Here is a 288,358-nt window from a genome sequence, read left to right as displayed (position 1 = left end):
CCCAAAGTTTTGAAAATAATTGACTTTTCGTATAAAAAATAGGATTAAAGAAAAATATTAACGGAACGCACTGATATTGCTTTGACACGATGTGACTTTTTAAGGGAGGTAACATAAAATTCAAGATTGGACAAATATTGTCTTTACGGATGAAACATGGCTCAACGCTCACCGCACCGTATTCCGATTCTGGACACACGACACATAATAAACCTGAATATTTTGTTCTCCTTTTGTCCTTATTAAATAACATAATATTATAGTTATACCTAATTTACATATAATCTTTTATATCTAGTAACCGTTATGTGTGGCACATCACTAGGGGGCGGTACCCGTGCATGAAGTGCGATATAATTTGTATGAAATTTTAACTTAAACAATGCGAAATTTCATAGGCTGTGTTGAGACGGCGTTCAGGTGGGAGTTGTTGATTCATATTTATGTTATTTTGTGTGTGCCTCGCACACATAGGCGGTAATATTTCCATCTCTTTCATGAGATGTATCGTTTAGTGATACTTATTATTTTATTTACGTGTGCATAACAGCTCTGGCTCTTATATTTTATGCGATCCTAGTAACTGAACATCGTAATTTCATTCATGATCAGATGTTTGTTTACCCGAGGACGCACGTGACACCACAGCTGATCAACAGCTGATCGCAGGATCTTAAATATATTAGAATAATCGTGCAAACATTTAATAAGATGAATATAGATGTTTGTTTTCGAGTCATGACCTGAGATCCATGGATGTTTATTTGCATTTATGTATATTTAAGTAAGTATATCGTATTAAATATATCGTAGTCTTGCAACCCATAAGCACAGGCTTATGAGTAGCTTGGCGCAAGGTAATTTGTGTAAAAGTGTGTCGATATTATTGTTAATATACCTAGTCTTGTCATAAATACTGAAAGAAATAATAAAAATCTATTGCAAATAACATATTTTTACAAACGCCATCTAGTACTATTTGTAAGAACTAAGGAATGATCTGCAGTTAGCGCTTGTTTAACAGAATAACCCTGATTTGTAACTATTAGTTTATAATGTTGTTACTACATGATATAAAACTCAACGAATTTTTAAGCACTAACACGGAGTAGGTGTTACTGTCAAATGTACGGGCACTTGCGCGAAAGTGCGAACACACCCAGCGGTGTGTCAAGTGCCTGGGAAGCCACGGCACTGCCGAACGACCCCGCCCTAGCCAGTGTGTGGAGCCTGCGTTCTGTGTCGAAGGGCATCCAGCGAGCTATCGTGGATGCCCCAAGGCACCCAAGCCAACGCATCGGGACCAGCCCAGGCGCCGCCCGCCTCAGGGCACTACGTCACGGACGTATATTCCCGCTCCGCCACCGCAATTCAATGCGTGGTCCAGGTCACCACCATACCGAGTGTCTACCAAACTCGAGCCACGTGGGTATAACTTGTGTTCCGGCCGTTTGTATGAACACTGAACATTGAATACTGTATGATGATAGCATTACCGTGCGTGGCTACGGATTGACTGTTAGTTTCCATGTGAAATACTGCGCACTTCCGATTTTAAACACCGCAGTTCTAGGTTTCATGTTATTGATCTAGTTCTCTCTCTCATTTTATCTTCGCTGTTTTATGAGTTCCTGGTCAACCGATACACGAAAGCTGCACTAACTTCTTGTTTGCAATAATTGTTGCAAAATGCAACAGCTGCATTTTTAAAGTGAAACTTTTATTTAACATTAAACACCAAAATTACTCAAACGTTGACTTACCTACCTGTATAAGTTAAAAAAAAACAGTGAGTAATGAAAAAAAAAACAAAATAGTAACGAGTGCAGTAGACCCTTAACGCGCAAGAAAGTAATGGAAATTATATATAAAATATAAATCAATATAAAAATGAAAATGCCTGAAGAGCAAGCACCACAAGCAGCGCACTTTCACGAGGATGATGCAAGGACCAGCCATCGCTTCCGTTGCACATATCTCAGGGAAGGTATCGAACTGACCCACGACGCCACCTTAGCAGTGCCATTTAAGCGAGAAAAAAATCTAACAGATGTTTCATATATCTGCTCACATAATGAGTGCAGTAGACGCTAAATACACTGCAAGAAAGTAAAGGAAAGAAGCGAGAAATTATATTTGTAATTTGTTATATTTTTAAAACGATAACGCTCACTTAAAAAGGTTAAGGTTAAATCAAGTCAATTTCCTAATATACAAATATTGGGGTTGAGCACATTATCAACTGTAAAGTAGATCCTGTAGATGAAGCCACAACCTGAGAGTTGAACAAAGCATACAAGATTTTATAACGATACGTGACTCTAACTCAGTTGGGAGAGCACTTGCACGGAACGCGAGAGGTCGTGGGTTCGAGTCCCGCATTGTTTATAAAATTTTGTTATCAGTTTTTATTTGTGTATTATGTATGTAAATAAATTACTTAAAGTGGTACTTATATTATCAATAAACATTCCCGAAGCCTGCATACCACAAGCAGCGCCCTTTCACGAGCATTATGCATGGACCAGTCATCGCTTCCGTCGTACGTATCTCACGGTAGGTCCTGACCCACGACGCCAACTTAGCAGTGCCATTTAAGCGAGCATGATAAGCTTGCCTCGGGAACTCAACTAAAACATCTAACAGATTTGCTCACTATACTAAGCTCACAATAAATGTTGATTAATTAAAAGATTATTTCAATTATATCATAAAAAATCAAACTATTGGGGCTAATACGAGTACAAATTTTGTTTGGAATTCTGCCAAACTTTGAAATAAGTAATCTGAATACTTTCATTTCTTTTATTGGATAAAATGTAGAAACTTGAAATTTTTTGTAAAATTTATTAACATTATTTTATAACATTTTCTTTATTAACATCATGGTGCTCCGGTCTATTGGGATTTATTTGGGTATGCCCCAGAAATATCTTCGATATGAACCCACTAATTCTTCAACATATGGTTCTTGACGATTCTGTCTTTTTTTGGACAGTGACTTTCTTGTCACACCTGAGGCTTGTCTTATCGATCTAAAAGTGACGGAGGTTCGAAGTTTGTATATAACAATGTGATATGAAAAAAGAAACACAGAAAAATAATCATTCCTTAAGTTTTGTTTAAGTTTACGTTTACCTGATTTTTGAGTTATTTTCTAACGGGTTTTAGTCGGAGCTGCAGTTGCCCTTAATGCACTCATGTATCGCCCGCGTTATCGCGCCAGTATATTATTTTAGAATTCTTAAATTTAAAAGAGCCACAGTAACTCTGATAATTTTTTATTGAAGCGGCTAACATACATTGATAAGCTTCATAAGCATTTTCAATTTTATTTTAATACAAAGCCACAAGGCTTTATACTTTTGGAGAATTGGTCTTCTATTTATTCTAGATGTGGGTTTAAAATTGGATTTTATAAGTTATACAATCGTTAGTGGGATTGAGAATAATAAAGTATAAATTATAATAAAAATAACGATTCATTTATGAAATAATAATAATTTTCGTACCACCTTCTCAATAATGAATATTCTGTGACTAGTAATATTGACTTAAAGTTTGGTAGTGAAAAGCCTGAAAATTCAGTGACATAATATTGTACTAAATATTGTCCTTCAGGCTCTAGGGATTGAATTAATTTGTACTTGGAATAGTAAAATAACAAAAATGGGGTCAGTGTAACCCTCACTACGGTCGGGCTCTAACCATAGAGTCTTTCGTTACACTCACGATTCACGCTGCTCCCGTGACATAAGACAATACCTTAACCCCCATACTAATATCAGGAAATAGATAAATAAGAAAAAGATGAAAGGACTCGCTTACTCTATTGTAAAAATTCTTGAAACTATATACTAAATATTCAATGCTCTTGGTGGTTCTGCAGAGAAACCATAAAAATAGGCTAATATCGAGAGTAATTAAGACAATGTAAAGAAGCTACCAGTATTTGCACTATCTATATTAATATTACGTAAAAGAGTACGGTAGACTCGATCGAAACCTTACCTAAATAATAAAACATATACAAAAAAAAACAATATCAATAATAAAGTTGTCGAGTAGACAAAATAATACCTATATTCGCAAAATTCGGATTGGCGAGAAAAGCAGTGGTCCAGTAAAATCAAGGTTTAATTTACCACGCCGAACGGTAGCCTGCATTTTATTTTATTAAAAAAAAAGACTGTTTAGAAGGAAGAAGAAAATTAAAATTATTTTTTGCAATAAACGATTGATAGCTCAGCCACATGAAATTTTTAAAAATGTAAGGAGTGCCACGCAGTATTTAACTTAATTCGTAAAAAATGTATTTGTGCATCTTGCTGTAATTTATTTATTGTCAAAAGAAGTTAGTGCATCTTACATACATTGAATGACCAGTAACTCATAAAGTAGCGAAGATAAACTGTTTTCAGAGCTGGATCAATAACATGAAACCTTGATTGAAATAGAAAGTGAACAGAATTTCAGATGAAAACTAACAGTCAGTCTGTAGCCACAGTCCGTAACCGACACTAGGTGAACTTACGTTTTAAAATAAATGGCTTTATATATTCGCATCTTCGTCCATATATATTTCAATCTGGGTCCAAGTTGTTAGAAATTATTCAGTGTGTCAATAATTAACGAATAAACTCAACTCTCTCTCTCTCTCAACGTGCCTTAAACCAGGAGCCCTATTATGAAAAAAGAAATACGAAGTTTTGGTTGAGGGGTCGTAAAATTTTCCTTTTACGAAAGTGTTTCGGATCCGAAGATCGATACAAAGTTCGCGATTACACAGTTTCTTTCGTTTACCTTATTCTCACATTCACTTAACATTTATTTTTCGTTGTTTGACATTATTATGATCGTAACTACAACCTCACTTTTTACGAAGAAATGGCATAAAACTCATCACCTCTATTTCTATCTCTTCTTTGTTAAGATTGGCATATAATTAATTATTTATAAAATATTTTAGTTTGGAGTACTAATTATAAGATTAAATCCTTAAGGGTAATAAAATATCCAAAGTTCATTTTGATTTAAATAATCTTTTACATTATAATAGGATATTTTGTGTAAGTTTTCGTTTAATAGCTTTTGAACTTGTTGAGATTTATTACGCTGGCGCTGAGAAATCTCGTTTGTATTTGACCTTTATTTCAAATATTTTATTCCTGAGTCGCCTATATAAAGCTGTATAAGCAATAGCACCAACCTCAAACAGACAGAAAGCACTGGAGTCTTATGATAATGACTGAACAATTCTTAACCACTATTTTTAATTTATTATTATTGCCCACCTTTTAATGTTTAATACTGAATAAAATTTATTTTTACACATTATTTGGTGTAACAAAAACAACATGGCACACAAACAGCCATGAATTAACTGAAGATTCGATTTTCTACAAGACGCACCTACTACGCAACTCGATACGCATTCTTAAACCCTACCCTGTAGTATTTATCCTAAAGGAGACGACTTATTTCCATCATCTTGACAGCCAACGCACATTCTGTAATAGCGTATAACTTGTTTTTGATCTGTAATTTTTTTGAGACTTCCAGCTTTGTATTGACCATAAACACATTCACGCTCGTTAGTATACTAGGTAATTATGTAGTTTTCACTCATCACGATATCTCCGGAACCACAAAGCCCAGAGACTTGAATTTTAGTAGAAATATTCCTTTCCATTCTTTTGCGGTTAGAGTTCAGCTAAGAAACGTAATTTACTAAAGTTTAAAAACAAATATTTCAAAGTTTCCCGTCAATATTTCAAATAAAAATTTCTTCGGAAATTTAAAAAAAAATTTTTCAAAAAAAAAAACATTAAATAAAATGGTTTTCTGAAAATATTACATGTCATCACGTAGACTATAATATTGCATTATACACTGTATAGCCATCATACATACACATACATAAAAATCTTACGATTTTTACTTTTTTACGCTCCGCAACGCCCCATAAGGAACTTCGTTCCGACAATACAGTCGAATTGAGAACCTCCTCCTTTAAAAATAACCTGACAAACCTATTGCTTCAATGGAGTGTACGCACAATATGTAGGTAAGAATTTTATCAACAAGACTTAGTTTACATACTGGTACATATGTCTACTGTAACCGCGTATAGCTTGTGAGGGCGACAAAAAAATTTCATTAATGTCTATGACATTAATTACCTGTAACATGGCATAACAGGCTGAGTTGCGATCTGGTTTTGTACGCAAATTTGGAAAGTAGCGTCGATCGTTCAGAAATACAAATAGAAACACTTTAAGAGCAACAAAGAAACACGCAACACCTTAAATTTACAATATTAAATAAAATTTTATAATGCTAAATTGAACAAGGTAACAAAAATTATTGAAATATAAAAAAAATAATAGAATTGTGCGGCGCTTGATTCCCTGCTAAAAGTAGCTGACTCAGAACATTTATGTGTTAGTGCAGCAGATAACAATGGTTTTCAGCAGCCCCTCGTGACACTTGGAGTTGACAGTTCCTGTAGTCTTTTCATCTCAATTAGTTTGAGTATCAAAGGTAATTAATGAATACGATATTATGGTGATTTTGTCATATTTTCTAAAAGTATCGTACATTTAAATATAAAATATACTTCGAAATACTTAAATAAGTGTAACAGATATTAACGTCATAATATTATAATTTGTACGTAAATGTATATAATATATTAAAGGTGGCATTAAGGTACTAAAGAATATAAATGAGATATAAAAATGTTGGTAAACATTAAATTTTATACATAAAACATATAGAATTATTGTGTTAATTTATAAGATACATTCAATGGTAATTTATCTAATTAATTTAAAATAGATTTTTTATATATTGACCTAAAATATGGAATATTTTTTAATTGTTTAAATGGTGGTGGTAAATTATTTCATCGTCTGTATGGAAAACCGCCCCTAAACGCTGTGGAACAATGCCGGGGCACTACGAATCTGGCAGATCTGGTTTTTATATTATTAGCACTGCGTTGCCCTAGCTATTCAAGTTTATTGTACAAGTAAAGAGATGTTTTATTGTGTACTATACTGAAAAGTAACGTTGCTAAATACAAACGCCACCGATTTTCTATATTAAGAATATTGACGTCTTTCAATTTAGTATGGAGTAATGTGCTGCCTGGGCGGAATATTTCAACAGAATCGAGCACACGCGTCAGAATAATGGAGCTTTGATAGGACAAGACATAATCTAATTTTTAGTTCTTTTATTAAGTTATTAGATTATTAAGGCGCTAAGCTAAGGTTATAGATCCTAAGTTACGCGCCTCGTGGACCCGCTCAATGTTCGTGTTGTTCATCATCACCTTCGGATTGTATGCTCAGTTTTCACTCGTTTTCACAGATATGGGGGAGACAACGATCAGAAATTTTGTTTTCGAGAGGCTTAAAATTAGGAGGACGTTGCGGAATATATATGAATTTAGTTGCCATTGGCAAAGGATAGACCAGAAAAAAATAAAGAGCTTTTTTGTACAGTTTAATTCGTAGATATTTTGTGACTATGAAGACTAAGAATACATAAACTCATATCGGTATTGGATGCATATTGTAACGCTTGAAGAGCAAACGAACTTTTTTAGTTAAAAGTTTTCATTCTTGTTTTCATTCTGGATGAAGGTACATCACCTGCTACAATCTATCCATAAGATATCCCATGAGCACCAGCTGGGACCCGCCACATCAAGACTTCATGACAGAAATGGGAATTTCATCAAGGCGAGGTTGTTAATAAGAAGAAGAAATGTTGAAAAGGAGTTTACTAGTCGGATATATATAGTCACTAGCTCTTAGACCACAGTATCTTTGTACTCTTCGAGGAACAAGGATGCAAGATGTCATGCAAATGACCGTATTTCCGTCACATCTTGCATCTTGCACACCCACGTCGCAGGGCGCAGCGCTACTGCTCTGTATAAAGGTCAGACATGAGCTCGCGATTAATATGCCATACGTCACTAGATAGCCTTTGCAAATCATGTGTCCCTGGTACTAGATAGCTGTTCAGGTTCCCCTTTAGGGACAAATTTTAAATTCAAAATACAGATTTTTTTTTAAATTCTTTTACTCATAAGGTTTACAATATACAAACTTTGTAAGTCTATAGATAACAAATTGTGCGAAAGAATATCTCTAACGAAGTAAAGGTAAGCGAATTTTTGTTGTAACCGATTTTGACTGACAAGTCGTAAGCAGTCAGCCACGCTTAGTATTAGCTCCTCAGTATTTGAAATATTTATTTATGCAACTGCTGTGTAATAAGGGGTATTAAAACACGAATGTGGATTTATCACACTCGGCGAGTGTGATAACAGTCCCATGAGTATTTTAATACCTAATTATCAACAGTTGCATACAATACTTTACCTATACCCAGAATATGAATCCTCTAAAAGATTGTGGAGTTAGCTTACTGCTAACATTAAAACACCAGTCCTAGTTACTACTAGGATATATAGGACTATCCAAGAAAAACCTACCTAACCTACTTTATTTTATACGGCGCGCGACGTTCTGGTAGTGTGGAACGCGCACAAACGAAAATGTTCGTTTTTTGAAATTCATACCACGCATCGAGCAATTAGAATGTGGATGAATTGAAACTCTTTGCGCATGAAGGGATTGAAAAAAAAATATTGGAGTGTTGTTATGAAATTCAGTACAACATTACAACACTCGTTTGGATGATGTAATGGTTATTAGAACATTGGGTGTTTTAATGTTGGCAATAAGCTAACTGTTTCACAATCTTTAATAGAGGATTTAAAGGATTGGTGTATATAAATATATAAAACAACGTCTAGCTCACGCCTAACATAATAATATATATATATATATATATATATATAACATATTACACTAAAAATTTAATATATTGACTTTTGTATAAACCCTAGTAATGCAAAGGGGAATACATTTTATAGTGAAGTGGAAAGGAAACATTTTATATTCTCATTGGCTTCTTAATGCTGGGTCAATATTATTTATTTTATCTCGTCAGTAATTGTCTATACTCTTCTCTTTATACAGCTTTTTTATTTTTGAAAATTCTTCAAACGGCTTCATCAAATAGGCCGCAAAATGAGGCCAAGTGTACAAAACCGACAACAGCAAGCGAATAAACATAAAACAGTTCAGTAATATAATATAACATCCGTCATATTCAGTTTACAAAATTTCGTTTCTAAAATAATTCAGAAATATCTCCTCATATACTCGAATCAAAATATTCATGTTTTTAGTACTTTTAGAAACTCGATTTTACACCAAATAAAAATATGAAACTGCTTGACATAGTAGCACAAATGTAGTAAGTAATGTAGAAGCGGTATAGTAGCACCATGTACTTATACTATTACAAATTTTTGTATTGCGAGAAAGCATTAATAAAACAAATTGCATATCATAGTGATATAGTCAAACTTCGAACCTCCTCGTGACAAGAAGGTCAAAGTCCACGAAAAGACAGAAGGAATCGTTGTAACAATAAAGATCAATGGTACGATTGGTACGATCAATCTCCGAGTGAGTGTGTGTAACGTTTGTATGTAGGTAAATATCACAGAGAAGAAATGATACTTAGTAAGTATTTAGGTACTTAATTTTTTTCAAGACGGTATAAGTAGTGATCACGTAATAAAAATCAGCTACGAAAACCTATTATAATATATTATGACGTGGTTGGTTGTGACCATCAAACCGGTCAAATCGCCTAGACAAATGTACCAGAAGAACATGAATCCATAGGAGATACATTGTACTTAGTAGTATCAAGGCGACAATGTTGCAGCCACACACACGGTCACAACTATCGTAGTAAGTAGTAGTAACTAGTGACGTCACTACTTACAAGTCGCACACCTAGATACTTATTGAGCAAACGTATTTGATGATGCCTATTCATGTTTCATTTATGGGAGCGTATTTCTACCGTTATACTACGACAGCTAAAATTTGTGCAGTATATATGCGTGGTCATTAAAAAGATTATTATACGAAATTAAAAAAATTGTAGAAATTCTTACGACCTTTTTATGACAACCACGACCAACAAGCAGGTGATGAATTATTTAGTGGGGCCTACTCGAGGTTATTTCTGGAGCACACCAATGTCCAATGGACTGCATCACCATGATATTAGCACAAAACTTCCCTTATTTTATCCCATGTGATTAATTTTACAAAAAAATCACTCTTCTATATCCATAAATTAAATAAAAGTATTTAGATTGCTTGCAGGTTTGTAAACTTTACTCGTATAAGCTAGTAGGTTTTAATTTCTAAAACAGTGAAACACAAGTATTCTTTTATTCTAACCAGAAAGTTTATAATCATTGTTAAAATTGATTGGACCAGTATTCGACATGCAAACATCATTACGAAATACTATGGATAAAAGATGTCCATTGAAGCCGGTAGTTGAACCAGTATCACACAGACTTCTATATCCATGAATTATAATTACCAACTTTATTATAATATAGAATATTGACGCAAATTTTTATTAGAGCTTTAATAAGTATTCTTTCTGTAAATCCATCGCAACTATACTGCGGTATTTTATCGTTGCGCGTGCGCCACTAGTTATTTTGTGGAAGATAAAGCGTATATTATATTGGTTATCCAGTTTCTAGCCATTAATAATCAATCGCTAGTGCGAAATAATCTCTAATAGACACACTGTATACTTGGATTTTTTAGGCAAGATTTTACCAGCGATTTTACAGAATAAAGCGTCATTCGATGTCTGCGTTCAAGTGGGCGGTGACGAGTTATATTACAGTAATAGTATGTACGTTATCGATGTGTTTCTCCAACTTATACGCAATTATATTTGTGTCTCTTTCATAAGGTGTTTCCATTATTCCGTGTGTAATAACAGCTCCTTTACTTTATGCGATCCTGGTAGCTGAACAACGAAATTTCATTCATGATGTTAGGTCAGTCAACCTGACGCAGGTTTTAAGGTACGTGCTACGAAATGTGCTCACTCCCACCACCGATAGATTATGGTTTCATCTTAATAATAATATGGCATGTTAATAAAAATAGTTTTATGTTTAATTAATAATCTATTACTAAATTTATTTGTTTAAATAATGCAGTAGTTGGAGATCGCTGCACAGCAGGCCTTGAGTAGATTACACAGTATCGCCAGATTGCAGACTAAAACTATGCAATGAAGCTCACTTCACAAATCACACCGCGACTGTTCGTGATCTCAACTTTGAAGATTCATGTTTTTCTCATGGTCAGTTACATGTACGTGGTATGTTCACGTGTGGGAAAATAATCCGCTTTATTTGTTCTTGCACCTGGTAAAACAGAACACAAAAAATTTACATATATAACAAAGTGCTTCAAAGAAGAATTTTAAGCCGAGTGCATCCCATGCTGCATAATGTGTACATCATGTCATGCTGCCACGCAATATATTACTTAATTCACGCAGGATATAACTAAGTTTTGTACATATTTATTTATTTTTGTGTTTTATCGATTATAATATTTAAACAAAACATATTTACAATACTATGATCATGTTAAATTAAAACAATCATTACAGGGAAGTGTACTAAGTGACTACCGGCAGCATTTCCGCGTTGTATAGATAGACGGATCAGTTGACTGAAATAGCTGCCAGCGCTTCGGTTTCCAGTTGTATTGAGGCGCGTACTTGGCGAGGCCAAGTGTGTCGACACTAATAATTGCAACAAACTGCCCTCATGCTCTTACAAGACAAGTGGAATCACAGGAGCGTTGCCGAGCTTTTAGCAAGGTTTTGAAGTAAAACTTCTTTAGGTGCGACTCAGATTTTTTTTTTACGGAGGTAACGCTTAGTACAAAAGTCAGTTGAAAGAAATTTTAAACCGTTATAATTTAAAGTTTTTAATAAATATTTCTAATTGCTCAGTAATATTTAAAAAAATCTCCAAGTGTTTTTATTGTTAATTTATTACCTTTGAATTAAATAATATATAAATTTTTAGAAATTTTCTGACATTCGTTAATTTGTACTTGGTTTTTGTTTTTCGTTTCCATTATTAGGATAGGCAAAAGGTTGAAGCCCATACAGCCATATTTGTTAATATTCAATAACAACTCATATTTATATGTACTAATAATAATATATATCCTTCAATATCTTATTATCAATTATTTTATTAGTGAGTGAAAATATTAAAATGTGCGAATGGACAATGAACTGAATTATAAATAGACATTTACAATGCATTGCCGCTCAGGATTCTTGAAAAACCGTAAAAATTCTTAGCGTCACTACAACTGCGCTCGTCACCTTGAGACATAAGATGTTAAGTCTCTCTACTGCCCCCTTAAAACTGAAACTCAGTAATGTTTACATATTACTGCTTCACCACAGAAATAGGTGCCGTTGTGGTACCCATAATCTAGCACCCTGTGCAAAGGTGCCTCCACCATTTTTCAAAAGGAGAAAAGTACATAGCCTAAGTATTGAAGCCGTTATCCAATACAAACATAAACAAGGTCTGCTGGTATGCTGGCAGCTAAAAAGCCTTCATCGAGGTCGGACAGGAACCGTGGAGGCCATAACTTTACAGCCCTCAGTCGCGGGGCGTCCCCTAACGACACTTGAACCTCGGATTGACAATGTACTGGGTTGCAAGGACAGAAGATCATTTAAGATCTAATTTAATTTTAAAATATAATATGTACTTAATCCATTGAAGTATTGAACTATAACCATCGCAATCCGTTGAATGCAAAACGCCGTTGCGTTCTTTTAAATGTAATCTTCGTAATATGCACCACACATGCATACATATACACACATGTGCATGTGTGGCTTGTAGATGGTTACAGGTCGTAGGGGTGAAAAGGAGGTCCAAACTATTTTAGAAGTATTATCTACCCCCTAAAATAAATAGGGAACGTGAACGGGGGCGTCATGTACCAGGCTTACATGATTTTCAAAGGCTATCTGTGATGTATTGGAAATTAATTGAATCATCTTGCATCCTTGTTTAATACATGAAACAAGTTGTCAAAAAGTCACGCATTATAGGGCTTTTAAGTCGCTTGTTTACACAGTGAGGTGATAATTGTCGATTTTATTGAATAACGATATTGCTAATTGACTGATTTTTATACGACAACATTCATATTAAAATATATAAAAAAAAGTAAACTTTTATTTTAATTTTTTCCCTTTAATAATATTAAATAAGAATTTTTGACTAATTTATATTGGCGTGTTCGTCTCTCAAAACTAGTTTTGTGTTCCAAGCTAAATTCCACAAATTAAATTAAAAATATTTTATTTCGTAATATTTCATTACACTTAAAATATGTTATTTTTCATACAACACATTCGAAATGCAGATTTCCTTAGAGAAGCTCTAAGGTCTTTTCAAAACAGAATGGTATAACTATTATACAAGTTCTTATTTTCAATTAAATAATAAGTGAACTCAACCGGTTTGGTGTTAGATTTTTTTAATAATCAGATGCAAAACTTAAACCATGTCTCCTAAAGAGGCAAATTAAACGTAAAGTTAATATAAAAACACAATGGACATTTGAAGAGGATTGCCAGTATCGTAAAAATAATTATAGTTTTGAATAATGAGTTTATTATTGGGTTTTCCAACCATTATCGTATATAATCGCGCCAAGCCTGATCTTTATATCTCCGTATACTGGAACACATTATTCTTATAAAAGTATGTCACGTTGCCGCTCAGTGACATAATCAAAGGATCAATAAACCGAGACTGTGTTATTGACACTGAAAGTGATCCGTCCAGAGCGCCGTCCCACATATTATAAGGGTCAAGGCTTCATACTAAAATCCAGTATCTGGTGTCGCTTCTCTGCTGTTTATCATAGAACTACATACGGATTTATATTCACGGCTGTCACTCTAAAGGATTACCATTGGAGTACCATTAAATAAAGCCAGTTACTTCATTTACCAAGGTTTTCAAACACATCGTCTAGTGGCTGTAGTAACTATTACGTACAAGTGCAGAACTTGTTCTTAATATTTGATTTAATAATAATAATAATAAGTTTTTATTAAAGGAAAAATTACCCAGTATACATTTTATGAAACAAGTAAGGTGTAATATTCTAATACATTATATAAAGATAAAAAGTAAAATATACACAAAAACTTATAATCTATCTGGAAAGGTTAATGAAGCTCTTCCCAGGCGTCTTGTTCATGGCACCGTCATTTATTTAATATTTTTGTTTTTATGCACAGATAGCCAATATGAAAAAATATTGCTAGGCATCCCGTCACAAACCGTTTGGCGAATGCGGTTCTGAGATATCCCAGAAGGAAGCAACTCTTTTTCTCATCACAGCATAGAAATCAGGCACCCTCGATTCAGCAAACATACCCGAGGCACTGTAGTACCTAGGCAATCCCATCAATAAGCGAAAAGTTCGCAGGTGTAGAAGCACTGGCAATACGCATTAAACAGTACAATATTGAAGGGATTGCTGCATTTACCAAATCTTCGGGCCAACATATTGCAACGAATCGAGAGTGCCCTCCTCTCTCTCTCAATATCACAGTCATCCTTCAGGTGCTCTGTAAGAACATGTCCCAGGTATTTAAACTCTGTTACAACTCGAACCGCTGAGCCATCCAACAACACCTCAGGTACCCTCTCCGGACCTTTGCCCGCACGAAATACCAACATTTCTGTCTTATTAACGTTATATTTCAGACCGTGAGCATGACTTGAATTGACCCCGGGCCCTTCTCAGTTCTAACATCCCCGATCTTGTTGTTCATTGCACCGCCAGGTCACCTTCACTAACACTTTCATCTACATTTGATTGTTGTCGGTAACTCTTATTAAATCTAATTTTATCTTTCGATATTATTCCTATTATTTCTATATTCCTTTCCTATTAGCATATTTCAATTGGAATATATTTTTTCTGGTCTTAAAATGTAAATAAGCCTTTCTTTGAAAACTACTTTGGAAGAATAATTACTTGCTTTAAAGTAAGACTGAAATTGTTTACGAATTGTGACCCTTAAATGAAAAATAGAGGTCAATAATGAAAGGAATGATGTTCCAGCATTATTACAATGTAAGTGTCCATTTATGCGGGTGAAATAATTATAAGATTTAAAAAAATGGAGCCTATGTTGAAACTTGGTCGAGGTAAACGCTAGGTTTCCCAAACTGAAGACGTTTTTTTTATAATTTGTTCAAATATTTCGAAAATTAATGCAATCCGAACTGTATTGTCACTTCCAATCAATTAGTTGCTACATCAACCGGAATATCATATACTTAGTCTGGCCATAAATACTGTTACAATTAAATAAACAAAATATTACATTTTATTTTAGAATCTGTCATTTTTCATATTATGATAGTTCATTGTGTTTTCTCATTTTGGCGCCAATACATTGCACAATAGCTTGCGATATCAATATGGAGTGGGGTGATAAAGAGAACCGATTCGCTGTGATTGCATTACACAAAGTAGGTATGGAGCCAAATGCATCTATTAAAACTCTCCATACGATATTAGTAAAATTATGAACTGGGCTATTAACTGGTACAATGCGACCTCCTCTGTTTGTGACAGGAAAAGATCTGGCCGTCTACGTAGTGTTAGTACGAAAGAGGTGGTCAAAGCAGTAAGAGAAAAAGTTCGAAGAAATCCTGTCTGAAACCAAAAGATTTTATCTCGGGAGATGAAGTTTTACTTCAATCGCGCGTAAAGATTACACGTAGACACTTTTTTGTTTCAGAAAAAGTGGCTATGGCGGAGCGTTTTCTATGTTAACCCCGACAATATCACCCTGCGCTCATTACACTTAAAGATTACACAGTTTTTTTTTGTAAAATTTATAAGATAAAGTCAATAAATTATACAAAAGGGATTTTTATTACAAACTGAGGTGACCACAAAAATAACATCATCTTACGTGGACTAGATTACTAGGAAGACATAGATACATGGCAGTAAACCGGTGAATAAAATCAATATCATAAAACCTAGGAATTGCGCTCATTGAAATTGAAAGTGCTGCGCAGTATTTTAAATCAATAGAATACATGAATACCTTATCTATGTTATAAAGTCCTAGTAATCCAATGCAGGATACATGCACGTGACATTTGCCTGTGATTTTTTTATTTCAATGAACAAAAACAAAATGGTTGTTTAATAAATGGAATGGAGTGAAGTATAGCTATGTATAATAAAACATCTCGATAAATAGATGTCCGCAGAAGCCGGAACAGACAGACAGACATAAGGTTCACGTAGCGTATAAGCAACCATAATTATATTAAAGTATAAAGATACAAAGTTAATGCCGTGATATCATTATCCGTGATATTATTTATGTATTTACTAAAAGAAAACGGTGAATTGAAAGAAGGACTCACACAAGAATCGTTCGATCGTACATTTTCTAAATAATTAGAATAATGCATTATTCTAAGTTTAAATAGAATTTATTTACTTACTAAACGTCAAAATTAACCGTCGATTCAATATGACATACGTCTGACGCCAGAAGTTATAAGCTTAAAACTATACGTTTAATCTTTTGTAAAAGAAAATTTTATTAGTTATCTTGGTTTCGTAATATTTATCTTTATACTAGATGACCCAGCAAACGTTGTATTGCCATATATAAAAAAATGCAAGTTAAAAAATTAAAATAGATTACAACCGATTACACCAGTGGGAGCCTCCTTTGCACAGGATGACGGCTAGATTATGGGAACCACAACGGTGCCTATTTCTGTCGCGAAGCAGTAATTACTGTGTTTCGGTCTGAAGGGCGCCGTAGCTAGTGAATTTACTGGGCAAATGAGACTTAACATCTTATGTCTCAAGGTGACGAGCGCAATTGTAGTGCCGCTCAGAATTTTTGAGTTTTTCAAGAATCCTGACCGGCACTGCATTGTAATGGGCTGGGCGTATCAATTACCATCAGCTGAACGTCCTGCTCATCTCGTCCTTCCATTATCATAAAAAAAAATCTATAACCTACCAATTATTATTAACTACGTAGCGGTAATCGTCATTCACAAAGATAGAAGGATGCACTCTTTGTCTAATGTATAGAGGATGGATCGACATATTGGTTGTCAAATGTCAAATATTATGGTTAGGTTCAGATATTTAATTTGTGAAAAAACTTAAGATTTATCTGATTATCTTAGGATTACTCTACATAAAAATTGTTGTTTTGATTTAGTTCCGAGCATTTTCATATTTATTCACCTTTTAAACTTTCTCTGGACTTCCACGAATAATTCAAGACCAAAATTAGCCAAATCGGTACAGCCGTTCTCGAGTTTTAGTGAGACTAACGAACAGCAAGTAAGTATTGCTTCTTATTAGTCTTGTGCAATATTTCTAAATATTAGCAGTCCAGGTATAGGAGTTTATGAGATACAGCGCGTTGACAGACAGACAGTGAGAAAGCGTAGGTACGAACGTTATTTTGTTTGAAGTAAGTACTTCAATTTTATACAAATTAATTTTTACCCAAATGTATAAACGATTCGTGTTGCAAACCCGCGTTTCTGGAGGTTATCATAATTCAGCAAAATTGATCATTGTAAAGAAGTAAATGGCCGCACAACTAGAGAATTGTTGAAACATACCAAGATTCATGACCACCACCTTCCGGACATTTAATTTAGCGGTTCAAGCTTTGGGACTGTTATCTCCAGAGAATCTCCACATTGGAATCGCGGGTCGTCCATTAATATTTGTACAATTTCCATTTAAGCCATAATTTTTAGTTTTCACAAACTTTACATGAATTCTGGACAATTAATTGTTGCTGTTTTCGTGTATTTGTTTGTATATTAATTGTAAGTATCTTAAACATTTAGTCAATTTAAAAGATATATTCAATAACAAAGCGTATAATTTTTATTTATTTCCTATGCGCCACAAATCCCGCTAGCGTTTGGGAATTCTCCAATCTCGACATGCCGCTATGTAATATTCTGCTAAATAAAATTTTATATTAATTTATTTTTTGTAACAGGCTCTTTGTCTCATATTCTTGCGGATGGGATTGCTACCAATGTCAATGATGCAAGTACCATTAATTAACAACATGGCCTAAAAAATAGCTCATAAACAAGACCAGGTAAACTGCCTTCCATCATTGCATAAAATACTGGATGATAACTCAGCCTGGTTAAATAAAGCTGAAGGCAAGAATAGCTATTAAAGCCATTTAAAGCCCATAAACAATAGGAATATCATAGAATATAGGTAATTTATTGTTTTGTCGCCCTTATTAATTTAAACACACGGTTCTACTATGCTTTCAATTTGCATGAAACATACGTTGCGTATATTTCGTTTCAATGTTGCCGCAAGTATACCAGGAGAACACGAATCAGTAGGATGTATTGCATTGTACTTGATAATATATACTTATGTTGCAGTCACACACACGGTCACAACTAACGTTACGACACTACTCACACATAGCACGTATAGATATTCATTGGTCAGATACAATATTAACTTTTAATTTTATCGCCTTTTTATAGTGTGTTTCGCACACCAATAGAACCCGATTATCATAGCTCCTCTGTCAAACGAAATAGTAATAGAAATAATACTAATAGAGTCGCTGTTGACAATATTAAAAACACTTTTTTTTTAATAATATTGCTTTAGTGACCAATTAAATTCCTCATACAATCACGTGAATTTTATTCCAAGATAATAATTATCCAGTATAGTTAACTTAAGCACGCTGTAACGTGCTTTTATAATAATTATTGTTAACATCAACTTTTAACTAAGAATCAATATTTTTAAGTTTGTCCTCAATCTGTTCCTTAATTGCTCTATCATTTGTTATTAAATCAATCAAACTTAAATATCGTTCATTATACTTCGTGTCACAATATGGAGCCTAATATCAAATTTATAATAAAACCAATAAACCACAACATTAAGCCACCTATCTTTCTAGATACAGTAGTTTTTTTTTGTATGAAAATAAATGATGTGACGAGTAGATGTCCAACTCCATGTTACGTTGCGTCATCCGAATTTGAACCGTACTGCTTCTCAGAATAACCTATATAACGTATTGCTCGTATGTACGATCCCGATTACGTTACACTGCTCCCGTCACCCTGACACTTAAAGATGAAGAAAGAGGAGCATGATGGAATATATTATATTTTATTTGATGTTAATAATTAGTGTAGTTTTAAAAACATATAAAAGTTACAAAGTGCATGTTGAGAGTAACACAAAAGTGCAGCACAAATAGCTGCACTCATCACTGCATCTTACGTGCACCGCATTACTAGGAACACATAAATACAGATCTGTAGCTCCGTAACTAGAATCAATATCGTGAAACCTAGGAATTCTGCGCTCACTGAAATTGAAAGTGCTGCGCAGTATAACAAAGCAATAGAATACATGAATACCTTATCTGTCTTATAATGTCCTAGTTATACCATACATAATGCATGCAGCTGAATTTTGTCTATGGATTTAGACCGAAACTTAAAAAACAATGGCATGTGTGCAAAGTTTCACTCCAACCCGAAGTTTTAAAGTGGGTGAAAATTAGGTTTAATAGTTGAGCTACTTACATTCGTACCAAGCTGATAAAAACATTTTAAAATAGCCAAAGGTACTTACTAATAAACATTTTCATAGATTCACAAACTTTGTAAACTTGAGTTTGTGGTTTTTACTTGCTTTCTATTCTATATTATTTGCTTTTACCCAAAAGGAAAAGTAAACAAATTACGATGGATTTGACGTTTGCAACATAATTTTTTTTGGTTTCTTCGTCCATTATTAGGACAGGCAAAGGTTTCAGGCCAATACAGCCGTATTCGTTAATATTCTATAATTTGTTTCACGATTTTTTCAATATTGTCCTTTCTACAAACATAGAATAGCACGACGAACAAATAATTTTAAGGATTTGTTTTGTTACGCCAACGAAGTATAACTTCTTGCATGCATAGGTATACACACACTTTTTTTATTTACTTAGGTACAGCTCTTGAGTAGGATGGTCAGGGTGCTATGTCTCTACAGTATAATCCGCCGTAACCTTCAGATTTCCACCTATTTCTGTCTCTTCATCCGCTCTCCTTCTCAGAAGCACACAGCCGATCCGAGGTTCGAGTGTCCTTAAGAGACGCCCCGCGACTGTTTTTGCGTAGTCTTTGCGGCCTCCACGGCCCACGTCCAATGTTGCTGTAAAAGCCTTAAGTCGGTAGGGGGTAACATCTTCAATACGTAAATGTATTTACCTCCTCTCAAAAAAAATTCTGTCTCTTCAGAGTTATTTAGGCAGTGTCCTGAAGACATAAAGACTTCCAAAACTACATTTCAATTTTTTGAAGTATGACTTCTTTAGGTGCGACTTGGGGGTAACTCAGAATTTTTTTCTGACGAAAGTCAAATGTCAATTGTCAATTGAAAGAAATTTTTAAGTCGTTATAATTTAATGTTTTTTAAAAATATTTCAAACTGTTCAATAATATTTTTTAACTATCTCCAAGTGTTTTTCTTGATTATTTATTACTACTATTGCAATTAAAAATATATAAGTTTTCAGAAATTTCTGACATTCGATATGAATTATAAATAGAATGAAAATAATAATCAGTCAAATAAAATGGCGGAATCCCAGGAATATTTTACTCTTTCATCAATAAATAAGAATAATTAACAATAAGAATAAAAGAGAAAATCAAGAACCTGATTCATTATCAGAAGTACCTGACCTGTAAAAAGTGTAAGTGTTTATATTCTGATGAATAATAATATCAAAATATAACATTATATCATTCTTTGTAAAATATATAAAATCTCACTTGTTAAAATAATTTTAATTATATTAAATATTAATAAAGCCATTTTATTATTTTAGGTAGAGAAAATGCCAACTTTGCTCAACAGATGAAGTTATATCGTCAGCTCTTCAGTAATACGTGAGTGTTTAGTTGGTAACACGGCTTTATTTAATGTAATATATTAATGCGTCTGTTAATTATTCCTAAGGTCAATTATTATTAAGTTTTACTTCAATCGCGCGTAAAGATTACACACACGCACTTTTTTTTTCAGAAGTTACACAGTTTTTACAGCAATAGCAACATTAACAAATACATTTGAAAAATAAAAAAGTTGTCCTGAGAATTCATTCATATTGTGAAGAAACTTTTCCCCCAAATGTATGTAAATAAATATTTTTAATATTTTGTAACCTTTCAATGTTAAAATTATCAGCACATTTTGTAGCAGGATCGCATGAGTTACATGGAGTTGTGACTGTGTGTGAGGAGTAGACTAGAGCAGGATAGATGGTCGTTTCAGCTCCTTTTAACGTGATTGATTATATTAACCTACTAGCTGACCCGACAGACGTTGTTCTGTTCATAATAAAAAAAACTTTGCGGATGGAATTTTGGAAAATCCGTTCTGAGTTCAGAGCTGACCTCTACTCGGTGAAAAGAATATTCATACCAAATTTCAAGTCTTTAGCTCTAATGGTTCCAGAGATATCTTGAGGAGTGTGTAGGTTTATTACTTTATGATTGTTTATTTGGTTAAACTGATAATTTTTTTTGCTATAGAATATTGTAAAAAACGGATCAATCCTTATCTAATCCCCTTAGCGATAATAATGCCACAAATCCCGTCTTACCTCGCAGCCTACTCTTAGCCTACTCCAGTGCAGCTTTCTGCCAGTCAGTCAAGATTTTACAGTCATTAAATAAAATCAAATTTAAAAAAAATCGGGATACAATGATGTCTGTACTATTTTCTAATCCCTAACAATTTGCGTAAAAAAATCCTGTTGATCGGTTGAATAAATAAAGCGTTAAATACAAAAAACAAAGAAACCAAAAAACATTTCGCATTAGATTAGGATTAGAATGTTATATCTTCTAATCAAGTGTACCAGGAGAACATGGATCGGTCGGAGATATATTCAATAGACGACAGTGTTGGAGACACAACGGTCATCACGACATACCTACGTCACACACCTCGATCTTAATTCAGCGAAATTTAAATTTTAAATATCTTAGTTGTGGCTTGCGCACGTGTTTGATATTAACTTTATAAAACATGTTTACTTAGATCATTTATTACGTCTAGATGGACAGCTGTGAAAACGTCGAAAAATTGAGGTTGGCAGTTAACCTCTATTTTGAGCAATGCACACACTCTAATACAAAGTGACGTACAAGATACAAATCGCGAGTGTAAGGCGCAGCTTGTCACGCACATTAAAATTATAATCCTGGCCTGTTTTCATTAGTTGTCTAGCAGGAACAGGCTCTATCTATAACGATATATAATAGACGTATAAATTATCAAAGCATGTTAAATTTTAGCGCCAGTTCCTCTTTTTACATTTCAGTAAGTTTAAATATTAATAATTCTTCTTAGAACTAACTATAATAAAAATACGTTAAGAACTGATTCCGTGACAAAAATTTACTCGCGTAAACAATTTTGATCCTTTACATTACAAAGTGTTTGGTAAAATGCGTTTTTATTTTTGTTATTTCAAAATTACTTAATACAGTAAGGTATATTTAGTAAGTTTGTATGCATTCAAAATGGTTTGCATTGAAGACAACTGTAAAATAATAATTTAATTAAAAAACTACAAATTGACAAACTGAATGCCACATTCAGTGGAAAGTGCCCATTTTTTATTAAATCATTAAAATTAATATTTTTATAATAAGGAACTTCGTTCCTATCCGGTGTCCCACGATACCACACGATTTTTTTTCTATACGTTAATATATTGCAAGTCTTTGCGCCGGTGTCCCACGATACCACACGATTTTTTTTCTATACGTTAATATATTGCAAGTCTTTGCGTTTAATACTCAAAGTACTAACTTTGAGTATTAAACGCAAAGACTTGAGCTAACGCCAAACGAAACTGTCTGTTTACGACTTGACAGTCAGAATCGGTTACAGTAATAAAAAAAAATCGGTTACATTTTCTATCTTGCTGTATCCCCGTTAGAAATGTTCACTCTCGCACGCTTAGCTTGTCTATCCGTTAAAGTATAGAGAGTGTAAGTAAGTGTAAATAAAAATAGTTTAAAAACTAAAAAACACGCTTTGGTTGTAAATATAATTTTAATGAAATTTAAAATTAACATCAATTTATGCCTTATCGACTAAATGTAGATGAATTTAAAGTTAAATTAACAAAAATATTATTATGCATATTGAAAGATGGAATAGTTTTATCAAATTAATGTATTGTCTATCGGTCCCACATAAATTTACAAAGTTGTAAATTTATGTGGGACCGATGTTGGTTAAGTCGGTTACAAACAAACATACATACAGGTAAAGCTGATAAAAACCGTGTAAAAAGTAAGAAGAATTCCTCAGTACAGCTGAAAACCCCGAAAGGGGAACGTAGCAGAAAGGGTATATTGTACTAGGGACACATCATCTGCAAAGGCTAACTGTGACGTATTGTAGCTCACTTCTGACCTTTAAACAGAGCAGCAGCGTTGCGCGAGTACAAGATGCAAGATGTGACGTCATTTGCATCATATCTTGCATCCTTGTTTCCCGAACACTTCAAACATGGTCTAAGAGCTAGTGAATAATCTGGCTAACTACCACGTTTCCAATATTTCTATTTCTAATTGAAGAATGAATTAAATCTCGCCTTGAAGAAGTTTCCACTACTGTCATGAGGTCTCACACCAATTTTGTAATATCCGCACACGACCACAATTGTAATGTCCTGTAACGTGGTAGATTTCCTTCATATGTTTACGTATATTTCTTTTTGGAAGAGAAGGAAAAAGAAGTTTACGGGGTTGTTTTTCCTTCTCTTCGTAACAGAAAAAGTTGTTTTGTTAGAATTTGTTATTAGTTTATTTGAATGGCCCTTTGTGTCTCTTTTTGTTACAAAATGTTAATAAGTTTGTTAAGATTGACAGTTTTATTAAGTGCTCGGTAACGCTCACTTTATAGTTCGTTAGCTGTTCAAACATCACAATATACAACATCCAATACCTAGATGAGTTTATGTATTCCTAGTCTTTAAAATCACAAAATATCTACGAAATGAATTGTACTAACTTAAACTTATTTTCTGACTGTTCTCTTCGTGAAAGTGATGGGATATTGATATTTAATAAATTTCAAATGTTTGATCTAATGCTAAATAGTAGATTATTTGAGTATGGTTATTTTCATTATTTGTATTCACTATTAGATCTAAATAGTTAACAATTATATGAGTTAACTTTATACCATTTTAGTTTTGACGATCTATATAGCCCAGTGGTTAGTGACCCTGCTTACTGAGCTAAAAATCCCGGGTGCCTGCAGGTGCCAGGTGTAATCCCGGTGAGTGCAAACATTAATATGATTAATATTGATGTTTGTTTCCGAGTCATGGATGCTTATAATATGTATTTATGTATGCTTAAGTATACATATCATATTAAATATATCCTTGTCTTGCCCCCATAGCATAGGCTTTGCCTATTTTGGTGTAAGATAATTTGGGTAAAAGTCTGTCAATATTATTACTATTAACTTTAATTAAGTAATTTATCTCGTATCTTAAGCAGCAACCGACACAAGATCCATCCAGATCGTTGCCTCTCAGTGACATAATCAAAGGATCAATAAACCGAGACTGTGTTATTGACACTGAAAGTGACCCGTCCAGTGCACCGTCCCACATATCTTTTATGAATAAAAACTTCAGATAAAGTCTCTGGTCCGGCTGAATGATATAATATATAGATATACACATATACACTTTCAATTATGAGGCTAAGTGTGTCAATAGCCCAGCTAAATTAAACTAAAAAATTATAATAATATTGTGAAAATAATATTATAAAATATGAACTCCAGAAGGATATTTCTTCAATTTAACTCTTACTTTCTCTACTACGCACGCACGTGGTGCTCGGGGAAGCACTTCATGTTAGGTGATCACCGACTGTCTAACAGGTTATAAGATACAGTCTGGTGACAGACAGACGAACGGATTGACAGTGGAGTCTTAGTATTCGCAGCAGTCTTCCGTGGCTTACCCTTCAGATATCTTTATAGTTCTTATAATTATAACTGCCCACTAAATAAGGTACGGACAGACGTGCTCAAAAAAAGTGTGCTTTTAAGTATGCTTAAAGTTAGTATGCTCATGCAACTGTTCACATTTGCCAGCAATAAGCATGCTTGCTTAAGCATACTCATAAATAAGCATGCTCAAAGTAAACGTACCGGACAGACGTGCTGCTATTTGGCACCAGGCTCTTGGACAAAATGGATGTACAAAGATATAGTGACAGTGATATCCATACAGAACTCAATAAAATAATCATAGTCGCCCGCCGCGGATCGAGATCAAATCGATAATAGCATGCTAATAAGCAAACCTGTTCAGACGTGCTCGGAGCACGCCCCCTTCTACCCGCGCCTAAGGTAGCATGCTCGAAAATCAAACGTCGGTTGATTTTTAAGCACGCTCTAAATAAGTATGCTCATTATAGTACACACGTGCTACTAATGAGCACATGCTCAATAAAAGCATGCTTTCGTGCTAGTAATGAGCACGTCTGTCCGTACCTATAATGTAGAGGCTTTGGCGGAGAAATTAAAAAACAAAGGAAAATCGTTGCTGTTGTCATTAAAGTAGCCATGAGGTAAAGATTATTATTGTTTTGTCGCACTTCACAACTCAGTTCAAACATCTTTTACATACATAATTTTTTCAACAAATGTTCAAAGAAAACACTTGAAGAGTTACTGATATGGTTCTATTTAATTATTTTTGCTTCATCTAATGGTATAGTATTTATACGTGAGACGTGTTTTACAATTCCTATTTATTTTCATTTCGAACATGTTTAAATTTGAATGAAATTAAACTAATGTAAATTTGTAAAACGGGAAAAATTATAATAGACTTTCAGAATTAGGTTAGATAATTTGTAATATATTTTGTTAGATGTAAGTTATAAAATTAAAGTGATCTTGTTTGTTTGTTAAAACTAAACATTTAACTATACCAAGTATCAACTTAAACGGTGGAGTTACTTGTTTTAAAAATAAGTTGCTTTGACCTACTCTTACAAGGAAAGTTAAGTTATAGCTTGCAATAAAAAGTTATGCAGTACGTCGGGATTGCCAACAAAAGTAAAAACTTATAATCAGCGAACATGATTACCTACAATTATGTACTAATTACCTACAATAATGTAATATATTAATATTGTTATATGATTCGGGTGCTGCAGTTATTATGAAACATAATATTTTATAATATTAATGAACATAAAATACAAATCCTAAACATAATAAATATCTGCCGCTGCGGAAGCAATGTAGTCTTGGTCACCATGGCTTATCTTGCCGCCGCAGTGCGGGCCGTCTCTCCCGCTATGTCGCATTAATCGACTTCTAGATTCGGGCCTTTACTACCGTCAAAGTGCCGGCTATCCTAGAGCCAAATGGAATTTCAAGTGACGATGATAAGAGGCCTGCTAGCATGTCGTTGATTGTTATCAAAATTTAGGACTCTTCTCGATTGATTTTTAAAAAGTTATCTATTTATTTTACTAGTTAGTTAACGTACTTTCGATATCAGTCTTAAGTTTTCTGATAACTTTAATATTTACGAAATAATCGCCTTGTCACACTTAAGGATTACCTCTAAACAGGATAGATTAATAATAATATTTAAACACTTTTACACAAATTATCTTGCCCCGACAACGATTTATTTAATACGATATACTTCCTTAAATATACAAAAATGCAATTAAACATCCATGGATGTCGGGACATGACTCGAAAACAACGACTATATTCATCTCGTATAAAATGTATGCACGATTATTCTAATATACTAACGATCCTACCTAATATATATAACTAATATATTATAACGTTGATCAGCTGTGGTGTCACGTGCGTACTCGAGTAAACAAACATCTGATCATGAATGAAATTACGATATTCAGTTACTAGGATCGCATAAAATATAAGAGCCTGAACTGTAATGCACATGGAAATAATTTAATAATAATCACTAATCGAAACATCTTATGAAAGAGATGGAAATATAATCACCTGTGTGTGTGAGATAGACACAATATAACATAAATATTAATCGGCAACTACTTGAACGCCGTCTCGATATCCAATTTATTAATAGTTTTTTGAATGCTCACACCCATGAAGTTGCGTACTGTTTTAGTTAAAATTTCACACAAATAATATTTTACTTCATGGACGGGTACCGCCCCCATAGTGATGTGCCACACATACCGATTGCTACGATCGTGCCACAGTAAACATATAGTCGGTAGAAATGAATGCTAATATATTAATAAGGTATATTTTGTTATTCAATGCAACAAAGAAATGGAAGAGAACAAAATTTTAAGGTTTATTGGTTGATAAACTAAAATATTAACATTTTATAAAGTTTTACTTTCTTTGGCATACAAATGAAAGAACTGAAATAGCTTAGAAGTCTGTCCAGGATCGGAATACGATGCGGTGAGGTGCAATCTTCAATTTTTTTTGCCAATCTTAAAAAGTCACATCGTGCCAAAGCAATATCAATGCGTTCCGTTAGTATTTTTATTTTATCTGATTTTAATTTATACAAAAAGGTAATTAATTATTTTCAAAACTTTGGCCAAAGAAGATTTTTGCCCACGAAATAGACCACTTAGACATAAAAAAAATTTCTTCAAGGTGAAATTTCTTTTATTAGATAGTATACATATAGTATATATTTTTCTTCATATAATATGTATCTTCTTCATGACGTCGAATGGCGTAATCGTTAAAATCGTCACTATCTCTCACGCGAATAAATAATATTATTATTGTTAAATAAAAAACATTTTAATTCTACATCTAAGTCAATACTTAGTAATAAACCAGTATCGTCAAAACTATACCTAGGTATATAAATTTATCTACATCTACATCTAACAATAATAATTTATTAATCTATTCTATCCATTAAGTTTTGAAATAAAAACTATTTCCTCTACCACATCACTAGTAAAGATAATCGGATGCCATTGGTCGTTATTTGTGTACGAACTGCGAATATCGAGTTGCTTTACGTGTGAGTACTGATTGTGACTGTGTGTGCCTGCAATATCGGTCTGTTTAACTTGATATTTGCAATTGAAATATATCTCTTTAGGATTCATGGTCTCCTGGTATACATGCGGATATTTCGTCGATACGAAATGTTTGCGGATATTTTCTATCCATTCAACGGAAATTTATTTGTTTACTGCGGATTAAATTTGATATTTAAATATTTACAACCTGAATTAATTAATGAACAATAATTAATTGAGGAGAATGGTTTCACTAAGAGAGAGAAGACAGAGAGATCAGAAGCGATCTCCCTAATTCATTAATTCTTCTACCAAATATTCCACTCCCATCAGCTGAGCTTCCAGCAAGATTCACCACAATATTTGTTTAATGAAGTGAATTCTTAATCTGAATTACTCCCACCTTTAGGCTAGTCGGAATTATGAATAGAAAAACGTAACGAAAGTATGATTCAGCACAATTTGCAATTATTATGAACCAATTGAGACATAAAAGAAGTAGCATTTAGTTTTTCATTAATAACTAAAAATCAATAAATCTATATAACAAAGTCGTGTTAGTTACACCATTTATAACTCAAGAACGGCTAGACCAATTTTTTTGTTGTTTATTTTTTTGGATTTCTCTTAGTCCGGAATAGGATAATAAGTAATAAAATATCGAAAAAATCACGAAAAAAATATTAATATAAAAAAAAAATATTTTCTGATACATTTTGTATGGATTGACATTTTGATGACATCTTGAGAATAGAAATAATTCGATGAAGTTTATTGTTAGTTTCACGCTACATGAGTAATAAAATACAACTGACAGTGCATGTCATGTTATTCAAGTTGACTGGTCAATATTAGCTTATTGTGCCGATATTATCATTAACAATATCACGACTAAGACGATCAAATTACTCCTGACAAAGACGTAATGCAACTAGGATTCGAAACATTGCGAATGAAAGGACTGAAGAAAAGAACCGCGTTAGTGTGGATCGACGTCGTGCTATGAATCACAAGAGCAAAGCGTAGCAGCCCGTAAAACGGATCGGCTGGCAATACGAAATCGTCCAGTGAAACCTCAGAGATCAACAACTTATAGATAATTTTCGACGCACATGAAGAAATTTATGAAGTACTGATTTGAAACGAGCAGCATTTCGATACGTTTGCAGTACTTATACTGTACTGTAGTACTGCTTGCATACTAGCTTTCGCATTGGGCCGATGGACGTTGTTTGCGAGTGTTCTGCGGAGAAACGCAAGAATTGTGCTGCCATTTTCTAGAAAACACTAAAAAATACAATATTTGTTTGGAAACATTTGGAAATGACCTCATTTGGGGCAGACATTTAAGAACGAGGATTTTATCTGACATTCATGGTATTTATTTACTTACATACTTACACACAGTACAGCAGAAGAATAACATACCTTCTATACATATTCCTATGTATTGTGTATGCTAATTCTAAAAAAAGTGTTTATAAATCAGTAATACGGGTTTTGCTATTGATATTGTAGATATAAGGACAGATTCACCATCGTATTGGATCACTGCAACCTCTCGAAGATGCACAGCTTAAATTTTTACAATTATACTTCATGGGCAACATGGACAAATAACTTGATCGATGTCAAGAGATCAATGCAGCAATGATAATAGCAATTCTTCAGATCTGCAGCAACTACTTAATGAACATTTTGCATGTCGAGTTAGCCCGCAAATCTTTAATTTCCGATCCGTCTCGCATTCGCCCTGACCATTCAAATCTTAAGGCCAATCCTTGAAAGTTTGTGGTCTGAATCAAGACAATCTATATATATATAAGAGATTTCCACGTATATAGTCACTCATCACGATATACTCGATATCTCTGGAACCACTAGAGCTAAAGACTTGAAATTTGATAGGAATATTCTTTTCAACGAGTAGAGGTCAGCTAAGAACAGATTTTCCAAAATTCCATCCGCAAGAGTTGAAGTTGAGATGAACAGAACAACGTCTATCGGGTCAGCTAGTATATTATAATAACACAATGTCGAAAAAGGATCTCTAAAGAGTTAATCTACGGGTAAAATGCCGCTAAAAGATGGTGTACCTCATTAAATAATTTGTTTACTGTAACAAAATATTAATTTACAAAATTGAATTAATTATGGTATCATCCAGACACTTGGAAGAATAAGTTAGAAAAACAATATTTCAGTAGCTTTTTCAAGATATTTTATATCGAATTTATTTCCAAGTAATTTAGATAGCAGAGATTAGAAATTTATTAATTAACAATTGTATACCTGTTTAAAAAATTGCATAGTCATGGAGGCTTATTACGAGTCCATCAAGTGTTGAGTGCCGCTCTATCTAAAGACTCTCTTTCTGTTTTCATCATATTCCTACAAGAGTTTCTTCAGTCATCATCAGAAATATCTTGACATGCACGTTCAACTGTTCCGCAAATAAACAATGCATAACCTTTATAAAAACGAATAAATAGTTTAAAGCCTTGACCCTTATAAGAAATGTGGGTATTTGTAGTGACGGTGCAGTGCGGTCACCGGGGACGGTGCACTTGACTTGAAAGTGACCCACTTTCAATGTCAATAACACAGTCTCGGTTTATTGATCGTCTGATTACGTCACTGAGATTCAATGTGAATCTCTTAGCATAATTACATTGTGTTTTATTTAAATGCTATTAAAATATATCTTTAGTGTAACTCCGCTAAGTTTTGTAAGTGCACGCAGCACGTGAGCTTTCCAATTATTACAATCATTATAAAAACTTTAGAATTTGGTATTTTCATCCTCGTCAATTTTAATGTCATTGTATATTATATTACTCAGTGAAGGATTAATCGTATTGTAATGTTTAAAATGAATCAGTTTTGTTTATATAATATTATTACTTTTTAACCAAATGGTTAAAGTTGATTTAATGTCGGGACTTGCCGACTTTAATTAATTCGTCATTTATAACAGCATCGTATGATCTTTTTGAGTTTGTGTCAGGGATAACACGCACTTATTTTCTGTAATATTCGGTAGGTCAGTGATATTAAAAAAGAAAAAATAATGGTCCGAGTACGCTGACCTCTTTTTAGTTTCTTTCCAACTATATTTAGAAGAATTTAAAAGTAAACACAGTCAAAAGCACAGAGCAGTTTAAAGAGATCCCTTTTACCTATTCTGTGGTCAAACACTTGGATCATATTGAAGAATACTGATGTTACTATAATTTTTTGATCTAATTTTGTTATTAGATTTTTAACTAATGTATATGCGACCATTGTAGATTTAATTTGTTACAATTCATTGAAAAAGCAAAGCAATCTTCCGCTCTAACACAAAGTGCTGCTACGAAATAACATGTATGAATTCTCTATGAAGCGCCTTCTGATAGGCTTAAATTTTCCGAACATTTACCATTGTAATTTGTTTTTTTTTACACTATCGAAAAGTAGAGATATTGACGAACAGAAAATAGATAAATTTTTTGAAAAAGCTGATATTTTGACGGGTGAATTTTCAATCGAAAATAAGGGTTCGTTTTCAATATTTCAGTCAAACTAAGTAAAAAAAAATATTTCAATTGAAATAAATTACAGTGTATTTGGGACATAAAAAGGTAAATTTTCACCAAATTTCGTGAAAAAACTAGTTTTGAAAGAGATAGAAAATAAAAAACCAAAAACTTGGTTGATTTAATTTTTCACATAAATTTTGAGGTTATGTCAAAAAATTGTGAAATAAAAAGTTGTAGATCTTTTTATTACCTATAACTTTACTATTTGAATTTTTTCCATAGGTCTTGCAATTTTGCCGGAAATCGAGATAAACCGTTTTTTACCCTTAATCACCCCCCCTTTTCCACTTCCCGACCTCAGATCGCCCGTAAATTATTTTTCCTATCATTTTTGTAATATTGTATTCCATTGCCAAGCTTAATCCTACTATTATTTATTTTTGGTTTAAAAATATATCGACGCTGGTCTACAGATAGAAATCCGAAAATATTATGTCAAATTCTCTTGAAATTGAAAGCTTTACGAACTAGGTTAAACATAGACATAGGTTATATTAAAACAATTCGTCAAACGCCTTACATAATTAATATTATGTATTATTACATAATTAATATATCCGAACTAATATTCGGAAATAAATAAACAACATTAATGAAAACAAAAAATAATATGAAAGCATTAGTGAAGCTTACGGGTATGTATTTAAAGCGTCGTCTTTTAAAAATTATTTAAACAAGGTTTACGTTTTGTGTTCTACCGCTGTTAGACTTGGTTCCTATCCTTAATACTTTTGGTATAAGTTTACCTGAATTTTACGTTATTGCAAAAATTAAATACATTTTAATGTTTTGACTCAGTCAATTATTTACAATGTAACTTTGTGATTATTTAATTGTAAATGTTAAAATTTGTATAAACCAAAACATATTCTAAACTCACAATAGAGTGACAAGGTACCCGGGTACCTCTTTCTATTTTTGTATGACTATGAAAAAAGTATTTAGAGTTTCATACAACAATGAAATAATAAACATTTGCTTAAAATTATTGTTGTTTTATTTTCATAACAATTACAAATTCTTTGTTTATACACATATATATATATAGGGATTAGCACAGATCTCGAAGCTAGTGTTACATGTTGGACGAGTTACTGCATGTTCATCATAAGCTGGTTTTCTGCAGTTAGTGTAAGCTTTTGGTGTTTTACTTTGATTGTGTTTGAGTTCTGTGCGTACCTAGCAATTTCTGACGACTGCAACACGCCTTGTAGAATCTCGTCTAGCCTGACTTATAGAAGTTGTAGATCTAGAAGAAATCGAGCCTTAGTTCTTGGCCAAGCACATTGCAGATCTCGTATGTAATTTTGATGTCACACCGTTATTAGTTAATTATTAGTGTCATATTCCACGAATTCAAGGATTGAGCCACTTGAAGAGACGTAAAAAATATCCGTAGTTACATTCAGTCCTGTATTTTATTTAGCCAAAATGCAGTATATTAGATTGCTAATACAGTGCATTCTCCAACATTTGTTTGGCGATTTCCATCGCTTGATTTTCCTGTATATATTTGTCCATTCAGGGGGAAGGAATTATATGCATCACACATTTTGCCACAGGTTTCCGCCCACGATAACCAAATAGCTGTTTGTGTACGTTACAAATAACTGTTAATTACACATTCACAAGGCTCGTAGATTTTATTCAAATTTGAAATGAACTTAGTCCAAATCTTTCGTATAGCTGCTATATCAGCTAACAAACGTTCAGGGCACGTTACATCATTATCAAACCCATTTTAATTTGACTGTAAAGTAGACTGAAAGATGCAGCCCGCCCCCATGACGAATAATGTTTCGACTACTAGTTTGTGTTCTGGGAAGTACAACAGACTGCCACCGCGTTACATCTTTTGCAATAAGAGTGTTTTCAAACGATACCCATGCAAAACTCGCATCGGATAGTACGAGTCAATCTCATTTTCAACTTTAGCTTCTGGCTCAAAGTCCGATATTTTAATTCCACCCTCATCAACCAAAGGAACATAATCATGTTCATTATTAGAAGCAACAAACTCAACTTTGTCTCTAGAAGATTATGCCAATATCCCTACTAAATTTGTTCAATTAATTATATCCTCGAACATATTGTGATCTTTGTTTAGAAGCACTTGCTCCAAAATTCATAATGAAATAATTATGAGTACAAACAAACGTAAGTATACAGTCAAGTGTCAATATCAAGCACGATGCATTGAATGGATTCAGTGTTTCTTGCGCGTTGATAACCATGTAATGTACCGCACTCCAACCCTCCTCCGCTTTGATCGCTGCAGATCGTCAACTTTTTAACTTAATTAAAATAATAATATTCAATGTTTGTGTAACTTAAAAGCACATCTTGATTGATTACATTACGTATAAACTGTATGAAGGTACCCGGGTACCTCGTTACTCTGTTAAAGGTTAATTAAACAAACACGTCATGCGCAATCTAAGAGCACATGAGTAACTAAATGGTACAGAGGCAAAACTTCTTACGGCCGGGCAAAATCCAATTAATTATTATTATTTAATTACATCTTACCGTCTAGTTTAGGTATTTGAAAGATATATATTTTTAAATATTTATTTCATTTAAAGACAGACAGACTAGAAAGCAAGAAATAAGAACCATGTATTAATGATAACACTTCATTTAAAAATGCTTTTTTCACTTAAGCACTAGCCGTTGAGGAGATCCCTCGTGAGGACATAGTACTATCTGCAGCTGCAGTCTACTTCCAGCATTTGGTGAGTCAATAGCTCATGATAATGCCTCGTGTAGAAGTAAAGTTACACTACAAAACTAAACTTCCATACAAAATTTTGTGACTGTCCTACTAACGGTTGAAGAGTTTCCTATTGAAGATAAAACCTTGACTTCAGCGTCAGATTGTGATTGATGTACAATATCATATCATTGCATTGGCACAGAAATTATGCAGGTGTACAATATTATATGTCAATCAGATATCGGGAAGTCTTAAAAACGTTATTTGAAATATTTGAACTTAAAGAAATACCTACATAGTTACATACCTACATACTAATCAACCCACAAACTACTGTTAAGCAAAACCTTGCAATAAAAATAAAATAGTGAAAACATACCGTGATGAAACATCTCTTCCCATTGCCAAAAGGATCATACAAATATAAATATCAAATATTTACTTACCTGTTGTAGTCCTTGGGACGCTTAAAATATGATACATTTCTCGTATTATACAATACAGTAAACAACCATATTAATAATATAATATTTTAAAATATTCAAGCTTGCTATTAATAAAACAATATGTGTGTCCCGCTAATCTTAAGATTGTCAACTGGCTGTGCGATCGTCAACCGGTTATAACCACTTTCACCGCGTACGAAAAAAGCGGCCAGTGGACACTCACTCATGCCCCGGATCAATAATGCTTGCGGATGCCCCGTATTGCAACCATTTTGCGTGGTTGCATGAAATTTTCTCTCTGTACCTGTTTTATTTACTCATATGGTAAGAGTTTCTCAACCAATAGGATCGTCTAAACAAAACAAAAACAAACGCGTCATGCGCAGTGCAAGACTTTTTCAACCAATAGGACTCTCGGGTCTGAAACACGCTATCAATGTTTTTCCTATTTCTCAGTACATATACAAAGTGGAATTACTACTAAGTCGGGAGTCCGATAGCTACTCGGGAAGACGGTTTGGCCACATGAGTTACAAAACGATGTTGTTTGGCGGAGAGCCGCTAAGTCTCCGCTTCAGTGTGTCGCTACGCGTCATACAAAAGGGTTGTTATGGTTTAACTTACTTAATTTCTCAGTTTGCAATAATATCCGACGAACAGACCTTTGAGATAGGATTCTCAACACCACCGCAGTAGCTGATTTGACTTTCTTTTTGATTATTTTTATAAATGCACAGTACATAATTAAAGTTTTATTGACATTAGTATAGTATACTTAGCTCATGTTTGTTGAATATTACTGGAATAATAAAATTAAAATTTGTGTTGCCGACTTTCTAAGTAGGTACACTGTACCCTCTTTGAAAGTCCCCATATCGTATCGACCGCGGTACAACAAGCATGCATTCATTCATTCATTTCGCTTTCATATCGCTCTGTGGAGGAACGCCACCCGTCGTGATGGTGAGTGATAACCTAGTTTAAAGGCCGGCAACGCTCCTGTGTCCCGTACACTCGTTTGGCCTCCTATTTCATTAAAAAAAAGTAGTAGGTACGTGGCGTGTTTTGGTGAAAGACCCATAACTATATTGACTTAAAATGCTGAAAACTTTTAGTTTATTAAAATAAACACTTACGTTTTGTACAAGTCATGATCGTGATTTTTGAAGTGAAAACTTGTTTAGCGGCGTTGAACACATTTCTTGGGATGAGTATAAAATGTGAGGCCTGATCAAAAATTTGTAAGACAGTCGTTGAAATTATGGATGAAAGATATACTTCTAATTGGTTAATAATTACTTCTAATTAATTAATATTTCAGCTATTTCAACTTAATGATCATACGGTAATTGGACCAGTGATTGAATCATTGTGATTGCGAAGCCGAAACACCGCGAGGTCGAGGGATCGAATCTCAGCCGTGAATTATTTTTAGTTTAATTAAATGGTTTTTAAGCTTTGTCATTAGCGAAGACTCTCCTCGGGCGATAGTTATACTTGAATTTCTTTGTTCCCATTTTCTATTGTATTATTGTAAATAAGAGTTATTACTTCGCCATTAAATAAATCTTCCTCAAAATCTGGGATCAATACTGTATGGAATAATGGTGAAATACCGACACCTGATTACGTTTCACAAAGAACTAAGAGATGTCGAGAAGATAATATAGATATTGTGAAATCTTCTCTAGCAGCTTTGAGCACTTTACTTGGGATGGGACACAATGGATGGGATGACAAAATGTTAAACTCGCGTCAAGTTACGTGACCTGATCGAAAATTCGAATAGGATTCGTAAGTGTTTAATTTGTTTATCTATACCTCCTTCCTCTTTAAGGCATATATTTAATCTAAGAGTAAAAAAATAGAAAATTGTGTTTGGAGAAAATCGCAAAATTTCGAATAAAAATATTTATTGAAAGTCAAATACTATCATCAAATTTTCAAATTCAACTTTAAATTCATATGTTTATTTTTTTCAAAATAGCATTTAAAATCTCGAACGTCAAAAACTACCAACCATTTGAAATAGTAGGCCTCAGACCAGAGAAGATCGTCATTCTGAATCGACAGAGCACCCATTCGAAAAATATGCCGACGCTTTAATAACTAGGACTTTATAAAATAGATAAGGTGTTCATGTATTCTATTGATTTATTATACGGCGCAGCACTTTCAATTTCAATGAGCGCAGAATTCCTAGGTTTGACGATATTGATTCTAGTTCCGAGATACAGCTCTGTATTTATGTGTTCCTAGTAATCCGGTGCACGTAAGATGCAGCTATTTGTGCTGCACTCAACATGCAATTTATAATAACTTTCGTATATTTTTAACCGACTTCGAAAAAGAGGACGTTCTTAATTGGATTGGTTTTTTTAATGTATGTACACCAATTACGCTGGGATTTATTATCCGATTATGGTGATTCTTCTTTAGTTTGATGCAGAATGTTTGCCATTTGGTCCCATAAAAATTTGACATATTTTTGTATACGTGGATAATGTTATTTTAGTTTATGTATTGATTTTTAAGAGTTTTCATTTAGATAGATTGTATATTATTATTATTTTTATTAACCCGTTTGCCGATATGTGGGTCTTAGACTACCTGTCATTCATAGTTAACAAACGTTATTGAGGATATTTCAGTGACTCACAAGAACGTGAAATAGGGGAAACATAAATGTTTAAGGCGCGCGGAACCTTTTGGAGGCCTACCGATAGCAACTTAAAAATAATATTTAATATATGGCAATAAAAAGCAACGAAATCTTATAGTTTACCTGATTAATGACTGAAAATAGAAAAACTAATTTAAAAAAAACCGACTTCAAAAGCTGAAAAGTATAAAATAACTTAATAAAGATTTAATTTAATAAACCACTTATGCAAATCTTATACCTGAAATATTAATAAAATACTATTATTTGTATGTGCTATCTATTGATAGGTTTGAAGTAGGTGCCAAGTCAAATGTAATAGCATCGCAAATAAACTTCAAAAAAAAAAAATAGTCTAGAAACAAACAACCAAAGTGGGCAGGCACCGACACATCGTATATCTTTGAAAGTGGTGACCGCTTCTTGGTGTTGTCGTCAAGAATACACAAAATTAGCTCATCAACTCAACTTTTTTAATGTCTCACAACTTATAAAATGTGAAGCTGGGTTTTCAAAAACACTTGTTTAACTAAATACCAGAACCAGGAACCAATGATAAAATTTTCCTCATTTTCCTCGAAGTTGTATTCTTTTGTAAAAAATAAGCGACATACTTCACACTAAAATTTAGTGACTAAATTGGCGATACCAAAGTATGTAGTAAATAAAGCCTTAAGACTATTAATAAATGTGTATTATTTTACTTAATGCAGCTTGGGTTTAAAAGTTTTAAGTTGGTCATGGTATTGTGAAAATTACCGGGTCATGACATAGCAATGTTTGGGAAACACTGTTCTAAGCTTGTAAGTTACTACACAAACTATTTTTTAAAGTTATAAAGTTAGGTTTCTACGAATTAAAGCTATTATCAAGAACAGACACTTTAAGTAAAACTATGTACCTTAGTGATTAAGTTTCACAGTACAGTACTCTTTACTGTCAATATTATGTAGGAGCTAATGATCTTGGTCTCACAATGTTTATGATGTATATAATTAAATACCTACCGATAGGTCCATGTATAACTTTATAGAGACTTTCATTTCATAATTAGGAAGTTACCCTATGAGAGGTAATTTAACTGTGTGTTGGTTTTTGTTAAACAGCTTTAATTAACTTCAAGAGACCACATAACTTTTCTCCTCGACGATTTCAGACGAAAACAAGACTTGACAGGTATATGTGTGTACCTATAGAGTGTAAAAGGATGAACCATGTGCTCCTATAACTTATATTCATCTAACATAAGTTACCATAACTGTTATACCGCAACAAAATAGAAGCGTCATCTTATGAAGGATCGATGGTTTTTTTAATTTGGTTCTAAATAAATTATTTTATATAACTAAAGATTATATTGTACATTTAACAATATCACTTTTAATAAATATTTTGCATTCTGATCAAGAACTAAACTAATTAATGTTAACAGTATTTTAATTCTAATTGAAGAATCATATTTTATAAAAAAGCCATCGTTGGACTTTGCATAATTATTGCAGTAAGAACGTGGTGCATCTTTTGTACATCGGATGACCAGGAACTCATAATCTAGTAAGTAGTAGTAGTAAACAAACTGTTCCAGAGCTGGATCAATAACATGAAACCTAGAACTGCGCTGATTGATATCGAAAGTGCGCAGTATGTCACATGGAAACTAAACGTAAAAGGTTCCGTACCGTAGTGAAACACGCTCTGTCTAAATTTCAGCGCTTTATATGATACAACCCGATGATAGATATGTCTTTAACCCTTATGAATAAAGTTATTTTGATTTGATTTATTAATTAGAAATCAAAATATATAGATAAAATTCAAAAGTTCCCGAGGGAGCGCGATACGCTCTTAACATGGATGAAGATTGTTTTAATCTTGCTTTTGTTGTTCTGTTTATTGTTGGTTTTTAACTTGTATCAATTATCACAGGAGGCACAGCATGTAGAAACGTACAGTTTCTGTCGCTTATCATTATTTCTTTTCGATTTATCGTGCTTATTCTATGTCTGTAGAAAGAACAATTTTGTAAATATCTTGCAAAGATGGCTTTGACAATTAATTATTAATAAATGAATACGGCTGTATGGGCTTGAACCGTTTGCCTGTCCTAATAATGGACGAAGATTACAAAAAAAAAATAACGAAAACGCACACATCAGAAAATTTGAGGAGCAAACTTCAAACTTTTGTGTTACGGTGATGCGCGTGCATCATAAAAGTTCACTCTCATTATTTTTTCGTAACACGCCTAAAGAAGTATAACTTCAAAAATATCATATTATAACAAAAAATAACACAAAAACCACATCATGAGCTAGAGTAGAGAGTAGTCTTAACTATTAATTCAGTTTAGAAGAACGAGAGCCTCTCTTTCCAGAGTTAAGCAAGTCAACATCATCTGAGGATACCTGGATGAAACACGTGTCGAATTGGTTGGAGTTTTACGTTGCCGATTAAACCGGTTGTTTGGTCGTTCTTCCATTGTGGGCCGATTCTTCAGTGAAGGGCGCGTGTAACCCTCACTGTTAGTCGTACGGCCGGGCTTTAGGGACATTCTGTGTGTAGACTAACAAATGTTAGTTAAATAAACTGTGAAGGTTATATTTTCCAATATTCCTGCTGTGTTCATTTGACTGTTAACATTTACTCCTTTCAATTTAGTTCTGAACTTTCGACAGTGTACCGCACGAGGCGCTTGTCTCGAAACTTGTGTCACTTTGGTTCCCGAGAGTCACAGACATATTGTCATTGAGGAAGGTCATTGATCGAATCCGCTGGCCAAATATGTAGAACAAAACAAAAATGTACAGTTGATATTATCAATGATTTGCATAACATTAGGATGACAGTACTAGAGATGCCATACACACTTGATTGATTACGAAATTCCACCCGCAAGAGTTTTATTAATATGAACAGAAAAACATCTGTCGGGTCAGCTTGTATAAGAATAAACCTTGGACGAATGAATAAACGTAAAGATAAAGCATCTTTGATAATAAACATTAAAATGATAAATTAAAATGATAGCTTCATAAATACCGACAGATAGAGCTACACTATCGTTGTTTGAAAGTAAGAACACGCTATAGAAGTTCTCTGTTGACCGAATAAATACAATTTTTTTAGTTCAGTTGATATGAATGTGGCCAAGTATTCAATACTGGTGTCAGCGAAGTGTTTAGCTTATTTTTGTAGAGCAAACTATAAGCAATTAACTGCTTATATAGGCGACTCTTTATTTAAAAACGATTTCGATATATTATGATTAATAGTAATGTTGAGAAGTATATCTTTTAAATTCAAAGTCAAAAATACTTTATTGACATTAAATCAACAGATTGCTCGTGAACGTCAAGCACCAAAAATACAAATAAATAATGCAGTGAATAATACATATTATATATATTAATACATATATTAAATATAAACAACACAACATTTTATACTACAGGATCTTACCAAACCATTGTTGGTCAGATTAATTTCAACTCAGCAGGTATCTCAACCTACAGTGAGTGAGCAGTGCGACAGATGACTAAACCACTCAATGATGTTGAGTTATTCAAAAAAATATTTATTTTCCTCTTACTCAGGATGGAAGAGATAGAATAAAGAGAAGGTATCTATACAGATTTTATGAAAATACTAAAATAGCTCAGTAAGTAATTCAAGCTGACGGACGGTTACAATCTTCTTCGAGCTCATTTTGTTTAATCGAACAAAACGAGACGAGAAAGAGTTACCTACACTTTGGTGAAAGAGTTACCTACACTTTGGTGAAAGAGTTACCTACACTTTACCCCAGTTTGACTTTGATGTACGGCGTTTTTTTTATTACAACCATTTGGGTACGACTTTTCATTTCCAGCCTATTAATTTCTGTATAAAAATAATTATACCTTACCTTTTTCTACTCTACGGCTTCAAATATTGTTGGGTTGAGTACTAGAAAATGAGCGAAAGACTCTGATATCATAAAAAACATATTTAAAAGAATAAGGTAGAAAATAAAGGAATAGTAGAATTAGACTGGCAATGTCCTATCTCAAGTCGTCGATAAGTCGCTGAGTTTCAGTCCTATTAAGTTGTCGTCCTATCGAATCAGTACGTGAATACCAATTTTGGACCAAGTTTCAATAGGACGACTTCTGAACTACAACGATTTTTGGATCGTTAGAATATACGTGAATAGGCCTACAGTTTTGGATTTTAATTTAGTTACCTAGGTATAGTTTTATTTAGAGTTTTAGTATTTTATGAATATGCTGAATATTAATGCATTCATCTAAGAAATTATTTTCTATTTTAATTAAAATAACACAATTTTTTTATTTATTTTATATGTATCTAGATTTTTGTAATTGGTAATTTTAAGCCTTCCCTGGACTTCTACAAAATAATTCAAGACCAAAGTTACAATAACGAACAGCAATTAATTTTTATATATATATAGATAGATAGATGTTGACGTCAGATAATTTACGGTACAAACCAGACATCAATTCATTACTACGACAAAGGCTGTAAAACTCAACTCTCTTTCCGTGAGAGCTGCCATAATTAACACAGGTAGTCCACGATTGTAACAAATTACACATGCACTTTTGGTTACCATAATACTAGTTTGTTCCTGCTTTTATTTCCTCTTTTTCTTTATTTCCCATTCTGCATCTTTTATTTCTTGTTTATACGGTTAACCCGTAATTACCATGGCTGTACCTCGCCTAGATGACGTTGAAGGTGACTCGAACAGGCTGTGTTTCAGCTCAAAGCTTGGTTGCTTAAACTTGGTGATGCCGTTAGTGATCTTGGTTTAGACTTTGTGGGTTTCAGACGCGCGGAGACATAATTTACCATAGATGTTGTGCTACTTACATTGGTTGAAAGAGGATTGGTGTATATTACACACCAAGAGGCTAAAGAAATAAATGCAAACAACTATTCTCTAGCTTGTTCACGCGCAGTACTGCGCGAAACTCTCAGAAATATAGTAGTGTCGACTGTGGTCTGCAATATTCACTGTTCAGTATTCTGACGCGTCATAACACCCACCACCATTCTGTCGCTGATGGGAATCGACTGATCACAGAACGCGTCAAGACATACCCGACATAATACCTAATATTAATCCAGCTTCACCATTTACTTGCGTACTACTATTATATTGTAAGTCTATGGTGAAACCTGTATTTTTAAAGGGAAGTTATACCCCTAAAAGCATATAGGGAACACGAATGGGGGTGTCTTGTACCAGGGACACATGAATTGCAGAGGCTATCTGTGACGTATCCAAAATGATCGAAGCTCACTTCTGACCTTTAAAACAGACCAGTAGCGGTGCGCAACGAGTACAATGCCGTCACCTGCACCACAATTCACATCTTGCATCCTTGTTTCATGGGCGTATACCATAACACGTTTGTAGAAACAAACATGTTATGGTCTGTTAAGTTTGCTCCAAGAACCATTAAACATGTAATGTATCGAAACTTGTCATACGAAACAAATCGCACATCATGTTTTGTTGGCATTACGTTCGCACTCAAGAAAATTCGGTACTGGGTAAAACGGGGTATGTAGGGACAAATACAAATTTTTAAACCAATTATGTATAACTATTTTGTGCTAGTCTACTTTTATCTGCCATTTACACAGCCAAGATCATTCATTTATTTTATTTAATTGGGTTTTTGCAATAATGGCTGAGAGCATTGTTTACCATATCTACTTTAATATCGACAAAAATCACAGATTTCTTAATTCCACAGACAACTAAACCTAGGTTAAGTTTGGTAGATCATAGATATATTAGGTATTATGTAGTACCTCCTATATTACTTACAAATTATTTTCTTGTTCAAATCATCAAACTAAACATTTTAATGTCAACTGAAAAAAAAAACTTAATATAATTTGCCAAGGTACGTATATTCTGTAATATTCACATTTCCCGTGTGGGCTGTATGGGTGTACCTTTGCCCTTGACATTAGAATAAAACCCCTCACCAGATATAAGTATGAATTACATGTCATCATCATCATATTATAATATGTTTATCGGCAAATATATATTTCGTTTTTTGGTTTCTCGCCAATTCAGCGACAGTATCCTATAACGTAAATTAATTAAAAAGTTACAGTAACTTGCTATAAAATCAAAGTTAAATACACCTAAAAACTTTTGCCTTTTTGACGGTTGACTTTGACAGAGCTTTTCTCGCATTTTTCGAGGTGTTTGATACTAAGTGTTAATAGCGCATAGAACAAAATTTTACCTTCGCCCTCTATAAATAATACAAATCGTGATCGGTATTTAACTTGTAATATTTTCTACTAAACTTATTGTTAAATTGTTTCTTAATATACCTGACTGTTAAGGCATTATTAGTTATATTTCTTTTAGGATGGGATTGCTACGCAAGAGAACCAATTCAGTTCGTACGCTCTATCTAAGCTACGATCCAATAATAATTCTGCATAAATAACCGAATTATAACTCAGCCTGATTGAAGGCCATTTACAATATTATATTATAAGTAATTATTGTCACTTATAGAAATTAATAATAATAATAATTGTTACTTGCTATTCAAGCTTAGAGGATACAGGAGGTTTTAAGTTTGTAAGGATTGTCCTCTTACGCGGACACCCAAGCCTGAAATATTATGGGCTCTGTTACAGGACCTATATACATAAATGTACTTTCGTCCTATCGAAAAAAATAAAAAAAATATATTTTGCATGATAAACATACCAGATATCCACCTATATTATATAAATATCTATTACCTTTATTTAAGAGTAAACTACACTGGCCTTCAAAAGTAAGTATCACACTTTTAAAATTGGGATAACGTTTTAAGTTCACAAGATATACTTTCGAAATAAAAAGGACTCCAAAGAGAATTTAATTTTGTACATAAAAAATTTATAGTCGGTAACCTTCTTTTAAGAATTGGTTGAAAAAAAACTTCAAAAACAAAACCGTTGCTTTTTCAAAGTGGACGTTTCCGAATTACAATTTTACCATTCACATTTTTCTTTCTGTTTTAAATTTTTTTCAAGATCGATGGGTCTTGTTTTAAAAATTTATGCTAAAAAGCACATAACATTTATTTATCATGCCTCTTTCAGTTGAAGAATGTGCTAGGATCATGGCTTTTCTGGAACTAGGCATCAGTATGCGTCGCACTGCAAGAATGGTGGGTGTGACGGTACGAACGGTCCAGGAGGTAAAGCGAAGGTACGAAGAGACTGGACACCATCTGAGGATACCTTGTAATGGCAGGCCCGAGAAGATCGTTATATTATTTCCACTGTGTTAAGAAATCGCCACCAAAATGCAGTTGAAGTCCAGCAACAGCTACTTCAGACCCGGAGGGACTACATTAGTGACATTACAGTGAGAAGAAGACTTGCTGAAGCAAATTTGAAACCCCGAAGACCAGCGAGTGGCCCAAAACTCGAGAGACAGCATCGAGTAGCGAGACTGCGATACGCCCGTGAACACATGCAGTGGGATGAAGAAGAATGGTCAAGAATTTTGTTTGCAGATGAGTCTCGATTCTCCCTTTACACTTCTGATGGAAAGCGAAGTGTTTACAGGCGACCTGGTGAGCGATACCTTCAAGCCTGCATCTCAGAAAGAGTCCAATACGGTGGAGGCAGTGTACATGTATGGGCTGGCATATCTTCAGAAGGTCGCACAGAGCTAGTAGCCATAGAAAATGGCACCCTCACTGGGCAAAGATATGCTCAAGAGATTCTCAATGAGTATGCAGGGCCGTATTTAGCAAATATGGGTGATGGATCGATGCTGATGCATGATAATGCCCGGCCACACACGGCTCATATCGTACAAGAGTATATTCAGGAGGTCGGTATCAGCGTGATGGCTTGGCCATCAAGAAGTCCTGATCTCAACCCGATTGAACACGCCTGGGATGAGCTTGGGAGGCTAGTCAGAAATCGCAGACCATCACCTACTACCCTCAGCGCACTAAAGCAGGCCCTGGTAGAAGAATGGGAGAATATTCCCCAACATCGGCTCCGAAACCTAGTGTTCAGTATGCCAAACCGGCTCGAAGCTGTAATAAGAGCTCGAGGAGGCAATACCAGTTATTAAAAATTAAATAACATGTAATACATTTTAGTTGATTTTTTTTACACTAAACTAAAAATGTCTATTTTCGTTGTTTAATCTTTTTTAAGTTAAAAATGTAACTAATGTATAATTTTAGTTTCTAAGAATTAAAGCCTATAAAATTTGCAACAAAACGTTTTTAATCTTAAATCTCTACCTTCTATAGTTACGAAAAAAAATTAATTTGAAAAGTGTGATACTTACTTTTGCAGGCCAGTGTATTATGTGGATAGATATGGCCTTCGTGGAGATCAAATCGCGAAAACAAGTGTACCAGGATAACATGAATCAGTAGGAGATAGATTTAACTGCTAATATCAACTTAGACATAAATAGACTACAGTTGCTACAGTGCTACAATGTTGCATCCACACACACAGACACAACTAAAATGCGGTCACTACTCACACTTAGCATTCCTCGATTATCATTGGATAAATTTAAATGTTTTACTCGTAAACTGCACACATATATAATATTCATTAACGTCTTTTTAGGGGTCATGCAGATAAACAGAAACCAATCGCATCCTATCATCATGGCTCCGCTGTCCGTCCGTCTGTCTATGAGCGGTTTGTAATTCTTCAACGGAAATAGTTAAAGAGCTGAAATTTTGACAATGTGTGTAAGAATGTAATTACAAATTTACAAATTTTGTTTTGATATTAGAATATATCCCTCGAGCTGTTTGCCTTTAAAAGTATATCTGGATTTGTGGTTAAATTGTATCTACATAAAATAGTAATTCAGATACATAGTGCATGGTTTAAGTGTCTCTTATAACAGAGCTTGATTTCAAAATATTCACGTCTATCTGACCGTCACAAGAGAATCAAACCCTAGCGATAACAGTTGTATGCATAAGTGGAACCCATTTCTTGCCGGCCGCTGCCTTGTTGTGGTGAATGTGGTTTGCGGGTGTGCATTGACATACTTGTTCAGTGGGCTTTAGATAATGAATGGAACAGCATGTGTTGTCAATACAAGATCCAATTATACTTCTTGCAGTTATCTAGCCTTGTAGGCGACTCAGTCATCTTCGGTAGTGTGAGTGAGAAGCGCGACATAATCTGAATTATGCACATTAAACATAAATCGTACTCCTGCTGCAATAATGGAATAAAATACTATAATTAAATTAAGTCTTGGGAAATAATATCAATCTATTTTATAATTTATTACAGTACACCCGGGGGTAGTTTCTAATTTTATGATTGAACGTTCTTGTCAATAACGTTCTTTGGCTCTTATACATGGAATTATCTCATTTGACCTTTTCAAGTTCAATTTGTATCAGATGTGAATAAAGGTATAATATAATCTTTCAATTTGAATTCATCTGAGCTTCGGATGTTGTATTGTTTGTTGCTGGTGCACTCTTGTGATAATGACGATAATACGTCAATTGTTTAATTGATTGTGGGTGATTAAACCTCGTCTTTACAACAATTATTTGCAGCATAAATTTTTAATTCAAGTAATGAGGAGAGAACAAAAATACTGCTTGTTTTATTTAAGTTTTAAAATTGGCCAGTGCTCATGTTCCCAACTTCCCGTTGCAATTGCAACAGGAACGTGGTGCATGTTTCGTGCATCAGATGACCAGGAGCTCATAAAGCAGCGAAGATAAACTGTTCCAGAGCTGGATCAATAACATGACACCTAGAACTGCGCTGATTGAAATCGAAAGTGCGCAGTATTTCATATACAAGCTCACAGTCCATTACCACATATGCAAGCTACCAGTGCGTCCGTAGCAACGCTCCGTAACCGTACCTATAATGATATGTGACCTGTTTTAAAATAATCGGGTTTATTTTCTCATCTTCGTCTGCCTGGACTTCAAAGCTGCGGTGATAAGAATACTAGCCACTAAAATGATGAATTGATGAATGAAATAGTGGTAAATTATTTTATTTTATAAGTGAATATTTCAAAAATATGAACGTGGAATTGATGAATTTTTTATAGAATATAAAATGAATTAATAATCAGTTAAATGAAATGACGGAGTACCAGGAACATTTTAATTTTTCATCATTAAAAAAGAATTAAAGAGAAAGTCAAGAACCTAATAATGACTTATAATAGTAACATTCTTCGTAAAATATTTATAATTTCAATTGTAAACATAATATAATTATAAACATTTTTTTATCCTAGGACGTTATTAAATTATTAGGACCCACTGACCCAATGGAAGACTCCTAAACTCATAGCTTCTTGAAGGCTCGCAAGTGTCTGTGTTTCATTGAAAAGCAAGTTACAGACAGACAGCGGTGATCGCTTTTAATCAGGTGACTCACAAGAACATTTATCTACTGTTGACTGGAATTATTGTATTATTTATTAGTATTTGAATATTAAATTAATAATTAAAAAGCCTTTTATTTCTGAAACGAGGATAAATAATTCGATAATATAAATAAATGTAAACTAAATCAAAAATAACTGATCAAATGTTTTTTTTTATGGAATAGGAGGACAAACGAGCGTACGGGTCACCTGTTGTTAAGTGATCACCGCCGCCCACAATCTCTTGCAATACCAGAGGAATCACAGGAGCGTTGCCGGCCTTTAAGAAAGGTGTACGCGCTTTTTTTGAAGGTACCCATGTCGTATCGTCCCGGAAACATCGCACAAGGAAGTTCATTACACAGCTTTGTAGTACGTGGAAGAAAGCACCTTGTAAGCCGCATTGTGGAGGACCGTCACACATCCAGATGGTGGGGATGATATCCTAACTTGTGGCGTGTCGTGCGAAATTTCTTCTTTTATAGAATATCCCTCAGCTCGGTGCGCCGTTTGGCAGAGGCATCCCCCAACAGTCTCCATTGAGCTCTACCATTCGCAACCCTTGTCCAATATGGCCCTACAGTCAGTCGTTTATAAGCCTCCCATTTCATCATTCATTTAGTCTTGCCTTTCTTCTAGTGCCACCATCTCTGGGATACCAAATCGTAACTTTCTTGCTCAATTTTTCTATTGAACTGCGTAGTTAGCACGTGTCCAGTCCAGCTCGATTACTGGTGGTCCATGCGAGTTATTATGACTTTAGTTATATTTCCTATCTCTGAATTTTTTATCCTGTCACAAAGTTTTCATCCCAACATACTCTCCATTGCACGTTGAGATTTCGCAATTTTTTTTTATGGAGAGGACAAACGAGCCGTAGGGGTCGCCTGGTGTTAAGTGATCACCGTTGCCTACATTTTCTTGCAACACCAGAGAAATCACAGGATCGGCGTTTAAGGTGTGGTGTACGCGGTTATTAATATTGGTACATTTATTGTATGTGAAATGGACATGCTTGAAATTTCCCCAACGATTCCTGCAGTTGGTACGTTTTATTTTTCAGATCACTGGCTGGTTGCATGAGGGACAGCTTTTCGGCGGAACACGAGGAAACTATGAACTAAATTTAACTATGCAAATTAAATTCAACTATGAAATATGTTTTAGTTCGCATTATAAATTCATTAAATTATGAGTTAGGTTTTTTTTTATGGAATAGGAGGACAAACAAGCATACGGGTCACCTGTTGTTAAGTGATCACCGCCGCCCACAATCTCTTGCAACACCAGAGGAACCACAGGAGCGTTGCCGGCCTTTAAGGAAGGTGTACGCGCTTTTTTTGATATTAATCTTTAAAAAAATAGTGATTAGACCAAAAAAATTAGGTTATATTCGATTTTAGTAAAAAACGATTTCTCAATACTTGTTACATTATATAATAATACACTACATATACTATATTTTAATATATATCTTTATCATTAAAACGTGGTGAGCTACATTAAATCACTCTTATAATCACTGCAGTTATATTTTGTGCACTCAAATCTATTATTATGATTTAATACTAACCTCGAAAAAAATATTTAAAATGGCGGGACATGACCGAATTTCCTAACATGATAAAATGGTTTCAAATTTACGATCAAAAACATAAATTAATTGTCGTTATTTGTATGTGGACAGGACATAATGAAGTCGCGCAAGTGTGTATAATCGAATAATTAGCTAAATACCACCACCATAAATACCATCACCAGTGGGAGGCTCCTTTGCACGAGATGCCGGCTAGATTATGGGTACCACAACGGCGCCTATTTCTGCCGCGAAGCAGTAATTTGTAAACATTGCTGTGTTTTGGTCTGAAGGGCGCTGTAGCTAGTGAAATTACTGGGCAAATGAGACTTAACATCTTATGTCTCAAGGTGACGAGCGAATTTTTGGGGATTTTCAAGAATCCTGAGCGGCACTGCATTGTTATGGGTAGGGCATATCAATTACCATCAGCTGAATGTCCTGCTCGGCTCGTCCCTTATTTTCATAAAAAAAAATAGCGAATAACCGATCCAATACGAGGTGGACTGATGGGTTACGTAGAATTAATAATTATTTTTTTATAAAATAAACAAATGGGCGATATGGCAATACAAAAAGACAATCAAATTTTATAACAAGACAAGAGATTTTATTATTTATCGGCCACATTAACGCACACTCTGTCTTAACTTCAACTGTCTTTCTTAAGCGACGTATATGTGATACAAGGTGGTGGTGGTGGTTTGTTGGCTACCCTTAGTGTACAGAACGTTAGTATTTGAGATATTCTCAAGTCACGCTTAAAGAATTATACTTCAAGAATATATTAATTCACATTCCTAACTTTATTTTATTAAGCAGTTTGGCTTTCACTGTAATTTCATTTAAAGGGAAAAAGGCGCTAAAATTGTTGAACATGTTTTTTGAGGGGAATATCAAACACGTGTGTAAACTACAACTTTAAATATCTTATATATAAAATTAAATTTTGCTGAATTAAGATCGAGATGTGTGACGTATGTCGTGAAGACGGTTGCGGCTGCAACACTGTCGTATATTGAATATATCTCCGACCTATCCATGTTCTCCTGGTAAGTTTACCAGATTAGAACATTCTAATGCTAATCTCAACATTGCTAATGTGTTTTCTTTATTTCGTTTGCCAAATATGGACTTCACCACGAAGCCACCTCACTATCAGCTCCAGATAGGACTGTCTGGTCACGAGGGAACTCCTCAACACATTATCATGAAACTTTTAATATTTGTTTCAGCTTAAAAAAGGATTTTAAATGATACGTTATTATCAATACATGGTTCTTATTTATTGCTTTCAATTCGTTCTGTCTATGTCTATGAAATAAATATGTGCCTAGTGCTTCCCTGGAGCATAAAAAGAAGAGGCCCATGGGTGTTGAAAGAGGTGACTAACGGCCGTTCGAAATATACTATCTACAGATAGAGATAAATTACTACCTTCTTCTGTCAGTAATTAGCTGTCAATAATCTGAAGCTGTCCGAATATAAGCAATAAGTCATTCTTATCGCTTTATAATGGGACGCGTCAATTGAAATTTCCATACAAAATTCTATCGCTGGTAAGCTATACGTCGTCCCATTGACAGACAGCGTGTACGGATAAGGTGAGTTACCGTCGATAAGTTTATTGGGACAGAAAAGTCAACGATAGTTACGATTTTTATCTCAAGTAAGAGATAGACTGAATAATGGGAACGGCCGTAAGGTATTTTAGAAGTGAGATAAAGATTGTGTCTTTGATATGCCATGCAAGTGTATCCCGTTAGTTTTCATATACACGTTAAAAAACAATACATTATTAAAAAACAAAAATTACAAAAAAAATTTACAGTAAGTAATTTGTGAATTTATATTAATAGAAGTTTATAATGTTTAAAACATTGCATTTAGGGTTATTTAATACCGATGATCAAACCCAATAAAAAAAGTAATAAAAGTGTTTTGTTTAATTTATGTTAATTGATTGATAATATTGTTTCATATTTTGGGTGACACAAGAAGTTAATTCTTGTGTCAACCCAAATGTAACAATTTTGCCTGCCCGTAAGAAGCTTATCCTCGGTACCTAGTTACTCATGTGACCGGAGTGTCTATTTTTACACTACTTGACTCGTAATTATGTAGCGGGGAATAAATGGCCTTCGCACCGGTCAATCGCGTAAGCAAGTGTACCAGGAGAACATGGATCGCTCGGAGATACATTCAACGTGTTCAACACAGACATCAGACACGGTCTTGGCAACACGGCACAACACGTCACGCACCTCACCTCGATATTCAATGAGCGGAATTTTAAATTTAAATAAAATATCTAGTTGTAGCTTGCACACGTATTTGATATTCAGATTATATTCAACGCCTTTTGATTTAGAATTAAGATATATCATAATATATTATATTCATTTGTAGATTTCTCGCTTATAAGAAATAGTAAATATTAGTTATACCTACCGGTTCAAAATATTGTCTCCTAATAATACTTTACAGTTAAAGTCCAATAATTCTTATTTTAATTCTTATTATCCAAAAAGACAAACAACAAAAAAATTGGTCTAGCCGTTCTTGAGTTATAAGTGGTGTAACTAACACGACTTTGTTTTATGTATACATATAGATATACCTACTCTTTGCGCTTACATTATATTTATCGTTGATATTGTATTTTCTAAGAATCAAGATCGTTACGGTAAGTTGGAGTTTAATTTATAATGATTGAAACAAATTATTTTTTTTTTTCATATAATTCTATAGATAATAAAGTAACTTATTTTTTACATACAAAAAAATGTGTAAGTATAAGTGAAATATATTTATTACAGTGCTTTACAAAAACTACAAGTCTAAGAAAACAAATGTAATGTTTAGTCAAATTACACAGAAAGATGCAATATCGTTATATAGATTAAAAATATATAAGTATTTATCGATTTGAATAAATAAAAACATGATTTCATTAGGTAATATGGAATTCATTTTATTAATATAGGACTTGTATATTTATATCAAAGTCAGGTAATATACAAATTTTTAGATTGATTATTTATTTAATAATATAGTATAAGTATTGTATATTTAATGATATGAGTATATAATATTGACTAGATGTATTCTGTCGAAGGCTTCAATGTAAGTATGAGACTATGAGAATGTATTGTCAGCGCTCAAGATTTGTCATGTGACACTACTATACACAATCTGTATAAATTAACAGTACCGCCACTAAAGTAATATTTGAGACAAGATTTAATGATGGTGGCATATGCGTTCTTTACATCGAAGCTAGTTCTTTTTTGACGGTTTGCATATATTCGGTGGTGGCCTCATAGAGATCTTTGTCGCCGGCAGCAAACTCCATATCAGTTAGAGAGCCTTGTGGACTGACGATGCCCTCCTCGGCCTGTCGGAGCTTCAGCCGTATCTCACGCATACGTGCCTCCAGTATCCGTTCTCGCTTGCTTTCTCGATCGAACATCTGCCCACAATAGTTTCTTGACGTGAGTACGAAACAGAGACTAAGATAATTTAAAATCAAATAACTTTATTTATTCCTAGCTTATGCCTGCAGTTTCGTTAGCGAGTACCTCAAACGGGTTCATTTTGTAAGAAATACTCAATCAAGAAATCATAATTAAACACCTATTCGAATGAGATTCAGTAAGGAAAAAAGTCATCACTGACGATTGGCTACCGTACTGCGGCGAATACGATGCGTTCCGGAGTTTAATTTAGTACTATACAATTTTAGGTCGCCTGTACAGAGTCAGACAAGAGCCATGCTTTATTATCTGTTATATAATCTGTTATAACTACTATAATAAGCTTTGTATGTCAAAGAAGCTTTAAGATATTATATTTCTTAATGTCTTGTGTACTAACATTATAACTTGTGCTCGGTGAGTCGCAACCCTAACCCTAGGTAACCAACAGTACATTCAGTACATACTTTTACCTACAGTTTATTCTTTCTTCTTGAAATGAATGAACTCATATTTTTCGGAAGTGTTAGGATGTTTATAAACTTCATTTTTTCCCGATGCGAGTCTCTTGGTCGCATATTATAAATTGCTCTAATAGCCTTCTTCTGGAGCACAAAAATACTATGAAGCAGCATTTCCCCACATTATCAAAACACTTGAGTGACAAAAAAACAGATGAGGAACAGATGCAAGCTGTGCCGTACCGCTGTAAGTAGAGACTTGTCGTTCTTGTCAGACTGCGCGAGATTTTGTGACAGCTCCGTCATGTAGATGTTCCCCTTACGGCTGCCACATGCCGCAAACAAACCCTGTCAAGTAATACGAGTGAATCAGACTTATTGATAATTTAAACGTTTAGTGGTCACCCCTACCCACGGATCGCTAAAGAAAATATTATATATAAGTTTATAAATAAACTAGTAGTTGCCCGTTGCATTCGCAACTAAAGGTTTTATCTCAATAAAATGTTTAATATGAGAATAATCATGTCATAAAGAGAGACGTCTGCTAATTCTATTATCATCGAATCGTCATACTGAAACATGCCTGGCAGCCATTAAGTTGGCATAGCAACCACCCATTCTGCACGGACGCTCGCCAAGAAAGGGAAGATATTACTAGGATATTAATAGTAAGCATTCATATCCCACTTGCCATCACATAAATAAATTCTGTGTACGCAACTCACCGTTGTAATCACACCAATCCTAATTATTGTAGTTAGTTGACTGAATATATTTATTTTAATCAGTCAACTAACTATGGTCTAAAAGGTATTTTCATCCTCAAAATGTTATTCCTTTCGAATTCCTAAATATACTGGCTGTACTGTAACGAAATGTTTGCTATACAAACTTTTTATTTACAGTTAAAAAGTCTTATTATAAGCCTTTTATTATAATATTGAGGTTTATATGATACATCTTTTTATTCAGCGAAATCCATACCATAATTATTTTCGTTTGATTGAATTATAATCCCATATTGCAAATTTGATAGCAGATTGGAAATGAATATATTTTATCATTATATTATTAATATAATGCAAATACCAAAATAATTTTCGATATACTTCAAATAATATTCTCTAACAAATAGACAAATAACTAGTAACGATTTTAGTCTAATAACAAATATAGAATAACACACGAAAAGAAAACAACGAAAGTTCTGCCGGAGTATTGTCGGATCGAAGGCCATTATAGTAGACGCCATATAATAATAAAACAATACAAACTGAGTTAAATAAAACTTAGTTCTACTTAAACTAGTTCAAATACCAGTCTTGATCTCGATTAAAGACAAAGCGTTTTCACTAACACATTTCAAGCGTGTTCACTAAAACCGAGTTTACATGTCATAACTCATAAGCAATATATTATATCAATTTAATAGGAGTCAAAGCTTTAAGCGTGTTTACTTCGCGTTTTCTTCAATGGTGAAAGCAGCCCTTCAGCTTGTCCCCAGCGTGAATCTCCTCCAGAGCCCATGTTCGTATCACCGCAATAGTAAAACGCTGCGTAGATTTGACCATAGAGTTTGTATCGAATTAGATGGCTCCGTGTCACTATTGTGAGGTTACTCTCGTCCCTGGGAATGATGCCTTTCGCTAGACAAGCTGGATAGAAGACGGTAAAACGAATTTAGAATAATACCAGATGTCAAGAAATGCATTGGCTTTTGCGATAAGAGCATAATCTTTACATGAAGGTCCATAAGTCGTGTTATCTTCGTTTTAGTTCGTGAATATCTTGGCTTGCGATAAACTTTTGATACGAGGCAAAATTTTTTAAGCTTATAAGTTGTTAAAATTCGCGTTATATTCCTTTCAATAGTGTATTTTATTTAAATAGTTTATAACCGTTTCGTGCATCTTGACAGTGAGCAAAGGCTCGTCACAAACATGCATCGTGAGCGCAGGCTCGTGCTGGCGCCGGAGCAGGTCCCAGGCGGACAGGAGCCCGTCCCACCGGGTCACCAGCATGAGCGACAGTCGAGTAGGGCTCCAGTTTGCTGACGTCACTTTGTGGCGCTGCGGCGGCGACATCATTATGGAACTCTCGCGACACTCCTCACTCCACACGCGCACGCACCAATCGCCCACCGTCAAGAAGTTCTTGAGGAAGTTGGGGTTGCGCTCCACTCGCCACACGGGACCGAGATGCGCCGGGAACTGTCAACACCATTATTACAAGTTACGGAAGGGAAACATTGCCCATAAAAGTGACTATATTATTTGACTGATTATTTTACCAGTGGGAGGCTCCTTTGCACAGGATGCTAGATTATGGGTACCATAACGGCACCTATTTTTGCCGTGAACCAGTAATGTGTAAGCATTATTGTGTTTCAGTCTGAAGGGCGCCGTAGCTAGTGAAATTACTGGGCTTATGAGACTTAACACCTTATGTCTCAAGGTGACGAGCGCAGTTGTAGTGCCATTCAGAAATTTTGAGATTTTTCAAAAATCATGAGTAGCACTGCATTGTAATGGGCAGGGCGTATCAATTACCATCAGCTGCACGTCCTGCTCGTCTCGTCCCTTAATGTCATATAAAAAACTGAGCCACAACGCATCACAAAATCACCTAAACGTAAGGCGTAGCATAATGCGATACGGCCCCCAGAATCGCACTATACCCGTCACCCTAAAATTTAGAGACGGAATGTCTCATTTATCTATAATTTCACCGACACCCACAGCTTTGAAATTACTGTTCATATTAGAGAATAGTGTAAGAAGTTTTGAGAAAAGATCCATAAAGTAAAGAAAATTGTCAACAAAAAAGATCCACATCTCAGAAATGTATAAAATACGTCCCCGCTATATGGGCGCACTGACGCAACAGTGAACAAAATAAAATATATATTTTTTAATAATTAATATATTTAATTATATTTGTTTTCAATTTACTTTAATTAATATTTGTTAAAATTTTTGTTTTATTAAACAATTATTATGGTATTATCTAGACACTAGAAAGAATGAATCATCGTTGAAAAAAAAATGTTAAATCTATATATTTTTGTAAGTTTCATAAAGGTTTTCTAAAGATACGGTAAAATATAAAACAATTACTTTTATCGTACGCGGCGTCATAAAAGTGTAAATTATTGTATATATTATAAATTATTGAATTCCTGGGGCCCTTCTCAACCCGATTACACGATGAAAGAATATTTTTCTTATTATAATTTCTTAAGTTAGCAAAAAATTATTGATATTAAATTGTATACAGATAATATAGATTTTTTGTGTTTTAATTTGGTATTATAAACCTCACCTTTGTACATATGTCTACTGTGCCTTTATGAAGTTTTTATTACTTTCGTATGCTTTTAGCCCCACTGTAATAATAGTTCTAATTTTAAGCCTCGATAAATATAAAATATAATACACCGCTTACCATAGCTGGTAGTTTCTCCATAGGTGTTTTGCCTTTACGATTTCCTCCAATTACAAAACCATTTTCTGTGCCTACCATGAAACGAGTAGGAATTGTTTGTTCAAACTCCAAAGCGCTAATACCATTCGCGTTCTGCATCTGTTGAGTGTCGAATGATGACTTAACGACGTCGATGATCATTTCGTCAATAGGTGCTTCCATGTTGCGCATATCCCACCATTTGCAAACTCCGTCCGGGCCACCGGAGAAAAACTCTTGTCCCGACTTGGCGTTCACGAAAAGCACGTTCCGTACGAATTCGCGATGTGCCACATGCGGCGCGCACAGGAGCGAGGCATCGCCCCCCACGCGGCGATCCCATACGCCCACCTGTCCATTCATGAGTCCCCCCGCGAGTATCTCGCGTTCTCGACCGTTGAACTGAAGGTCGACTAGAGGACATGAAGGAGTCAGAACGATTTCAGGATTGTTCGCGTTCTCTACATTCCAAATATAGGAGTTGCAAGATGCGCGCGTTTTATGGTTAAAGTCTACATCCGTGTAGGTGACGCTGAAGTAGTGTCCTCCTTCCGGTTGCCAGCAGACAGACGTGATGGGTCGCTGGCCAGATGCGTCCCTGTACACGTTTACGTTCCGCATACTACTTCGCTCCACAGCGGGCTGCGTCGCCATCTCCGCATAATACGTGCGGTACATGTCAATAGCGTTGTTCTGGAACACGTAGTGCTCCATTCCCTGTACAAGAGAGCCCAACTATTTTATAGGTTTTAGTAAGGGAACATGTAAAGCGTAGATTAATTAATTAAAATTAACAGTAGACTAATCGTAAATAAGAAGCGCATCTTAGTCTTAAGTTTTCATTGTACTATTTTTTTTAAGAAAATAATAAAAAATAAATAAATAAATCCAGTCGGCGATTCCATTATGGTTAGGAAATCGATGGTTGGTTTAGGGCTTGTAGTACCGTTTAATTTAATCATGTGCCTGTAGTACCTGTGTCAAGCTGTCATTAAAAATTATGTTATTTTATCAAAAATATAAGTTACATATTTCTTAAAAAAATGATGCATCACTGATATTTTCCAAAGCGTTTTTACTTTATGGTAAAATGTTATTATTTTATATTAGTTTGATATTCATAAGTGTGTTTTTTAGACATAAATGTATAAAAGCTTTTTATTTTGAATTCATCTAAGTCGTATCAACATTCGATCGCTGTGCAATGCTCACCCAGAGATAAGAATAGAATACTTCAAATCGGTACACAACAGTTCAAATGCAGCACTACTTTGAGAAAAAATTAGAAGTACTTCTGTTACCCACCAGTCTGCTAGGGGCTGATTTCTGAGCCCTACTCGTTAATGCTGATATTTCTTGGATAATCCCCTTCCACCTAAGTGAACCCGCAGCATTATTTCGTCATATTATGAGACTTTAATATAGTCTTTATTTAATTTCTTAAGCTTGCATGTGAGCCGTCCGAGTTGTGTTACTCAAGAAGTTTTCTTTTACAATCAAACTGTGAGATGAACTTTCAGCCGCGGTTTCTATTTGCTGTTATGGACCCCATAGGACATGGGTACCTTAAAAGCCCCATACAACCATCGCAAAGGTCGCCAATGCCAAATATTCCCAGAGATTAATATGGTCGGCTGTTTTTACTAACCATTAGATGAATAACATGTTCGTTTGTCCTTCTACCTCATAAAAATCTAACTCCTACTTCTCATAGCAGCTCGATTCTAATATGACTAAATTGCAGGGGCCTCCTTTAGTTTTCTAGCAAGTTAGGCACTGTATATCTAACTAGTAGTAGTTGAGCTTTGGAATATGCAACATAGAGATTGCTTACCGTGGGTGCTCAGTATGTAGCGTAAGGAAAAAGCTTATAAGTTTGTTTAATGTTTGGTTATAAAATAATGTAACAAATTTAAACTAAACCAACTTAATCACTATATTTATTAAGGCTGGTTACAAGGTAGGCCTAATTGCCTATATGATATACGTGGATATACACGCCCCTAGTAAATAGTTATATGTAAGTGGCCGCTGTACTGAGAATCGTACCGGAGCGGAGCCCATCACGCAGTGTATATAGTTATCTTCTTTCTCAATCCTTCTGCGATAGCGCTGGGTCGCCTCCGGGTCAACGACATTAACATCTTTTGGCCAGCCTCCTTCCGCATGATTGATTCCTGTTGTCGTGTATTCTGCCCTGTTCACAATAATTGACTTCAAATTTATTAAATAAAAGGGTTTAAGTGGATCACCCGATGAAAAGTGAAAATAAGCCACGCATGAACATCTGAAATACCTATCTGTTTTTTTATGAAGAAAGAGGAAAAACAACTCTTTTATAATATCAGAATAATAACAAAAGCATTACCGACCTACAAACATAGAATACATATATGAATACGAAAATCGAGAGAAAATAAATATTAATAAGAGGTGCAGGTAAAAATGGAAGGCTTAACCAATGGGAAGCTCCTTTGCACATGATGTCGGTTAGATTATGATTACCACAACGGCACCAATTTCTGCCATGAAGCGGTAATGTGTAAGCCTTACTGTGTTACCTTCTGAAGGCCACATAGCTAGTGAGATTACTGGGCAAATGAGACTTAGCATCTTATGTCTCAAGATAACGAGTCCAGTTGTAGTGCCGATTAGAATTTTTGGGTTTGCCAAGAATCCTGAGCGGCAATTCGTTTTAATTGCTATCAGCTCAACGTCATAAAAAAACTCTTTCATAACAATGCTCCGCGTTCCTGCTCGAGGAGAAATATAAGTAAAAAAATATTGTAGTTGATAGAGCTTTAGTCCGCGATTATAATGATACCACTCTTATTACGAGGTAATGCACTGTTCCAGAAAAAATTGCAGTATCGGTACTAGTACTAAAGTTCTATCAATTACAATATTTTTACCTCACAATACGTGCTACTAAGTCTTAACCGAACATTCACAAACAATAAAGCTCTGAAATGTGCTTCCTTGTGCGGTGTTTCCAGGGCGATACGGCATGGGTACCTACAAAAAAGCGCGTTTTTGAAGGGTTGGCAACGCTCCTGTTGTTGTAAGAGAATGCGGGCGGCGGTGATCACTTAGCATCGGGTGACCCATACGCTCGTTTGTCCTCGTCTTCTATAAAAAAAATCCCATAGGTTTTAATTGCCTTTCTTTACAGCTTAACCTAAGCTGGAAATAAAGGCACCATTTTAACGAGCACGATTCCAAACGAAACCCTAAACAATACTGACCGTACGGTGTTAACATAGTTCTTGGAGAAAACAGGCGTGTTCTGCGTGGGCTGGTGTACCGGGTTGCGTAATATGTAGTGCTTGTGTTCCGCCACATTGGTAGAGATAGTGTCGCACATCTCCGGCCCTTGCTCGCAGAACAATGGCTGCTTTCCGAAGTCGAAGCGCTTCTTATTATACGTGAACGCTATATCCATCGCTGCCACAAATAATTGATATCTTTTTTAGACACGAGCTTCTTTCTACTAATTCACAACTCTACTAGATTCAATAAAGTCAAATGGACGTTTAACTATGTAAAAGAAAGTTCTTGTTCTTTGACGTATTTATATTTCTGCTGTCACCTTATGTGTGTCAATTTATTCTTTTTTCTTGAGTAATTCACGGACGAGTAAAATAAGATCTTTTTTTACTAGTCCGTGGAGTAATTGTAAGTTTTTCGTTTTTTGCTGTTGCTATTGTGAAGGTGATATTTGTCATTGTATTCTCTGGTAGCAGAAGTTGTTCGCTCGTCATAAGATATTTCTTCAAAACTTCTTCACAAAAAAATAAACCACCGAATAAATCACCCCTTTTTTATGCTAGGTATACCTAGCCTATCTAATAAAAAAGGACTCTACATATAATCTACTCTACATATCTAAAGGGCATACATAATAAATAAACAATTCGACTTGGACACCTCATCCGCTTTTTCTCAGTTGAAAATAGTTTCCCATTGCACAAATATCGAGACCCATTAGAGACTGAATTCGGCATAACAAGTTGTTGTCACTTTATACATCTGTCCAAGTATTATATATATATATGTATATATCTATATATATATATATAAATTTGAATTTCTGTTCGTTAGTCTCGCTAAAACTCGAGAACGGCTGGACCGATTTGGTTAATTTTGGTCTTGAATTATTTGTGGAAGTCCAGAGATGGTTTAAAAGGTGAGTGAATATGAAAATGCTCGGAATTAAATAAAAACAACGATTTTGATTCTTCTTTGATATGTCCCCCGTCGTTCAGAAATCAAATTAAAATAATAGTTTATAATGAATACCTAGTTCATAACTGAGTGTTGGCGCAACTAGAACACCTGCATGACCGGTTCTCGCGTCAAGCCTACGTGGCGATCCCCGCTCCGGTACCGAACAGACTACACCGTACAATCGTAGCGGCGACACGACCCGAGATTTTATAATTAAGAGAAATAGTATATATTATATTCCTTACACATTATTTGTAGAAGTTAATAATAAATTCAGTTCGAGTACTATCCTGAAGTTTTAATATCAAGAGAGCTTAGTTGAGGAGTACACCGAACATAATGGCGACCGTGACAGGACTAAAACCACGTGGATGTGTGGTGCGAATCTGCATAAAGGAATAAAGGAAGGAACGTCCCGCTGTACAATTAATCCTTGGAATTAAATTGGATTGCGCATATTGGATTTGGATTGGAGAATTGATGTGTCTGTCAATACCAAATTGTAACCTTATAAATAGCCAGTATTTCAGGAAATACCGCAAATAATAATATAATTTCATTCATACCGAGTATTTTTTTATTTGTTTTAATAAGAAAAGGATTCCTTTTGTTTGTTTTAAATTTATTTTATACAAAAGTTTAGGTCTTTTGTTTGTCGATTTAGGCAGTACGAAGTCTGCCGGGTCAGCTTGTATATATATATAAGGGTTCATTCTCACTGTATGAGTGCGTGGCGTTCTCCTCATTGCTATTTGCAAAGAACTGCTTCTCCTTTATTCGACGTTCAATGAAACTTTGGATAGGTTGTTTAGCGCTTCTGGTTGATACGACAGTCCCTTTAAAAAGCTTGTACGTTAAAGGCCAACGTGGCTCGTGTTTTTTTTCTGGTATTGGAAGAGAGTGCAGGCCGCGGCGATCACTTTTAAACTACAACTTATTTACGCTCGCTTTTACAGAAATACCAACTATTTTTTGAATTTTCAAACGGCAATAACTTTTAAATGAATGAATCGATTTTCAAGAATCTTTGAGTTTTAATAGATCGAACTCCGAATTTCAAAATAATTAAATTGAATATCCGATGTATTTACAAAGAATCTATCAGGCCAGCCATTTCTCAAACAGGGTCCATGAATATGAGAACGAGTCTGGCCTATTCCAATATTAGATCACAAGAGGCGTCCCCCAAGGCTCTGTGTTGGGTTCGCTCTTTTCGAACATTATGTACGATGGGCTATTAAAACAGGATCTTCCACTCGATACAGAACTTGTTGCCTTTGCAGATGACTTGTTAAAATATATACTAATTAATATTTTTTTTAAAATACAAGGTTTACGCAATATGAACCATAAGTTCCTAAAAGCTGTCTTACAAATGTCAGTTAGAGTTAACAATTTTACTAAGAGGTTGCGGCTAAAGCTCTGCTTCAGAATAACATAATCTATCTGCTGCTATTTCTTCAAAACTATGAACAATTCAAATACCTAATACACGTCTTTAAAATATTACTAGATTTAATAAAAAAAAAACTATCTGAGACAAATAAAAACATTTAATTTTCCGACTAATAAATTTATAAATAACCTGTAAACAAAAATACACCAGAAACGCACAAAAGGTGAAGGTGGCATGGCAATTATATCTAAGTAGCTGATATGGTGTGGATACGATCTACGAATTTGGTTTTTGACAGCAGCTACTGTGCAAATAAGTGACTTTTGCCTGTCGTGAGTAATAATCCCGCCGTTTTCGCTATATAAGCACACTGAGCAGTGCCAAAGGAAGAAAAAAAAATCCCGCCGTTGGGTGTTGGTCCTTGCCAGTTGTGTACTAGAACTAAAATAAATAGTTTTGTACTACAGTGCATCGGTAAAACAGTCCATAGATTTGACTTCTGTCGAAATATCTAGTGTTGTACGACCATTATTAAACATCTCAAGTTGGAAAACTAGAAATGATGTAATAGGGGCCAACATTTTTTCTTGGGTGGTTTTATTTAAAAGGAACTTATACTTTTCCAGAAACAAATACAGTTATATCACTGTCAAAATAGACAGTTAACTTAAAAATAAAAACAAAGGCGAATCATCACGCCCACCGATGATAGGTTTAGTTAAAAAGGCTGCTGTTCGCAAACAGGTATGTTTGTTATGTTAAGTTACGCGCCAATTTGAGGCACTGTCTGATCAGAGAGCTGAGACACACATGTTCTTAAGTAAAGCAAACATTCCCTATGTATTATTATACTCTTTGCATTAAACCATCAAAATGATTACGAATATCTAGCTGTAAGGTCGTCGTCTACGCTATTACATTCTAAAACTATGGTTGTAAAACTCATTGACATCAGATAATGTTGATTAGTGTACTACAAAACTACATCGACGGATCTATTTAAACCCCTTGTTACAGAGAAAAAAACAATTCAATAAAATATCGGACAATACACAAAATTCTTTATTAATAAAATTTCAAGTACAAAGGTGAATAACACAATATTTACGACGAAAAACTGGCGACGTAACAATTTTTTACTCTTAACAATAAAGCGATGCTTGAAAGAGAGAAACAAACATTTAGAAAAATAAATAGAACTCTCATCATTATTTTCCAAGCATAACCTAGATCGAAATCTAAATATATTTTGCCTGAAACATAATAGAAAAACAAGTAAAGAAATGAGTTACACATTCTACAGAAAGTAATGTATATTCTTAATTTGCTGTTAATTATAATTCCAACAATTTCAAACCACCGTTATCGTCCAATGACTACAGCTTATACTGAAAATCCATCATAATATAAATATTGATTAAAACAATATTTTAGATTTACGTTGCATACGATTTATACAAAATAAATAGTACTTACATGTGCCAATTTATGAATAAAATATGTATAAAATTAATCTAATTAACTTTATTTAACAAAATTTTAAAACTTGACGTATAATTTAGAATATTTCGTTAGCTTCGGCATTTATCGGTCGTCGTGGTTTAATTTGAATGTTGACTGGCGATACACGTCTTCGGCATTTGAAGCGGAGGCTCGCAGTGGTGTCTCGTCTTCGGCAGAATTCCTATAATCTTGCACCACCTTCGACCAAAACACATTCAACATGTACTTTACAATTAAATACTTATTCTATCCATTGTAATAATTAGTACAGTACGTTTCGTATTACACAGTTCTTCAGGTCAAATATATCTGTTAAGTTATTTCTTTTTATGAGAAATAGTGACGAGATATGAAAAACTTTTACCCATAAAACTAAGTAAGTAATAATAGAAAAGTAATAAACTAAAGTGCGACTCAGTGATCTATTTTCTAACGCAACACAGCAGACTGCGCCCACCACCATTTATAGTCAGCATAAGTCGTATAATTTATTCCAACACAAACTTCATAATAAGGAAATATTTTTATCGTATTAGTACTTCCTTTTTATGCTGCGGCGATAGGGGTTGCTGCCACTAGCCAGAAAACAACGGGTAGCGCAACCGAGAACACTGGATGGGATACATATATCCTCCTGGGATCAATTAAAAAAGTCCCTTTTGTTTCTCGATCCTACCTTTAAATAAACAAGCGGCGAATAGCTGATATGGTTCCGGTTTTCTGTGCCATCATGTCACTAATCCAGTTGGGTCCAGCCAATTCTTGGCTCTCCCACGTCAAAAATACTTTAGTAGCCACTTACGACACTTATGGGCTGGGACGACCTTACTCTTTTTTCTCCCCATTATCGCACCGCGCAATTATTTCCAATACGGTGGGATATAAGCATAATAAAAATGAATCTCATTCTTCTTTATCAACATTCAGATTCATTAAGTTTTATCAACATTACGTTCTAATATAACCTTACCTTTCGTATGTAGTCTTCCCTCGCCATAAGCTGTCGTTCCAGCTCTTCCTTCCGACGCTCGAGATCCGGATCATAGTTCTCACGGAGGCACTTCTCCAATTTCTCGTACTCCTTGTAGAGACTGGCGTACTCCGCTAAGCTCTGCTTGGCTTCTTGGCAGCCGCCAAGGCCTTTTGACGTTGCGTTGTCGATGTCGTCACGATTTCTCGCAAGACTGCTTAAGCGAGGAAATTTTCACTTGAAAATATTTTGCATACTTGTATAAAGGTACAAATAGAATATAAATGGGAGTGTATTACGAAAAGGACAGGTAAAGAGTAACTAAAATAAGAGTTTGATGCTTGTGGAAGAAGGATGGGATGTGTCAGGATAATACACTTAAACTTATTCTACTATTCTACTGCTAGTGTCAACCTCAGCACTCCCTGTGAAATATGCGGTAGAAGATGCAGAGAGAATCCACAACGCTAAAGAATCAAGCCGACTGAAGATGACTTGATCGTTGATGATTCGAGCTGCTCGTCGTTGTATGCGGTCGGATGGACGAAGGTAGTACTGACGAGCGCCCACCCAGAAGTAACAAAAGTACTACATGTAAGGATAAATTTGCAACCGATATGCTATGTACTGTCTCGCCATACTGAATACACCAAGCTTTTTATAGGCCATTTTGGTCTACACTTCCAAGTGACCACGGGACTGAACTCTGCTGAGTGAGATCAATGAGTTAGAGCGAATAAATTAAAGTAGAGATTAAAGTAAAACTCACTTGTACATGGACGTGTAGAAATAGTGGGGTCTGCTGATTGCCCGCAGGAATCTTGGCACCATTCCGTTGCCCTCTCTATACAGGTTGAGCAGTCGGTTGTACGATATGTACTTGTATGACGGCAGCCGCAGCAATCGGTGCCCTACCTTGATGGCGTTCATCTCGCGCATGTCAGGGTTCAGTTGACTCTGATAATCAATTTAAATTGTTACTATTTTTGTTAATATTCCGTATGGACTGGACTTAGGGAGCGTAAAATATAGGAATTTTTGTACTGCGTTTTCTAGCGTTGATTGGCCGAATTTGTTGCTTAGTGCCCGAATCGGATTGTTAGTGAGAACAACCTCCTCCTGAGCAACTACAAAACAACAAACACAGTACAAAAACACGTTAAATGAGAAAAGCTAAAAATAGTTTGGGTTTCTAGGTGTTTGGGATCAAAAGCTATTCTGGTTCAAACATTCCGGGAAATGTTAAAGTTATATTGAAATTGAGGTTTGTTCACTAGAACGTGCCAGCAATGGCACTAGTTTAAAATAAAAGCCTACAATCAATTACTTACGCATTTTGTTCCGTACATCGGAACGTGGCCCAGGCCTGTAAACAATAAAAAATTTAAATTTATATTTAATTATTTTATTTTTATATTTTTATTTTATTTAATTATTAAATTTAATTATTTTAAAAACGTTGTGTTGTTATTGAATCACAATAAATTTGAGTGGGAATAAAATTTCTTCGTAATTTATATGAAAAAAAAAATAAGATTTTTTTTAAACCTTTAGTTTACTTTTAATTTTATATACATTTAATTACAGTTCGTTTATATATAACCCTGTTGTTATAGAAATTTTAGGACTAGTGACCAAAAAACGCGAAAAAATAATTTTGTCACTGCTCTCTTGATTTTAACCTGACAATGCCTATATAACTCTGTAGATTCCAAAATAGGTAAAAATGTGATATTCTAGGTCAGAGCTATAGGGCGGATGGATTAACATCCCCCACCCAAATCTTGTCGAGTGCCTTAAGAGGTGTTAGCGGCCTAGCGTTATTGTGATGAAAGAACACACCCATTCTATTACTTTTTCCCAACTCCTTTCTTATAATCGTATCAGTTGTTGGCAGTAGAGATCCGAATTCATGGATCTTCCAATCGCACAAACATTATCTTATTGCGAGTTATACCAGTCTGTGACCTCTCTGACCGTTCTTTGACTGCGACCCTTTTCAGATGTTCCTGTAGTACGTGATTCACTTTTTATTACCAGTTATTAATCACATCAAAAACGGTTTGGTTTCATTACGCCTCAATAAAGAATCGCAAATTAATTCACGGTTCATTAGGTTTCTTTCAGCAGTGTGGCACCCAAATATTGAGCCTTTTTGTGTACCTATCTTTTTTTTCAAAGGAGGTAAAACCTGTTTTATGGTATAAGCCGTTCTAACTCCAATTTTTCAAAAATTGCGTCCATTCTATCCATAACAGGGCGCCCAGAGCGAGGTGCATCTTTAACATCAAAATTCCGAATATTTACTCAATTTGAGCCTGCAGCTGCCCGTTCTAGCATAAGGCATAAACAGCAAAAAATATTTTTTTTGCGGCTTGTATTGCATTTTTTCCTTTATTATAATAAAATATTAAAATGTATCGAGGTGTAAGATTCACTAATGTTTAACGGAGAGAAAAAGAAATGAAAAATAACTGGAAACGAACGAACATTTTACTAATTCTTGTAAGTTTTTGTAATGCAACCTTGTTAATGTCATCAAAACTAGCCACATAGCCAACCAAACAGCAAAAGAGGCTTTTTACAGGCTTTCACAATATACTATTATTATGCGAAAAGGCTTTTCCCCGACCTTATTACATATTTTAAAATTTTAATACATAACTTATTTATTTCATCACCCGTATTCAATTTATTGATTTATATATAAATAAATTATAGACAAAAAATAATGTTTAATACTTAAAATCACTTGAATAAATCTAACACAACCACAACAGCCTATATTTAGGAGTAGAAAATTTATAGGTAATTATCAATTATTTCTGTACTATATTCAATGTGCTAATAATATGCCTTACATTTTACGATAACACAATAAAATTATGTAACCAAGTTCAAAACATATATATACATAATAAATCATAATAAAACAAAATTATAAAAAAAATTGTCAAAAAAAAATAAAGAAATATATTTAGGGATACTAAAAATAGATGATGGCCGATTCTCAGACCTACCCGATATACAGACAGATTTTAAAACAAATTGATTTAGCCGTTTCGGAGGAGTTTGGTAACAAACACCGGGACACAAGTTTATATATAAGATTGCATTAGTTATACATTCCGGAACTTAATTTTTTACAGTAAACTAGCTGACCCGACAGACTTTATTCTGTAGATAATAAAAAAAATAATGTTTTATACGAATTTGCCAATAATATTTCAAAACATCAAGAAATTGTTTCACAGTGGAACTGTCAAACCGTGCATCGCTTAATTCTCTCATAGAAAATATGTCTTTACAAAACAAATATTGAAAATAAAACAATTATGGGTCCCAAATCAAAATAAAAAGTATCCTATCTCTCAAGTTGGAGTAAACTGCACTCCATGCAGTAATCCCCATTTAAATCCGTTCATTAGGAGTCCATCGCGGACAAACAACGTGTCACGTAATTTATATATTACTAGCTGACCCAACAGAAGTTGTTCTGTATATAATAAATAAAATAATGTTTTTATATGAATGTCATAAATATATCATAACATCAAAAATTACTTCATAAAATATGCACCCTGCTGTCGTAATGAAATTGTTTCACAGCAGAACTGTCAACTGTCAAAAGAAATTATGTATGGACACATCAAAGGAAAAACAAATTTGTTGTTTTTATTTAATTTAGCAGAATTTTCCTATTTATTCACCTTTTAAACCTTCTCTGGACTTCCACAAATAATTCAAGACCAAAATTAGCCAAATCGGTCCAGCCGTTCTCGAGTTTTAGCGAGACTAACGAACTTATATATATACATTAAGATTTCATACCCATGTGATGTGCTATCGTCAGTGGAATGCCAGATAGAGGTTGTTGAATTTTAAGTCCGTTCAGCACCTGCGAATAAAGAACATTATACAGGCTGAGCAATTCTGATAGCCGCAAACGTTTTTATTATGTTAATATTTTTGTTTTTAGCAACAAACCAGCGATACGGCCTATTAAAGGTCGTATTTATTTTTATTCCACTACACATTTCTTTGTTTATGTTATTATGACTTCACTAACATGGCGGCTCCCTCTTTGGCGCGACTATTTATCGTTCAAACTGAAAACAACTTTTCTTAGCACATAAATTGGAACTAATTTAAGAAAATAAAAACACCAGTTGGCATTTTCGAATATATTTAATAAAATTGAAGAATATGTGTCTTCTACCGCATTTATGACGGGGAGTGTTCCGAAGAGCTATTTACCTGATTCCTGCCGCCGAATTCCACCTTCGCACGACATGCACCAAGTTAGGATATCATCCCCACCATCTGGATGTGTGGCGGTCTTCCTTGTGCGGTATTTCTGGGACGATACGACATGGGTACCTTCAAAAAAAGCGCGTACACCTTCCTTAAAGGCCGGCAACACTCCTGTGATTCCTCTGGTGTTGCAAGAGATTGTGGGCGGCGATGATCACTTAACAACAGGTGACCTGTACGCTCGTTTGTCCTCCTATTCGATAAAAAAAAAGAATAGCCTATTGGTTAATCAAATAATAAACCTGTTGTATATTGAGTCCTATGTTATGCGAGGGGGCAGTGCTCTTGCTAACGATGAAAGGGATGCTGGTGTGTGGTCCGCCTGTGTAGTAACACTTGACGCCGGCTTGCTTCATCTGCGACGCGACTGTCGGGAGCTCGTAGTGCCGGCTGCGGTACTTCAGACGCCGCGCTTGTCGACGCTCTAACTGTTTACGTAATCACAGGAAACTTTTACATCATCATCATCATCATCATCACCCGGAATACGTCCACTGCTGGACAAAACCTCCCCCAAAGATTTCCACGACGAGCGGCGATTGTCGGTCCATCTTGTGTGGGGCCAACCGACACTGCATCTTCCGTTAGGTAATTGCCATTCGATTACTTTTCTGCCACACCGGCCATCTGTCCGTTGAATTATGTACCCTGCCCACTGCCACTTCAGTTTTGTAATCATTTGGGCTATGTCGGTGACTTTTATAGAAATACTTACCCAGTTATAATTGCCGATCGGGCGTAGCTCACTGACCTAAATTACGATGATAAAATAAGTATTTATTCGATACTAGAACAGTCCGTATAAAAGCATCGCTTCAAAAATCATAATATTTATCAGCAGTTTGATTATAATGTCATATAAACATACAAACAACAATTTAAAACTAAACTTAAGAAATATTTATTGTCAACACTGCCTTAAAATTAAAATTAGATTCTTTATTATATTTTTTATCAATATTTGTTAATTACACTTGTATAAAATCAATGTTCTAATAAGCACTAATGTATTACAAGAGACTTGATCGTGCAGACAAACTGTCTAAACAGTTTTGCGGGACTATGTTAGCTTTTAAGATTCTTTCTGTAAATGATTAATAGTATAAATAAATAATAATAAACCGAAAAACAGACAACGATTGTGAAATATATTATTAGGGGTCCGTTTACTTATTTCTACCTACTTCCAGTTATTTTGCGAAAATATTCATAAATTTTATTTAGTTCAAAGATATACATAGATGGCTAAGTCAAAGCTTTTCATACCAATATTTTCATCAGCCATAATAGAACTGTTATCGTAACATTGGGAAACTTCCCCCAAACGGAGGAGCCGTGTGCTAGAAATGTTTCTCAGAACCATAATAGATTATATCATAATAAAAATAATGTCATACTAAATAAAGATAAGATTTCAACAAAACCTTTTCTTTTTTCACTTCAGTTGACGTGACATCTTCCAGCGGACCAGTTTTGTCGTCGTCCAACCACATCTCGCGCCCTATAATTATAATAGTACATTGTTCACGACGATCTCAATACAACCGAGTGGAATTGCACTTTCCTGCGAATAATAAGTCATATTGCTTAATTCTACACCAACGACTTTACAGTCAACGATTTTACAGATTGAACGTCGATAGATATTTGGAGTTTTGTTGACTACATTTTTCTAAAGCTAACACATAGTTTGGATATAAATTGTAAATGGTAGGTATGAATGAATTCATATTCGATATCCAAAAACCTCCAGACCGGGACATCAATGTAATTAATATTAATAGATTGAATACCGAGTTGGATGTCATTATTGTCTCGGAGATTGGGCGACGATATCCTCTGTTGCGACTTCCGCTGTTTCGTGTCAGGTTGGGGACTTGCTCGATTCTTATTAAACAACTCCAATATTGGTCGTTCTTCTGGTTGAGCGCAGGCCGCACCTATTGAGAATATAATACATTTAGGTCTAGCATTTTTTATCTACAGTACAACTTACTTATTTTCCAGCGAAATAGAGCGTTGGCCGGGTAAACTAACCTTTCCCAATTTTATAAACCTACAGCCTGAATGAAAGATGAACGACACTTGAACCGTCGGTACATCAATGTCATTCATCATTCTTACTGGGGGGTGATGTGGATACTGAGGTTTCAGCCAATAAAAACTTCTTCTTGTAGAGGAATATTTGTCAATTGGTGTTTTCTCATCTGGTGAAGGGACTTCTATAGCTGCGTTTAGCGATAAATAAATACTGCAAGCTTGACAACGATTTTTTGAGAATTATGAACGGTCGGTAGAACCGAACGCAAACTATCCGCTTCCCTGGAGAGTTTTATGCGGGATGTGAGCGAAATGAACATGAGACAGAATGATCGAATTCGGGCAATCGTTTTGTAGAATCATGTGCAAGATACATAATATACGACTTAGGCATTTTTAGCAAACGGTAAACGCTCACCTTAAATAAATAACGAAAAGTAACTCTAAATTTTTAAAATTATTGATCTCCATTCATATACTATCAGAAAAACTGTTCCCTGATAAAAAAAACATGTTCAATGGGTGATCCGAAATGTATGTATTTGATGCAAAAACGGTAGAGGTCACTTTGTGAGTCCCCCCATCAACCCGCAATTATTGGTCACTCGTGATTCCATATATTCTTCTTGTGTCTCGTTTCCAATGCTTAATTCAGGACGAATTCAGGACGAATCAATGCTCGCAGCTAGCAATCGAGTTATTTAAAAATGTGAGATGATTAGCACTCTTGAAGCCTTCGCTCGCTGCTAATCACGCAAAGTTCTGTACGAGTCGTATTTGTAGGAGTGTGGAGCTGGGCTAATAGATACAAGGTATTTACCAACGTTCTGCTGTTTACCGCTAGACCGGCGGTTCACTGGCGACGGCGTATGTCGGGCGGGATCTTGCCTCCCTCGTGGATCGTTTCCTGTGAACGGTAACTATGTTACTATTAAAGTAAAAAGTATATTATGCGTTATTTATAATAACAGCGGGAAAAATAGAGAGGTAAAGTACAGCACAGAAGAGGAATACATGGAGTAAGCTGGAGGAGGCCTATACCCAGAGTGGGGTCTCAAGATAGTATATACTTGAAGATGGTTGGAATCAACCATCCCTTGCCATGCCTTGTCAACATACAAATAACGGCGAACAAACCTAGCGAAAAAAATCGTTAGATTTGTTCTGCTGTCAGATGTATTATGTGGATTATTTTAACCGGCATTATTTTAACAAGAGAATGATCAAGCTTTGAGCCGTAACGAAAAGCGTTTTTTTTAATTTCCTGTATATTTTGAACCTCTATATCGAAATTTCTGAAGCTAAAAATGAATAAAATAAGTAAAAGTACACATATTTTCACATTCTGTAATCAACAACACAAGCAGCTTTATTTTACTTTTAGCACTGACCGCAGCTTTCTTGTAACGTCAGAAGAATTACGCGATTTAGTTGAACATTGATATATTATTAGACATGGAGTCTGGCCAAAGACAATTCCTGCGAAGACTTTTATTTAACTTAGAAAACTTGTCAATTCCTCTTATGAAGATAAACTTAAATATTTTAAACTTGATCCTCTATGCTTGCGTCGTGTGCTACTTGACACATGCTACTTCATAAAATAATAATTAAACGGATACTTATTACCAAAAATAAATTTCAATTGTAAAATCCCTGAGCGCACAGTTTGTATCAACAACATATTTATACAATCGTAGCCGTACTAACCTAGCATATCACTCCTGCATCAATCGCTAATTTGTAGAAATTACTATTATTTTTGTTACACTACTTTAAATTGTATGTCTGTAAATCTTTTGTACATGCCAGTTATTGATATTTTTGCTCTTGCTGTATCTTTTAATTTTAAGTCTCATTGTTGATATTTGAATATTAGTTTATATTGGTTTGTAAAGTAAAATAAAATAAAAGACACCGCCAGCTTAATATTACCTGTTGATTCCCACAATTTTGTACGCTTTTCCCTTCCCGCGGTTTTTTACAGCTAGATTCAAACATAATCTTTGTCATTCAGGAATTTCTTTTACCATCAGGCAATCTACAAATTGTATTCTATATACTCTAACAATCTATGGTGTATGTGACCATTTCATAACTATATAATAAAACAAACCTTCCTTTGCAAGATTGATTCCCTTTTTTCTTGTAATTGTTGGGGTTGGTTTCTTTTCAGCAGCTCTTTTCTTATTTATTACTATTGATCTGGAAACCATTAATTGATATTAATAGTTGATTTATATATTAGGTACTTTAGAGAAACATTGTTTCATTTTGAATGTTTAGTCAGAAAGCGTGTGTTAACAAACAATGTGAAAGAAATACTGCTGATTTTCATCCCATTTAATCTCATCATATTGTTTTATAAATATACATCTATTGAGTTATTTAAATAATATAATTAATAAATATTAGTGACACACTCTTACACAAATTATCTTGCCCCAAACTAGGCATAGCCTGTACTATGGTCACAAGAGAACGATATATTATTTAATATTAAACTTAAACATACATAACTATCTATATACTTATAAACATCCATGACTCGGAAAAATCATTAATTTTTTTTTTATATTAGGAAAAACAATATATTTGTTGTTTACAAAAGGGGCAAATATGTAATTATATGAATCAGAGACAATAGATGTTTTGCCCTCTACATGCACAGCCCTTGCGTAGTCTATATTTATTTACCCCGGACGCAAGTCTGTGAAGCGCTCGTTGTCAGAGTATTCATCCTCGATGTCACCACCGCACGCCACTTCCTGAGAACCGGCTTCATCAGCTACGTTGCTACTTCGATATATAGCTGTGTATAACAATTAAAAATTACTCGTATTGATTTCGTACGACGAAAGAGAGGAATAAAAATTATAATTGCAAAATTCTACTTCAAGTCAACCTTCAAGATCTACGGTGAAGCTAATACATATTAAAGTGCACAAGTACTTTTCGACGCGTATTAATATCGAGATAGGACATTGTCTGGTACGTCGTCACTTACTGGCATGGATTGTATTTTGTTAAATAAGTTAATAATAGGGTTATACGCATTATTGGTACCGGACCGATATTCTGGGCAAGATTGCCGTAATAGGTTGGATGAGGGCATTGCAGGATCGCTCGTAGTGGAGATGATAATGGGAGGCCTTTGTCCAGCAGTGAAGGTCTTTCGGCTGTGAAAATGAGACCGATGATGGAGCTAATAGTTTAATGGTATCGCAGAGCTGGCCAGGCTCCTTCTTGCACCGCCATAGTTAGACAAACAAAGATAATGTATTCCCCACTATTGTTATACGTATAAGTTTCTGGAAAGCTGCACCTTTGTGAAATTATTTTTGTATCGTATTATTTATTTGAGGTTGAGTTTAGTTAAAATTGATATTGTTTGGTCATGTATGGATTAAAGTAGGATTAGAAGGATTAGAATAGGTAGGATTGTCAGGTAAGTGTAGATGTACATATACAATATAAATTAAGCTACAGGTCCAGGAAGAACGGCAGAGTTTTCAGTCTGTGCTCCTTTCTCATCTACTCGGGATCGCTCTGTTTACCAATATACCGGCGTAATTAATTAACATATCAAAAGATGAACTAACTGGTTTTTGATAGTCCAGCGCCCAAACATACCAAATAATCGAGAAAACCGGTATGTGGTCGCATATTCTGTCCATCGAAAGTCGCCTGTCACAGCACATATGATGGAGTTCATTCAAGTTATTAAACCATACAGATTTTATTGTGTTCATTACGAACTAGCACTTCAGATTGGCTCATCGCTATTCTTATTTATCATTTATTCATATTAGTTCCCACGGAGGTGAGGTTATGGCACTTTGAATGTCCATTGGTCCAATAAATTAACATTCAAATTTCGTAATTGGTCAGATAAGCCAATCACTACTGGTAACTGAAAGGTGTATGTTATAGATACATCGCGAAATGTCCATATGGGAATTGTGGGCGTACAAGCCACACCACAAACCCGACATACGCTGTAGCAAATCCTAGCGCGACATATTATGCAATAGAACCTCAGCTTTACGAACAAACATCAAAATTATACATACCATCCCCCTCCGCATGGCTTCGTTCCGACCGCATGTTTGCAGATTTTCCCTGAAACATAACGGTTAAAACATAACTTAGAAGAATCGCCTCATTTGATGGCGCGCAAAGAAGAACTGTCAGGGAATTCAGTACTCTCTGATCGCATGGTGTTGCGTATAGATATCGGTTAGTTATATGCCTTCTACTGAATTTATTACAGGGGAGTTATCGACTGAGCTTTCAGTCTACCTATCTCTCATGCAGATACGTGGCGTATGTCCATGACGAGATGCCTTCAAAAAAGCGCATACCTTTCACTTAAAAGGCCAGCAACGATATTTTATCGATGGTAAGCAAAAACTTCAGCCAGCAGATGATTCTAGCAAATGGTAATAAGTCTATAGAAAAATGCGAGGTTATGGTATGCCATGCTTCAATGTGATGATGCTACATGTTTCTCGAATGTTGGCTGCAATTTTACGATTTAATAGAGATGGCTTGCAAAACATACTTGCTCTTTCATCGGTCGATGAAATGACTGATTGTATCCGCGAACTCTCCCGAGCATCTGGTGCTGCTCAACAGTGGCCGGATCCAGGTATCCTCGGGTGGGGTTCGCTGGCGGCTCCAAACGTCGATATCTAGCCGCTTGTTGCGACATCTCTGTAACCATCAATCCTACAGCGGTTTAACAAATTTGTTTCAGATGATGTGTAATCAATACTCTGTAGTCCATTTTCAAAGTGAAAATCAAATCTTTCATTAATGACTCTTAAATAATTAATTTCAGAAGTAATTCAAAATGTTAAGAGTCAGATGAGCATCTGGTGGTCATCTGACTCTTAATCTCTTCTTCATCTCGTTCCTTCATTTATTTCTATAAAACATACTTCACAACTTCATTAAGGCGAGGTTGATAATATGGAATGGCGAGTCTCCCTGAGTCAACAGTCTCATTATTTACCCAAAATTTAAGTGCCTAACGCATACAAACAAATATTCACTTCCAAAATGCTGTTATTTTTTTTATTCATCTACATGTGATTGTTGTCCAAATAAAAGTTTTAAGTATTTGTTACTCACTCTTCTTTGGCTGGGTGCGTACACTGATGAAAGCAACATTCTCGGCTGTTTCAACGTTCGCTGGCTGGTCACCAATCTTCGTCATACTTTAGCACAACGTTAAATTACTACTAGAAATGTGAAGACAATCTATATTGCCTAATAAAAAATATAATATTATAAATTTGTCAATTAGAAATGTAACTAACAAAGAATGAAGTAGAAGCTTGGTATTGTGTGCTACTGTTATTATTATATGTTGTTTTGGGTTTTCCATTGTAAATTCAGCACTAAATCTCCACATGAATGATTTCGTCTATTGTTGAAAATTGCATGAACTAAAGCTTAAAAATGTCGGCCCTCTAGCTATTGCGGATGTGATGCAATCCGCTGACAGACGAACCAACGGACGGACAGTAAAACGATTACCGTTAATTAAATTTTGGTTGCGGAACCCTAAAAAAGTTTTACCGCACAAAGTCTGTTGCAAAGCCAAAGCAATCCCAAGAGCATTGACGGACTTTCTGGTGACTATTTTCTCTTATGAGGCAGTTTGTAGCGTAGCATTTGCATTTTAAGTAAGGGGTTTCAACAAAGACTAAAAACTTCAGCTTTTCAGATTTCAATCCCATTTGTAATTTTTGTTGCAGTGTCAAACGGACCAGTAAAAACCAGCCGCCCATCGGGACACCTGCAATATCAAAATAGAAGCATTGCCGGCCTTTGAGGAACTTCCACCTCTACGAACAATCCGTATCGATTCGGGAATACAGCAGTCGGCACAGCATTCCAGCGTAGTTGTGGTATGGGACATATAAACGGGATGTGGGTGAAATTTTGTACTTTAACGTGATATAACTCAGCACCATAAACTTGAGAAATGATAGATTACCTCCGTTTCTTAAGTTTTCGTCGTCGCCTAAGATTTTTGACTAAATCTAACTTTTCTTTTAGATCATCACACTGCGCTTCGGCGAAAGCGAACTGATCTTCCACTTCGGGTATTGGCCCTGTAGACATTTAAGGGTTAATATAATTTTATACCAGTGGAAGGCTTCTTTGTATAGGATGCCAGCTGGGCAAAACAAGGGCCTACCTGCTATGAAGCAGTAATGTGCAAATATTATTGTATTTTGGTTTCCGTTTGGGACCGTAGCTAGATAATTAACTGGGCTGATGCAATGGGATTTAGCATCTTCTGATGAACACAAAAACGTTCACCCTCGTTGACTATAATTTAATTCCCTACAGATACCTTAAGCCCGAATAAACAAATTTTGAGGGCCCTGATTATTTAAGAGGATGGCTTGCGATTGTAATTCTACACTGCTTTGGAATTCATCACTAGATTGAGGATTTTTTTGGAAACCAGCAAAAAGTTTGAAATATTTGTTGTCCGTGCACATATTATTCTTTTTTTCTGCAACACGCTATTTTTCTATCTAGCTGTCAACAATTCTAAACTATAACAAATCTCACATGAAAAACTCACGTCTTTGTCCTTCCTAGTTATAGTAAGAAGTGATCGGTTTCTGTGTACCAAAATCATTGTATCGTAAAGTGTTTCATAGCAAACTACCTTATGTAAACAGTTGTTTATGGCATCGATGATCAGAAAATGTGAAAGGTTGGGATGCCCTTTGCCTTATTATTTTATATATATACCTGTTATTTCCAGTTTTCTTTCAGATCGGGTACCTTCTACATTACATCCAGCAAGGCTACTTGAGCTTCTATGTCGTTTGTCTGTGAATTAGCGATCAAAGAGAATCATTAAATTTATAATAATATGAGCTGAGCCTACGATTGAAGGTTGCCGTGTCAAAAAAGGTTTTAAATAATAAGAGAGGCCTAAAGAATGGAATCTTGCGTTACATATCATATATTAAATAACTTCTAGTTCAGAAACGTTGCAACCCCAACATTTTTTCAGAGTTAACGATTCTTGAAATACTTAAAATATATTTAAGTACAACAATTGCTCGTTTAAATATTATATAGACGATATACAATTGCTTGTCACAATTGGTGTCCTAAAAACTAAAATTACTTGGCCGATGTCTCGAGAATCCATAGTATATAATGTTTTGCTAATTTTTTATTAAATCTACACATCCCTCAATTAGAGTTCTTGGATTTCGCGTTCAAACCAACTTGAGTAGGTGTAATTAAATAATGCAAGACACATTATATCTTGAATAAAATACCGCGTATGGTCGTTGTACAACTGCCTTATTTAAATAAACGATTAGTGAAATTGATAAAAATACAAATTCGCTAATATTCTTTATAAAGTATGTTTAGAAATCATTTTGTATAAAATAGTCTAGGCTTCAAGTGTCAAAGACCATTTCTTTTTACCTTTAGTAATTCTTAAACCATCGCCCATATTGACTTGAAATTTTCATTCCACACAAATTGAATTCTTCAGGTACCTACGTTAACAAAAATAATTTGTGCGACTGTATAATATAAAAATGGATGTTGTAACATAAAAACCACTACAAAATCATTACGTCAACTTGTCAAAATATTATCTATCTAAAAAACAAGAAAGTATCGACATCAAAATCTATGAGCCATGGAATCCTGGCATGTTCCAAAATATTAGGTCAAAAACTGACATAATCTGATTTGGTCTAATACCATAGAGTCACATTTACATAAAATATTATTAAAATTATGGATAATTTTAGGTGAGCATAGTAGTTATATATAAATACAGGTACTCACGATTTTATTTATTTAAAACCAATTCGATCGATCGATCTATTTGCATGAATCCTGATCACAGCGGAGCTGCGGTAGCGGCGGCAAGCTCTGAGTTTTAAGTTATAATGAAATGAAACTCGCTCTTAGACTCTCTCACTTGCTCGTAAAATGAGCCTTATTACATCGTGTGGCCGTACACCGTGTCGTTATACTTGTGGCCATAAACGTAACTATAACACACACGTGCATAATAATATTGCACACTAGTGCATAATATAAATTATTCCTATTCTTTTTTTATGGAAAAAGGAGGACAAACGAGTGTACGGGTCACTGGTATTAAGTGATCACCGCCGCCCAACTTCTCTTGCAACACCAGAGGAATCACAGGAGCGCTGCCGCCCTCTAAGGCACGCGCTTCTTTGAAGGTGGCTTCTGTGGAAGGTACAGGATGGACCAAAAGTCCGTTTATAATTGGAATGATGATTAAAAGAAAACTAATTACAGTAGATCAAAATTGTTTATTGTTTTCGATAGTAAACAAAAGGGGAATTTATTTCTTAAAAATCATATAATCCATATGCAATCCTTCATTATTCTGGCATTGCTGCAATCTAGAGCGGAAATTTTCGATGACAGCTTTACATGTTTCTGTTTAGATGTTTTGGATTTCTGTGCGAATACGATCCTTTAATTCGTCAAGAGTTACTGGATTGGTTGGCTGGAATGCAGGGGTTTTTGATCACCATGACATAGTGTCACTCCTATAACGACAATTTTGTCTATTAACATGCCCATTTAGGTGGAAGTGTGCCTCGTTGAGAAAAAAATGTTTGTAAAACTGGTGAATCGCTCTATTCGTTCGCAAACTGCAACCTAGTGGCATGGTCCTGAGGCCTTAATTCCTGCACCTTTTGGATTTTATAGGGATGAAGACTTAAATCTTTCTTGAGAATGCGGTTTGATACATCATTATCTTGGCACGTTAAGGACAGCAGACCGCTTTCGAGTTGAAAGTCCAGGTTGGTTACGAACAGACGATTTTACTCGCTCCACGTTTTCGGGGTCCCTCGACGTTTTAGGCCGGCCAGATCGAGGTAAATCCATTGTTAAACCCGTCTTCTCAAACTTAAGCACCCATTTTTTAATTAACACACCTGATGGAGCTTGATTTTTGTGTCGTATCTTGTAATGATTGCAAAACTTTCGTTGAGCTAAGGTTGCAGAATCGTTGTTTCGATAGTACTCGCGTACACAAAACGCACGTTGACTACCGCTAAACGACGCCATGGTACTAAATTCCCATTGGCCGCTCTTGCAATGCGTAATCCCTCCACCCCCCTGCGCCGCCGCTGCTAGACGCGGCAACCGATTCAAATGTTAACGGACTTTTGGACCACCTGTATATCACAAGTTTACCAATGTCATGTTAAAGTAGACCACCTAGCTTAGAGTGTTTTTGTATTCTAATTTTATTGGTAATGATCAGTGCTAAAAATTTAAACAATTTTTATTTTCTTATTTTATAGCTATATAAACAAATATACATGCTGTTAGACTATACATATAGGATACACAAATATAATTACTTAAATACAAGTACTTAGTGATATTTACAACTTAATCTTATTTTTTTAATATATTTACACAAAATATTTACAAAAGGAGGAAAAACTAGGGATTGGTGGCATTTTTTTTATTTATTTATTTTACAGAATGCGATAGAGGTACATTATTACATTTTTAAATTTAAAATTTAAAACATATTATAAATAATGCTACTCTCGTGAATTCACCCTGAGTGCAACAAAACGGATTCGTCTGTGAGGCTATTTCGTTGATTGTACGAAGTGCGCGCGTCTTCGCTGCCTGGCTTAACAAGTAGTTGCGCGCGGACGGTTCCATCAGCAACGGCGGCCGACGTCGGTGCCATACGTATCTATCCGGAACAACAAAATGCAGTCTACCCAATATGTCCGCATTAGGCACTTTCCCTCTTAAGACTTTAAATAGATATGAGATCAGCGCCAGGTCCCTTCTTAGTCTCAGCTCGCTAAAAGGGTAAACCCCGTAAAGCCTCATGTACAGGTACCGCGTAAATTTGTTTTGTATACGCACTAACATTAGACTATATTATTTGGCTTGAAAATACATTTATTATTATCAAATTATTTATAATTTATAATAATTTAGGATTTGGGATTTTAATTTGGGATTAAACTGTAGGTATTATTTAGAAAACGTCAGGCACTCGAGTGGTTTTGACTGATCACGTGATTAAAGTACTGCGAGTACCTTACCTCGAAAACGCCAGTGCTCACAGTAGAATATGGCAGCGATTTATGACGTCATATATTTCCCTAGGGTACTGCGGCATTATACTGGCTATATTCATAACGGAACGAATTTTTCTAGTGATAGCACTGTGCAGTGCATATCGGAACATACCCTATTCAAAATACTAAGGAGCATAGACTTACATAGCAAAGCTTACGCTAGTAAATTACTATATTCATCTATGCTAAGGAGCTAATTCCATGTGTGGCTGACTGTTTACGACTTTTTATTTATTGAAGTAGGCGTTACCTTGCGGAAATCCATAATTATACAAATGATTTGAGTTTTCTTTAGTGTTAATTCCGCCCATATTTGTCTTTAGACAATTCGACACGTGTTTTGCCTCTACACGAGGCATCCTCGCCTGTAGAACGGTCTCGTGCCAGATTTTGGCGAGACAACACGTCCTGAGGATGCCTCGTGTAAAGGCGGAACACGTGTCGAATTGTTTAAAGACAAATATTGGCGGAATTAACACTAAAGAAAACTCAAATCATTTGTATGTTTACGACTTGTCAATAAAAACGGTTACAAAAGCGCTTTCCTTTTTTATTTTATTCATCTGTACGTTAGTATATATTGTTAGTCTGTGTGCTCATCCGAATGGAATGAATGATACCCGGTTAATTTTTTTACTATTTCATTCATATTTTTTTAAGCACTAGTTGACTATTATAGTCTAGTACCCGGGAAAGGACAATTAGTTATTATTGCTTAGTATTATTGTCTAAGAGAAGTGTCATTTTCTCGTTTGTAAGGTTATCTATGTATCTATTATCTTATCTAGATATAGAGGAATCAATGACAAAAAAATTCAAAACATGTTATCGTTTGATCTGTGTATCTTATATGTATCGCCTTCTTTGTCAGACATTCGAATAGTGATAATATCTTTAGGCAAGCTAACCACTTTATATTAAATCAGACTGATCCGATTACACTCGTTTGGGTATAGTCGGCTCGTTTAGTCTAAGGGGGATTCTAAAGTATTATGAACCTCACGCTGATGAGGTTTTGCTTGTGTCGTGTGTTTTAAAGCACACGGTGTTTTTCCTGAGCTGTTGAATGTTTTGGCGCGTTATACGTGTAAAAGACAGTGTAATTCCTAACGCATTTTAGAAATAGGCAATTTATGTAGCAAACAGGTGGTCTATATAATGATCATATAATATGAGGCATATGCATCATAAAACGTGTACTGTTCATATCGGCCCGATGACATCGTCCTGCGTCCGTCACCTTGAAACCAAAAGATGGAGTGTGCGTATGATGCGGCTTTAAAAGTTATTGAAGTAGTATTGCGTTATCGCTTATATTTAGGGACTCCTACACAAAACTAGTCCCGGATTCATGCAATCGAAATCTCGAGCGATTGCCAATTTCGTGGTCATCTGGAAGGCAAAGCCAAATTGGCTTCAAAGAAACTGGGCGCCATTAATAGAGCACGGCAATACTTCAAGCCGGCCCACATACTAGCGCTCTACAAAGCGCAGGTCCGGCCACACATGGAGTATTGCTGTCATCTCTGGTCTGGCGCACCCCAGTATCAGCTCGATCCATTTGACCGCGTGCAACGCAGAGCAGCTCGAATTGTCGGGGACCCAGTGCTCTGTGAACGGCTGGATCACTTGGCGTTGCGTAGAGACGTCGCTTCATTGTGTGTCTTCTACCGCATTTATCACGGGGAGTGTTCCGAAGAGCTGTTTAACCTGATTCCTGCCGCCGAATTCCACCTTCGCACGACACGCCACAAATTAGGATATCATCCTCACCATCTGGATGTGTGGCGGTCCTCCACAGTGCGGTTTTCAAGGAGCTTTCTTCCACGTACTAGAAAGCTGTGGAATGAGCTTCCTTGTGCGGTATTTCTGGGACGATACGACACGGGTACCTTCCAAAAAGCGCGTACACCTTCCTTAAAGGCCGCCAACGCTCCTGTGATTCCTCTGGTGTTGCAAGATATTGTGGGCGGCGGTGATCACTTAACAACAGGTGACCCGTACGCTCGTTTGTCCTCCTATTCCATAAAAAATAAAAAAATGAAATCCGACAGAACCATCCAGCGCAAAACTTAGATCTTTTACTAAAATCATGGATAAAATTATTATTAACCGCTACATCTTAGTAGATTTAGGTAATCTATGATCGACACAGTACCCACGTATGATTCTGACGATCTGACGAGTAAGTAATCATACTATTTTATGACAATGTGTGTTCAGGTAATAGCTTAAATGATCATACCATTGATTTAACGTTAAATTGACGTGACGTCATAATCGACCACCTTGCGACTAAGTTGTCAAGTCTCATTTGCCCAGTAATTTCACTACGGCGCCCTTCAGACTGAAACACAGTAATGCTTATACATTACTGCTTCACGGCAGAAATAGGCGCCGTTCTGGTACCCATAATCTAGCCGGCATCCTGTGCAAACGAACTGTGGCATGAACTTACTTGTGCAGTGTTTCCAGGACAATACTACATTACTTCATTAAAAAGTGCGCAAAAAAAGAATACTGGGAGAGTTTCTTGCGCCGCTTCTTCTCTCTCACAGCGCAATTTATTTCCAAAGCGGTAGTAGTATCTAGTATATTAGAAATGACATCAAAAAGAATTCAAAAGGAAAAATAAAGGAGAAGGCTCCAAAAATATTCTTATAGAATTACATTAACTCTTAACAATTATAGTCGGTAATCAATTAAATTCGTTTTACTTTTAGCGTTTTTTTGTTATGGATGTCGGTTTTTATTTCATTTTAATAGTTTAAATATTGAAGAATTAATTGTTTCTACAACCTCTCTCTCAAGCAAATTAAAATATAACTTCTTAACGACATGACGTATTCCTTTCGTAGATATCAGTTGGCTGATTTCGATTTTCGAGCTCTCGCAGCTCACATCTCCGCTATGCACAGCTCACATCTCCTCCCCGTTACACATCTCTCCGCTTTGGTGGAAATTACCTGACCGCTTCACGGCTAATCTCCTCTCCTCTCCGCTTGGGAAGAAACCGGGCCTAAGAGGCTGGCAGCGCTCCTGCGATTACTCTGTTGTAGCAAGAGAATGTGGACAGTGATATTTTCCAAGGTCAATTATAATCATACTAATCTTACATAGACATCAATATAGGTTAGGTCAACTTCAAATGAAAAAAACAACGAGTCTTATATACTTTATTAATACAATATACACCTATGTCTAGATACTGATACTGGAAGTATCAAAGAGATAATTAGAATACAAAAGTTACAAATATTAAACTGACATCTAAATAAATACACTAGAAAATAATTCGCTTGTTATATTATAATAACACTGCAAAAGATATATTATTTAATTATAGTTAATAAAATGCCGTCCTTATTAATTACTTTTTAGTAAAATTCACTTGCGAGTTCAGAGGTTGTACATTGGAGGAGGGATTAATGTTAATAATATTTGTAGCAAACACTCACTTTGTTACTGGTAGGTCTTTTAATTCCGGACTATGTTTAGTCGTTAATTTTCGATCAACTAGTAACTGGATAGTTTTTCTTTTTGTTATTCTTTAAGGCATAAGATGTTTGCAGATGCTTCAGTGACATCATAAGATGACTCAACAACTTCACAAATACCCTTATTGTAAGTATTCTGAGTGAGGCTCGTAAAGGACAAAACCTGCGTTTCAAGGCTTGAAGCACAAGCCACATTTATATAATATAATTTCACAATATAGGTGAATATTTTAATATTAAAAATCAGTTATGAGGTGCAATACTTAATAATGCAAATTTTCAGATTCCTTAGTCACTATTTTGTGTGTATTAATGATTTTAGATTTTGCTTGCCAATTGAATTGATGAATGATTTCTATTAATATTTTATGAACAATATTAATAAATAACTTAAATAACAAATATGACAACACAATAACCATTACATAATATGTCATCTGAATACTTTTCAGTCTAATTGTTGGCTACATAGATATTATTATAAAATAATAAAATTAATATAATACACTATTAATATATTTGAAGTTAGTTATACAGTCGGCATTATTTTAGGTATATTTATAATTTAAAATTACTTGTGAAGTTACAAAATTGACGTAGTATTTGAAGATAAGCCTTGCAGACCAACAGCCTGTTTGTTTGTCAATTATATCTAAATATGGCTCTTATATTTACATGATTGTATATAGTTGAGATGATAAACTCGCAACTTAGTTTCTAGCGGGATTTTACAAAACTATGAAAACACCAGTATCTCAATATATTTATAATATAGCTATATTGTTTACTAATCTATAAAGTTGTGATAAGATTGTAAAGGGGGGTTATTGTCAATAATTTTCATTATTAATATATCAGGCAATGAAAACCATAGCAGCCTGACTATATTTTTATAATATTGTTCAAAGCCATGGCTCTCATGGCCTCATATAGTCAACAATATCATTTACACCTGAGGTGAAGTGAAGTAACAGAGGGAGAGCTCGACCACAACTAATAAATGGAAATTACTTTTCCTATATTACATACAGTCTGTAAAACTTAATAAAATGTTTAAATCACTATTCCCAATAATAGTATAAAATGTTTTTAAAACCAAATTGGTTTCAAAATGTATATTGGATTGTATATGACAATTAAATCAAAATTTAAAATTAGAAGTTTGTGTTCTGTATGAAGGAACACTTTCTTTGCAAAATAATTCTGGGTATGCAGACAGAAATTCTCCAGCCTGGAAGAAAATCCGTGAACTTAGCTTGCTGATCAGCCAGCAAAGATCTATCAATTGTGTGGGTGGTGCCTGTGAGGACCCAAATGAGCTCCTGCACTTTTAGCCAGATTTGAAAAGTTATACATTTCTCTCACAATGCACGACCAAAATTCATGAGTGCATGAATTCGGAAAATTAGAAACCCGATAACCAAATCGAATCTTGACCTGATTACCACCTAAAAGGGGACTTTTTGGGTAGGTTTGTTATTCAATACATTTGAATATATATTGGTAAACATTCAAAGATATCACCACATTAATGCTTCCTGTCAGTACCATATCATACCTGAAGTTCACACAGGTATTTGAAAATTCATACAAGTAGAGGGGCTGCTATATGGATACACAGCTATGCCTTTTTGAGTCTCCAAGCAGAGGCCATACGGGCAAGAGGATCACGGGATGGGGAGTGGTGAGACAGTCGCCCATAGATATCCGCAACAACAGGTGTCAAGAGATCTGTTTCCAGGCCTTTATGGTGGCAGAATGCTTTTTTCTTGAAGGTCCCTAAGTCATATCGGTTTGGGAAAACAGCAGCCGGTAATTGATTCCACAAATTGGATGTGTTAGGCAAGAAATTTCTTGCAAAACGCGTGTTTGTGGAATGACATTGGTTGCCGAAAGCGGTAGTGTGAATGAACTAATTGTAATTCGATTTGAATGGCCCAGTGAATTACTAGGCCACTGTGACTTAGCATCTAACGGAATTTCACTTACAATCAGGTGTTTTCACCAGGAACATTTAGCTGATCTTGTTACTTGTTCTCAAAACAGATGTTTCCTGATTGTAAACAACTATGCTCATTATGTCAAACAGGCCGAGTGTTATAGCGATGTAGACACAATGACTTGTCTCAAATAAGAGTCGCCTCAGATATTAAAACATACACTTTCTTTTCCTATGTAAACAAAAATAATAAATTTAATATAAGATTACAATATACAAACTTTTATATTCACAGTACTTCAGACAAATTAATTATACTCCCAAACAGGCTGCGAGAATACAATAATAATGGATTCACTTAGTATGTCGATAACAAGATTAATGGAACATAATTATACCATTGTTATTTGTAATACGTACAAACTTAATATTTCATTGGTATTTATGTATAAACACAGCAAGCATAAATAAAGTATTTTTAGTTAAATGAATTAAAATGCATTATTTGAATAAACAACAAATGCAGCCTTGTTGTGATAAAAGATGGCCAAGTAGATACTGTAATATTCAAGAGTGAAAGCCTGATCGTTGCTCTACAAAATATTGAATGAATATTACAGTTTATTGTGTCTCAGCGAACACAATTACCAGTACAAGTGTTATTACAAAACAACACATTTCCTTCTCTTTACAGGTTCTGGAGGCTCCAGAGCAGCTAAGATTGCTTCATCAAAGACATTCTTCAGTCCTTTCTGAAATATTCATAAACTTTTAACTGAATAGAATTTATTGATTTTATATATAGAGTATGCACTTGTAATGGTGTGTCATACAAGTGGTAGAAGGGGTTGGGAAAACTTTCACACCACAATCTATTTATATAAAAATGAATTGCTGTTTGTTAGTCTCGCTAAAACTCGAGAATGGCTGGACCGCTTTGGCTAATTTTGGTCTTAAATTAATTGGGAAGGTTTAAAAGGTGAATATTTATGGTGAATATATTTTGACTTTGACTTTGAATAAATATGAAATGCTCGGAATTAAATAAAAACAACGATTATGATTTTCCTTTGATATGTCTCCCGTTGTTCAGAAATCAAATAAAAATAATAGTTTAAAAATAAATAACTAATTTGAAATTTATATCTTTCTAACTTTCTCAGGAGGTAAAAAATAAAATTAATTTTATGTAACTATAGTTGGTGGATTACTTACAGTTGTTGAAAATCTATCAAATAATTTTTATGTAAATTGATAAAATATGGCAATGTCTTCATTTAATATAAAGTTAATAAAGTTTTAAGAAAAAAAGATATTTATAAGTCCTACATGCTTATTCAAGTGTGTACGCAGACGAAGTTGCGGGTATCAGCTAATAATTATATAATAATCTGTTGATGGTATTGTTATATATATTCTGTATTTCTTAGGTGATGTAAGGTGATTTAAGCAAGTTCTTTGTTGATCAATGTTTACCTGTTAAATTGACATTTGCAATTTATAGTTCAAAATAATAAAAATAAACATCGTTATAACAATTTCATAAGTAATATTTTTGCTATAAAACAAATGAGGGTTGTGTTGAATTAATTTAGTCTCCTTAAAATATTTGAAAGAAGTGAGAGATATGAAAAACTGAATAATTAATATTACCTGAGTTAATGCAGAGCACTCAACATACTTCACAGCCTTCAATTCTTTAGCAAGCTTTTCTCCCTGTTCCAAAGAGACTGGTTTTTGCTTTATTTTCGCTAGCTTCTCCATAGTCCCTGAATCATCACGCAAGTCTATCTGTGTTCCTACTAACAGGAATGGTGTTTTCTGTTGGTGATGAGTGATTTCAGGAACCCACTGTAAATTTCAATAAAAAAAATAAGCTAAAACACAAAACTTTATGAAAGTACTATTAGAGGGAGAAAATTAATAAATGAATAAAAATCTCAACTAAGTAATTCATATAATCTTGACTAATTCCAAATGATTTTATTGCAGTAGTAAACTTACAAATGGGACAAACACACTATTATTAGTTTCTGTAAATAATTTAATAATAATAAATTCGTAAAATACACAACTACGGTTAATTTACCTTTTCCTTGACATTCTCAAAAGAACTGGGACTGACAACACTAAAGCATACAAGGAAAACATCTGTTTGTGGATAGCTGAGGGGTCGCAGTCTATCATAGTCCTCCTGACCTGATAATGAGGAAACACATCAGTGATTAACAATGTGATCAAGATCAAAAGCATTGAGACAAAGTATTTATTACTCTTCAAAATACATACCAGCAGTATCAAAGAGACCCAGTGTATATGGCTCTCCACCAATCATGACAGTCACAGCGTAATTGTCAAAAACTGTTGGTACATATTCCGATGGAAACTTGTTAGTAGTGTAGCTGATAAGTAGACAAGTTTTACCAACAGCACCATCACCGACAACAACACACTTTATTGTCTGCATCTTTCTTGCCTTTTCTATATATTTCCTTCAGTCCTTTTAAAATATCTTCTCATAGCCCTCTTTCACCAATTCTGAGAAAATGTACAGTTAAAAAAGATTAATGACAAGAACAGCTCATACATAAATGACAAATTAATGGGAAACATCTGGTGTTCTCAGAGTTTAAATATTATTGAATATTGGTTTCTTACCACTGACACATATTAGGATTAGCTTTAAGCAAATAACTATTGAAAGCACTTTATGTTTCAACCTTTCTGCAGAAAGTATTGATCATTGCAACATTTTAAATAAACATAATTTTTAATAAATGTAATAATCATGTTCAGGTTCTGTTGGGGGTTGAAATATAAAATGCATTTTCTAAAGAATTAAATAAAATACATAACATAAAACTAGCCACCAATGATCAAATGGATATTTTTGGTGTAAAACTTTGTGTGCTTAAAGTGGCGCATAGCCTATGGCACATAAACCTTTTCAATGAAACACCACTTTAATTGGTAGTAAATAAAACACATCAACCACTAAAACTTTCATTACTATTTAGTTATTAGAAAGCAGCACACCAATGTACATTAAAAAGATAACAGAACTTTAAACAACACTGAGAATGTTAGAGAGTTGATACTATAAACAACATCATCACATAAGCTTTGCAAATTAAAGAAGCAAGCAATCAGAGAGGCCTTTTTCTGTAGTGTCAAATATCCCGCAACTAAATTCACCCAGCCAACATGTGTTTAAGTATGAAACTTGCATAGATAAGAATGTTATATAGTTAGATTTTCAAATGCAATGGTATACAATAATGATATGATTTAAAAAAAACTGCTACACAGGAAGATCTTGTTATTATTTCGTAAATCAGAGTTTATAATCCTGTTATACTTCCTACAGCCTAAGATCCCACTGCTTGATTCTGCAAGCTTATTATTTTGATAAAATTAATTTTAAATAAATATTTAGGGAGTATGCTAAAATAAATTACAGATACTTGTAGTCAAGTTTTTATAGGCAACCTATTGCTAATACATTGCATACTCCCTAAATGTTCATTCAAAAATAGGTTAAATCAAAAAAACATGTACCTGCAGAATCAAACAGTGGAATATTGGAATTTATATATATTTAAATATACACAATAAGAATAGTACAGAAGTTTCACTTAGTTACTCCTTTGAAAGATTAGATCTAATTGTAGTGGACTAATCTTTACAGTTTACAGCTTTGCTTAAGAACTCATTTTTAAGGTGATTCACTAAATTCTAGATTAAAATTTACTTGTACTAGAGTATCAACATTTAACCCTTTATTTCAATAATTTGGGTTCATCATATATTGACAATCTTTTGTTTTAACTTTATACCAGTTTCTTTTTAGTGACAGGTTTAGTAGTTAGCTAGATAACACACATTGAGACGAATCTGGCTATTAGTCAAGGTCCATCTGGTTATAGTACAGTAGATGTATGTACCAGTATGGAAACTAAGCCTTGTGGATAAAATACTTACCTATGTGCCTACCTACCATTAAAGGGTTGTCACATTATTTTTCTAACCGACTTTTAAAAAGGAAGAGGTTCTCAATGCAACTGAATTTTTTGGAACAAAGTTCCTTATAGGGTATTGCGGAACATAAAATAGTAAAAAGCATAAGATTTTTATGTATAGTCTATGTATGATGAGTATAGTGTCTAATGCTATAGTATAGTCTACATGATGACTGTTGTGTAATATTTTTAAACAACAGTTTATTGAATGTTTTTCTTGGAAATATTTTTTTTAGTATTCGTTCAAATATTTTATTTGAAATAATTATGGGAAACTTTGAAATATTTGTTTTTAAACTATGTCTGTTGAAGTGTCACTTCTACCACAGTCATAAGGAATTCTTTCCTACAGTCACTCCACAAACATGTCTAAATGGAGCAATTATAGTTTTACTCTTTTTGTGAGTGTCAATTAAAAACAATTAAAAAGTGGGAATGAAGTGAAAACCCTCAGGCTCTTTAATTATAATAACACAGCAAATAAGCATCAGAAAAATCTATAATAAAACACAGACGCAATGCAAAATAAAGTGCCCTAAGCAGCATCAAGTAATGAATGTTCGGTTTAAATTGTTGTGTCATCATGATAAATAACAAACTTTTGATAGAATATTCAATCATAATATATATTAAATACCTGCACTAATTATGCCTCCTAGTAAACTAATTTAAATCTCAAAATATGTAGTAGTAAGAAAGCATATTAGATATATTATAATCCCTTATTAAATTACCAAATAACAATGCAAACTGGTCAGATTCTCTAAAAACTGTTTTCAATGTATTCAAATAACAAAACACAAGTGTAACTATATTATATTTACTTGTCATGCAATATACCTATCTTAATATAACATACAGAAACAAAATTCCAGAAGGTAAGGAACGGCCGAACACTTAACGTTGAAGCAACAATCACTTTCAGACTGAGAGTTAGCCATAGTATTTACCATAACTACTACCCCAAAAGAGAACAATGACCTAAATGAAAGCCATAATTAACATAGACGCAAAATATAATTAACACTTCGCCATAAAAACTAAAATAAAATATGTAAAAAATATAATTTTGGAGGTACTCATAATGCGGTACGAAATGACGATATAGATACCTAAGTCCTACGAACCGCCATGATCACTTCCCATTTCCCAACTGTACAAACAAGTACGTGTAGAAAATATACAAAATATAACAATTGCAACTCCTAAACATCCGAACGTGTAAGGACATGTTCATAAAATTCGGATTAGACAAAAATCTACAAAAACTTTGAAGGAAATCCGCAACAAATTTGCGATATATTTATGTAATCAAGTCACAATACATGACTGTGACGTCCATTTTGTACAACAAAATAATATGAAATCCCTTGTTTATGATTACATATATACTAAAAAACAAATGCATCGAGACTTATTTTCTACTCACCGCTGTAAGGACACAGTGACACAAATTTTTAAACTCAAGAACTTTATGTAGAAAATACTATTCAAAAATCACTTAGTTGCAGATAAATGTTGGTTAGATCATTCAATTCAGCGGTGACGCCATTGATATTTGTTTTTTTTATTTATTTACACTTTAGAGCATTGGCAACGAGACTATCAGCTCAAAAATAATTTCCATAACAAGTACATACCTCATAAACTAAATTTTTTGATTTATTACATTATAGTAAAATAAACTACAAATTAAAATTTAAAATATAAATTTACTTAATAAATAAAATAACATCGTTTCTCGCTCATAAATTCTTTTGTCTCCTGATAGGATTTTAGCAAATTCTGGCTATAACAGCATTCACGGCTTTCTTAGTTCTAAGTTCTAACAGCAACCAGCTGACCCAATATCTTAATCTATTCGACGGAGGATGTGTTTGTATATCAGCTTTCTATAGTACGACATACGACTGACTATATAGGTAGGTATTATAATGAAGTAGCGTCAGTGACTTCACTACAAATTGAAAGGACAAGCGATATACAACTTAGGCTGAGATAGAACGGCACAAAGCTGTATATCCTTCACGTAATCCATTTTAAAATTTATCACAATGGCAACATTGCGACAAACAGTAGTACTGTCATGTTGGCGATTATTTTACGTATATATATTTTATTGTTTTGAAACATTTTTGATGTGTACAGATTCCTTTAAACTCATAAAAGTTGTAAGCACTATGGTATTAAAGTAATCGAAAAAAGATATGCAGAATTTAAGATCAAAGTAGAAGAAAATGAGATCCTTCAACAGTAGGTACTCATACAGTTCGTTTAATGTTACCAACTGCATAATAGTGACAGATGCGAAAAGTGTAGGTACTTTTGGCCATAAAAAGTTTTAATCTTATGTCTGTTTATTTTATTTTTTATATAAAATTGCCTTTATTAGTTATAACTCATAGAGATATAGCAGGAAATGAAATAGTTGACTTGGCGGCAAGACAAGGATATTTTTATGATTTTAAAATTAAGTTCACGGATTTCAATTTAGTATTGAAAGAAAAGCAGAAGAAATTGTGGAATAACCTCTGTAAGGAATTTTTTTTAAAACAAAGGAATATGGTTTGCAGAATTTCAAAATGAAGTGCATGGACAACCGTGGAATATTAAAAATAAATGTGAATCTAGAAAATTTACATAAATAGTAAATAGAATGAGGTTTGGTCATTGCTTGGTACCAACACATTTAAATAGGTTAAAAATTTGTCCTAATTAGAAATGCAACCATTGTGAATATGAAGAAGCTGATATAAACCATAAAGTAATCAATTGCCCAGCATTCAGTGTAGAAAAGCTACAATTTAGTAAGTGAAAAAGACACGATTATGACAGACAACAAACCTAAATTTGTACCCCGCCACATCAAACACTTATTGCAGAACCTAATTTTTATAAACCTATTTATAATTTTATTTGTAGCACTGTAGAGAAACTGCATATATTTATAATTTTAATCATACTTCCATATTTAAATGTAAATTTGTTTAATGTGTGGCTTAAAGAACTTATGTCCGAAGCCGTTAATAAATTAAAAAAAATACAACTCACCGACCACAGTAACGTTACAAGAATTAATTTTAAAATTATCAGGTAGCAGCCTATTATGGTATTAAAAGAGGTAGATACGTCACTAGCGCGCCGAAAATCAATCGCCTAAATGGAGTCAATTGGTTCCTTTGGTCGTAGTCGCTCTCTCGATACGAAAACGGTACACACGCGTTTGTTGTTGACAGAAGTGCTTACAAATTGATATAGGTACAACATTAAAATGCTGTCTTGTGTTATGGGAAGATGCACTACTTACGAAAGTAAAAAAAAAAGTAATAGAAATAAAGAAAAAATATACCATTGTTAAGAAATCATGAATTTTAACAATTTATTTGATTTCATTATATTTTATCAAACAAAATAAATACGTCGCCATGACAACGCCGATCGCCGCCAAGCCGATCATAGATAAACGTACAGAAGTGACGAAATATTGATGCTGTCTTTTGCGGGATGATCGAGGTAAAATATATTAGAAAATGATGTAAAAAAAGTCGTTGTTGCAGCGAATGTAATAATTTTTAATAAACAAGTGCGTACCTATATAGGTAGCTGAACCATTACCTTATTGTAAAAAAACGCTCAACAAAAAGACATTCATAAATAATATAAGATACAAGAAATAATAATTGTAATCTTAAAACTTTTTGGGAGCCGTCGTTAGTAAAATTGTAAAAATGGGACTCTTACTGTAGATACCTTTCAGTTTTGGTATCTGTATGTTTTTAATTATTTTATGTATAAATAATTGATATGATCAATGTGGCTATATATTATATTCAATATTTTTTTTTTTATAAAATGACACATTATCTACCTAATTTCAATGCAGTACTTTATAGCTTTTACTACATGAACTCATGAATGAATCGTAATTTAGGCATAAATCATGACTGATGAATTAACTTTTTTTTTCTATACAAATACGAAGCAATTAGCAAATTAGAGTTAGTTATCTCTTTTTCGCTTGCGGTAATTGCATTTACTATCCTTCTTTGACGTGTAAACGTAATGTAGTGTGCTATTGCAATGTTAAATTATTCATGTGTGCGATAATGTATCATTTTCAAACACCAAATGTAGTCTACGTAACCTATCTATACTTTTAAATATCATTGGTAGCAGCTGTTTATCTATTTTTAATGACAATTTCTATATAAATGCTCCTAAGAATTTGTAGATTTCAAGTAGCTGAAGGGTCCTGTAGTAGTAAATGGCCTATTGCTGTTCTAATCATCACTTGTGAAATAATTCACTCTAACAAATTATGACACTAACCTTGGATATTCAAACTTCAAACAGTAGGAATCTTAGAATAATAACGCCCAAAACGTGAGTAGGCCCAAGCGAAATGAACAATTTCAATGTGGTCTTATAAGGCTACATACGTTTCCCGTCGCGTCAGTGTCACACCCATAGAATAATAAATAATAATAGATCCCAAATTCGTTCTCGGCACCCTCGTGAACCTCGGATACGATATCCATATTGTTGCTATCTTTATATCCAATAATTTAGTTAGTATCGATCGCTAGAGCTTTATCTACAATCAATTGATCCAGAAAATTGAAGTAGGCGTTACTTTGCGGAAATCCATATTTATCCAAATATTTTGAGTTTTCTTTAGTGTTACTTCCGCCTATATTTGTCTTTAAACAATTCGACACGTGTTTCGAGATGTGAGGCACGAGGATCATGAGTGCTAATCCATCTACCCCCGTTCTGTTCGTTTAGCATCTCTCTCACTATACGGCTGTTATAAGCTGGGACTCCGACTTGTTGGAAGAACAGGTGCCGTATCCCGGCTAATGACAAATTCTCCATTTCTTCAAGTACGTCGTTTAAACTTTGGACATATTTCGTGCCGTAAGTGCCGTTAAAAGTTTCTATAGAAATTATCTTGCTTTTTAATATTCCACACCAATAATTGATTGATTGATGATTAGTAATCAATATGAATGGAATTCCATTTTCAAATTTGTAAACTTTCTTTTTTTTATTTGTAAGTATCACCACAGTACTCGAATTTAGATTTCTAACATGAAGTTTGAATAGGAGGTGAGTTTTCTTCCGTGTAAAAATAATAAAGTAGAAAATTTTGTGTTTCCTTTAATTTAAAGTAATACATATCTTTGAAAAGATTGATCCTTATCAGCAACGAGTCCATTAGTTCAATAATACAGAATGTAATATTTTTTAAAAATCATTCGGGTCGATTTTTGTCAAAAGTTCGAGAAATTTTAAAAAACTAAATATACAGTTATTGGTTTCTTATAGACCGAGGACATGACTCACGATTTTAGTCTTACGTCTCATATTTCAGCGTTTTTAACTATTATTAAGTTAAACTAACTTAGTAATTAATTATCACTAATTAAGTAGGTAATTAACTTAACTAACTTTTGCTATTACTAAGAGGGTGAATATGTTGACCAAGACTTAAAAATATTTTGTAAAACGAAACAAGTTTTTCAGATGTTGTGCGAGCACAATATGACACTATAGATAGAATCAATTTTACTGCATTCGATAACTTGTAGATAAATTGCGGGGAACAAATGGCCTTCGCACCGGTCAATCGCATAAACAAGAGTACCAGGAGAACATGGATCGCTCGGAGATACATTCAACGTGTTCAACACAGTTCACACGTCACACTCGGTCTTGGCAACACGGCACAACGCGTCACGCTCCTCACCTCGATATTCAATGAGCGGAATTTTAAATTTAAATATTGTACCTAGTTGTAGCTTGCACACGTATTTGATACTAGCAGCACCCGCGACTTTGTCCGCTGCCCCTCAGACTTTGTGCAATGCGGTCTCACAGTTTTGCTTTTTTTTTATGACATAGGAGGACAAACGAGCGTACGGGTCACCTGGTGTTAAGTGATCACCGCCGCCCACATAATCTTGCATCACCAGAGGAATCTTAAGAGCGTTGCCGGCCTTTAAGGAAGGTGTACGCGCTTTTTTTGAAGGTACCCATGTCGTATTGTCCACAAGGAACAAGGAAGCTCATTCCATAGCTTTGTAGTACGAGGGAGAAAACTCCTTGAAAACCGCACTGTGGAGGACCACCACACATCCAGATGGTGGGGATGAAATCCTAACTTGTGGCGTGTCATGCGAAGGTGGAATTCGGCGGCAGGAATCAGGTTAAACAGCTCTTCGGAACACTCCCCGTGATAAATGCGGTAGAAGACACACAATGAAGCGACGTCTCTACGCAACGCCAAGAGATCCAGCCGTTCACAGAGCACTGAGTCCCCGACAATTCGAGCTGCTCTTCGTTGCACGCGGTCAAATGGATCGAACTGATACTGGGGTGCGCCAGACCAGAGATGATAGCAATACTCCATGTGTGGCCGGACCTGCGCTTTGTAGAGCGCTAGAATGTGGGCCGGCTTGAAGTATTGCCGTGCTCTATTGATGACGCCCAGCTTCTTCGAAGCCAATTTGGCTTTGCCCTCCAGATGGCCACGGAATTGGCAATCGCTCGAGATTTCGAGACCCAGTATTCCGATACTAGGCGCGGCTTTAAGAGAAGTGTTCTCGAAGAGCGGTGATACGACAAATGGGGTTTTTTTAGTGGTAAACGCGCAAACTTGAGTCTTCTAGGGGTTAAATTGGACAAGGTTCAATTTACCCCATTCCGCGACCTTCTCGAGAGAGGACTCGATAGAAGACACAAGTTTCTCCCGGCACTGGTCGACGATTTCCCGAGAGAGACCTGCATGGCCCGTGTATACGGCATCACCAGTGCTGTTGTCCGCATAGCAATGTATGTTGGAGGTGTCCAACATATCATTGATATGCAGAAGAAACAGCGTAGGAGATAGTACACAGCCTTGGGGCACTCCAGCATTCACGGGCTTCGGGTTCGAGCAATATCCGTCGACAACGACTTGTATGCTACGCCCAGTGAGGAAGCTGGAGGTCCACTTGCACAAGCTCTCGGGAAGCCCAAATGATGGAAGTTTTGAGAGGAGCGCCTTGTCTTGTTGTCAAAGGCCTTTGCTATATCCAGGCTAACTGCCAGGCCTTCCCCCTTGCTTTCAATAGCCGCCGCCCATCTATGTGTTAGGTATACCAGAAGATCACCTGCCGACCGTCCATGGCGAAAGCCGTACTGTCGGTCGTTGGTCAACTGGTGACCCTCTAGGTATACTAAAAGCTGGCGGCTAATTATGCTCTCCATGATTTTAGAGAGAAGATAGCAGGGAGGTGATAGCAATAGGCCTGTAGTTCGCGGGATCCGAACTGTCTTTAATAATAATAATATATTTATTTGCAAAAAACATAGTATACAATGGTGTTTAAATTTAAATAAATAATAAGAGCTTACATGTTTTGCCAGCACTATTCCTAGCATGCAAATATTTAAACACAATAAATATAATCAGAATTTCATTTCCATAAATTCCTTAATACTATAAAAATTATAATCATTTAGCCAACTATATAGCTTATTCTTGAATAATCTAGAATTTAAATTTTTTATGCTACTCGGTAACTTATTATAAATACATACATAACTTTTATTATATTTGGTAATTTTTGGAACATCATGAAGAACGAGTCTTTGTGGATCACGTAGTTTCCGCGGATTTAGATCATTAGCTGATTTAAACAATTCTTTATTTTTTTTTTACAAACATACATATCTCGAAGATGTAAAGCGACGGCAAAGGTAACAATCCTAGTTTTTTAAATATGGGTTGACACGATTGCTCAGGGTGCATCCCGTACATTGCCCTAATACACTTTTTTTGAGCAATAAATGCTCTCTTGATATCTGTGCTGTGTCCCCATAATATAAGCCCGTAGCGCAGTACCGATTCTACATGTGCGTGATAAGTCATTATAGCAGTTTTTAAGCTTGTTACTCTTTTGACTTGCTTAAGCGCATATACGAACTTATTTATTCTCTTACATATATTATCTACTTGCTCTTTCCAATTGAAGTTCTCATCTATTATTACTCCTAGAAACTTTGTATGTGCTTCTTCTTTAATTGTCGTTATTTTTAGTTGTATATTGTATTTAGGATTATAACATTTATTGAAATTGATATATACGGATTTATTAAGATTTATTTTCAAATTATTTATATCAAGCCATTGTATTAATTTATTTATGGTGTTATTAATTTCAATCTCATGATTATTGATACAGTTATTATTTTTTTCAGACGCTACAACGATTGTGATATCATCAGCAAATAACACACATTGATGTTTGGTTATGTTAATAATATCATTTATATATAATAAGAATAGGATAGGGCCCAGCACACTTCCTTGTGGAACGCCACATTTATTGTGCTTGTATTCGGACAAGAAAGGGACCATATCTCCATTGTCATCTATATAAGATAATAACAATAACGACACATTGTTTATTTTATTTTATTTTATTTTCATAGGGTGGCTAACAGCCGTCAATACAAAAACATATATCTACATGTTTATATATAGGCCAATTAAAAGCCTCCACAAATAGGTATTAAATAGTATTTTTTTTACGTTTTTACAAATGCTTAAACTAATTAAAGGCATTACTATGTACTAGTTAACTACGCTTTTTGGCAATTTAAATTGACTTAAAGTATACATATATTATGTTGTCATTGTATTACTTTTCTGTGACTTGCAAATAATCTTGTATAATATGTTTCTTAACACTACCTAAACTGGAACAAAAAAGATCTATTTCGGATGATTTTAGTTTGTTAAAATTATACGAAGTACGTGGTATAAAGGCGTGTGATCTATAGTTTGTGCGCATGAGTGGAATATGGAGGAGATTCTTTTTTCTAGAATGTTGGTACGGTATATTGAGGTTTATTTTAGATAACAAGGTTGGACTGTCAATCTTACCCTGAGCAATTTTCATAATAGTCGTAATATCAGCCATGGATCTACGGAGTGTTAATGGTAGGAGATGAAATCGAGTAAACCGAGTCTTGTAATCTGTTTTGGGAATTCTGAACTTATAATTTAAAAAACTCGTAAATTTTTTCTGTATTTGTTCAATTCTTTTACTATGTATCATATATACCGGATTCCAGATTTGACTAGCATACTCTAAATGACTACGAACATAAGCGCAAAAAATAATTTTTAATGTTTTCATTCTCTTGAAGCAGTTCGCTGAACGTATTATAAACCCAAGTGCTTGTGATGCCTTATTTGCAATATTGTCGATGTGACATTCGTAAGTTAGCTTGCAGTCAAGAGCTACACCTAGATCTGTAACACAGTCGACCCGCAATAGAAATTGATTATTTATAGCATAATTAAATTTGATGATTAGCTTTTTACGGGAAAAACTTATAAAAAGACATTTAGGTATATTAAGCCAAAGCTTATTATTACTACAATATGTTGCTAGTCTATTGAGATCTTCCTGAAGGAGATCAACGTCATAGATATCGTTGATAGGCCGAAATATCTTCATGTCGTCAGCGAAAAGTAAATAATTGGAATGATGAAAGCATGTACCGATGTCATTTATGAAACAGATAAATAATAAAGGACCTAGGAGTGAGCCCTGAGGAACTCCAGAAGGTATCGTGATCCATGAGGAGGTGTAGCCATTTAAAACAACTGCCTGAGTTCTGTTTTTTACGTACGAACTTAACCATCTAAATAAGTTACCCCTAATATCAAGACCTGCAAGTTTCTGAAGAAGGATTCTATGATCTATGTGGTCGAAAGCTTTGGTGTAATCTGTATACACAACGTCAATTTGTTGACCACCGTCCATGCAATCAGTTAAGAAGTCAGTGAAAACAAGTAAATTAGTAACCGTTGATCTTCCTTTTATAAAACCATGCTGTTGTTGGTTTAACACATTTTTAAGGCTAGGGTAAAGTTGATTATAGATGATGCGCTCAAACACTTTGGCAAGAAGACATAATTTTGAAATCGGTCGATAGTTTTCCACTTTGTCTTTCTGACCTTTTTTATGTATAGGTGATATGAATGCCGCCTTCCACCTGATCGGCATGATACCTTCATTAATTGATCGCTTAAAAAGCAAGGTGACAGGTAATGCCAATACTTCAGAACATTTGACGAGGAACAGTGCTGGTAAACTATCTGGCCCAGGTGATTTATTTAGATCAAGTGATTTTAAGAGCTTTTCTATTTGTTTATTATCAATTTCAATAGAACTTATATTACTAATAATAGATTCATCTGAACAATTATAGGATTTGGATGTGGTAGTGGATTCTTGGAAAGTCGAATAAAAATATCTTGAGAAAAGCTCACAAATGTCCTGTCCTTTATTGCCTTCAGTGTCTCCATAGATCATATTAGATGGTATATTTGAACAATTACGTTTACTTTTCATAAAGGACCAAAATGCCTTGGGATTATTAGATATATCATTTTCAATTTTACTAATGTAGTGATCAAAACAACTACGCTCAATAACTTTAGCCCTGTCTCTAAGTAGGTGGAAAGTTTGTAAGTCATTGAGATTATGATATATTTTATATTTCACAAGATATTTATTTTTCTCTTTGAGGATTTTAATTAAGGCCGCGTTATACCAAATTGGATATTTATTATTTTTAATGATCCGTTTGGGCACGTGACGGTTTCTTATATCATAAACTATTGAATAAAAATGATTAACGGCATCATCCACAGAGTTTTGAGTAAGAATATTAATCCAGTCAATCTGACTTAGTTCCGCACTCATCTCCTCAAAATTACCTTTGTTATAGTTAAAAATTGTCCGCTCAGCTGGTTTCAAGTGTGGTATATATGAAAAGTTAAAGTGCACAATTAATGACTTATGATAGGGATCTTCTGGTACTAACGGATCAGTGCATGCTGACACAGTGAGCTCATTGTTACTTAAAACTAAATCTAATAATTTGCCAAATGCATTATAATTACTATTAAATTGTCTAAGTCCACACAGACTGAGTGTATCTACGAAGTGCAAAATGTGGGACGGGTTGGTGCAATTGGATTTAAGTAAGTTTCGCATGGAAGCCACGATATGGAGCTCATGTTAAAATCTCCCATAATAATAAACTTATCAAGCGGATTGTTATTAATCAAAGATGTTAGTTTACATAGAAAATTGTTAAGCTGAGCAGCAAAATTATTCCCAAGGCTCTGTTCGCAAAGATAGAGAGTACATATGTGTATTTTAAATGTTGTTCTCGGACTAGATGCAGTTATCAACAGTGTAACCCACACATCCTCGGCACATGACTGCCATTCAATTCTGGGTGTAGCCAACAGATCACGTCTAATGGCTACAAGGACACCACCTCCACGTGATTGCCCTTGTGCTAAGTAATCACGGTCACGCCGAAAGACTAAATACCTACCATCAAATAGCTCACTGTCAGAGATTGATTCAGTCAGCCATGTTTCAGTGAGTGTTATCACATCATGATCGCTCAAAGACATATTTCTTGAGAATACCTCTGTTTTAGTTCGTAACCCCCGTACATTTTGGTGATAAATACTAAGATTAAACACTGTTACCGACAAGACAATTTCTAAATAGGTCAATGATATACTGGAATAAATCATTTGTATACCGAACCATATACTCCATATACCAGTCAGCGCTACCCGAAATAGATAAATAACAAATACAAATATACTCATGAACAACAATAAACATAATTATCAGCAAATGGAATAAACACGCAGTAACTTTTTTAGCGTAGTAATGACATATTCTATAAATACTACAAATAATACTAAAAGCAGATACAATAGTAATGCCAATAGCATAAATAATAACATGTTTAAGTATGGTAGAAGAAATACAAGTAATGTAAAATATTAAAATAAAAAATCTTATAAGTAAAATAAGTAATTTTGGCAGTATTATTATCGTATCTTTTGAATATCCTGTTCTCTTTGTATGGTAAAAGATTTTGAAGTAGAGTCGCGCCGAACAAAAATTTTTGAATGTTTGACCCACACGAACTGAAAATTATGTTGCGAGGCGAGTGCTTTAGTTTTCGTAAGCAGCATTTTGTTTCTAGTGGTGAGGTGGTCATTTACAAAAATTTTTCCAGATCCAGAAATCTCAATATCCTGAGGTGTGAGACGGTCTTTAACGGAGCGTGCAGCAGCAACAAAATTTTCTTTGCTATACCGGTTTGTGAATGATAGTACTATATTCTTGACGTTGTTGGTGCCTGTGTGAACTCTATGTACAAAGTTTATTTGATCTTTAGATACAGGACATGAGATCTTATTACCAATTTTATTAACTACATCAAAAAGATTTTCTTTGTCTCTGATCGGTACGCCTTTTATCTCCACATTGTTAGAGCGAAGCCATTGATCTTTGTCAGCAAGCTCTTCCTCTAGTTTGGTCACCAGAACCTTGAGTGGTTGCAAACATTCTTGATCCTTCTCTACCCTGGCGAGATTTGCTTCAAGTGACGAGATTTTCTTTGAATATTCAGAAGCAGAGGCTTTAAGGTCACTAAGCTCTTTTTTTACGACCTGCATATCCGCTACAAGGCTGGAGAGTGGCGTCAGTTTTAAATTGATGCTTGTTAGTTCCTGCATGATGGTTTCCAAGCTTATCGATGATGGCGATATCGGTGAAGAAACTGGGGTAGGAGTCACAACACTTAAATTGCCTGGGTTTTTACAAGCCGGACACCGCCAAGATGCCTGCCGATCACCGAGTCTGCGATAGCCGCGTTCTGTAATTCCAGAGCATTCAAAGTCATACTGTTTCGTGCATACTGAACATTTTATCGTTTCTGTTGCTTCATCTCCGCAGCGACTACAGGTCATCATTTTTAGAAAATAATAATACTTTGACTATATTTATATATATGTATGCCTGTAATACGCAGAAAATAATAAAGCAACGGTGAGAAAGTGCTTCAATAATTCACGGTCTATGAATGGATGCCGTGAGTACACAATGCATACAAGTTAGCACAAGATATGTTCGCAGTACTTATTTAAGCGATTCTGGCTCAATACAGTGGCAGTTGGTACAAAACAATATTCGGTCACTTATGCTTGTCGAACGCAAAAGGTGAATTGTTATTAGTTGATCACTATTAGTTGAATATCACTTCTGTAATCTGGATCTATGACCGGTTTCCGTAGGCGCACATTACAATTGAACACAAAGAATGAATTAAAGACGCAATTCTGACCTGTCTTCGCTGTACTTAAGCGTGAAAATTCAATGTAGCGGCAGTAGGCAAGATGTCATCCGTGTTGTTGATTGAGTTGAGGTTCAAAACAATATTTACACACTTTATGCTTGTAGAATGCACAAATATGTTATTCTTATTAATTGATCACTACAAGGAGTTTACTAGTAGCCAATTTGTAACTTTATTTAGGTAGTAACAAAATAATCGAGTACGTAATTATTAATTATATTATTTTGCTAAACGTAAACAATACTATAATGTTCACTACGCGTCGCGCGACTGTGTGTTGCCTGTTGCTAAGATATGATGCTATCCACTGAAGTGTAGGACCCCTGATACCGATTAATTCAAGCTTATCTAGTAGCAGAGGGAGACTAAGTCGAAGGCTTTCGAGATATCAAAAAATAGTGTAGTAGTTAGATTGCTATTGTTGATACTTGTAACTATAGACTTTACAAGAGTGAATACCGCTAATGAAGTGGACTTATTTTGTTGAAAGCCAAACTGTTCGTTGCTAATTATATGAAATTTTTCGCAATAATCGCTTAATCTTCTGTACATGCACTTTTCATATATCTTAGACAATATGGGTATCAAAGTTATTGGGACGATAGTTATTAATATTACATTTTTCACCTTTTTTAAATAATGGCTTAACCAATGAATATTTCAGGGCGTCAGGAAAAGTGCCCGTCTCAACTGATGTATTTATTAAATGTGTTAAAATGGCAGTTAATTGATTAGCACACTCTTTAATAATTTTGGTGTTGATTTCATCATAACCTACAGAATTGGAGTTAGTTAAAGACATTATTTCTCGTCTAACCTCATTTTCTGTCATGGGTTTTAGGAACATTGAGTTTACATGGGCACTAATATTATATGATTTTTAATACTTTTTTGTGTGGAATAAGAGTGCCGGAATAAACGCATTAGCACCGGCGTCAACTCAGGGGCACACGTTCTAAGCACGATTGGAGAAATGCCATCCGGCCCGCTCGACTTCCTGACATCCAACGAAAATAGAGCTTGCCTAACAGTTTTCTGTCTGAACTGTACTTCAGGCATAGAGCTCTAACACCGCGGGATGGTCGGCGGTGTTTTTCCGTTGTCGTCAAGAGTCGAGTTGGAGGCGAAAAGAGCGCACAGGAGATCGGCTTTCTCTTTTGCCGTATGGGCCAGGGTGTCATTCCTCATGTGCAACGGCGGCATGGACGGCTGGCTGAAGTTACCAAGAGCAGCTTTCGACAACGACCAGAACTTGCGTGTTCCGGTCGGGTAACTGGAAAGCTGCTCGCCGATTTTGACGACGTGTTTTGACTTTGCACGGGCGATTTGCCGCTTAAAAAATCTGGAAGCACGGTTGTATTTCCTCTTTAGAACTATGGAGTTCGGATCCTTTGTGCCCAGCGCCGCAACCCAAGTTCGGTACGCCTGTTTTTTGCAGTCAGATGCTGCTTTAACTGACGCATCGAACCAGGGCTGTGATCTGCCACCGATCGGTACTACAGAGTTTGGTATAAAAATATCCATGCCCTGCAGTATCACATCGGCTACTGCAACGGCGCAGGCACTAGGATCATCCGAAGGGAAACAAACCTTGTCCCAAGGGTAGGATGCAAAAAAGGAACGCATCCTATCCCAATCTGCTGACTAGTAGTGCCAAACGCGGCGGGTCGCTGGTGGTCTGCGACGTTGGCGCCGGATAGGCACTACACTCCTGATCAGGCAATGGTCGGACGTTCCGAGAGGGGCGTCGACAAAGACCTGGTAACCATCGGGATGTGTAGTCAGCAGAAGATCTAATAAGGACGGCATGTGGCTATCCACATCCGGGAGCCGCGTTGGCGACTCAACCAATTGGGACAGACCATACGCCAATGCAAAATTATGCACAGATCACCCTGCGTAGTCTGTGGTACGTGATCCAAGCCATTCAGCATTGTACCCGTCGAAATCACCCAAGACTACGATTTCAGCGGAGGGGATCTGTGTAAGCACGTCGTCAATTGCCGCTTGAACGCAGCCCATGAGATGATCGGTTTCTGCGTTACCACTATGGGACCTGTAGACACACGCATAGATACGGACGCGGTCCTCTAAATCTACGCGGAGCCAGAGAGTAGACAGGTCCCTACCCTCAAAATTGCCGAGACGGCGACAGCAGATATCCTCCCTAACGTACACACATACCCCGGCATGAGGCAAAAAATTGTGCTCAATTTTGTACCCGGGGTACGTTAAATATGACGTATCGCTAGGTCGAGATATCTGCGTCTCCGTAAGGAAACACAAGGCCGGCTGCGCCGTCTCAAGGTGGTGGTGGACGGCGTTTAAATTGGAGTGAATTGGCCTGATATTGCAAAAGTCCACGTTGAGCGTGGAGCGGGTCGCCGTGGTGTTTCTGCCTCGTTTGTCGTCGGTCATGCGCGGTTCTGTAGCCACCCCAGAATACGAAGGGCAGCCCGAGCGAGAGTGCTCGGGGAGGGATTCTCCGGCTCTGGTAGAGCCGGTACCCTCCTGGGGTAATATCTCTTTATGGACCGCTCTCATATTTTGTTGGGGGGAGGAGGTGGGGGTATGGGATGGCCTCCGGTCCTCGCTACTAACCTATGCGAAACATAGCGGCACTAGGCCGCTACTTTACTCCGGAATTCTGTGCGAGTGTGGTAATTAACCCGAACGAGTCTGGCCCGATTGTGCTGACGTCATAAAACGGTAGCGTGACTCTCCCACTTCTAAAAAGCCCTTAGTCGCCTCTTACGACACCCATGGGCCTGGGACTCCCCTAGTCTTTTTACGCCCCGGGGAAAGTACAGTTGCTATCGGACCACAACCGATACACAAGATACTTCATGTTTATCAGCAATTCGATTTTAATTCCAGTTAGTTACTTGATTTGTACACATACATGCAAAAAGATAAAAATCGTATTTTTATGTTCTGTTACTTATTTCTTTTATCTGCCCCTTACGGCTTGGATGAGGTAGAGATTATTCTGCGCGACCAAACTGAAAAAAAAAATTTTAGAAATACATATGTCGGAAGTGCTATACACAAGCGAATAGTGTTTTTTTAAATTATTTTTAATACAACATTTTACCGAATGTTTTTCTTGTATATATTTTTTCTTTAATATATTTTTTTTTAATTTTTATTCGAAATTGGGAATCTTTGAAATATTTGTTTTTAAACAATGTCTGTTGAAGTTTCACTTCTACCACAATCTTAGGAAACTTTTCCCTACAGTCACCCAACAAACATGTCTAGACGGGGCAATCATCGTTTTCGATGCTTTTGGGGGTTTCTTTAGGAATCTTTTCTTTACGCGCTCGTAAGTTTCTTTTACGAGCTCGATCATTACTTTAACAGTTTAGTTTTAAATGTATTACTCAATTTATAAAGTTTTTCCAAGGAGTTTTCATACATAAAATCGGTTAGATTTCGTACGAACAACAAGGAGTAGTCCATACATCTCAGCAGTTAATTCTTTAAATGATTGTTTTATTTAATTAAAAGTTGTGTTTTCACACATATATTTATGTATCACATCAACATTTGTCAACAATCCAACAGGCTGTATACTCGTACGATCCCGTGGCCTAATTGCGTTGTTCTTAGTCCAGTTGCAAAATCCCGCCTTTTTCTGAAGGATGGTGAAGTAAACATATTATATCATTTGATTTTTGTTTTACTATTTCACACAATGTATTAAAAGACGTCGTGTGATACACAGGTTTGTAAATATTGCAAAATCTTGACAATAAAAACCCTCGTCTTCAGCTCGGGCTTGATTATCCGGGAGTTATTTATTAATTTATTGAAGACATAAATACTAACTAACTACTGCTGATATAAATATTGGATCTCTAAGATTACATTTTATACCAATGCCCACCAAGCCAAAATAAACTAATACGCAGTTTTTTTAACTTAGTATTTGGAACAAAACCATCTATCATATCTATCTCTATCCACCACCATATGGATAACCGGTAGTTGATTTTTTTAAGAGGACGACAAACGAGCATACGGGTCACCTGATCTTATGTGATTACCGCCGCTCACAATCTTCTTCCAGCACCAGAGCAGGAATTACAGGAGCGTTGCCGGCCTTTAAGAAAGGTGTACACGTTTTTTTAAGGTACCCGTCTGTATGTATCGTCCCAGAAACACCGCAGAAGGAAGCCAAATGGTGGGGATGATATCCTCATTTGGGGCGTCTCCTGCGAAGTTTGAAGTCGGCTGCAGGAAAACGGTTAAACAGCTCTTCGGGAGACTTCCCGTGATAGCGTTAGAAGGCACACAATGAAGCGACGTCTCTACGCTTGAAATAGATATCACCAAAACATTCTATAGATTGGTTTCTGACAGGTCGTCAGGAAATGGATTAAAATAATATTCTCCGATAATCATTTTAGGGCTGCGATTGAATATACAAATAAGATAACGGTTAGATGCAATGTGTTTGTGTGTTATGAATTATAAATGTTTAATATTTTCAACGCGCATCTAGTAACACCACTTACTCTACTGTTCAATCTGATACTGAAAAGCTCATACACTCCTCGTCAAAGGTCAGGATCTGTAATCACCTTGCTCTATAAAAAAGGCCCAGAAGCAATTACAGACCGTTAATCTTAACTATATAAACAATTTTCCACAATAATAGAGACAAAAAATAAGAGAAAGCACAGAGAAATACCAACTTATTGATCAGGAGGGTTTAAGAAGAGGTTTTTTAACAGTGGATCACAAAGTCTCGCTCGAAATGTTGATAGAAAACACCAAGAGTTCAATAGACCACGCTACATTGTTTTTATCGACTACCAAAAAGCATTTGACTCATTGCTCCACTCATGTATATGGGAAACTCTACTATCTCAAGAAGCGTCATTAGACTACATCAAAGTCATAAAAAATATCTACGAAAGCAGTACTAGTAGTGTGGAGCTGGAAACTACAGGACCACCCATACAAATAAGTAAAGGTGTACGGCAGGGAGACCCACTCTCTCCCACTATCTTCATAGCGGTGCTCCAGCACCGCCTTCAGGCCATCATTAGCAAACTAAACGGGGAAAATTTTTGTATAAATATAAATGGATTTTACTTGAACCACTTGAGATTTGCCGACGATATATTTATACATTTATTTGGGAAAGCAAGTTTCATTCAACCAACAAAATCACGAACTGGAAGTAGAGAGACGAATCAACATCACATGGAAAAAGTTCTGGAGCCTTGAAGAAATTCTCAAAAGCGATATGACTATACGCATGAAAACTAAAGCCATGAACACCTAACTGCTCTCCTCATTAACATACGCCTGTGAAACTTGGAAATTCACCAAAAAAGCAAAAAATAAAAATACATCGTGCCAAAGGAGTACGAAGGGAAGCATCTTGAAAATTAAGAAAATCGAAAAGATCCGCCACACTGATATATGACAAAGAACCAAAGTCATTGACGCTCTCAGCTATTCTAAAACTTAAATAGCGAAGGGCTGGACATATTGCGAGACCTAGTAATAATCGGTGGACTAAAAAGACAACATGGGCAGGTCTACTAGGACATAGAAAAAGAGAAAGACCAAACGCACGCTGTGAAGACGACATCATAAAAGTAGCAGGTATTCAATGGCTGCCAGCGGCAGAGAATAGAGAGTACTGGTCATCTCTGGAGGAGGCCTTTACCTTTCATTAAGAGGGTTCTTGCTAACTATATCAGATCAATTAATCCAATAAATATTAACATTTTTATATTAAATCTAACGTTTATCTAAGTATCTATACAGGGTATCCCAAAATTATGGGACATGAAGGGAAAGTACCTTAAATATCGATGATCACCCCTACTTGTATAATGCCAATCGAAAGAATGGCCAAAAACGAATAACTCTTCTTAAGTAACATAGTACTTTAAAAGAAAGGATCAACGTAAAATGAATGTTTTCCTACTTGCATTGGTACGAATGGACCGATTAGATGGCCGGCCAGATCCCCGGACCTAACACCATTAGATTTCTTCTTTTGGGGATACGTGACAGATATGCTATACAAAAAACGATACGAGAACGTGGGCGAGTTACAAACAGAATTGTGCCATATCATATCGAGTATTCACCATAAAATGATAAGAAAATCAACAGGCGGCGGACTCATTAAAATATTGGCGATTTGGGTAAGACTAGAGGGATCACATTTTGAGCATTTAATTAATAAATTTACAAAAAAATACCCACTTAATTGACTACTTCCTTTAAAATACTATGTTACTTAAGAAGAGTTTTTAGTTTTTGCCCATTCTTTCGTTTGGCATCATAAGAGTAGGGGTGTTTTTTTTTACTTTAAGTCGGTTCGATTCCCAGACGAGGCAAGCAATTTTTAGAAAATCTTTGAATGCAGCATTACTAACTTTTAAAAATAACATAAAGTTTTCTTTCAGTAAAATAGCCTATCTTCGATGTTTAAGGTACTTCCCCTATCATGTTATATATATTATTTTACATCACATTTTACGTAGATACTCTACTAATATTTTCAAAACACACTACACACCTTGACCTCCACCTAATTATTTTTTAACGTTATTTTTATATGCATTAACAACTTTCCATGCGCATTATTTTCTTTGAAAAATTGTACAAGTAATAGGCAAGAAATAAAAGGCTTTTAATTTTTTTTATTTATTTATTTATAATATTTTCAGATGGGCGATGATTGCATGGTCCTTCCAGCCGTGCCTTAAGATAAAGTGGCTGAAAAGTTCCCTGAAGGTGTAATTGTAGTTAAACTACCCTCCGAGAAGGAATACCTGCGCAAGACCCCTTGTCTAAATAAAAGTAGCTTTTAGTGTATGTAATTTTCGGTTAGATAAAGAACGGTATTCTTCTCAAAATAGAGTTTAAATTTTGGATAATACATGCATTGATGAATTCAATCTGAATGTTTATTTAAAAAAAAATTAACAACATACATCTTTGTGCCGTTTGGTGTCGAGACACTTGGCCCGTGGGGCCTAGAGACGCGGAGATTGTTCAAAATACTATATTCGCGCCTCAATAAGGCTACTGGAAACCCAAGCGCTGGCAGCTATTTCGGTCAACGGATCAGCCTTGCTATCCAATGCGGTAATGCTGCCAGTATTCTTGGTACGCTTCCACGTAATGAAAGTTTTAATTTTATGTAGTCATAGTATTAAAAATATTGTTATAAGATTTGTTTTATTTGAATAATAAAAATACTTCGTTCACAATTAACAGCACTTAGAGTACTGTGATTGTAAAATACAGATCAAATTAAACTTTTAAATAGGTGCTTTCAAAAAAGATTACGTCTAAGGCGCTATTGCAAGCCTGGTGAAATACTGATATTATGTAGCGATAAGAAAAAGTAAGATTAAAATTAAATTTTGATTGACTGTTTAGTTAATATAACCTGGAGTAAATACGCAACGGTCACAACGAGTTCATATACTTGTGCGCTATATAACAGCGCGTGTCATATTTTGTTTCAATCGTGCGAATTAACATATCGCAAGTTGCCATTTCCTACCTACCTATTGTTCTTTATCTAGCCCAGTGTATATTGTCATATGACTCGTGAACCGATGTGAAACAATTATTTTTTATAGTCTGTTTGTTACTTTCACATGGTAAATGTTAAAATTATTATGGTAAAATGAATATATAAATTGAGAGTATATATATATATGGTATCGTAATATAATCCATTCCTACAATGTGCTTAAACTATGTTATCATTTCTACAATTTCTAACTAAAAATGTTATTAATATAACGCCATCTAGTAAAATAATATTTAGACATTTGCAGCATTGGGATATCAAACCCGACGTACGTACGACAAAAGGTATGTATAACCTTAATAGTTAGTTGGTGTCGGTTCGAAGAGATGGTATTATTAAAGTAAGAAATCAACTATCTATGGAAGTTGAGTATGATAAGTTGAAAAATAAAACGGACAAATTTTTATTTTTGACAGTTCGTAAATAGTCTCACAGTAAAACCACAGAGTAGGGATGGATACTTCGTAAAACATAACAGTAATAAAAAAAATATCTTACAATGTGAGTGCATTCGCGTAGTGTAGAATTACAAAAATTGCTAGTAGGAAGTGATGACACCTGAACGTTACTTTGAGATAGAGACTTTTCTAGAGAGAAATTCCGTTAAAACAGCAAGGCATAAAGAGCGAGTAGCTATTTAAAGCCTTTTGTAGTACTTACAAGAGGAGGAAAATACATTTACGTGTTTAGGCCGTGGTGGACGGGCCCATATGTAGGACTCATGGTCACAATCCACTATCGACTGAAAACGCCCAGCGAAACAAAAGCAGCGAACGTGGGCAAGAGCCCGCAGTTGTGGAGAGCCAACAAACGGGGCTCGAATGGTGTACTTAGGGTGAATGTAAATTAGATTATAGAAAATTATAATGAGTGATCATCGAATGCGGTGACCTGCGCACGAACCTTTATATTATGTATGTAAGTGTGTACACTCCAACGTACGTTAACATGAGTGTCCGTCCGTCCACTCGGCCTCAGCCCTCTCGCCCACACGTTTCTTGGGCGGAGGGATAAAAGCCATGTTTTTTGCCTTAGCTACCTGTCGTTGACTGGACTGGTTCCAGTGTTTGGGTACCTTTGGACACCCGCAGTATCTCAAAAAACCACGCGGTGCTAAAATCACGACACCACAAAGTCCATAAAGGTGGATGGATCTGTACATGGTCTCCCAAACAGCGAGTCAGTCTACAATGACGCGATCATTATAGTATAGGGCTGAGTGGCTGTAGTGTTGTAAACAGAGACATTGCCCCGTGCTAGACCGACGTGAAATCGCTCACTCGACGGAGGAGAGCATACGGCCACAATGTTTAAATCAAATCAAAATCACTTTCTTCGTGTTGATGTAGGTCACGGAAATAACATTTTTAGAATGTCAAAAGTATTATTTATTTTACATTTACCACTACTTCGGAAAAGGTTGAGCTTTAATGAGAAGAAGTGGCAAGAAACTCATTGCTACTCTTTTAAATCAACAGTTACAGCCTCATCGATTTACAAATAATTTCAATAGTATGCAAAATGGTGCAACAAAAATACTCAAACGTATACACGAGTAAATTGAAAGTAAAATGACGTAACTTAACAAGTAAAAACACAAGAGTTATTGAATACAGTAGATGCATCAATCCACATATACTATAAATAAATAAAGGCATTATGCGAGCATTTTAGTAGCGATTATTAATAATATACATATTTAAATAACTGATCTGATCAAAACATGAAGCAGATTTTCCGGTAACAGAACATGCACAGGGATCTTGCGACGAGTGACGAAGAGCGAAAGACTGCAAGTTTAAATATAATCTAATAATAAACAATACAAAAATCTACTCTGAGCAGGAAGTAGCTTCTGCTTTTGAGAAATTTTTTTCTGACATTCCAGTTTCCATCTCAAGCACCCTTGTCTCCTCCACCAGTGTTGCCGAGTCACTTCTTTTGGAAAATGTTAAGGAATGTAAACAAAATTTAAAATTCAGTGTTGTTAGCCCAGCAGAAATAATTAAAACTTTCAGATCCTTAAAAATGAAAAAAACTGCTGATATATGGGGCATATCTGTAAAAATAATAAGTTCTGTTATTGACGTCATAGCACCATATCTAGCACTAGTTTTTAATAGCTGTATTGAACATGGCATGTTTCCTGACCTTCTGAAGTATAGTAAAATTACACCAATATTTAAATCGGGACTCACTTCTGACCCGAATAACTATCGCCCTGTTTCGGTGTTGCCGACCCTTAGTAAAATTTTTGAAATAATTATTTCAAGCCAAATGCTTACTCACTTTAACACTTATAAGTTACTTCATATAAAACAATTTGGCTTTACTAGGGGACGCTCGACTACGGATGCAGGTGTTGAACTCATCAGGAATATTTTTGAGGCCTGGGAGGAATCACAGAATGCACTCGGTATCTTCTGTGATTTATCTAAGGCTTTTGATTGTGTTCAACATTCAACGGTGGTCAGGAAGCTATGCCACTATGGTATAAGAGGATCTGCACTCGATCTTCTGATCTCATATTTAAATAATAGGATTCAGAGGGTCGAGGTGAATGGCAGGAGATCTCCTGGGACTCCTCTCGGTATGGGGGTACCACAAGGGTCTATTCTTGGACCCTTCCTCTTCCTAATTTATATAAATGATCTACCTAACCTTGTAGAAAAAAAACACAAGGTGGTATTGTTTGCAGATGACACTTCACTTATATTCAAAGTGAAACGAAGCCAAGTTTTGTATGACGAAGTAAACAATGCTCTATCTGACATCGTGTACTGGTTTAGCGCCAATAACTTATTGTTAAATAATCATAAAACCAAATATATTAAATTCACCGCGCCAAATGTCAAAAATGTAGATGCGAATATTTTATTAAATGGAGAGGTGGTAAAACCAGTGGAATCTGCTATCTTTCTTGGCATTACTCTTGATTCCAAATTGCAGTGGGGCCCCCATATTGAAGGATTGTCTTAGTTCTGCAGCATATGCGGTTAAGAAAATTAGACGGTTAACTGACATAGATACGGCGAGATTAGTATACTTTAGTTATTTTCATAGCATTATGTCCTATGGTATATTATTATGGGGCAGTGCGGCCGATATTAATACTATATTTGTGCTGCAGAAGAGGGCTATTCGCGCGATTTATAACCTAGGTCCTAAAGAATCATTAAGAGAAAAATTTAAAGAAATAATTTTTCTTAATTCATACATTTTGACTGTTGCTTCTCAATACACTTTTGATAATGTTTTGTATGTTCATAAGCACATTGAAGAATTTTCTAGAAACTGTGACATTCATAATGTTAACACGAGGAACAAACATAAACTTGTTGTGCCTACTACTCGGTTGGGTCGAGTTAGTAAGTCTTTTGTTGGGCGATGTATATGCTTCGACAATATGATCCCAGAAAATGTACAAAACAAATGTGTTACGAAATTTAAAAGAATTGTTTAAAAACGTTTGTGTGGGAAAGGTTATTATAGCATAAACAATTTTCTTAATGACACCACGGACTGGGAATAAAGCGAACACCCTCAGGCTCTTTAATTATAAATGTTTATTGTACGATATTACATTGTAATCCATATTTTATATTAAAAAAAAAAGCCCGCTGAGTTTCTTGCGCCCATTCTTCTCAGGTCTGAGGCAGTCTCTTTTGAATGGGTGGTAGATTTTGACGTTCAATAAGTGATTTTAAATCCTATTTTGAATAAAAATATTTGAATTTGAGTTGATGAGCATGCCAAATTCAAATATTTTACTCACAACATATTTTTTATCACTAATTGAATGTCAAAAACTACTAACTCCATTCGAAAATATATAGGAACACAACCGACTACTTTTTTTTAAATAATATTTATTCTTGAAATAGCTTGAGGGAGGACGCTCCATTTCCAATCTGTGGTATCACTAAGGAAGTAATCTGTCAACTTTTCCACATTTAACAATTCTATTGAATTTCGTAATACATTTGCTTTGTATATTCTCTAGAATCATGTTGTTAAAGCATACATCACGCAATAAATGATTTACTAACTCAACTTAACTGAGTAGTGGGCATAAAAGTTTAGTTTTGTTCCAGATGTGTTACAAGTACATATTATGCCTACTTAGTGGAAGGAATACTTAAACAAATCACAACATAGAAAATTATTGTGCCAAGCACTCGCAGCCCCTGTTCGCTACGCCTTTTTTGTAGTCAGCTGTACATTAAGCGCATCGAACCAGGGCTGTAATTTGCCAGCGACCCGTACTATAGAGTTTGGTATGAAAATAGCCATCTACCGTCGATCTGTGCATGCATCGATCAATTCATTGGCACAGTTACAAGATCATCCAAAGGGAAACTACAAAACTTGCTCCAAGGGATGCGTAGAAGACTTGGCAGTTATGTGTGTGGCGCGCTTTTTTCTGTACTTTCATCATATGGGCTTACCGAGCGTCTTTTGCAAGTGGCTCACCAGCTTCCTCAAGAAGCGCAGCCTACAGGAGTTTGTCGACAGTTGCTGATCAGCATTAAGCATTATCACCACTTGAACTTCGGTCTTCTACAAGACTCTGTGCTATACGCAGTAGTGTGTCCTCTGCATAATCCATTAATAATAATATGTTGGTTGCGTCCAACATGCAGTTTTATGCGGATGACTGTACTGCAGTACTGTTGACGTATATATGCGCCATGCTATGCATGGCACTCCGGAAATCGTCGACGAGAGCCAGAAATATCTTGTTACTTCTATATTCCGTCCTCCATTGCGCCATGGTAAGAAAGCGCGTACACCTTCCTTTAAGGTCGACAACGCTCCTGTGATTCCTCTGGTGTTGCAAGAGATTGTGGGCGGCAGTGATCACTTAACACCAGGTGACCCCCGTACGCTTGTTTGTCCTCCTATTCCATAAAAAAAAAGGTGGCGGAATGGAGTAAAATAAATCTTGTTCAATTTAATACCCAGAAGGTTAAAGTTTGCGCGTTAGCTAAACTACACGTGCGCGTCACTAAATAATTCCGATTTGTGAATTCCGCGGTCATTTGAAAGGCAAAACCAAACTGGCTACGAAAGAATTTAAAGGATTCCAAATGCGGGAACAGGAGCTTCCGTGTGCTTGTTCAAACATCTTGTTTGATTCCTTTATTTTAGGTAATAATAAAGCAATCAACAAAAGTTTCAGCCATTGTATTTCTTAGTAGTAGTGTTTCCCGTTGATATTTTCGTAAAACACATTATCTGCATCACCACAGAAGTTCCTACTGGCGCGGTCGCTCGGATACCTTTATTCATTTACATTTCTGGCACTTCGACACTCTGTTATGGCGTTTTATGGGTATCATTAGATTACTTTTGAGAAGCCATTTCAAAATGTATTGTCTTTTTATTTTGATATGACTACTTGACGAATGTCGACGTTCAAAGTATTATTTTTGTATTATATTTTTGCTATTACACGTGTATTGTCACACAAACGCTTATATAGGTCACAAAGGAAAGATTGTGAAAAAACTTTAAAAAAGGGGGTGGTCTCCTCGCGTAAAATAGATTCTCTGGCTATCAAATAGTATAATTAAACTTTTGGATCGTCATCATTATCATCAGCCGTAAGACGTCTACTGCTGAACACAGGTCTCCCCCAAAGATCTGGACGATGATCAGACCTGCGCTACCTTCATCCAGCGTATTTCGGCGATCTTAACCAGATCGTCGGTCCATCCTGTGGGAGGCCTACCAACACTACGTCTTCCGGTACGTGGTCGCCATTCGAGGACTATAATATGTCTATGTATATATATATAATAATTATAAAAAAAAAATATGCTTTACTTACTTAATTTTAAATAGCAATTATCTAGGTACAACACAAAAATTGTGTAACTTTATTTTACCTACCACTCTTCAAGCTTATTTTGATACGATGTTTTCACGTCATCAAATCTAGTACGTACTCTAATAATAATTATTACAGTACGTCCTAGATTTAAATATAAATGAGCGAAGGTCTTGCCCACAGAGAGATTTAATTTTTTTTAACCTAACAACTCAAGAATTCGCGTAGCGAATCAATTCGAAATTTATTGCGATGTGTCTTTAGAGCTTGCAGATTTTAACGAGGCGACGTCGCATCGCAATACTAAGCAGAAGCCCTTACTTGCGCGAATGTTCATACAGTAAGTTCGTGCACTGAAAAAAATATGATCCCAACTAAGAGCCATTTTTCTTAGTTGACATTAAAATGTTTAAAACTATTATTGATCTGTTTACTTTACACAAGTGAGCATCGTTGCCAGAACAAATTCATTTTATTTATATCAATAAATATACATGTGTACAGTATAATCAATGATCTTTGTTATATGTTATATCGTTGGTTTGATTTAACCTATTCTCTTTCATATATCAAGTAATAATTTAAGTTCAATGCTAACAAGAAACTTCTTAGTATTAAATAATATATATCAACGGCTATGGTTACTTTACTAACCTGCATATTAAAATCAAATAAGTGAGTTGCAAGTTGTAACAACCATCAACAAAACTCGACGCGATGCTCCCCGCCGCGGGGGGTAGAACAATATTATTTATTACATTGCGCATGCGCAATAGTCAATACTCATTACCGCGCCAACGCAGTTGCACCGGGAGGTTTACTCTTTACTAATACCTAGTACCTACTATTAAAATACTTGTGGCACTTGTGCCAATAGAATTTTATCATACGTGTTGAGTGACACTGACGAATTAGTGAAAATTTGTGTACTACATTTACACACATGGACGAGGTTACAGAATTATTAAAAACGTGGGAACTGCCCGATCTGATTCCTAAATTTAAAGGTAAGATGAATCTTTAATCATGCAATTACCTTAGTACCTACGTATACATAGATATACACTATATTAAGTAGTATACCAGTAATGAACCTAATTCGATGGTGCCGATTAATAGTTCCATCTTTGATTACTATATAGCTAAGTAACATACTCTTCTAAGTGCAGTAATCTGCAGTAACTTATCTGTTAGATATACCTTCTACGTGGGTACTTGTAAATATTTTACAATATATCAATTTCACCAGTTCACGAAACATTTATCCGCTGTTAAATTAGAGCAGGAGATAAATATTCAAGCGTTATGGGCATTAACCCCAGACGACATCAAAGACCTCATCCCTCAAACAGGGTACGTGTATATTGTACTATACGTAATATCAGGGGCGTGCATTGGTTTTCTAGCAAGGTAGGCACTGAAGATCTAACAAGTCGTAGTTACGGTTTAGTTCGACAGTACGGCATAAATTGTATGAAACGCTGCTTACTTCTGTAGACTGGGTACCATAGGTAGTAAATTATCTTTAACACTAATGCTATAGTTATTTAGGTTCATAACGAGGAAGGCACTGCCTACTTGCCTATATTATATGCACGCCCCTGCGTAATATGTAGTAGTATTTAAACGTAGTGTACAATTATTACACATCAGTAATATGTAATTAATTAATAATATTATGTTGGTAAATTACCATTATCATATTATATTCCATAGCAAAAGATATTTTTAACCCTACAGTTACTGACCTTATTTTTGCTTTCAGATTTATCTGAATTTGAATTTGGACAAGGGTCAAAAAACATATCTAGTGTGGAAGATAAAGAAAATGTGCCCCGAAGTGATATTGCAAATTTTATAAGTCTGGATGAAAATGTGCCCATAAATATTATATCTGAAATCAATGAAAAAACTCATGAGTGGGGTAAGTTTCTTAACTGTAATGCACAAGTTTGGAATTGAAGATTATCTCATGTCCTATTCCAGTTCACGTTTTCGCTCCCGTTCTCAACATATTATATGAATCTCATTTCGTGGAGGCAGGCATTTATTTTCTCAAAATTGATTCCTTTAGAATTCTTTTTGATGTCATTTCTTACACTACTAGATACTACTACCGCTTCGGAAACAAATGGCGCTCTGAGAGACAAGAAGCGGCGCAAGAAACTCTCCCAGCATTCTTTTTTTTGCGCTCTTTTCAATAAAAATATACAATATTGTACAGTCGCTATAAAATAATCACAATCTAGTCCCAGGCTGTCCGATCATTTAGATATTCAGCAGTGGAGTAATAGGATTTACGACAGAGCCATTTTTTTATAAAACATTTAAATTTATTTATAGATAATGCCTGAACAGTGGCTTAGACTTTATTGTAGAAGTGTATACATTTACCCTTAAAGCTATTATGTATCTTATGGTGAGGTGAAGTGCTTTGGGAAACTAAACCTACTATAGGTATAGTTATAACTCATAAACGTAAATTTCAGTTTTTCACAAATGAAACTTCAGAAACCATGGTTTATTTCGGGGATAAAATGTGAATGGGCATATTCACATTTCCAAACTCTAGTCTATGTCTGTAACAAATTTCATCACAATCGGTTCATTAGCTCTGGCGTAAAAGCGTAACAAACAAACTTACATTCGCATATATAATATTAGTAGGGACTACATAAGTGAAAACGATGACTCCTAAGAATACTTGAGTGAACTAATAAATTTTGACAAATGCATGCATGCAAATATTATTTAGTCAGTGCACACGAATAAAGTAGCTCGGAAACACTTTTACCAATACCACTATTTTAGGAAGAAAGCTTATGACTACTGTAACAAAATTTAAGTGATGAAGTTTTGAAGAAAAATTGAAGTTTGAAGTGATGACGATGATGATGAAAATAAACCAAACTTTCCTCTTTTATATTATTAGTATAAGTTTTAAACCTTGTTTTTAATTGTTTTGCCTCCGAATGTATTTTTCCGAATTTACGGAATGGAATTAGTTTATTACCTGCTAACATTTTTTTTCAGTTACTTGAAAATATATTGGTTAATTCACTCGAGACATGTTTAATAATATAAAGGTGGAAGTCTTAATGGGGATAGAACCAGAAATTTATTACCTTCCACAATTGCCAGAGAAATATTAAATGAACACAAAAACTCACCGATTAATGGAACAATATACTTTAAGTGGACAAATTCTATAAAATAACTTTTTCCCGGTGTGGGACCACCACTTATTATATACCCGCGTGCACTACTGCCTCTGGTACAGTTCTCCAAGCACGAGGGAAATGTTGTACACCAAGTCCTTAATAAAAGAAGACGCTTACAGCAATTAGGAGCCTTGAAAACCAAAGGGAAAAGTTCCAGAGAAAACAGCCCTTCGAACTCATCATCATCATCATCACCTGGACTTCACCTATTTTACGAAATTAACACACCTGATGAAAATGTAGAAAATGATTAACAATGCCTACGCAAACCCATGAAGCTTAGTTGAAACCAAATGGAAGAATACATTCCAATGTAGATATAGGAGTTCAGAATAGTAATAGCAATGAAACTTTGAAATCTTATATGAACGAGTACCCAGCGCTTAAGAAGCCACAAGGTTATTTATACTCTGGTAAGTTTGCCCTATCACGTCTGTCTGTTTGTAGGTATATATGTTTGTCCATGCATATTCTAAAACGATTTATTAGATTGTGACCATTCTTGTATTATTTCATCAAAATCGGTTCAGTAGTTTCTAAAATATGTGCTGTTAAATGTGTGGTGAAGGCGGATTAGATTTTTATGTCACTTATATAGACATTAACAAAATTATAATTGTTTGTGATTTTTAGTTGAACATTAAGTTTGAGGCGGCCTATGGACAGCAAACGAATAATTAATAAGGAAAAGAAAATCCAAGGATATTATTGGCCGGGAGTTAATATTTCTATCTGATTGTAAGTAAATTTTTCTTCATTCATTTAGCATGCTGTATGTATTCATCTCCCTGCAGACCACTCGCACAAATTCGAGCGCGCTGTCAACTACTCCAACTACTTGCTACACAATATCCCTCTTAAAGGCAGCTATTTATTTCTATGATTCTACATTTACAACTGACAGTGTAGTCCGAAATAAAAAGCGTTTCATCTCTGTAAGAATTGTAAAGTAATTGTATTACAAGTCAGAAGTATATTGCGACACCAGGAACCGGTGCTCGATGGACAGAATCGAGAGTCGCATGAGTACGTTAAGGTCTCCCCACGCCATTAGTCTGCCACTCAACTAACGAATTAAATTTTTTAGAAGAAATTCTTTAATTCCTCTTGTCACCCACCATCCGAGCTAGATGTTCGTAAAAAAGGGAAAATACAAATCGCCAGAATTTCGAGTTGTCTAAATGTATTAGTCTTTAGTATAGATATATACTTATACTAAATTAAAACGTGGGTTATTTTTTCCTAAAAACCCATTGAAGGTTAGAGCCATTGTAGCTGAACATTAGAATACAAATTAAAAAGAAATTGTCTGTCCTTTGTCTCTGGAACAACTAGAAAGCCTTTAATGAAACTTTCCTTCAGCGTAGCCTGGAGCAAAATTAAGAACAACATTTAAAGATATATGATCAAAATCCGCGCACGATGAAAAATGTTTTGTTTGCTTGATTTACATAAAAAATAAACATTCATACAAATGCACGGCCAGTATCATATAAATGAATACATAAATACAACTTTGGGTAGCAGGATTAACATAAAGATATCCACGACAATAATATATTATCTCTTATCGCCTTTTTATGAAACTAGATTAAAACTAAAAATTCACTTGCATTGCTTGCATGTAATTCACAGTCAGTTTAATAGAGATAGTGGGAAATGAAATATGAACAGTTGGAAAAAATTAATTATTTAATTCACTTTTTTTACAAAAAGTTTGTCAGAATTCATGTATAATCTAAAACCAATGAACGCATATAAAACATGGAAGCACTCTCGTCATACTATCTACCGGTGATTATTGGCGCCAAAACCTCGACATGATTACGGTAAATTGTATGCGCGCTTGACATATTGTCAATGTTTGTCAGATATATGGACGATGTATAAGGGGATGTCATGTCAAGTCATAATAAAAGAAATGGATTTTTTAAAGGGTACATGTGCCACCCCAGAATAGGTACCACTCCACAAAAAGGCAATATTAAATGCCCTACCAACTACGGGATTGAGCTTTTTTAAAGTGTCAGAAATGCTTCCATGTTTTATATGCGTTCACTGTCTAAAACGCACGCCATATTTCCTTTCTTGTTCAATATTTACACATAGCACGTTATACAAACGGAATCCTTGGATTATGTCTTAAATTACGTCACTCTGTCAATTATATAACAACGTCATTCAACAATAGTATTAGATAACAACGATTCTGCAATAAGGCATTAAAAGAAGGCGAATTAATACGATATTACTTATCTACTAAACATTTAATTTAGAATATAATTATTGCTTGCAAGTTAATAATACAAATAAGTAATGATTATAAAAACTGAATTTATGAACACATATAAATGTATGACAAGTACAGTTTAACTGTATGGTGGTGAAAAGCTTTTAAAATATATTGTCTTGTAGACCATGTAGCAAAATTTTTATTAAATATTGTATATTTTTTTCCTAATTGTCTTATAAACTATTATTATATAGTACTTATTTATTATTATATAGTGACTCACGAAGTGACCTTAGAAATTAAATAAAAACAATGACAATTAGTGATGCAATTCTATGTAATGACGAACACCAAGCTTGATCGTAATAAATGTTATTCTTGTAATCTTCAATTAGTTGTTCGAATAAAGAACGCAAGTTGTATTATCTTTTGATCGCTACTGTTCTTAAAATACCCTTAACTCTAAAATTGTTTCATAATTTGTAAAAAAAGGAACTATCAATATTTACAAAGTTAGTCCAATTCAAACTTAAAAGGCTATAAGTTATTGATGTTGGTTTGAGCAGTGTCTACATAATATTACGTATAACTTTATATATTTTCTATATTGTTATAAAAAAATTGTGAGGCACATAAAATTAAGTATTTCGTTGAGAGTATTTATGTCGTATTCTTGGCTTTTTCTAGTACGTACACGAATTTATTGTTTACACTTAATAATTAATAAAACATTATGTAGCAACTCGAAGTCATAAATGACTTCAGCAGTATATGCGGGTCGAGGTGATATTATCCATGTCTTAAGAAAGATGCTGGTTTCCAAACACCACATTAATGAGTCACTAATTAAATAAGTAGTATTAATGTTTTTTTTTTCACATTTCACGCATCAATCTTGTCAATTATACTCATACACGGTCAGACACGTGTTTGAGTACAGTGGTCGCAACGAATGCTTTATGTATCCCAACTGTCCTATTGTTTTTAAATGTAAACATTTTATTGGCCCATTTTTACTTGGGAGGTTTTGTATCTTCCCAATTCCAAAAAAATATACAATATAAAGTAGTAATAACAATATCAATTGACTAGATTGCTGTAACACGCCGGGGCTGAATATTCATTTTTTTTTATATGCATAGCATATATATATTGGCCTGTGACTGTCGAAATGTGAAGTAATATATTTTAGAGTGTATAAAAGGAGTGTGATAAACGCATTCAATTGAAATCACCACATTTTTATATCGACTATTTTCAAAAAATGGTGATCAATTGAATTATACCTAATATGGTGTTTGACAATTATCATTCTCCATCTCTATACAAATACCGTTGCCGTTGAATTTTTCGTTAAGATTAATTATCTAATACTATTGTTGAACAGTTCCGTTTCAGATAAAACGCAATAGAAAATTCATTTTTAATTTGTTATTTATATCATCATTTCAGTTTTATATTAATAAAAAAAGCCGGTTGAATAATGTACATATGTTTAAAATATTTCATACAGGATTAATTGTAATTTGAATTTGTCGAATTAACACTTATTACTTAAAGACTAATAATATTAATAATGTTTACTTTTTAAGGTCACATGGTGGTAGATCATATTATATAAAAATATGTTATATTGACACACACATTCATTCGATGACAAAGATTACAATAATGCACCTTAACAATATATGTTCGTGTATTTTGCTGAGGCGCATATATATTTGTATTTAAAATATTGTTATCGCAAATATACTCTACTATGAGTGACCCTTGCTTTCAACTGCATGTTCTTTTCTCTACGTCTATTCAATATTTGTATGTAATCAACGCTAGCAACTACTTAATTATACTATTTATAAAATGTTAACGCTTGGCTCCGGGAATAACACTCGCGAGAAATAAAACCTGCTCTACTGATAGTGCTCGACCAATACTAACATTGGACGAGAATAACATCTTCAATCATTCGAATACTCGCGGGATCAAGTCCGCAGTAGTTTTGTTCATTTAACTCTATACTGTGAACAATTCAATCGATATATCATCGTTTCAACAGTTCTGTACGATTTTACAAGCTGGCCAGCTGAACAAATAAATTTTCAAATTTATTATTAGTATACTTTATAACTACTTGAAAATGTGTTGCTACGCTATTCGATGACTTATTGAGTTTGTGATACGCCTTTTCATTCTTAAATATGTATAAACTATAGTAAATTGCCACTTTAATTATTAAGGGTAATCTAATGTTAGAAAAGTTTACAGTTATCTATTTGTTACAAATTTTACACTTAATGTACAGATAGCCCTTACAACACTATTATACTACCAATATTGAAAAAATTAAAAATATTTGATATAATTCGCATTCAGCTACAATATTTATCTTAAAATAATTTTGCAATGTACATCCTGCTTTGTATATTATGTTTACGGAGTTAACAAACAATTATAACAAGTAAAATGTAATCAAAACACTCATTGAAAATATATATGTCAGATGTTTGAAAACATTACAGATTCCATTTACAAATCAAACCAGATAGTTAACAGTAATCAAAAAATAATAATAACATATAGCGATAGTGAAAATTGTTACAGCTTTAAATCATTGAACGGCATTGGGCAAAAGACACACATGTGTAACACAATATTTGAAACGTACAAAACAGAAGACGACTGGTCGTCTAAAGCAGTGTCCTCACCTAAAACCTTATCATACTATGAACTTGCTAAGAATAATTACGACATAGTGTTGACCACTAGAACGTGTCATCCGGGTTTCTCTTGATAATGCTTCGTGGTTGACACGTGACGTTGTTAGCACTCGTTTGTAGCACCCTCACAGTACGATACGGTGTATTAGTGGCGGACTCTATTGCACCGCAAGGAAATATTGTGCGAAAGTATTGCGCAGGACTTAGTCGCTTAACACTCTTTCCACTAAGCGGGTTGTCATTGCAGCTAACCGCGCCCAATTCCTAACTCTCAAATAGGTCACATTATTTTTTCAAAGAAAGTATTTTCCGTAGACATACATGATAAAGAGCACATAAGACAGATTGAGATTGAGTTAAATTTGGTTGGCCGCGGCGCCGTCAAAAAGAACGCAATGACCATAGTATAATAAAATACTCCGCCTGGTATTCTCTTCTCACGATGGCCTACGACTACGTCATAATATAATATACATGTGTCACTCACATCTATAGCAAGTATAGACTTGCTATAGATGTGAGTGATTGCCATAGGGCAAGCGTTGTTCAACAGTCATCGCAACTGATGACGTATTCTAAGACCAATCACGTGATCCAGCTGTCACGGGAAGAGAGTACCAGCCGGAGTATATTATTATACCATGGCAATGACATGTTTATTCGACTCCTTCTTAAAATGAACTAGTCCGGTACAGATACAGTTGCGCACTAGCCGCTACATCATTGGCGACCCTCGCCTCGCCGGCGACTAGCCACTTAGTGGAGTTAAGCTCTTATATTGCATTGCGCATAAACGAAAGACGAACATAATACGCTGTGCGCTGCCAAATTCGCACCTCGACAAATACAAACTTATTTTTATTTAGTTCACCATTTAAATGTATAATATGTTTAGTGTGAAATAAATTTTGTTAAATTAAGGTGCGAGATCAATTACTTAAGCTTTATGAAGGAACTACTTTATCAATGCTCAAGTTGAAATAAGCGATATGTAACACTAACTTTAAAGTATGACCACTGACAGCCCGCGAAATATTAAACGAGCAATGAAGTACCAAGTATAAAATGAATAAATTAATACAAAATACGAGAGTCGGTAGTCTGAATCAGCAGAAAAAACTATACAAATAGCATGTGCGTTCTTGCATTATTGACAGGGCAAGGCACAACTATACTATGAATGAAAATACATTTAACATTAACAACCGTTCACATATCACTTGCGTTTAACACACGTTAGATAAGAATTAAGTTAAATTATTTAACCTTTTTAATTCGTGTCACGTATAGATCAGATTGCTGAATAAATCATCGTCAAACTATACAGAAGGCTATTTCCAAACATTCTTTATACACTTACACCTAACATACTTTTACGTTTTTTTTCTTCAAACACACGTTTCACTTCAAACAAACATAATAGGACTCAACAATTAATCTTAACTCTTAAAGCATGCATTAAGTTACCTTACGCTATTGGAAACACTAGAGCACTTTTATACATTCTTACAACAATAAACTGCTTGCTTTGTACGTTACCCAACATTCAGCATCGCAATAAAAATAAAAATATTGTGTTATCATAACTGTTAACAACCATCCGTTTGTTGCAGTGTTCGATATTATAATGCACTAATAGTATTATTTATATTATAAAAAAATATCAGTCCTTATCGCCAAATGGGCGATCATAACTGAAAAAGAAATGGAGGAGAATTAGAAGTTGAAATATAAGGTTCTTTGTAGCCCTAACTGAAGTAATAATAATATTCTCGTCTGTGGGTGTTAATATTCAGTACTTGGAAGTTCAAAGACACAAAACTTTGTTAATTATAAAATGATATATATATAATAAGTTTAAAGTATTACAGTCTAGGTGTGCATAGCAAGTCAAGTGGATCATATCTGCTGTTGAATTGATAACAATCTATAGTGACATAGATTTTAACAGAACAGGTTAAAATATTTGAATTATGTAGTGCACACTTAACTAAAAAATTAAAAACATATTCTGGTAAAAACGTGGATGACCAAGAGAAATGTAAATCATTTGTGCTTCACATAGTATTAATATACTTGACATTTGACTACATTGATAATATCTCTTTATATCAAAAAGTAACATTACCCTATATTAAAACTTACCCGAATGCTATTGACGTGCTTGATAATATGGTGGCTTGTTTGCCGTATTGTTAAATGAATAGTTTTTGCGACTGGTCGAGGGTTGGGTCGACGTTATCGGTACATTGTTGTATGATGTTGGAACGTTATAATTATACTGTTGACTGTATCCAGTCACGGGTGTATCTGTAATTATGAAATTGACGATATGTAATAATGATCCAAGTATAAAGAAAATACAATGCTCTAAGATTGAATGAAGCCAGTACTTAAGCAGGAAACTGGCTTCCTATGCGGTGGTCACACACAAAAATGGCCTTATTAAGACCACTTATGCCTTCTAAAACGTTAGTCTTCTTACTGTATAAAGCCGTTTTCCCAAGGATCATTACGCAAAGCCAATGACTGCGGAACGCAATGCACCGCAACAAAAGAACAGAGAACGAAAAGAACTTGCACCGCACCTATGAAGTTTCCGATTCGTGGTAGATATGGTGCACCGTAACAGTATGTGCTTTTACGGACAGATCCGTCCTTAGTAGCGTCGGTGCGGTGTGCTCCGAAACCTTCCGCGATATCATGGACTGTGCGTTGGTAGCTAGCTTAGTAAAAGCGTTAATTAGAAGCAAGTTGGTGCTGGCTAAGAGACACAATAAAGTTATCACTACAAAGAAATCTATTACTACTTTTCTCGTGAACAAGCCCTTTAACAATGACCGATCATTCTTAAATGGTGTGTTGAAGATTACGAAACATGCTGCACTAATGTGAATTAGGCCTATTGCGATCAAAGCATCCTTGTCAAATCATACCAATTTTAAGCTAGTTGCGAAATACATGCATGAAACCTAAACAAAGCATTTATTACAACGATCACGCCGATTATAGCTACTAAAAGTGTAGAAAGTTAATATGCATCAGCCAATGATTTAACAAAACCAACAAATAATTCTAAATGAATTTTACAACAAACTAAAGACTTTTTAAAGACGTGTTTCATGTGTCTCATATTATTCTTATTAACTTATCATTCTTTGAAATTTGTGTATACTTTTAGTTACAGTCATGTTACAATTGAAATAAGCTGATTAATTATTTTTTTTTAAATCTTCCGAGTGTTAGTCTCACATTGTTAGGATTTAAACAAGAATAATTTACGTTTGTATCACTACTTACGAGTAATAATATGGTGATTGTGTGTTGGAACGATACTTGGTACATTGTTTATATTATTGAATGCCGTTGTTACACTATAATTGTACTGCTGACTGTAGCCAGCTATAGATGAATCTGAAATTATAATATCAAGTTACCCTCATTTGGAATGAGGATGAGCTATTTTTCAATATATTGTCGCTCTTGTAGGACACTTTTTGTTGTTGAGTATCACTATCAATATATTATTATTGATAGTATATATATTATCATATATATTATTATCAAGCCAATTTTCCATGAGTAGCTTCATTTTGATGAGACGCTTAACAATTTTCTGCGCGAAAGCTCTGGATTTTGGTAGGTAATCGGGGTAGCAAGGATAAAAAATGTCGATTTGAAGTTTCTCTAAAATTTATTTCTGACTGTTTTTTTTTGTTAAATTTGATGATAATTATCTAAATTATTCGAAAAAATATTTGTCTTACATAATGTATGGTTTGATCAAAGAGTCCCTCCAAAATGTATCGATAAAGAGATCACCGTTAAAGTCTTATCTGTTCGGGAATACAGCAGATTATTAAAAACTGTTACTGAAAATTATGCTAACACTCATAAAATTTTGATGACCATACATTTACGTATCATCCTCATATAAATTGTAAGTTCTTTCAAGTTAAGCTTAAACCAAAAGTAATCAAAGTAATCCAGAAGTGTATTGTTTTTAATTAAAATATTATGAATTAATTAATATCTTTAGCGTCAACTCCGCTATGTTTTGTTAATCAACATGCAGAGTGCACATAATATAAATATATGATTTCTGCAAAAGAATGCCTTGTTCAATAAATTTACTGAATTATTTTTGCCTGTATGCGTTAACAGAATATAATTGGCATAACAAGAATAAAACCAGCGGCAAGGTGAGGTTAGCTTTATACAACTACTGCTACTTAGCAAACATGCAATCTTTAAATGTGTAATTTATGCACAAACCTACTAAAGCCTGCTATTACTACTTACAAGGATAATCGTTATTACTTGTGGGAGGTGGAGGTTGGCTTGGTGTGCTATTCGTGTTATTGAACACTGTTGGTACACCATAATTTTGTTGCTGACTGTACCCAGGCATGGGCGTGTCTGAAATTAGATTATTAATTTTTCACTATTGGTTGGCAGATTCAATTATTTTAGTTTTAATAGTCATCATTTAGAAGAAAAATGATTCAGCCATGAGTGGAATGGTCGTATATCCTACATATTCCGCTTTGTTTTAGGTCATAAATTAATAAAGTTGCAGTGGTTTTATCAACAACACTAATAAATAGTTTCTTCCTAACTCGGACCATATTGTGATAGTACTTTGAGCTACAAGATTTTTGTGAGAAATAATATATATTTAATACATACTAATGGTAATATAATATATATTTCACAGAAAAAAATTGATATCATCGAAGCGGTTATTTAAATAGTTATTTAGGTAGAGATTATATTTGATATGTTTTATATTAGTAAAAATTTGAAAACACAAGATAATTATCAAATAAGTGTTTTTTTAAAGTGCACATCTGTGGCACTTTTCGATTCACATGAAAATGGTTCTATACTTGCGTTTTTTCAATAATTAAATAAAGTTTAAGGTTATTTGAGTTCTATATAAAATACTTACACGTGAACTCTCGATTGTTCGCGGGTGGTAGAGTCACACTTGGCACACAATTTGTAACGTTATTTGTCGTTGGTGCGCTATAATTATGTTGCTGATTGAACCCAGACATGGTTGCTGTATCTGAACGTAAATATTTAATTAACTTACTATGTTTGAAATTAGTCAAATTTTAAAACGGCATTTAGTGGGTATTTTGGGGATTTATTTCTGTAAGGATTCTAATAACTACCTGGAGCGAAACCTGTAGCAGGTAACAAAATAAGTTCGGTTTTTGGAGGTTGTAAAATATGTACCGCCTTGCATGTATTTACAATTATGAATAGAACTTATAATTATAAGAATATGGTCCGAATAAAAAATTTGTTAGTGCGAGTGCATACACTTTCAAGTTGTTTAACTTATGATAAATATTTTAAATTGCGGATTTCTTTATGATTACAAATTTTATCTCAAATATTGTGAATACAAAATACTGCTGTGTCTGTCGTCTTCGTTACCATAGTTACTTTACTAAGTAGTATCACTTCACACTATACGGGAGGGAGTTTTACGACTAATTTAAGGTGTCGGAATAACTTAACGCTGTGAGTTCCTATCCTAGAAGTTAACTTTCACAATGTTTACCAAAATTATACTTACTTTGTGTTGGAGGGACGGTCGGTTGCGGCAAATAACTCCTAATATTCGGAGGTGGAACACTGTATATTGAGGGCATAGTCTTTGGAACATTCATTGAAGTAGTTGTGCGATTTGAATGCGCTTGGTTAACATCCACTTGGGAACTATTTTGCCTTGTTGACATTGCATCGGTTCTCTGTCCGTTTGTATAGCTATATTCGACACCAAGTGTCCGATTTTGACTGTCGTTGACAGTGTTTTGTACATTTTGCACTGCAAGAAAAATGCGTGATTAGAAAATTACTTAAATGACTAGGTAAAGACTTTCTTTGTCTAGGTAAATCAAGAATACCCATTACTATTGTTTTGACATCTTTTTCGACTAAATAACCGTAAGACTAAAGTTTTGGCGGTAACCAATAAAATCATCCATTTCTTGTATCACCAGTCTTTGGCAACACTTAAAGCCTCGCCTAGTATCAGAATACTGGGTCTCGAAATGATAATAGCAAAGCTTTTAGCTTCGAAGAAGCTGGACGTCATAAAAGAGCACGGCAATACTTCAAGTCGGCCCACATTCTAGCGCTGTACAAAGCGCAGGTCCAGCCACATATGGAGTATTAATGTCATCTCTGGTCTGGCGCACCCTCGTATTAGCTCGATCCATTTGACCGCGTGCACCGCAGAGTAGCTCATATGGACAGGATCCAGTGTTTTGTGAACGGCTGGATCATCTGGCGATGCATATCTGGGTCTTCTACCGCATTTATCACGGGGGAGTGTTCCAAAGATCTGTTTCACCTGATTCCTGCCGCTAAATCCAACTTAACAACAACACGCCACAAAATAAAATATCATCACCACCATCTGGATGTGTGATGTTCCTCCACAGTGCGGTTTTCAAAGAACTTTCTTCCACGTATAACCAAGCTGTGGAATGAGCTTCCTTGTGCGGTGTTACAGGGACGATACAACACCTTCTAAACAAGTGCGTACACCTTCCGTAAAGGCCGGCAACGGTCCTATGATTCCTCTGATGTTGCAAGAGGTTGTGAGCGGTGGGGATTACTTAATATAAAATGACCCGAACGGTCGTTTGTCCTCCTCTTCCATAAAAAAGGTTGTCATATACACTTTACACATAAAACCCAGACTATTGAGATTGTGGTTAGTTCGTGAAAAAGTTAATTTCGTAGGCACCTAATTTTTTTGAGGTAATTTATAATGTTTAACTCTACCTAAATTATGTTTGCTTATTATTAAATACACCAAGTTAGAAAATCTCTACACTATGGCTATTACGGCATTCTTATCATACATATTACAAACATCCATCATTAGAAAGCAAATTCATATACATCATACATTTGTTTGCACCTGCTGGGATTCAAACCTACCATAATAATATGTTACGTTCGAGTAAAGTCAACATCAGGTGAAAGGTATAATAATAATTTTAGAACATAATACTCACTCTCACTCAGTCTAGTTAATAGTTCCTGAATATTGTTTACGTTTGATGTGCTGGGTGCTGACCTTATAGATGTCAGCAGTGTCCTCACAAGTTCTTCCGGTAGGGTTTGAGGCTGCAAAAAAAAGATAAAGAAAATATAGTTACTTTGAATAATATATAGTCGCTCATATTATACTTTATTTACAGTGTATGCGACTTGATACATCTAATGCACGCTTTACTATTTTTACGTTTATTAACTATAAAACAATTTTTTACCTATCTTTTATTAACTTACACGATGGGTTACACTCTTGTGCTATCTTGTGTATTTTGTTTCAATTTTTTTAAGAATTCCAAGGCGCCCTTAGTCCATTGAAATATTACATGAGCTTTGCATTTTTTAGAGGACGCAATTTTATTTTTGGACATGTGTGGGGGTCAATAGAAGCTAAACCTCAAGTTTGAAGGATCGCCACACTTGTCCCCCGGCCGCAATCTTAGAAAAAGGGGTGGAAACACTTTTTCGCGATATCTCGGAAACTATGTGTCTTACAAAAATATTCCTAGACATAATTCGTAGCAAATTATTTTGCCTACAAATTTGTTATACATAACATATAACTTTTAACCATAAATTAAAAATTCATGAAGTTATAGTCAAAAAGTCATCGCATGGAAATTATTTTTACCATCAATTGTGTTGCTGTTAAAATCGGCATTGTCACATCTAGAGTTTCTGATACTGAAGATGATGAACTGCTACAGCTGAGACGATGAACAACATTATCTGTTTGACTATCACTATTATAATGATAGTAGGGAATTTGAAAAGCTACTTCAGAAACACTTTGTAAAAATAATTCATTGTCCACATCGTTTTTTAATTTTGCTCGCTCAAGCAAAGTTTTCACTCTTCTAGCTTTCACAGAGAGAACTTTAATGTCCCCAAAAGGTTTTCTATATATAAGACAATCACTCATGATTCACGCTTTAAAGAAGTGGCAATGTTTAAAACTATATGAAAAATACACCACACAAAGCTCGCAGTTTAATTGATTAAACTGAAAATAATATCCACAATTTTCAATACGTCTGCATGTGGCAAGACATGAAGCACAACTAAGAGAATGATATGAGGTATAAGAAACAGCTGAGCATACGTATAATAATAATAGTCATAGCAGGTAGATGTTCCTTTGTCCCCAAAGGGTAACTCAGAGCTTTTCTACCTGCTTAACATTCGGATAGTTAAATGGTAAGGAAAACAGTTAGGAATGAATAAGTAATAAAGTACGAATTTAACAATTTTTTTAAGAATATGTTTACACTAAATAAAATCAAATATAAGTTAAACATTTTTGTTTTGTTTCGTGAGCATTGACGAACCCGATCTACTTAAAAGCTGCTGTAAAGCGTTTTATATGAATGAAATTAAAAAAATTACAGGGCAAAAATTTTCTCAAAAGATCATCTACAAGATTGGTTGGAGGTAATTTTTTTGTAAAATGTATAAATTAAAGTTATAGAGCAAAATAGAAAAAAATTATATGAAATTCCTTACATTTTGATTATTTTCCGTCTTCAATTTTTAATTTAGCGCAAAAAGTTATATAAACATATTTGTAGGCAAAATAATTTGCTTCAATTTATGTCTACGAATTTTTTGTAAAATGCATAGTTTCCGAGATATAGCAAAAAAAGTGTTTTCACCCCTTTTTCCAAGATGGCGGCCGGGCGACACGGGTGGCGACCCCGCAAACTTGAATAGGCCTATGCATTCAAGCGACGAAAAAAAGACATTCAAAAACAGGCGAGTGGGCTTTAGAATCGCAGTGTTTTGTATTCATTTAGGATCAGCTTTTATTTTTGATAAAATTGATAAAACTTGAGTCCTGTTGAAAGAACTAGTTTCTAAAATATAAATAAACTTAATAATATTACGTTCAAACCACTAATATAAGGGGATGACACATACGCAAAGATATATTTAGTAAATTAAATATAACCGGCCACTTGCAGATAAACAAGCGCCTTTTTACCAAAGGCTTTAAAAATAAAATTTTAGGTCCACAAAATTTTAACTAAAGATAAATTTAATTATTTTTAAATCATTTTTTTTGACTCTGTAATTTTTTAGCAAATACTGACGAAAGTACCAATTCAACCATTGTGTACCTGACTACCTACGTAGCCGTACCTAAGTATCGTATCGCCATTCGAAGCTACATCGAATGTGCTAAACTCGCAAGACGCGCCCCGAGGCCTCGTACACGTACAATAGAACAGGTCAGCTGCACTGTGCAGCATGTGACCATGTGACCTGGTGTTCAAATCAACGACTGGGTTTGCCAGCAACGAGGTCCCGCCTATAATAAATACCAAGCATCGCTATCGTCGTTTACAACGCGGATTATATTCATCACCATCACTCACCTATTTAATTTTGAACGTCGCCTTTATAAAGATTCATAAAAACATGTATATAATTAAAAAAGTAGTTATAATGTTGTGTAGAAATATTAAAACGACCGGTACAAATCTAGGAGTTTACGATTTTGGACAAACGAACGAAACGATATCAAATATTAATAATAGAACTTTATCGGATAGGTGTATATAGATACACCTATCCGATACTGTTCTACGTGTTCTCTTCACTCATCACCAAGGTCTATTCGAAACATCGTGGTGCCATTCGAAGACAGGATCGATTTATACAAATCACAGCTAGAAGACAGCCCAGTCAAATAAATATCATAGCCACATTGCCAAGTAATGAATGATACCCTAATTTATGTATCCGCAACTTTGTCGATGCGTGTCGTCAGAGGAGGCAATCTAAGAATTAATTATGTTACCACGACACGCCACAAATTACGATATCCTCCTCAACATCTGGATGTGTGGCGTTCCTTTTAACTTTTTTCCACTTACAATCAAGCTGTGGAATGAGCTTCCTTGTTCGGTAATTCCAGGACGATACGACATGGGTACCTTCAAATAAAGCACATGTACCTATGAAAGTGGGAAGGGTGATTAACATTAGGTGACACGTACGCTTTTCGTTCTTGTTCGATTTTCGTATTGTATTTGTTCTGCTCATCCATAAAGTTTCACTTGAATATTTTATCAGAAAAAATAACAGATTCTTATTTTTAAAATATGTATGCCATGAAATTATCTTTAATTTGTCTATTTATTGTTTTAGAAAATTATTCATTGACTGATTGTATATAGCTAGAGTGTGTTGTGATTTTATTATTTATCAAAATGGTTCTTATTATTCGTACTGTATAATAAAAAAACGTAAATAAATAACAATCTAATACATTCAATAACGAATAACTTAAACGTGGTAAATAGTAAAAATTCAATACTACAAATTGTAATATTAAATTTAAATCGGTTTAAATGCACAATGGTCCCAAACACATTTGTTTGAGAGATTATAATTAATAATTAATTATTACCTGGGTAATTCTTGGAATTTTATTGAGAACACCTACATGATATTGTGTCATTTTCTGCAACAAAAATTTTGTGTTAATTTTTTAATGTAAGTAGATATTATTATTAGAAATGTGTGCTTAAATTTATTCATTTACTTTTTAAAATATAGTGTATAAGCTAGCACAAGCTAATTGATAAATACCTATAATTTTACTCAACAAAATTTAAAGGTCTTAGATCATATTAAAAAGATGATGAAAAGATGATATTAAAAACAACAGTAGATTAGTAGAATTTTGGTATTTTCTACTTTAAAATACAGGTGTAAACAAAGAAAACCTAAAAATAAAAAGTAGTTTGTACAAATAACAATTTTTTTTTGTTGCTGCATAAGAAAAATCATTACCTGTACAGGCCAAAAAATGTTATAATAATTAAAAAGCAGATATAAATAAAAATTCTTTATTAACATGATAAAACAATGAATAATAGAAAATTTGATGTGTAACATATTTTTGTCATCAACATGTCTAATGTTCTTCTTCTTCTAGGTCTTCATATTGTCTCATTTTGCTTTTCTAAATCTAAATTATTACACTAGCACTTCTCCATAGTTACTATTTGGGAAAAACACTGTTCTTGTGTTGTTAATACTGTTGAACTTGATTTTCTTTACAAAATTAGTTGATGAGTTTCATTTTATTTAACAAAGGCCTTTGGATAAAAATAACAATTAATGATGTGATTTTTCGTCTATTGCAGTTATATCTGAATCTTCCAAGTATTTTTTTTTTTCAATTTAGGTTGGGCTATCTTGCATTTTTAAATATAATCTTCTGATATCAGCATTACCTTGTTTGGTAATAGACACCTTTATAAAAATTGCTTTTCCGTCACAAATACCTGAAATAAAAATGTATGATAAGTTTCATAAGCCACAACATATTTCGAATGTATAATATTTTAAGTTTTGTAAGGTTAAACAAATCAAATCTTGTCGCTTATCGCAAAATACTATTTTTACATATTTTATTATGATTAAACATCATTTCGAACTATTATTAACCATACATAAGTTAGACTCGAAAAAAATTTTTTATTTGATGAACTGTAACGAACAATTACAAAACTGAAAAACAGTACTTTTAATATTACTAGAAAACATTAGGTATCTTATATCAAATAGGTGTGCTGCTAAAAGAACTTGTATATCCAAGTTTGTACGTTTTTACCTATGTACGACGTACTAATTTATTTTTACAGTAAACGATTAGTAAGCCGAGAATCTCATTTCTAATAAGTATTACCAAATCAGTAATTAACTAATTAGTCTAACAGAACAGACAATAACAAAATACTTAAGTAATTAGTATTATTGTAGCAACAATCTCAAAATACTTACAATTAATCCTCGAAATATCCTTTGTTACAATATGGTGCCCGATTGTTAATTTAATGACTTCTTGTACCACGAAAACCAATAAAGCCAAAATTATTGTTCGTAGTATTGTTTTCGAAAAAGCTAGAATGTCTTTTTCTCATAATTTTAGTCTATGGTCCGCGCGACAACACAACACTAAAAAACCGCTCCACAGACTACCTATATACAATTGTGTATTAGCTACTGAAATAGTTTGATGCAACACAAAGTTGTGGTACTGTTGGATTGAAGAACACTAATTGATATTTAACAATGGCAATAACGGTATACAGTACAGTGTACAGCCCGCTGTGACCGGTCGGTCTCTTTATATACATTACATAACATATCGTTCTGTTTGAGAGATTCTTTTCGTAGTTGTTTGATATATCTTTACTTTTAAAATATCAAGTAAGTGGGACTTGAATTTAGGGAGGCTTAGGCTTTTCGATGGTTGTTTCTTGAAAGCAGCTGTTTGCTCGAAGCGCCAAAGGACATGCAATATACCTCGTCTAAGCCAGACCGTTTAAAAAAAACGATGTATCATTGCGGCTGTAAATATTGACCATTTTTTAATAGTCATATTTAGGTTAGTCTTGAAACTACTGAGTTGTCAATGTTATGCTGCGGTCATTCATAGATCATAGAATATAGCTTTGTAAAGGGCATACAGGACTGGACCACACATGTTTTCATCTCCCCCGTAAGTTTCAAGCCAGTTGACTGATGTGGAATGACAAGATTTAAATTTTGCTTAATCTGATTGAGCTGTAATGGTGGGCTTCACAGTTGTATTTATAATCTCATTTTTGTTGATGCATTCAAGGCAAGATTCTGAAAAAATCCCGTACCATCAAATTTTAGAGATATCCTTCGCCATTTTCAGATCGCAGCGACAGTCTTTAGTAAAAGAAATAAGTCTACAAGAGCAATTGCAATAAAATATTAATTGCTCTGCCTAAGCACGAATTAGATCGCATATTCACGGGTAATGATGTTATGTTTGGTTTTGCCATTTTCTCGTTAGCCTTCATATTGATAAATCATCAAGTTACGTTCCATGGCCAGTCATATGAGGGTCTTTCATACTGCGAGATAGTTATTCTCTTTTAAAAACCGACTGAGAAAACGATACAAATGTTTTTTAATAGAAGTTGATCAGAATGTTTTAGACCTGATATCAATTCATGCAGTACTTCTTGCTGCGCAGCTGCTCAGTTCCCTGACGCACTGTATCATATGTATGTACATATATATATACTATTGACGGTGATGATGAACGACGCACAGCAGCTTCCGTTGATCAATAACTTGCAGGTAACTGAAATGCCAGATCTTCTGTTCTCTTGCACGTACAAACAATTTTGATTTAATTACTTCATTCCGTAGTGATGCAGTAGATGGATTGTTCACCATATTGTTGTAGAAATGGTATTATGCAGTCATTCTTTCTATTTTCGTCTTATAGTTCATTGAAAGTCACATTGCCAATGTGCTTAGTGTGCTGTTATCATGTTATAACCAATAAAATAAAAATTGGACGTTATTATTAAATGATGCCATTTATGTTAGCATTGGCTGCATTGCATACTTTTATTTAGAATCGCATTAAATGTTTATATGTAAGAATATTGAATAACAGACACATATTAAATCTTATATACTCGATGTAAATAGTAAGATCACATATTGTCTGGCAACACACACGTCAGCTGTAATCGTCAAGCTTGAACCGAGATCCGTGAAACAAGTTATTACATCGGTACGCGTCCTTATTTTTATTAACGGAATCGCGTGACGGTAATAAAGTTCAGCTATTGTTTTATGTTGTGTATCTTACGAATTAATCAAAAGTATGAATACATTTTGTAAGACATAATCAAGCTCTTCTAGGTATATAATGTATAAACCTCGCCCAATAAGATGGCTGAGAGAGGCCACCATGTATGTGGATCAACTGTGTATGTACTTGTATAGTACGCGGTCTTAACGCTTAACGCATTCCGGCTGCGCCTCACCCCGCATCCCAAGGAGATCTAAAAGTGTCTCCTACGCAGTTGTCATGTTTCGTGAAAAAGTCACCAATGAAAAGTACCGTTAACAAAGTGATGTTAGTTAATAGTTAGACAAGCTTCCCTACCTGTTAGAAAAGTTATTACGTCAGAGTCATTCAGTTATCAATGTGGGTTAATCTAAACGCTTTATAATCGACATTAATCTTTCAGAAAATTGTTTTCGAAACTTTGTACAGAGAAAGTAGGCAATGAAACCATAAATTATATTGCGCGGCAAAAATACAATAAAAACAGTTAATATGAAGTTTAATAAAATTGTTTATTAATATATTGCATTGCTGATAGTAAGTACAACTAGCAATCGTATTTACAAACATCACTTTGTTACGTTTAGGACCTCATCATAGTTTTATACGACTTGGATAGCACTGTGTTCAGGAAGTCAAACAGTTGTGGATACAGTCATAAGCGTTCGACGAAGATTTGATTTACAACTAGCGCACCGACTACAATTTTAGCAACACCTCTAATAAAATCTATTTTCCTGATTGAAATTGTTAATATAGTATTTAATTGATACATTGTTAATAAATTACAAAATTAGGATGTCAAAGATAATCTTTGTTTAGCTAATCTTTATATATGACAAGACACAATATTTAGATTGAAGAGTGCATGTGAACCTGGAAGAAGTCAAATGTCCTCCCCTCCCTCCTCCCTCATACTAAATTGAATTTAGCCTTTTTTTAAGAGGCAGTACTAGTCAGCTCTGGAACAGGTCTTCTATTCTTATATATAATATAATAGTTATTAAATAGAAGAGATTAAAGTTAGTAAGAAATGAAAGCTCTGATATGTATAAAGAGTAAAATGGTGACAATTTATACTGAGTATGATCATATAAGGAATGAAATATCAAAGTAATTTGTTACAGACAAACCATGTTAAAAATGTAGAATCAAGGTCTATTTTATATGAGGAAGATCAAATAAAAAAAGGCATAGATATATGTACAAATAAATGATATGTTGGTTTGATAAAATAATATATAAAACCTGCAGTCTATAAAAAATTCGCAGAGTTAATATATATATAATTACATAAAAACATACATTAAAAGTAATAAACTTTCTACCACCATACTACCATACTGTAAACAATTTCAGTCAAAGTCTAATTGTCAAACATCTCAGTTGGAGTGGATTCAATTAAAATACTTATAAATTTTAAGTTTTTATTAAATAAAGTAAACACATGTCTCCTCAAAGAATATTAAACGAAAAATCTAGAAGAAATCCTGTTTTTTTTTTTAAATATATACTTTGATTTTATTTACCTTAATTTTTAGATTTTTTTATGAGTAGGGTTAATTCAGAATATGCTATCTTTGTTCTTTTTATAAGAAACATCTCTATCATAACTAATTAACCAATAAGTATTTACTAATTCAATAACTGCACAAATTATTAATTTAAATACAAATACATCAGTAATAATCACAGAAAGGTCGGACATAGATGTACTTAATCAAAATTCGCTTAGCAGATCGTATTGAAACAGTGCATGGGCGGCAATAGTCTCATGCCGTGAATGAATAAATACTCACTGTCAATAGTTCTCAAGGAAGAATGAGAGAGAAGAAGAAAGAGAAAGTTTTCAAGTACTTTAGTATGACACTTCTTTCATACAATCTTTATATATTTTAAATAATTAAAAGCCTTCTGGATATCCTAATAATATTATAAATGTGAAAGTTTGTAGGTCTGGATGTATGTTTGAACTTCTTTAACGCAAAAACTACGGAATGGATTTTGATGAAACTTTACAATAATATAGCTTACACACCAGAACAACATATAGGCTATAATTTATAAAAATATTGTGTGAATTATCTATACATATAAATAAAAATTGGATATTATGAATATATATACGGTACACATACACCAAAATAACATTTTTTAAAATTTTTGTTTGTCTTTCTATCATTTATTGGCAGGTAGCTGATGTAATAAGGAGTAACTTAGGCTACGTTTAATTTAGAAAAATAAAGTAATGTTGCAATGTCCAAGAAACGGTCTAACTCTAAAAATAATTTATATGGCAAAACAACGTTTGCCGGGTCAGCTAGTTGTTAATAATTTCAAACATAAACAAATAATGGTAAAAAGATAAATGTATAAATATAAATGAATACTTTTAGATGGGCTAATTGGGAATCTACTAGCAACATTTACTGAGGCAGTAATCTAATAAGTATTTGCTTTAAAAAATTAGTTATTACAACTATGCTGTAAACCAATACAGTACAAAACAAATTAATAGGAAGTCTTATATACATTTCAATGAGCAATGATTTATTTTTTATAGGAGATGCTGTGAAGTGTCGAGAACATGTAACAGTATCGCCAGCTTTGAAGAATATGGACCTGCTTATGTCAAGGTACGATGTGAATCATTAGTAATTCGATTGAAACTTTTCAACTACGTATTGCACACTACTGCAACTATTCTTTCCCTTGTGGTATTTCATGGAAAGAAGCACTATCGTGCTATGCGTAATGAAATCAAATCATGTTATGATACCGCCGCACTTTATCTCTTGCAACACCAGAAGAAACACAGGAGCGTCGCCAGCGTATGTGAACTCTTATTTTTTTCATCAAGTCGACAGCTATTTTGTTACAATTAACTTATTACGAGTTTAATAGGTATGTACGCTTTAAGAATAAGAATTCTGAGTAAAATGAAAAATAGCACAGACAATTTAAGCCAGCCAAAATGAAACCAGATATCGCCAAAAGTTGAGCTTCATTAAAAGAGGATCCGTAACCTTTTTAGTTGAGAACGCAGTTATAGTAATAAGAAATACTCACAATAAAGTGTTAAAAATTTTGATCTGCTATAAAAATTGACGATGTTATGACCAAATTACTACCGCAGTTCTCTGAGCTGTTAGCCGCCACTTAGCTGTTGTTGCCAGCGATATGGCGTGCAATGTTTTGTTTGGTGAATTGTAACTTTCAAACAAATATATTGTTTAATGCCAAAATGTACACACGCTTCTATAAAAACGATAGATTTAAAGTGCTGATGACCTAAAAGTTCGAGAAAAATGTTATCCCGTTATAAAAAGAGGTGACCTCTGCACATATACATAAGATAAGATAGAAGACATAGCCGAGGTTTTGACGTATAAATCTACATAACTAGGTATACCTATTGAGGTGGAGAGGCGTAGTAATGGATTGATGTGGGTTATTGAGAGGAAGATGAGAGAGAGAGACATATTCGCCCGTTCCCATTTGTATGTTATATTTCAAGGTCAATGCAATGACATGGGGTCATACATACATAAATGATAATATTTTTATTCATTAACATAACATCGGTAAATTATATTGGTATAAAGGTATGTGTTATCTGAGGATAAATATTATAAACAACATCATTAATAATACATTTCCTATAGAATAGCATCGCACACTATTTTATATAGTTCTATAGAGTTTGATATAACACTGATCCTCATTGAGATCATGAAATGTGTTCTATGGACCACTTCTAATTCCCATCTGCCCCTCCACCATGCTGCTTATAAAATTGATGTCTACATGTTATTTATTGATATAAACTCTTGATAGTAGTTATAACTTTGGATATCTTAAATATACTCTACAAATAACTTATAAATTAAATAGTTTTCTCACCTTTTGACGATCTGCGCCAATGTAGACTCTTGTAAATAACAGTAGACAAATAAAATAACATATTCGCGTACAAATAATACACTTCACAAATTTCTTAGACGAAAGTGAAAAATCCAGGTGAATCACTAGTGCTTACATTAAATATTAATTAATTAATATTACGTAGTTCACACTAAAAGTTTTGCGTAACTTAAAAAAACAACATGTCATAACGAAAATATTGTTTATTGCCTTTCAGTATACTCTCCTTTATATTTTAAACATTTTTTCATGCGATCGAACCATTTTTAAAACAGGAGGACCACAGATCTGAAGGCATGTTTTCTACATGCTGGTTGAACGCTATCACTGCTTCTTCGGAGTTGGTAAAAGTGAAACCTCACAAAATACAGAAATCACAGGGTGCTAGGTCGGGGTTATATGCAGGATGGGCGACGAGTTGTACATTTTCAGAAGCTAAAAATGACTTAGTTTTGTTTGGCCGTGTGTGAACAAGAGTTGTCATGATGTAAGAGAACGCGGCTTTTTGGTCGTCTTTCGCGACCTTTTTTTAACACCCTGGTTTTTTACCAACGTTTCTCGCCTGCCTCACTTTTGTTGGCCTGTTTTCATTTTCAAACATCCATTCACATAAATTTAAACAGCATTAGAAAGTCCGTGGTCCTACTTCATTAGCATCTGTGAGAACCATTCCACGCCAGCCCGCTTCTGGTCTGCTATCAGTTTATGAGGGATCCAACGACAACAAAGTTTCCGAACTTTTAATTCTTCAAGTAAAATTTTCTTAATTTGGCTCATACCAATCCCCAAGAGGCCTCGAATTATATTATAGGTAAACCACGGGTTTTCTTCAATTAGCCGCTTAACAGTAGCCACATTACTTTCATTGCCGGCGGTTAAAGGTCGCCCTTCACGAAATTCGTCATGTAAAGAAACCCGATCTCTCTCAAATTCAGTAAACTATCGCCTCACGGTGCTCAAGCAAGATGCTTCTCTCCCAAAAGCGTTTTGTAGACGAGCGCTTTTGCGGAGAGAGAATAAAATCATAAAAAATCATCGCTCTAAAATCTATTCGACTTAATTCCATTTTCGTTGCGTACGCAGAACTTTGATGTGTGAGAAAAAAAACAATTAACAAATTGTTTCCCGCCAATTGTTTATATTTTATTACCAAGCAGGTTGTAACATTTAAAAAAAATATAACATTCCTAATTCAAATAGTTCCGATTAGCTAGAAGTGCAAACCTTTTAGTGTGCCCCATGTATTCATTAATTACGAAAGTGGATTATATCCAGCTGAGTCATTAATTTTAATATTAGATATTAACAGCTAAAATTATAAACGAAACCCAACTACAAACCCGAAAGTACTCATTCCCCAGATTGGCTCTGAATTGAGCTCCTAGAATAAAGTCGTTAGTATAGTAACTATACTTTTAAAATGTCGTTAACTCGCAAAGCAATCAACACTTATCACTGTTGAATAAATTTCGAAAAAGATCGTCATCATCATGAGAATAATTGAAGATAAAAAGCATGATAATGACAGTGACAATGATCTCAAGGGTAACCAAAATAGAGACAATAATTTCACAGATTAATGGAATAAACACACTAACTACCTCTATATAATCCACTAGTAATGAGTAAATTACTGGGCTGAAAAAAGTCTTAAGCAAGTCCATTTTTCTCTGATATTCCTCCAATTTCCTTGTGTATATTAGGGTAAGATTTTCTTCTTGAATATAATGCTCGTCCAGTTTCTTTTTATATAAGTTTATTCTGAAACGGCAAACAAAAATCTATAAAATCCTATATTACTTACTGAAAAATACCGAATTAAATAGCACTTGTCATTGCATGACTTATCATAATACTAAACGATAAACTCGGCTCAATTCAGAAAATAGACATATTATGCTATCGCAGACTTTTTTTACAACTTTTAAAACAAAAAATAATTGAGCCACTTTCGTATGTGGTGTGGAGGACACTGATTATAACTTTTAATAATTATATGTTATATACGCCTATGTCCATTTAAGAATGGAATTATGGAACAAAGTACCTTACATATTATGATTTTTAAGTAGTTACAGTTATATATATTCTGACTATCATGTAGTTAGTAAACAATGTTATGTAGATTAATTTGAATGGCATTTCTGATGACAATTTAGTTGTACCTTTTTACATATATTTTAAACTAGCATTTGGTGAATCATTACAGTTAAAATGTGTTGATATTTTGTAATAGGATCTCGCTGCTTATATTTATTGCATTGAGTAGCGTCAATGCGATGTGCGACACGACTTATGCGGCCGCCAGCTCTTGAATATTATCTTATTATTATGTAGGTACCTACTGCTGAGCGTACGATAGATCTTTAATTAAATATCAATTGTTACAAACAACATGTAAGGGAACATTGTACTTTAATTACATTATTGCTTGTGCAGTGCTAATAATTTCAGTGATTATACCAGTCATAGTTTCTCATATCAAAACTGTACATAAATATGTATGATTTGGGCTTTACATAAAAGCATGCAATAAAATAAAGAGTTAATTATAACATAAATATAAAAATTATATAAAGAGAGAAACAAAACGCAAAAGCACTTTCTTCATAAAATATGTTAATATTATTATGATATTATATTTTATATGCACTGCTTCATTTAATTTTTACAAACACATCAAATAAAAGTATAAGATAGTATGTAATAATAAATGTAAACAATATTATAAACAACAATAACATTACTATTAAAAACTTATTCAATTGAGTTGAGATTTTTTTTTTTATATATAAACTAAATACATGAGCACTACAGAATCTTATTTAAACAAATGCAAACGTGTATAATATTCAGCATGTTATCATTTAAATATCTCTCTATATTGTTGGCATTATTCAGTTGCAGCAAAAGGGCTACTGATGTATTCCGTATTATTTTATGGTATGACAACAATATTTAATATATATTTCAGATAAATAGTAAATATAGCATAACATCAAACCACACAGGTCTGTGAGTTTCTCATACACATTGAAAATTATAGTACCTTTATTAATAGTTACTTTAAATTTGGGTTTCTACAGGCCATAAGTCACAGGTCACACAACACTAGGCTTGAATAGACAATATAATATAAAATTTTGCCTCATTAAACACATTTATTTTATTTAATACCAGCTAGGTCATATATCGTCATATTACATCTTAATAATTATCTATACTTATATTATAAAGAAGTAAATTTTGCGAAGTTGTATGGGGTAACCTCTGGACTATCTACTGAACCAATTTTAAATTTTTTTTACCAATAGAAGGACACATTATTTGAGTCAAAGGCTCTAATATGACAACTAAAAATGAAAATGATAATTCGTGGCAGTTGGATTTGCAAAGAAAGTCGGAGGAAAAAACAGCCAAACCAAAAGATAACACCGTCTTAACGATGAGAGATATATGATTGTTTTGTACATGCAAGTGGCAAAAATTTAAACACCAGCTGATATGGTTACATCGGTAAATGTGGACAAGGTAACAGCTAGTATGTATAAAATAGTAAAATTATTTGATACCATCTTGACCAGTCCCACAGACCTATGTAATTTTGCAATAACTATTAATAGTTGAAATGATTCGCAAAGCACTTGCTTTTGCATTTTCAAACCTGCATTCTCTTTGGCTGCAGCTGCCGCAAGAATTGGCTACCTCTTTTGTTTCCTCATCCTTTCTTACTTTCGAAGGCTCTGCTGAGAACAAAATCAACCAACGCATAGCAAATGACATTAAAAATATTTATATTTTTAATAAATTGCCAGTGTCTATTAACTATTAGCATGAAGTAATATTTAATATGTATTTATGATATCAAAAAAATATTTAATTTATATAGTTAAAAGTAATTCACTTGATAAAATTAAAACATTTTTTGGCTTCTTCAACTAGTGGTTATTTTATGAATTTGCAATAAGAACAAATCAGCAAAGGTCCAACCGAGATTGTAAACTTGCAGTAGAGACTGAGACAAGTCAACAAAACAAGAAATAATGGAAATCAGAATTTATTATAATTTGCACAAAAATAAAGAAAACATTGAGATTATGATTTTGGCACTAAAGCCAATAAGTAATCACAAAAAGTAGAATTATTTAGCACTGTCTGTGTAAATCAGATAAATTTTTGAGTGTTACACCCAAACACTGACTATAATAAATCATGGTATTATAATTTATTAATGTGTATATGATGATCAAGTTTTAAACAATGAAATATGACCAGTGCCTTTATAACTCAAATAAAACTGTATTAACCATGTGACTTCTTGTGTATGATAAAATTAAAGTCGCAGTGCAAGTACTAGACTTGTATGTTAGTATTCAACAGCCAAATGTAAGATTTACTGCATAGGGCATACTTATCACAACACATACAATTCATGGGTGTTTCTAAGTAACTGCCAATCTATTTGAACAGATCTTGGTATATCAGGAACCCAACTTAATTTCGCCTTATGGGACTGTTGGAATTCGGTTGGACCTTTAAATTAGCATAATCATTTTGACTATGAACCTCGCTAGGCAAATATACTAGATAATTATGTGAAGCATAAATAAATTAAACTTACCCTCACTATCTGCTAATTTACGTTTACCAGTCCTGGATTGTAATCGTGCTGGTAGGATGGGTGGTGGTTTACTTGTATCAAATCTGTAGGTTGTAATTAGAGTTTATATTAATGTGAATACAAAATTATATCAAGATATTATTATAATATTAAGTTCATACTTGGCTGGAAAACCTGGTACTTGATTATTTATTGGGTGTGTTGCCAATGCACCTGTATGAGATGTAGCTGAAAATATTTGGAAAAATAAATGATTGTTTTTATAAAATAATTCAACTAAGAATTGAGAACTGATTTACCTTTATAACTGTTTTCAGATGTACAATTTTGTACTGGGGGAGGAGGGGGTGGAGGCAAGTGCTGCACTGCTACTGCTGGAGTTGAAGGTACAGCGGGATGTATTGGAGGCATGACTGCAGTAGTATGACCAGGAGCAATATGAGGACCAACAGTTGCCATTACTGAATGAGATCCTGGGCCCATAAACTTTGATTGACTGGGGCCATATGTTGCTATATTATTAGTTGCTGGTAGGGGAGGAGGTGGCGGTGGAGGTGGAGGGGCTACAGCCAGAGACTCCCTGATATACATTGCTATCTGCGGGATTGTTTCACCGCTTGTCATTGACATATTTTTGTACCTTTCCACAAGAACCTCAGGTAACTGTCCCGCAACCTCAAATAAATTCTGCTCCTCTCTACTAGCATGAAGAAACGAACAATCTTTACGTGTACATCCGTGATTTTGAAAATCGTGGCAAAATATTAAAGTCTTTTTCATATCCTCCAAAACCAACTCGTGGCGGAATTTACATGCGGGTCCTTTACTACAGCAGCCCCACAAGAAGTCTCTACAAATATCTTTTTTATTATTAATTTTGCTCACTTCACTTTTTTGCGACGACATCGATATTTATTTACACAATACAAATCACCATTATATATATCTGGAACAAAGAGGGTAATTTATAATAATTCTAATGTATTAATTTAATATTTAAAATCAATCCTATTTATTGTTATTTCGCCGATAGATGCTAACACTCCCATCTTGTTTACACCTATCACCAAAAAACATTCCATTGTGAGTTAACCTTATCACTCCACTCTCTCGTATTCACAAAAATATTAATGTTAGACATTACAAGCTACGTCTTATATTTTCACAATTTATCATTTTATAGACAGTGCAACCAAGTTGATTATTTAATTAAAAATACCTAAATCAGGATATAAGTTTCCCGACTCCCTTCCACCCGCCTTCATAGGTACTTAAGTATAAAGCGAGCGTAAACCAAGCGTAAACTAAACCGAAATTCCAAAGGACCGAAACCGTAAGCATCACGGTCGGCGGGATAGGCAAGAGTTATAGACCATACAGCCTCATCAATTACATACAAGTGCTTTACCATGCAATTTACATATAACAAAGAAACCACAATTAAAGTTTAATCAAAATGTAACTGAATTTAAAGACGATATAATAAAGAAAAGAAATATATTGTAAATAAAACATTGAAAAGTATTGAAAAAATTAAACAATTGCTTCATGTAAACTGTAAATTTATAAATTCATAAAAAATGTAAAAGAATTAGAATAATTATTGAAAATAATTAAAATAACATAATTTTTCACGAAGCTTATAAATTATTTAATATTTTACAGTAAACAGTTATATTTCATAAATATTACGCAGCTTTACAATCCTCATATACGTTGCTTAAGCCGAATATTATTCTATCTCCATCTCGGGAGCTTATTAATTTGTTGTACTCAAACTAGTAGTTATACTATTTACAGTTTACAAGTCTATACAATCCATGCATTTTAAATAGTGACATAGAGACCTCACCACAAAACCAGCTATATATCCAAGTAGTTGCTTTATATATTCATAAGCTTTGTTATTCAGTAATTCAAAATTTGGTGAGTCAGAAAAATAGAGTAAGTTATCTATAATATAAACCATCACTTTCATTTGCATCATCAGTCTGTCTGTCCTAACGTATTCTAGTGTTTCGTGTTCGTGTTCGTTAGCACACAGTTTAATGATTTCAACGATTTTAGTTCCATGTGGCACAACAATTTCCGAAAGATGCCTTTTTAGTTGTTTGACATTAGGGCTATCATTATACCATCTTGGATTTCAAAAATGATCCCAAATTCGTTCTCTGCACCCTCGAGAACCTCAGATAGGATATCCATATTGTAGTAATCATAATTTTGCATGGCGGCCAAAATAATAGTGTAATCATTATAACCTGGCAACGGCGCCACTATTGTCTCGGTTTTTCGTTTCATCAAATTTCAAGTCGCAACGATTTGAAAGAATTTTCACTACCAAAAAATTGAGAATGCTCAGCTTTATAATAATATAGTAAGCTCTGTCACAGCAAACTATAGTTTAGAGTTCAAATATTTATAATGGGTATTGAGAGTGTGCGAAATAGCTAAAAAAATGTTATAACACTACGGTGTCATCCCACTGGATAGAAGGAATGTGTTAGATCTTTTGTTAAAACACAATATTTTAACGGTTAAATAAATTCTCCATTCTTACTATCAAATTTTCATATAAATGTTCAAAGCTGATAAGAAAACAATGCCTATTCTATGTTTAGTGGTAAGGACTACAGTACCAGAACTAATGTGTGCCGAAACGTGGCAATTTCCAAGCTCAGTAGCTCATAAAACTCACTGAACAAATCTCAGGATTCTTCAGTTAAAGTATGGGGAATCCATCTGGTGCAAAGCTTCCTGACGCCTAAATGTTCGTGTAATATTTTTTGAACTTGACTCATACCAATGCCTAGGCTTGCCCGTATCTGCTGATAGGTCACTCTCTTATCTTCCTCTATCATGCGTCGCACAGCACTGATGTTATCTTCAGTAGTCGCTGTTAAAGGACGTCCTTCACGCGGATCATCATTGAGATTACTGGCAAGAGATGTGGCTTCATTAAGAAATGCTAATCGTAGCCTATCATAGCTTTGTTGTTGAGTAAGCCCACAACGAAAGTCATAATAAATCAGTTAGGTTCATTTTCACGTGTAACAAGAGTTTAAGATTTGCCGCCAATTCACAAAAACAAATGAATGCAATACCACATTAGGTTACCAAAGAGTTCTAAAATTGAAATCCAAAAAATGTTTTCATTAGCAATGTTTCTAACTGGCCAGTTCTAAACATTTTCACTGTTACCCACGTATACAAATGGCTGCGAAGGAACGTACAATACTCTCAAGTATTTTTACATTTTGAATTAATTTTTTTCATACAAATGATTTAAGTTTTAAGAGTATGGGAAGTCTGGAAGTATGGAAGTCTCGTGCCAGATTTTGGCGAGGCAACACGTCCTGAGGATGCCTCGTGTAGAGGCGAAACACGCGTCAAATTGTTTTTAAAAACAAATATTGGCGGAATTAACACTAAAGAAAACTTAAATCATTTGTAATTATGGATTTCCGCAAAGTAACGCCTAATTCAATAAATTTTCTTAATTTTTTTCGTTTTCCGTGTTATTTATACTTCAAGAGTCGACGTAATAAAGTACACATTTTTTTTTCGTAAATAGTTTCCCAGTATCTATATTCTCCACTAGGTTGTCATCACTAGTTTTAGTACTGCAGACTCTCGCTACATGGCCAACAGCGCCAAAAGAGCGAATATCAAACAGGCACAAAGGCCGCCAGTCCAGTAGTTTTAAAGTAGAGGTCAGTGATAACTAGTACAGTATAGTATAGTAAAGGTACTCTGTGCAATTGAAAAATGGCCACCAACGTATGTACTTGTGTTATGTGTTTCTTCTGGAAGAACGTTAAAAGACTGTGTGTTTTATTGTTTGTGCTTTACACTTTTATCTGTTGAGTTCGTTTGTTCACTCACACACAATATAATTATCACACAGTGATTCTTTTGTTATTGTTTGTGACAATGTGATTTGTTAGTGTGTTTGAAATATTTAGGAGTCTTATAATGATTATGAGCAACGACGTTCTATACGTTACCTCAGAACTTTCGACTGAGTAAACCGATTTTGATAATTCTTTTTTAATCGTTTCAAAACAGGAGGAAGCTCTCAATTCATCGGTATGTTTTTTTGTGATTGGTACCTCAGAACTTTCGACTGGGTGAGCCGATTTTGACAATTCTTTATTTATTTGAAAGCTGGTGCTTCTCGTGTAGCCTCATTGCAATTTGGTTCAGAACTGATAATGGCAACCATGAGAAAACCATAAAAGTCTTACATTTGCTATAAGTATGTACGCGACAAATTTACGAATAACTCAATATTGCGGCAACCGATTTCGATAATTATTTTTTTATTGGAAGGAATATACTTCAAAGGTAGTTTAATGAGAATTTGGTTGGGTTCTGATTATGGGATCTATTACAAAACGGAAATCACCAATTCTTAGGAGCAAATTAACGATACTAGGCCGAATATTTTATATGCTATCCGGATATTTGAGTCACCTACCATCACATCGTTATAACCAAGTAATTGTCGTAGTTTAATATATATGGAATCAATGGAACTCCCAATTTACGCCCTTTTGCGCAAACGCGTTAAATTGCTACTCTCCGATTGCTATAATAAGTATATTGAAAATGTCGAATCATCCTTAAAAAATAACATTAAATTCTTTTGGAAATATACATCTAACCTTAAAGAAACGAATTCCGGATATCCCCACACAATGATACTAGAAAATGACTCTTCGGATAATCCTACCACTATATCAGAGATGTTTTCAAAATACTTTCAATCGGTTTTTGAACCAGTATCACCCGAGGCTTATAACATTAATCAACTTGTAAACGATGTTACATCTGATAGCCCAGTGTATCTAAACAGTATTTACCTTACCAAATCTGAGATATGTAAAACTTTAAAAAATCTGGATCCCAATAAAGGCCCCGGTCTAGATCAAATAAGTCCACTATTCTTAAAGCAAACATTTTTAACTATTTCAGTCCCATTGGAAATCATCTTTAACAAATGTCTGGAAGCTGGTGTATTCCCGATGCAATGGAAGCATGCTTACATAACACCTATATTTAAATCGGGTTCTAAGAGTAATGTTGAGAACTATCGACCCATATCCATTCTCTCAGTAATTCCAAGGGTCTTTGAAAAACTGGTGCACAATCATGTTTATTCAACCTGTAAGCATTTCATCATTGACGAACAGCATGGTTTTGTAAAAGGAAGATCAACTTTGTCGAATTTACTCACTTTTACAAACTATACTTTTAATGCCTTGGATCAAAAAAGACAGATTGAAACTCTCTACACAGACTTCAAGAAGGCGTTCGACAAGGTGGACCATCTGATACTCTTGAAAAAACTTTCCTACAACGGCATCAAAGGCAATCTATTGCTTTGGTTCAGGTAGTATTTACAAAATCGTGTTCAGTCTGTTGTTATTAATGGGCATGTCTCTGCCCCTGTCATAGCCTCTTCGGGCGTCCCTCAAGGATCTATCCTAGGACCATTACTATTTGTACTCTTCATAAATGATATCTCATCTTGTTTCAAACATTGCAATTTCCTTTTATATGCGGATGACTTAAAGATAAACTCCTGTGTTCGTGATCAAAATGATTTAAAATTAATACAGTCTGATTTAATGAGATTTGAAGAATATTGTAAAATTAATAAACTATTTTTGGCCTTTAGCAAATGTATTCATATGACATTCACAAGAAATTTAAATATATTAACTACGAGTTTTCAACTAGGTGGCTACATTCTTAACTCAGAAAAAACCGTTAGAGACCTTGGTGTGTATCTAGATACAAAACTTACTCTTGATGTGCATGTAGAAAATGTACTTAATAAAGCTTACCGAATGCTAGGTTTCATAACAAGAAATACTAAACACTTTAAGCGGAAAGACACATTTACCTGCCTCTTTAATAGTCTACTTAGATCTCATCTAGAATATGTGTCACCAATCTGGAATCCGTTTTATGCAATCTACATTCAAAAATTAGAAATTATTCAAAAAAAATTTTTAAGAACCCTTAATTACCGTATGCGTTGTTATTTACGCTGCTCGTACAATGAACTGTTAGTTAAACACAATACCCTATCCTTGAGTAACCGTAGACGGTTAATTGACGCAGTGACGCTGTATAAAATTTGTAATGGCGAGATAAAGTCATCCCAATTGTTATCTGAGATTAATTTCCGTGTACCATCTATAGCCACTAGATCACAAAACTTATTTCACCTCTCTAAAACTAGGACTAATATTGGTAAACGTGCGCCACTTCACAGAATATGTACACTACATAATCTCACGTTGAATAACATTGATATGTTTTCGTGCTCCCTTTTTACCTATAAAACTAATCTTAAAAAATATTCAGTTCTAATCAAACTTAAATCTTATTATTTCTGTTTTCTACATTCTAGTTTTACAATTATATAGCTTACTTTTACCAAGTTTTACTTACCTTTGCTACGATTAACTTGTATTGTAAATTGTACGTGCACGCTTGCACCTAAGCAGATGTCGCTTTTATCTTTAACATCTATATTCTCAGTGAGACGTTCCAAGGGAATAATTGTAATTATTTTAGTTAGTTATAATTTGTATATGTATTTAATCTTTTGTTTCTGTTTTTGTCTCCAATAAAGTAAATAAAAAATAATAAAAACTCCTTAACTATTACAGTAAGGGTCTGTGGCAGAATTTCTAACTGTCGGTTATAAAATTATTGCAATGCGCTTACGTTCATTGCTGCATTGCAAAATTTAGTAGATCTACACAAATTTAAATAAATTATTAGTAAGTCTAGTTCAGATTCACTAAAAATCTAAAAATAAAAAAAAATATCAAAAATCAACCGACTTCGAAAACACTATTCCAAAACAATAGATATAATATGCACTTAAAGTTATGAAAACAATTGCACTGCTTACAAGAACCGTTCTACTAATACTAGTGCTATTTACACGTTATCACGGAAGTATCGTTATAATAATAATAATAAAGCTTTATTTATTCCGAATCACTTGTTATATTTTGTTTTTATATACTTAAATAAGATTTTAAGCTTAAATTAAAACAGTTAATTCTAAAGTAAACTAAGTTAGTAAAATTAAGTAAATTAAAATTAATGCTACTTATTGGTTTAATTCGGATCCTTTTCGGGTAAAAGCCTCCTCCATATTTTTCCATTGTTCTCTATCCTGTCCAGTTTTCATCCATTCCTTTCCCGCTATCTCTTATACGTCGTCGACCCACCGTTTCTTGGGTCTTTCGACTTGTCTTTTTCCTATCGGCCCTTGCCATTTTGTTATCTTCAGTGTCCATCTTTTGTCTTTTACTCTACAGATATGTCCAGCCCACTGTCATTTTTGCTTTAAAGCATATTCAAGAGCATCTGAAAGCTTGGTTTTCTTTCGTATAATTTCGCTTTTAATTTTTTTTTATTTTCCTTAGCTTTAGGATGCTTCGTTCCATTGCTCTTTGTGTTGTTGTAATTTTTTTTTATTTGTGTAAACCCATGTTTGATTTCCGTATGTTAGGCTTGGCAGAAGGCATGTATCCATCACAATCTTTTTTGTGCCAAGCTGTAATCTCCTTTGAGAATTTCTTTTTGTGCCCAAAATTTTTCCATGTCATGTTCACTCTTCGGTCTACCTCTTCTTCATTGCTATTTCTGCTGAAAGAGACCTGGAAGTATCATTACCTAGTGATAATTGATATTTGATACTTATTTACATCGCAAATATGTAAAATCTTATATACTTGCCCAAGATAATGAAAGATAATTGGCGCCAGTTGGTAAAAAGAGAGATATGTGACGAAATTTACAAACCAAATAAGCATTTATTTTATATTTCATCACTAAAGGATTTAAGATTTTTGGATTTAACCACATTTAAAATTTGACAAAAGCTGTCATACAAATATATATTGATGTCATACTACATATACCAAAAAGATACCCTGGAAAAGATATCCGAGTATAAAAGACAAATTTTATTTAATTCAAGGAACTTAATATTTAAGTAACCAGCTTAACTAAATATTTTATGTGAATAAATTTTTTATGTGTTAGTATGTATTAAATCCGAATCCCTTTAGAACGTAAAGAAGTAACAAATATAAACAAAAGCCAATTATTAAACATACAAACTTTTTCCTTTATAATATGAATGTGATTTTTGATTAAAAACGTAAAAAAACCCAACTAATCAGATATTGATCGGAAAATAGGGACAGACTGACGGACGTAAAACTCATAGCAACGCTCTTTTTAGTCTGACTTTAAAAGGATACCTTACTTCTACTCCACTTATGTCACTGTCCATATCGGTTTCTAAATTCAAAAACGCAGCTGAAACTGAAATAGTGTTTACATTGCTGCCTATTGACCATTAAAATTTTAAAAATTGGAGTAAACGCAGAAATGTATAGACATAGCAGTCGAAGTTTATAAGGCTGGGCGCAAACGTTCGGAAACCGGATTAGGTTTCCTGATCAGGAATTCAGATTCGGAATTCCGTGAGACTAGCTGATTGATTACTATTACACTTTTACTGGCGTTAAACAAGAAGAAGAGGAATGGTCATTACTGGGTACACCCGTTGAATACTCGGAGTTTCACAGGCGTCTCTATTCGTACTGGTCGTAAAAAAACCGAACAAAAAAATCGGACGTTTGCGCTAGTCTCGATCGATTAGTCGATTTTGATTTTGTATGGGGTGCATTGTCTATATGTATAGAACGTCATTGATTATGAGGATCAATTTAAAGTGGATGCGAAAAATATTATTACAATTAATGTTATAAAAGGAAAAATAAATTACTTGTAAATTATTTCGTTGTTTTATTATTATATTAACCGTAGTTATGTAGGTAACACAATTTTTTTATAGAAGGTATGTGCAGGTATAGCATTAAAAAGTTATCAAAATCTAAACTATATGTATGCTAATAGATGGTAAAACTCTGTCTGTCTCATTTAAACAGTTGAGATATTATGTCCCTATTACAAGCTTAAGATTAGATACAAGTATATTATACAGAGGTACTCTGTGCCATAAATGATATTAGATGTCTGTGATGAAACAGAATTAAAAAGATTTGGTAAGCAGGTTTGCACTGCGGCTGCGGACTGCGAGGTTAACTTATGTAGGTAGGTACTTTGTAATGTAAAATGACACAATACAGTAGTTCCTTGAAGAAAAACATTAGCTTAGGTACCTACTTGCTTTTTCATTTTGCCTCCTCGGCTTTTCCGTTTCGATGGCAGGAAAATCACAGTTTTTCCAAAATAGTGACCAACGATAAGTCTATCATTTTAGGTAGATTATCTGATTACTCTTTTTCAAATCCTTTATCCATATTATTGAATATACACTAGAATCAGAAGAAGAAAAAGCCTTAAATCTGGGTCACTTAAACTAAAACCTTAGCCAATTACAATTCTTATTATAAAAAATATTTACAAATTAAGAAATTACACACCAATACCAAAGCTTACATTTTGACCAATAGTTAATAATAATCTCATTCTAACATTATAGCTATCGCAGTAAATCATGCCACATTCCAATATGGAATATTCGAGGTTTTTGAATTTCCAAAAACCTTGAGTATCGACTTCCGACCTTAAAATATTAACATTAACACTATATTATATTCTAAGCTTCCGACGCGATCAATGACGTGATCAAGCGCGTGCCTCATACATTAAAACTGAATGATAGAAGCGACGCTCTTGAGAAGCCATAGTTATTACACATAATTATCTAGAGACAGTAGGTACACAGTGTTCTGTGAGCTCGCATGCGTTAATTCTGTGAGATGGTCTTAAGCGGAGCATACGACTGGTCACGTGAGCATAACTTTGGTCTTCAAGAGAACGAGATGAAGTTTGTACTTCGATGAGTTGACTGCTGGTGATTCTTATCTGATCTTATATTACGATATATAAAATACTATGTTTGTTCTTTTGAGAACGAATCTATCTGCATACGCTATTACGGCTAATATGCACTATTTATGTTTCTGCGATCTATAAGTAATTTTACGAACGTTAAAGGTTAGGTCTTATACATTTAAATTAATGTGATGTGTGTGATGTTATTTGTTGCAGTTACTGCAAAGTAACATCAGTATAAAGCACAGATGAAACAAAAACAATTACAATAGACTACCACTGGAGCCGACAGGTACATTACTGAGCGGGTGGAAGGACTGAGTGTTGACCTGTGACATCACACAGCGGCTGCGCATCATTAGATGTGTATAAAATATAATGTAATTAGTATTTTGAGATGAAACAAATACCAGTGTATTTGCTTACATACAGACTTTATTGTGATAAAGTTTCAAGTGTTGTGTATGCGATCGCATACTCATTAAAAATCTTCATTCCAATTGTTGACAAAAGACGCCTAAGATTTGGATGGAAGATGTAACTAGGGGTGGTACCCCTAGTGTGGTGGTCCACAGATATGTTTCTAAATACATGACGCGAGTGTATGTATTTCGCGTGTCAAAAAGAGGAACAATGCTCTTCCTTTGACGCTTTTATTTTATTTTTTATTATGATTTATAATATATTGCCGATTTTAGTAATAAGCACTACCGACTATTGATGTACTGAAAACGACAACTAATGATGAGGTGAGTGGCTAAACGTTAGGCTCGATGCACTGGCATTTTTTACCACGTCACAGTAGGTACAAAAAAAAAGGGTAAGAGATTTTAGCCCAAGGAGAGCACCGGCTCCACGGGAGTCGGAGGATCGCTCCCCGAGCATTCTCGCTCGGGCCACCGATCGTATTCTGGGGAGGGCACAGATCCGCGCATGTCCGAGAAAAAACTAAACTTCAACACAGCGTCACCCCACTCCACGCCTTTTGCCATATAAGGGGAATCCACTCCAATTAAACGCCGTCCACCACCACCTTCGGCCTTGTTTTTCCTTATAGAGACGCATATCTCCACCAAGCGATACGGCATATATAACGTAACCCGGATTGAAAATTGGGCTTAATTTTTTGCTTCATGCATACCCCGGGTGTGTGTGTTCGATAGGGAGAATATCTGCAGCATACTGCTGAATGGCTTGGGTCGCGCACCACAGACTACACAGGACACAGGTCATCCGATGATGAGCATAGTGAATTCAATGAAGTGTTCTCTTTGATTAGTGTTCAACTCACAGAACACTTTGTTCAACTGTTCACTCATCACTCACTGTTCTGTCATCTGTGGATGTAGATGTTTAAATTCTCTTTGGATGTAGAATGTAACAACTCACAGTGACGCTACAATAATTCATTTTAAAATTATCAGGTAGTAGCTGTCTAAGTATTTGTAATTTCAATTTTTAAAAGAATAAGAATAAATGTAGCGTAGCAAACTAGTTTTAACCTTAATTTAATCAATTATTAACTAAAACTTCGACTTGTTGTTCGTTGTTTGTAAATTTCGACTGGCTGAAGGGTCCTGTAGAAATGTAAGTGGGCTATTGTTCTAATCATCTCTTGTGTAATAATACAGAATATTTTCTTACTAATTATGATTAATGACGCTTACCTTGGGTATACAAACTTCTAACAGCATGAATGTTGTTTAAATTATGTGTCTTAGGTTAGGTTATCGGGGTCTAATTTTCCGAAACAACAAATATGTCTAGATTCTGATTAATTTTTTTTTCAATTCGATCCTGAATCAATAATTGTAGGTAGTTTCTTTTAAAATCATAAATCTTTCACAAACTGTCGATTAGTTTTTATTGTGAGTGAATTTCTGAGGTGGCGAGATGTTCACTAATTGCTTTTGAAGGCATCTTGGTTCAGGTTGGTGTGCAATAGCTGGTGCATTTGTCATGCTCATGAACAGATCTATCTTAGGCTTGTTTGTTGATTCTATCATTATGACCATTATTAGTTTTAACTTTGTTTTCTACATACTTCAAGCTTGTGTAAAGCTTTTATTTATTGTGTGTTAGTTGAGACACATTAAAAAATATTGAGTTTCAATGATCTTCCCTTTTTAATTTAAATAAGTAAATCATTATATTACTAAATATTACTTATTCAAGTGGTTGTTGTTTTCTAGAACTTTGGATTTATTCACCTTTTTTGCTACACCAATAATGTTTCTTTACCAAAATGGCTGTAATTAGGTATTGAAACTTATTTGTTAAAAATATACACAATAAAATTTATAAATTTCACTATACATATATTTCATCTTTGTTTGAAGTAAATATGTTAGGTATTCTAGTTTTAAAAATTGGTTTTAATCTATATCTACTTGTATGTGTTTGTTAAGTTATTTTATCCTTTACTCATGGACTTATTAATATAAAAATTCTGACTTATACTACAAATCTTTACAGATATTAAGAGACCCAAAATGGAGTCAGCAGGGAACTGGTGCTTGATAGAAAGTGACCCAGGAGTGTTCACTCAACTTATCAAGACATTTGGTAAGTGATTTAAGTTAACTTGCCATTCTTTTAATCTTAATCACTGATAATAAGATATATTACTGTTAATAAATTATTGATAATTTCACAAAGAACCCTGATAAATAGAAGATTAATGTTTAGCAATAATTGATAATCTTCAAATATTTCAAGCCCAGAAGCTAAGTGTTTATTTGAACATGCAATTGAGAAAATAGTGTAACTCACCCATTTATTGGCACTTTTCAATTTAATTTCATACATAGGACTCACATAGAAAAATAATGGCTCAATATTTAGTTTAGTTGTACTCTCAGTTCAAAATGATATGTATTTTTACTGCTAAAAGATGGTAAAATTAGCGCTACTAATTTAATCAATATGGATACTTAATAACACAAATCTACATTCATCAATTATTTATAGGTATAAATAATTGACCCTAATTAGAACCACAGAATGTAGGAGGTGGCACTATGTGGGAGGAGGCACTACCCAATTAAAATGTTAAGATAACTTGTTAGTTATCTTAACATGAAAATCTTATCTTAAAATGTGTTACATGCATTTAAAAATATAACATTAAATAAAATTAATGATATAAATTTCTCTGTTTAATTATTAATTACCTCTATTATTAATTGTTTGTTCATTTAATGTACATACATCTAATAAAAACATATATCATTACATCATCACCTGAGAGTTGAACAAAGCATACAAGATTTTAATAACGATACATTAAATAATATAACGATATATTATATTACATTATTCGAACAGTCGGTTCAGTTGGTAAGAGTGGCTTACACAGAACGAGAAAGCGTCATTCCTATATTTTTTTTTTTCAAATTTTTTATTTGTGTAATAAATCATTACCTATTATGTGGTCTTCTTCAAGATATTAATCTGATGGTAAATAATACACATCTTACACCCATTACAATGCAGCGCCACCCAGGATACTTCCTTGAACCTTAAAGTCAGAGTGGAATTGCAATAGCTCTCACCACTGAGGTGTTCAATTTAAGTCTCATTAGTCCACTATTTATTTATTTATTTATTTATTATCAATGTATTTATTTAGGTGTCAAAGGAGTACAAGTAGAAGAAATGTGGACCATTGATGAGGGAATATTCGAAAATTTGAGGTAATTTATTATTGTTATAATTGTGTTAATTTTACTATCTACATGTTTTTATTGTTAATTTTGATCACCTTTTATTTTTTTCTATAATCCGAATTAAATTTTTCCACATTTTATTTTCTTTAACATTTGTAAAACCAAGTTCTATAAATTGTTAAACTGGAAGAGGTCCTCTGGCACTGGCTTTCTATGCCTTATTTTCATGTTGTTGTATTTTTGTTGAATAATAATTGTCACTTCAAATTGTCACTTTTTCTATTAATAGCTGGAACTAATATTGCTCTGGAAGCAATAATATTTAAGACAAAATACATACACATATTATGTTCTACTAACATGCAAAGCTAAAATGGAGTTAAAGTTGTTCAAAAAACTTCAACAGACAATGAAACGCTTCTGTGTGTTGATAAATTCAATTATTAATCTTATTTATATCTTTTATCTGTTGTTACTGGTCACATATTCATTTTAAAGTGTGATATATGACAGATATGTTTAATATTCACATGGCAGACAATAATTAGTCTGAAATACATGTTTTCTGTAATAATATACTTGTAAAATTGTCAAAAAAAATGATTGAATACTAAATGTTTTTGTGACTTTTCTTTGTGTTCTTACTGTCAATATTTTACCATCCTATGACCAGTGTCTTTTATTAGCTGTTTAAATAGATTAAACAGTTTATTTCACAAACAAAGAAGGTTTCGTTGAACCTGTTAATAGCCCGGTTCATAAATATTTGACTAATACCAAACAGATAAAGGTTTAGAGTTAGTTAGATGCATACTACTTTGTATAATTTTATTACAGCAATTTGTTTCTCTTTATATTTCTGCTCCATTTTTATATCACAAGAAATAACACAGATTGGCGAGAAATCACTATGAATATTTTGTGCGTGTTTGTAGCTACCGACCTTCACTCATCTGTTTAATGGATGAAAAGTTGTGATAATAACTATATTTCAAAAATGATATCCCTTGTGGGTCTTCCAAGAAAATTCAGTAAATTCCATCATGTGTATGTAATTAAATTATCTTTATATTGATATCAGGTTTATTAGGTAGTATTAGTAGGTAGATAAACAGATGAGGTCCAATTTCTAGTACTTCTTGATGAAGACATGTAAGTAAAACACAACGTGTTTGCCTGCAACAATAATATTTGCTATTCTATAGGCTTGACCAGACCAGACATAGAGATCTGTTCATAATTTTGGATTGATGTGTAGTATGTCCCCAAAAGGTTGAGTCGCCATGATTCAAGACCATGAACGCCACATGCAAAACTTTAAGCATGCCGACATTTTAGCGCTCCTGCCAATCCAGCTAAACGCCGTAGAATACCTAAAACCTACTCAAATTACAGTTTAGGATGTAACAAAAATAGTTGCATGCAAAGGTATAGCATGCAAGTTCTATCTAAGAAATATATCTTGCAACATGGTAAACTAGAAGTACATACATACACTACACTCTTCCTTAAATCAAAATATACTATAATCTACTTAATTACAAATATCAAATTCTAAGTAGGTACTACAAAATGCTAATATATTTATCATCTAGTTTTCAATTCGTGAACACGAAAAAAAGAGTGCTCATGAATAGTAATAGTATACTAAATAATGGACATTAAATAAATAGATGTTAAGATGACTTTACTAACTAGTATCATATTCGTACATACAATCACAGGTAGGATTGGTTTTATTTATTACCAGGTAGTTATGGACATCATTTGCCAGGGTCCTGATGTACATCATGATGATGAAGTAGGTATCTACTTGCCTAGCTTCTTTCACCAGCTTCAAACCTTGTTCTTGGAACTCTCTAATTGGCCCCTTTATAATCTCCGATCTGATCGTGGCGGTCAGGTCGACCCCAACATTTTAATCTATTTTAAGTCGTGTAATCTCGTGTGGGCAATTCTTTACATGTAACACCTATCGACGTTTATTATTTGCTTAAAGAAATGGATTATGAAGCTGTGAAGCTTTCTTTGTGTTCTTACTGTTAATATTTTACCATCCTATGACTAGTGTCTTTTATTAGCTGTTTATATAGATTAAACAGTTTGTTTCACAAACAAAGAAGGTTTCGTTGAACCTGTTAATAGCCCGGTTCATAAATATTTGACTAATACCAAACAGATGATGGTTTAGAGTTAGTTAGATGCATACTACTTTGTATAATTTTATTACAGCAATTTGTTTCTCAGGTCAGGTCGACCCCAACATTTTAATCTATTTTAAGTCGTGTAATCTCGTGTGGGCAATTCTTTACATGTAACACCTATCGACGTTTATTATTTGCTTAGAAATGGATTATGCAAGAAATGGATTATGAAGCTGTGTAAAATTGTTTAAAAAATGATTTGCAATAAAAATATTTTTATGTATTTGTAGGCCAGTCCATGGATTGATATTCTTGTTCAAATATGTACAACACGACGAGCCATCAAGCCCCGTTGTGACTGACGAGCGGCTGCAGAAAATTTACTTTGCTAAACAGGTAGGTATTCTGATAATTACACATCTGTTGGTGATGTGAACCACACTTGGATGTCCACTATGATAGAGTTGTTAAACGGTACCACAGACTGGGAATGTAGGGGAAACCCTCAGGCTCTTTAATTATAAATGTTTATTGTACATGGGGCACACTAAAAGTTTTGCACTTCTAGCTAATCGGAATTATTTGAAGTTCGAATTTTATATTTTTTGAAATGTTGCAACTTTCTTAGTAATAAAAAAACAATTTGCGGGAAATCATTTGTCAATTGCTTTTTTCACACTTCAAAGTTCTACGTACGCAACGAAAATGGAATTAAGTCGAAAAGATTTTTGAAGAGCGATTTTTTTTTATGATTTTAAAATGTTCTCTCTCTCCGCAAGACTGTGCCGCTCGTCTTCAAAATGCTTTTGGGAGAGAAACACCTTGCTTGAGCACCGTGAGGCCATGGTTTGTTGAATTTGAGAGAGGTCGGGCGTCGGGTGAAGGGCGACCTTCAACGGCCGTCATCGAAAATAATGTGTCTACTGGTAAGCGTTTAATTGAAGAAAACCCGCGGATTACCTATAAGACAATTCGAGGACTATTGGGGATTGGTATGAGCCAAATGCAGAAAATTTTAGAAGAATTGAAAGTTCGGAAACTTTGTTGTCGTTGGATCCCTCATGAACTGACAGCGGAGCAGAAGAGGGCTCGGGTGGAATGGTGCTGACAAATGCTAAAGAAGTACGACCACGGATATTCTAATGCTGTTTATGACATTGTCACAGGAGACGAAACGTGATTTATTGTTTTGAACCCGAAAAAAAAAACAGCAATCTTGTGAATCGGTGTTTGAAAATGAGAATAGGTGAAAAAAGGTGAGGCAGGCGAGAAGCGTTGGTAAAACATCATTGCATTTTTTTTCTCAGCTACGGTCCCATCTACACATTTCCACTTGAAGATCAAAAGAATGTTAATGCCGAGTGGTATTCTACCATTTGTTTATGTAGGCTGTTGAAAAAGGTTCGCGAAAGACGATGAAGAAGCCGCGTTCTCCTACATCATGACAACGCTTCTTCACGCACGGCTAACAAAACTAAGTCATTTTTAGCTTCAGAAAAAGTACAACTCGTCACCCATCCTGCACATAGCCCCGAACTAGCACCCTGTGATTTCTGTATATTTCGCAAAATTAAAGATCCTCTCATCAAGAGAGGTTTCACTTATACCAATTCAGAAGAGGCAGTGATAGCGTTCAATCAGCACGTAGTAAACATGCCTTCAGATCTGTGGTCTTCCTGTTTTAAAAATATTTCGATAGCATGAAAAAATGTTCTTAAAATGTAAAGGAGAGTATTTTGAAAAGCAATAAATATAATATTTTGGTTATAACATGTTGTTTTTTTTAGTTACGCAAAAATTTTAGTGTGACCTACGTACGATATTATCTTATATCCATATTTTAATAATGCTGAGTTTCTTGTGCCCGTTCTTCTCAGGTCTGAGGCAGGCAGTAATTTTTCAATAAGTGATTTTGAATCCTATTTTGAATAAAATTTTTAGAATTTGGTATTCTAGTCTAATAAATGGGGAGCTGTTCGGATATCCTGCGAAAGCTACTGAATTGATCGCAATAATACTTATACCAGAAGAATGCAGCGTGTTTCGGAGAAGGATAATTTATGGTGATCACCTATCCGGAATAACAATATGCCAAGTTTATGTTTGTTTCTCGTGCTAACATTATGATTGTCACAGTTTCTAGCGAATATGTTAATGTGCTTATGAACATACAGAACATTATCAAGAATATATTGAGATGTCACCATTAAAATATTATTTTTATGGTTATAAATAGCGGGATTAGCCCTCTTCTGCAGCACAAACATGGTATTGGCTGCACTACTCAATAACAATATTTACATTGTCTCATTTTCGTGATGGTCTTTTGTTTTTCTGTTTGATTTCACATGCTTTTATTTAATAATTTAGCATAAAGCAAAAATGCTTTCAAAACTAAATTGTGAATGCACAATGGATTTTAAATAATAACAAACGATCTACGAAACACGACTAAAAATTATCCCATCAGACGTTCATTAATTTTTGTTGGCTTGCGTCTGCATTGTGTAAGTTTCTTTTTATACAAAGCATGTCCCATAGTTTAAAGTACTATAAGAATTGAATATTCCGTTACATAGATACATATAATTCATTTATTTTGAGAGAAAGAGGGCCAAAGGAAACTTTCCCAGCGTTCTTTTTTTGTGCTCTTAAATAAAGTATACAATATTGTACTGTCATTGTTATTTCTATAAAATAATCATAATTTAGTCTCAGGCTGTCCGATCACTTAGGTATTCAGCTGTGGAGTAGAGGCATTTACTACAGAGCCATTTTTTAATAAAACATTAAAATTTATTTATAGAAAATGCCTGAACAGTGACTGGGACTTTATTATAAAAGTATATACCTACATTTATCCTTAAAGCTATTATGTATCATATGAAGCCTTCTAGAATTAGTGTAACTAATTCTTCAATCAAGCAATCCCTTATTTCCAGTGTTATAATAATGAAGATCACTATAATTTCTTCTAGGTTATAAATAATGCTTGTGCAACGCAGGCAGTTGTAAGTCTGCTATTAAACTGCAACCATCCGGATGTGGACCTAGGCCCTGAGTTGACTAAGTTGAAGGAGTTCAGCATGTCTTTTGACCCAAAAATGCGTGGGCTTACATTAAGCAATTCGCAAACTATTCGCGCCGCACACAACTCTATGGCCCAACAGACCTTGTTCGAGATTGATCCTAAGATGGCATCTAAAGTGAGTGCATTTTAAAGTTAAATGTGATTTTTTTTTTATAATTTGATTCATTGGTAAATTTGTGTGAAATATTGTCTTGGGTTGGCTAAAAAAAAGTGGTTGCATTTTGCTTAAGTAAGGACATACTCTTCGTATGCAATATTTAGCTTACTGCTAACATTAAAACACCAGTCCTAGTAGTAACCTAATCTCATTCATTACTGATTATATACAAATAAACTAAGTAGTAATGAAACAATTATTTATTTTAGTAGTAATTTACATTTTGTATAGTGCAATAATTAAAATTCACACAAATATAATGTTCTTTTGCAACGTTTAAAATGAATCGCTCATTTTTTGTAAACAAAACAATAAAAATAACGAAGAAAAATGGTGGGGATTCGAATAACCTACTTTTTTTTTCACGGCGCGTGACGTGCTGGTTGTTTCTTTTTTTGAAATTCATACAGATACCACGCATCGAGCAATACCAATGTGGCTGTCTGTTGAAACTCTTTGCGCATGAAGGGATCGAAAAAAAAACATAGGAGTGTTGTTATGAAATTCAGTACATTACAACACTCGTTTGGATGATGTAATGGTTATTAGAACATTGGGAGTTTTAATGTTGGCACTAAGCTAACTGTTTCAGAATCTTTAATAGAGGATTTAAAGCATGGGTGTAGATAAAATACATAAAATAAATTGATTATTACATAATGAAACTAAGACAATTATGTAGAAGCATATAACTGTTCAGTTATAATATAATGAACTTTTTGGGTATGTGGTATCAATGGTATGGCAGCAAAATATTATAGGATGTCCATAGAATAACGTCAATGCCACAAAATTATTATATAAAATACTTCAAATGGTAAGCTTCCAATTTCATAGAAAAGCTACTTGTTTTGAACTATGAGTACATACTTACCTATTTATATTTTCAAGACTTTAAAATGATATTGTAATATATACCGTAAATATTGTTACGGTTACTTTTATCGTACAACCTGCAACTAAATTAATTAATAATCAGTATTTCAATATGTCAGTCTTAATTTACAAATCCATATTTAAACAAAATGCTTGTAACTTTGGTACCAATACCAATCCAAAAAAACATCATAATATGTGATACTGTAGATGGGTTGAAAAAAAAGGTCGCCTGTTCCCTAATTCCGTTATGAAATGCCATAAGTATGAATGAAAAAAATTAAGAATGAATATAAATATCGGCAGTTAGTCAAAGCCCGACCTTTGTTATACCTATAATTTACTTTCCTATATAATTATGTTCATAATAATTAGTAAACTTGGTAAATATCGTTTTATAAGGATGAGGACACATATCACTTCATTGGGTACACAGAGATAGATGGACGAATTTACGAGCTGGATGGGCTCAAGGAAGGGCCCATAGACCACGGGCCTGTTTCAGCCGAGCAAGACTGGCTCGATGTCGTGCGGCCTATCATAATAAGAAGGATTAATGCGTAAGTATTTTAACGCAAAGTGGTTGTATCTGGTTGAATGTTGGTGGCCTACGAGAGCTATAGCGCGATCGAATGGGGTGACGGGGTTCCTTCCTAGCGTTCTTACCAATTGATCCAGCCGTTCGAGTAACGTAAATCTTGGTATGTCTTATCCAACTTTTATTTGGACATTCATAAATGTCATTCATAACTGTCAAGTGGCAGTTATTAGTCAGCTCTGGATCTGAAACCTCTCAAGGTTTCGAGATAGCCATGTCTTTATCTAAATCTCCATGTTTGATTTTTCCGAGAGCTACCTTACTGGGTGCATCATACAAATCTTTGTAAACAGATATTGCTCGATCCCGAAGCATGTGAACGCTAGAGTTCCCCAAGGCTGTTTCCTATCTATTATACTGTTCCTTCTGCGTATCAATAACAATTTGTTGGATGTCTCTAGCATGCATTGTTATGCACAATATGTACTGGAGATGCTGTTAATAGAAAGAAATTTGTATCTTCTATGGAGCCTTCTCTTGGTTAGCTTGAGCCTTGTGAGGTCAAAGAAATTTAACTCGCAAGGCTCAAATGCCCATTTGTCACATCACCGCTTAATTATAATATCTCCTTAATGCGTTGCTTAGTATCGGAACACTGGCTCGCGAAATCTCAAGCAGGTCAAAGGCATATTAGCTTCAAAGAGAATGGGGAATTTCAATAGAGCAAGACGCAAGCTTGGTCATATATTATTGATATGATAATGGTGTTTAGATACTACTTCGTCTATTCGTCTTCGTTGAATAGACTTAAAGCTCATGCAAATTAATTTCAGATACATAGATGGTGAGATCCACTTCAGCCTGATGGCAATAGTGTCAGACAGGAAAATGATATATGAAAGACAAATGGACGAACTGCTCAATGAAAATCACGTGCTGGGGATGGAAACAGACGATGTTGAAAACGAAGTGAGACGATTGAAGTTGTTAATAGAATACGAAGATGCGAAGATGGACAAATACAAACAAGATATGATCAGGCGACGGCACAACTACTTGCCCTTCATCATTACATTGTTGAAGATATTAGCGGAGGAGAAGAAGCTCGTGCCGCTCTACGAGAAGATGAAGGAGCGTCTCGTGAAGAAGAAAGAGAAAAAACTAAAAGTATAACATGAGAAGAGGGCGGGATCTCGTCCTGCCCGCGAGCGTCATGCTCGTACTTCGACTCAGTCTAGTCCTTCACGTGTATTACCTGATTCGGAAAATATGTATACTTTAGCTGACTTAGACGCCATTTTTAGAGAACCACAGGAGCCAATTATGGCATCGCCACCACTGCCGCCGCCACCAACGCCACCACCGCCGCCACCTCCGCCGCCACCTCCGCCGCCACCTCCGCCGCCACCGGCGCAACCGCTGCCACCGCCGACGTCGCCACCGCAGGTGGACCAACTTATGGAAGCGGACTTTAGCCTAGGTTTGATTGAACCCGACGAGATATTAAAAGACGTTATAATGCCGCCGACGTTTGGCAGCTCTAACATTTTCGACGATCCGTGCATGATGGACGACAGCTTCTTAGAGATGGATGACATACCTCGGGACGATTTACTCGAGAATGAAGATTTCGACGTTAGTAAATTTTTCAATTTACCTGATGACACTCGGGATGGTAATGTTGGTCAGGAGTGAATTCGCGTAAATAATTGACCTGAAAAGTGCTATGAAAACGCTCACGAAGTGTAGTAGATATTATAGATATAGTTCATCAGTAACTCATTTGACAAAAAATTTAAATGATTTTGTAAAATATATATTATTATGATTTTTAATGAATTAGGACATGTTTTAAAAAAAGAGAGTATTTTACCTTGTGTAGGAATATAACAATATAATATGTATGTATTTAATATGTAGATGCTAGCTTTTTTTAAACTGCTTTCGAAATCTTCAGAGTTGGTAAGCTCAGCTGATACATATGCTCATACTAGTATAATTATTATATCAAAATATAAATTTAATAAATGGGTTACAGTCAGCGTCAAAAAGACAGCGTTTCAAGACAAGCGTCAGTCAGCGAGACTTCAAATTTAGAAATAAAGGTTAAATATTAAAAAAATACAAAAATTTAATATGAATTGCATTATAATTATACAAAATAAGCTACTAAAACCAGAGTAACGGTACAGAGCTCCGTCTCTGTATGTTTATAGTCAATGTTGATATTAATATGTGAACTGATGATAGTATTTGTCAACAATCTAATTTGAATCCTATAATCGTACATTAAAAGTTAATTTTCCACAAATGTATGTAAATGTATATTTTTGAACACTGGGTGGTTCTATGTTATGATATATTTAGTGTTTTCTATGTTTGTGGAGTCCCGATATATTTGAGTATTTTTGATGACGCTATCTATTTGGTCAGTTTCGGTGAATCTATGTATATGATGAAGATAAGTGTTGCCATGTTTATGAATACAATGGGTGACACTATATTTTTGATGCTGACTGTACTTTATACCTTTTATGATATTAAATAGATAAATATAGTATGTAAGATGTGTAGTCCTATAATGCTTTGTGTTTTTTATTGTTAGTATAGGAACTACTTCTTTGACAACCCATATAGCCCTGTTGTTAGTGACCCTGACTACAAGGCTAGAGGGCCCGGGTTCGAATCTCGGTAGATGCAAATATTTATATGATGAGTATGAATATGTTTGTTTCCGAGTCATGGATGCTATGGATATGTTATTATGTATGTTTATGTAAGTATATTGTATTAAATATATCATTGTTTTGAATCATAGTACAGGCTATGCCTAGTTTGGGGCAACACAATTTTGATATTAAGAACAGGATTTCACCAATTTTGTTTTCACCGCACTCCACAGCCGTTATATTTTAACGGTAAGATATATAAAAGAAGCCTAGCGTGTCTGACTGTTTATAATATAATAATAAACTAAATTAAGTTTAGATTGGCTTTCCTTTACGCTAGGATAATATAGTCATTGTGGACTGTAATCAATTGCAGGACAGTGTCATCAAATCATTCTATATATATAATAAGTGTCGGGATTTGACGACCCAATTTATAAGTCACTTGCGCACTCAGTTGTTCACTGCCCTTATGAGCGTAGATTTTTTTTTTAATTTACCATGGCAGGTATTTATTTTCAACATCACTAGATTTGTTATGTGACCGCAATTCTAACCCACTTTTATATCCATAGCACGGTGGACTGCGTGCCTTAGTAAGACGGTCAGAATTATTTGATTAGTTAGTTTGTTCTGCTTTTATTGGATATGCTCATAATACATCTTACTCAAGGCCAATTAAATAAAAACAGATTTTGCGGTACAATTAAATTAATTAATTAATCACCATAATTTTAACTAAACAAAGTTAAATTGAAATCTAAGTTAGTTACCGCTATCTAATAACTATACAGCGTTAACAGGTATTACAGACTTTATTTGCGGAAGTTTTCTGCTGGAAATGATCAATGGATCTGATTTCAGTAGAAGTCTGTTTATGGAGACCCGTCATAATTTTCTAGTGTGTTAAATCTAAATGTCCTAACATTTATACTATTTAATGATTTGTCAATAATATTTCATAACGTCAACAATTAATTCGTGAAATATGCTCCATGTTGTTATAATGAAATTGTTTCAGTCACAGTAAGGTCCCAAATCGAAATAAAAACTATCCTATCTCTAAAATTGGACTTAACTGCACTCCATGTGTAATCGCAATTAAAACCCGTTTATTAGTTCAGGGAGTCCACTGGAAATAAACATCAGGACACTGGATTTAGGTATTTTCTAAAACTACCTCCATTTTGTTGAATTATGGCCTCTATCGTGCGCGGCGTGCATTGGTCACTTCATTAGTTTTATATCAACTACTTTGTTTATATATCACATGATTAGACGATTTTTATTCATTCACTATTATGTCCTTTTATGACTAATTTATCGAATGAATTCTTATTAATTGACCATAACATCGTTAATATAATGCTATTTTATGTATTTGATTCACCACTATGGCTATTTTATGACTGATCTCCAATTAGAATACACACACAGTTGACACTTTTATTTATGAACTGGTCCTGCTATTTTGTGTTCAATATAACATCAGTCATTTAGTTATTTTAATATTTTAAATATTTTTATTGTCAGTGACTACTTAATCAATTTAATAATGTATGTCTAGTTTGACAAAATATGTATTTTCTTAAATTTTTATCCATTGTACAATTTTATCGTTTTCGATTCTTCACTATTTTACGAAAATCTATTTATTATATTTGCTCATTACGATTAAACGATTTTATCAGTAATTCTTTATTCAATCATTCTGCACTTCTGCACCATCGGTTGCTATCGAGAGAAACCCAAGTGTTTGACTTCTAGTATGTATATTCACTGATAGTTTTAAAGGATTTTAAATCTCATTTATAGTATTAGTTAATTTAATACAAATTAAAATATATGCATAGTGTTTTAGAATTCATATTTCAATATCAACGTTTTAACGAATATTTTCTTAAAGATCATATAAATACACGACATTCGAAGTAATGTGTTTTAATCAATTAAAATTATCTGTATTATATTACTATTTTAATCTTAGCTTAAAGATATGTTATTAACATTTTAAAATTAGTATCTTTAATAATTAGATTATTAGAATGATATAGCCCCAGGTATCTAATATGAATGTTCGGCGGTTTTAAAGCGGTCGTGTAAGTGGCAAAAATAAAACAATTGGAACAAATAATTGTAAAATACATGTATTATTATGTTATAATGTACATTGAGGCTAAATTTCTCAAGCATTTTTTTAATTATAATAATAATTGTATCCTGTAGAATTTCGGTGAGCCCTTTTCAAAATTATTTCCTGTCATTGTACCAATTACGGGCAACTATATAGTTGCTAACGATCTGCATTGATTTTGACCGAAAATTGTTTTGACAATGGCTCTTGGTGATTTGTGCGCTTGGCGTGCCGATCACAATCAATGATTATTTCAATAATTACTAGAAAGTAATATATGTGAATGGCTTACTTCTTGTTTTATTTACTATTTTTTTTTGTTGTTTATATGATACAGCCCAAACGACCCTATGTATGAGTGAACTGATTTTCTCTTGCAATATGCCGAGAAAATATTTTTGTTAGATACATACACTTTTAAATTTAGAAACTGGTCAAGTAATTAACATTAACACGCAATTCTGGTACGTACTTAGGTTGTGTGGTATATATTCTACAGAAATCATAATGGAATTTTTCTCTGACACATTGAGTTTAAATTGCTTCGGACACACCAATGCACTTAAGTTAACATAAAAATCTTGTTAGAAATATATTTTTTTACATTATTATTGTGGAAGTTATTGTACTTAGTATTGTGGTTGTTAGTTAAAGCTTTGTTTAGTTAATCTGACAATTCAAAATGTTGCGAACTATAAATAATATAAATAAATCTACGTCGCTGTTCTGTACAGTTTGAGCCAGCTCCTATCTTATCCTGAGTACTATATGGAAATACTATTCTTAGTCTGTGAATACTATCTATCTATATATCTATAGATAGAGATAAATTACTACCTTCTACTGTCAATAATTTGAAGCTGTCCCAATATACCCGATGAGTCATTCTTATCGCCTTATATTCGGACGCGTGAATTGCAATTTCCATATAAACTTCTATCGCTGGTAAGCTATACGTCGTCCCATTGACAGACAGCGTGTACGGATAAGGTGAGTTACCGTGGATAAGTTTATTGGGACAGAAAATTCAACGATAGGTACGATTTTTATCTGAAGTAAGAGACAAGACTGAATATTGGGAACGGCCGTATGTTGATTTTGTGTGACATTACTACTGATGTTTACAACTAAAGACATAAATGAATACAATTATCTATTTTGTTCCAAAAAAAAAACACGTGAAAGGTCACGTGTTTTTTTTTGGATGGATTTGTCAATGGATATGCTATTAAAATGCTTCGTTGAGAAAAGCGAATTGGTTCTCGGAACTTACAAACCTATTTGCGTCTGCTTTTTAAAATCCGATCTTTAGCATAAAATTATTCAGAATCCACAATTCATGTTAAGCGTCAATCGATGCCCGATCCCTAGATCTGCATTTCGATATGTCATTTATAATTTTCAGATATTTATAGCATTGAAAACGTTTTTTTGTCACTCATACAAATAAGCTACCTAGATCATCATAGCGTCATCTCATAGATTGAAAAAGGTTACTAAAATCCCAAAAGTGAGAAACCGATAAAAATATTAATCTCGGATCGCCATTGAATAAAGAAGTCGAATGCTACTAACAGTTTAAGTACATGATTTTGTCAATTTTAAAAGCTCGTTTTAAGCTTGCTCTTGCACTTGCCTCTCATGCGATGTCCAGTTGCAGTTTTTTGCTATACCTACTGCACAAAAAGCTTCGGTCATTTTCTTAGCTGAAGGCTTAGTATATCTTTCGACATGAACATTATTAAATAAACAATTCGGATATTATTAGAAAATTTATTGAAGTAGACGTTATTTTGCGGAAAACCATAAGTATCCAATTGTTGTGAGTTTTAATGAGAGTTAATTCCGCCAATATTTCAGTCAACATCTGCTGACGACGCCTCGTGTAGAGGCGAAACATGTTTCGAATTGATTAAATACAAATATTGGCGGGATCTCACAACATTTGGATCGGTAACAATGTGATAAGCAGGTAGTATTAAATTTGGCAAATAATAATAGTAGTCAGCATATAGGTACGTATAAATTATTTACTACATAGAAAAAGTAATTCGCAAATATTTTGTTTCACCAGATTTTCAATCAATACAAAACGAATGGAAAGAATCAACAATCAAGATATACATTAATTAATTTAATTTATTAAAAAAATATACATATCATTACATAAATGATTAAAATTGTCAAAAGAAGCGAAAATCTTAAAATGGGTTTGCGTGTATTTTGAAGTATGATTAACTTAGGAATTTATTAAAACACCTGTAGCCTCAACTAACTCGATGAAGACAATCTTTACATTTGTCATTATAAATACAAATTACAAAAATACCCTTGATTGTTTGGGATGAAAGATTCCAACACAACAGCTCCAGCCAACTTTTATCAAATACTGTACAATTACATTTATTTACATCTTACAACTAACGTAAACCTACTTAAAATAATAATTTCATGGAACAATTTGTGAAATAATAAATTAATGATTTGTTCACGGTTTTTCTAATCGTCTGTTATTTACATTTTTATGTGATGAGGACAATGAATTTGTGATCAACGAGACAAAAGAAATTATTTACATAGAAGTTGTAATATTGAATTTGAGCGTCGGGCGGCCTGCAATGTTCTACTTTGCAACGTTTCCGTCCGATATTAGGAGATGAAATTATTAACTTGCTAAAATCATAAGCCCGGTATCCACTAAAACGGAGAACAGATGAATTTTGAAAGCCAATTAGATTTTGTTATTTCCATATCTCCTCTCCTCAGCTTCGGTGGAAATGGATCAAGCGCGGAGGAGAGGAGACGTCTTCTTTTTCTAAAGAATTTTTAGCCGCGTCGAGCGAACAAGAGCGTGGCGGTAGTTTAAATATCGAAGAATTAATTGTGTTTCTTCAACCTCTAATTCCTATTCCTCAAACAAGTTAAAATATAACTTTTATAACGACTTGACTTCTTCCTTTCGTAGTCATCATTGACGGATTTCGAGCTCTAAAAGCTGACATCTCCTCTCCGCTTTGGTCGAAATAAACTGACAGCTTCGCGGCTTATCTTCTCTCATCTCCTCTCCCCTTTGGTGGATACCGGGCCTATCTGTTCTTATCACTCTCGCACACCGTTTGTATTAGATAAAAAAATAATGCATCCAGTAAAATTTAGCAAAGAAACTAAAACTTGAAATTAAATATTACCATTTAACCAAATCTAACTCCACCCATAGATTACCCAAACAAGTGCTATGTAGCTTAAATGTTCTACAACATGTAGCTAGTTATGTAGATTATATAAAAGCGAAAAAGGTGACGAGAGGATAGCAAACAAGTAGGACGCAATTTAATTCAAGGCTGCCCCTACTTTGTAGAACATCATGTAACTATTGCAATGCCATAATTGTTTTAGATATAAATAATTTCATTTTCAACAAACATTGAATTTACGTGAAAGTAGAACAGAGGCCGACTATAAATAGTTGAAAGTGTTATCGAGTATATGTTCACGTATTCGGTTGGATTCCTTTTGGTTTGATCATCATGGAAGCTCTCTTCAGTGTGTAGTCCCATCCTCTCCAACGGAACCACACGATACCTGTTTAAACAAAAATAACTCTCAATAAATGAAAATAAGTTACAATTTGCTGCCAGTCTTCTCTTTCACCTGATGTGTGATACACCCTGCCCATTACAAAGCAGTGCCGTTCAGGTTTCTTGGAAAGCGATAAAATGTCTAGCCCAGTAATGTCACTAGCAACGGCGGTCTTAAAACCAAATCACAATAATGGTGGCATATTATTACTTGTCGGTAGAAATGTCGACTGCTGTGGTACCCACCAGCCGACATACTGTGCTAAGTAGCCTCCCAATGGTGAACGATACTAACTGATCTACATTTAAGATTTGAGTGCTATGTGCGAGTGTACCCTCAAAACTTACATGGTAAAGGTCTGTTATCATTTCCTCTAACAATTAACATTGACTATTTACCAAACCGCTCATTAGGTTCATTACAATAACATGATGTCTTTAAACGAGCAATTCTTGTTCTTCAGATATATATATATATATAATCTGAATCTCGGAAATTTTATATATTGGGGATTTCGGGGGCAATAAATCGATCTAGATAGGTTTCAATTTAAAAAAAATATATATATTTATCCGTGTTTTAATGGGACCACAGCTACAATAACATTAGAATGTCAAGGTACCATTTGTGCTCCAGTGAAAATAAATGAATAAAACTGCTTACGCATTCTAAACATGGGCAAGAATTTTTATCTTAGCACCTGACTGCTAATAAGTACATAGTAAATACCTTGTCTAGCAGTAAGGTCCTGTGGATCATGAAGATAAAGCCCGTTGAGACCACGTCCGCAAGATTTCCACCACCAGCCGCCCTTCAACATCGAAGCGCAATTGAGGGACGACCTATCATTGTCTCTGGAAAATATAAAAAAAGGTTAGTAAGAAAAAAGTTTATTTCAGATTATTATATTTATATCATCCATTGTTTGTTGGTAGAACAAATATCTTATAACTATGTTAGAAAAGATTGCTGTCAGTAATACATCTATAACGCCCGTACCCTATATTCCTTCTATCTCCGGTTGTGGCCTACTTGAGATAAAAATCGTAACTATCGTTGACTTTTCTGTACCAATAAATTTATCGACCGTAACTCACTTTATCCGTACTCGTTGTCTGTCAGTTGGAGGACGTATAGCTTAGCAGCGATAGAAGTTTGTACGGAAATTGCAATTCACGCGTCCCAATATAAGGCAATAAGAAGCGGGTATATTGGGACAGCTTCAGATTATTGACAGCTAATTACTGAGAGTAGAAGGTAGTAATTTATCTCTATCTGTAGATAGTATATTGGGAACGGCCGTTAATGATATAATTATTCACAAACTAAAAATAGTATTTCCCTATAGTACTCGGGATAAGATTGGAGCTGGCTCAAACTCTACAGAACAGCGACGTAGATTTAATTTAGACAATCGCATGGAAACAACTTGTGCTTGCCAGATTGAACCAGATGTACTGCAGAAGTGGGGCAGCCCCGTCAACATCCCGAACTCGTTGTTACACCCACTGACTGACCCGCAATGCACTGGGAGTCGGTACTCCGGAGTAATTGATACTCCCTGCCCATTACCGAGTTATTATAGAGTGCCGCTCAAGGTTATTGAAAAAACCAGAAACTCTTAGCGACACTACAATTGCGCCGGTCACCTTGATACATAAGATGTTAAGTCTCATTTGCCCAGTAGATACACTAGCTACGGCGCCCTACAGATCGAAACACAATAATGCCTTACATTACTGCTTCACGGTAGAAATAGGCGCCGTTGGTTGCTGGCTAGGTATGGTAGGTAGTACCCATAATCTAGCCGGCATCCTGTACAAAGTTGCCTCCTACATAGTAATTGGTCCACAGGCTTCACGTGTAAAATATTTGGCAATAAGTTTTAAAAAGCATTTAAACAGCGTACAGATCCATGAACATGTTAGCAAAACTGTCTCCTTTATACACAATTCTCACATGAAGGCCAGGCTTCGTACCAAACTTCTTTGAAGTACCTATTCCAGAACTTAAACATTAATGGCTTTACGATTAGTGACTCTGATACCACTGTAGTGATTATTTAAACACTTTTATGGAGCCCCCTTCAATGTAAATCAGGACTTGACTTCACTGATCATCTTACTCTTCCTGTCTCGTACCTAATTCGTTCGAGATTGTTGCCTAGATGCTCTTTATAAGTTACATTATTTTATCTGAGTCTTAATAATTTTCATTCATGTGTACGGAACCCTTAAAGTAAAAGTTACCTGTTATATGTTGAGAACGGGCTGTTGTTGGAGCCATACCAAGGATCATTTAAAGAGTCACCGGCGTTGCCTTCGTAGCCATCTATTTCGAGTTTATAATATTCTGCTTCCGAATAAATCTTGAAGTGCGAATACTGGGCGTACCTGTAAGAGATATTTATGAAAAATTCTTAGTAGTTATTAATATCAATACCTTTTTAAACATAGATTTCTACTAAAACAATAACTTCGGAAACATTAGTGGCCTTTTTTCCATACAAATGTTCTCGACTCGACAAACAAATGACATATTTCAAGTGTAATTTGATTTACAAACGAAATAAAATATTTGTTATTTGAATTGATTTGTTTATATTATTTTCGTAAATAGGTAGGTAGCTTGTAAGCACACGAAATCCGAATCATTATAAAACAAATCGCTTTATATTATAAAGCTTTGTTTTGTTTAGTTACTGTTGATGAAAAAATGAGCGTATTTATGCTCAAAGCCTTAAGAAAGCTTCCCAATTAGTCGACAAAGTGCAACGTGGGCATTATCCGCTTTCAGTGATGGTTCCGTGGCGTATTAGCTATGAAGGAGTGACTGAGCCATACTTTTGTAAAAAAATTGTATCAAAACATCGGCACTAGTGTATCAAGATACCATCCTTGAGGAGATAGTGAAGCCCCTTAATAACACCATGTTCAATAACCAAGAATGGTCCTTCCACCAAGACTCTGCGCCGGGGCACTAAGATCTGTGTGCGCAGTCTTGGTTGGAAATGAACGTTTCGCACTTCATCAGAGCTGAAGACTGGCCGTCGTCTTGTCCCGATCTTAATCCGCTGGATTATGATTTATGGTCAGTTTTAGAGAGTACGGCTTGCTCTAAACGCCTTAGTAGATTGGAGTCTCTAAAACAAACCATACGATTGGCGGCAGTACGCAGTGAAAAATTTTCCAATGGAAAGAGTGCGTGCTTCTTTTGATAACTGGCCTCAACGTTTAAAGGACTGTTTTGCAGCTAATGAAGACCACTTCGAATCAACTTTTTATATTTTAAATTGTTTTATATTAACAAAACAGGTCATGTCTTTTACCTATTCTGCGTTTATATTTATGTATTAAGCTAATACACTATAGAGTAATAAATGTTATTTGCAATGATTTTTTTTCCTTTGTTTCAGTATTTATGGCAAGCCTAGGTATACCTACAACAAAAACCTGTACTCCAATTTAGTTATCATTAATGTCCAGGAATACATAAGAATACTAAATACATAAGAAATAACATTACCTCTTATTGCCATCAAAATCTTCAAGCTCCACTCTAAGCATGTAGTCATCATTATTGGTAAGCATGTATATGTTTTCATTTCCAAGCCAAAACTCCTTGCTGGGGTCGCCAAAGCCATTCTTGTAATCACTCCAATCGCGGTTGAAGTTTTCAGCAGGTGTTCCGAAGTCATCTCGACGATGTATCACCTATAAATATAAAACTGTTAATAACAGCCCATGTTAAGAGTCTGTTAAGAACAAACAGTTAAGTCTGTTAAGAACACATTGTTAACATGGGGTGTTTAGTACTATAATATATGGCTGAGGCTATAAGAAACGGAAATGTTCCAAAAACCCGACGTTATTTTAGATGCAATTCCATTTTTTAATGTGCAAACTAGGTGCAAAACACATGTTAGCAACACCTTTGATCCAATCAGAGGATAACTAAGAAAGCAGAAGGTCATATCCTAAATGAGCACACTTAGGCGGAGATCTATAGAGCATACTCAGTCTTTGCTCAGACTTAACATAAATAAATGATAAAAAGCGAACTTTACATGTGCATTGGGCTGTCTTAGTTTTATCTCAGCGTAATTTCAGCTGTCAAATGACTATAAAAACGAAATCAAAGATACACTCAGCTAAGTTTTATGCATGTAAAGTCACTTAGAGCCAGCGTTTCTCTGAAGATACTTCAGTTCAATGTTTCATTGTGTGTGGATCAAAATTCCTTAAACACACATCGCTGATGTAAGACTAAGGCTAAGTACAAGGAGTCTTTGGTGGTTTACAGAAAGGGTTGATTATTATTTTAGTTTAAACTAAAACTTAACAAACAATGTCCAGCTCCGAGATTGAACTCTTGTCCATGATTCAAGCAATTTTCAATTCAAGGCAAAAAATGTATTTATTAATTATGTATGTATGGGATCTAAGTTGACAATTTTTATGGTTAGTGCCACAATAACCTTTTATTAGAATTCATTTTCCTTTAAGACAACTAATTTTCACGAATGAGAGAACAGATTTGTAGATGATTTGGTCTGTTTATATAAAATATTGTTATACTTACGGTCCAGCCGCCGTCCGCGATTATTTGTTCGCAGAATACTTTCAAGAACCAATAGGTTGTTCCTCGAATTTGTAAATAGTATACACCGGAATCTCTCATTCCAGCATTCAGGAGATCTACGCAGGAATAACCCTGAAAGTAACAAAAATTATATTATCTTTGTATCCAATAATTTAGTTAGTATCGATCGCTAGAGCTTTATCTATAATTAATTGATTCAGAAAATTTATTGAAGTAGGCGTTACTTTGCAGAATTTCATAATTATCCAAATATTTCGAGTTTTCTTTAGTGTTAATTCCGCCAATATTTGCCTTTAAACAATTCGACACGTGATTCGCCTCTACACGAAGCATTCTCAGAAGACTCGCCAAACTCTTGCATGAGACTCATACCAGAGTTAAGCGAGAGTTAATTTATTAAATATTTCGCACATTTGGCTTTGAAACTTGGCTTTAAAAAATAATTTACTGCTTCATTTACTCCATTGTGTGATTTTGCTTATAGTACTTATTCAAGCTACAATCAAACTATTTATATAAGTTTTAAGCACACAATAAATAAATAATAAATGAGGCATAATATTACATATTTTATTCACCATAGTTACGTATAGAGATATAGGATTTATCATGACTTATAATGGATATGATCGTAAAATAGCTTGTATATTGTTATCTAATAAGTACCCTAATACCTTTTATTAATTAGATGACATAATATTATTATAATTTTGTGATTTTTTCTAAATTTACGTCGGTATTCGTTTTATTAATTTATATAAAAAATACTGGCAAAAAAACATAATATTTTAAGAGTCGAGAGTTTGTTATGTTGTTGTCCTAATTGCCTAATGTTGATTTCGAAGTCGTTTCTTCACTGCGTCTAACATAATCATTAAAGTGATTTATAGAGTTCGCTATTATCTTTGTCTTTGAACAGTCATTTTGTACTATGTAATGCGTAATCTTATCGATTGTCGTTGATCAGAATTTTCTCAGTTACGTAATAACAAACGGGTTGGTGCCACACTGCTGGGTACACACCGAACGACGGTGATAGAGAAAGAGTATCTATGGCGATGCCAGTGAAAGAGAAAAAACAATAGCCAGATAAACGACTCCTACCTTCGGCTAGATTTCGTTCAACGCTGTATTTTGTATGTGAAAAGATTAATATTGTTTCAAATAAATATATTAGCTGACTCATAACTGACATAGGCGAAGGGAGCCCATTCAAACATTAAAGTATTGTAAATATATATCTTCTATATCAATTCAAAATGTCACATTTACCGGCAGAAGAAGCATCGCAAGAAAATGTAGTTCCAAACTCTTGAAAATAATTATATAGGTATTTGTTTACTGATGATAGGTAAGTTATTGTTATAATACTTATTACCAGTGGCTTCTTTGCACAGGATGCCGGCTAGATTATGGGTACAACTATGGCGCCTATTTCTGCCGTGAAACAGTTATGTGTATTGTGTATTATTATAATTGTAGTGCCGCTGAGAATTTTTGGTATTTCAAGAATCCTGAGCCGCACTGCATTGTAATGTGCAGGGCGTATCAATTACCTCAGCTGAACGTCTTGCTCGTCTACTATTGTCATAAAAAAATACTTCTTCAAATGTTCTCGTATATGCCGTCACAGGAATTGCTCTCCATAAACTATGAACGCGCGTTGGTGAATATTGGGATGATATGATAGATACGAGCATATGAATTGATATTATTAATGGAGGTAAAATAAATATTTTCTGGATACCTCTTAATTAAGAGGTGACCAAATAATAGATAAAATAGTAGAATGAAAGCCGGGTGTATTTAATAATTATAGAGTTGGATGTGGTAATAATAATTATAAGGTGTCTATTTATAAGTATGAATGGCAGTTGCCAAATAGGAATTGCCTAATAGTGGAAATATGAATAGTCAAATGCTAATAACTCACTTGCAAATTTGCTATTACGATATGTAGAACAGCTATGCATTGAAAACTAAAATTAATTCAGCGAAAACACTACAAGTTTAATCTTAGATACTTAATGGATTAACCCTTATTTCAACATGCATATATTAATACTAAACAAATCCGAAGCATTCTCTTTCGGACAGTATATATTTAATTTTAACCGGTACGTGTCGCAAGTACTTATGAAGCAAATGAACCAGTAAATAGTTTAGATTTGATTTCAGCAAAGGCTGTAATCGTAATGTTTAGACGTAGGATACGGTTGACTAATATCTATAAAATATAGTATTTCTTGTTCCCTATTGCTTAAGCGTCGACGTAAAAGGTGTTGTATTAGTATAAATTCATAATTTGGTTTGAATACTTATTCGCTTCGCTTGAAATCATTTACAACATTCTAGTAGATTCGATTTTCATTAGACTGCTTTGTAATTTAGTAATTATCCTAAAGAACTTTATGCACATAAAAATAGTTAAGACATCAAAATTGTACATAATAATGATTACAATAAAACTATACCAGAATATCAAAATACTACTCTCAGTAATGACAATCGTGTGTTAAATATTTATGTACACATTCGCAATATTAAATTATAAATAAATTATCTAGCACTTAGAAAAAATAAATTTGTATATTTTAAATGTAATTGTCCGCAAGTAACTACTTTATTAAGGCTTGATATACGTTTATTTCCCGAAACATACTTGACTAAATAATATTTTAAAAACTTAAGATGATAATAAAAACGAATTGTTGAAACTATGGATGAAAATTAATGAATGTAATGTTGAAAATCTGTTTGAATGGATTTAATATCCAATGCGTTCATATTTTATATATTTTTTATATAAAACAGCACAATAAATAAAAAATTATTAAGAATTACGTAATACGCCAATAAGAATAATTTCTAAAAAAAAATCCTAGTTGGATCACGAAGCACGGCACGTAATGATTTTTCAATAACAAAACATTCAATACAAACAAACACTGATGGATAAATACCAATGTATAATAATCATCATAAAGCATCATGACAAACACAAACTCACTTTGACATCTTTATAATTGGCGACTATTTCCGATGCAAATGTGTTGTTGCCAATGATGGGTTTGTTCTTCACACTGGGGAAGATAATGCCGCCCTTGCGACTCGCCGGGCGAGCAGTCGTCTGTCCATTGCCAGCTGGAGTTACTGTCACAGTAGCGCCCATCGAACTCGAGTTGCTTGGGCTGAAGTTGACACTATCATTAGATACAAGTAAAATTTACTAACATAATATTAGATAGAAAATGATGGCACCTCATGTAAAATATTTGCAAATAAAAAATATCGCAGAGCACTTTAAAATATTAAATCAATCGCAAGGCATAATTCGCTGTACACCTATATAAGTTTCTGAAATTGATAATAATATATAGAATGATTTCACCTGTTATTTGTTATGGCTGCCGCTGGGGTGGTGAACGGCGCTGTACTTGTACTGGGGTCAGTTGAAGGATCATCCACTCTATATCTGTTAGGAGCATACTCAACCAGTCGATCAATTGTTGGATCCAACAACAGTTCAGCGGGGACCGGTCGCTGTGCAAGAGTTGCTACGTCATCTTCCTGTTTTTTCAACCGTTTCTCTACCATATCTAGGTTCTCTATTATCAGATTAGTTTTAACGCGCAGGTCATTGTGTATTTGCCCAATTGCTCGCTCTTGTCGCTGCGTTTGTGTAAGAAGCTCATCTGATTTCGGTACTAAATCATCAACAGAGCTTTTTGTACCAACTACAACATCCCATACTTCATCCATTTTTTCAGAGACGCTCATCATCGGTATAATTTTGTTGACTAATGTATCAATTTTACTTGATTTTGCCGAAGGAGGCGGTGTACTCGTTGCTGTTCGATTCTTAAATATGTTATTTATATTTATTGATGCCGATTCTGGCTCAACTATTGCAGCATGAACGTCTGCCATCATATATAAAACTTTTCCTAAATTCTCCGAAACAAGATTTATATGAAATTGCAGTTTTCTATCTACTGTTGTCATAGAAGTTCTTAATTGGTCTACTTCTTTTGTAATTTCGTTTACTACTTCTGTGTTCAGTCCTTTTGCAATTTCTATAACATTGAGATTAATGGGCTTCTTTTCACTTGCTTCTGCATTTATATCATCTACTGGTAAGAAGTTATTGTCGATTTGATGTTTTAGTCCCACTAATTTTGTGTCTATGCCGGATACTTTTTGGTCCAAAGACTCTAATTTTTTGTCCAATAATTGCGTATTGCTGACTCTGTTATCATTATGCCTTTTGTTTATATTTTCTGTAACTATGTCACCATCATCTTGTGAAACGTGGCTGAATAGTTTAAAGTCCAGGTTGCCAAGCTTAGATATAATTGCATCTGTTTTGAGTATATTGTCATTGACCCGAGAATCTAAAGCTTCGACTCTCCGCATAAGATGTTCGACTGCCTTGTCCAAGTTCTCTATCCGCTGAAGTTTTGTTTCCAAAGTACTCACTATTACTTCAAATACATTGAATATGTACTGTTCCCTGAAACAATAAAAAATAATTGAATATTAGAAAGTTAATTAAATATTAGATTGAATTTATTGAAAGACCACCGCGCGTAATGTATTTACGGCCTAATGTATGTCGAAACTAAAATAAAAACGTTGGACTGGATCCTAGTGAGGATTGTAGATTGTACATGATCTAAAGCAAAAGAGGAAAATTTCAAACTATCCATTTTTAAATAGACGGTTCTCGATGTTGCATGCCTAGACTAGCCCCCTTATTCATAATGGTCTGTTAACTTAAAGCATTGCTAATTCTCACCCTGTCTACTATTGACCTAAATCAGAATAGCATTGCTAATTCTCACCCTGTCTTCTATTGACCAAAGTCAGAATAAGAAAAAACACTCCTTAGCGGCTGTTTTAAGTTAGCAGACCATTTTGAAAAGGGGGATAATGTTTTCAAATGATTAAATAATTCACACACTTCCGGCCGTTTTCAATAACGTATCTCTAGTTGCGGATATATGCTATCACCGTTTAATGACAAGATATTATCTATTCATAGTAAAGTCATGTTATATAATTATATCATATTAAAGTTATGTCGATAAGTTATTGTCATATAGATTTGTCTACCTCTAGTAAGTTAAACTAAGGATAGATATGTTACTGAAAACGTCCGTTAATGCTTTATGGGATATATATAGTCCCACAACTTATTAGATGTCTTAAACAGACTGAAATTGTAGAATTGAGACGTCTCGAAAATTCTTGAACATAGAGATAATGTTTATTTGTTGGTACATTTTTAGTTATCACGATGAAAGGCAGGCAGCTTATATAGGTAATTAATGTTGGATATTTAATTTCAACTGTCATGTGTTTTGTAATGTGAAGCTAATTATTGCACTAACTACCTTTAATTTTTTTAATAATTGGCTACTGATATTATTTTTACATATCTGATATTATTTCAATGTGGAGAAATAATTGGTACACAAAAACAATTGCTTAACATGTTGATTCGAGCGTCAGACAAAATTATCTTAAGTAAAAGTATATTGTGCTAAATTAGCAACTTAATTTATTATATTATACGAGTATGAACTTATGCTCATTGCAGTGCCAGCATTATGTAACCACTTGTAGCCAAAGATATTGTACATCCAAAATATTAGTAATTTATATTTTGTTGCTTGAATTAACAGATACCTAACTTTCACAAATTTAATTGACAACTTAACAAGTATAAACTAAGGCGGAAACGAATAAATCGCTCTTCATTACTTTAAACGTGTGTTAACTGTGGTTAATTACCTCGACGGAATTTATTTATTAAATTTTCCTCATGAAAATATCAAAGTTCAAAAAGTGATTGTAAATTCTATTTTGAATAAATATATTTAAATTTGATGTAGGTACTACTTACTTGATCAAGATTCGTAAATATAGTGATTAAAAACAAGTAACATAATATATTATGTTATAATCGGTAAGTTTATTTCTCTCACTCTAATGAAAACTCATCATAAAAATAAAACATACACTACCAACAGTTCCTTGTAAAATGTTATTCGAACAGTGTCATTGGGTAGCCATTATTTAGTACTCTTACGGTCGAAGCAGAAATGTACAGAGTTAATAATGTCACCTGTTCAAACATTGCGAACTCCGGAACGTTCCAAGTTACGCAAATCTGTCACAAAATATGGCGGACAGTCGCAAAGTGGAGCGAATGAAGTATTTACGTTATTAAATTGTACGCAACAACCGGTCCTTTTGCACATTTCATCCTGAATAAAATACGTTTGAATTTACACTTAGTGCCACTATTAAATTAAATAGTCTTTAAAGAGGTTGGTTACAAAATATTAAGCTCTTGCGATTTCACACTACTCTACTTTTGATATGCTTCGTTTATACGATATAACCTTTTGATAAATATATAATGGAACGCACACAGATTAATGTTTGAAAATCGTCTATCCATTTTCAAATAGATTAAAATCAGTCCTTCCTATACACACCGTCTTTCCTATAATGATTAAGGACCAAGGCAACCGAGCTACTCGGTCTTACGGTCGTTCCCAATCCAAGGTAGATATAGAGAGATAAATTACTACCTTCTACTGTCAGTAATTAGCTGTCAATAATCTGAAGCTGTCCCAACATACCCGATGACACGTGAATTGCAATTTCCATACAAACTTCTATTGCTATTGTTGTACGGATAAAGTGAGTTACCTTCGATAAGTTTATTGGGGCAGAAAAGTCGATAGTTACGATTTTTATATCAAGTAAAAGATAGACTGAATATCTTAGAGATCAGACGAGTTTAAACTTGAACTTGTGTTTACAATAATTACTTATTAATGGCAGGCCGTATCAGTCGTCACGCCAGCATTAATGAAGTCATCCGCAGGGCATTTGCCGCTCTTAATATACCAGCTGTTTTAGAGCCAAATGGTATTAACCGCCGCGATGGCAAGCGTCCTGATGGAATGACGCTGGTGGCTTGGGCACGGGGAAGGGCGCTGGTGTGGGACGCTACTTGCGTCGACACTCTGGCTCCTTCTCATGTCCATGTTACGTCAGTTGGTGCTGGGGCTGCTGCTTCGACTGCCGAAGGCGGCAAGCGTCGCAAATATGTTGGTCTCAGTGAGTCATACATCTTTGTGCCGTTTGGCGTCGAGACACTTGGCCCGTGGGGCCCAGAGGCGCGGAGAATGTTCAAAATACTATCTTCGCGCCTCAATAAGGCTACTGGAAACCCAAGCGCTGGCAGCTATTTCGGTCAACGGATCAGCCTTGCTATCCAACGGGGTAATGCTGCCAGTATTCTTGGTACGCTTCCACGTAATGATAGTTTTAATTTTATGTAGTCGTAGTATTGTAAATATAGTTATAAGATTTGTTTTGATTAAATAAATAATATAAACTTATTAATTGAATCAATATAATCTCTGTAGAAAATTTCAGCAAAAATCTGTCAAAACTAATTTTTAAGCCGACCTAGATTACTGGAAGTCCCCACTTTTCTCAACTTCGGTAACTTCTCAAGCAGTGTAAAGAGCGAGTTAAAGCCAGTTCCGATCTCGGAATATATATTTATATACGGGGTGATTTTTTTAGAAGGGCGCTGATGGCCAAGTTGGAAAGTATGAGACTTACAGGAAAGTCGTGAAGGGAGTCCTCTATTTATAAGAAATCTTGGCCATCACCGCCCTTCTCAAAAAACCACCTATATATAGAATTGCTCGCTTAAATTGAATTTTCACGATGCTAAATAAAAAATCATAAACCTAAGTCTAAGGACTTGGCCAATAGGGGCGTTTTGCCTCTATTCGTTTCACATGTAATATTTTGTGGGTGAAATGTAATATTTTGATATACTGAAATGCACCATAATATAACCGTTTCACGTGCACCGTTCCGATTGATACTAAACTACTAAATACTCGCTGAGGGTCTATGTCACTTCGAGTAAGTTTTTATTTCGATTTCCATTATACACATACCCATATAATTAACTGTCCTGACTGACTGATTCATCAACGCAAAGCCGAAAATTTACAAAATTACGAAAAGCCTGGTCTTGTTTATAAGAGTAATGCAAGTTTTTCAGTTGTTGTGCGAGCACGATATGACACAATAGATAGAATCAGTTTTACTGCTTTCGATAACTTGTAAATAAATAGCGGGGAACAAATGGCCTTCGCACCGGTCAGTCGCGTAAACAAGAGTACCAGGAGAACATGGATCGCTCGGAGATACATTCAACGTGTTCAACACAGACGTCACACTCGGTCTTGGCAACACGGCACAACGCGTCACGCACCTCACCTCGATATTCAATGAGCGGAATTTTAAATTGAAATATTATACCTAGTTGCAGCTTGCACACGTATTTGATACTAGCAGCACCCGCGACTTTGTCCGCTGCCCTTCAGACTTCGTGAAATGCGGTCCCGCATTTATGCTATCGGGTCCCAACCGATACACACGATACTTCATATATATCAGCAATTCTATTTTAATCGTATTTTTATGTTCTGTTACTAATTTCTTTCAGGGACGTATCCTTACGGCTTGGAGAAGATAGTTTGTTGCGCGACCAAACTGAAAAATAAGTGATACTAAAACCGTAAGAAATACATATATTGGAAGTGCTATAGTCGTATACACAAGCAAATAGTGTTTTTTTATTATTTTTAATACGAAATTTTATTGAATGTTTTTCTCGGAAATATTTTTTTGAGATCCAAGATAGTTAATGTTACTTTTTCAATAAAATCAATATTGGTATAATTTTCTAGGTTTTCGGGAGTAACAATTATAAATATCACGCCTATTTGAAGGTCGAATATGGTGGATGCGACTTTTTAAATAAAAATCAATATGGGGATCATTTTCGAGTGTGACGATTCCGAATATGGCATCTATTTTGAGATCCACGATTGCGAATGTGAAATTTTAAATAAAATGAATATGTGTATCAATTTCGAGATTTTCGGGAGTGTCAATTACAAATATGACATCCATTTCGAGATCAAAGATGGCAGATGAGACTTTTTCAATAAAATAAATATGGATATATTTATAGATGTTTTCGTGAGTGTTAATTCATACATGACATAATAATACTTATTTCTGCCTTATTCGTAACAAGACCCCCAGGGCTTCGCTGCTGTCAAAAGTTATTTTTGGAAAAAGTGAACAATATTCTATGTCCTCTCTTCAAATAACGGTTGTGACATGTTTAAGCACAATAAAATCCTACTACATTCATCTAGCGCCGCTCCTGTTAAAACAAGAAGTATTTTTAAAAATCATTTTAAATAAGATAAGGATGTTAAAATAATTTTGGAAAGTAGTTTTTTTTTACTATCGTAACAAAATCATAATATAAATGTATACCCGAAAAATTATTTTCTCTTTATCTCGAATAGAACTTGAAATTAATATTTTTATAATTAGGAACTTCGTTCCTGTCTGGTGTCCTACGACACCACACGGTTTTGATATTTTTTCGAAAATATTAAATCTTTAGATTAGCAAATTATACAAAATTATTATGTTGTATATGAACAGAGATCTCTTCTTTATTCAAAAGTTTGTTTAGATATTATTACTACAATACAGAGTATACAAGTATGAATAAAAATTAAAAATATCTAATTGTAACAGACTGAGATACAGTGCGTTATTTGTTAAGCACCTTTTAGAAATTTATATGCTAAAATGAGTTTTTATTTTATTATTTTGTTATCGCGGCGTCACAAATGGTCCAACGGATGACCAGCGCTGGTTTCCAAGCCAAGAGTTGGGTCCAATGAAACTTCTAATCCGCGGTGCGAGTCATACATGCCGGAGGGGAAATTCCGGCATGGCGCCGTGCTTAAGGTGCTTTTCACCATGGACATTCATAAAACGAACGAGCCCGATGGCATTGTATAAGTGGGAGGCATAATTTTAAGAATATAATATTTTCTACAGTGTCTAAAGTTAACAAAGATCTTAATTAGCTCGCAATATTATGAAATAAAAAACAACGTAATCAGTATAATGTAGAGCGTAAATAAACTGCATTTTCGAAAAAGTTGAAATATGGGTGAAACAGATATTTTTTTAACTGTGGAGAGATTTTTTTTTCATTCGATTGCTAGGCATCTGATTACTTCAACTTGTAGATCGTTAATTATATATGTACTTTGAGTACCTAATAGAGCTTTTGGTGCTATCAGGGAAGGGAACAAAAGAAAAGAACCTTTTTGAATTGTCGAGGTACTAATTATCGAAGTCTAAAACGGTTTTAGTGTATTGAAAGTATTTTATGAAGGCGTTAATACATGCCAGTGACCTGCTCATAGGGCGAGGGCGGGTGAATAGGGCGTACGAGTCGTATTTAAAAAATTAAAATAAATATTAGGAGGGGACCCGGGTCAAGCGTAATTTGAAGAAACTATCGCTGTCGCGCTGCGCTCGAAACACAACTATCTATGTGGCCGTGAATAGCCCGTGTTTTGTGTGAGTAATGCGTATGATGGGGTGCGCGCACGCCACAAATCCCGTTTCATTTAACAACTTACTCCGTTCTCGCTCATAATTAGTTTTTGACCGCATCAATATCCCTTACGTAGTTTTGAACATCTATTTGGATGCATACATAGGGACAGACAGCGGGAAGCGACTTTGTCGGGATGATGATACATTTTACATTGAATCACGAATGTAAAATATATATAAAGATTGAAATAGAGTATAATGAAAACCTAAAAACGTTTGTGGAAGGAATCTGGGGTAGGTTTCTGTTCAGGAAATGGATATGCACAGCTGTTAGATGAAATTTGTAGTACACTAAATGTGCCCAATATGCAATCAAAGAAGTGCCACTATCTCAGTCATCATCCGCGTTAAATTGGGGATAAATTTTAGCTTCTATCCTATTTTACACCCTTGACAAGGTCATATGATTATCGGTATAGTTAACTCATTAGAGTATTTAAGAACATAGGCAAATATTAAAAATGTAATGATTTGGGAAATGAAGAAGAAAGTTCCTTAATAAAGTCACGCCAGATAGTAAGGTATGTTAAGTACCTTACTCACAAACTATCTATCATCGAATGGAGGCATATTATGAAGTAACGACTTAAATGTGGATCAGGGTCTCGAGAGCCAAGCGTCTTGTTCGTTTCTAGAGTGTAATCAGTGCAATAGTCATTCAAACTCTATTGTACTGACAAGAGATATCGTTAGGGGGCTTACAGACGTTGAGGTAATGAGTTAATTGATTAAAAGAATAGATATTAAAGAGATTACTGTTATATCGATATGAAAGAAATAAAGATCAAAGTAAAAAGTAATAAACAACAAATCTGTATTTTAAAAAACAGCTTTTTTTTATTAAAAAAATAATAATATTCAATTCTCACTTGGTAGGTTAATATTTACTTACCAAACTGTATTTTGTAAATATGTATGGACAACCCATGTCAATAAGAACTATGCATAACCTATAAAACGAGTTATCTATAATCTCGATCGGTTGAGGTAATTCATGGAGAAACCAAATCAAAGTGAGCGGTTATTACAACTTCATTAGTTACAACTAATTAATATTTTAATGCGTATTGACAGGTACTGTCATTGTAACGAATGAAACGAATATCATTGGAACCATTATGAGGATTGTAATGATGTTATGTAATAGATAGGCCCCGGCATAAATTTTTAGCGGTATCATTTAATGCACAAAAATCAATAATAGGATCTCACTAGGGGCGTTGATTGGTAGTGCAATATATGTGAGTGAATGCGCCTTAATTTCACTTACCATACGAAACCCGCCTGGGCCAAAAATTATTTTTATATAGATTTGTATAATACATTTTTCTTTCTTTTCACTATTCAATATGATACCAGTATTCATGATGATGAAATATGATAGGGCTAACGCGCGTTATTTATACGCTACGTTTATTATACGACAAAATTTAAACTTATGAATTAATATATGTACTTACAAGTAATATATTTCATGGTCAAGCTCTGTGTCTTTGTGTTTTTTACGTCACACATAAGTTTGTTTTCTATCGATAATTTACAATTAGTGTGGATTTATGTGTTGTTTATTTTTTGCAAATAATAAATTAACAAGTCATTTCAATTGATCGTCTGTTAAGGCCTTTATAAACTAGCCCGTATTAAGTTGCAAGCTCGATTCTATTGTTATTAAAGTCAAATTAATTTATTCAATGCCCTTATTAGCATATAAAACTTCACTCACGTTTTCGCCACCATATGTAGGTAACAAATATAACTCTCTTGTACCTAATATAATTGTAGGTAAAATACAATATAGAATCATATTCCTCCAGCAATAAGGATCTTCCTAAAGAGACTTAGATCAAAAAAAAAGAAAAATTAAAAAGACCACAGGGAGTGTAATAAAAACTATTTTTTTTCTGACCAGGTTTTATGAATCGTTTCACATTTCAATGTAGTATAATAATAAACAGTAAAAACTAGTTTATGATTTTTTTTATTTAAAATTAAAGTATATTATATTAAGAGTGAAAAAATTTAATTAATAAAAACGATAAATTCATTAACTTTTTTAGAGTGTTTTGTTGATTTAGCGCTCATGTATCAATATTACACTCTTTTTTGAAATTTTTTCCATTCGATTATAAGGTAGGTACTTATTAACAAAAAATAAATATGCATTTGCCATAAAAAGGGGGGACGCCGTGTTTTTCTATTGCCGTGACGTCAGTTCGCTATGTAAGCAATTAAACGCTTCACTGAATTAGTCGTCTAAATTCAGTCGTTAGGTACTAGGAATTTAGACAAGCATAATAGCATTCAGCAAGCTAGCATCCTAAATTCAGAGGCAAGGATGCTTTATGACTGACTGAATCATTTAGAAGCCTAATAAGAAACGTTTTCAGGAAGGTGTCTTTGCAATTCGCATTTAGTTACTGGATTTCAGTCGCTCGTGGCTATTCGTGAGTGGAGAACGTATCTAAGTTTTGTGTTCCCGAATAATAGTAATAGCCCAACAAGTTTCAGGGATCATTTTTGTCCGCAGGGGTATTAAAGAACTGAATTTTAAATCTTGATATGAATTTCCTGTTGCAAGAAATCATATATTATAGTTACCACCTATCTTTCTTTTGCACTAATATTGTCTCGTAGGATGCTATCTTGCTTTTGAATGAACTGTGTCACAAGATTTAATAATATGTCAAACGATCTGAAATCCATTCGTAGATTATATATATTCCTTCAACCATGTTCTTCTTTTTTCTATTTTATTTGAGCCAACTGCCAGGCAAGGCAAATGGCAATTTTTTGGTGTCGGAACAATACTGGTGCCAATCTCGTATGCGACGTGTCTGACTTCATCGCACTTTAAGTAGTAACTGATTCAGTTAGTAACTTTGGGTCATTGTGTTCAGCTTCTAATTTGTTTTTAAAGTTGCTTCTGAATTTAGACGACTAAATTCTGTAATAAGCGCATCAAGATTACCTACAACTGCAACAAACCACTTTTCTTATTTCTCTTCCATTACATTTTCATTTCCTATCCATTCATCATTTAAGTAGTATTTTCTAACAAAAGTGATTTAAAGGAAAATCCAAAATGTTTTGCATTTCGTAACTGGGCAAAATACGGTATTTGCTGCAAATGATTTTCCGCCCAACAGTTCACTTTTGGTAGAATTGTGCTATTTTCCATTCATGATACTATTTTAATATTAGATGGAAGTTGACAAATCTTTATTTACAATTTACCTTTTTATGACTTCATTTCATGGTAGCTACCACCGTAACTAAGGTTTTGCAGAATTCATAAATTCTGATGAATTAAAACTTTGAACATAATAAAAAAAATAGAAGTAAGTACCTTAACCTCTTTTTTAACTTATATATCTGTTCAAATGCTACATTCAGAATCTGGATGGCTGATTGATGATTTAATTCATAACAGCTGTGAATGCAAATATAAGTATTGAAAAAATAGTTTTTTTTTTTGTTGAACTTGTGTTTATTTATCAACTAGCTGACCCGGCAAACGTTGTTTAGCCATATAAAGTATAATTCACGCGATAGATTTATAAATAATAGCCTATGTGTTATTCTGGTGTGTAAGCTATATTATTATAAAGTTTCATCAAAATCCATTCAGTAGTTTTGCGTTGAAGAAGTTCAAACATACATCCAGACATACAAACTTTGACATTTATAATATTAATAGGATATGTTCACTACTAACAACACAATAGTGTGACTAAGCTTTGCTTATTTCACAAAATACTCTACGAGTAAGGAAAGCGTGTAAACGCGGGTGAAGTCGCGTGCACTAACTAGTCTGTTAGGTAAATCGTAGCCTGCTGAACATAAAAGAAATATTGCAAAGATGTTGCGAAGTGATACTCGCCATAATTTCGTCACAACCTTTTATGCACAATAGTACTTTTATAATAACTATTCTTATTATTTGCATTATATAAGTCTATTTAATTGATTGTAGCTGATCTGTGAAATAAATTCAATCATAACCATATTTATGAATATTAGGTATTAGGTACCTACTATACATATACTACTATAGATAAGTAGGGGAGCGTTATCGAGAAGATGAATATTTTCGGCGTTCACAATTTGATACTGAATGTTTTACTCATGAGCTGTAGTGTTTTTTTTTAAATATCTTGGAAAACCTAAAAATTCTGAGCGGCACTACGATTGCGCTCGTCACCTTGAGACATAAGATGTTAAGTCACATTTGCCCAGTAATAATTTCACTTGCTACGGCGCCATTCAGACCGAAACAGTCATGTTTACACATTACTGCTTCACGGCAGAAATCGGCCGTTACCCATAATCTAGCCGACCAATGGGAGGCTCCTTTGTATGTGCTGTGTATTTTATGAGCACTATTTAAAAATGATTATGTATGTGAAATAATATTTAAGTAAAAAAGGCCCGAAAGTTGATAACAGCTAGGTATAAAAACACACACAAACACACGCTTAAGAAATTTCTAGATTCAACAATAAATTTCCCTTTAAAGAAGAAGTTCTAAGATTATAAGCCAAGGTAGTCAAAAGCACCATTAATAAAAGGGTGAAAAAACATATGGTTGGGCTTACCATTATATTGATAACGAAAAATTGTTTAATAATTTCATTTTTACAAAGAATAGTGACTCTTAACGTTTACTTTTTAGTTTGCTTTAAAAAAAAGGAACTACGAGTTAATATTTTCTAAATCATTTCGGGTTTTGTGCTAAAGCACATATAAATCCTATTTGAAATCGATAGTTATATTTCGCGTTAATATGATGAAAATGAATTCAAGATATTTGTTAATAAAAATATATAGAAAATTACTTATAATCTACTTATTATAGCAATTTACAGTAAAGCCTTATAATCTATGAAATGTATGAAAACTTATTTCTACAACCCCATCTACGTGTTGAGGGATAAAACTTTATTATGCTTAGAACTAATACATAAGGTTTGTGGGGGGTAAATTCAGGAAACTGGGAAAACCTGGCTATTTGCTATGTTCAAGATTAACATAAAAGTTTTTTTTTTTAATTAAATCGTAAAGTACCTACAATTATTACGAATGAAATAACACAAGACAGAGCAAATATTTACCCACTTTAAGTTTAATAGCGCTACAGCATCAAAAGCGAACAGTTTAAATAAATAAATTACAACACGTTATTTTTTTTAATTTAGTCTAGATTTAGCAACCATACCAATTATCATTAACATGTAAGCGAAGTAAAATGAAAGGTCTACTCAATAAGGCACGTCGCCGTATATCTTACGTTGCATAATATAAAGGATTAATTCAAGGTTGGATGCGAGCCTGACTACAAATGCACAAATAAGCTGTTATCTAAAGCTTTAAATGTAAATAAATTACAATTTATCAATTAATTTAAATGCAGAGAAAGTAAATGAGAGTTTTTATTGATCAATTGAATTGTCAATGACACGACATTTGAATATAAGACATACAGTGCCGGCAGGGGCGTGCATTGGTTTTACTAGTAAGGCATAAAAAGGCATAAAAGGCATTTATTTTCTCAAAATTGATTTCTTTAGAATTCTTTTTGATGTCATTTCTTATACTACTAGATACTACTACCGCTTCGGAAACAAATGGCGCTCTGAGAGAGAAGAAGCGGCGCAAGAAACTCTCCCAGCATTCTTTTTTTTGCGCTCTTTTCAATAAAAATATACAATATTGTACAGTCATTTCTATCGCTATAAAATAATCACAATCTAGTCCCAGGCTGTCCGATCATTGATATATTCAGCAGTGGAGTAATAGGATTTACGACAGAACCATTTTTTTATAAAACACTTAAATTTAGATAATGCTTGAACAGTGGCTGGGACTTTATTGTAGAAGTGTATACATTTACCCTTAAAGCTATTATGTATCTTATTATGTATCTTATTGTATAAGGATGTGGATTTAACTAGTTGTAGTTGAGCTTTGGAATATGAAAGATTGCTTACCGTAGGTATTTAGTATCTAGCGTAATGAAAAATCCTATGAATGGGTGTTAAATAGAAGTTAGGTTATAAAATAAAAAACCAAAAAAACTAAATTAACTTTAACACTAGTGTTATATTAAGATTCATAACGTGGTAGGCACTGCCTAATTGCCTATATGATATGCACGCCCCTGGGTGCCGGATGTGCAAGTAAGCGCGGGGCCCGTAGCAAATTCTTTGAAAGAGCCCTTAATCTATATTGGAAATAGTCTGTTACCGAGTGTCTGACGATTGTCTTGGTAGGAAAAGTTGTAAAGTTTGCCGTTTTTGTGATATCAAGTAAATTCAATGTACCAAAATCTTAAAAAGAATCACTGAAAAAAATTACGCTCAGTTAGAGATGGGTGGGTTTAAATATGCGGGGCCCCCTTTCGCGCTTTTTCATATACATGTACTTCTTTACGAGTTAAAAAGTCGAGACGATCAAGATGTTTGCCTGATGGTTAGTAATACGCCTTGTCCAATACAATACAGTGCCAATCACGATTGATTGAAGTACTTGTACTATTACATATTCTTGATTGAACTCAAAATTCTTAGTTAATCTCAATTGCACTCAACACTTTGAGACATGGCAAGAAAAGGCGCCGCTGTGGTATTCCCATCTAGCCAGCTTCCTTCGCAAGCCTCCCGCTGTTAAACTCTTTTAATAGAACAAAACGGCTCAAAGTTTTAGTCCATATCCTTTCAAATCTGTTTTCGCATTAAAGAAAGCCTTACCTAAATAGTTTCTACAAATGATATAAGAAAACAAAACATTCTGTGCATATATTCGTTTAAACCAATTTTAATGAACCTTAAATTAAAATATGTAAACTTATAATATAATTCTATAGCTAAAAATCAATTCAAAAAGGTCTTTGATGCGTCCACAAATTTTATGCTAAATTATGTATAACAGTACTTACTAGTAAAGAACTACTTTATTGGGAAAATTATACAAAAAAGAGATGAGATTTGAATAGAGGTCAATGCACAAAGCAAAATATGTCCTGCCCAAATGATATTATTGGCTCAATAACTTGTCGAACGTGTTGTTGTCGAAACCCGATTAAAATAGTGTTTGTATCAACTTTTAGTGTCCTTATCTCGGGTCCATTGACTTTTAGAATTGATAAACAATGGAGTCTGAACGATAAAATTTATTGAATATTCTTTATTATTTACTAACCTCAGAACGAAGCTTTTCTATGCGGTCTTTAGAAATCTTTTCTTTTACCACATACTAGCGTATAGGCGATTTGTCAATGTTTGCATAAGCTAGTGGTTTAATATTCAAAATACTAAGGAGCTACTCCCAAGCGTGGCTGACTGTTTACGACTTGTCAATACAAATCATATAACGTGCTTATATGTGCGTCAACTTAACTCGATGACTGTTCTAGGAAGTACGGTCAGCAAGAAAAACTCAAAAAAAAAAACGGTTTAAAACAAGTAGGTTAGGTAATAGGTAGGTAATATAGAAGTTTCCATTCTATTAAATCCTAATATTATGGTTAATTACAAGATATGATAAATAGTAATTTGTAGATTTTTTTTAAGTACGTAGTAATATGTATATAACATAATATATATTGTAGTGGGGAGCCTTTGTGTGCGAGCACATGATTTTTTTCATTTTTATGTTTAATGGAATATTTAAATGTATTCCATTTACGTTTATTTTCTTCATAGTTATATTTTCTTGATGCGTTGTGAAGACACAGTACCATCATGACATTGCTTGGAAATAAAGGCTTTCACACACGAATTAAATAAACTCCTCTTAAATAAATAATTTTATACGGAAACTAGGGGACCCAACAGACGTTGTCCTGTACACACGTCTTAAATTTGAAAAATCGGTCCAGCCGTTAGGAGGAGTTCATTAACATACACATGAGCAGGAGAATTATATTATATGAACGGAATTGAGGATCTAAACCAATCTCAAATACACTGAAACAAACAAAAAAATCATCAAAATCGGTCCAGCCGTTTAGGAGGTAGTTTAATTATGAATCTAAACCATTCTCGAATCCACCTGAAGACACACATCAATCTCAAATTCACTGGAACACACAAAAATATCATCAAATTCGGTCCAGCCGTTTAGGAGGTAGTTCAATTGTGAATCTAAACCATCCTCGAATCCCCTTGAACTTACACAAAAAATTTTATCAAAATCGGTCCAGCCGTCTAGGAGGAGTTCAGTGACATACACACGCACACAAGAAATATATATATAAAGATATCGATTCCTACTCTGTGCTAATTAATACAATCATAACTGATACGAATGCAAATTCGGTCTCTCAATTCCATTTTTAGATCAAAATCAATGATGGGTATTACTTCATTTTTAATATTAACAAAAACATTTTATTGAAAGTAAGGTGCACATTCACAGCAGACGCGCTTTACTAGTATGAAAGGATAGGGTGAATTAGTTTAATGAAATTCACTTAATTACCTTCAATGACATTCAATATTATTAGGTTATATTGTAAAGGAGATGGAAATCTGTGGACCGATATGTAATAAATTGTGATATGATGCAAAAAAATGACATATTTCTTATATTTTCAATATATTATATTGATGTTATTATTAACTGTGCTAAATAGAATAAATGTTAAAAAGACAATTTAAGTTTCCAGTAAACTGCTTTTTTGACATGATGAGAGTAAAGCACTACCACCTGCTCGCTTATGAGGCTTGCAATCATCTATATATATATAAAAATGAATTGCTGTTCATTAGTCTCGCTAAAACTCAAGAACGGCTATGAAAGTGTTCAGAATTAAATATAAACAATTTTGTCTTTCCTTTGATGTGTCCCCCGTCGTATTTTCTATGAGAGAATTTATTGACACACGGTTTGACAGTTCTGCTGTAAAACAATTTAATTACAACAACATGGTGCATTTTTTCGAAGCAATTCTTGATGTTATGATATTTTTTTTTTCATGGAATAGGAGGACAAACGAGCGTACGGGTAACCTGTTGTTAAGTGATCACCGCCGCCCACAATCTCTTGCAACACCAGAGGAATCACAGGAGGTACCCATGTCGTATCGTCCCGGAAACACCGGACAAGGAAGCTCATTCCACAGCTTTGTAGTACGTGGAAGAAAGCTCCTTGAAAACCGCACTGTGGAGGACCGCCAAACATCCAGATGGTGAGGATGATATCCTTAATAAATCTTTGATAAATTATTGACAAATTCATAAAAAAACATTATTTTATTTATTATATACAGAACAACGTCTGTCGGGTCAGCTAGTACTCAATAATAATAATAATGGTTTTATTATTAGTTGGCAGATTGTTGTCAATGTACCAATAATTGTTCCGTCAAGTCGCACAGTGATTGAAGACCGAGCAGAGAAAGTAATTATGTAATGATTCACTAATTACATGTGACCTAACGGGATATTTCAAGCGATCTCATTGTTTGACGTCATTATCTTTTCACACTAAAATCTGACTTCGACACTTCCAAGCATAATATAATATCCTTATCAAGTGCTATATTTTAAATCGTTATATATACATAGTTATATTAAAGACAATCTTTATATAAATATATTTCCTGCTGTATTTTTTTTAGCTTTTATAACAACTCATTTATATAAGTTTTCTTATTTTTTTTTACAAATATACTTAATTTATATCTCAGGAAACTTTGTTTATTGTAGGAATTGATAGTCTGTGTATAACATCGGTTAATATTCTGTAAATTTATGACCGCCATTGTGAGTTGAGGTTAAATCAGAAACAATTAGTGCATACTATAGTTTGGAAGCATTCGGAACGGCCTGACTTAAGCCGGGTCGCAAGCGGAATAATTATCAGTGACATATGTGTCATTTTTGTTAAAGCTTGAATTTGTTGTTGAGTTTAATATAACCTGGATTAAATACATTGGATAATTTTTATTACGTGGGCCCAATTTTGAAATTAAAATATGCATAATATTAGCTGAACTCTGCGTGCTAATGATAACACAATTTGAAAGTACGAGTAGATTCGGTGGATGGAAAAAATATCGTAAGCTAAAGGGTATCTAAGAGTTGAAATGTGAATATTCTTTAACTGTTAGAAGTTGTTGGTGAAAATCTAAGACATTATATACATAAATATCTACTAATGAGATACGGACAGAACGCGTCTTAATACGTAATTGGTGGGGTGTGTTTTGTCTCTTTTATACATAGTTATGAAGACAGTGACAAAAGCACAATCGAATTACGTATTAAGTCACCTTCTTCTTAAATTATACAACGTCAGTATTATTACTGATGCTACACCACCAACCATCAAGTGAGCCCTTGTACATCCATGGTAACTGACAAAAAACAACAAATAGGTTTCATTATATATTGAATTTCATAACACCAGGAGACTTCTTTGTACAGTCAAACAGTAATGTGCAAACGTTTTTATGTTTCTAACTATGGGGCCCAGAGGCGCGGAGAATGTTCAAAATACTATCTTCGCGCCTCAATAAGGCGAAAGCCAAGCGCTGGCACCTATTTCGGTCAACGGATCAGCTAAGCTTTCCAGCGCGGAAATGCTGCCAGTATTTTTGGTACGCTTCCACGTAATAAACGTTTTAATTTTATGTAGTCATAGTATTTTAAATATAGTTATAATATTTGTTTTGTTTGAATAAAACCTTATTTCCATATACTATCAAGTTTAATCAACAAAAAGGTAAAGGGTTGTAAAACAAAAGTTCCTAGTTGGTCATATGTACCTAATGCTTGTGTTAATGGTGATATCGAGTTAGCAAGTTAAATCTTGGAGGTCCCAAAATATTCAGAGTCCAAAAAGAGGCGACCTTAATTTACAAAACATCGGTGCTAAAAACTGTTAACCTTTGAAGAGACAAATTCAGAATAAACGAACTTTCTCGTAGATGTACTACGATTTCATAGTTGCGAGACGATTGTCGTGTTTTTTATTGCTGCAACAATGCAATAATATGAAAACTATGTCGATTTGAAGAAGATGAGTTCAAGGATAGTTTTTGTAGATCTCTAGACTTGATTGAAGTTGATTGCGAATGGTAATGGAGATTGGTAGTGATAAAAACTAGAGGTGCTTCTACTAATCTCCTGTTTGTAAAATCTTACCGTTTCTATTGCCAAGGACTGTAATACCGACTAGACAGACTTAGTTCTGTTCATAATTAAAAAAGAACCTCTTGCAGGCTTTATAATGTATGTACATACAGTGATGCACAAAAATTACTCAAACGTCATAACTTACTTGTGTAAGTTAAAAAAAAAGAACAATAATTGATTAACATTAAAAAACTGTAATGCGAACAGTTATATATTTAAACAAATGTTATCAATTTACAAATCCACCAAGAGGGGGCCGAGAAGGCACCACAAACAGTCGTCGCTTTCATCGCACATGTCTTATACGGCCGAACCATCCGCTCCGGTAGCAGACCATATTCGATGGTTTCTCGTATTGCCCATGGCACAAAATTATTATTACTGTCCAGACTCGGTAGAGTACGACGCCGGGCCACCTTGTCGAGAATTGTTGCGAGGTGCCCACCGTAGGTACCGCCCGATGGACCAGCCGTACCAAATCTGACAATGTGTTTAGGGTATTAGGGAAGGTAACTACCCGCCCCACGACGCCACCACGAGCAGTCAAAGACAAATCAAAGCAGTTAAGTCTCTTTATTCCAGTAATTGCCCAGCATCCTTTAAACGTAAAGAAAGTACTGCTTGACCATTACTGATCACAGCAGAATAAGACGCAACTGTGTTGACTACACAGCCGAAATCCGAGAAGCCTCCTACTTGTAAAATCTTTTTATAACCATCTCTAGTCGAGACATCGAAGATCGTTTAAAGTTAGCAGTCGTGCAGATTAATTACAACGGCATCTGATAATTTCAAAACTATATGAACCTTGGTGGAGGCTTTCCGTGGCGCGGCTATCCGGTGAACGGCTAGTAACGACAATGGACGTCGGAATCTTCTGTTATCAGCATTATCAATCACTTAATGTTTATTATTTAACAGCGCATTGATGGCCTTACAACTATATCTTTTAATGCTCAGTAATTCACTATGAAACAAAGGGCTCTCGACTGGGTATACGAGAACAATCGTTAGATAAATCTATGGTATGCAGGTGGTAGCAGTTCTTATCCCTTGTTAATAATAGATTTACGAATCTGAATTATCTGTGGTACTTGGTAGATGTTATTGTACTAGCTTCTGATTTTACTATTCCGCTGTTGCAGCTAATGCTTCTAACTTTTGTCACGACCTGAATAGCTTATCAGTACGTTACGACATGCGTACCTTAAAAAGTGCGTACACTTTTCTAAAGGGCCAGGAACGCTCCTGTGATTCTTCTGGTGTTGCAGGAGAATATGGGCGGCGGTGATTACTTAACATCAGGTACGCTCGTTTGTTCTCTGTTCTATAAAAAATCTCTAACACAAATTTAATATCTACCAAAATTTTGAGTTACGAGTATCAGACTACTTAATATGTTAAAGTGTAACAAACAAACACATAAACAAACAAATTCACATTCATATTTATAATAATAGTAAGAATTTAAATAACATTAAAACCATCAGCTGTTTTTGTATGTATGCACACCTCGGAATTGACTTTAAAGAAAACTAAGAAGAATTGAATAAATGGAGGTTTTTTGTGCGATCATCTAGTCAGGATGAGAATACGATGATCATCTCTGAGAATACGTAATTTTGGGAAGTTGCACACACGGTCCCTGAGATAACAATTAATTAGTAGATAAAATAAAAAGTAAGTTTTTTTGTTTTATTAACTAACAATAACTTGATACACTTATTTATACTATTACAAAATGAGCAATATCGTGTTTATCATTTGGATGTGAGGAGTCTTTGAGACGGCGCAGGAAATTGTTTTTTACTCTTTCTTAACAATATTACCATTATCGCCTCTAAGCTTAGGTAACTTCTAGTATTGTAGAGAAGGCAAATATCTTATACTTCACAGCTTGTGAAGTATACAAATATTCATGTGTGTTAGAAAGCGCACGCTTTGAGATATTTATCGAAACGAATAAATATTACATGATATTTACAAGAAACGCCACTTGAGAACTGGTTCAAGCCAATTAGGAAAATTTTTATACCATTCGTTGTTCTCTGGTAACACAGTTCACAACGCAGTCTTGAGGAGCTATAACAAAATAGACTTTAGCACTTTAGTGACATTTCGAGAATGAGATATTCAAAATAGTTGTAAAAAATGCTTTCTGTGTGATGTTTTTAATATCTTAATAATTAAATAAAAAGTTTGCAAGTACCTAGTAGTGTGACCATAACTTCTGTAAGAACTAAAGTTGCTTTTTTTTAAATATATATAACTTATATGTATTTTTTTATTGAACTCTCAGACCTAAATCTGTCTGGCCACGTACCTCTGCATTTACGCACTGTTTCCATGGAAAATTTCGTCACTCATGCTTGTTATAGATATATCTTAAGCGACTTAATGTCAGGTTGTCGCTAAGAGCAGGATATGTCTTCTAAAACTGATCATAATAAGTAGTCCAAAATATTCAAATCTTGGCTAGACGAGAGCCAGTCTTCACTTCTTATAAGCATAGCTCACTGGTTATTGATCCTGCCTATTCAGCTAAAGCTATCCCGGATGCGAATCCCGGTAGGTGCAAACATATTTATATTATGAATGTTTGTTTCCGAGTCATGGATGTAAATAGTTGTCATATATCCATAGTACAGGCTATGCCTAGTTTGGGGCAAGATAATTTGGGTAAAAGTGGGTCAATATTATTTTTGAGTTCGAAATATTGACTTCCAGCCAAGACATGCTGGGAATTCCAAGGTACATTAACAATTCTATGTAAGACTGTCTCCTGGATACACATTGACTGAAATCTTTACTTATTTTTCACAACAATGAAGATTCGCGACTCCTTGATAAGACACGATTCTTTAACACCCCATTCTATTGTAATTCAATATAAACCTCGACTAAATAATAATAGGCAGGAAAATATCTAGTTTGTATCTATAATAAACGCGTTTCAAATTTGAAGTATTTAAATTATAACAGTATTTATAGCCATACAAGTTATATACAGTGATCCGTCCAAAAAGTAAATACTAAGAAATTTTATAAAATTTATTTGGGATTATCCGGATTTATCTACATTATAGAATATGTATTCATTGTTATACTTAGTGCTTACATCGCTCTTGTAGACAAAATTTTTTCTTAACAATTTTATGTAACAGATATAATTACGTAGCGGTTCTTAAGACCATCTTATGTCACTCAAACAATAGAATTTCAATTATGGGAAAATACAAAAGAAACAAAACAAAGCGCGTTTGAAAACTCAAAAGACATTCGGTTAAGTAACTGATAAATTTTATAAACAATAGCAAACTTTTTAGACACACCAGATGCTTATTACGATATGATATCATCTGAAGGCATTTTGTATCTAATTGTATATTTAAAGTATTGAAAACTTTGTGACACTACCAAGGCTGAGTTAGAGATAAACCCCCTTATTGATAAGTCTGCTAACTTAAAGCATTGCTAATTCTCACTCTGTCTTCTTCTATTGACCTAAGTCAGAATGAGAAAAAATACTCCTAAGCGGCTATTTAAAGTTAGCGGACCATTATGAATAAGGGGGAAAGAAATTTCGTAAATGACGGAGACGACGCAAGCACTATGACTTATTGATTGAATTACCCTACAATTATTTTAACTCAATACATAATATTTCAGTTGATACAACGCTCCTCTGATTCTTATTGTGTTCTGAGAGTAGATAGTGCCGGGACTCAGAAGGGTATATGTCTAAAGCCTCACTCTTTATCAATATTAATTTCTAATTATGATTAATGGTGCACGTATAATGAACACAGAACTTAAAGCAAGTTAATCTGAACAAACAATTTAGAATATTCCATTCGAGTGAACGGTATTCCTAGCAGAGTTAGTTTACTAGAATGTAGATTAGTTGCAGCCATTTAAAGCGACTGGCAGGGACCATGTTGCTTGCCACAAGCGCAAAAGCAAACGACCATAACTCCAAGGTTACGATGAATCTAATAACAATTCTACATTTAAAATAGTGTACATTATTTTGTGAATTTTGGACTGAAAACAATTACATATGAAGGTGCTAAACTGTACAATGGACTATCTTCGGATATCAAAGATGCAGGCACTTTTAATTTATTCAAGCTTCGTTTAGCGAAATGTATTGCAGATGATACTTCCTTTTTCTAGTGCACACACTTATATTTAGTTTTATACCTATGTTTATCATAAGGACTATTCATAGATTATCTATTTATATAAAAATGAATTGCTGTTCGTTAGTCTCGCTAAAACTCGAGAACGGCTGGACCGAATTGGCAAATTTTGGTCTTGAATTATTTGTGGAAGTCCAGAGAAGGTTTAAAAGGTGAATAAATAGGAAAATGCTGCTAAATTAAATGAAAACAACAAATTTGTTTTTGCTTTGATGTGTCCATACACAATTTCTATGAGAGAATTTATTGACGCACGGTTTGACAGTTCTGCTGTGAAACAGTTTCATTACGACAGCAGGGTGCATATTTTACGAACTAATTTTTGATGTTATGATATATTATTGACAAATTCATATAAAAACATTATTTTATTTATTATATACAGCGTGTGCCGGGTCAGCTAGTTATTTATATTTATTGTTCTCATGTAAGTGACAGTTTGTAATGTTTTTAATGAGAAAAAATGATCTTTAAACCGAATTTTCTCATTTATTTATTTAAAAAAAATGGAGTATGGTGCTTTATAAGGCATAATAAGGCAATGATATGATATTTCCCCAAACTTATCATATAGAATAATTTCCTATCATTTTAATTGTTAATTTGTGATACGTTACGCCTCATTGTAAAGTGTTATACAACATTCATAAGGTAAAGTTACCACTTAACGGTGGTTCTATTGCCTTGTTAATGTTAAGTATCTCAACTCTGTATAATTCAATATATTCGTATGTTTTAATTACGATATATTCCAGATGTATAGAATTCGTGACTAATTTATTCGTTTAATATTGATAAGATCGTAATAAATTGTATATTATGCCCATTTCGTTGACGTATGTGAAATCATAGGCCCTTCATGTTTATGTTAATACTCAGTCGTTACGATTTCAAAGTAAGTGGCCATATTTAAGTTATAAATTGACTTTGAATAACGAAATATCATTCTAGTTAAAACGGTTCTCCTCAAAATTAATATATCTAGTAGTTCTAAAATATTTTAAGATTTATTACTTCGTATCGTTGTTGTACTTTTTAATTTTACAAATCACATGTTGGAACTAAAAAAATCATAATATCGGAATATTGAGTTTTAACCTAAACGTTCGTTAATATTACTTCAAATTATATATTTCTTTTTCAAAAAATGTAGAAAAAAAAACACTGGGGGTTTTTTTAAGTCAACAATTATTACTAATTAATAAGTATTTTTTACCTTTACAAACGAGTCGTATAGGCACCTACCCTCGCCCTCGCCCTATGAGCAAGGTCACTGGCATGTTTGTTAGATTAGTACGAAAAGGATATACAAATAGGCATTGACAAAACTGCTCGGTACATTGTAATAAATATTGAGCGTACAAATAAGTGTGAGACTATAGTCCTGAAAACTAACATTTTTGAAAATCTACTTAAAATACTTCTACAAATACTACGGTTCCAATTTTTTGACATGTTTATCTTCATTTCTTTATCTAAATTATCGCAGTTTCGAAAACACGATTACGAAAACAAATATCGATAGATTTATTTTATGAAAAATAGTCTTTTTTATTTGAATTGTTTATATTATCATAAAAGTATGATAGCTATAAACACAAAACTTATTTTATTCGATAGTTTCGTATTAAACCAAACGCTTCGCCATGGTTGCATGCTCCTCAACAGCCGCCAGAAAAATCAAGCGCTTATTTATTTAGGTACATGATTTATGAATGACCACAGTGGAATTCGTAAATCATAATAAAAGTTTAATATTTTTTCGGACCTAATAGTAGTAGTATACAAGGTTACTTATAACATGAACTATGTGAAAACCCCGTCATAAATTTCTATCCGCTTTCTTAAAGGTGGAAATTTATGACGGGACTTACTTACCCGTTAAAAATAGACTGACACAAAAAATTATCTTGGTTATCAGTGACCATTTTTTGAGTAAGTAGGTACATTAAAAATGCTGTACACTACTTCTTACTGACAAGGTCTTACTGGAGGTAGTAGTAGTAGGTTAGGTTTCGCAGCCAAAAATAATCAAAACGTCTCAACAGAAAATTCATTATTCAACGATTGAAACGTGTAATTATTTGTAATGTTACATTTTTTTTTAAATTTACTGAACGGTGCATTCAATCATTCGATTATCACAATTTGTTATTTAATGATACACGCGGCTTATATTCAAACTAGCTTTTACCCGCGACTTCGTGCGCGTGCAATAGTTACTTTGGGTAGTATCTGTTATTTTTTATTATATTCGCTTTGCAAATATACAATACACTAAAAACTGCTGTGGTTAATACATTTTTCTAATCTACCATTTATACAACTATCTTCCCCCTTTTTCATCCCACACAGGTCTAAATTTTAAAAAAGCTAGAACAAATATTTAACAGTTGCATGGTTTTATCTTCAACAATAACGAACTTTCAGCCTTTTATTCGCGATAGCCTATGGTCTTTCCCAAGCTCTTGTCTATCTCTGTACGAAATTTCATTCGGTTTAGTGGTTTAGGCGTGAAAGCGTAACAAACAAACATACATTCACATTTATAATATCAGTAGGGATGTCTCAAGGATAGCTCTAGCATGAATAGAACTTACTATTCATTCAATTCATTCGAAGAACAGCAATGTCGTTGTGATCGTTATTAAATTTCTCGGCTAATGAAGTACCTTATACGCACATACACACACACACACACACACACACACACACACACACACACACACACACACGCACACACACTCATTAGGTAATTTGTGAATATATTCGTGTGATATTGAGTAACGCTGCTTGTTTTGTATACGTCGTATGTTTTAATGTAATGTTCTCGTTGAACTGCAAGACTGCACTTATCATAAAACATCTGGCCATTTCGTGGTTAGTGATTTTATAAATACTGCCGAATGAGGCTTGGTCATTATACCATGAACCGTAAAATAAGTATAATATTTTGATAATAAAAAGTAATTCATTAAATTGCGAAGTGGCTGATTATTTTCAATATGATTAAATTTATTTGTCAAAATGTTTATCAATTCGCAGCTATGAACCATATCAGGGTTGCAATTACAGCAAATATATACCCATCTATACTAATATATAAAGCTGCAGTGTTTGTTTGTTTGTTTGAACGCGCTAATCTCTGGTACTACTGGTCCGATTTGAATGATTCTTTCAGTGTTGGGTAGTCCATTTATCGAGGAAGGCTATAGGTTAGGATATGTTTTTTTTTTCAAAATTAGGGATCCGTAATAAAATTACTATTTTGTAACACAAGGTGTAAAATCGAAAACCTATTTTCGCGTGCGCTGCAAAAACTATTGGCGATAGAACAAAATGATGTACAGGCTATAATATAGGCAATATTTTATTACTTATAAAACTATCGCGTGAATTATACTTTATATGGCAAAACAACGTTTGCCGGGTCAGCTATTATAATATATTATATGTGTTAATACGTAAGGCGAAAACTTTGTTACCCTTTATTAAAAAATGTGTGAACGGATTTAACATAGGTACCGTCTTATTGATAAACGTAATGTAAAATTACTCCAAGATTAAAATTACTTTTCCCTGCCATGTAATTGTGTAGTGATAAAAGTAAGATAAATTTGGAATAACTTTAATTCGTGTTTATTAATAAGACAGTTTATATGCAGAAGATACCTTTATCAATTGCACAAATTAAATTTGTAACCAAAACTTTTAAACGATACGGGATTCGAAACTGCGATCTCTTGGGTTCCGTCCGAGCGCTTTCCCACTGAGCCGAGGGTTCGAGTGACGTATCGTTCATAAATCTTGGTATGTCTTGTTCAACTCTCAGGTTGTCGCTCCATCTACAGGATCTTAAAAGATCTTTAAAGTTGATAACCTGCTCGACCCCAATAAATGAATATTAGGAAATTGACTTGACTTTACCGATTTCATTCATAATTTTTTTAAATGTTTTTTAATCGTAGCAGGTTCTTTCATAAAAAAACTAGGATTTTTTCTTAATGTAACCTTAGTCATACGTTATTTGAAATAACTGTCAGCTGTTTGGCAGTAAAAGACAGATCGCACACTGCCAGGTTTAGATAGTAAATTAAATCGTATTCTTTTTTAATAGAACAATATGACTGTCGTGTCAGTAATTATTTAAATAATTTTATAATTACCAATAGAAAGATTTACTGAATTCTCCATGTGATTAGAATAAGGTAATTAACTTGCATTCATGCATGCATGTCTATGAAATAAGCATGTATGAACTCTTAGAGGACGTAATACTATGAATTTTAACAAGTTTTTAGAATAAAATTAGTTTTAAAAATAATAATATGTATTAGTATTCATGGTTTGTTCCGGCATTGGTCTCAAATGAATGGTTATTAATCATGTCCATCAAATAAAACTTGATCAATCCTGTTTGTGTGAAACAGGTCAATAAATTAATCAATCGATCTTGTGCGACTTATTACTACGCATCACTCGTGATCTTCAAATATATATTTGATTATCGGCGTTTGGACAAATAATTAAGACTATATCTTAATGAATAACATTATATTTTTTTTTATGAAAATAAGGGATGAGACGAGCAGGACGTTCAGCTGATGGTATTTGATACGCAGTACCCATTACAATGCAGTGCCGCTCAGGATTATTGAAAAACCCAAAAATTCTGAGCGGCATTACAATTGCGCTCGTCACCTCGAGACATAAGATGTTAAGTCTCATTTGCCCAGTAATTTCACTAGTTACGGCGCCCTTCAAACCGAAACACAGTAATGTTTACACATTAAAGCTTCACGGCAGAAATAGGCGCCGTTGTGGTACCCATAATCTAGCCGGCTTCCTGAGTAAAGGAGCCTCCCACTGGTTTTATTGTAAAATATGTATATTCTGGCATGAGCGTTAATTATTTCTTGTAATCATGCAGAAATAACGGTAACGGTAGATAGAAAAAACTCATTTCTGCGTAAAAACAATCAATTCATAGACAAATGTTTCGTGCTTACCTTTGCACATGTCCATTACTTATTCTTAATGTAATATGTAATCACGAAAACAATTAATTTTCTCTATAGATAGAAACACTGAAGTATAACAATGAAAAGAAATTGACATATTATGCATCGTAAAAAATTACAATGATTTTAAACATTTCACTAGCTTAGGTATAATATAAATAACTACGTTTAGAGCGTCAGTAAATCGCCACACTAGTCGGAGACTGATTCTGTTATAGCTTTGATTACCCAAAAAACCGTCTAACTTGGCAGTCATCATCTTAATTTGAAGACTCTAAAAATATCGATTTATTTATGTAGACCTTTGAGCATAGTTTTACCCTTTTTACTTCTATACAATGCAATATTAATTGTTATTTAGAAAACTTAGAGTATATTTTACTAAAACTTTACAATTATAATAACACTGAATTGATTTACGTTTTTAATTATTATAGATTGATAACATTTAGGCGTTTACCTAGTTGATTTTTGATTGTTTTTCTCACTAAGTATCCCGATTTCGTCGCATTGAAGTAAAAGGTCAATCAAGTCAAGTTTAATATAATTAAAAAGAGCGCAAAAAAAGAATGATAGGAAGGTTTCTTGCTTGTGATTATATGATTCTTAGGGTCAAAAACGGAACAATAACACACACGTTCATAATAATATTACAAACTAGTGTTTATTATAATTTTTTTTATGGAATAGGAGTACAAACGATAGTACGGGTCACCATTTAATATAATTATCCCTACAAAGTATGTTAGTACCTAACTGCAAATAATATAGAAAGTAAACAGATCATTTTCAATTTAACAGGGTAATACAGTGTTCTTTTTGTAGCAACAAAGAGGTTTTATGCCGCTGTAAATCCATTTACATTTTAATATAAATTAATGTGTCCCCAATTAAGACGCAAAACACATTGATTATTATCAAATTATTTGTAATTAATATTATTAATAATTTCTTAAATAATTATGGTATGGTGCAAAAAAAATTTCGCGCAATTTCCCAATACAATTTTCATATTTTGTTTGAACGACTTATACAATACATGTTTGTTTTTTACTTGCTACTTCTACAAAGTTGCTAGACACTCGACTGCTTTACGCCCTCTCGTGTATAATTAGCAATTTAGCTTCAATTTTATCATAATATATACTTTAAGTAAAACTACAAAGGCTTTGTAGTTTTGATTTGACGTCAGGGCTTAGTAACAAGTCGTTATCAGTTCCGTGTTGTGTTCGTAGCAATATTATTAAGTCCGATTGATATTGAAAATATTTTCACCAGTTCAATATTCATATTTTAAATACCAGCCGCTGCTATCTGTAATTAAATCTATTACAGTTAATGCGAACACAGCGCAGAGAGAAAACAAATCATATGCCAATTACATAAGTCGTTGGGACAATAAGTTCAACGTCCTATTTTATAAGAAAACCACTTTTTAAAACCAGTTCCTTCATTTTCAACAAGCATTATACAAATTATTGTACTTTGTTATATAATATATTATGTGGAACGGTTGAATTTTTGTGTCATTAAGTGTTTTTTTTTTCTTAATTAATTGAATATTACCTGCGTTTTTATGGATTGATAGAAGAAAAGAGTGTCTGGGCAAGTAGTGGTATTGTTTCCTGCATGATGTTGTAAATCTTCCGATACATTTTCGTTTAAATTATTTTGCGTAAAAGCCAATTTTAAACCATTTCCAGGTCCTAATTTGGTCATATTGCGATAAACGATCTATGGAATGTTTCTGTCATTTCTTTTTTTAATCCAAAAGATGTCAAATTTTCGTATGAAATTAAATCTGGGTTTAAAATAATCTAACATCAGAGTTCGAATGTAGATAGCGGCCAATAGTGAAATATTTTATATGAGAAGGAGCAGATCACATAATAAACGGCTTTTATTGAAGGTAGGCACTTATGTCCCATGATCAGAGTTGTATCGCGGCACACTACGCCTTACAACTTTTTGCGAAGTATAATAATAATATGAACACACTCTTACACAAATTATCTTGCCCCAAACTAGGCATATCCTGTACTATGGGTACAAGACAATGATATATTTAATACAATATACTTACTTAAATATATATAAACATCCATGACTCGGAAACAAACATTAATATTTATCATATAAACTAGCTGACTCGACAGACGTTGTTCTGTACATAATGAATAAAATACCGTTTTTGATGAATTTGTCAATAATTTTTCATTGTAACATAATAATATGCCCCTTGTTGTTATAATGAAATTGTTTCACAGCAGAACTGTCAAACCGCGCGTCAAAAATACTCTCATTGAAAATATGTCCAAACAAAACAAATATTGGAAATAAAAATAATTATGGGTCCCAAATCGAAATAAAAACTATCCTATCTCTTAAGTTGGACTAAACTGCACTCCATGAAGTAATCCCCATTGAAATCCGTTCATTAGTTTAGGAGTCCATTGAGGACAAACATTGTGACACGAGATTTATATATATTAAGATGATTGCACCTACCGGGATTCGAACCCGGGAACTCTAGCTCAGTAGGCAGGGTCACTAACCACTGGGCTAAAGGGGTAACTATATGTCTATAGTATGACTCTAATATTTGTTATTATTTTATATTTATAATTGAAACCACACATATAATGCAACCCCGCTATTGTAATATTAATATTGTCGTTAGATATGTGTGATAGTATCAATGACGGTGTACGATTGTTAATGTACAAATAATAACAGCGATACTTGTATAGCTTTTTGATTAATGAGCTTTCAAATGCTACACATTAGAACACTTCGTTACTAGGCCGATACTCGATCTAACTTATCAGAGCAACAGTGACACAACATAACACACGTTCTTTGAGTTAGGGCTGTCCCTTTATGTATAAGTATTTCTCGATTTATGTATGCTGCTATACAGGTAATTATAGTTAAGCTATGGATTAATGCCATTATTAAAGTGAAACTTTTATTACATCGTCTGAAACTTTTTCGTCTGTGTCTTGCATGTCGCGTGACGGTTGGGCGGCGCCTATAGTTCGCAGCATCTGACCGTGTAGTATATAGACTATTACTCATTTGTGCCAGTACTCCACGCTATTTTGTTTGTTTTTATTATTTCCCATTATTATTCCAATTTTCCAAGTATAAAATTAAGATTGATAAAACGATTTTTATACCCTTAATGGAAAATTTTTAGTTAAATGTCCATAATGTGAAAAATGGTTTCACTTTTACCGTGATTTCATAAAACCGTGTGGTTTTATGAAACTTTAAGTTTTACTTTAAAAATAATATTTTGAAAATAAGTTTTTTTTAACTTTAAAAATAATCTTTTTTCTATACTTTTACATATCTTAAGAAGTGCTCGTATAATGCCTTTGTTTATTTATAGTGTGCGTATTGATGCATCTACTTTAAAACACGTCACGTCATTTTTTAAATCAGTTTATTTTTTTTTGTCTTTTTTCGAGTTAGTTATAACGTTAGAGTATTTATGTTGCATCACATAGATTTGGCGAATCTGTTAAAATTAATCGAAAAGAGTGGCGATAAGTTTGTTGTCACTTCTTTTTATCAAATTTCAACTTTCCCGAAGTGGTGGTATATAGCAAAATATATAACTTTTGAAAATTACAACTGTCTATTCTTTTTACCTTAATGAAAAAAATGATTTTGATTAGAAAGAACTAACTAACTAGAAATTGAACATTACCATATATGTACTATCGTTTAAACATACAAACTATTGCTATCATATTATAGTTTTAAGCTTTCACTAATATTTTACACTTCCTTTTTAAACCGTATAACCGCCAGTGTTTTTTTTAAATAGAGTAATCATTAATTTAAAACCTTTTTTGTGGTAGTGGAGGTTGTCGAAGTTTGGTATTTAACACTCGTTCTGATATATTTTCACTTCTGACAAACAGACACACCGACCTGTGTGGTCAGTGATGTATCTGTATGTGTCCTGAAAATTCTGGGTTTAATTGCGCCTCTTCACAATCGGCGATTAAAGGCAACTATACGCGAGCACGATCGTGTGGAGGACTTATTCGCTTCTAGTCGCCGATCATTGTCTATAATCGTCATAGTGATCGCAGTGATCGGTGACTCGTCGGTTTTTCGGGCACGCATCAAAGGAAATTCGCGTGTAGTTGCGTGCGCGTGCCCACGCGATCGCTGGTCATTCTTTCATTGGAGGATACCGGATTAAGTGAGCGAAGCTGAACGTACTTCGCGTCGTCGTCGTGACGCTGTTTTGTTTTCCTTTTATTTACACTGCGCGAGTACGATACAATGGCTACTGGGTGGTGGCAAGTGAAGAAACATTAAATTTCATAGAACTTTTTCAGAACTACCCAGAAACATGGAAACCCAAACATAAATATTGTATACAGGAATTAAATGAATGGTAGCAACAGCTATAAACTCCACGTCCGGACGATCGTGTGGATGCTTACACGATGATCATTGATTAACTTGCCGATGAGAGACGATCATACAAGTAACGATCAACGCCGATAGTGGAGGGGAGGCTTAATGGTTATTATCTTTCATGGTATATCTATGCGTCGATTATTATTACTAGAATATTTTTTAAATTTAATACTATAAAGTGACAGCCCTAATTATTGTTATAATATGTTGTGTCTAAATGTACCAGTTATTAATACAATGCCGCAGTACTTAACAGTCTGTCATACAAGAAATAATGCAGCTGAGATATGAATGTTTGGGTAACAGTGCAAATTAAGCAAAAAACACATTGACATCCCACTGAACTTAATACAATGTATAATTACGGAGTTATTAATATGTGCAACACTTATGTTGACATTTATGAAATTGAATTCTTTTCTTTCAAAGTAAATACGTGAAATATTGAGTGCAGCGCGGCGAGTGATGCAAGAAGACGATGATTAAGTATGCGCTTTGTACAAAAAGAAAGTAATTCTTATAAAGATCAACGCGGGAGTCGCGTTAATTGGCCGGTTCATTTCAAAATTATGAGAATATAGACTAAATTTTTTTTTGATTATCATTTACCTGCCCAATACATGGAACAAAAAAACAAATTATTCCAACTTGTATTTGAAACATTTACGAACTAAGACTGAAAAGTATTTCGAGACCCTTAATTTGCTATAACAGTCAATTATTTAAGTAAATATACAAATTTATACCTAAATTTTGTATAATGGGATTTGGATCCCGCATGTTTGAGAGATCTAGTAATTAGTTCGTGTCCGTGTTGGATAATATTTATAACTAGCTGACCCGGCAAACGTTGTTTTGCCATATAAATTATTTTTAGAGTTAAACCGTTTCTTGGACATTGCAACATTACCTTATTTTTCTAAAATAAAAGATTTTTTCTCAAACAAACGTAGCCTAAGTTACTCCTTATAACATCAGCTACGTGCCACTAAAAATTCCGTCAAAATAGGTCCAGCCATATCAGAGATTAGCCGGAACAAAGAGACAGACAGACAAAAATTGTAAAAAAATGTTATTTTGGTATGTTATTATATTCATATACAATATACATGTAGTAAAAAACGGTTATTTCAATATTACAAACAGACACTCCAATTTCATTTATATGTATAGATAAATATAATATTCGATAATATTTGGAATTACTCAAATAACTTAGCATTTACGCAGACTGGGAAAATGAATGTAATCTCTCGCAGTGTCGCAGCAGCGACTTATGTTTTATATTATGTCGTATGATTATAGAGATGATGTTTTATCGCACCATAGACTTACGGCAGTGCCCAATATACTATTTACAGATAGAGATAAATTACTACCTTCTACTGTCAGCAATTAGCTGTCAATAATCTAAAGCTGTCCCAATATACCCGATAAGTCGTTCTTATCGCCTTATATTGGGACGCATGAATTGCAATTTCCATACAAACTTTTATCGCTGGTAAGCTTTACGTCGTCCCATTGAAGGACAGCGTGTACGGATACCGGAGTTACCGTCCATAAGTTTATTGGGACAGGAAAGTCAACGATAGTTACGATTTTTATCTCAAGTAAGAGATAGACTGAATATTGAGAACAGCCGTTAGAATATACTAGACGAACATAGACGACCTGTTAGCCCATAATGCGTAACCAATTTGATTTGTCAATATGAACGTCGCATGCTTTGTTCGTCTTTAAATTGTAAGTCTGTAATAAATATCAAAGCAAGACTATATTAAACTTACAATCAGCTAATTTTTATATAGATAAACTCTGACGGCCTTATAAATAAACTTGGTATAAAGTTATAACTGATGATAAACAATGAAAATGCAAAATGTTTACAATATCGTTGACAACACTGTCAATACAATGATACAATTCTGAAGTTTTCCAAATGACAAGCTGCCTTGCAAATAAACGCGGGAAACGTTATACGTCCGAATAAACCATTCGTAATTAAAATGTCTATTTGTAAACATTTTACATATTCTTGGTTTATGCTTGGTTATAACTTTATGTCAATTTTATTTGTAAGGCCGTATCTCTATAAAGTCGCTTCTTCTCTGTCAGAGCACCATTTGTTTCAGAAGCGGTGGTAGTGTTTGAAGTGACATCAAAAACAATTCTTTAGTAATTCACTTTGACAAAATAAATGCCTTTTTATACGCTTGAAAAATCTCAGCGTGATAGTGACAGGCTCTGTGCTATGTGGTCAGTGCTGAGAATAGCGGCTTAGAATAGTCACAGGAAGCGACGCATAGTAAAACAACTTGTGTTCAAGTCACACAAGACATACGCATATTCAAGTGTATTAAATTATGCGGGTTTGACTTTTCGTTTGGTTTAAATTTTATGTTTTCGCGTCACTTTTAATAAATCTTTCTAACGGTTAACAAATATTTATTACAATATAATAAGACCTTTTAAATATTACAAAAAAATCAGTTCTGTCGGCAGTCAGTAACCAGTACTCTCTTTTTTTCATCATCATATCAGCCGGTAGACATCCACTGCGGTCTAGTGCTACCCTCATTCAATAAATTACACTTGTATATAATGTTTGTACAATCAATTTATAAAAAAGATAATTCTAATTTTCTTCTGTTTAATTGTGTTATTCACTAGTTTCTATTCATTAAGTGTGATTGGTGGTGTTGAATTAATTAGTATTATAAAGCGACAAACTGAGTCCGTAGTGTACATCTCTCTCAGCTCGTTTTTTATCAGTCCTGTTTATATGATAGGTCCATTATATTTCAATTGATTACATTGTAAATGTTACATCATTAACTCAACTTCGAACGTCATTTATTTGACAGGCTTACTATTTTACTCTATTGGGTAAAAAACTATGATTCAATATGAAATCACTTATTGCAATTCAAAAACTACTACCTATTCGCGATTGAATGCCTCAGACCAGAGAAGAATGGGAGCAACAAACTCAGCGGGCATCTTCTTTTTTTTAAAGCCTGACGGCATTCGCTCCATTCCTAATCTCTGGTGTCATTGAAAAGTTATTTAACTTTTAGTAACCTTTAATAGTAAACATAAACGTCTTTTAACAATTCTTTGGAACGCTTTGTATATTTTTTGGGATCATGTTGTAAATTATAAGTTTATGTTTGTTCCTGGTGCTAACATTATGGTTATGACAGTTTCTAGCAAATTAACCTAAGGGTCTATGTACATATAAAGAATATATTGAGAGGCAACAGTCAAGATGTTTATTTTTTAATTTTTGCTCTCAATGATTCTTTAGCACCTAGGTTATGGACAGCGCGAATAGCCCTCTTTTGCAGTAGAAGATGGTATTAATATCGGCAGCATTGCCCCATATCAATATACAATAGGACATAATTTATTATATTAGCCGCAAGGAAAATAGAGCGATCGAAAGTCTAAACAGTTACTGATGCCCTGAAGGCAGGCAATACCGCTTTGATATACAATTATCATAGTTAATACTATCGAAGAGAAAGTGTAAAGTATAAATCTCACGGAAATGCTAGCTATTGTCCCACCGAATGTTATGTCGCCATATAATAAGGTTACTTTGTTCATTCTCAATAGATTGAGTATATGTATCTCAATAGATCTACAGTTGTAAATTTTAAAGTGTTTGTTTATTATATTTATATATTTTTTTTTTGTTGTTTAAACAATTGGAATGTAATTATTATGCAAAATGATTAAAATTAATAACACAATTTTGTTAATTTAAAGGAGCGCTTACCTAAAATACGACACTCCATCCATTTTAAATTTGGTTATGCTGTTATTTGGACAGTTTCTCATTGAACACTTTTGTCATTGCGTGGCATTGTATTCAAAGCGCGGTCGAAACACAACTGAACAAAACCTCTGCCTAAGAGACGCGTAGGTAGATCACTTAGATATTCAGCTATGGAGTAATAGGATTTACGACTGAGCAATTTTTTAATAAAACATTTAAATTTATTTATAGATAATGTCTGAACAGTGGCTGGGACTTTATTATAAAAGTGTATACATTTTCCCTTAAAGCTATTATCTATCTTATAAAGCCTACTAGAATTAATTACACGCAATCCCTTATTTCTAGTGTTATAATAATGAAAATCACTATTAAGAGCAAAAAAAATCATTAGAGAATATTAAACCACCAACCACCAAATCAATGTGTGCAACATTGACTAATCTGAATTGGTCACATATTATCGAGCTGTCAGGTCGTCTATGAGCTAGTATATTTTATGTCTATCTCTCTTAGTTTATGATTAGAATAATAATAGCCTTGTATTATTGATATAATAACCCCGAGACTCTCGACTATTGACACTGTTTTCATACCGACTTCAAAAGGTTATGTTCCGTTTATAAATCGTATTAAATCTTTATGAAGGTTGTGTCTAATGTATGTATGTATTATTTGAACATTAGTTGTATTAAAGTTTTATTTATCGACTTTATTAGGTAGAAAATTCAATGTAAGCTATTTAAGGTGATGTTAATACCAGCGGTCTGCAATTTTTGCTGTCGTTGACAAAAAGGGGTGTTATGTTGGTCGTGTATGTCTATCATAACTTCCAAACTAATGGACCAATTTTGATGATTTTACTATGCCTTTTTGCTATTAAAAAAAGAATAAATATTAGGAATGACTATTTATTCAGTAGATTATATTGACGTGATATTAAAATGTAAAGACCATTGATAGATAGATACCTTAAATGGGTAGAACATATCAAACAGAACACAGATTATGATCATCGCCGCCCACATTTTCTTGCAACACCAGAGGAATCACAAGAGCGGTGCCGGCCTTTTAGAAAGATGTACGCACTTTTTTTAATGTACCCATGTCGTATCGTAATGGAAATATGGCACAAGATAGCCACTCCACAGCTTGATTGAAGAAAGTTCCTTAAAAATCACACTGTTCACACAACTCCACACATTTTTTTTAATGAAAATACGGGACGATTACAATACAATGCAGTGCCGCTCCGGATTATTAAAAAGGCCAAAAATTCTGAGCGGCACTACAATTTCACTCGTCACCTTGAGACAAAAGATGTCAAGTCTCGCTTTGCGCAGTAATTTCACTAGCTACGGCGCCCTTCACGCCGAAACACAGTAATGTTTACACATTACTGCTTCACGGCAAATATAGGCGCCGTTGATGTTATGTATTGTACCCATAATCTAGCCGGCATCCTGTGCAAAGGTGCCTTCCACTGGTAAAGATTTCTGGTAGATTTCGAGCTTTTCCAGCTCATGTCTCCTCTATACACAGCACACATCTCATCTCCGCTTTGGTCGAAATAACCTGACAGCTTCGTGCCTTATCTCCTCTCGTCTCCTCTCCTCTCCGCTTTGGGCCTGCGGCAACGCATCTCTTGTCCCCTCGTGTGGCGGTATCCAAGAGGGGTTGTCCACTTCCATCACGTGAGCCTCTTTCCCGTTTGTCCCCTCTTATATTTAAAAAATCGGAAAAATGCGAACCGGACACGCTCACCGACAGTCTCGTACATACTTTTTTATGACATATAGTTTTCAGAATTTTCCCTATAGTTATAATAAAAACGGTATAGTTTGCCAAATTGCGTAGTTCTAGATCAACAGAAGGTTCACTTTTTTGCGGCATAAACGGCTCTTTATTTTTTTATGGTAACTTAATTGTTCGATTTTTTCATATTTATCATTTTAATATACGGACGGGCGAACAGATGGACGGACAACAAAGTGATCCTATAATAGTTCCGTTTCTTCCTTTTGAGGTTTCCGTACCCTAAAAAGATAGACAAGAATTAGCGATACGGGCGATTTTAATTAAAGCCAGATTTTCTATGTTGTGATATCATTAATAAAATTTTTAAATACAAAGAAAGAGTTTGAATATGTAATTAAGACTATTTCCTGTGACTGACGTGTCCGCACAGGCAAGTTGAAGGAAGCTCTTATTTAATACATGCCGAGATGTAATATATGATTGGCGTGGCTTTAATGGACCCAGGTTTCATGCAGACAACTTGCAAGGATAAGGTCGCATTCTTATTAATTATCATTTATATCTCGGGGTATAATTATATCGAGATATAAATGACACTCCTCGATTGACTTTACACTCTGAGATAATAAATCATTTAAGTTTTAATCAGTGACGGGGAAAGTAGGCGAAATAAAATGAGAATAAAAGTATCGCTTAATGTAACGTATGTTTGTTACGTCTTCACGCAAAACCTACTGAATGGATTGTAATGAAACGTTACATTAATATAGCTTACACATTATACAAAATATAACGATAAGTGTCAAGAAGTAGGAAAAATATGTGCAATCTGCGAGCTATTCATGTTTGCTCCGTAAAGCCTGCAGGATTAAGATAAATGTATATCGGTGCAAATACTATAAACACACATATTATAAAAACGAGAATAAGATTTATAATTTTACTCTAAAATTAAATCATACATCACCATATGATCACATTATGATGAAAAAATATTGTTAAAAAGCGTTAATCGAAAACATGTGTACGTTCGCCGAGCCCTATAACTATGGCCACACTGTCGACACATCGAAAAGTCAGTCTTCGGGACGTCATTACGAAGGTGATCAAATACTCGTGCAGTTTTCTTTCGATGTTCCAACTATGAGTGATCCACAGCAAGTCTACAATAGTGACGTCAACAGTGGTGACGTTGCAAATTTTAAAAGCCACATGGAGGCTCTTTCTTCGTGATCAGAAGTGGAATAAAGGATTCAAGTTCACTTCATTAGGTAAGACTTAAACTCACCGATTATTCGATATTATTTTCGAGCTACTGTTTACAAAGCCTTGTGATAGCGTAAAGCTGTTGTTCACCACCCTCTTTATGTACAAATTGAATTAAGCGTGAGCATAATCAATCAGAATAAAGGGCAAGTACCTCTATTGAATAATTCAAAACAGCCCGACGAAAATCTTTTATAAATCTACGAGAAAAAGTGTCTGTAGCGTAGTACCTCTGAGCTAACCATGTCCTACACCTGTGATGACCACACATCCTTTGACACCGTTGGGACACCTTGTGGAGTCGTGAGTACACGTACACATTACAGATCCGTATGAATGTCTGGAGCGTGGTGGCTCTCAGCTAATCAAGTGATAAACTGGTAATTAAAGAAGATAAAATTTGTCTCTGTCTCTACATCATTTGGACAAATATCTTAAATATAGTTATGTCGATGACGATAAACAACCGAATGCGTGATATTATGGTGTGGTTCGGTGACGGGTGCACAGGCGGCCGTACGACCGCGGGCGGGTGAGGTATTAATTTCAAACATCTGCAGTTCCCAATAATAATTGCATTTAAAATGAGTATCAACAAATCGCAGGGAGGTAGCAGACATACGTGGCTGGCTCTAAATCTACATGTTAATGCTGACCGAAATAAATCATTCAACATAGTTTATAGGAGTATGTTGCAGTAACTACCTATAACTTTTGAATCTATCAAGGTACTGCATCGATTTTCATGCTGTTTTCACCAATGAATATCGTGGTCCCGAGGAAGATTTCAGTATATAAAATGTTAAGTTTTTTTATACATTAACGATATTTGTTGGTGTGGGAAAAAAAGCCGTCTGGGAGCTTTCAACGAAAACGTTGTCCAAACCCTTAGAGATATAACTAAATAATGTATGACGAAATTTTGTATCTTATATAGGTGTACAGAAAAGTCCGCAATGGTATATTACTATCTCTTAAGGATAACATAATAGTATATCCATTTTAATTCTTAAAAATATTTATTAATATATATTATAAAATCATTCAGAAATATGATCTTATTTCATTTTTAACTCATTAACTTGGATTATACATTTTCAATGGCTTTAGACTACATTATTCTCGAATACTACATATTTTTTTTTATTGACAGAACAGCGTCAGCTAACGTCACAAATTTCATTGTGTTACATAGTGAAAATCGAGCTTTAGCGAACAGAGCCCTTCGCATAACGTAGCGAAAATTTTAAAACTAGCATCTCGCTCTCTCTTAAACAGTTTTGTAGTTGCATCTCGGTCTACTATTGTTTCGCTCATGCGTGCGAATTATTCAGTCCGCTAGAGGTCTTGTGTCATACGAAACCGTGATTCGCATTTTTAGATTCATTTAAATATTGTGTGCCTTAGAAAGTTGTGTCCATCATTGTTACACTCGATAATTTAACTGTAACTTTCAAAATTCTATAACTGACAGCCGAAGCGATAATGGTGTTGGAACCGACGCAAACCTTGAGCGATAGCGGGTACCTACTGTCAATGTACCTTATGTAATAAATTGTTAGGTTTTTTATTGCGCAACACAACAGGCAGGTGGAACGCCAATTGTGCGCTGATTCTCCTACAGTGAGATTGTTATGGGATAAATGTAAGACCGAGCAGATGACCCGTCTGATGATAATATGTAGTAATGTCACGTCTTTATATAACTCCAGAACGGCTGGATCTGTCTTGATGAAAATTTGTGTTAAGTATAAGAACATAATATGTTATAAATACTAAAATCAAGTGCTTTATAATATGATATAAAAAGCACCAATATACGTTGAGCTCAAAAATATAATCGGAAACATTAAATAGAGCTCAGCTTAGACTGGACAATGTCGGATGAGGACTGGGTGAAGTCCACTGGTTCATTATAATTAAAATAACACTACAGGACTACAGAAAAATTTATAGAAATCATTTAGTACTTTTACTTTTTTTTTGTACGAGATAATCTTTCTGTGAGCGATGTCATGTGGCAGCAGCTAGTTTAAGTTACGTAATTGTACGTTTTTATCGCACGTGGAAAACAAGACGTTAAACAAATATTGTCACATCATTCCAAACAGTGCGCTCGTAATATGACATCGTGGTTCCTTGAGAAATTCTAACACTCATAACATAATACTACAGTGTTATGGAGGTGTCTTTCAATGGAGAATACGAACAATTGTAATATTTTTATCATCATACCTTGCATCATATCATACCCATACGAGTAATTATATTATAAAGCTATTGATTTTCTCAAAATTATAATTCTTTCTGATGTTAATTTAAGAATTACCACCATTTTGCAAGAAATGGTGCTTTGAGAGAGATATTATCTATAAATAAATTTACATGTTTTATTGAAAATTGTTGTAAATCTTGCTGCTCCACAGCTGAATATCTAAGAGATCGGACAGCCTGGGACAAGATAATGATTATTTTAAAGCAATAACAATGGCAGTTCAATATTCTATATTTTATTAAAAAGAGCGCAAGAAAAGAATGATGGCAGACATTCATGCACTGCTATTTCTTTCTCAGAGCGCCATTTGTTTAAGTGGTAGTGCAAGAAAAGACATCAAAAACAAATCTAAAGGAATCAATTTTGAGAAATAAATGCCTTTTTAGCATTTATTTATTCCAATGTGATTGAAATTGAATTGTTGATGTAAGTCTACCAGTGGGAGGCTCCTTTGCACAGGATGCCGGTTAGATTATGGGTACCACAACGGCGCCCATTTCTGAGGTGAAGCTGTAATGCGTTTCGGTCGGAAGGGCACCGTAGCTAGTTAAATTACTGGACAAATGAGACTTCATATCTTATGTTTCACCACGCCACAAATTAGGATATCATCCCCACCATCTGGATGTGTGGCGGTCCTCCACAGTGCAGTTTTCAAGGAGATTTCTTCCACGTACTACAAAGCTGTGGAATGAGCTTCCTTGTGCGGTGTTTTCGGGACGATACAACACGGGAACCATAAAAAAAGCGTGTACTATATAAAGGCTGCAACACTCCTGTGATTCCTCTGGTGTTCTGTGATCACTTAACACCAGCAACTCTACATCGGCCTTCCAGTTCATAATAATCTGTTTCTATATTATTCACATTTTTCTACATCTCTCGCTATCTATTTTATCTCTGTAGAGCATAGTTTCTCAACCTTATTTTGCTCAACGCCCACTTTGAGAATATGTTTTTTTACTAGAGTATTTTCGAGTATTTTTTTGCCTTTTTAGAGTATATTTTTTAATCTATTCACACCCCATCTGCGCCATCTCAATGCCCCCTAATTTTCTCTGGGTCTTCTACTGCCCCCCCAAAAGTTTCAAACGCCCACAAGGGGGCGTTATCGCCCACGTTGAGAACCTATGCTGTAGAGAGATTACGTGAAAATGGCAAAAATATAAATTTTAGAATATAAATTTATACACGACATAAGTAGTAAGTATAACCTTGAGTAGATTAAAGATATATAAACCAATTCATAAATGTATGTATAATTGAATAAAACCTTGTACACATATATAATGTGTCCGCTTGCAATTGCAAACATATATTGGTCTAATTTCCCTTTTACGTGTTCAATATCAAGTAAAACTTAATTAATTAAAATGAATTATAAATTATGTGCTTTTTATGTTAATCAATGTTTATGCAGAGTTGTTACATAATACATGCCTATGTCAATTTAAAGAACTGGTAAATGTTATAAATGACGCAGACTGATTTTTTCGACTCTTGAGTGATGTGCGCAACTTATGCATTGTGTAGCTGTAGGTCCATATACATATTATATATTATAATAACACTATTCAAAATACATTTTCTATATTATTAGTTTATCTTTTTTATTACGACGTACCTATCAACTAGATCATAGGTTCTCAACGTGGGCGATAACGCCCCTTGTGGGCGTTTGAGACTTTCGGGGGGGCAGTAGAAGACACAGAGAAAATTAGGGGCATTGAGATGGCGCAGATGGGGCGTGGGTAGATTAAAAAATATAGTCTAAAAAGGCAAAAAAATACACGAAAATACTCTAGAAAACACATATTCTCAAAGTGGGCGGTGAACAAAATAAGGTTGAGAAACTATGCTCTAGATGTATCGCATTCCTCCAAATCAAGAAATATTAAACAATTTGAGAAGTTTTCTATATTTTTTCATTTATAATATGAGTTTCAGAGCCGGCATCATTTGATGAATTAATAGTTATATTTTTGCCTGAATAACATTTATTTCAATATAATATTTAATTTTTATTTAATAAAACTAACATATTTATTGAAATTTACTTTATTCTCCTGTATAGGTTCAGTAGATATATGAATTTCAAGATGCTTATGTGCCTGTAGCATACTTCTTACCGACCTATATATACCTTTTCGTCAACTAGACCATTTGTATTATGATACGAGTGAGTTGAGCAACTAAAGTCAGGGTGTCCATTTTGGTGTTGGTGAGCGCGCGCCACATAACGAATAACTTCATAAGAATGCAATATAGATTCTTAATAACCACAATTCTTTCAAATGTACATAACTCTCACTCAAACCTATATTTTCGTTGATCTTACGAAACTTACATACTAAGCAGTGGCGTAGCGTGCCTTGGCAGGGTTCCGTATAAAAATTTCTTTCCAAACAACTGTATTACGTTTAATATTTCAGTTTCGTAATGTGTTGTGGAGAACTTAAACCTAATAAGTATAAAAACAAGTTTATTTATAAAAAATATTTAATGTTTGTTGTAGGACATAAGTGATAGAAATGGTATATATGCTAGAGGAAAGTTGGCATTATAAAATGCAACAGAAAAAACAGTCACATAAAAATTTACGAGAATAATCTCGTTTTGAAATTACGAATAAAAATTATATAAAATGTCAGATGACACTCTCTTCAGTTAATGAATGACTTTAGACAGCGAAAGTTCAACTTAAAAGCATGGGAACCCGGCACTCATTATGTTATTTACATGCAAGCCAACAATTATAATGTCTCATTTATAAAAATTACCACTTAGGGCAATTACTTCAAGAGAGTATTCTCTTTTTATTAGGGTACCGTACCCGAACTGAATATAAATAAAAAATTGCAAACCTATCTGGAAGACTGTGCTGGCCGACTTTACGTCAATCAGCGAGATTTTTTTCATAACAATAAGGGACGAGACGAGCGGGACTTTCAACTAATGGTGATTGATACGCCCTGCCCATTACAATGCAGTGCCGCTCAGGATTCTTGAAAAACCCAAAAGTCTAAGTAAGTTTTTGTAGGGTTGTATAAGCTTTTACAACAAGGGCCCAGAAAATGTTCATAACAAAAGTATAACGATATTCAAAAGAATTGTTAAAAATCGTGTGTGGCAAAGGTTACTATAACATAATGACTTTCTGAATAATACCACAGATAGGGAATGGAGCGACCGCCCTCGGGCTATTAAATAATAAGTTTAATTGTACGATATTACTATGTAAACATATTTTCTTATGAAATAAAAGCTCGCCGAGTTTGTTGCGCCCGTTCTTCTCAGGTCTGAGGCATTCTTTTTGGAATGGGTGATAGTTTTTGACTTTTAATAAGTGATGTTACATCCTATTTTGAATAAATGTATTTTAATTTGATTAAATTTTTGCAGATGTGACATAAATTCACAAAGTTATCGATCTCCTCGAGTAAAATGAAAAACAAATTCAAATAAATCGTAAAAAAAAGTGTGAAACCTCAAAAGAGTAACAGTAGACGTTTTTGACCAGTGTGTGTTGCCTGCAACGTTACCAACATAGTCCAAATGATTGCAAAACTGAAGTAGCAGTGCGCAGGGCACATAGTTCGACGGACAGATGGCCGTTGGGGCAGTAAAGTCGTCGAATGGCTACCACGTACCAGAAGACGCAGTGTTGGTGGGCCTCCCACAAGATGAACTGACGGTCTGGTCACGATCGCCGGAATACGTTGGATGAGAGCAGCGCAGGACCTATCGTCATGGAAATCTTTGGGGGAGGCCTTTGTCCAGCAGTGGACGTCTTCCAGCTGATGATGACTGATGATGATACCAATCCGCACGCACTGTGTAATGCGAGGCACATGTGAAATAAATATAGAAAATATACAACTACAAACTTTTTAACAGAAGCAGATTTGATACTCGATGACAGGCTTTTAGGCACTACAAGCAGCCCCCTTTACGAACATGACGCATGAAGCAGTGAAATTGTATGGAAGGGAAAGACCCTCCCCATCAAGCTTCCACAAATAAAGCCCTCAAAGAAAAGATGTCAAAGAGAAAGAGCCGTATTTTACAATGGTCCAAGTAAGCGTTGGAATGTTACGGAATAATTTGCGGAGTTAAGTGGATTTAATTAACCGTTTCGATTTGGTTCACCGCGGTTTGATAGCGAGGTTATTACGCAATAGTCAGTATTCTTTATTTATGCAACTAATATGGACGGATTAAGGTTGGACCTGGGCTGTGGGCAAGTACATTATATGGATTTCCTACTTGCACAGGTTATGTAGATATTGACGAATAACTTTTACTTGTATTTTACATAACATTGTCTCTTTGAACGTAAGTATCTAAATCTATCATAGAGTTATGTAATTATACGAAATACTAACAACATAAATGAATACTAATATTATATGCATGCTCCAATTGTCGGGGACCCAGTGCTCTGTGAATGGCTGGATCACCTAACGTTGCGTGGGGATCTCGCTTCATTGTGTGTTTTCTACCGCATTTACCACGGGGCATGTTCCGAAGAGCTGTTTCACCTGCTTCCTGCCGCCGAATCCCACCTTCGAACGACACGCCACAAATTAGGATATACCACCATCTGGATGTGTGGTGTTCCTCCGCAGTGCAACGTACAACCAAGCTGTAGAATTAGCGTCCTTGTGCGGTGTTTCCGGAACGATGGTATCTTCAAAAGAGCGCCTACACCTTTCTTAACTGACATCGCTCCTGTGATTCCTCTGATGTTGCAAGAAAATGTGAGCAGCGGTGATCACTTACCATTGGGTGACACGTACGCACGTTTGTTATAATCTTATATATAAAAGGCTTGTAAAACTACTGGGCTAAGATATTTACCATCTTATGTCTCTAGAAGCACATTTGCGATGCCGCTCGGAGTCTTGGGTTCCATAAGAATCCTGAGCGGAACTTACCACCAAGTCAACTAAAGAAATGAGAGATGTAATTTAAATAGCAAATTTATATTAATCAGTTTTTGGCTTAGCATCTGATATTATGAATGAAAAACCAAACCTGCCAACATTTTTCACTGGAATACTAACGGAATTTAATACGAGGTAATACCCACTTAGAGTAATATTATTGTCTTATTATTGGGCTATGTCTAATCAGCTTACCCGGATACAAGTTATTTATACAAAATTGTCAAGCCAAATTCAAACTGATAACATGCAGATCGTTAGTTTACGAACAAATGGAGAAATCAGTATTTTTTCAAAGTCTTTTGAAGTTTTCAATTTTTTTTCTGTAACTTCTTAATTTGCTACGAACGTTTTAATTAATATACAAGCATTTGGCATTTAAAAACAATCAGCTAACAGTTGTGTTGTATATTACATGTTTGTGTTGTAATATGCATAATAAAATAATTGTAGCCTTTAATGTCTCACAATAATAATTGTCCTTCACATTTACATTAGACATAAATTGAGTTCGGTTTGTAAGTGATTCTGGTTACTCAGCCATGTTTTTGCCCCACATCCTTCCACAAATTAATTTCCAGATCAAATTAAATGCGTTATCAATCGTTGCAATATCTCTCTATATATATAAACATTGTAATAATTATGCGCATACAGCGAGCTAATTTCAAAACAGCGCAATATAACAATAAGCTCGACCCTTGACCATCTGAGATAACTGGCGAGATTATTATTCACTATGAACTGACCGCTAGATGCAAAAAGCATCCTTAAAGTTAATGTTTCATTATATCATAGGGCAATGGAGAGGGCTATGCTCGGAGTTTCCTTGTGAGATCGAATCAGAAATGAGGAAATCCATAGGAGAACCAAACTTACCGACATAGTCCAAATGATTGCAAAACTGAACTTGCAGTGGACAGGGCACATAGTTCGACGGACAGATGGCCGTTGGGGCAGTAAAGTCCTCGAATAGCGACCACGTACCGGAAGACGCAGTGTTGGTAGGTCCCCACAAGATGGACCGCCAATCTGGTCAAGATCGCCGGAATACGTTGGATGAGGGCAGCGCAGGACCGATCGTCGTGGAAATCTTTGGGGGAGGCCTTCTCCAGCAGTGGACGTCTTTCGGCCGATGATGAATATCACAGGCTATCTTTGATTGTCAAAATGAAAAAGAAAGTGACGGTATTATATTTAATGAAACATTAACTGTAAGGATGCTTTCTGCAACTTGCGGTGAGACTGTTAAAGGAAATAACTTTAGGTACAATTGTCCCTTGTTCCCTTGATTTTGGTCATCTCGCGAGCTCGAACATTTGACAATCTGCTATTCGACACATTAACTCGCTAATCATACACGTACTGTCCAAGAATGGACGACTGCAATCTATAAAGTAATACATGACAAACTAAAATATCCGAAAGTAGGCTCAGTAAGAATTATTGTATTTTCCATGAATATATCAAATAATAATTGGATATTAATTATATAATACCAAACTCGGTTACATCTCATCATATTCTTAATATGTTACTTACGCAAACAGTCATAGATCTTCATAAAATTCAAGCACAAAGATGCTGTATTCGTGAGTTCTCATTCAGAAACACAGTTCATTGAATGTCCTAACATGAAATTATTGCAAAATTAGCAAAGAATAAAGGCAACACACTTCATTCTTTTCAGCCGACACGTTCTTGACAGAACGGTCACGGCCGTCACTTTGTTGTCGAGGACAGCATCACGAATTATTACTCTTTAACTGTATATTATCGTCCATTGCTTCGAGTCAATGCGATGATTAGAATAAGGTCAATCTAGTTGTAGATTTCGAAATATTTTTATTTTCTTTGATCAACGAGCGACGGAGTAAATTTAGAATACCTACTCTTAAATTATTTAAAGTTTTACAGTAAATTAAATATTATTTAATCTATGATTTTTTGTTGAATTCACAATCAACAGGATAACGGCCATAATGGTAATAGTAAACCTATATACACATGATTCCAAGTATATTTAAGTGTGTTGTGGTATACGGGATGTGTGTATGTTTTATTTTACATACTGTATAAGTATGTAATACATATGTTTAATGTTTCTTATGAACTTTGGTCTTATAACGACCAATGAGTGCGATCTCTGGTTTTACTAAAATTCTTAAGATATTGTCCAAACTGATCTATCCATGGATTATGTATTTTGTGACAAATTCACGTTGATCGAGTGATATACGAAACGCGTCTGCTTGTTGTTATTCCCGAACCAAACTTCGAGCATGCTCTCAAAGATCAATAAACGATAAACCCGTTTTTATTGTATCGACAAAAACATTGTTTTTGTTTTAAATTGAAATTTACACATTGTTTGAATAAAAACATAAATTTGTCAAGTGTTTAGACTTGGATTCTGGCATTCTCGTACATCGGGTAGCCCTAGCCCGTTTGCCCTCTCTGATTCCTGATTTGCATGCACTTTTCATTGATGTAGTATGCTTGAGTAAATATTTAGTACTTTAAACCAAATATATACTAACAAATCTTATAAGTATATTTACATTACTATGATTACTTTAAATTAAAACTATCATTACGGGGAAGCGTATCAAGAATACTGGCATCATGCTTGGGTTTCCTGTAGCTCTATTGAGGCGCGAAGATAGTACTTTGTACATTCTTCCCGGCTCTGGGCCCCACGGTCCGAGTGTCTCGATACCAAACGGCACTCGGGCGGCAAAAGATGTATGACTCACTGAGACCAACATGTTTGCGACGCTTACCGCCTTTGGCAGTCGAAGCAGTAGCCCCTGCACCAACTGAAGTAACTTGGACATGAGAAGGAGACAAGGTGTCGACGCAAGGCGCGACCCACACCAGCGCCTTTCTCCTTGCGCAAGCCACCAGGGTATTTCCATTAGTACTTATTAACATTGGCCTAATACAATTTGAAGTGTTAACATAAAAAGAAATGTGTGTGTGTGTGTGTGTTTGTGTCCGTTGGGGGCAGAAGCATATTTAAAATATGTTTTCATTTACTATTACCAATACTGTTAAAGGCTAAATGAATAAAGTTTTAAGATCCGAAAGATACCAGCGCTTTTTACGACTGTGCATGACTGCTTCACGTGCTATGTGGTAGGTACAACTACCGCGGCCAATAATAATTTTAAGCTATACATAGAATGAATTATTACAACCTATAAAATGTACAAGGTCTCATTCAATGAATTCTTTATCGTACTTATAAAACTATATCAAGTTCGACAAGACCTCGAAATAAAAAGTTTATAACACGTACATTCGGTAATTATATATTACAGCGTGTTACAGCAATTATTGTTAAATCTAAAACCTTTTAGGAATGTAATAGTAGATAATATTATGTATAGACAAGAAATACATAAAATGTGACGAAAGATGATTTTTAACCACTCTTCAATAATTTTAATTTATATCCCCTATTTCTGGAAATATATTATTCAAAATCGATGCGGTGTTCGAACAATGACAAGAACTAACAAAAATTATCATTTTATTCATGTATGTATTTTGTTCGGCTACACTCCAGTTCCAGAACTCTAGTAGTCTTTTGAAATTGATGTAGGCATCCGGGAGCGATCGGAGAATTTTTTCCCGTAGTTCGGCCACACTCCTGCCCTCTATAAGCACATGTTCTGGCGTTTCTTCGGCCTCAATGCATCGTCTGCATAAAAGGCTGTCTGTTACACCATTTTTGAATTCTTGGTTTTTACCTGTTTTGAGTAGTACACACTGTCTAAATCAGCTGATTAATTGTCTATAACAGTTTATAAGATACAATCGCTGGCAGACGAGTCTCACTGATAGCAAATATTTATGTCTTACTCTGTGGGTTGGTTTGGTTACCTTTCGGGTTCCTGCTTATCGCTAAAAAGCCAATTCATAGGGTTTTGCAAATGACTACGTGACTCGTTTAGCGATGTCACAAATTATTTATTATAGTTTTATACTATATCATGCAATAAATATAAACAACAATATTAAACTGTCATTGAAAGATTTATATGTCGACGTATTTGCGTAGGTATTTACAACACGACTGAATGGGTATGAGTGGGGAGGTTGAAAGTTCACAGGTGTTGAGAGTTGTTATGACCTTCCACGGAACTTGTCAACACAAATGTATTGTCATAATTGGCGTACTGGACTTGTCATACTTCGCGCGGTGCAAATTGTCCTTTAAGGCGAAGAGTAAGCAGAAAACATGCAAAGGTGTTTTGTGGTGAAAGTATAGCATTTCGAGCTATGAACACTACTTAATCCTGTTACACATATCCTTAAGCTTTATTTGTAGGTTGCTAATGCTTGCTGTTGGTTATAGTTAACACTGCCCAGCCTTTTTAAGCTACCACTTTTCTTTAAAGTTAAACAAGTTTTTTGGCATAGCGTGACGAATTTTTTTGGTACTTCTCTCAGAAAAGTTATAGTTTAAGTTCTTATAGCTTGTACTTTTTTGTGTAGGTTCATTTATTCAGATTAGTAGTGAATAACGAGGATTGTAAGCATATAAACTATTTTCCACGCAAGAATTTTGAAAATATTGGCTTTGTTACATAGATGGCGGGCCGGCAGCCGTGAACTCATATCGCTCAACGTCGCTGGCATTTAGTGTCGCCTTAAGTAGTTTGGTGAGACACACAGACATCGTGACACGAGTCTACTACCGCATTATCAAGGAAAGTGTAACTAACGACAGTTTCACCTAAGCCCTGTCGACGACATTTCTCCGTCACACCACACGCTCCAAACTAAAAGATTATTGTCAACATCTGGATGTTGCGCAATCGTCGCAGTGCGGTTCGTTCGTCGAACAACCTAACTTTGTAATGTGATTCCTTACATGGTTTTCCAATCATACTTAATTTATAATAATATTATTTGAATTTCTCGAATTTTTCACGACAGTGTCGGTTTATCTTAATATCCCGAGACCCTCAGGAAAAAGCATGCCTTGTGCTATTTGTCCTGTTCTATCTCCTCATTTAAAATATGTAGCTAACACTGTAATTAAAGTTGTGATCGAACGGTCGATTCTTGAGGATGGGCGTCAGATGTGGATGAAAGACTTGCAAATGAGTGCATCAGCATCATCCAATCATGGATGATTGTTGTGTCGTGGATTGAGATGTGGTTGAATGGAAAATATCAATTTTAGTTTGACAAATTTGAATTTACCCGAATTCACTTAATTTATTTGAAAACTAGCGTAGCAGGACTAGCACGTGAGAACAGCATACCCAGAACATAAAGTGATTAGCTCTGTTAGTTATAAATTGAATAATGGATAACTCTGTCTTAAATATTGTCCTTAATTATAAGTACTTTTGTTTGTTAATTTGAATTTTGCTTCGCAAAAATAAACTTTGGGAGTCAGAAATCTACGAATTTTCAGCTATAAAAACATTCTTTTTTTAAAGAATTTAATAGAATAATTACTTTTCCAAAACTAAAACCGAACAATTTTTCAATTTAATATGTAAATTTTGAATAAATAAAAGAAAATCAGTAAAATAAATGCCCATTTGCAGCTTAGCTAACTTTCATCAACACAAATATTGTAGCGTCGGTTGTAGCGTTTACAATCCTAGTCAGACCGCGCCTTAAGCTTAATTTAAATCGGTTACAATTACAATAGATTCCCTTCCCTTTTCTATCTTGTTGTATACCTGTCAAATGTCAAATAGGAATTTCTCATCTAAATTGAAAATATACCTTAGTAAAAACTGCTTACTTAGACGAATATTTTCAACTAAAAACTTGACTATATACTATATAATACTGATGATTTAGAAATGTATTTTATAAAATTTGCACGTCATAAGTACGTATGTACTTAAGTACATGTTCATGCAAATAAAAACTTTGAGTTTGACTTCTGTTAGAGATGTTCTTCACACTGGCACGTTTTGTTAGTGTATACGCTAGTATATTGGGAGTTTAGACGTCATACAAACTGATATCTATAACAGTATTTAAGAAATGACGGTTCATTAAACTAAAGTTTTTTTTTTTTTTAAATAATATTATATATATTGACACACTTTTACACAAATTATCTTGCCCCAAACTAGGCATATAAGCCTGTACTATGGGTACAAGACAATGATATATTTAATACAATATACATACTTAAACATACATAAATACACATAAACATCCATGACTCGGTAACAAACATCTATATTCATCATATAAATGATTGCACCTACCGGGATTCGAACCCGGGACCTCTAGCTTAGTAGTCAGGGTCACTAACCATTCGGCTATATGGGTCATCAAAAAAGTTCCGTAATAATTATCAAAATTCGCCAGGGTGTACATAATAATAATAATTATTTTCACTTTAAACAACATAAGAAGAACCAAGACCAATATGAAATATTCCAAAATAATTTTCCAAAAATTTACAGACAATTTAAAAAAATTCGTTTATTTCAAAGATTACATATACATTTTAGTTCTTGAGACTTCCCAGTAAGTTGTCTTAGTACACTTGTATTGGGAATATCTCGCAACTTCCTAAGCGGATACATAATATTAATTTTAAGAACTAACAAAACTGATAAAAAACCAAATACTAAAATAAATTTTAAACAATAATTATAAAGCGTTTGCGAGGGCGTTAATTAATATGTATATTATAATATCTAATAATATTTTTTTATAGAATACTTACTGTGTGTTCTTCAATCAATACCGAAGCCAAAAAAGGACTTTCGAGAATATTGTCGTTTGTTGATTTGTTTGTATGTTTGTCCGTTCAAAAGGCAGAAATAACAGAATGGATTTAATTCATTTGGATTTTGCAGGAATATTAACAAGAGTCCGGAACACAATTTAGGCTACACATCACGCAAGATGCACACATGCTATTGTATCTGCTTATAGCGTCTACGCGGAGCACGTCGCGGGCTACAGCTAGTATTATCTTATATCTTTAAATGAGCAATTCTTGTATATATATACATATATATTCTGAATCTCGGAAACGTCTCCAACGATTTTAATAAAATTTAGTATACAGGTAGTTTCGGGGGCGAGAATTCGACCTAGCTAGGTTTCAATATTAAAAAATGTAATTTATCCGTGTTTTATATATATATATATTATATACACAAGACTATAATAGCTCAGATGGGACATTGGGTGATCTGGAAAGCAGAAGACCCTGGTTCGAATCCAGATGTCCAATAGTATTTTTTTTTTCAAGTTTTGTACATTCTTAAAAATCCGAGCAAGGCTCGGTCGTCCAGATATTATATATTACACCGTCAAAGTAAAGCGCACAGCGCTAGTAAAGAACTTTTCTAATTTAAATCAAACCAAATCAAATTCACTTTATTCATGTAGTACAAGGAAATGACACTTATGAATGTCAAAAGTTTTCTTTAATTTTTACATTTAACACCACTTCGCAAAAGGTTGAGCTTTAATGGGAAGAAGTGTCAAGAACTCAATCCTATTCTTTTAAATAAACATTTGCTACTTCATCGTTTTACAGATTATTTTAATAACAATATAATATGTGAATTTAATTTAATTTAATCGCCGGAATACGTTGGATGAGGGCAGCGCAGGACTGATCCTCGTGTAGATCTTTGGGGGAGGCTAGCAGTGGACGTCTTCCGGCTGATGATGCTGACGATGTGAATTTATGCAACAATAATACTCAAATGTCAAATATCAAACGTCAAAATATACTGAATGACTTCAAAGATCATTATTATTATAATTTTAGTTTAGATTCAAAAACCTTGTGACAAGAGCAAAAAAGCTGTATCTCATATCAAATCTGTGTACCTACTCTAGAACTAGAAACAACCATATTAAGACACGCCATATAAGCCACTTGTACTTATAAGCTCGCATTAGACATTCGCAATTGTGTAATAAATAAAACTCGACAACCTCTATTTAGCCCAATCGGTTACCAGTCACCACAAAGTAAATTGGATCGCAGACATTTTAAAATTTTAACTTAGTCTATTGGAATTTTAGAACGCTTTACATAAAGGTGTATTCATACATTGACCATAAGAAGTGACGTTTTAATATTTTGTTTTATGAAAGCGTTCTTTGTTTCAAGGTCACGTTATTTCTACTTTACCTGATGCCTTTTTACATCTACTTGTACAAGCGTGAGAAGCGATAAGGTGCAATGTTATAACCAATGGGCCAATGGGGATACTGGGGCCACTAACAATGCAAAAGGTCTCAAAAGGTTTCGGCCCCAATTAAGAATAAGTTGGTTTGTTGGTCTAGAAGTTTCTAGTACAAATAATCTAAAGATACTACTGTACAAGGATCTGCTTAGACCAGCCCACGTGTTGTACAGAAAGCTGGTTGATGACCAAGGAATATGACCTTTTCCTAATAGTTTTCAAACGAATACTCCTATCGAATCTTCTGCGGTACACAAGAAATTTGCAGTAGTAGCTGTATGGAAAGCCCGAAATCGTCAAGACCATTCGGACTCAAGAGGTTGCATTGAAAGGGAATCGTAGCCGGAATTGAAGAATATGGAGTACCATACAGGATCTCTAAAGTCTAAAGCCCAAACTTCATTGGCAGGTGGGTATTGACCATGTCCTCCAAGCCGAGGAAGATGGAATCGTTAGCCCAGAGGACCGACTGGAGGGGCTTTCTTGACCAGGCCCAATCGGCTGTAGACTCATGATATCTTTAGTCACATCAAGCATGCAAGAAAGAGCATCATACTGTTTTTCGTGACGCCAGACTGGCCGATATTACTCCCACACATCAAACACTCTGTACAATGTACATCTACCTAAGAGGCTTGCAACTCTACTTGTGTTGTGTTGTGTGTGTGCACATGCAGCAGTCATCATGTACGATCAGATGATCCTTTAGGTCGTTTTACCCTCATAACCGATACAAACCGGTCAAAGCCTACTCGGCATCTCACGCAAAGTGTTGTATCCTATACCGTCGTATAAGATACAACACTTAGTACTTTTTATATATAGCTAATATAACGTAACGTTAAAAATGGTACGTTACCTTGTCATTTTAAGCAAGCGGTAGTTTCGATTTATGATTTTTGAAGTGTAAGTTCATTATAACGTCACTAAAATGGCGGCCCATGCCCATTACATCTCGCGCGGATTGTAAGAGTGACATTTTAAATTTAACTGCATGCCGGTGATTTAGTAATTCGCGATCTAGGTTTTAATTATTTGTTGCAGTCAATATTTGACATCAGACAGATGGTTGGAGAGACAACGGTGTGTTCGAAGATACGATTTAATTAACTGGGAATTCCGTGTGTCTCGTCATGAAAGCTTTGAAACACTCCCCGCGATAAGTGTTAGATTATATTATATTAAATACAGTACAAAGATAATGGCTATAAGTATTTTTGATGGTATGGACGAGTATTACATATAAATCATTGTGAGTTGTTTATGTTGCGGTTATGTTATCATTTCATTGCCCTAAATGGTACTACATAACATAGGTGTGGTCGTGAAAGTAACCTGCACTGACATAATACATACGTAAAGGCTACGCGACAGCCGGAGTCTTGTTACATTTTATTATGCGCTCAAATATGTTAATTTTATAATGAATACGAACCAATATTATATGTTAGCGGTTAGAGATAAGACTTTATTTAAAACTGATTTGAATTAAATAAAGCGTGGTTGTGTTAATTATTTATCTGTCACCTCAGCAGTCCTTTATTCAAAGACATTCATTTTTAAGGTATCTTCCAGGAGAGTCCCAATTGGTCCCAATTTAATCGTTTTCAGAACGTCATATTTATAAGCTGTTGTAGGGTTTTTTTTTACAAAAATCTGATGATGGGCTCTATCTTATACCTTGAAAAGAGCAATTCTCCAAGTATTTTAATGAATATTAGTATACAGATAGTTTCGGAGGTGAGAAATCGATCTAGCTAGGTTTAAATTTGAAAAAAAATAGTTTTATCTGTGTTTTAGTGAAAAACAGCTACAATAACATTAGAATACAAAGGTAAATTTCGCCTCAATATACAAGACTATAATGGTTTAGAACATTGGGTGATCCGGAAAGCAGAAGAACCCAGTTCAAATCCAGACGTCCTATTAGTTTTTTTTTGTTCAAGTTTTGTACATTCTTAAAAATCCGAGCAAGGCTCGGTCGTCTAGATATTGAATAGTTAAAGAACCAACAGGCCTGAGGAAAAACGTTTCAGTCCGACGAAGACTAAAAAACGGCACCGAAACTTATACATTTTGTAAAAAAACTTTGTCGTAATTGGGAACTTAAACATTCGTCATTCTTTTTATTTTACCCACAAGTGTTAACATAACATGATAAGTACCATAAAATATTTTTTACGCTTATCCACAAACAGTAATCTACTTACGTGGATGTGTTGTTAGATCTGGTACCATACAATAAGAGGAAGAGTTTTAGTGAACAAAACAGAATCGCAATGAAAATTTCAGATTTTTTAATAACACAAATCGAAATGTGAGTATCTATTTAAAAGAACAGATAACATTAATAATAGTCAATTATTTTTGAGCAATGTATTTAATAAAAAATAATTAAAAAAGAATTGTCATTCCAAGCTTTATAAAATTGTGTGTTTCTCTGATGACCTAGAGTCTAGACCATCTATTTTCTACATTTAAAGCGAGACACTACATATTAATTTTGCTTTTAATAGTGATTTTCATTATTATAACACTAGAAATAAAGGATTGCTTGTAACTAATTCTAGTAGGCTTCATAAGATACATAATAGCTTTAAGGGTAAATGTATACACTTTTATAATAAAGTCCCAAGGCAATATCTTTGAATAAATTAAATAATTTATAAAAAAAATGGCTCTGTCGTAAATCCTATTACTCCACAGCTGAATATCTAAGTGATCCGACAGCCTGGGACTAGATTATGATTATTTTATAGCGATAGAAATGACTGCACAATATTGTATATTTTTATTGAAAAGACCGCAAAAAAATAATGCTGGGAGAGTTTCTTGCGCCGCTTCTTCTCTCTCAGAGCGCCATTTGTTTCCGAAGCGGTAGTAGTATCTAGTATATTAGAAATGACATCAAAAAGAATTCTAAAGGAAGCAATTTTTGCGAAAATAAATGCCTTTTATACCTTTTAATAAGCAATGTTATGGAGACCAAGTTTATCTCTGGCGAGTATGATAAAAAAATAACTATTAATAAATGATTTATTCGGCGTAGAAATAACAATTAGTTTTTATTATTCATCATTCAATGTGAGGCAATTATCGAATTTAAATGGTGTTTGGTGGTTTCAACACGTCGCATCGTACGACGGCTATGATATAGTTTACATAATTAAGCTAATTTAATTACTACATACCATTATGTGTTTCTATATAAGCTTCATGAATAAATTTACTTAATGAATAAGTCATTCATTAAAAGTTATAAATATTTTAATAACAAATTGTGGTTCATAAAAGATCACAACCGTTTTAAAATTATATATATATAACCAAAATTTAAATGTCTTTTTGTAAAAATTAAAATTTTAATTTAAAAAAATTAAATTTAAGTTTGCTAATAATAGCAAAAAAATGGCAATAGTCCTATTATTATGGGTTGCAAACGAAATTTACTCTGACTACCCACTACATTGGGCGATGTTTGTTATTTATTACTAGCTGACCGGCAGACGTTGTTTTACCAAACTATTTTTAGAGTTAGACCGTTTCTTGGAAATTGCAACTTTACTTTATTTTTCTAAAATAAACGTAGCCTAAGTTACTCCTTATAACATCACCTACCTGCCAATAAAAAACCCTTCAAAATCGGTCCTGCCATTTCAGAGATTAGCCGGACCAAACAGACCAAAATTGTACAAAATGTTATTTTGGTGTATGTACCGTATATTCATATACATGTAGTAAAAAACGGTTATTTCAATATTACAAACAGACACTCCAATTTTATTTATATGTGAATAGATATAGATAAAATTTGAGTAACTATCTAATTTGTAATGATATTGTACACTCCATATAGTTTGCTATTTTTTACTGTTACTAAGACTTAACTATGTCTTATTATAACGATAATGTCAGTGACAAGTGTTCCGAAGAGCTGTTTAACCTGATTCCTGCCGCCGAATTCCACCTTCGCACGACACGCCACAAGTTAGAATATCATCCTCACCATCTGGATGTGTGGCGGTCCTCCATAGTGCGGTTTTCAAGCAGCTTTCTTCCACGTACTACAAAGCTGTGGAATGAACTTCATTATGCGGTGTTTCCGCGACGATACGACTTGGGTACCTTCAGAAAAAGCGCATACTCCTTCCTTCAAGGCCGGTAACGCTCCTGTGATTCCTCTGGTGTTGCAAGAGATTGTGGGCGGCGGTGATCACTTAACAGAGGTGAACCAAACTCGTTTGTCCTCCTATTCCATAAAAAAGTGAGTTAATTATTAGTACGTGTATTATAAGCGTAGTATAACGGGCTTACAAATAAAATTGGCATCAAATTATAACTAAGCATAAACCAAGAATTTGTAAAATGTTTACAAATAGACATTTTGCTTACGAATGGTTTATTCGCACGTATAACGTTTCCCGCGTTTATTTTTAAGGCAGCTTGTCATTCGGAAAACTTCAGAATTATCATTGTATTGACAGAGTTGTCAACGGTATTGTAAACATTTTGCATATTCTTTGTTTATCATCAGTTATAACTTTATACAAAGTTTATTTGTAAGGCCGTTTGTGTATAGAACATAACGTGCAACGTGTTCGCGAGCAAAAGTCGCCGTGTAATAAATAATCTATATATATATATAGTGATGGTCTTTGTTTGAGGCTCAATCACGCCTAAACCACTGATCGTATCGACATGAAACTACCACCATTCGATGCGAAATTTATCCCAGATGGTTTCTGGCTACTTATTTTAGGAATTCCAGCGTTCTTTTAAAATTCGCCCAGCGAGCGGGAACGGCTAGTTTTATTATATAGGTATTTGATAGCTTTTAAAGTTTTAAACGCGTGTACCTTCGCACAATATTACACTAACGTAAATTCTGTCTTCACTATCTGGATATGTATCCCTAGTGTGTAATTAACGAACTTCAGAAAGAGCTTCCACACGCGGTTTATCTAGGACGATACGACATGGGTACCGTCATAAAACCGTGTAGCGTCGTCTACCTTATAGGTTGGGCAAGTGGCAATGCTCCTGTGATCCCTCTCAAGAGAGTATGGTAGGCTGATCAAGTGATCATTACGCTCATTAAGATGAACGTTAAGATTTACAGACGTTATAAAAGATTATACTTAAACTCATCACAGGTATAAACAGATTTTAAGGAGGTCCTGGATACATCAATGTCTGTGAGTGACTTTTTATATATAACGTTTTTTTGTCTTCTTTTTATAGTAATAACATAACTTACAGTATCAATGCTATTAGGATTTTTTATGAATTCTAATAACACGCTGCATCAATCATTCCCATAAAAGAGTTTCAGTAAATAAATAATACAAGCAAAAACGAACAGAATCGTAAACCTTTCACGCAGCTCAACGCACAACAGATTTCCTCAGCTCACGATTGTTATGACACGGCAGCAGCAAGCAACTGTTATGGCACAGATCTCTAATAGGGCTACCTACATTTAATTGAAACAACTGTGTAAAATTGTTACGAATGACCATTAAAAATTATAATACAAATAGTGTGTGTCTAGACATAATAATTGTATCAAGAAAATCTAATCTAATATATCCATTGCTGAACGACATCTAAGTGTCCATTTGATAATATAAACAAGATGTTCACACGATGGTGATAGAAGCGCCCTGCCTGCGAGGAGTCTTAAAACCAATCAATTCTGAGTGTTACAGTTTTATTGTTAGATTTGCAACAAAATTAATATTACGTTGAGTTGACAACCCTATTCAATAGTCGCGACGACATTAACGTCACGGAACGAAGCGTTAGGTCAACAATTCATGGTCGAGTAAATTAAGCTAGTTTTGACAATCTCAATAATAGCTTTTAACACGTCGAAATTGATAGCGAGAGCTTTAGTTAAGGGCATGACTGAAATGGCATGGGCGTGACTTAACCGCGAGATAAGTCTCATTACCTCAATATCAGGCTTTTAACACTTGCTAACAGTGTTAAAAGCCGTGAAACATCATAATGCTGTTTTAGTTTTTTTTTTTTTAATTTATGATAATGTCAATCAAATCTGTAAAAATACTTTTTTTTTGTAGATTTTTTTAAAATCGGTAAAAGGTGCGGTAATAACTAAATTATAATCTAAATTATTTCGTTACTTAATTTGATAATTTTCAAATGCTCAATCATATTTCAGATTCAGTGACTTTTTTTTAATTTCTAAATTATTTAATTTTTGTAATATTTTTCAAAACCAGAGAAAAACAAAAACATATTTTATAGTCAGGCTCTTAAGGCTCTGTCTACTACATTAGCAGTTGGGTTGTAATTCCATTTGGATGTATAAAACACCACGTCGAACACAAGCAACCCCTGGTGTTGCAGTGATCACTTACCATTAGAAAACCCGCACCGATTGCTCTATTATAGCTACAGCGATATTGAAATTGTTCATATTGTTCATTCGTTGTTAATAAATGACTCCTATCAAAAACATACACAGAAACTGAAGATCTCCTCAAGATATGTAACTTATAAAACTAAAAAATACTATTGTACTAAAATGTTGTGTGAATGTAAATACTAAAATGTTGTTTAGATGAGATGTATGCGCGCTTCTTCATTTTAATCTTATTATCTTAAGCCAATATAAATTGATTTACGCAAACACTGATACCCATAACACAAATTAGATCTTATCATGGGTACCAGAGTTTCAATTCAACACTGTATTTTATTTAAGATAAGTTAATTTTCAAGACATAGTACATATATATTTAAGTGTTGTGAACCTCTGTTTTTTGTGAAATAAAGTTTATTATTATTATATTATTCATTATTGTGTTTCCGGAGTAAGTGGAGCCGGATGTATCAAGTTAAATTATAAAAAGTTTATTTATTACTAACAAGCATGTAAGCATGCGTTACAATGCCACGGTAAGTATATTTTTAATTATTTATGATACTTAAATTATTAAAACTTTCGTGAGTCATTATTTTTTTGTCGGTGTCGGTACCGACTAGTTTCGGAAGACAGTTTCTAGTACAGTAAGAGGTGGGACGTTATCGCGAACCCACCAAACTCAACCTGATGAAGGACTTCCGAATGGTCCGAAACTAGTCGGTACCGACACTGACAAAAAGTGAGAAAAGCCGAATAAATAAATAAAGATAAAAAATGATTTTAGTCTCGCCAAAATCTGGCACGAGACAGAAAAAAACTTTTTTTTTCAACAACACGTCCTAAGGATGCCTCGTGAAGAGGCGAAACACGTGTCAAATTGTTTAAAGACAAATATTGGTGGAATTAACACTAAAGAAAACTCAAATCATTTGTATGATTATGGGTTTCCGCAACGTTACGCCTACTTCAATAAATTTTCTAAAGTTTTAGCATAATCTGAAAAATAGATTTGGTACGCATAGGGAACAAACATACAAACAGTGATTATTATGAATATATATTGTATTTTGGTTCCTTTTTTCAAAAATCAACCGATATTATGATACAATTCGTTTTGTTACAAATTATTTCGGAAACATCTCCGCGTTTGTAAAACCCAAGGTTGTTCTAATGACTGCTTATACTCCTTAAGCGGAAACTTGCACTTAAAACTAGCCTTTTTATACTTAAATTAGAATTTAGATGGCACTCGTTTCACCTACATAATATAAATTAAGTTTATTGTTATTCTTAGAGGTTAGGTATGTTTATTTGCTGAATATATTTATAAATGGTATGTACTAAACCCTGAAGAACTGTACTTACAGGTTGACTCCAGGAACGAGGCTCTGTAAATATGTAATTGAACTGAAATTAACATGTTAAATACATAATTAATTAAAATTGCTGACCGAGAGTGTTTAAGACGTAGTTATTGTATATTACTACATATATATTACTTACTTTTGACACATGTCGTGTATCTCGAGACAGTTATCCGTAGGTTCACTTAATATTAAGAATACTTTTCAGTTAGTATGTTGTTGGTAGATGTGGTCCATAAGGCTACTTTCAATATCTAATCTTTCATATAAATACTTAGTATCCAGATTTTATTCAATCCGATCCTGAATCATTTCAATCGTATTTTACAAATCCATGTTGTTATAGAAAACGCTGATAGTAAAGGTATGCCGATTTTTAGAGTATTTTAAATGATATATACAATATACAGATGGTTGCGAAACTGAAGTGGCAGTGAACAGGGCACATAGTTCGAAGGACAGATGGCCGTTGGGGCAGTAAAGTCCACAAATGGCGACCACGTATCGGAGGACGTAGTATTGGTAGGCCCCCCACAAGATGGACCGACAATTTCGTCAAGATCTCTGAAGAAGTTTGGATGAGTACAGCACAGGACCGATCGTCATGGCGATCTTTGGGGGAGGCCTTTGTCCAGCAGTGGACGTCTTCCGGCTGATGGCCATGGTACAATATACTTTTAATGCATTAAGCGGATAGATGAGGATGGCTTCTTATTTGTACCGGAGACTTTTATCTGTCGGATTGAATACCAATCTTGGATCGCCAATTTAGCATTCGAATTCAAATAATCAACCTTTCTGTGTACCTACGGTTCGGGAGTGATCGATTCATCAGTAATAATAATATATTGTAGCATGAATGCTGCGCTATGGCGGTGTTGGTATGAAACAGACCAGACAAGGTAAGTAATATTATCATTGACCGATTATATGACTTAGAACCGGACGCTGTTGTCTGATATAGCTATTATTATAATTTGTGAATGTTGAATGCTTATTGCAACCTTATGAAGGACAGTCGTGATAAATGTTATTTAAACCGATTTTAATGTTGTGTTTCAAGTGTTATTGGTATCGTATAAGCTGACTTTTAGTTTTCAATAACTTTAGACACGCTGTATTTAATTCATGAGACGAGATATTCTGTCCTGCGAATGCTCCCAGTTTATGTAGCAAATATAATAGCAAACAAAGAAATACAAAACGGGTCAAGTCCGTCTTACAAGATATTAAAATAGGTAAACATCGTAGCCAATGTTGGATTGCAATAGTCTGCTGTTGAAAAGACGAAGGAGTTACATTTTTTACTTCTTATGCTATTCAGCAAGCCCTCTCAGCCGTTATCGAGGGCCGAATGGAATTTTCCATACAATGTTAATAGCCGAAACACATGATCGGATTAGTTACAGCGGAACCATCGGACGTGGTCTGGTAGCGGACCATATTCGATGGTATGTCGCGTTCTGGACCGTACATAGTTCAACGCCGATCCAAATCCGACCATGTGTTAGGGCTTACGAACGCGCGCCCATAATTTGCGCGGTTTTTGTAGCACCGATACTCCAAAATACATTTGAGCCCGTACTTCGATCCCTAAAAATGGTTACAGAACGTATCTGGCTACCAACAATTCTATGGATATAAGTTACCTGTTCTCCTGAAACACTATTATATCCAAGCAATATGAACCATCGCCCCTTAAATATATTAAAAGCATCATCAGTTGATTCCTGATTGTCAGTGACCATGGCCGATAGATTTTTTGCTACACATAAACACAAAGGAGAAAGTTAGACAGTTAGTCTGGGTTTAGCGAAATATCCATCATATTATGGGGTTGATTAGTATTCATTTTTATTATTATTAAAAAAACATACAAATATTCAATTAAGTATACCCATATTATATTAAAATGTATTCTTATTCAAAATGCTTACCACAAATGAAACAAGTTATGATATTGTGGTTTCAAAGAATTCGTAATTTTTTCATTGATATACTTTACATGTTACTAACCTACCTAAAAACTGTTGTTTAAGAATTTATGTTATCTCGTGGCAAACTATATAGCTTTCTACTTACGAGGTACTGTGATATCTCAGAGAGAGGCGGAGAATCACAGCAAATAGACAGATGGCTCTGGATAAGCTAGAGTACCTACTCTTAAAATATAAATGAATACGCATCTTCACACGAAATCACAGATTAAGCTTGAGATTAGATGAAAGAGATGTTGTCTTCTGACGGCCTCTAGTTCGAGCAAGGAGGTCAAGGGTATACGGTCACTAACGAATACATAATAGAATTGTGTTCTACCGAGGGTGAAAGTTCACATGTTTCACAAATACGAAACAAAGCCAACACGACTATGTTTAGTTTACTAAATAAAAACGACGTAGCGTTGTATTTTATTATATTGAATGAACTTAGTATATTGAATAGTCGGTAAAAGTAGATTGAACGTTCAGTGTTTTAGACGAGTGAATTTAACATTGGCTTTCCTTTGCTTGGGATGCAGGCTAGATTATGGGTACCACAACGGCGCCTATTTCTATCGTGACGCAGTAATGTTTAAGCATTACTGTGTTTCGGTCTGAAGGGCACCGTAGCTAGTTAAATTACTGGGCAAATGAGACTTAACATGTTATGTCTCAAGGTGACGAGCGCAGTTGTAGTGCCGCTCAGAATTTTTGGGTTTCTCAAGAATCCTGAGCGGCACGGGATTGTAATGGGTAGGGCGTATCAATTACCATCAGCTGAACGTACTGCTCGTCTCGTCCCTTATTTTCATAAAAAAAAAATATTACAACGTCGCATTCATAAAAATTAACTTAGTACCGTTTTAATTTAGTCGATTATTAGCTTAATTGCATGAGATTTGAACTGCCGAAGCGAAAATGTAGCTAACAATCGTTTAACATCTATTTTATTAATATAAATAAAAAGACTGAGTTGATCCGGTAAGTAAATGATACACCCTGCCCATTACAATCCAGTGCCACCGAGGATAATTGTAAACCTTAAAAGTCTGTGTGGCACCGCAATTGCGCCCGGTAATACCTTCAGATATACTCTTGACTAGCTACGGCGCTCTTAAAATACAAAACAATATGGAATATTTTATCTAGATATAATTTATAAAAAGATTTTTAAGAAACAATTGTAATAATGTTTTTCTTTCTTGAACGAGGTGAGGTTTACGATGAAATTTTTGTATTTCTGGAGTTTTTTTTTAAATTAAATATAGTTTTTGATAAAATATATTTCAGGGTGACAAACAGGGCCTGAACCTTTCGTCGTCATCGTGTTTGAAATTAAATGAATTAAAATTTATTTATTACCGTATACAGTACACATTCTAGATCTCTTCTATTTGGCTACTTTAAATCAGCTAGCGAATATGTTTACCTGATTAAAATGACAAAATCCTTAACAATATTAAAATAAAATTATCAATCTATGGTAGATTTAAACAGAAGAAGTTTTTTTTTAATTCTTGCTATAGATTCAAATTCAAATTTCTCTACTGGTACCAATTGTATTACATGATAATTTAATAATTGGTTGGTACCTTCTTTTAGGTGGCAGAACCTGTGTCAGAAGATCCAGCTCTTCCATATCTATAATCATTAAGTAGGTACCTATTTAACACTAATAAGGTGTGGGTGTGAGTATGTGACGATCACATACACACTTACTCACACAAACGTGTGAGTAAATGTGTATTGTGTTTCTTAATATATTGTGTAATAAGCTTTATAAATACATAATGAATAAAGTTCGTAGGAATTTATTATGTCTATCTTTTTTGGTTAGAAATATAAAGAGATAATGAGTTGATAAATTAATACATATTATAGAATAGGCAGACATAAACTGTTTTTTTCTTGTTTACTTTAAATACATAAAAGGGCCTTCGTCTCCTTATAGATTTTGGTCATTATCCATCTTGTTACAACTCTTTTACTGTCATAAAAATGTAATTTGAGATAAAATATAATTTTATACACATTGCTTTAACTTTCACACATGAGAAAATAGATACCAAACTGTATACAAATCACAAACATATTGAAAACATATCTCCTCTATAAATAAGTTGATACTATGATAAAACTGTTTTAATATACAATTTATTTGCATAATCGACAAATTCGAATGTTTACAAATATCCATGACGTAATGTTGTGTGGGGCCCGAGCATAGACAACTTATTATAGAATTCGATAATGTTTAGCGTGAGCCGCGTCATTCATCAGTTAGGACAAAAAACAAATCTGCTAAAGTCAATCTTGTAAAAAGGTTTTTTTTCCAAGTAATGGAATGGTAAATCCTTTTTTCTGGTTGTTGGTTTGTTTGTATGCATCTCTTAGAAGCTACTAACTGGAATCAAAACTAAATTGCTGTTAAATATAAGGCTTATTATTTCTAAATATCTGCTAGAGGAATTTGAACTATATTTCTGATACAAGAGTGTCATACGACAAGTTACTGGGAAGGGAAGCCTCAGCCCTAGTGCCTGTCAAAGTAAAGATATTTCGACATAAACGAAAACTTTATAAAAACATTAAATTTATTACAATCACTATTATACAGCTTTCATTCACGTAACACTTCGTTAATCGGAGATTCACATAATCTTTAAATACATTTTTTTTTAATATTAAATAATGGTAAAATAAAACTAAAAACACGCTTTAAAAGTAAACCAAACTACAAAGTAGAAAATAATTTTATTGTTTTTTGTTGTTGCATGTTCTTAAGTTTTTTTACTACTATTTTATTAAATTAATCTGAGCCATGATGAAGCCACAACCTAAGAGTTGAACAAGACATACCAAGATTTACAGTGGCTCAGTGGAAGAGCGCTCCGAAGGAGCCCGAGAGGTAGCAGGCTCGAGTACCGCATCGTTCATAGTCTGATTATAAATTTAATTTAATTACTTCCAGAAATTAGGTATATATATCTATATAAAAATAACAATTTACTATCTTAAATTTCTATTTAACTCTCTCAAATAAAATCAACTTTATTAGTTCCAGAACAAGTTGACAACCCTAGATTGATCCAGGGTCTACACGCACAGTGCTCACACAATGTCAACTAATTTGCAGACCGCTATTTAGAGCCAGTCTATAGATGATTGTAAAAGTTTTAATAATCTGATGGTTGAAGGCCGTTTGTTTTGAAATTTAATCCCAGCGAGCTTATTAAACCTACTTCAAACGCCCATCGATCAATATTATATTATCAATACAATTACTTTATATTATGTACTTACATGTGTAACAGATGTTGTACCGTTATATTTAAATAGCTCACATTACGGGATTATACCAGTGGGATGATTTACTCCTTTGCACAGGATGCCGGCTAGATTATGGGTACCACAACGGCGCCTATTTCAGCCGTGAAGCAGTAATGTGTATGTATTATTGTGTTTCGGTCTGAAAGGCACCGTATGTGACGAGTGCAATTCTGTGGTGCCGCTCAGGTTTTTCGAGAATCCTAAGCGACACTTCACTGTAACTGACACTTCGGCCGTCCTCCCGTCCCTTATAGTCATTAAAACAAACGATTTTTGTGATGCATTTCAACAATTTTTTATTTTCTACTGACTTTGTTTGTGATATTTACCTATAATGGCATAGGTACCTATAATTATCTTTACACAAGTTTAGGACAATTCTTCTTCCCGCATCTTCTGATTTCATCACTCCTTTTTCAGCGCAAGTTTCTTCAAGCTTGCTCGACAGGATTTCACAGAATTTCTGATTTTACAATATTTAAGTGATGCGAAGTGATGAAACCCTCATTTCTAAATTATAAACCACAGTTACGGCCGTTCCCAATATACTGTCTACAGTTAGAGATAAATTACTATCTTCCACTGTCAGTAATTAGCTGTCAATAATCTGAAGCTGTCGCGTAGGACGCGTGATTTGCAATTTCTATACAAATTTCTATCGTTGGTAAGCTTATACGTCCTCCCATTGACAGATAGCGTGTGCGGATAAGGTGAGTTACCGTCGATAAGTTTATCGAGACAATTTAAATATTTTTTTTTGCGTAGCTCTAAATAAGAGAAACATTATGCAAAGATCACGATTCACTATCAATTGTACATATGCCCGATTTTACTTACGAACCCAACCAACTAATATTCTTCACCCTAGTCTCTTGGTGTTTAAAAAACGAAAAAATAAATTAAATTATGGATATGGTATATGAACTCCGACTGCCTCGATGGCGCAGAGGAACAAGGGATCCTGTGCTTATCCCGGGTTATTATATTAAGTTGTATTCTGAGAGTAATTTTCTGAATTAGCCATTTTTCCTGCATTAAGCTCGCTTCTGTAATGTGTAATAAATGTTTACCTACCCATTCGGACATATACGTGGATCCTACTAATATTATAAATGTGAAAGTTTGTATGTCTGGATGTATGTTTGAACTTCTTTAACGCAAAATCTACTGAATAGATTTTGATGAAACTTTACAATAATATAGCTTACACACCAGAATAACAAAAAGGCTATAATTTATAAAATTATAGTGTGAATTATACAAAATATAAAAGAAGTGTGATTGTTACTAATGAATACAACTAGCGCCATCTCTTATCAACTAGCAAAGAAAAGATCAATACAATTTATAAGGCAAAACAACGTTTGCCGAGCTAGTATTAAAATATATTAACTCCGTATTGAACAGTAAACCACTAACATAAATCGCATTAAAATCTTATATTTAACTACTAATTAAATACATGTCCAATCTGATTAGTGCTTAAACAATCCGAGCAATTTGATCACGCCAGTACTTACATACATTTAAGCACTAAGCCGTGATGAAATCAACGCGAAATGAACGCAATTTAAGAAATATAACCGACATAGTTTCGACATTTCACTTCCATCGAATTATTATTTATCTTAGAAATATACATTAACGGTTTTAAACGAGTGTAGATGAAATTAATTAAAGAGTACTTCGGATGCATATATATACTTTTTAAACTATTTCATCAACTGTAGCACGTTCTATTTTATCACTAGCATAATCGTGAATAAAAACAGCACTCGACTTCTGAATACTTCTAACAAGCCAACATACGATTGCCTCAATCACCATGAATCGAAATCAAAATTCAATGCCGAATAAACTTTATTCAATTATGCTTAAGCTAAGCGTTCTTGAATAGTCACTATAAATATTTCCTTTAAATTTCTGAATTTACCATACGTACGGAAAAAGTTGAGCTCGTGAGAAGAACATACAAGAAACTCAATGGCCACTCTTTTTAATCAAATAAGTTTGTAAGGTGCAACCAATATATGAGTCGTGTTTAAATAATATAAATTATCGTTTATTACACAAACAATGAATTTAAGCTAAAGGTTGATGAATCCAGCATCAACCTTTAGCTTAAATTCATTGTTTGTGTAAGGATGCCTTCTACTAGGCTAAGTCGAGTTAGGAAGTCTTTTGTGGGGCGATGTATATGCTTTTACAACAAGATGAAAAAAATGATTGTGAAAATGTTCAAAACATAAGTATTACGTTATTCAAAAGAATTACTAAAAATCATTTGTGTAATAAAGGTTACTATGACATAAATGACTTTTTTAATGATACCACAGATTGGGAATGGAGCGACCGCCCTCAGGCTATTCAATAATAAGTTTAATTGTACAATATTACTTTGTAAACAAATTTTTTGATGAAAGACAAAATCCCGTTGTTTGTTGCGCCCATTCTTCTCAGGCGTGAGGCATTTATTTTGGAATTGGTGGTAGATTTTTTGACTTTCAATAAGTGATTTTACGTTTTGTTTTGAATAAAAATATTTGAATTTGATGCTTCGTGAACATCGCGGTCGTTTAACCTTTCATAACAAATATTGTATTACTGATAAAATTTCGATTAACTGTTTAAAAACTTGGTATTATCACTAATACCTGATTACCGTAGGTACCTGTGCAATGAAATTAATATTTTTTCTAATTTCAGTTCTTGTACGGATGGACTCGGTAGAGAGAACCCACGCCATGACACCGTCCGAATCTATTTTATGATGATATAATATTTGTTCTAGCTAACGAACCCCGTATTGGAAACACTACACTACGAATAAGTACATAATATACGTATTACATTGTACACATGTGGCAATGTATAAAGTAAATCAGACGCCTATGACCTCGCTAGTGTTCCGTACCAAGCATGTCAAATGTACAGCGAGTCTGTTGACTGTACCTTACCTTGTAACCACATTTCTCATGATATTATTAATTACTGTCTTTAGTAATCACTCAATGAATTGATTTCTGCTATGTCTTAAGGCTTATGGTCGCAATATTAAGAAAAACCTTTTTACCTGTGCCTAGCATTGAGAATATTGAAAGTAATCAAATTCGCTACGCCTAAGGTAGTTTTGAGACACGTTGTGACTTAAGCCTTGAATATGTAACCTAAAATATTCTCACTGTTATCAGCAGATGATTCAGTTTTAGATGGGTAATAATAATGACAAAATTCACACTCTATTTTTAAGTTATTAATAATTGGCGTCTTTCCGTGCACATACGTCACAATAACTTTAGTTCTTTAAATAATATTTTAGTGACGGGATTCTAGAATAAGCACATAATTTTGTTTTCGATTGTACTTTTAATTCGTCGCCTTAGAATGCAGTCTTAATACATGACATTTCAAACATTCTTTGATTTATTATAAATTGATTTTTTTAAGAAATCATTTTTGTTACATGCACAAAGTTATGTTAAATGGGTAGCTACTCAATACACGCGTTTATTGTGAAGTTTGCTATTCAAAAGATTTATTATATCGCTATTAAAATAATACAAGCTGAATGCAGTATCAAAAATATTGCAAAATAAGATATTTTGTTACCACGTTAGAAGGTTTCAGTGCTCCGAAACCCCAATTACCAAAGCTGCTCGTAAACTGCTGTCCGCCCTTTCAGCTGTCTGTCTCTATCATCGGCTATATAAGCCGAAATAATAAAACAACTGAACTGACCCCGTCAAAACCACTTGTGTGGTCAAAACAGAGTATGTTTGAATTGATCTATAACCCAAAATGATAGATGCATTCCAAAATGGCCACTATAGCAAATAAAAAACAGAATGTAATTTGTACAACGATTTTGAGCAAATGAGATGAAATATTCAGAGAGTGTTGTCACACATATTGGCACTTGTAGGACGTAATATTTCACTGCCCTATTTGTTCAATAACGAGTCCATTACACCCACCCGACAAGTATTATTCAAAAGAACACCGACTTGAGGCACAGGCACTTTAGCTTCCGCCCTGCAAACAGGTTGAATTGCGTAAAATGCAAGTTACTGCCAATACTAGGCTGTTACTAGTCGTAACTATAACTACGGTCGCTAAGTCTATGTTGAAATTGAAACTGATGCAATATCTACCAACTGCTATGCCTACAGTCCCATGCTTAAATGACTTTAATTAACAGTTTATGTATATAATTAATTGTTATTACAGAATAATGGAGTACTGGTTGTGTTTTGTATTCCAATAGCGTTAACTTGGACTTAGTCGTTTTATATGTTTTATATTAACTTTACCTGTGTATCTATGTATGTTACGGAATCATTAATTATGTCTTTTGTCAAAAAATGGCCAAGTTTAGATTGTCGGGGCCTTGTAACCGATCCAGAATCACGGAGGTGAATTAAAAAAAACGTCATCGGCGAGTCAACATCTCCTGAAGGTGACTCGTATAGAGGCGAAAGTCGAGTCGAATTGGTGAATGACAAATCTTTACGGAAGTAACACTCAAGAAAACACACAACAGAGAAAAAATGATGGAAAATGTGTAAGCAGGATAAAAATAGTTAAAAGAAATTTCTAGTACAATTTAAATTTAAAGATGGAATGGAAGAGAATCATTTTGAAAATATAACAGATTCGGATAGTTATGAATTTCCGCAAAATCACGTAAATTATCTTTAAAAAAGGTATTTAAATATATATTGTACGATGGTACGGAACACTTCTTGTGCGACCAGCTCGCACCTGACTGGTTTTAGTCCAGGTTGCGAGCGAAAGTCTTTGTGACACGTGGTGCTTGATAATAATGACACGGGAGTGGATCTGGGATTGCAAAATAAATACAAAGCTTCAAGGAACGAGCCCTTATTGTGTTCCTCTTGTCGATGGTGGTGCCTTCAGCAGATCACATCGCACCGAACACTAGTTCTCTTCTATCTTCTTCTTCTCTTGGATCACTTTCCAATTTTCACTACTTCTTCTTCTCTTCCTTCTTTTTCCTTTATAATTTTTTAGTCTGAACTAGAACTGCCGTAGGCCACGCTTTGTACGGCTTATATATCCCGCAAAGAGAATTTAAACACTCTGTACCCCCGGATCTGTTCTATTTTCAAAATGATTCTCTTCCGTTCCATCTTTAAATTTAAATTGTATTACAAATTTCTTTAACTATTTTTATCCTACTTACACATTGTCCATCCTTTTCTCTATTCGATCTGATCCTGAACTTACTAGAAATTTCCTTTAACTTTAAAAAACCCCAAAAATTCCTCACAGTGGTAGGTGTATCGAACCCGGGACTACAGCGTCTGAAAGAGACACTTATCAGCTGAGCACGAGTATTGCTGACGGAGCCTTCGAAATTATATATGCCTTAAAGTTTTGACAACTCTCGTCATGTATGCCGCAGCGTTGCTACGCGACAATAGAGTTGGACTAGACGAGTAGTAGTAAGACTTGCAGCATATTAATTAGCAATATAATAATAAACTGGCAAAAGAATAAAGCGAGGCAAAGGAATAATTAAATAAGTAAATAATTCAAATTAAGACTAATTTACAAACTCACTATCAATTTTAATTAGTCTATTATGATATAACATGCGAACCAACGAAGTGTAAACATGTTTTCAATGTGATACCTAAAGGTTAACGAGGCTCTATTACAGAGGTAACATAAGTGCGGACAAATAAACCGATTGTATCGTAGCGTGTACTAGAGGTTGCAATGCATAAGAACATCTATGTCTCAGCTATCGGCCTCGTTACAAATATGTGCTTAACAGAGCAAACTGCATCGTAACATGAACCAATACGCCCAACCTCTTCCTGAAACGATTTGACATTGACATTTAGCGGAAAGAGATACCAGTACTGTGTGCGAGAGAGAGGGAGCTAGTGATATAAGTTGCAATATACAGGGTGGGCGGTAATAAAGTTAACTTTGGCTGTTTAAATAAAATGCGACTTGCAGTTTTTTTATTAAAAAAAACTGAAGAGCCGAGCGTGATGTTGTCCTGATAGTAGGTGATACGCCCTGCCCATTACAATGCACTACACTCACGATTCTTGATTGAACCAAAAATTCTGAGTGGCATCGCAATTACTTTCGTCATGAATATTAAGATGTTAAATCTCATTAGTACAGTGATTTCACTACAACGAAAAACAATAATTTACTGCTTTATGGTAGATAAGGGCGCCGTTATCGTACCTAGCTGGCAAATAGTCCAAAAAGCTTTCCAGTGGACACAGATCAACCCGGGATAAGGGTTGTACGGTCACATATTCCTTTAAAGGGTGATATCGAACTTGAAGGGAGACATTGAGTGGCGACCACAAACCTATTTCTTCCCGACTTCTTTCTGAGCAGATCTCAAGAGCAGTGAATGAGCAATTTGATATTTCTTGTGTGCTTCCACCAATATGAAAGGAAAATAGCATTATTTTGAAAAGTATAATTAATTCGTTCATTTTTCGCGCATCCTATACACATCGTAGGTACAGTATGCTATACTTTAAAGATTATATTCGAGTTGAAGAAGCGAAAGACCTTGACTAACGAAGTGTCCATACAACGATCGAGTCCTAAAGGACGAACGTTTAAATACGATCGAAATATGCGTTGAATCCAACGTCGTAATTATACTAAGGAATTTACTAATTTAGTGGATTGTCGCCACATGCCGCTATCAAGTTCTGTTTGTATGCAGTTACTAATAATTATAGATTATAGGAAATCTTATATTTACCATGGATCATGGCCCTACATGTAATCTATTCGTAATGGGTGAATGTGTGTAAATGAGTTTATTGTTAGCACTATCATCATTTATAACTTCATAATCAATCTAATTTCTATTGTATTAGAATATTTTATCTGATCGTTTAGACGTCTCAAGTAATACACGACGAATGTGATGTATTATCGTAATTAACTAAGTCTAATGGTATGTTCCCAACCTGACAGTATGTATTACGATTCGAAAGGAAACTGCAAGTAATTATAGCCCTAAATGTGACTTACGACACATGCCGTCATTTTAGATACCAAAGGCTATTTATATTAATATCTAATCTGTAATTTGATTAAGCTGTATTATATAAATATATATAAACAGATACTTTAATACCTTACTGACATTCTAAAGGAAATTAATGGATCTAGTGCGTAGTTTTAGTACCCTAGGGTAGCATTAAGACTTACACTCTGGAAGCGTAAGTACCTGTAAAGTAACCTTTTTTGTGGAAAAGGAGGACAAACGAGCGTATGGGTCACCTGGTGTTAAGTGATCACCGCCAGTCGCCACCCACATTCTCTTGCAACACCAGAAGAATCACAGGAGCGTTGTCAGCCTTTAAAGAAGGTTTACGCGCTTTTTTTGACCGTCCCAAAAACACCGCACAAGGAAGTTCATTCCACAGCTTTGTAGTGCGTGGAACAAAGCTCCTTGAAATCCACACTGTGGAGGACCGCCACACATCCAGACGGTGGGGATGATATCCTAAGTAGTGGCGTGTCGTGCGAAGGTGGAATTCAGCGGCAGGAATCAGGAGAAACAGCTTTTCGAAACACTCCCCGTGATAAATATGGTAGAAGACATACAATGAAGCGATGTCTCTATGCAACGCCAAGTGATCCAGCCGTTCACAGAGCACTGGGTCCCCGACAATTCGAACTGCTCTGCGTTGCACGCAATGGATCGAGCTGATACTGGGGTGTGCCAGACCAAAGATGACAGCAATACTCCATATGTGGCCGGACCTGCGATTTGTGCAGCGCTAGAATGTGGGTCGGCTTGAAGTATTGCCGTGCTCTAGTTATGACGCCCAATTTCTTCGAAGCCAATTTGGCTTTGCTCTCCAGATGGCCGCCGAATCGCTCGAGATTTCGAGACCCATAATTCCGATTCTAGGCGAGGCTGTAAGGGAAGTGTTGTCGAAGAGCGATGGAGCAGTGTTGTAGAACAGTCTTAGATTAATAATAGATAATCGCGCAAGTCTTAAGTTAATTATATATGAGTCTTTCAATGAGAAAGCCATGTGTCTAGTAACATATACAATGATTTATTACTCAGTTTCACTACAAACTGACATTTTACTTCGACTAAAATTTGATAAATCACTGGGCACACCTTGAGCCTTGGATTACTGATTCGGCGTATTTTGTCACATTTACACGCACGCCGTTGGTATCTAGTCTAATTAAAAAAAGGGAGACCTATCACAAATTTGAGAGAATAATAACATTTTATGTGTCTGCTCTCCCCAAATTTTATTTACTTACCTAATGTTACTATTCTACGTCGCAACCAAAAAACAGATAATTCTTAGACTTACTTATACAAAACCTAACGTAATTAAGACACAAGTAGAACAATGATATAATTTAAAGATTATATAATAGATTACGCATAATAATTGTCTAACCTAAAAATAACTCAGTAAGTATAAACTGCATTATAATATTATAATGTAAGCATTTTAAATATTATTATGTAACGAAAATATCATTGTTACTACGTAAGGAACAAACTTCTATAAGACTGGCGCACTTTCTTTACATAATTATCTAGACCCAAACTAGGCATTGCTATGGGTGGCGATATATATACATTACATATATTTTTTATGAAAATAAGGGACGAGACGAGCAGGACGTTCAACTGATGGTAATTGATACGCCCTGCCCAGTGCCGCTCAGGATTCTTGAAAATCCCCAAAAATTGTGAGCGGCACTACAGCTGCGCTTGTCACCTTGAGACATAAGATATTAAGTCTCATTTGCCCAGTAATTTCACTAGGTACGGCGCCCTTCACGCCGAAACACAGCATTGCTTACACATTACTGCTTCACGGCAGTAATAGGCGCCGTTGTGGTACCCATAATCTAGCCGGCATCCCGTGCGAAGGAGACTCCCACTGGTACTGGTACGAGAGTACATAGTTAGAGTTGGGAGTTTCATATTAGTTCTTCTCCCCATGTCAAAGCCCCTTTACCTTTATGGTCACTCCCTTGTTAAATAAATTTATTTGTATTCTATTCTAATACAATAGACATATAACTCGGAAAAAAACACACATATTATTCATGTTTATTTTTGTTTTTACTTTGCTCTTACCGGGATTCAAATCGGGAACCCTCCCAAGTCATTATAAGAAAATGTCTTTGACTTTATTTTTAAAATACGTCTGTACTTTGGATGGATGTTGGTCGCTTCCTATTCGCATCCTCTATTTTGAGGTAAGTAAACTACTGAACCGATTTAAATTAAATTTTGCAGTTTGATCCAACATAGGATAGTTTTTATTTCGATTAGTAACCATTAATATTTTTTAATAACAAATTGTCTTTAAGTATCTATGAATAATAATTCTATAAGATAAATTTTTGGTATTTCTGATGTGATATTACTTCAAACAATGAATATCGAAATAATTATGTGTGCGATGTCAGAGGTTCGGGTATTCAAATAATAAGTCTGACTGCAATAATTATAAGCCCTTTTATTACTTCTATGCCACTGCTTATATACTAGCCCCCTTCTTCATAATGGTCCGCTAACTTTAAACAGCCGCTAAGGAGTGTTTTTTCTCATTCTGACTTAGGTCAAAAGAAGAAGACAGAGTGAGAATTAGCAATGCTTTAAGTTAGCAGACTATTATGAATAAGGGGGTAGTTGTTTTAGTAGTAGTAGAGAGAGGAGTGTGTGTATGAAGGTGATGAAAAAGAAAAATCTTCTACAAATAAGTTCATAAGTTACAAAAAAGATTTTAAATAATCTATTTATATGCATTTATTTAAATGTAGCGAAGCACACTGGTCGCCAGCTAGTTAATTATATGCATATGTATATAGCTATAATTGTATATAATCTGGTAAATTGAGCTCGGACAGATCGCGCTCACTAACGGCCGTTTTCAATAACCTATCTATCCTTAGTTTAACTTACGGATACATTGCTGTCACCGTTTAATGACAAGATCTTATCTATCCATAGTTATGTCCAATATAGTTATAGTCCAATGCTTTATGTGGATAGGTAATTGAAATGTAAGTAAGCGTAAAATGATAGATTTGTCTACCACTAGTAAGTGTAAATTTAGGATAGATAGGTTATTGAAAACGGCCGCTAGTCAACTAACTCTAGCCGACTTTATCAGAACGTGCGTTTCATACGTGGTGGTGGTGGTTGGTGGTGGTTAGCGATCCTACCTACTAAGCTAGAGGTCCCGGGTTCGAATCCCGGTAGGTGCAAGCATTTATATGATGAATATAGATGTTTGTTTCCGAGTCATGGATGTTTAAATGTATTTATGTATGTTTATATGAATATATGTATGTTTAAGTAAGTATATTGTATTAAATATATCATTGTCTTGTAACCTATAACACAGGCTATATATGCTTAACTTGGGGCTAGATAATTTGTGTAAAAAGTGTATCAATATTATTATTATTATTATACGTGGCGTGGCATCATGCGTAGTAGCTTAGTTGAAACCATACAAAATATTAGCGTATAGACAATTAATGAAGCATGCGAAAGAGAAAAATATCGCTAACAGAGATAAAGCAAAATTGAAAAAGGTAAGCGAATTAAATTCGTTAAAATCGTAAACAGACGCTTGACATTAAGCTAAGTACTTAGTATTAAACCACAAGCTAACGCACTCATTGACAAATATAATTGATTACTCATAATCGGGCTGTCAGGTTGTCCGTACGCTAGTAGGTATATGATATGTCTATGGTTGAGACTACCCAATTTAATACCATACTCGGCTCGTCAAAAGTTTATACTTACTTCAAAAGAAAGTATAGACGATATTGCAAAATGCAAACTGGTGGTATACAAAAGAAAATTTAAATCAAACCAATTAATATCGCTGGTATTTATAACAATTTAGTGCTGGTGGAAAGCGGTGGCTGTTAAAGACACGCGTGGAAGAATATGCGGCATCCGGCCATCACATCACGCCATACCGCATAATACTACAAATACCATTTACCGATGCAGTGACAGCCAGTGAACATGACGATTCAAATTAATAATACGGACGTATTCCGTCTGTCTGCCAAAGTTTTTACTTTATTTGTAAAAGAAACACTACATTAAAACTATATAAATAAAAGAAAACCGAAGACTTTTCTGTAGACCTATATAAGATACACAATTCCACCCTACATTATTTTGTTATATCTCAAAGGGTTTACACAGCATTTTCGTGAAAAGCTCCCAGAGGGCTTATTTTTTTCCGATACATCCAACAAATATCTTTAAACTACAACCCTCGTCAAGAACCACGCTTTCCATTAGTGAAAACAACATGAAAATAGATGCAGTAGTTTTTGAGTTTATCGAGAATAGACAAACAGAAAGACGCAGCCAAGAACTTTATTAATATGTAGTGATTCTAGTTTCCAATCGTACTTACTCAGGTAGGTTTAAAGAAATGACATATAAGTGAAGCAGAAGTCCTTGAACGAACCATTCAAAAACGCAATGATAAAAACGAATTCAATTCTAAAAGTAATGCAATAATTATTAATTACTCATCAAATTCTAAATATTTTACAAAATTCTATAAATTCTGTATTAATAATGTATGGAATACAATTTTCTCGAAAAACCTCGTTATAGTTTACAATAACACAATAAACAGATAATCAGTGACAATTAAAACAAATTGTAAGACAATTAGTTATTATCCTGCTTAATGTAAGGTCATATCACGATAAAATAGCAAAAACAATAGAAATATCTGCGAACGTCATTGACAAATACCATTGGATACAAAACTTTAATTAATCAAAATATTTGAGAGCATAGCAAACGTATTGTCTCAAGATTTTGATCGAATTGAAATATTTGACGTTTTGGTTAAGATATTTAAACTATAAAGAGGCTTGCTCATTACAACGTATCATACCATGACCGTACTAGGATAGTGTCAGGCAAATATAAAAGCTATAATGAAAAGTATGAGATGACGCCCATTAAATCTTTCAGTCAACCCAACACAATTGTGTTATGTGTGCCATGCACAGAGCACCATCAACAAACCATTAATTGTCGGGTGATTCGCTCGTGATACTCGTTGGTTATAGCGGGCATGCTAACTTGCATGTGTCACTCTGTTAACATGCAGTCGGTTTGCATGTCGCATTTTTCCAGTCATAGGTACATATTTTTCTTTTTTGTTTATATGGTCAGAGAAAAACTTTCAAAGCATGCAGAAGTATAAAAAGTTTTAGCTAGGTACCTGGATAGGCAAACCCGTGCCTGCTACGTTCATAGCACGGTCATGGTGTGGTACGTTGTATCCCGTATCAAACTCTGAATCATGAATGAACATCAGACTTAATTTTTAATGTAAAAAGTAAAATGTTTTAAGTAGCAACGTGTTGAAAATTAATATTGGCCACGATGTATTTGTATATTTTACATTATTGTAATTTATGCAGGAATCGCTATTGTTGACAGACAAGTTTGAGGATTACTTGTCGGCTTGTAAATAACAATAATAAAGTAACCAAACCAATCATATCAATAATACTTTTTATTATTATTATACTCTTAAATGCTGTGAAAATACAGGATTTAATTAGCAGTCTGCATTTCATAACATAGTCATAATATAGACAAGTTCATTACTTTTAATCGGCCCATAATATGAATCTTTTGTAATTGAAAATATGCAAAAGTGCGTAAATTTTTAAGGTGTCTTGATATAATTTTATGAAACTTTCTAATAACTAAAAGCTTGTATTCATAAGGCTTATAGCAGCATACTTTAAATTATGATTGTATTTATATTAACCAGGGTTAGTGCATACGTCGACCGCCTAAAGAGAAATGTATCTAGAAGTTGTCGTACTTGACAAGTTGTTAACAAAAGCTCGAACGACTCGCCACATACGACACACTACTCGAACAAAACACACGAAATGGGCTCCGCTCCTTTAAAGACATTTCAGCGCTCACGTAAAACCTTCAATGAAGTTTGGATGTTGCTTCTTGTCGACACTGTCTAACTGTGATAGATAAAAACTTAACAAGTAAATTAAAGTAGATTATAGTTTAAGACAAATCCCATATAAATAATGCGCTAAAAATAGATAAATATTTTTTCATGTTGAGATTTCGTTTAATAGCGTCATTATAATAGAGAAATATGTCAGTAGACTTTGTTTATTAATTTAGTTCTTTTTTTAAATGTAATTTCTAGTATATATATATATATATATATATACGTCATATTTCTTGTTATCTTAATAATTATATGCTCGATTTCTTCCTTTATCGCATGTGTGTGCATATTTTTACAGAGAGGTGATCAATGAAGGCATTGAGCGGCAAATTTAAAAAATTTAACAACTCATGAAGGATTACCTATTTAAAAAAAACAATAGCAGCTAAGACAATACTAATGAACTTGCTTTTAGTTATAAAGTTATATTTGTTCGGTTTGAGTCTTACAACAGCATTTACACTGTTTTTAATTTAATTTAGAACATAAGTAGTGATGTATTATTAAAATAATATTAGCATTAAATGTAACCTTTGTGGTTTTTAGATGATAAGTTGACCTAGTTTGTACGAGTAAATTGTAATATGATAAATAAATAAAAAAATATATACCAATCATTTTTTTTTTTTTGTATTACCACCTAAAAGTAATTTGTTTCTATTTTTACCAACATTTTTACCTTCTATTTCTTAATTCCATTCAATTCAATAAAATTTTCGTATTCACAATAATACAGTCACGCAGTAAAATAGACACCGAAAGCGACTACTATTGGTCTTATAAAATGTTTGGAAGTTTTTTAATATTTGAAGTACCGTGAATTAATAACCGTTGGCTTAATACCAAGTGTGTAAAAAAATATATTGAAGTAGGCGTTACTTTGCGGAAATCCATAATTATACAAATGATTTAAGTTTTCTTTAGTGTTAATTCCGCCAATATTTGTTTTTAAAACAATTCGACACGTGTTTCGCCTCTACACGAGGCATCCTCAGGACGTGTTGTCTCGCCAAAATCTGACACGAGACTAACACGTGTCGAATTGTTTTAAAAACAAATATTGGCGGAATTAACACTACAGAAAACTTAAATCATTTGTATACCAAGTGTTTATCCATTTAGCTGTATATGTTTGTGATGTGCCCTTTACTAAACGTAGAGCTTAAATTCTATTTGAACTAAGCACGGATTGGATTTACAAGTATTGTAATTACATCGATCATATTGATAGGTGACATTGTATTGATCAAACTCAGTGCATGATCATTTTCATGAGAATTATTTGACAGTTTTCTAAATTAAAACTATCGACATTTACATAATATCTAACGGCCGTTTCCAATATTCAGTCTATCTGTTACTTGAGATAAAAATCGTAACTATCGTTGACTTTTCTGTCCCAATAAACTTATCGACGGTAACTCACCTTATGCACACCACGGTGCACGACGTATGGCTTACCAGCGATATAAAGCTTGTATCGAAATTGCAATTCACGCGTCCCAATATAAGGCGATAAGAATGACTTGTCTCTTATCTCTATCTGTAGATATTATATTGGGAACGGCCGTAAACTAATTAAAGAAAGAAAGGTTTGTGGATATATCTCTTTGTTGGTTTTTAATCATTATGAGATTTTTTTGGATGCAACATTTCAAAATATACTCCTAATAATTTTATGTACGTATATAAGCAAATTAGCGTCTATTACACGCGAAGTTAACACCAGGAACAAACAGACTTGTTATGCTTACTACCCGGTGAAATCCCGTTAGTAAGTCTTTTATTGCTACTTATATATTTATATACCATATTTACAACATAATCCCATAAAATGTACAAAAGAAATGTATTTCGAATTCAAAACATTCCTTAAAAACTTTAAATGGTAAAGGTTGCTATAACATAAGTGACTTTAGGAAAATTTATTGAAGTCGGCGTTACTTTGCGGAAATCCATAATTATACAAATTATTTAAGTTTTCTTCAGTGTTAATTCTGCCAATATTTGTTTTTAAACAATTCGACACGTGTTTCGCCTCTACACGAGGCATCCTCAGGACGTGTTGTCTCGTCAAAATCTGGCACGAGAGTCTCTAACACTGAAGAAAACTTAAATCATTTGTATAAGTGAATTTCTTGTCGTATAACTAACTATACGACAGTTTGGGAATGGGGCGACTACTCTCAGGCTATTTAATAATAAATTTTATTGCATGACATTATATTATTTAAAAAAAAAAACCCCGCTGAATTTTTTGCGCTCGGTCTTCTCATTTCTGAGGCATACTTTTTCGAATAGGTGGTTATTGACGTTCAGTAAGTGATTTTAGATCCTTGAAATATTTAATAAAACTTTAAAAAATTTTACTTTGTAAACAATAGTCCTTGAAACTATAGGACAAGTTTAATCATTGTTTTACTCGTATCAATTAAATAATGTCACGTGAAAAAAAACAATGTGGTGCCCAATAATTTTATACAGCACATGAATAATTACACAAAAAAAATTATGTCTAACTGTTAAAGCCAAGTCACAATAAATAAATTTTCATGAAATGTAAAATAGAAACGCCGTTTACAAGCTATATATAGCTTGTGCCCACAGGTAGCGGTGGTAATCACACATGACATAAACAAAAATTGAATTTGGGAGTGGTTGACGTCTAAAAATCGACCAAAAATTATCCCCCTTATTCATAATGGTGCGCTAACTTAAAACAGCCGCTTAGGAGTGTTTTTTCTCATTCTGACTTAGGTCAATAGAAGAAGACAGAGTGAGAATTAGCAATACTTTAAGTTAGCAGACTATTATGAATAAGGGGGTTAATATTTAAGTACTGAATTTGATGTTGTGTTTAATTTAGCAGCGAAAAGCATGTTAAGTTTACACACTAAGCCAACCGCGATTCTTTTAAATTGGAAATTTTGTATCAATAAGAAAAAAAACTAGAGATAGGATTTTGAAAGTAATTTGGCTATGGAGTCCGACTTATCACTCAATTTTAGAAGAGTTCTGTTGCCCAATACTTTGGGTATCCCTTGTCTAGGGGTTTTAAAACACTTGAAGCGATAAGAACAAATTAGTGAATTACAAACACCTCTCGGCCAATTTTAAGAATTCTTTCAGAAAAATCATGGTATATTACCACTTACTAAAAAACGGCTGTACTTATTGTATTAAAAAAATAGATAAAAAAGTAATAATGAAAAAATATAGCGGTTGTAATACAGAATTAAAGAAGACTATATTAGTGTTATATTTGATGAAGCGAGGGCGGATCACTAGTACTAGCAAACAAAAGAGCCTGTCGTATTAGATTAAAAGGCAAAAGGCAGGTTGTATAAATTGTTTTATTTAAATTTGTAGTTATGTTACCGAGATCTTCAAAAATTGTTTCTAGAACAGTTATTTCGATTTGTCTGTGCATTGCTGCACGCCAATCTCAGTAACGTGTATAGCACCGGGTAATATTCATTAGTGTTTGTTTCATTCCAATCGGTTTAGAAAAAATAATTTAAATGAAACAATACACCGAATCCTACGTGAGCTAACGCTACTAAAAATACCAAAAAATTAATAATCAAATTCCAAGCGAAAGGTGGTCATTTGAGTTTATAAACACGAAGTAATGCTCCTTATAAAATTAGTTTGAGAAAACGTATGCAATCTTAAATGAGGTTAAACTGTAAACGGCGACTAGTTTCGCTATCATTGAAGATATCATAGATTACTTAAATTGAACTCGTAAAGTACTTTAACAGTACAAGTACCAACAATAAGACCTCAGAGCGCAATCGCCGCGACAAGGCCACTTTTATTTGCTTACGTTCTAATTACATTTGACGCTTACCTGTTCCTTACTGACGAGCGGGAGGAAATAGTGAAGTTCCTCTGTGGGAGGCGCGGCGTAGAAGTCGCGGAAGCAGACGCTGAAGCGGGCAGAGAAGTCCGCGGGAAGCGAGTGCCCGCGGCCGAAGCGGTCGCCGCGAGAATTACCACCAAACACCACCGAGCCATCGACATGATAGCACCGACGTCGCGACACGAGCTGCTGGCGCGCTAGCGAGATACCGACTCACGACTCGACTCGGGTCCGCAGGCAGCCCTCACTCAGCTCCTCGATAGCCGATACCGCCAATCCGCGCTACCGCCACACAAACCACATTCACTTTTCTTACACACGCCCCACTACGATGAAAGCAAAGCAATGGCTTTCACTGGCAACAGCCGACAACGTGCTCGCCGCTTGAACCAGCACAGCCTAGGCCCGGGACTCGGGACCAGTGTTTGAACACGAATACAATATTATATCACAATTAACACCTAGCGAGGACGTTCGAATTCGTCAATGTGTCAAATGCGACTTGTTTTGATATTATGGTAATCTCCTTGACTCGTGATTTTATAATTTATGCGTTCGAATTTCGATTGATGTTGACATTAACGTTGTTTTAAACATGAATAATTATAAAACTACTTATCCATGCTGATATTTATCTTTCTTGTTCTATATTATAAAAGCACAGACATCTAATAAATTTTTTTTTTATCAATTGTGGCTAAAAATGTTATTACAAAAGAAACCAGCGAGAAGAAAAGAGTTTCCCCATCTCCCAATCTTTTCCCATTGATGACTTACAGAAAGAAATTATAGGATCCGTAGGAGAACCAAAGTCACCAACATAGGCCAAATGATTGTGAAACGGAAATGGCAGTGGGCAGGGCACATAGATCGACGAACAAATGGCCGGTGGGGCAGAAAAGTCCTCGAATGGCGACCAGGTATCGGAGGACGAAGTGTTGGTGGGCCCCCTACAAGATATACCGACCATTTGTTCAGGATCGCCGGTATACGTTGGATGAGGGCAGCGCAAAACCGATCGTCGTGGAGATCTTTGGGGGAGGCTTTTGTCCAGCAGTAGCCGTTTTCCGGCTGATGATGGTGATGATGAATATGAGGTAGGCTTAGAGAGTAACCCCTACATCTGCTGAAACGATTTTGAAAATTCTGTTACCTTTAGAAAGCCAATTTATTTGTGTCTTTAGCTATATACTGAAACAAGCATAAATACGGTCATTCTGTTTGTTAAAATGAAAAATTCTGTGACCTCCCTTTGCTTCAGTAGTTGTTTCGATTTTACCACCCTATTCTTTTTTAAATTATCAGTTAAGAAATTATCAGTACGTCCCTTATTTATAGGCTGCAAGTCCTAAGTTGTCTTTTAAAATACGCGTCATGGTTCTATCTATCTATATGTGCTATCTTCATCTCCCGAGATAAAATCTTTTGCTTTCGGACAGGATTTCTTCAAATTCTTTCCCTTACAGCTTTGACCACCTTTTTCGTATGAACACTACGTGGACGGCCAGATCTTTTTATATCACAAACAGAGGAGGTCTCATTTTACCTATTAGGTAATAGCAGAATGCAGAAATTGAGAAAAGTCAATGAACAATCATATAAACTGACAGATTTATAATTCAAATGTAATTTTAATTGAGACAGTATTTTTGGTCAGTCTAAGTAGTTATATACTAACCCAAAAAATCAAAAGACTATTTCCGTGGTAGTTCTTGATAATGCGAGATAGGTATATATTAGGATTGTTTTGTACATAATATGATTGTGGCAGGATTAGAACACCAACTTGTATGCCTACAGTGGTAAATGCGGGCGAATCGGGGAGAACAGCTAGTACATAATAATTTAATGATATTTCAGATACGTCAATAGTAATAAAGGATTGGTTACAGTTTTGTAGACTAAGCGCGTTCTATCAGGGCTTAGGGCTTTTCGACATGCAAAGAATAATGCCAAACGAAAGCCAGATAAAATTCTCCCTCTCTCTCTTCCGCTAACCTCCCTACATTATATACTCTTTCTCTGGCCTTGCATACCTTCATTTCACCATCTTTTGTTTTGTTTGCACCAGCGGTATGTGCTCGAAATGGGTAGTCGCTACAGGTTAAGCGCAGGAAGCGCATTAAGACTCAATTAAATATTCTTTTATTCTCCTGATTACTTATACTTTTTATATTTCTCAAGGTATTGTTTAGTTCGTATCATGTAAATACTTAATAAAATCATTAGCTCCAAAGATACCGATACAAGTAAATATTTTTTTCTAATAGACGCTTGGGTTGGCAATTGACCTGTCCAAGTGTTTATGATAACATTTTTATAAAATTTAAATATACAATCCAATTACATGCATTCTATTACTCAATTGTCATAAAAATACTCGTATTACATATAACGCATCCTAATCTTAATCCTAACTAATATAATACGCTTTTTATATAAATTTTTTTGTTGCGCTTTTTTATTACAACTTTTGTAATTTCTTTTTTGTTACAATTTTTGAACGCATTGTACAGGCTCAGAAAAGAACATAGGACACATTTTCCAAGTGGTAAAAATTGTTCTATAAGATCGTCTGCAATAATTACTGAGGCGCCCGACATGTTTGGACGTGGTTTCGTCATCATCTTGGAGGACATAATGCTCTGCAATTAATATACTGGTAGACTTAAAAATATATACTTAACTAACTTACTAAATCTTGACTTAAAAGAGTGGCAATGAGTTTCTTGCTACTTCTTCTCATTAGCTCAACCCTTTACGAAGTAGCGGTAAATTCAATAAGAAATAATATTTATATATTTTTTTGACATTCATAAGTGTCATTTTGTGACCTACATGAATAAATTGTTTTTGAATTTGAATTTGAATATATATATTAGGAATTGATATACGTAGGTCACACTAAAAGTTTTGAACGTGCGTAACTTACAAAAATAACATGTTATAACCAAAATATTATGTTTATTTATTGCTTTCCAAAATACTCTCCTTTACATATTAAAATTTTTTCATGCGTCGAACCAATTTTTAAAACAAGAGGACCACAGATCTAAAGGCATGTATTCTACGTGCTCATTGAACGCTATCACTGCTTTTTCGGAATTGGTAAAAGTGAAACCTCTCAACAAATCTTTGATTTTGGGGAAACTACAGAAATCCAGGGTTCTAGGTCGGGGCTATGTGAAGGATGGGTGACGAGTTGTACATTTCGGAAGCTAAAAATGACTTAGTTTTGTTGGCCGTATGTGAAGAAGCGCTGTCATGATGTAGGAGAACACAACTTTAGGTCGTCTTTAGCGAACTTCTTTTAATACCCTGGGTAAACAAATGGTAGAATACCACTCGGCATTGACACTCTTTTGATCTTCTAGTGGATTTGTGCAGATGGGACCCGCAGCTGAGAAAAAATTACGATAATTTTTTTTACCAACGTTTCTCGCCTGCCTCATTTTTGTTGGCCTGTTCTCATTTTCAAACACCCATTCACAAGATTGCTGTTTTTTTCGGGTTCAAATCAATAAATCCACGATTAATAAATCTCTTGTGACAATGTCATAAACAGCATTAGAATTTCAGTGGTCATACTTCATTAGCAACTGTGAGCACCATGCCATGCGACCCGCTTCTGCTCCACTGTCAGTTAATGAGGGATCCAACGACACCAAAGTTTCCGAACTTTTAAATCAACCTGTAAAATTTACTGAATTTGGCTCATACCATTCCCCAATAGTCCTCAAAATGTCTCATAGGTAATCCGTGGGTTTTCTTCAATTAGCCGCTAAACAGTAGCCACATTATTTTCGTTGACGGCAGTTGAAGGTCGCCCTTCACGAAATTCGTCGACGGAAAGACGAGGGGCACAGTCTTGCGGAGAGAGAGACCTTTTAAATTCATAAAAAATTATCGCTCTAAAATCTTTTCAGTTTAATTCCATTTTCGTTGCGTACGTAGAACGTTGATGTGTGATAAAAAAAACCATTGACAAATGATTTCCTGACAATTGTTTTTTTTCATTACGAAGAAGGTTGCAACATTTCAAAAAATATAACATTCGAAATTCAAATAGTTCCGATTAGCTAAAAGTGCAAAACTTTTAGTGTGCCCCATGTATTATGATCTGCAATCAAAGCGTTTAAAGATTGTGTAAAACATAAAATACCATGTTATAAAAATTATTGAAATGAAGCTATGTATACAATTTTAAACTTATGCTGCTTCTAAACTAATGGTTATATTTTAATGGATCTTACAAGAAAAAATAGCAATTTTATTTCTCTAAAACTGAGAGTTTACCCTTATTATGTCGTCGTATTAGGCATTTTTCATAAACGTGAAACGAAATTGAAATACCATATTAATTGAAGTTTTCTAGAAACTAGGCTAGACTATGTGATCTACTTATCTATGACTACCCGTTGAATTTAGTTAATATATATTAACTTAGTTGTATAAAGCAATTCTATAACATTTTTAGAAAACTTATAAATTACTAGCTGACCCAGCAAACGTATTGTCGATATTAAAACGCGATACAAAAGTTACTGTTGATCGTAGATGGGTGAATGTATATGTTGAATGAAGTTGTGTGTATTTTTTAATGCTGACTCATAATCAAACAAATTTAAAAAAAATGTCAAAAAAATTTAAAAAAAAAATTGGCGTGGACCACCCTTAACATTTAGGGGGATAAAAATAGATGTTGTCCGATTCTCAGACCGACCCAATACGCACTCAAAATTTCAAGAGAATCGGTCAAGCCGTTTCGAAGGAGTTTAACTACAAACACCGCGACATAAGAATTTTATATATTAGATTTTACCCGTGCATTTTACCGCGTATTATTTTATATTTTGACGGAATAGTTTCAAGTTCGTTTAAAGTTTCAAGAACATTAGACAAAGAATACGATAATAAAAATAAAATACTCTTATAATAGTAATGCTCCATTAATACTTTTATTTATTACTAGCTGACCCGGCAAACGTTGTTTTGCCATATAAATTATTTTTAACCGACTTCAAAAAGGAGGGACGTTCAACAACGGATGCAGGTGTTGAGCTGATCAAGAATATTTTTGATGCCTGGGAGGAATCGCAGAATGCACTTCTGTGATTTATCTAAGGCTTTTGATTGTGTTCAACATTCAACGCTGGTCAGGAAGCTATACCACTATGGCATAAAAGGAACTGCGCTCGATCTTTTGACTTCATATCTAAACAATAGAATTCAGAGGGTCGACGTGAATGGCAGGAGATCTCCTGGGGCTCCTCTCAGTATGGGGGTACTACAAGGGTCTATTCTTGGACCGTTCCTCTTCCTTATCTATATAAATGATCTTCCTAATCTTATAGAGAAAAAACATAAGGTAGTATTGTTTGCGGATGACACTTCACTGATTTTCAAAGTGAAAAGAAACCAAGCTATGTATGACGAAGTGAACGATATTTTATCTGACATCGTGTACTGGATTAGCGCTAATAACCTATTGTTAAATAGCAAGAAACCGAAATACATTAAATTTACCGTATCAAATGTCAAAAATGTAAATGCAAATGTTTTGTTAAACGGAGAGGTGATAGAACCGGTGGAATCTGCTATATTTCTTGGCATTACTCTAGATTCCAAATTACAATGGGGCCCCCCATATTGAAGGATTGGCGAACAGACTTAGTTCTGCAGAATACGCGGTTAAAAAGATTAGACAATTAACTGACATAGATACGGCACGACTAGTATACTTTAGTTATTTCCATAGTATTATGTCCTATGGTATATTGCTATTGGGCAATGCTGCCGATATTAATACAATATTTGTGCTGCAGAAGAGGGCTATTCGCGCTATTTATAACTTAGGTCCTACAGAATCATTGAGAGCAAAATTCAAAGAAATTAACATCTTGACTGTTGCTTCTGAATATATTCTTGATAATGTAATGTATGTTATTAGGCACATAAGTGAATTTGCCAGAAACTGTCATAACCATAATGTTAACACCAGGAACAGATATAAACTGATGATGCCTGCTACTCGGCTAAGTCGAGTTAGTAAGTCTTTTGTGGGGCGATGTATATGCTTTTACAACAAGATCCCAGAAAACGTTCAAAACAAAAGTATAACGTTATTCAAAAGAATTGTTAAAAAACGTTTGTGTGGTAAGGGTTACTATAACATAAATGACTTTCTTAATGATACCACAGATTGGGAATGGAGCGACCGCCCTCAGGTTATTAAATAATAAGTTTAATTGTACAATGTTACTTTGTTACTTTGTAAATGTTACTTTAATTGTAAAACATATTTTTGATGAAAAAAAAGCTCGCTGAGTTTGTTGAGCCCATTCTTCAGGCCTGAGGCATTAATTTTTGAAATGGGTGGTAGTTTTTTTTTGACTTTCAATAAGTGATTTCACATCCTATTTTGAATAAAAATATTTGAATTTGAAAAAAGTTATCAATTCGATCTGTATTTTTTTTATGTATATATACACCGATTACTCTGAGATTTATGATCCGATTAACGTAATTCTCCTTTTGTTTGATGCGAAATAGATGCCATTTGGTCCCATAAAATTTTACATAGTTTGGCCCAGTAGTTTTCATTTAAACAGAAATAAAAGATTCCAGAAATTTTCTGACATTTGACATTCTTTCATAACTTTGTGGTTTCTTCGTCCATTATAAGGACAGGCAAAAGGTTTGAGGCCATACAGCCATATTCGTTTTTATTTTTATTTGTTAAAATTAAATTACAATTCCTAATGTTAGTATATTTAAATTAAATTACAATTCAAGTAATAAAAATCAAGTGATGCCAATTGATAAAATGAAATGAAAAGCATAAAAATGATATATTAAAAGACTTAACTTAAAAGTCTTAGCTACCAGGTCGTAAAAAAAAGTGCACACAGCACGCTTTGATTGTCAATTGTCATTTGTCATTACAAAGCGTTCGATAATACTTTATGTACCTATATACGTACTATAAGCAAAGAACATAATATTAATATATTGGTAATTGCTACTTAGCTTTGTAAACGTATAGTAATTAAAGTAGTACTAAGAAAGTACATTAACAATATATGTTATTCAGTTTTCTTTTTTTATTGTGTTTCAACACATCTTATATGCATTTAAAATAAAGTAGGTATAATTTTATCTAGCTCTCTATTAGTGTAACAAATTTTGTCACATAATAGATATAAATTATTTATTATCATTGCAGCAAATACACATCGTAATTAATATTCTACCTACCTTTAAAGAATTTACATTGTGGTACTTGTACTTTAACCTATTGGCACCTTTGGCTAGTCATTGTTTGGTTACCTAAAACAAACTATTTGAAATAACTTCTTTGGGGTATAAGTCAACCTTTTACAATAGTTCTGTCGTTATATTATTTATATTTTTATAAAAAGTAAAGGTATAATATATTCAGATTTCTGTTCCAGAAGTGAAAATGACATGAGTTTCAGTTGTTTCACAAGTAGGTCACCAGTAACACACTTGTACTTGGTAATTGTACACTCAGCCTAACCTACATTTCTGGAATAAAACTCTAATTATTTATAAATTTAATATGTTATGTTATATATGAGTGTTAAGTTATTGTAATTTTGTGTATTTTTTAAGGGCTACATCATGATTGGGGTGATTTTACTAATGATGACATGGGTGAACCTCAGCCCAATACCATATTTGGCTAGTATTATAGGAACTACTGTGCCAGCCCTCCAACTTCTATTATCAATTTTATGGGGTTATCCACTGGCAATAATATTTAATAAAAAATTAAGGGAGAATACAGAGTATAAAAATATTATATTTGCTTTAATGGGTTTTGATATAGCAGTGTATAACTTTGGACTCTCTTTTGCCCATAACCTAGTACCAGTTGCTGTTATTTATTTAACGACAAAATTACTAGGCCCAGGAAGGAACAATGCTATCATAACACTTATATTTAACATGGTTTATTTGCTCAATGGATATATCCAAACTGAATCAGAAGATTATGATATAACCTGGACTATGCCACATTGTGTGTTAACTTTGAAGGTGATAGCTCTGTCCTTTGATTTGTGGGATGGGCAGAAAAAGAAAGAAGGTGTTGTATTATCTGCTAATACTAGTAAAACAGCAGTTGAAAATCTTCCTGAAATTCTGGATCTACTGGGCTTTATATATTTCCCTGCCTGCTTTTTGGTTGGGCCAACATTCTCATTCCGACGTTATCAAGATTTCGTAAGAGATGTATACCCCATTAAAAGTGAAGAGACACAGATGGCAAGTCAAGCGATGAAGCGGCTTTTACAAGGATTAGGCTATTTGATTGCTTATCAAGTGGGAGGTAATACTTTACAATTCTTGCAGTTTTTAAACTATGTATATAGTATAGTAATCTAGATTTATTTACGGATTATTAAATAATGGTGCACTATTAGATTCATTCTAGATCTCTAATAGACACATCAGTATCTTGCATGTCTTTTGAAATTTAATGTTTCTGCTAACAAAATATGTTTTGCTATTACAGTTACAGTTTTCAATATGAAATACATGCTATCAGATGAATTTGGAGAAACTTCTATTGTGTACCGTCATTTTTACTGCGGAATGTGGGCACATTTTGCTTTGTATAAGTATATTTCCTGCTGGCTTCTTGCAGAAGGTAAGATTAAGATTTACTTACTATATGTAAGTTATATTTAGTAACTAGGAGCTGCATATAGTCTGTTGTGTGTATTAAACAAAAAAAACATCACTTTCTGATTACTTTCCGACTAGTTATTAAAAATGTGAAATACTAACATGTATTTTACATTAATAATAATAATAATAAAGCCTTTTATTCAACTGAATACAAACAATACAATATCTTATATCTAGTTGTGTCTGGTATACCCTGTAACAGCACACACACAAGCATAAAGGTTCTTCTTGCTTATATCATGGTGCGGAGTCCTTCTTTTTTACTAGTCCATGAGTATTACTATGTAATTTTTCCAAGTACCAACAATAGTATTCATTTATTATTACATAATATATTAAAAGTTAAATCTGATTCCCTTTAGATTAAATCATATTTTCGTACAATATTCATTTGGTTAATGATGTTCAGGTTCAGTTTTTAATGAATAATTTGGAACAAATTCTTATAAACCCCATGCAGATAGTATAACCATAACAACTGTAACCTCCAAAAGACAAAGAAATTTATTATCTTATGCTTCCATCCACACAGATGGTTGGCAACCTTTTGTTTATAGATAATATTAGTTAGGTAGGTAAGCATCTACATGGTTAATTTATAAAGTGATATTATAAGTAGCATGTTTAAGAAAAATCATGACTTCCAGACGAAGTTCTTTTCTTCCACTCTCAAAGAAAAGAAAGAAATCAACTCATAATTGAGGACTGATAATTACAATTCTCAATTTTGTTAACAATATAAAGTTTCCCATTCAACAATAATGTGGAATAACTGTGATCAAATATGTATTAGAATGCTTTGAATCCAAATTGTTAAATATTACGATAAACCTGTGTGTGCAATAATGAATAGTGTGTTTACATAACTTATAGGAATTTTGAAAAGTAATAATATAATCATCACAGTTTCTAGAACATTAAGTATATACTCTTCTATATAAATTATAAAGATTATATCAAGATTATAGAAAATACATATAACTCATTACTTGGTTCATGCACTCAGTCAAGTGATTCAGTAATTTCAATATTTATGTTTGTCTTTTTCAGCATCATGTATTCGTTTTGGCCTCTCTTTCAATGGTTATGAGGATACAGTAAATGGTAAAGTTTCTCAATGGGATGCTTGTAATAACATAATCCTTATGGAATTTGAAGGTGCAACAAAATTCCAACACTATATCAACAGTTTCAACTGCAACACAAACTACTTTGCATCTGAGTATGTCTACAAAAGGCTCAAGTTCCTCGGCAACAGATATCTTAGCCAATTTTTTACTCTTTTATTCTTAGCGTTGTGGCATGGAATTAGATCAGGTTATTATATGACATTCTTTAATGAATACATTATTATATACATGGAAAAGGAGTTGGAAGCGCTACTTGTTCAAACCACTATATATGATAAGATTTGGAATTCCAGTGCTAAGTCCCTTGTATATGTATTTCTGAAGTCATACACTTTTGTGTTTATGGGTTGGAGTTTAGCACCATTTGATCTCAAAATATTTTGGAAGTGGTGGCATGTGTACAGCAGCTTATATTTCTCCGGATTCTTGATATTCCTACCCTGGCCACTTGTTTACAAACCTCTCTTGAAAAAAGCATTGAAATCATATTCAAAGAAAGCCAAAGAAACTTAATTATAATGCCGTGCTATAAAATAATGGGTTAAGATAAGAAATTGGTTGTCAAATATTTAAAAAAAAGGTAAGATTTATTTTGTTAAATTTAATTGAATTTTGGAAATTACAAAGGTCTACATGGCTTATCAATATCATGCAAACTTTAATTTTATTTTATTACCTTGTGTAACAATAAAAAAAGTCGTGCAAATATGTTTTATTGTATGAGTAATTTTGTTTTAACATTTACTTTTTATGTGACGTTGACTTATGACGTTGATAATATAATTTTTTTATATCATATGTAGCGATTCAAATGTAAAACTGTATGAATCGAGATAATTTGAATTTGAAGAAATCTACTATTTTTTTGCCACAGTATGTTTGTGTATTTTCCTAAAAACAATACACAGAGGTGGCTATGTATTAATATTATTTTATATAAAACATGGTGCTGTTTTTTTATAATAAAGAGTATTAGGTAGGTGATTTAACTTATTATATTTCAATTCGGCATTTCCATTGAAGAAACTTTAGTAAAATATTTGTTTTGTTTTAAATAACTTACTCTTTTCAATTTTATTATCTAAAATACTAAATTAGCTACTCTTTTTGATATATTCGTATCTATTATATGAAAAGAGGAAAAAGTAACACATATATATTTATATATATGCTGCCTTATGGACTTGTAATTTCCAGTGTTCATTTATATTTAGCTTACTATCATTTACATATTACATTTCAAAATACAAATGATTGATTTGTTAACATATTTTTACAATAATAATATGTGTTCTTTCTTTATTTGAAGCTTAAAAGAGCCAGCAAGGATTTATGTTAGTTTTTGGCATAACCTTTATATATTTTCCTCTGTGGATAATATAAAGATATGTAACATTATATACAGTGCCGGAACAGCAAGTGTAGCAATTGCTACGGGCCCCGCGCAAAAGGGGGCCCCGCATGTCCCACTCATCTCTGTCTGAGCATAATTTTTTGAGAGAAACTTATTAAGATATTGAATTTCTTGATGTGGCAAAAACGTGAAACGCTACAAATTTTCCTACTGAGACAACCCACGTCAGACACTCGGTGACTGTTAATTCCAGGACTCATTGAAAGAATTTCCTACGGGCCCCGCGTAAGCTTAATCTGTTACTGATTGTATAGATGTGTATAAACTGGCGATAATTTATATTATCACTGCTGCATTGAAATTTAAAAAAACTTGTTAAAATCATAAATAATGTTTAATCTTAAGTATAATTGATATATAATAATACAAAAGCAGTATAGGTATTATATGAACGCAGTAAGATGTTAAACATTTAACAAAGTCAAAATTGTCTTTGTAGTTTTGAGAATATTATAAATATATATTAGTAAATGACTGTATACTTTATGATATTTCTGTAGTACCATAATAATGAATTCTTATAAATAATCTTAGTTCACTGATGGGTATAACTGATCTTACTTGATGTCACATTGTGTTAGAACATACCCACAATTATGATGTTATTGGTAGACTGTCAATGAACTTGTAACTACATAATTATTTAAGTTAATAGGGTATTTGACTATCAATCTCACAAGACTATTTTAACTAATATTTGATTTGGTTGATTGTGTTTAAGTAACATATATATCTTATTATTATTAGATTCTGTACAGAGACTAACTAAAATTCTAAAGACATTCGACTGTAATGGGATGCCTCTAAACCGTCACAATCCAGGCAGAGGATATACCCTACTTGAACCCATTCAATTCTCCACCTCTTAGGCCCAGTATCCACTATGGCGGAGAGGAGAGGAGACGAGAGCAGATAAGACACGAAGCTGTCAGGTTATATCTACCAAAGCGGAGAGGAGATGTGAGCTGTGCATAACAGAGATATGCGCTGTGTAAAATCGAAATCAGTAAAGTGATGTCTATGAAAGAAAAATATCATAACGCCCGCTTACTCGCATCTCCGTTCTGCCGCACCATTTGATTGTTGGACGCGGTATAAAATTCCATAGAAAAATGAGACATCTCTCCTCGCCGATCCATTTAAACCGAATCTAAGCGGAGAGGAGAAGTAAAAATATCGAAACCTGATTGGCTATCACCATACATCTCCTCTCCTCTCCGCTTTAGTGGATACCGGGCCTTATAGGTCAAGAGGCCATACTTCATATTTAATTTCTTGATATTTACAATATGATTGCTAGAATAGTCAAATACTCCAATTATTACTGCATAATTTATTAAGGAATAAGGTGTTGTGCTTATAAAACTGTTGTGGCTGTTAATTGTGCCCAAATAGTCAATTGCGGGATGTGATTTTGACTAGCTATAGATTAGATGATTTTTAGTAACCTTTGAGGTCTTTGTCGCACATACTGTAATTATTAGATAGAAGCTAATTATGTAGTTAACATATTTTTAAAGTAATGTACCCAAATACCAACCGAGACACAATCCGTTCTTTTCTTCTAATTGGTACGCCATAATTTCCAACAGGCTCACTTAGAATATTGTGATTCATCCATGACTTCTGGTGTTGTGGTATTTTTTTATATACCTGGTGCCCCAGAACAGGTGGAAAAAGGGCAAATGAGAATTACCTTGGTCTATGAGTTTTCAGATAAACAAAAAAAGTTATGTAACAGTTCGGCAGTTATTGAGCTTATTTGAAATATTGGAAAAGTTATACCCCACTTTCGTTGTATGATGTATCTCATTCAAGATCGCGTTTCTTTTTCTCGGTTTGTTTGTGTTTGTCTGCACTAGATCTCTGTAAACTCATTCTTATGTATAAATATGTTTTATCGAATTTACAGTACTTTATTTCTTAATTTTCCATTTGCATATTTTTTTTTAAATATGCTTATTTTAATGCTCCAAATACCAAACCCATTCCCATTTGCCACTGTCCCACCTATTCTGGGAAACCTAGGATAAGGGAGGCAAACGGGCGAGAGGTTCTACTACCTCAAGTGATGGTAGGTAGTGAGGCCTATGGACATCCACAACACTAGAGGTCAGATGCGTCTGAGTGCGATCAAACCTTCGCTGTATGGTGTGTGTAGTTTTCTTGGTGTTTTCAAGTTGGTTGATGGGCAAGCAAAGTTAATATTATGACTTTGTCTGCAACGGTATCTTTAAAATTGTATTCTGATACTTAGGGGGCGTCTACACTATGTCACTATTAGTTTATTTTCGTATTGTATTGAATTGACCTTAAATTAATTGTTTTGTATGCATATTGCTTTCGATAACATTGTAAGTATACTATAATTATTTAAGTTTATTATTGCTGTATTTTTTTTTATAATTAAAGTTAAATTGGACATAATTTTGCATCTATAGATGGTTTTCGGCTAGGGCTGACTTAGAAAGGAGGACTGAATTGTTTGACGGAATTCCAAAACTATATGAAATACTTCCGACAGAATAGTTAAACAAATGGATCCGTAACCTAAGTATGTAGGTAATTGGACAATAAATAAAAGGTCATTGAATAAAATATATGAAATTTGCGGCCTTAGTTCTATTAGAAATTTATTTACGGTATTTGTTTTCAGCACACACAGTACACAAATAGTTAAAAAATCGATAAAAGAATTATTGTGATCACGTTTGTATGTTGCAGATTATGCATAAAATCTGGGGCGTGAACAGCGCCCTTTAAGTTAGACATAAGAAATTAAGATGTTTTAAATAGACGATTTGGTGTTGACATGTATACATAAATATTAAAAAAACGAATAAAGTAGTTACAAATAAACATTATTTTTAAATTGACATAGACCTAATTCTCACACGTTAAAAAAGCGTGGCGAAATCCAAAGCCATGAGCCAAACGGTCGAACATTATAAGGGTGGCCGTCGAGCGAAAGTTCGTCGGTGTAAACATCGCTGAGGGCGATTGCATTAGATTTGCCCGTGCCAGATCCCCACCACAGTTTTTGCAGATAATGGGGTATTTTCCAGGGGACATGAACATAGAAGCAGAGATAGGACAAGTCTATGCACTAGAATCGTCGTATCGTTGTGTCTTCTACGATTTTCTATATTGAAGGTACCCATGTGGTAACTTCATGTAAGTAAACATCACGAAGGAAGCTCATTCCAGAGTTTGGCTAAGAGAAGTTAAAAGGCGTGGACCATATTTAAGTTTTTGGCGGTGGTGGAATTCGGCGGCAGCAATCGCGTCAAACAGCACTTCGAAACACACCTGAGTATGGAGTAGAAAACACCCAATGAAGAAACATCTTAACTATTCAACGAAACAAGTTTTTTCCGGCACTAGTTCATTCCCCTTTCCATATGTGTTTAGTCTGGCAGGTATCCTTGAGGAAGCGGCTAAAGATTCTCTCGGGAAACCCATTTTATTGAGGCGATCAGAGTTATTTTTCTGAGTATCAGAGAGTAAGTTATCTGAGGCTAGTCAGATCGAAGCTGTTGCCTTTTAAGATGTTCATGGGTTGGCTTGGTACTGTCTGTATTTTAACATTAACAGCCTTTCTAGTTGTAAGAGCACGCAGCCACCTCGATCTTTTATGGGCTAAGATAAAGGTCATGGTATATCTTCAAGCTTTTGAAGTGTCTTGCGTCGTCCGTCGGTTCTACGCCCACTTTGTGCAAGGCAATCGCTGCAATTCTGTTTCGTTTAACAACCCATTTCATTACTGTGATTTTATATTAACAACCATAATTATTAATGTACGGTGTAAGAAATGCCTGTATACACAGTACCTACAGAAGATAAGTGTTGCTCTACTAAGCGTGAGAGTCAACAGCTGTAACCAATCGCAGCCCTTCGTAGTATTGATCGGGACCGCCCAGTCTCGGTTTCAGCTAGTTTACAGCAGTTTATTTAAATAACGACAATAAAGCAATTGAAAATTTCGTATGCAAAATATTAATGCGATTCGGTAGGCTCAGAGTAGATATTCAGAATAGAACAGACTTAAAATTGTCTGAAAGTCATCTATTCTTTTTTCATCATTCGGGTTATAATTATATAGAATACTCGCTGACCCGGCAAACGTTGTTTTGCCATATAAAGTATAATTCACGCGATAGTTTTATAAATAATAAATAGCCTATGTGTTATTCTGGTGTGTGAGCTATATTATTGTAAAGTTTCATCAAAATCCAATCGGTAGTTTTTGCGTTAAAGAAGTTCAAACATACATCCAGACATACAAACTTTCACATTTATAATATTAATAGGGATAATAGGACTAGCTGATCCGACAGAAGTACCTAGTTCTAAAATAACTACCTACTGCATTTTAAATCTAAACCAATGAAAGGAATAAAATAAAAACGTATTTTAAATGATCCATATATTATACGTATTAACGCCACCACAACCCCCAATTTGGTAAAATCTTAGCTGACCTCTACTCGCTGGAATATTCCTACGAATTTACAAGTCTCTGGGCTTTACGGTTCCAGAGATATCGTGAAGAGTACATAGGAGTGAATCTAGTTGGATACATCAGAAGTGGGTATTCATTTCAATAATAATTATTTGATTATTACACTCATTCAAGTCGCAGATAATATGAGTCGAGCTGACATCAGCTCAACCACATGGTTATGTTTAAAAATTGAATGGATGTAGGTTTTATTAAGCCAAATTTTTAAAAATAAAGTGTTTGAACATACCCTTTCGTAGAACTAAGAGTTGGCTATTATATTAGTTCCTCATATGTAATTTATTTTTTTACTAAAATTGAGGCATTTTCTTCAGGGTTTAAAAAATACCTAACTGCTACTCCACTAATGTCATCACTGTCCAAATCGGGTTCCAAATTCAACATACGCAGCTTAAACTGAAAAAATGTTTAGAGTGCTGCCTATTGACCAATAGGTAATATTTTAAAGAACTTGGAATAAAAGCAGAAATGTATAAGTAGATATGGCAGTCGCAGTTACGGGTTACCTATAATGTGATTGGTGGCATTTACCATATTTCGGCTTTGTGTTTGTATTAAGTACGTGAATTGTCTTTATTGTGTATAAAACGTCATTGATCTTAAAAGAATTATCAGCAAAGTGGGCCAGGAATTAATTTTGTCGATGGTATTTGACAAAATAAGCCGCAATATTAAACATTCTCGAATTAGCTTTCACACCAAGCGCTGCGAAATAAAAAATTGGATCGGTGTACGTAGGTACAAAAAATAATTCCCCGAACCTTTATCAATAGGTACAATCCAATTCAAATTACATTTATGTTGAAACAGGATAACAAATGCAAGACGAACGTATTTGTTGCATCTATTGATACCTACCAAGGTAGGCATACATAGGCAACCATAATACTATTCTAGAAGCGAGCTTCCCCTTTGGGAAACATAGCACCTGCGTTTTAGGGAGGCTCTCTCCAAGTTTTCCATCGATTTTGTTCGCATTCAAACGTTGAATAGATACAAATTTTACAAAGAGGAAAATGTTGTTTGCTTCTCATCCACCTACGTAGCGATGATATTGTCTCTGACGTAGGAAAGTCGTTGTTTTAATAAAAACTATGTGCATTTAATATTGCCTATCTAAACAGAACTCCTTGATGTTAAACACGAAAAGCAATAAAAATAAAAGTATTACTTTCTAAACTTTCTTTAATAAATAGCTTATCATTATATTCCGTTACATTATCTATATTAAAATTCTATTTTATGTTCCTGATAACAATGACTAGTGCGTTTCTTTTGCTATAAGGTAGGTACTAATTAACTATAGACAAAACAAAATTTAACGAAACTACACTATAAAATACTAAATATTTAACAATTAATTGGTAACAACATTTTTATCTAAGTTCTTCCTTGTCTAAAACATTAGTGGAGCTACTAAAGATGCGAGGATCCTCTGGTACCCAAATTTTCGCGTGAAGAGTGCTGCCAGCAGGTCTCTCCCCGCGCCTTGACCACGACAAAGAGTGATTTTGATAATTACTTCCTGAAAAAAATTATACATGTTTATTTTGCATTCAGTACACATTTATTTCATACGTACGTAATTATTCAAATATAATATTGGCAAGTTTTAATCCTGCTAGGATAAATTCAGTATTCTCTATGTGTTGGTCCTTGGAATGTTTATTTTTATGGAATATTATATAAACCGAGCATATGTTACTACTAGGATTACCGGGTAGGGCATTCTCTCTCACACTATAGGAGTCACACGAGCGTCTACCACTGAACTAAAGGTCCTGGTTTGGAATCGCGAAAAGTGAAAGCATTTATATAATTAACATCAATCAATGTTTGCTTCCGAGTCATGGATGAGTCTAGGATGCAATCTATTTCTGTGTAATCTATAACCTAAAGTACAGGTCTGGATCTAGATAATTTGTGTAGCAAGTAGGGTAAAACACTCGGTAGTTAGCCTTTAGAGTTCCAGAAATACCCCTTAAAATAGGACCAGACGCAGGGCTGACCAAAAAAGTAGAAACTGCCTTGAAAGACTAGTGCATAGCGGAAGCAAAATGTGGCTTCCCTTTAAAATACCGTCCATAATATTATTTCTGAATAAAATAGACAGAATCCATATTATGTAAATAAAAGGCGAGGAAAAATGATACCAATCATTTCTAAGACGAAATCCTGAGATAAGTGAGAGGACACCCGAAAATATATCTGAGAGTCGAGCCGCGCGCTGTAACTAAAAATATATTCGTAGATGGTTTGCTTAACGAATGAAGAATTTAGAAGAAGTGAATGCTAGTGATATTTTGACTGACCCAGACCGAGTATTCAACGGTGAAGAAACCAGTTTTTATATATGTCCCAAGACTGAGAAGTATTTGCGCTCAGAGGATACAAAAACGTCTAAAAATTATAAAAGGCAAAGATAAAGAGGCTGTTACTGTCTTTGATATGGAAAAAATAAATGTAACTAACATGGGCTTCTGGGAAAACAATACTTCCTTGTGTTTTTCCATATGTAAGACCACCAATAGATTTTATGTTAATGAAATGTATGCCTGCTGGACGGTTATAGGAAAGTCAGAAACTGGTTGGATTAAATCAGATATTTTACGATAATATTGTTGATGGTTTGAACAACAAAACATTCAAATTGTTGATGTACATAAGAACCACTTAACTATGCGTCTCAGCGAATTAATTAGAAAATAGTATTATCCCTGCACTTGCCAAATGCTTCATTCAACCTGCTGATATAAGTGTAGGTATACCTGAAAGCCTTTGAAGGCCGAATGGAAAAATACAGTGTACGCACGCCTCCTGGAAATGTCAAAAGTATCTTCACGAAAGCAACGTTTTGTGCATTACTTAAAAAAGGCTTAGAGAAACTGACTGAAAAAGAGAGGCCGACTACAGGGATTTTTTCTAAAATCTTTTATAAATATACTGTTTTGTTAATTTCATTAGTAGATTTAAAAACAACGTCTCGGAGCATAATAGTTGTTTTTATACATTGTGCTTAATATTATAATACTGTTCAATCAAATTTTAGTTCTCACTAAAAGTCTGACTACTGGATGTTTTACCCTACGTCAATAATGTATTATAGTTATGAATCACCGGTGCTGTTGTTGAATATAGTGGTGTTCCCCAGTGTTCGGCGTTAAACCAAACTTGACTTACCATCTTTGAGAAGTACCTACAGTTAAATACGCAATTTTTGTCTCATTGTTGCTGGTGGGCATTTCCTAATCCTACATTCAAATGAAGAAAGTATATCATCCTAAATGGTCGACAACGCTCATGTGATTCCTCTGGTAAGCTCGGAATAAGACTTCTACCACTGATGCAGCGTTTTTTCGAGAAGTTTTTAGTGTAGGTATGTTTTTTACTTAAATCTGAACTATAGATGATCATTTAAACAGTTTGTCTTTCGATAAATGTAAACGAACATAATATGCTAGATTCAGTCATATAAATTAAATATTTATAAATACGAATCAAAA

General features: G+C 34.3%; 8 protein-coding genes and 2 long non-coding RNA genes across 15 annotated transcripts; 3 read left to right on the top strand and 7 right to left on the bottom strand.

Moving 5' to 3' along the window:
- Positions 1-52,566: 52,566 nt before the first annotated feature.
- On the bottom strand, positions 52,567-60,505 carry LOC126978762 (dynein axonemal intermediate chain 2-like). Its single transcript, XM_050827814.1, has 6 exons — positions 60,250-60,505; positions 59,054-59,201; positions 56,987-57,721; positions 55,441-55,752; positions 53,783-53,887; positions 52,567-53,074 (listed from the first exon to the last, which is right to left on the bottom strand). Exons 1-6 carry the CDS (start codon positions 60,444-60,446, stop codon positions 52,871-52,873), a joined length of 1,701 nt encoding a protein of 566 aa, XP_050683771.1. The 5' UTR covers positions 60,447-60,505; the 3' UTR covers positions 52,567-52,870.
- Positions 60,506-63,663: 3,158 nt separating this feature from the next.
- On the bottom strand, positions 63,664-79,116 carry LOC126978761 (uncharacterized). 4 transcript variants are annotated; one of them, XM_050827810.1, is made up of 17 exons: positions 78,931-79,114; positions 78,235-78,315; positions 77,462-77,579; positions 76,591-76,676; positions 76,019-76,185; positions 75,528-75,576; positions 74,152-74,266; positions 73,571-73,659; positions 72,275-72,361; positions 71,208-71,354; positions 70,839-70,915; positions 69,657-69,842; positions 68,932-68,998; positions 66,432-66,466; positions 65,870-66,057; positions 65,101-65,317; positions 63,664-64,328 (listed from the first exon to the last, which is right to left on the bottom strand). In XM_050827810.1, exons 1-17 carry the CDS (start codon positions 78,956-78,958, stop codon positions 64,212-64,214), a joined length of 1,854 nt encoding a protein of 617 aa, XP_050683767.1. In that variant the 5' UTR covers positions 78,959-79,114; the 3' UTR covers positions 63,664-64,211. The 4 variants fall into 4 exon arrangements, with proteins under 4 accessions (XP_050683767.1, XP_050683768.1, XP_050683769.1 ...); XM_050827811.1 differs by having other exon boundaries at positions 65,101-65,314; positions 78,931-79,113; XM_050827812.1 differs by having other exon boundaries at positions 76,019-76,170; positions 78,931-79,113.
- Positions 79,117-84,779: 5,663 nt separating this feature from the next.
- On the bottom strand, positions 84,780-92,633 carry LOC126978766 (cdc42 homolog). Its single transcript, XM_050827822.1, has 5 exons — positions 92,502-92,633; positions 89,343-89,591; positions 89,143-89,252; positions 88,707-88,904; positions 84,780-87,805 (listed from the first exon to the last, which is right to left on the bottom strand). Exons 2-5 carry the CDS (start codon positions 89,518-89,520, stop codon positions 87,716-87,718), a joined length of 576 nt encoding a protein of 191 aa, XP_050683779.1. The 5' UTR covers positions 89,521-89,591; positions 92,502-92,633; the 3' UTR covers positions 84,780-87,715.
- A 10,362-nt stretch (positions 92,634-102,995) lies between these two features.
- LOC126978890 (uncharacterized) lies at positions 102,996-103,925 on the bottom strand. The gene has a single exon (XM_050828005.1). It carries the CDS (start codon positions 103,923-103,925, stop codon positions 102,996-102,998), a length of 930 nt encoding a protein of 309 aa, XP_050683962.1.
- A 23,557-nt stretch (positions 103,926-127,482) lies between these two features.
- On the bottom strand, positions 127,483-149,059 carry LOC126978760 (uncharacterized). The gene is made up of 13 exons (XM_050827809.1): positions 148,453-149,059; positions 148,315-148,381; positions 148,154-148,236; positions 147,197-147,278; positions 145,134-145,293; positions 136,387-136,440; positions 132,935-133,046; positions 131,482-131,733; positions 130,843-130,962; positions 130,194-130,310; positions 129,192-129,305; positions 128,037-128,201; positions 127,483-127,585 (listed from the first exon to the last, which is right to left on the bottom strand). The coding sequence occupies exons 1-12, from the start codon at positions 149,057-149,059 to the stop codon at positions 128,044-128,046; spliced, it is 1,926 nt and encodes a 641-aa protein (XP_050683766.1). The 3' UTR covers positions 127,483-127,585; positions 128,037-128,043.
- On the bottom strand, positions 136,815-137,949 carry LOC126978774 (uncharacterized). Its single transcript, XR_007732702.1, has 2 exons — positions 137,769-137,949; positions 136,815-137,269 (listed from the first exon to the last, which is right to left on the bottom strand). It is a non-coding gene; the product is annotated as an uncharacterized LOC126978774 (long non-coding RNA).
- On the top strand, positions 142,165-156,993 carry LOC126978775 (uncharacterized). Its single transcript, XR_007732703.1, has 2 exons — positions 142,165-142,244; positions 148,471-156,993. It is a non-coding gene; the product is annotated as an uncharacterized LOC126978775 (long non-coding RNA).
- Positions 156,994-159,363: 2,370 nt separating this feature from the next.
- On the top strand, positions 159,364-173,627 carry LOC126978764 (ubiquitin carboxyl-terminal hydrolase isozyme L5). Of its 2 annotated transcripts, none has more exons than XM_050827818.1 (7): positions 159,364-159,483; positions 160,535-160,624; positions 161,691-161,754; positions 164,162-164,267; positions 166,850-167,077; positions 168,398-168,555; positions 169,367-173,627. In XM_050827818.1, exons 2-7 carry the CDS (start codon positions 160,552-160,554, stop codon positions 169,704-169,706), a joined length of 969 nt encoding a protein of 322 aa, XP_050683775.1. In that variant the 5' UTR covers positions 159,364-159,483; positions 160,535-160,551; the 3' UTR covers positions 169,707-173,627. The 2 variants fall into 2 exon arrangements, with proteins under 2 accessions (XP_050683775.1, XP_050683774.1); XM_050827817.1 differs by lacking the exon at positions 159,364-159,483 and adding an exon at positions 159,490-159,646.
- A 1,468-nt stretch (positions 173,628-175,095) lies between these two features.
- LOC126978759 (angiopoietin-related protein 2) lies at positions 175,096-269,526 on the bottom strand. The gene is made up of 8 exons (XM_050827808.1): positions 269,063-269,526; positions 184,909-186,030; positions 184,528-184,708; positions 181,497-181,628; positions 180,441-180,628; positions 179,165-179,308; positions 177,645-177,769; positions 175,096-176,918 (listed from the first exon to the last, which is right to left on the bottom strand). Exons 1-8 carry the CDS (start codon positions 269,233-269,235, stop codon positions 176,827-176,829), a joined length of 2,157 nt encoding a protein of 718 aa, XP_050683765.1. The 5' UTR covers positions 269,236-269,526; the 3' UTR covers positions 175,096-176,826.
- Positions 269,527-276,030: 6,504 nt separating this feature from the next.
- Positions 276,031-283,192, top strand: LOC126978763 (lysophospholipid acyltransferase 5). 2 transcript variants are annotated; one of them, XM_050827816.1, is made up of 4 exons: positions 276,031-276,088; positions 276,710-277,427; positions 277,614-277,748; positions 278,840-283,192. In XM_050827816.1, the coding sequence occupies exons 2-4, from the start codon at positions 276,719-276,721 to the stop codon at positions 279,430-279,432; spliced, it is 1,437 nt and encodes a 478-aa protein (XP_050683773.1). In that variant the 5' UTR covers positions 276,031-276,088; positions 276,710-276,718; the 3' UTR covers positions 279,433-283,192. The 2 variants fall into 2 exon arrangements, with proteins under 2 accessions (XP_050683773.1, XP_050683772.1); XM_050827815.1 differs by having other exon boundaries at positions 276,070-276,217.
- The last annotated feature ends 5,166 nt before the right edge of the window (positions 283,193-288,358 follow it).

The sequence above is a fragment of the Leptidea sinapis genome, chromosome Z (genome assembly GCF_905404315.1).
Source record: "Leptidea sinapis chromosome Z, ilLepSina1.1, whole genome shotgun sequence".
In the NCBI taxonomy this organism is placed as follows: Eukaryota; Metazoa; Arthropoda; class Insecta; order Lepidoptera; family Pieridae; genus Leptidea; species Leptidea sinapis.
Note: the sequence above shows the minus strand (reverse complement) of the source record. Positions and strands in the feature narration are given on the sequence as shown.

Excerpts from the sequence above, each read along its gene's own strand:
- LOC126978762 (XM_050827814.1), bottom strand. The coding sequence starts at position 60,446 with ATGGATATAGCGTTCACGTATAATAAGAAGCGCTTCGACTTCGGAAAG. Across the intron at positions 55,753-56,986 it reads TGGAGAAACTACCAGCTATG|TTCCCGGCGCATCTCGGTCC; the intron begins GTAAGCGGTGTA and ends TGGTGTTGACAG. Across the intron at positions 53,075-53,782 it reads ACAAGTCTCTACTTACAGCG|ATGTTCGATCGAGAAAGCAA; the intron begins GTACGGCACAGC and ends TATTGTGGGCAG.
- LOC126978764 (XM_050827818.1), top strand. The coding sequence starts at position 160,552 with ATGGAGTCAGCAGGGAACTGGTGCTTGATAGAAAGTGACCCAGGAGTG. Across the intron at positions 160,625-161,690 it reads TCAACTTATCAAGACATTTG|GTGTCAAAGGAGTACAAGTA; the intron begins GTAAGTGATTTA and ends GTATTTATTTAG. Across the intron at positions 161,755-164,161 it reads GGAATATTCGAAAATTTGAG|GCCAGTCCATGGATTGATAT; the intron begins GTAATTTATTAT and ends ATGTATTTGTAG.
- LOC126978760 (XM_050827809.1), bottom strand. The coding sequence starts at position 149,059 with ATGTCGTCGCAAAAAAGTGAAGTGAGCAAAATTAATAATAAAAAAGAT. Across the intron at positions 133,047-136,386 it reads AAATTCCAAGAATTACCCAG|CCTCAAACCCTACCGGAAGA; the intron begins GTAATAATTAAT and ends TTTTTTTTGCAG. Across the intron at positions 130,963-131,481 it reads GACCGTCCCTCCAACACAAA|ATACAGCAACCATGTCTGGG; the intron begins GTAAGTATAATT and ends ATTTACGTTCAG.
- LOC126978890 (XM_050828005.1), bottom strand. The coding sequence starts at position 103,925 with ATGATGACCTGTAGTCGCTGCGGAGATGAAGCAACAGAAACGATAAAA.
- LOC126978763 (XM_050827816.1), top strand. The coding sequence starts at position 276,719 with ATGATTGGGGTGATTTTACTAATGATGACATGGGTGAACCTCAGCCCA. Across the intron at positions 277,428-277,613 it reads GATTGCTTATCAAGTGGGAG|TTACAGTTTTCAATATGAAA; the intron begins GTAATACTTTAC and ends TTGCTATTACAG. Across the intron at positions 277,749-278,839 it reads CTGCTGGCTTCTTGCAGAAG|CATCATGTATTCGTTTTGGC; the intron begins GTAAGATTAAGA and ends TGTCTTTTTCAG.
- LOC126978759 (XM_050827808.1), bottom strand. The coding sequence starts at position 269,235 with ATGTCGATGGCTCGGTGGTGTTTGGTGGTAATTCTCGCGGCGACCGCT. Across the intron at positions 186,031-269,062 it reads CGCTCGTCAGTAAGGAACAG|GGAACAGTACATATTCAATG; the intron begins GTAAGCGTCAAA and ends TTATTGTTTCAG. Across the intron at positions 181,629-184,527 it reads CCAATTATAAAGATGTCAAA|GGTTATTCCTGCGTAGATCT; the intron begins GTGAGTTTGTGT and ends TGTTACTTTCAG.
- LOC126978766 (XM_050827822.1), bottom strand. The coding sequence starts at position 89,520 with ATGCAGACAATAAAGTGTGTTGTTGTCGGTGATGGTGCTGTTGGTAAA. Across the intron at positions 89,253-89,342 it reads GGGTCTCTTTGATACTGCTG|GTCAGGAGGACTATGATAGA; the intron begins GTATGTATTTTG and ends CCTCATTATCAG. Across the intron at positions 87,806-88,706 it reads AGTGCTCTGCATTAACTCAG|AAAGGACTGAAGAATGTCTT; the intron begins GTAATATTAATT and ends TGAATATTTCAG.
- LOC126978761 (XM_050827810.1), bottom strand. The coding sequence starts at position 78,958 with ATGGGCGATGGTTTAAGAATTACTAAAG. Across the intron at positions 75,577-76,018 it reads ATCGACCGATGAAAGAGCAA|GGAAAATCTGCAAACATGCG; the intron begins GTATGTTTTGCA and ends GTTATGTTTCAG. Across the intron at positions 74,267-75,527 it reads AAGCCATGCGGAGGGGGATG|CTATATATCGAAGTAGCAAC; the intron begins GTATGTATAATT and ends TGTTATACACAG.